Below are 278,070 nucleotides of genomic sequence, written 5' to 3'. Positions count from 1 at the left end.
AAAGAGTGCTGCCTTCAGATGTCTTCTAAAAGTCTGGTAGTTGTTCTTCTCTTTGACATCTGGTGGGAGGGAGTTCCACAGGGCCGGCGCCACCCCAAGCAGGCTGATGGGGGTGGAGATGCTCCTTCAGGTATACAGGACCGAGGCCATTTAGGGCTTTAAAGGTCAACACCAACACTTTGAATTGTGCTCAGAAACATACTGGGAGCCAATGTAGGGCTTTCAGGACCAGTGTTATATGGTCTCGGCAGCCGCTCCCAGTCTGCCGTGCTTGTTTTAAAGAGTAAAGCTCCATATCTCTGCTGCTGGAGGGTCTGTGCCTTTACAGGCCAACTACTAGGGATGCCTAGTGGGCTGAGCACTGTAGATCTTGTTTCCATTTGTTTGAAAGGGGAGAAAAATATTTTAGTGGTAAAAGGATAGCTCTCTGGATGCCTAGATCCAGGTTCAGGGCAAGTACTTTTCATGAGAGAACCCCAACAGATTTAAAATCGCAAAATATGCAGCAAAGTGAAAAGTGGGAATGTAACCTGTTAGACCTTTAAAATATCCCCTTCTATGTTGTAGCATTCCCAAAACAAGGAAAGATTGGACTCTGATTAATAGAATACGCATGAGGCTTGACCAGCAAGACTCTGGGAGGAGGTGCCCATAATAATCCTCTCCACCCCTCGGCCCAGGTCGTTTTATTCACAAAAGAACTTTTTACACAGTGTTTGTAAGAACCAATCAGATTTCCTCTGAACATTTAAAAAAAAACCCACGTAGGACAAAGTCAGATCAGAAGAAATCCTGTTAACTACAAAGACTACTCTGAGCATGCATACATAAAGGTAAAGGTAAAGGTAAAGGTAAAGGGACCCCTGACCGTTAGGTCCAGTCGTGGCCGATTCTGGGGTTGCAGCACTCATCTCGCTTTACTGGCCGAGGGAGCCGGCGTACAGCTTCCGGGTCATGTGGCCAGCATGACTAAGCCGCTTCTGGCGAACCAGAGCAGCGCACGGAAACGCCGTTTAGCTTCCCGCTGGAGTGGTACCTATTTATCTACTTGCACTTTGACGTGCTTTCAAACTGCTAGGTTGGCAGGAGCAGGGACTGAGCAACGGGAGCTCACCCCGTCATGGGGATTCGAACCGCCGATCTTCTGATCGGCAAGCCCTAGGCTCTGTGGTTTAACCCACAGCACCATCCGCGTCCTCTGAGAGTAAATAAAACAGGACTAGAGGAATGTTTTTAGGAAACCCGGAAGTCATAAACAAGCAGGAAACAGGAGAGGAAGGATGGGTGGTATTTACCATCTCTTTGTGAACTCTCTTCCTGGCCCTAAGATTAACAAAACTAACAATAGCTACATCAAAGAAGCTACCTGCTATCTTTATGTACTGAGGATGCCTGATGAAGCAACTGGCCTGTGTTTCAGAATGCTTATATGTGCCTGTCAGGTGTAGAGAAATAGGACAGAGATGCAGAAGCGTGGATTGATCAGAAATCATATCAAAATGGCTCAAACCCAGTCAACGCAATGCTTTCATTGCTGACACAAATGGCTTGCTCCATATGTTTTATAATCCCTCATTGCATCCCCACCTGATCACTACACTAAGTTGCTTCCAAAATTCCCCACTTCCCTTAGCATAGAAAGAAACCACACATTTGGTAACTTGAAAAATGATTTACTTACAAATTCTTCAAAGGTCAGATTCATGTGCTTTTTCACACAGCAGCAAGACAGACAACTTATTTTCAAAAATGGTTTCTAAATTATCTGTACAGAAACAGAGAGATGGCTTGCGAAAGCCACACAGCCTGGGATTGGAGCAACCTAGCTCAGACACCCTTATTGGAAGGGTTCACATGGTGGAAGAGAAAGAACAAAGAGTCTGGTAGCCCTTCCTCCCAATGTGAGTGGGTGTGACCTAGCTAAGCCTGGCAGGACAGCTTACTCTATGGTCTTAACCCCTTCGTGCATTAATTAGAGTTAAGTATGTTGGTTATATGAGACTGGATATATCCCACAGATCTCAGGTCCTCCTGGAGGGGTTTCCCAAATGGGACATCTGGTTTGCCACTGTGAGAACAGGGTGCCTTTCGGCTGATTCAGCAAGGATCTTTCTTTTCTTTTCTTTTCTTTTCTTTTCTTTTCTTTTCTTTTCTTTTCTTTTCTTTTCTTTTCTTTTCTTTTCTTTTCTTTCTTTCTTTCTTTCTTTCTTTCTTTCTTTCTTTCTTTCTTTCGCCAACTTATTTTCCCCAAGGCGGCATATATGATTCAGATTCCTCCGCTGGACTAGATGAGCCTCGAGGTCCCTTCTGACTTTACAGTTCTACAATTCCATGGCTGAGTGGGAATTTGAACCCCGGTCTTCAGACCCAATACTCTAACCCAGCCTTTCTCAACCTTGGGCCCCTAGATGCTGTTGGTCTGCAACTCCTATCATCCATAACCACTGGTTCTGCTAGCTAGGGGTGCTGGGATTTGTAGCCCAACAACATCTGGGGAGCCAAGGTCGAGAAAGGCTGCTCTAACCATTACAACACACTGAATCTCAAGTCTTGGGCTGCCATTTCCCATCGTCCCTGACAAGTGGCCATGCTGGTTGGAGCTGATGGAGTCCCACCAACATCACCAGGTCCACAAGATCTCCATTCTTGTGTTAAAAAACAAGAGTCTCTAAGCCAGGCTTCCTCAAACTCAGCCCTCCAGATGTTTTTGGCCTACAACTCCCATGATCCCTAGCTAGCAGGACCAGTGGTCAGGGATGATGGGAATTGTAGTCTCAAAACATATGGAGGGCCAAGTTTGAGGAAGCCTGATCTAAGCACTGACATCCAGGGTATTAAAGAGACCCATATTTATTAAAACACACAAACACACACAAGTCTACGCTGATGTCCTTGCTTGGATGGGAGTCTCCTTCTCATTGTCTCTTTTCCCATTCCTTTGTGTCCCTGCCTTCGTGTCAGCTTCATCCTTTGCCCCTCTCTCTCCTTAACTATGAAATAGTCCCATATCTATCCCAGATCTGCATTATTATTTAAGCTGGGCAAGGATTTCCCATTCAGTAACCACCAACCATCAACCCTTGTGACATTTCTGGGTCACAATCAGGGTTCCTCCATCTCAGAATAATAGATATTATAGTGTTCCATTTTTAATGAGCGATCCATTATTTAGGCAGAGGCATTAATGATGTATAACCAAGTCAGGACCCCAGAGTTAAATGTCTTTCTGTGTCATGTTGCGGAAGTGAAATGGGGGGTGTGTGTGTGGCAACTTTCTCCATCTAGATCTACATCTGTAACATAAGTAAAATGTTGGGATTATGCAGGAACCTCAGAGCTACAGACATAATCTCAAGGTTGTGGGTTTGTGTCCCATGTTGGGTGAAAGATTCCAGGCTTGCAGGGGTTAGGCTAGATGACCCTCATGGTCCTTTCTGATTCTACGATTCTATAAGCTTCCTTTCAACTACTTTTCAACACCTCGGGGGTGGGGGAGATTTGATGTATTTTCTGACCGTGCCGTAAAAGCAGGAAAGTTGGTATTGGGCACTGAACTCTGCATCAAGAATCCCAATTCTCCATTAAAAAAAGAAGGCAGGTTTCTAATAATAGTTTTCCCAGTAGTGATGTATGGAAGTGAAGGCTGATCGCCGAAGAATGGATGCTTTTGGATTCTGGTGCTGGAGGAGACTCTTGAGAGTCCCATGGACTGCAAGAAGATCAAACCGATCCATTCTGAAGGAAATCAGCCCTGAGTGCTCACTGGAAGGACAGATCCTGAAGCTGAGGCTCCAAGACTTTGGCCACCTCGTGAGAAGAGAAGACTCCCTGGAAAAGACCCTGATGTTGGGAAAGATGGAGGGCGCAAGGAGAAGGGGACGGCAGAGGACGAGATGGTTGGACAGTGTTCTCAAAGCTACCAGCATGAGTTTGACCAAACTGTGGGAGGCAGTGGAAGACAGGAGGGCCTGGTGTGCTCTGGTCCGGGGGTCACGAAGAGTCAGACACAACTAAATGACTAAACAACAACAACAACAAATAATAATTTATTATTTGTACCCCACCCATCTGGCCAGGCCTCCCCAGCCACTCTGGGCGGCTTCCAACAAAGATTAAAAATACATTAAAATGTCACACATGAAAAACTTCCCTGAACAGGGCTGCCTTCAGATGTCTTCTAAAAGTCAGATAGTTATTTATCTCTTTGACATCTGATGGGAGGGCACAGTTACCCCATTCAGGACCAGGGAGTTGCCCACCCCCGCCCACCCCCGCCCACCCCCTGTCCTCCAAGAACAGTACTTCTGTCTTGTCAGGATTCAACCTCAATCCATTAGCCACCATCCATCCTCCAACCACCTCCAGGCACTTGCACAGGACCTTCACCACCATCTAGTCCCCATGAAGATTGGATGGATATTAGCAGTGAGCAATGACTCCGTCCCAGACTGCAGCCTGTTTCCTTTGTCCAACAGAACTGAGCAGAAGTCGCTGTGAGCTAGCCCATATCTACATGATGGGGTGTGCATTTGTTTCACAAAAAATTGAAAAGCTGAACGGAAAGGAGTCCATTCATTTCTGCTTTTATTTGTTACAAAACCTTGACTGATGAATGGTTTTACTGATCTTTTTTTTACTGATACTTTTTATTGTTCGTTTGCTTTGGGACTTTTTGCAGGAAGACACTCAGGAAATAAATAAATGTATACCGTGGATGTCTGCAGGGAGAGAGTGCTTATGCATTTAATTACATGCATGGCTCCCTCTCTCCCTTCCCTACAGACATTAATGCAATATGCAGGGATTATTATTATTATTATTATTATTATTATTATTATTATTATTATGTCAGGGAATGTGCTTGTGGTGTTGCAGTGTGGCTTTCCTGCTTCCATGTTCATCAACACAGGAATCCTATGATTCTATAGGGACGCGGGTGGCGCTGTGGTCTAAACCACTGAGCTTTTTGGGCTTGCCGATCGGAGGGTCGGCGGTTTGAATCCCCGGGATGGAGTCAGCTCCTGTTGCTCTGTCCCAGCTCATGCCAACCTAGCAATTCGAAAGCACGCCAGTGCAAGTAGATCAATAGGTATCACTGTGGCGGGAAGGTAAATGGCGTTTATGCATGCTCTGGTTTCTGTCACTGTGTCCCGTTGCGCCAGAAGCGGTTTATTCCTGCTAGCCACATGACCCGGAAAGCTGTCTGTGGACAAACGCCGGCTCCCTCCACCTGAAAGTGAGATGAGCGCCACAACCCCAGAGTCGCCTTTGACTGGACTTAACCATCCAGGGGTCCTTTACCTTTACCTATGATTTTATAGTCAGCTATAATGCTTGGCCACCTCATGAGAAGAGAAGACTCCCTGAAAAAGACCCTGATGTTGGGAAAGATGGATGGCGCAAGGAGAAGGGGACGGCAGAGGACGGGATGTTTGGACAGTGTTCTCGAAGCTACCAGCATGAGTTTGACCAAACTGTGGGAGGCAGTGGAAGACAGGAGTGCCTGGCGTGCTCTGGTCCAGGGGGTCACGAAGAGTCGGACACCACTAAACGACTAAACAACAACAACATAATGCTTGCAGAGGACTTAGTTCTGTGCAGCCTTGCGGAGAGAGCGGCGTCACACCAGGCTCCTATACAAGTCTACTCAAAAGTAGGTTTCCCCTGAGTTTAATAGGGCTTACTCTCAACAGGTAAGCACAGCTAGCCAAAGTGTGGGGAAAGGGAGAATGGTAGCCTTCCGCTGATTAAATGCAAATGCTTGGATCTGTCCAAATCTGTCTCCTATTTATGCTGAGCTCTCTTTTCTCGATCACATCTGCGATCATCAATCCTTGTGATCGATTGCAGCTTCCTGGGGATCCAGAGAACTGCTGAATTCCGTGCTCTCTAGTCATCCACCATTGATTATATCTTCCAGAGAACGTTCCAAATGTTCAGTGATGTTGCATCTACTGGGAATCCTTGGCTGCTTTCACCAACACCTGAAAAAAGGTGCTGTATTTCTTCACTTTTCAGAGGCACTCGTGTGAATGATGACCCTCTCATCTGGGCAGCTGCCCAAAGCCATCTCTTGGGCATTTCGCACATCTACTCATTTTTACATATACTGGGACACACACAGCCTTATTTGCACGTGGCGTCCAGCAAGTAAGGTGGGCGGGGAAATACAAAAGATGAAGAAATTAGAATATGAACGTACTACGGGATTGACAAAATAGGAATTGCATTTTGTACATACTGGACTTGGTGGTCAACTGACAAAGGGGTAAAGGGGTAAAGTCAGTCACAAAAAAATCGCTATGGATGAAAACAGCAGCACAAAGAAAGCTCTGTCTTTCCTTCCAGAGATCATTCAACAATGGAGGGCGGGGCAGGGCAGGAGTCAGTTTTAGCAATGCTACGGAAAGGGAGCCAGAGATCGACCGCGATCTACCAAAGATTAACGGGGATCTACCCATAGATCGGGGGACGCGGGTGGTGCTGTGGGTTAAACCACAGAGCCTAGGACTTGCTGATCAGAAGGTCAGCGGTTCGAATCCCCGCGACGGGGTGAGCTCCCGTTGCCCGGTCCCTGCTCCAGCCAACCTAGCAGTTCGAAAGCACATCAAAGTGCAAGTAGATAAATAGGTACCACTCTGGTGGGAAGGTAAGCGGCATTTCTGTGCTCTGCTCTGGTTCGCCAGAAGCAGCTTAGTCATGCTGGCCACATGACCCGGAAGCTGTACGCCGGCTCCCTCTGCCTATAGAGCGAGATGAGTGCCGCAACCCCATAGTCGGCCATGACTGGACCTAATGGTCAGGGGTCCCTTTACCTTTTACCAGTAGATTGCGATCGACCTATTGGACATCCCTGCAGCAGAAGGTGAAGCTGAACTACAGTGGTAACTCGGGTTACATACACTTCAGGTTAAATACGCTTCAGGTTACAGACTCCGCTAACCCAGAAATATTACCTCGGGTTAAGAACTTTGCTTCAGGATGAGAACAGAAATCGTGCTCCAGTGGCAGCGGGAGGCCCCATTAGCTAAAGTGGTGCTTCAGGTTAAGAACAGTTTCAGGTTAACAACAGACTTCCAGAATGAATTAAGTTCTTAACCTGAGGTACCACTGTACTCAGATCACTTTCTTTGTTGGGCTAATGGCCTTAGCTGCTCTGCTAAGCACAGCCGTTTTCATGACTAAAAAAGTGGCCACGTTGCCATAGCAACAACCAAGTGATGGCTCTCTCCAGAAACGGGCTTCATCAGCTGTGTGTAGTTCATTACTATCTATAACAGCTACATGGAACTTATTCGTGATAGGTTCTCACGACTCTACATACTGGACTTGGTGGTCAACTGAATAAGCTACATTTTAATATGTTATGTCACGATGTTGATTTCAACATTTTGAGAAGCTGTATATAATTCTGAGAAGTAGTTTCTAGTATATTACAATTATTATTATACAGCCTATTATGAAAGACTAAGTTGCAAATAATAATAATAATAATAATAATAATAATAATAATAATAATAATAATTTATACTCTGCCCATCTGGCTGGGTTTTCCCAGCCACGCTAGGCAGCTTCCAACAAAATATTAAAATACAGTAGTCCACTGAAATATACTCAGAGTCGCAAAGTGATTTCATGCTCTTTATTCAGCTCATAGTGGTGAGGAGGAATGAATGAATGTCCCCTCAAAGTATCTGCTTTATATACATTATTTACACAATGGGCTGCACATGATTGGCTAATTCCAGGATTCTACTGTAGGCCAATCAGGTTGTGGATTCACTTCTATCTGGAGCATGATTGGGTGGTTCCTGCTAACCAATCATACTGCTGCATTGTTCTAGGACCAATCAGACTGCTGCATTCTGAATCCTATTGTTCTAGGACCAATCAGACTGCTGCCTTTTGGAGCCTATTGTTCTAGGACCAATCAGACTGCTGCAGTTTGGATCCTATTCAACTCAGTACATAACACCCCTCCCCTCTAAGTTCCAGTCCTGCCCGGAAGGTCGCATTCATAGTCCTCAAGGTACGCCGGTGGCCTACGTGTGCGTTGCGGCCTGGGGTGTTCCCTGGTCCGGGGTTCAGGTTCTGGCTCGTGTTCCAAGGATGGGGCTGTTTGGTCTGGCGCAACCGGCTCGCTCAGTCGTGGTTCTGGTTCCGGTGTCCTTTCGGCCTCGCGGGTCCTCTCTGTATTTACTGATTCTGCCTCTCCTGCTTGCCCCTGCTGCTCTATGGGCCTCACTGCCCCACTGTTCCCTTGGGACTCCTCTGACCTGTCCTCCTCCTCCTGGTTTTCTCCCGGGAATCGTCGCCGTATCTGGTCGCAGTGGCGGCGCCAGCATTGCCCCCCATCTGTTAGCACCTCGTACGACACGGGGCCCGTGACCCTGGTGACTGTGGCAGGTACCCATGCAGGGCCTGCCCCAAAATTCTTTGCGTACACTGGGTCCTGGGCCTCGAAGGTCCGGGGGTTCCTGCCTTCCCCCACCACTACCTCATCCTGAGCTCTATCGGGGTGAAGGCGGTCCAATCTGATTGCAAGGCGCCGACCCATTAGTAGTTCAGCGGGGCTCCGGCCAGTCGTTGAGCTGGGGGTGCTGTGCTGTGCTAGAAGGAATGTGGCAAGGCGGTACTCCCAATCCCCTTGCGTCATGCGGCGAAGGGTGTCCTTGGTGGTCCGCACCATGCGTTCTGCTTGGCCATTGGTGGCAGGGTGGAATGGCGCCGAACGGATGTGGCGGATGGCGTTCTGCACTGTGAAGGTTTGAAATTCTCCTGATGTAAATGCAGTCCCGTTGTCTGAGACGAGAGTGTCAGGGAGCCCGTGGGTTGCAAACAGCCTGCGTAGTACCCGGATGGCTGCGGACGTAGAAGTGGACGGTACCAGTGCGACTTCCAGCCATTTGGTGTAGGAGTCCACCACTATGAAGAATGTTTTCCCCTGAAAGGGGCCAGCGAAGTCCACATGCAGGCGTGACCATGGTGCTCGGGCGGACTCCCAGGACTGGACTGGGGCCCTTGGGGGATCTGGGCGGGATTCCTGGCAGGCCTGGCAGTGTTTGACCCAGGCCTCTATCTCTCCGTCGATCCCCGGCCACCACACATAACTCCTGGCAAGGGCCTTCATTCTTACTACCCCTGGGTGTGTCTCGTGTAGGGCTGTGAGGACCCTTTTGCGGAGGGGCTGGGGAACAACGACCCTGCTTCCCCATAACAGGCACCCCTTGTGGGCTGACAGTTCATGTTTGCGGGTTGTGTAGCCGGCGAATTCTGGCCCGGGGCTGCGGCTGGGCCATCCCCTCCACACCCAGTCCAGGACCCGGGAGATGACCCTATCTTTCTTGGAATGGTGTGCAACTTCTTGTGCCTGAATGGGGCGGTCAGGAAGCAGCTCCAGGCTCATAACCTCTTGTGCAGGTGCTGGGTCGGGGCCTGTTTCCGGTAGTGGTAGCCTGCTGAGGGCGTCTGCATGGCCCATCGCCTTTCCAGGGCGGTGAATCAGTGCATACTGGTAGCTGGCAAGGAAAATTGACCACCTGAGGACGCGAGGAGACAGCACTTGGGGGGTCTGCTTTTCGGGGGCAAACAAGCCAAGCAACGGCTTGTGGTCAGTCACCACGGTGAAGGGCCGCCCGTACAAGAAATCATGGAATTTTTTTACTCCCTTCACGATTGCCAGACCCTCCTTGTCGATTTGCGAGTAGTTCCGCTCGGTTTCATTGAGTGTCTGGGAAAAGTATGCTACCGGTACCTCTCTTCCATCCGGGAGTTGGTGTCCCAGGACAGCGCCGATGCCATAGGGCGAGGCGTCGCATGCTAGCACCACCGGCAGCCTCTCGTCGAAGTGTGCCAAGACCGAGTTTGAGACAAGCAAGTCCTTGACTGCCTGGAATGCGGCCTCCTGGCGCTGGCCCCACACCCAAGGGGCCCGCTTGTCCAGGAGTCTGTGTAGGGGCTCCGCTACCGCCGCCTTGTGGGGAAGGAAGGAATGGTAAAAGTTCAATAATCCCAAGAAGGCCTGAAGTTCAGTCTTGTTCTTGGGCGCTGGGGCATCACAAATGGCCCGTACCTTGTCCCCAGTCGGGTGAACCCCTTCTGCATCCACCATAAATCCCAGAAAGTCCACTTGAGGCACTCCTAGTAGACATTTTTCCCGCTTCACCTTGAGACCCGCCATCTGGAAACGGTGCAGAACAGTGCGGAGGCGGTCCTCAAACTCCTCTGGTGTGGGCCCGGCAATCAACACATCATCAAAGAAGGGGGTGACACCAGGAATCCCTTTAAGGAGAGAGTCCATTAGATTCTGGAATATGCCTGGTGCCACGCTGACCCCGAATTGCAGCCGCTTTACCCTGAACGCTCCTCTGTGCGTCACAATCGTCTGTGCCTCTGCTGTGGCCTCATCTACTGGCAGCTGTTGATATGCTTGGGCCAAGTCCAGCTTGCCAAAAATTTTCGACCCAGCCAGGGTGGCAAGGACATGGCTGACCACTGGCACTGGGTATGCATGGGCCATGAGGGCCTTGTTTATGGTACATTTGTAGTCTGCGCAGATGCGGACCGAACCATTAGGCTTGACGGGTGTGACGATTGGGGTTTCCCAGGGGGCATTAGGCACCGGCTCCAGCACTCCTTGCTCCACGAGTCGGTTCAATTCCTCGTCTATACGGGGTTTCAGGGCGAATGGGACCCGGCGGGCCTTGAGCCTGACTGGTCGTACTGCGGGGTCAAGCTGTAGAGCAATGGGGGGGCCCGTATACTGTCCCAATTTCCCATCGAAAACCCCCGGAAACTCCTTGCATATGGCGTCCACGTCCACTTGTAAGCTCATGTGGTTCACCCCGGTGATGGCTAGTCCCAGTGGTCCAAACCATGCCAACCCCAGTAAGCTAATGTAGGGGCCCTTGACCACAAGCAAGTCCAGTTGCCGCGTCCGCCCTCGGTATTGCACCCTGAAGGTCCCCACCCCCATTGTGGGGACCTTACGTTTCTGGAAGTCCCGGAGGGTGAATGGGGCCGGCCTGAGTTTGGGACCCCCAGTAGGACACAGTTTCCTTAAGGTCCTTGCCGAGATTATGGATAGAGTTGAACCCGTGTCAAGCTCCATGCGGCATGGGGCCCCCTCTATCTGTACCTCTACATAAATTTTCTCTACGTTGGGGTGGGGCAACTGGTATACCTGGAAGTCTGTGAGCTCCGTCGAGTTGCCTTGGTGCGTTGGGCCCCGGGACCTGGGGCTCTTGGATTGGTCATCTGATGCCTGGCTTCGGGTGGGCCGAGCCCGACACACCCGGGCGATGTGTCCCAATTTTCTGCACTGCCTGCACTCTGCGTTGCGGAAACGGCAGGTCCTCCTCTCGTGACTTTCTCCACAGCTTGCGCAGTTCCCTCCTTCTCGTCGAGGCAGCTGTGGTATGTGGGCTGCTTGAGTGCGCTGCTGTACTCGGTGCACCTCCTCCCTGTCGGATCCCGAGTCGTTGGTGAGGTCTTCGTGGTGGACCCTCGGTTGGGACGGCTGGCTCAGCCGTGCCTCTTGCGTCGACCTCTCAGCAGCTTCCGTTGCCAGGGCCTCCTCCAGAGCGACCTGGAACGTTAGGTTCTTCTTAGCGTAGAGGCGTCGTTGCAGCTTCTCATCCTTCAGGCCACCGACGAGGCGGTCACGAAGCATGTTCTCCAGCTCTGAGAAGTTGCAGAACCGGGCAGCTTGGCGGAGAGAGGTCACAAACCCAGTTATGGTTTCCCCAGGGGCTTGCCGCTTTGCGTAGAAGGCATTTCGACGAGCCACCACTGAGGGCTGTGGCGAAAAGTGCCCCTTCAGCTGTTCCATTATTGTTTTGTATGGAACAGTAGCGACGTCTTCAGGCGCAAGGAGAGCCCGGGCGATTTCAAATGTCTCCTCTCCGCAGACGCTGAAGAATATTGCCCTCTTCTTGGCGTCTTCTTCATCGGTGACCCCTTTGGCTTCTAGGAGGAAGGTGAAACGGGAGGCGTACGCTTCCCAGTCTCCAGATGCTGGGTTGAATGGCGAGAAGCTGCTGTCAGTTGCCATTCTGAGTTCCTTGTGTCCCGGAGCTGAAGCCTGGATACACGGTGCGAGGCAGCGGTGCGGCAGGTGGCGGTGCTGCGGTGCTGTGTGTGGCAGTCAGCTCAGCGGGATCCCACCTTCGTCGCCAGTGAAATATACTCAGAGTCGCAAAGTGATTTCATGCTCTTTATTCAGCTCATAGTGGTGAGGAGGAATGAATGAATGTCCCCTCAAAGTATCTGCTTTATATACATTATTTACACAATGGGCTGCACATGATTGGCTAATTCCAGGATTCTACTGTAGGCCAATCAGGTTGTGGATTCACTTCTATCTGGAGCATGATTGGGTGGTTCCTGCTAACCAATCATACTGCTGCATTGTTCTAGGACCAATCAGACTGCTGCATTCTGAATCCTATTGTTCTAGGACCAATCAGACTGCTGCCTTTTGGAGCCTATTGTTCTAGGACCAATCAGACTGCTGCAGTTTGGATCCTATTCAACTCAGTACATAACATCCACCAAACATTAAAAACTTCCCTAAACAGGGCTGCCTTCAGATGTCTTCTAAAAGTTAGATAGTTGCTTATTTTCTTGACATCTGATGGGAGGGTGTTCCAAAAGGCGGGCGCCACCACCGAGAAGGCCCTCTGCCTCGTTCCCTGTAGCCTTACTTCTTGCAGGGAGGGAACAGCCAGAAGGCCCTTGGAGCTGGACCTCAGTGTCCAGGATGAACGATGGGGGTGGAGATGCTCCTTCAGGTCCACTGGGCCGAGGCTGTTGAGGGCTTTAAAGGTCAGCACCAACACTTTGAAACAAAGACTTAACTGTGCCTCGTTTTTCAACAAAAGCAAACGACCAGAAAGGCTCTTTGAGAGACAGCTAAATGAGAACAGCTACAGCTCATCTCTGTTTCCACCCGTTGATTTTCTTTTTTTAAAGAAGAGTTATATAAAAACAAACGCCGGATTACTCTGAGCGACTGGCATGCGCTCATTTTTTGCAGCTTTTATGTAATCCGAGGGCAGAAGGGGTGAGATGCCCGTCGTCTAAGAGCTGGTCCTGAACAACCGCTCCAAAAACTAGTGTAGCATTTTGGCAGGGAGAGGAAGTTAAGGGCCGTAATGACTCTGGCTGCCATTTCTCATTGTCCTGTCCTGTCCTGAACTTGACTTGAGAAAGTGCATTGTTCAGTTCTGGAACTCGCCCCTGCAGAAAGCGGTGAAGGCCACCCACCTAGAGGGCTTTTAGGTAGAACTGGACAAATGAATGGAGAAGACTATCAATACCTCCTAGAAGACAGTGTTAATGGAGAAATCTGACGGCTCCCTTGGACAAAAAACAAGGACACCAGCCAGGAATACCAGAGCGAAACAGCAGCCAGTAGGCTTGGTCTTTATTGAAGACTGTCACAACAGGACTCCCACCTGCCACAAGGTGGAACAAGATGGAAGCCCCGAACAAAAAAGCACCCAAACTTTTATTAGCTGCTAATCCCCATGTTACACCCCCCAAAACTACATCACTCATACATCACAGTTACATCATGAAAGGGGAAGTCTGGTGGCAGTAATCTGAGCATCCTGGACCCTGCCCCATGGTTCCCCTTGCCCTCCACCAAACACTCATCAAGTGTAACAAAAGAGATATTTACATTTCCCTGTTTCCCAGACAAGTTAATCACACCCTTTTGTCCTCATCTGGGTTTGTTATTTCTGGAATGGCTACCTGTCTGGAACTCAGGTATCAGGATGCCAGGGATTATCACTCAGGCAGAGGGGTACCTTGGGTTAAGAACTTAATTTGTTCTGGAGGTCCGTTCTTAACCTGAGGTACCACTTTAGCTAATGGGGCCTCCCGCTGCCGCCATATGATTTCTGTCCTCATCCTGAGGTAAAGTTCTTAACCCGAGGCACTATTTCTGGGTTAGTGGTGTCTGTAACCTGAAGCGTATGTAACCTGAGGTAGCACTGCATTCACAAAAGGATTAACTGCCTGCAGGATGGTACTTGATAACTAAGGATGGATTTTTGAAAAGTGAGATGGGAGCAAGTAGAAGGAGGGGGCAATCAATAGACGAGCAGTTTGAAAGCCCCATCATTCATCTTCATCGATCATTCGGGATGGCACTTCCCTGAGAAGGCAGATTAATGAGTCTGCTAAGCTAAGAAGTCCAGGATCCTGTTCTCACAGTGGCCAACTGGAAAGCTCAAAAGCAGAACCTTCCCCGCCCCGCATAATTTTTTATTACATTTTCTGTTTTACATTTTAGAATATTCATTTAAACCACCTTAAAATATCAACGACTTGCCTTCTTCTCTTTCCATGGTTCATTTTGCCTCACATAAATCCATGCGTATTTTATATATTGAGTATTCCATTATTACATCCATCAAAACTTATTTACACTGCTGAATTTATCTTAATGCTGCCTATGTTCTCAAATATCCCCCCATATATTCAATAAATATTTTCTAATCTTCTCTAAATATATGTTCTACTTGATCTCTCATTCTATATGTTAGGTCCGCAAGCTGCGCATATTCCATCAGTTTAAGTTTGGTTCAGACCTCACTCATTTTCCATTTTGGGGCTAACAAAACACGGGCCACAGTAGTGCCATACATAAATAACATTTTTTGACACCTGGGAATTTCCGTCTGAATTATCCCCAACAAAAAGGACTCTGGTTTTTGGGGGAAAGTACTTTTAAATATTTTTTTTTTCAATTCATTATAAATTATTTCCCACTACTCTTTTACCCCTTTTACAAGTCCACCAGCTCAAAAGTGGAACCTGAGTACCACAGCGCCCGTGTTCTGGGCTTCAGTTTTAGGAGGGCAACCAAGATGATCAAGGGTCTGGAAGCCTTATGAGGAACGGCTGAGGGAGATGGGTAAGTTTAGCCTGGAAAAGAGGTGACTGCAAGGCGATGTGATACCCATCTTCAAATATCTAGCAGACATTGCAAGCTTGCATTCTTCCTCTTCAGGACCAAGGGCCTGGGCCAATGGATTCAAATGACAGGAACAGTGATGGATTTACGTATAAGCTAAACAAGCTACAGCTTAGGGCCTCACTCTCTTCTTGTTGTTTAGTCATTTAGTGGTGTCCGACTCTTCGTGACCCCCTGGACCAGAGCACGCCAGGCACTCCTGTCTTCCACTGCCTCCCGCAGTTTGGTCAGACTCATGCTGGTAGCTTGAAAACACTGTCCAGCCATCTCATCCTCTGCCGTCCCCTTCTCCTTGTGCCCTCCTGGCCGCGTCACCCCCTGGCCAGCCCCTATTTAAGGCAGGCGTAGGCCAGGGATCTCCCTCTTTGCCGCTCATCAGCTGTTCCTGTTTCCCACCCTCCCTCCCTTTAAGGTTTTCGTTCCTTGACCTTGCTATGGACCTTGGTTGGTCGCCGTTGAGGGGCCTGGTAGGAATTTTCCCACTTGGCAAATTGGCACCAGCCACTTGGTTTTCGCCTCCCTCGTAGCAAAACGTCACAACTTTCTTGGTATTGGCAGTTAGGCATTGGTATTGCTCTGTAGATGGAAGAAGGGAGGTAGCGCCATCACCTGTCCCGTATATTGAAGGGCAGTCTAATGAAGGATTCTGGTGGGCATGGCTCTGTCCGAAGCCTAGGGAGGTGAGGGCCTAAGGCACGCCCCCTAGCGGTGACCCCGGGGGAGTTCCTTGTTGATGTGCATCAGCAGGACTCCCCCTACTGGTGGTTAACCCCGCCCGGACTTCTAGCAGACGTCAGATATAGTCGGTTAGGACCAATGCCTAAGCCAATAATGCTCATAACCTGTAACCAACAAAGTTGTGGCCTTATTTAGCCCATTAACCTTAATAATTGTGTCATGTGTCTTTATTTCCACTGGAGGGGGGCAGGAACTCGCCAAGCAATTGCCAGCAGTTGGCATTCAGATGCATACGAACAGAGCCCCCATGGTCTGTAGCTATTGGGGTAGCCCTCCCCTCCTCATGAATTTGCCCAGTCCTCTTTTAAAGCCATCCTCCAAAATTCGGCTTCATTGGGCGTCCCCGAGTTCTCGTGTGATGAGAGGGAACGGAGAAAAGTTTCTCTATCCATTTTTGTCCGCGCCAGGCAAATTCACCCGCAAAGGCAAAGTCATTGTTGGCTCACACTGCCTCCGTCAGATCTGATTGGCCAACAGGTTCCCACGGCGATAATGCAAAAGGGTCATTTCCCCCACCATCCCCTCTGCTCCTGACATGTCCGCTCTGGGGTTGGGGGTGGGGGGAACATTAAGAACTGCTGCGCAAACGAGATCAAGCAGAAGAACAACCGGCAGCTGGCAAGAAAGGGGTTTGTTCCACAGCTTAATATAAGACGGGTGTCGTCCTTGAATCACAGAGGGGCAGAAGAAACCTGGACCCCCTTAGAAGCCCACGGTTTGGCTGAAATTGTAGAGTGCTAGGGGATAGGGTTTTCTTAAGCCCACCCAGTGGTGTAGCGTCCTTTGCTGGTGCCCGGGACACCCACACATGCAGCAGGTGGGACCAGGAGCTGGGCACAGAGAGGGAACAAAACCCACCATGCCAGCACAACTCTTACAGGGCTGGCGTTAGACATGGAGGGTTCACGGGGACCACCGGTGCAAGGGGGAGACTGGCCAACCGATGCAGCCCTTGGCAGGTGCACCCCCCCCCAACACTGGCCAGGCGGCCATTCAACAAGGGGGCCAGGGAGCATGGCCCCAGGCTCTGGGGCCCAGAGACCCCCAGCGGCAGGCAGGGCAGGGATCCCTGTGTGGCACCCAGCACCCAGCTTGCGCTGCTCAAAATAATGCACGTGGGGTTATGGCCCTCCTATGGGCTCCCCATGCTATGCCCCTGAGCCCATCCTATAATTTTCCTTGTATATTTCAGTCATTGAGTGGGGGGTAGGCAGAAAAAAAGCAAAACAAATAGGCACAGGTTGTTCAAACAGCAGCATCTAACAAATGGGGAACAGGTGCTGTCCAAAATGGTGTTGGACTACAAGTCCCATCAGCCCCTGCCAGCAGATGGTGGCGGTCAGAGATGATGGGTGTCGCAGCCCAGCAGGAGTGAGGAATCTGTGGCCATCCGGATTGATTGCTTTCCATTTATTTATAGTGTTTATAAGCAGATTAACAGTTCCAAAATGTATTTGGACTACAAATCCCATCACCCCTGACCACTGGCCCAAGCCTAAGGTAAAGGTACCCCTGACCATTAGGTCTAGTCGTGACCGACTCTGGGGTTGCGGCGCTCATCTCACTTTACTGGCCAAGGGAACCGGCGTACAGCTTCTGGGTCATGTGGCCAGCATGACTAAGCCACTTCTGGCGAACCAGAGCAGTGCACGGAAACGTCGTTTAAGTTCCCACCGGAGCGGTACCTATTTATCTCCCTGCACTTTGGCGTGCTTTCGAACTGCTAGTTTGGCAGGAGCAGGGACCAAGCAACGAGAGCTCACCCCATCGCGGGGATTCGAACCACTGACCTTCAGATCGGCAAGTCCTAGGCTCTGTGGTTTAACCCACAGCGCCACCCACGTCCCACGGCCCAAGCCTAGTACATGAATAAAAATAATTTCGCCCCCTATTTGTATTCACTGAAGGCTGCCACCGAACGAACAATATCTGCAAGAAGCAGCTGTCTGTAGCCAGCCGGCGACGCCACAACGAAACCTAATCCACAATCTCAGAGGAAGCGGGGGAATATTTGATCTGGTTCGCCTTGATCTGGAGAAACTAAATTTGTGCTGGAAAAGGTTTTAAAAGGAAAAGAACAAGAGGAAGGAAGGAACCCAGCTATATCAAGAAGATGAGCCAGAATTTGCAAGACACTCTCGAAAAGTTTCGGAACGTGATGGAAGAAATGGAGCGGAAAGTGACGGCCATGCGGGAAAGGACGGAGGAAGCTTACAGAAAAATCAACGAGCTGGAAGAGCAGAAATATTCACTGATTGACTCCAGCGAGCAGCTAAGCAGGGAGCTTCACAAATTGTCCTACCAAGTGGCCCTCTTTGAGACCCAGAAAAACCCTCAAGAAAAGATCTATCAGACTCCCAGGCCAAAGGGAAATTTTGCCGTTGAGAAATGAACAGGAGACAAAAGAATGGCAAAAAAAATTTTTTTTTTGCTGATGATCACAACCAACAGCATGAATTAAAAAAACACGACACAAACGTTTGGTTTCCCCGCTTTTTAAAAGAGCTCAAGGGTCCTGTCCTCAAGAAAAGAGCACGGGCCATAGGGGGCACCTCTTTCACACGCAGAGACAAAGACACACCCACCATGGATGCTTTAGTTGTTATTTCTGCATTGCAGGGGGTTGGGTTGGACTAGATGTCCCCTGGGTTCCCTTCCATTTCTGCAATTCTATGATGCTATGATTAGGTGCATAGTTCAGTGTTCTCAGTGTTTGCAAGTCCTTTGACCTTTCACATGGGCAAGTCCTATTTCCAAGTTTGCAAGTCCTATTTGACCTTTCACGTGGGCGCAAAAGCCACAACCGGAAAGCTAAAGGGTTATAATGTATTTTTAGCATTCATTTCTCATACTTGTAGAATTGTGGAGTGGGGGGAAGGGACCCTGAGGGTCATCTAGTCCAACACGCTGCAATGCAGGAATCTTTCGCCCAACGTGGGGCTCAAACCCAGGACCCTGAGATTAAGAGGCTCTCATGCACTATCGACTGTGCTAATCTATGTGACTTCATTCTAGAGGGGGGAAAAGCCTGTTAGCATGCAAAAGTGATGAAATTTGGGGGCGATATACCAGATTACAGTTCTTTCCCCCTGGGGGAAAATAAGTGGGGAACAGAATGTGCAGAAAGGGTGGTGTTGAGGAATTTCCCTTGGGGGTTCAAGGATGGATGCTCAGAATCATTCCCAGTTGGTCAGACTTTATTCAGTAATGCATTCATTACAGGATAGAATATCTGTGAGATCTTTCCATTCAAACACATCATCTTGGCTGCTCAGCTGCCCACCCTCTCCCCCAGTGCTGGATTTACATATAAACTAAACAAACTATAGCTTTGGACCCCACTCTCTTGCCCCCCCCCCAAAAAAATGTAAAGGGGGAAAAACTGGATATACATTTCCAAAATATAAGATAAAAAACAAAATAAAACCCACACACAGCAAGAGTGTTTTGTGTTGTGTAGGCTCCTGTGATGTACGTCATGGGCCCCACCTGCTAGCCTGCTCCCTAAAATATCACTGGTTTGCTCATTTCTATATATAGGATGCCTACATTCTGCATTTGCAAATGGCTTTAGATACCTATTAGGTCCATAAATTACCATATAGCATATGTTCTTTAGTGATCACTTGCAGCCAAGTAAGATTATCTTCCATAAACACGGTTTTAACAGTGAGTCCGTAAGTGATTGTGGAGGCCAATTCTCGATCCACACATCCTTCCACAGCAGGTCATTGGTTTCCAGACGGGAGTTTATCACGGTGTGGATTTGCCAAGCCTGCCTTCCTCTTCGCACATTTCTCCCTTGTGTCCTGAGTTCAAGTGTCTCCAAAGCCCATGACACCTTTCGTAAAGGCTGTTCTCCAATTGGAGCGCTCATAGGCAAGTGTTTCCCAGTTGTCAGTGTTTATACTACATTTTTTTACATTTGCCTTGAGACAGTCTTTGAACCTCTTTTGTTGACCACCAGCCTTACGCTTTCCATTTTTAAGTTCGGAATACAGCAGTTGCTTTGGAAGACGATCATCAGGCATCCACACAACATGACTAATCCAACGAAGTTGATGTTGGAGAATCTTTGCTTTGACACTGGTGATCTTTGCTTCTTCCAGTACACTGGTATTAGTTCGTCTGTTTTCCCAAGTGATGTGTAAAATTTTTTGGAGACACCATTGATGGAATCTTTTGAGGTATTGGAGATGGTGTTTATAAGTGGTCCATGTTTCACAAGCATATAGTAAGGTTGTGTCAGTCAAAAACTCATAGTTCCATAATGCAACATAATGACTGCATGTCTGATTTGCAGCAAATGAGAATCCCTGATCTGGCCCTTGTGCAGGGTGGAAATAAATGAGCTCCCTACTGCAAGAAAAGAGTTTCAAAGCTTTACTGCAAATGGTCTTAAACTAGTTACAAAATAAACGTTGGAAGAATACAAAGTGTGCTGGGCCCGGGGGTAACCTGTGAAACGCGGTCCAGGACCGGTCCAGAATCCAAAGGTTCCACTGGGAGTCAGTCCAAGAGGGTCAAGCCAGGAAACCAGGCAAGGACAGGTACAGGATCTCAGGCAGGATCTGGCACACAGCAAAGTTGCTCCTGCAACCTGGGGCGGGGTCCGACAGCCTTTTATCTTTGTCGGGGTAGCGGCCGGTCCTGATCCCCCGGCGACTCACCTCCCTGTTTCGCCCGAAGGCGAGCACTCCTCCTGCGAGTACTCAGGTCTCTCCTTCTCTCAGACCTCAGTCTCTGCAGCTCAGGAGACGTCGGTGGGATACTAGACCCAGAGGCCACCTCAGCCTCCCCTGACCCAACCGGTAGTGGAGCAGCTGTAAGTGATGGCCCAGCTGAAGGCAATGAGGTCATCCCCACATCTGGAGCCAGGGCAGGCTCAGGCCCCTGACTCGGCCCAGCTGGTGTTTGTTGCAGGGGAAGCTGTGCAGACTGGGACTCTTCAGGATCAGGCCCCAGACTTGGTTCAGATGATGCCTGAGGCAAAGGATCCGGTGCAGACTGAGTCTCCTCTGGTTCCGAGTCTGAGCCCAAGTCCCAGACCATCACACAAAGTAACACACTGTTCTTTAACAAGCCAGCAATGCAGTCCGGTCTTCTTTTTAATACTGTTCAATAAACTTTCCTCTCTCTGGTGCCAGTGAGAGATCCCATGCAAGCGTCGCTGAGCCAAGCCACTACTGCTGATGGCGCCAAGGACTGATTTAGATGCTGAGTTTTCAGGTTTAATTTCATGCTGCGAGAGATCTCTATTTGGGCTTCTGGGATGAGTCGTCAATTAACCTGAAACGGAAACAGCCACCCTTCCCCGTGGCATTTGCTCTCGCTAAAATTCCTGAATAATGCAAGCATCTCTGCATAGTATTTTAAGCAAAATGCATTCAAACAAATTTCATGCATATTAAACTGATATCTTTAACACTGCTGTGCAAAAGGAATGTTAGGAAACAGGACAGAGGCTCTAGCTTTATAACAAGGAAATCTAATGCGATATTCCTTGCGTCTGAATGCACCGAACACAAAGGGATGTTATGAAGGAATATATTGAAGCTGCTGCTCACAGATAAGGTGGTAGATCTAAAAGAAATGGGGACAACCTTATAAAAACCCGCAGGAATCAAACTTCTTATTCTGCAATGCCTGCTTAAGTGTTTCCTTCCGTCTCTCTGTTGCTGCTCCCAGCTCATTCCATCGCAAGGCCTCTGTTTTGCAGTGGCCGCTGCTTCCATGCAGTGCACGATTTACGTATAAGCTAAACAAGCTACAGTGGTACCTCGGGTTAAGAACTTAATTCGTTCCAGAGGTCCGTTCTTAACCTGAAACTGTTCTTAACCTGAAGCACCACTTTAGCTTAGTGTATTTTTGGTCTTTGTGGAAGTCTCCCAGAGTGGCTGGGGAAACCCAGCCAGATGGGCGGGGTACAAATAATAAATTCTTCTTCTTCTTCTTCTTCTTCTTCTTCTTCTTCTTCTTCTTCTTCTTCTTCTTCTTCTTCTTCTTCTAATGGGGCCTCCCGCTGCTGCCGCACGATTTCTGTTCTCATCCTGAAGCAAAGTTCTTAACCTGAGGTACTATTTCTGGGTAAGCAGAGTCAGTAAACCTGAAGCGTCTGTAACCTGAAGCGTCTGTAACCCGAGGTACCACTGTGTAGGGCCCCACTCTCTTGGGAGACCCCAAAAAATTAAAAGGAAAAAAACCTGGATGCACATTTCCAAAATATAAGATAAAAAACAAATGAAAATAAAACCTACATACAGCAACAGTGTTTAGTGTTGTGTAGGCTCCTATGATGTAAATCATGGGCCCCGCCTGCTAGCCTGCTTCCAAAAATATCACTGGTTTGCTCCTTTATATAGGGTGCCCACATTCTGCATGGACTGATTGCATGGCAACATGTGCAAATGGCTTTAGATACCTATAAGGTCCATAAATTAACATATAGCATATATTCAACACAAAAAACAGTGACCATTTGCTGTTGACAAAGGACAGCAGGACATATAAAGGGCCCCATTACCTTGAGTAGCTTAGGGCCTCATCAAACCTAAATCCGGCCCTGCTTCCATGTATTTCAGTTCTTGCACCTGTATATTTCCTTTCTATTTATTTGCAAATTTACAAGCTGCAAAAGATTCCTGCATTGCAGGGGGTTGGACTAGATAGAAAATCCCCGTGTCCCCTTCTAACTCTACAGTTCTATGATTATATATATGGTGAGAACCAGAGAAGGCAGAGAACAAGATACTGTCTCCACTGATAAATTGAGTTTTATAGAGTACTGGAGTAATATAACAACTAATGCTGCTTTGAACCTTGTGATATTAATTTATTATGTTTGATTTTGGTATGGAACTTGGTTCCTTTACGTTGCATTCTAGATATTCCCTTCTGCTTTATTTTATTTGGCATCTGTTATTATACAGTGGTACCTCGGGTTAAGTATTTAATTCATTCTGGAGGTCTGTTCTTAACCTGAAACTGTTCTTAACCTGAAGCACCACTTTAGCTAATGGGGCCTCCTGCTGCCGCCACGCCGCCGGAGCACGATTTCTGTTCTCATCCTGAAGCAAAGTTCTTAACCCGAGGTACTATTTCTGGGTTAGCGGAGTCTGTAACCTGAAGCGTATGTAACCTAAAGCGTATGTAACCTGAGGTACCACTGTACTTTGTTACATTGTACTGTAAATAAATACAGTGGTACCTCAGGTTAAGTACTTAATTTGTTCTGGAGGTCCATTCTTAACCTGAAACTGTTCTTAACCTGAGGTACCACTTTAGCTAATGGGGCCTCCCACTGCAGCTACGCCATTTCTGTTCTCATCCTGAAGCAAAATTCTTAACCCAAGGTACTATTTCTGGGTTAGCGGAGTCTGTAACATGAAGTGTATGTAACCTGAAGCATCTGTAACCTGAGGTACCACTGTATATGACTCCACATTGAGGGGGGCTTTATTTATTTTTACCCCACCTTTTCTCTGAGGAGCTCAAGGCGGCAGACATAGCTCTCTTCCTCCCCCATTTTAGCCTCACAACAACCCTGTGAGGCAGATTTGAAAGAGCGAGTGACCTCAATAAATACCAACGAGGAGCTAAACTACAACTAAACCAGAGTGTGGCAACTTTTAGAAGACATCTGAAGGCAGCCCTGTTTAGGGAAGTTTTTAATGTTTGATCTTTTTCTGTGTTTATAATACAGTGGTACCTCAGGTTACATGAGCTTCCGGTTACAAACACTTCAGGTTACAGACTCCGCTAACCCAGAAATAGTGCTTCATGTTAAGAACTTTGCTTCAGGATAAGAACAGAAATCGTGCTCCAGCAGCGCGGCGGCAGCAGGAGGCCCCATTAGCTAAAGTGGTGCTTCAGGTTAAGAACAGACCTCCAGAACAAATTAAGTACTTAACCCAAGGTACCACTGTATCCTGCTGGAAGCCGCCCAGAGTGGCTGGGGAAACCCAGCCAGATGGGCGGGCTGTAAATAATAAATTATTATTCCAACCGGATTAAAAGAAGAAAATTCACACTGCAGATGCCTCTCCATTCTAGAGAGTCTTCAAGGGATGAACGAATGGAGAGATGGTTCTGTTAGGATCGTCCTACTCGCAAGTAGGACCCTGGCAGAGACACATGCCCGACTGGCAAGTTCTCTCCCTCCTGGTCTGTCATTCGGGAGCCTCAAAAGCTTTCTTCAGCCCGAACATCGCAGTGACTGATACCAAGAAGCATCAGCACACTTAGGAACCTGCAGAGTATTGGCGGTTCGCGTAACAGACTCCATAGCTCAGCATCTTGGCTAATCTACTTTATTTAGATATAATACACTCGGAGCCTTAGCTCCTTCCTCTTTCTCATCAGACAGCAAACAGAGAAAGGACAAAGGACAATAGTCCCACTTCGTGGAACACAGTAATACCAAACATCCTGCCTCCATCACTTCCCACACTGTGGAATGAAAACATACACCATTATGTGATAGTCAACAATCTCATGACTGCAAACACGAAGGAAGAATCCTAACAGGTTCTCCCCAAACTTCAAGAGGCAGGGAATTCCACAGGGCAGGGTCTGCCACGCTAAAGGCTTGGTCCTTGATGATGGTCAGCAGAACCCCAGGAGCTGTGCTGGGAACCACCAGAAGTGACCTGTTTCCTTGACTTTACTGTGGTTTCTCCTCCTTCCTGTCCACCCTTTTCTTCTTGTTCCCTCTTCTTTGGACATGGCAGAAGGCCAACCAATGCTATAACCCCACCTGGAGAAGCTGGGGGTCAAACCTGAGGCCTTCTGCACGCTAGATGGATACCCTACCCACTAGGCTATGGGCCTAGAGGGCAAAGATACCTGCTTCTCCCATGACCACCTCCCCACTCCTCTATGAACACACGCCCAAAATGCAGTGGCAAGTTCTCAAAGTGTCATACAAAGAACCTTTCAAGAAAGTGGAATTCAAGAGCCCAATCAGAGCCAAGGTTTGTGACATCACCCTGCCTCCCCGCTGACGCTATTGGCCGAGGCGTTGCCATGACGAACGACGACACAATGGCGCCCCGAGTGATTTCTACCTTCCTGACATGGGTGCCGAATTAAAAACAGACAGATGGAAACAAACGAGGAGCTGGCAGCCAGCGATATAGGAAAGAGGGGTGTGTTTTCTACCCGTGTTTTTGGGCTTGGAGGCCAAAAAAATGCTGAATATCTGAAAGCGGAAAGCAGGGGAGGGAGGGAAGTTGCAATGGACGACACAGTAAGGGTGGAATTGGGGTGCTAAGCCAAAAATATCCTCATCACGACCATCTAGGGACGAGTCCAACCTGGGCGGCATGGCAGTGCCAAATTCTCTTGCTAGCCCTCGCACCTGCGGCTGAGTCACACAGGTATAGCATTTCTAGAACGGAGGCTGAGGGTTCGAGGTCAGGGGTGGGGAATTTGTGCGGGGATGAAATTTCACAAAATGCCCAAGCCTGGCTAAATACTAAAAATCAAAGAATTGTAGAGTTTGCAGGAACACAAGGGTCATCTAGTCGAACCCCTTGCAGTGCAGGAATCTCAGCTAGGTCATACATGAAACATGGCCATCCAACCGCTGGGGGTGACCGCAAGACTCGCCGTTTCAATTTTTGACTTTGGAATTTGACCTCAACATCTGAGACGTGCCTATTTTGATTGGCGAAACTAGATTTATGCCATATATTGAACACACATCCAAGGCATGACTCCCCCCCCCCAAAATAATAATAATTATGGGAACTGTAGTTCTTGACCAATACTTCCCAAACACAATGCATTCTCAGGAAATTGTTCGTCTAGGTGAGCACATTATGAGTCAACCACTTCCGTTTATTTCTATGGGGAAATTTCTAACCCAGGAAAACCCACCAAAACCTTGCAAAAGGCAAACAAGGAAGGAAAAAACAGGTCCGACTGTTTGGATGTCTCAATCTGCAGTGCGTTAAGTGAGGTTTGGGAACTGATTCCTTGAGTTTGGTTAAATGAATTTTCATGTAACAAGCATTTGGATAGCGGGACATTTTCAAACAACATTAAGTGTTGCGGTCAGAAGGGACAACATTATTCTGTTTACAACAGTAATGTCTCGCATCAAATGTAACTGATCTGTAGAAAAGATTCTACAACCTGGGTTGGGGTGGGAGAGAGAACACACATACTTTTGCAAACCAAGAAAATCTTTTTATTTTTATTTTTTGTGTGTGGAATCAATAGAACATTGCAGCATGGGCAAAGCACTCAGGCAGGCTTTTAAAAAAAAACCCCTTTGTTTCCATTTTCCAGGCTCCGTAAAGAAGGCTTGATCCTCCAACACTCCTCCCCATTTTTCCTGAGGAAAACAGTTTCTCTCTCCCCGCTGGTGCGAATTTCGTGGGTCCCAAGGAGACAGAGTGAGTCTTGGAAAACCTTCTGCAGTACTATACATGCACCAGCAGGGGGCGATTTTGCCTTAAACATGTGCAGGCAAAGTCATTTGTTACATATATACCAGAACAGATTTTAAAGCCTAGGTTTACTTGAATAAGCAACTCCCCATTCATTAAAATAACAGCTACGCTCAGGGGCAGGCATTGAAAAGGTGTTATGTTATTAAAGTGGGCATATGCACTCTTCCTGCAAAATCTCCCCTGTGAGCAGGAATCAAGGTCCCATTTATACAAACATAACCTTTGGGTCGCAGGTGGCACTGTGGGTTAAACCACAGAGCCTAGGACTTGCCGATCAGAAGATTGGCGGTTCGAATCCCCACAAAGGGGTGAGCTCCCGTTGCTCGGTCCCTGCTCCTGCCAACCTAGCAGTTCAAAAGCATGTCAAAGTGCAAGTAGATAAATAGGTACCACTCTGGCGGGAAGGTAAACGGCGTTTCCGTGCGCTGCTCTGTTTCACCAGAAGCGGCTTAGTCATGCTGGCCACATGACATGGAAGCTGTACACCGGCTCCCTCTGCCTGTAAAGTGAGATGAGCGCCGCAACCCCAGAGTCGGTCACAACTGGACCTAATGGTCGGTGCTCCTTTTATCTTTACCTTTAACCTTTGTCTAAACCTAATTGTGATGGGGGGCACAATTTTGGCTGAAGGAGTGGCATTAAATTTACTCAGCGTAGGCCTATTGAAATTAATGGGCCTAACCATGGTGCCATCCACAAAACACAGTGAAAGAATTATTCTGCCACTTTAACAGACAAGGGGAATCCTGGGAACTGTAGTTTTTAAGAGGGCTGAGCATGGCAGCTCTAGGAGGTCGGCACCCTTCGCAAACTACAGTTCCCAGGCTGCTCCGTGGCTGTGAAAGTGCTAGGATAGTGTTTAAATGCATGGTGTTGTAGTCATGTTTGTTAATTTCAATGGGTCTAAAGGGAAAGGGAAAGGGACCCCTGACCATTAGGTCCAGTCGTGACCGACTCTTGGGTTGCAGTGCTCATCTCGCTTTATTGGCCGAGGGAGCCGGCGTACAGCTTCCAGGTCATGTGGTCAGCATGACTAAGCCGCTTCTGGCGAACCAGAGCAGCACACGGAAACACCGTTTACCTTCCCGCCGGAGCGGTACCTATTTATCTACTTGCACTTTGTGCTTTTGAACTGCTAGGTTGGCAGGAGCTGGGACCGAGCAACGGGAGCGCACAAATGCTGGCTCCCTCGGCTTGAAAGTGAGATGAGCGCCACAACCTCATAGTCACCTTTGACTGGACTTAACCGTCCAGGAGTCCTTTACCTTTATCTTTTACCTTTATAGGGCAGTATACAAATTTAATTAACAACAACAACAACAACAGCAATAATATTTATACCCAGCCCTTCCTGGCCAGGGCCAGGCTCAGGCAGCTAATACCAAATATAAATTACAATAAAACATAATAGGGGGGGGAATGGGGGGGGAGTTAATTAAAATATGGCTTAAAATACAGCTTAAAATGCAGCCTCATTTTAGTAGTAGCCCATAAATCAAGACCATAAAGGGAGGAAACATGAGATTCACCTGAGCCAGCTATCCATGCTGGTCCTACATGGTCCAGCAAAAAAGCCAAGGGAAAATTTATATACCAAATCCCATATAGGGAGTCAGAGTGAGACCAAACCAAAGGCCAGGCGGAACAGCTCCGTCTTGCAGGCCCTGAGGAAAGATGTCAAATCTTGCAGGGCCCTGGTCTCTTGTGACAGAGCGTTCCACCAAGTCGGGGCCAGTGCTGAAAAGGCCATGGCCTTAGTTGAGACCAATCTAACCTCCTTGAGGCTCGGGACCCCCAAAGTGTTGTCATTTGTGGACCTTAAAGTCCTCCTCAGGGCAAACCAAGAGAGGCGGTCCTGTAGGTCCAAGAGTCCTAGGCCCCATAGGGCTTTAAAGGTCAAAACCCTTATTATTTTCCATAGAATTGGCTGTGGGCCCTTTAAGACTGCAGACCACCCCTCCTAAGGAGGTGAAGTCACTGGAAGAGACAACCTCACCAGCTTTCTTAGGCCTTCAGGTGGCTCTGGCTGAGACAACATCTTCCTTGGCTCAGCTATGAGAAGCCACTGGGAGCTGACCAGGGTCCTGATCTGCTTTGCTGCAGATTGCTCGCTCCAAGCTTCAGTGCATATGGGTGAAGAATTGAAGGCTCAAGGCTCCCAGCTGGGCATAAATATTTATCATGATGATCAGCTATTAGGCGCTCCCTTGGCTGGAATAAATCTCTCTCATTTCCCCCTCTGGGGCTTAGCTGTCTTCATATAAGAGGCTCAAAATTAGAATCGTTCTGTCCCTTTAATCTGTTTGAGGGGCCCTTTTGCTGTCAAGCCGTTCATCATTAACTGCTTCCTCTCTGCCTCTTAACGAATCTCTCTCTCTCTCTCTCTCTGCAATATCTTCTTTATTTATAAAAGTATTTATGCACCGCCAACTCAAGCAAAGCAACATGACGATGTGCAGCAGCATAGGCAATGAGACATAAAACACCATAAAAACAGTGCAAAACGGTTAAAACGAAACAAAAATGAGTTGCATGAGCATGACCACATTCAAATGTCTTCAGGAGGCACCTCAAAATCGAAAAGGAAGGAGCCTTAGAATGGGACCAGTGATTCTAAGTAGGATTTGAGTACGCAGAGATTCGTAGAATGCCTTTCTTTCTTTCAAACAAACAACAAAATGGGTGGGCCGCAAAATTTAAAATAAGAAGAAATGTGTAGCATTCAGCGCCCATTTAAAATGCATTTGGGAGGGGGACTAGTGAGATGTTTTGTTTTTTATTTTTATTATATGTTTTGTGTTTTTATGTTGTGAACCGCCCTGAGACTTGCAGGTATGGATAGGGCGGTATACAATTTAAATAATTAAATGTGCTGCTCTGGTTTTGCCAGAAGCGGCTTAGTCCAGGCCACATGACCTGGAAAATCTGTGGACAAACGCTGGCTCCTTCGGCCTATAAAGCGAGGTGAGCGCCGCAACCCCAGAGTCGTTCGTGACTAGACTTTACTGTCAGGGGTCCTTTACCTTTACCTTTTTGATCTTCTCATAGGGTCTCCAGCTCTGAATGAAACGTCTTCACCATGTCGCTGACGATGGAGGAACTGTCAACAACGAACGAAAAGCTCCGCTACCAAATCAATGACCTGACAGAGACGGTGGCCTACCTTGATTCTGAGAACCAGGCCCTGCTCAAGGACAACAGCACCATCAAGGGCCACAACCGGAGCCTGCAAGAGACGGCGGACAGATTCAAGGCCGCCATGGAGGAGATGCAGAAGAAGGTGGAGGACATCAGAGAGAAGATGGACCACACCAACACGAGGATCCACGAACTGGATGCCCAGAACAAGGCCTTGGCGAAAGCTAACGCAGAGCTCAGCAAGGAACTCCGCGAGGTGACCTCCCAGGTGGTCCTTTTCGAAGACTACAAAGCCGCTCAGGAGAAGGACCTTCGAGAGATGCAGAACCTGTCGGTGGAGGTCAAAAAATACCTGAAGAGCCTGGAAGATAGGTTACAGGAGACCGAGCATCACTATCAAGCGGAGAAGAACAATTCCTCTCAGCTGAGGGAAAAAGTCGGGGCGCTTCTTCAACTCCGCCAGAGCCAGAGGAACGACATCAAAGATTTGCAGGCCCAGCTGGAGACCTGTGTGCAACAGGCCACCATCTTGAGGTTGGACCAGGAAAACAGGGTGCAGATCGGCTCGCTAATGCACGAAATCGTGGAGGCCAAACTGGTGGATGTTGCCTTGCAGCAGTCTAAGGGCAGGAAAGCCATGTACTGGTTCTGGCAGGTGGGCAAAGTCCTGAGCGTCCTGGTGCTCGGCTGCGTTCTCCTGCTGACCCTGGCCTTATGCTACACCTATTTTTTCAACCACGAATTCATGGCGGAGACTCTCCTGGCGTTTCTTGGCGAGCATAATGTCAACAGAATCGTGCAAGGCTTCGCTCACTACTTGACGTGGAGGAACGACGGCCTCTTGCCTTTCTGAAACACAGCCCGCCTGGACTCCTCCGCATTCCTACAACTTGATTTTGACATTAGAAATCTATGGATTTAAAAACTTTGTAAGAATCTCAATAGATGGGTCTGGTTGTTTCTCCTTCTTTATTTCATTGTGCTTGGTTTTTACGCTGGCGTAAAAGACATTAGTCAATTCAGGGGCAGATAAAACACCAAGGCCAGTTCAGTTTATCTCTAACTAGCAGCCTCGTACTTTAGCATTGCTTGAAGAAACAAAAAATGCTGCGTTTTTAATGGTTTGGTCTGCCACCTTGATTCAAAATGGCGTCCAGCTGTATCCAAACATAGGCAAAAGCCTGCTCTTTGATTTCAGGGACCAGCAAGCAAAATTGGGTCATAGGATCTTAAGAGGAACTGTATATCTTAGGTGAGGAAGTAGCATCTTTCTAAATTACATTTTAGGAACATGGGAAGCTGCCTTAAACTGACTCAGACAATTGGTACTCAATATTCTGATGGGACGCAGGTGGCGCTGTGGGTTAAACCACAGAGCCTAGGACTTGCCGATCAGAAGGTCGGCGGTTCGAATCCCTGCGACGGGGTGAGCTCCCGTAGCTCAGTCCCAGCTCCTGCCAGCCTAGCAGTTCAAAAGCACATTGAACTGCAAGTAGATAAATAGGTACCGCTCTGGCGGGAAGGTAAACGGTGTTTTCATGCACTGCTCTGGTTCGCCAGAAGCAGCTTAGTCATGCTGGCCACATGACCCGGAATCTGTACGCTGGCTCTTTCAGCCAATAAAGCAAGATGAGCGCTGCAACCCCAGAGTAGGTCATGACTGGACCTAATGGTCAGGGGTCCCTTTACCTTTACCTTTATCCTGATGGGCAACAACTCTCAAGGATTTCAGGCAGGGAAGAGGAGAGGACCTGGAGAGGACAGTTGGGACTGAAATCTGGGATGGTCTGTAAGGTGGTATATACACAAAGTATCAAATGTGGTGACAGTAATAATACAACAAAACAACAACACCACAAACTGGCTTATAAGTATAAAACCAAATTTACTAGAATAGCAGCTAGAATAGAGATAGACATAACCATTCAAACAACAAACATACTGTACTAAGGTGCAAGACAAAGCCTGGAGATACTGTAAATATGGAGTGGATAAATGTACAACTCTATCTTAACAAGTTACGCGTGCAGTAAACATTATACAGACTGGATAAATGAACCGTTCAACAAGTAGCGTAAGTCCAAACACAGAACGGCAACCCCGTGCCACCACAACGGCAAGGGTAGCACACTGGAGAATATGAAAAAGTTTTTCAAAGCTGTTTTTCAAAGATTGAACTGGATGACATGTTCTTCAATGGGTCTTGAGTTGGAAACACAAAGGTGTATGCATGGATCAATCACAGGAAGGCACCACCCATTGAAGAACAGACGCTCTTGTTGAACGGTTCATTTATTCAGTCTGTATAACGTTTACTGCACATGTAACTTGTAAAGATTTGTTGTTGTTTAGTCGTGTCCGACTCTTCGTGACCCCCTAGACCAGAGCACACCAGGCACTCCTGTCTTCCACTGCCTCCCACAGTTTGGTCAAACTCATGCTGGTAGCTTTGAGAACACTGTCCCACCATCTCGTCCTCTGTCGTCCCCTTCTCCTTGTGCCCTCCATCTTTCCCAACATCAGGGTCTTTTCCAGGGAGTCTTCTCTTCTCATGAGGTGGCCAAAATATTGGAGCCTCAGCTTCAGGATCTGTCCTTCCAGTGAGCACTCAGGGCTGATTTCCTTCAGAATGGAGAGGTTTGATCTTCTTGCAGTCCACGGGACTCTCAAGAGTCTCCTCTAGCACAATAATTCAAAAGTATCAATTCTTCGGTGACCAGCCTTCTTTGTGGTCCAGCTCTCACTTCCATACACCACTACTGGGAAAACCAGAGCTTTAACTAGACGGACCTTTGTTGGGAAGGTGATGTCTCTGCTTTTTAAGATGCTGTCTAGGTTGTTAAGTTAGAGTTGTACATTTACCCACTCCGTGTTTACAGTATCTCCAGGCTTTGTCTGGCACTTGGCACCTTATTATATTTGCTGTTTGAATGCTTACAAGTCTATCTCTATTCTAGCTATTATTCTAGTAAATTTGGTTTTATAAGCCAGTTTGCGGTGGTGGTGTTTTGCTGTATGAAAGGTAGACTTTGCCTCTTTCCCTTGCGGTCAGCGCTGTTCAAAGAGACATCTTCCTGCATTTCCTACACTGCAGACCTGCGTAATAACAAACGACAAATGGTCATTGCCTTTCGTACTTGCCCTTCCCAGGGCATCTTATCACCAAATAAAAATACGATATTAAAATCAGTTGAAAACACTTAATACTGCCAAGCCCCGCAAGGACCTGCCTTCATTGTCTCCGTAGCGGGAGTTCCCAGATGGCGATGGCGACCTTTTATCTCCGTTAATCGTCAAACGCCTGCCTTCCCAGCTGGGGGGTCTTTCAACGTTGCTCATTTTGAGAGCTCTATCAACTCGCACCAGCTGGACACCCCCATTATATATTTCTGAAAACACCCACCCACACAACGCAGGGGCAGCTCAGGAGGGGTGGAGAAAGGGGTTTGCCTTTGTGAGATTAGGAGTTCTTTAGCAACGCGCGGATGATAAATGTGAAAATGAAGGCGATTAAAACCAGGGCGGCACATCTGTACGAATTGGCCTCGGGGGGAGCAGAGGGACGCAGCAGCAGCAGAAACAAAGGGAGAAAAACAGAGAAGAAAGGGGGCAGGATTGGGGCCAAGGATTTAACGTGAACAATTTGAATATCTCCTCCCTTCTCATCTCTCTAGGTAGCTGTAGATGAAGCCACAGACTTAAGCACCTCAGCCCTTGTCTCTGTCTGCAACATGGTGATCATTCATATGGGGCTGCCTTGAAGGGCTGTTGTTAGGTTAAAACAATTAATGAAGGAGAAGCGCTTTGGGGACTCCTGATATATACTACAAAAAAAAAAGATATTAGAGGGTCAGCAGCCCAGTTCTGCAGCTGCTAGGATTTGCCACAGACAAAATTATGGCTGGAAAAAAACCAAATACCAGCCCCAAGGTTTTATGTTATAAGGGCAGCCTTCCCCAATTTGGTGCCCTCCAGATGTTTTAGACTACAAAACCCATCAGCCCCCGTCAGTCTGGGTAATGGGTAATGGGTAATGGGAGTTGGAGTCCAAAAACTTTTGGAGGTGGGGATGTGGAGATTCCTTCGATTCACATTTCGATGCAAATCTATGTTAACTGGCACTTCTCTGAGCAGTATGCAAAATGAAATGCAGCTGTCTCTTGAACTTTTGCAATGGGAAGAACAGACACAAAAAAAAAATATTCAAGATGTACAAAAAAACAACAACCCTGCACTATATCGGAGGAAACTGCCTGGAGAAATGTATGTGAGAGGCAAAACGGCGTACAAAATGGTGCTCTTTAAGCACAAGAAAGACGTGTGTGGATTTTCTGGGGTGGGGAAATAAAATGCCAAAACTGGTGGGGAAATGAAGAGGGGCTGCACTTAAGGTTGGAAGAATGAGAAACCAAAATTGTCCATCCCTGTTGGGATGCTTTTGAATTCTGGTGCTGGAGGAGACTCTTGAGAGTCCCATGGACTGCAAGAAGGTCAAACCTATCCATTCTTAAGGAGTCGGACACGACTAAACGACTAAACAACAACAAACTGGGAGCACCATCTCTCGAGGACCAGTTTTCAAAGGAGCAGTTATACACGGGCCGTTGTTGCGTAGAGAAGGAAAAGGGGAGGGGGTCACCACTGGGGTCACCTGGTCCTGCTCCGGAGGATGGTCACGCAACCGTGGCAACTGGTGCAGCGCTGGAGTGGGGTCTCGGGTTCGACCACCCCCGTCTCTGCATCAAAAGAGAACACCTTGTCAGTGCCTTGCTCGTTTTTGTCTGTTCCCCCCAGGATGTAGATTTTGCTGGAGCACACAGTGACGCCGCAGTTCTCCTGAAGGAAGAGGGGAAAGTCAGAAAGAGGAGAGGTCCGTATCCTCTCAGAAATCCACAAAAACCGCTCTCTCAGCTCAGCTGTTATTTGTGTTGGCTCAGCTTCTCCTTCCCTCAAACACGCACCCCTTTAAACTTGCCCACATCTCAGGGCCGGCCCATGCATGAGGCAAGGTGAGGTAGCTGCCTCAGGCGGCAAAACCTACAGGGCCAGCAGATCTCAATACAGTGGTACCTCGGTTTAAGAACAGGACTGCTTATGAACGATTCGGTATACGAACTCTGCAAAACCTGAAGTAGTGTTCCAGTTAGCGAACTTTACCACAGTCTACGAGCGGAAGCCAAATGGTGGAAGGGCACCGGCGGCGGGAGGCCTCATTAGGGAAAGCAAGCCTCGGTTTAAGAGCGGCTTAAAAACGGACTTCTGGAACAGATTAAGTTCGTAAACTGAGGTACCACTGTATAGATCTTTCTTCCCTTCCTTGTTCCAAATGTAGATCTTACCTCACCTGGTGGGAAGAAAGGACACTGCTTTGGGGTCTACCCAGGTGTAATGATCTCTGGCAGGCAAGCAAGGCCCAATAAGAAGTAATGACCCTCCGGCATTTTTATGTATGTTTATTTACAAAAAGACACACCCAGAGCACAGCTTCTCGACTGCTCGCATTTACAATAGTTGATCAGTCTGAATTTTCACCCCTCCCACAGCAGGAAGGATGCCAAACCCCTGCCTTTCCCTTCCGTTGCCATCAGATCTTATCCAGATGCCTAGAACGGGGACTGAGAAGTTGGCCTGCCCCCTCCTCCCCACTGTCACTCGACACAGACTCAGATCTCGGCTTATCTGCTGATTGCCTAGCAACGCTCTGGCTGCCTCCCAACTCTTCCTCTCCTTGAGAGCTAACAGTCTTCCCCAGGAAGGGGGGTCAAATTGCCCTTTCTTGACTTTGTCAGCCAACTCTCATCTGAAGAGTCAGTCCCTCATTTACTTAGTTCTATTTCTAGTCTAGGGACGTGGGTGGCGCTGTGGGTTAAACCACAGAGCCTAGGACTTGCCGATCAGAAGGTCGGTGGTTCGAATCCCCGCGACGGGGTGAGCTCCCGTTGCTCTATCCCAGCTCCTGCCAACCTAGCAGTTCGAAAGCACACCAAAGTGCAAGTAGATAAATAGGTACTGCTCTGGCGGGAAGGTAAACGGCGTTTCTGTGCGCTGCTCTGGTTCGCCAGAAGCGGCTTAGTCATGCTGGCCACATGACCCGGAAGCTGTACACCGGCTCCCTCGGCCAATAAAGCGAGATGAGCGCCGCAAGCCCAGAGTCGGCCACAACTGGACCTAATGGTCAGGGGTCCCTTTACCTTTTTACCTATTTCTAGTCTAACTCATCCCCTGTGCTCTGGGGGGCCACGTTCCTGACATCAGGCACCAAAAGGTCTTGAGCCAGCCCCGCCACATCTCATTTGATACCAGGATTGGACACCCACCCTCCTTGTATTCTGAACAGGAGCAGCACGAGAACAGGTCCTTTTCTGTGGTGGCTCTCCGCTTGCAGAATGCTCTCCCCAGAAAGGCTCGTCTGGCCCCATCGTTACATACATTTAAACGCCAGGCAAAAACATTTATTTTCCACTAGGGGCCTTTGGCTTTTATTTTTTTATTAAACTTGTTGGTTTCTTTATCTTGCGCCCAGGGCAACTCAAAACAATTTACAATTTAGTGAATAATAATAGAAAATAAAATAATAAAATAGCTACTTCCTGTGAGCAAGCAAGACAATAGCTGGTGTAGGTGCCTTTATCTCTACTGATGGCTGGTGAGGAGCCTGTTTTCACCATTCTGGGGTCCTGTCTCTTTTTTCTGCCCTTTTAGATGTGGCACCCCATCTTGGAACTGGTCCCACAGCAAATTCTCTAAGGGCCCAATGGCATTCTCCTTACCAGAGGTCCCAGGAGGGACGCAGCTTCAGCCCAGGTGTCCGTCTGGGCGCTGTAGCTGAAGATTTTACTCAGGAGTCCTCCAACAACATAAATTGAGTGATCCAAAGCAACGGCGCTGAGGCATCGCTGGCGGAAAGGGGCCGCCGACAGAAGGATCCACTTGTTTTCCTCTGGGTCATAGCACTGAACCTGGGGGAGCAATAATAGAAGAAGAAGAGTTTGGATTTGATATCCCACTTTATCACTACCCGAAGGAGTCTCAAAGCGGCTCACAATCTCCTTTCCCTTCCTCCCCCACAACAAACACTCTGTGAGGTGAGTGGGGCTGAGAGACTTCAGAGAAGTGTGACTAGCCCAAGGTCACCCAGCAGCTGCAGGTGGAGGAGCGGAGACTCGAACCCAGTTCCCCAGATTACGAGACTACCGCTCTTAACCACTACACCACACTGGCATAATAATAATAATAATAATAATAATAATAATAATAATAATAATAAATTATTTACATCCCGTCCTCCGCAGCTTAAGCCGGGCTCAGAGAACAGTAAAATAATACAGCATTCTAAAATCATTTCATTATAAAATTAATTCCAGTCAGATTAATGGCATCCATTGGGCTAGAGTTCAGTGAGGATTGCCAAAGGAGGGGGTCAGACTGCGCCCTGACCAAAGGCCTGGTGGAACAGCTCTGTCTTGCAGGACCTGCGGAAAGATGTCAAGTCCCGCAGTGCCCTAGTCTCTTGTGACAGAGCGTTCCACTAGATCGGAGCCACGTCCGAAAAAGCCCTGGCTCTGGTTGAGGCCAGCCTAACCTCCCTGTGGCCCAGGACCTCCAAGGTGTTTTTGTTTGAAGACTGTAAGGTGAAACATACCAGGAGAGGTGGACAGCTACAGAGAGTCAGTTTGCAAAAGTCCCCACGGCCCCCCAAAGGTTGACAACCCCGGCAGTACCTTATCTGTGTTGGCCCCATCTGCCACGGCACCCCCGATCACATACAGCTTGTCGAGACACGGCACCACAGCCGCCGAGCTCACTGCCTCAGGCAACGGAGCAACATCTGCCCAGCTGTTGGAAAAGGCATCGTAGCATTCCACGCTGGCCAGGCGGCCAAAGCCGTCGTAGCCGCCCACCGCGTAGATCTGTTGGCGAGAATTAGGAGGGATGTGATTCAACAGATCTCTGATCTCACCCAGATGCAGTCGGGCTTGTAAACGGGGAGAGGGCAGAGCAAGAGGCAGCGTGGTACAGTGGTTAGAGTGTCGAAACTAGGGTTCAAATTCCCCACTCGGCTGCAAAACCACCTTGGGCCAGCCTCAGCTCAGCCCAACCTACTTTGCAGGGTTGTTGTGAAACGTAAAATGGTGTAAATTGTGTAAAAGAATTTTGGCAAAAGGTATTTAAGGAGATGACAGAAATCGCTGGGTTAAAGCCGACCATTTTTAAAAAATGGAAGTGCAGCTTGTAAATTTGCAAATAAATAAATAAATAGAAAGGACGTACACAAGTGCTAGAACTGAAATACATGGAAGCAGGGCTGGATTTAGGTTTGATGAGGCCCTAAGCTACTGAAGGTAATGGGGCCCTTTATATGTCGAGCTGTCCTTTGTCAACAACAAATTGTCACTGTTTTTTGTGTTGGATATATGCTATATGGCAATTTATGGACCTAATAGTTATCTCAAGCCATTTGCAAATAACAAAATAACCAGTCCATGCAGAATGTAGGCACACTATATATAGAAAGGAGCAAACCCGTGATATTTTCGGGAGCAGGTTAGCAGGCGGGGCCCATGACTTACATCATAGGAGCCTACACAACACAAAACACTGTTGCTGTATGTAAGTTTTATTTTATTTATTTTTTTATCTTACCGTTTGGAAATGTAAATCCAGGCATTTTTTCCTTTAAATTTTTTGGGGGCCTCCAAGAGAGCGGGGCCCTAAGCTATAGCTTGTTTAGCTTATAGGCAAATCCAGCACTGAAATATACTCTGAGTCGAGTGTTGATTTCATGCTCTTTATTCAGCTCACAGTGGTGAGGAGGAATGGAAGTTCCCCCGAAATGTCTGCTTTATATACATTATTTACAAAATGGGCCCCACATGATTGGCTAATTCTGGGATTCTCCTGTAGGCCAATCAGGTTGCAGATTCACTTCTACCCGGAGTTGGATTGGGTGGCTCCTACGGACCAATCAGACTGCTGCATTCTGAATCCTATTGTTCTAGGACCAATCAGACTGCTGCATTTTGGATACATAACATAACAAGCACTGAAGCTGCTGAGCCTGGGGCGTGGTGGTAGGGCAATGATGAGTGGTCAGAGGGAGAATCACAGAATCATAGAGTTGGAAGAGACCACAAGGGCCATCGAGTCCAACCCCCTGCCAAGCAGGAAACACCATCAGAGCACTCCTGACATATGGTTGTCAAGCCTCTGCTTAAAGACCTCCAAAGAAGGAGACTCCACCACACTCCTTGGCAGCAAATTCCACTGTCGAACAGCTCTTACTGTCAGGAAGTTCTTCCTAATGTTTAGGTGGAATTTTCTTTCTTGTAGTTTGGAACCATTGCTCTGTGTCCGCTTCTCTGGAGCAGCAGAAAACAACCTTTCTCCCTCCTCTATGTGACATCCTTTAATATATTTGAACATGGCTATCATATCACCCCTTAACCTCCTCTTCTCCAGGCTAAACATGCCCAGCTCCCTTAGCCGTTCCTCATAAGGCATCATTTCCAGGCCTTTGACCATTTTGGTTGCCCTCCTCTGGACACGTTCCAGTTTGTCAGTGTCCTTCTTGAACTGTGGTGCCCAGAACTGGACACAGTACTCCAGGTGAGGTCTGACCAGAGCAGAATACAGTGGCACTATTACTTCCCTTGATCTAGATGCTATACTCCTAGAAGAGGGAGAAGAGGGAGAAGACTGGGAGGAAGAGGCGTCGGAAGATGGAGAGGGAACAGGGCGTAGTGAGCAGGGAGAGTTGGTGGCAGAGAGGTGGCCAGAATTAGAGGCAGAAGCTGAAGCAGGAGAGGAGAGGCAGAGATGGGTCAGGTTGGGGAATAGTAACAAATGCCTCTCCCTCCTGCAGCCACGACACACCCCACCAATCACAAAGCAAAGAGAAGTCTGTACCTTTCCCTGGAGGGTGGCCATCTTGTGCCTCCACCGCCCTTTCTGCAAACAGGCGACCCTCATCCAGACATTCAGCTGGGAGCTCAGCACCCAGACATCTCTGCCGTTCAGGTGGCCTCCTGCAAAAACAGACACAGAGCAGCCGCATAACACAGGAGCCAAAGGGCTTAAGGCATGGGTAGGCAACTAAGGCCCGGGGGTCAGATTTGGCCCAATCGTCTTCTAAATCTGGCCCACGGACGGTCCGGGAATCAGCATGTTTTTACATGAGTAGAATGTGTGCTTTTATTTAAAATGCATCTCTGGGTTACAGTGGTGCCCCGCAAGACGAATGCCTCGCAAGACGGAAAACCCGCTAGACGAAAGAGTTTTCCGTTTTGGAGGCGCTTCGCAAAACGAATTTCCCTATGGGCTTGCTTCGCAAGACGAAAATGTATTGCGAGTTCCTGCGGGGGGGGGGTGTTTCCTCCCCCCCTTTTTCTAAGCCGCTAAGCCACTTAGCAGCTGATCCGCTGATAAGCCGCTTAACAGCTGATCGCTAAAAGCCGCTAAACCGCTAATAGCGCTAATCCGCTAAGCTGTCAATGGGCTTGCTTCGCAAGACGAAAAAACCACTATACGAAGAGCCTCATGTAACGGATTAATTTCGTCTTGCGAGGCACCACTGTATGTTCATTCCCCCCCCCCCAAAAAAAATAATATAGTCCGGCCCCCACAAGGTCTGAGGGACAGTGGACCGCCCCCCCCCCCCCGTTGAAAAAGTTTGCTGACCCCTGGCTTAAGGCCACAGAAAGAATGACCCAGGTTAAACATTGGGGGAAGGAAGTGGCAGTCAAATTGGGGGCAGCCAAGATGGCGGCGCATCCCGTTTCACCGCCTGAGGCAAAATGGAAAAATGTTGGGCCGGCCCTGTCTCCAGACGTTTTGGACGACAACCGCTGTGCTGTCCGGGGCTGGAGGCCAACTGGAGCCGACAAGATGTGAAGGGAGCCCCCTTAGTGACCCAGTTCAAAGGATAGAAGGAGTTTTAGTTAAAGGACAGGTTGCTTAAAAGAGTGATGGGAAGCCCTCCGTGGAGATTTAACAGGAGTGCAGACAGGAATATGGACAAGACGCAATGTTGGAAGCTTGGAGGAAGCTAATGGACCAGGAGTCCTGCTGCAGATTGGTGTGGCAGATGGACACATTGAAATATAGCTTATAGGCAGTGTGAAGGTCTGTTGAGCGAAGGTCTGTTGTAAAAGAGTCCATTTGCTGGCACTGATAGCCTGTGGCCTTGTTTTTCCTCAAGCCTGTGCCTTCGATCTTATTTTTGCTCTTCTGATCAGGCTTAGTTTCCAGATTCCACTTCGGCTTGCTATGTGACTCTCTACTCATGTGTAAGGCCAAGGCAAGGGCAACCCAGTCAGATGGGTGGGGTGCAAATAATAAAATTATTATGATGATTAAGGGAAGGCGTTTAGATAAGCCTGTGTGGTTTATAAAACTGTGAACTCTACTTTTGTGGGTTCCCGACATCCCCATTTGTCCTGACCAGGTAATAATGTCTCAAACATCACAACGGGCATGGATAATGGAAGAAAATCTACCACATTGGTTTAACAGTCTTGGCCAGGCATAGGCAAACGTGGCCCTCCAGATGTTTTGGGAATACAACTCCCATCATCCCTAGCTAACTGGACCAGTGGTCAGGGATGATGGGAATTGTAGTCTCAAAGCATCTGGAGGGCCGAGTTTGCCTATGCCTGGTCTTGGCAGACCTTCCAGGGATCTTGTTTGCTAGGGAACAAATGGCTTGTAATTACTAGGAATTATTTGGAAGATTCTTCTCATAAGAGCAGTCCTATTGGATTAGGCCAAGGGCCCATCTAGTCCTACATTGGGAAACCCAAAAGAAGGACCTGAGCATAACAGCTGTCCCCCACCTGAGATTCCCACCAACTGGTATTCAGGGCCATTTTGTGGGTTATATCCAGCCTCATATAACCAGCATAAGGTAAAGGTAAAGGACCCCTGATGGTGAAGTCCAGTCGCGAACGACTCTGGGGTTGCGGTGCTCATCTCACTTTACTGGCCGAGGGAGCCAGCGTTTGTCCACAGACAGTTTTTCTGGGTCATGTTGCCAGCACGACTAAGCTACTTCTGGCGAAACCAGAGCAGCGCACTGAAACGCCATTTATCTTCCTGCCGGAGCGGTACCTAACTCTAATTAATGCATGAAGGAGTTAAGACCATAGAGTAAGCTGTCCTGCCAGGCTTAGCTAGGTCACACCTGCTCACCACGGGAGGAAAGGCTACCAAACTCTTTGTTCCTCCATCTTCCACCACGTGAACTCTACAAGTAAATATGTCTAAGCTAGATGCTCCAAGCCCAGACCATGTGGCTTAAGCAAGTCATCTTTGTGTTTCTATACAAATAAATTAGAAGCATTTAACATTTTGTAACCCAAGTGATACTGCCTGCCTTTTCGTGCCGCTGTGTGGGAAAGCTCATGAAACTGACCTTTGAAGGATTTGTAAGTAAATCATTTGAAACTGTCCAAATGTGTGGTCTCTTTCTCTGCTGAGGGAAGCGGGGGATTTTGGAAGAAGCTTAGAAGGGGATATTGGCCCCTTGGCTCTTTCTCATGACACATATAGAAAGGCAGTGTGGTGTAGTGGTTAGAGTGTTGGGTTGGGAACTGGGAGATGGGAATTCTAGTCTCCGCTGAGCCATGGACCTCCCTGGGTGACCTTGGGCCACTTGCTACTTCTCAGCCTAACCTACCTCACAGGGTTGCTGTGATCAAATGAGGAGGGAGAGAACCACGTGTGCCATTTTGAGCTCCTTGGAGAAAAGTCCGGAATAGAAATGCAATTAATTAATTAATCCATCCATCAGTCATACAATGGTCTTCTCCATCTCCTCCCAATGAAGGGAGGAGGCTATTTCTGCAGGGGGTTGGACTAGATGACCCTTCGGGTCCCAACTCTACGATTCTATGATTTTATGCAGCCATCTCACCTGAGATGTAGACATCATTCTTCAAGGTGCAGGCAGCAAACTCTGACTTGGTATATCCAGGGACGCTGGATAGTGGCTTCCATTGCTTGCTCTCGGGGTGGAAAATATCCACAAAAGGAAGTTTCAAGGACCCTTTCTTGCCACAGCCTCCAATCACAACGATCATCTCTGCTAACTCCATGTATCTGGGATAAGAAAAGAAATTTGTTAGTCTTAGGGAACAGCAAGACCCTTTTGGCAACACAACATGACCCACATCCTTATAAAAGTGGGTTATCTCTCGCTTTGAATACTGCAATGCGCTCTATGTGGGGCTACTTTTGAAGGTGACCCAGAAACTACAACTAATCCAGAATGTGGCAGCTGGACTGGTGACTGGGAGTGGCCACCGGGACCACATAACACCGGTCTTGAAAGATCTACATTGGCTCCCAGTACATCTCCAAGCACAATTCAAAGTGTTGGTGCTGACCTTGAAAGCCCTAAACGGCCTCAAAGGCCCAGTAGACCTGAAGGAGCGTCTCCATCCCCATCGTTCTGCCCGGACACTAAGGTCCAGCTCCAAGGGCCTACTGGCGGTTCCCTCGCTGCAAGAAGCCAAGTTACAGGGAACCAGGCAGAGGGCCTTTTCAGTGGTGGCGCCCACCCTGTGGAATGTCCTCCTACCAGATGTCAAAGAGATAAACAACTACCTGACATTTAGAAGACATCTAAAGGCAGCCCTGTTTAGGGAAGCTTTTAATGTTTAACAGACCACTGTATTTTAATACTTTGTTGGAAGCTGCCCAGAGTGGCTGGGAAGACCCAGCCAGATGGGTAGGGTATAAATAAATTATTATTATTATTATTATTATTATTATTATTATTATTATTTGGATTATTATAAAAAATGCAAGAGGAAAGGACTAACAATAGGATCCACAAAGGGGAGGAGGGAAGTTATATATATTGCCAGGTCAAAAATTATGGAATCGGTATCACAATATGGAATTCAAACCGGTTTGGGACAATATATCGATAGGTTGCGCAGCCCTAGTGGCAACTTTTTCTCTCTTTTTACCTTCTGGGTCTAGACCGCCGAGAGCTGACCTCGCTGCCTTGGACGTAATACTTGCGGGCTTCTAGCAGCAAAGGGATACACTCCTTGGATTTCTGGATCAGCTCGTCTGTCTCTACCTTCTCTAGAAAATAAACAGGGTCTAGCAGGGGGAGCCTCACGTGCTGGAGCAAATCCTTCAGGGCCCCCTTCCTGGCAACCACGTCGTGGTTCACCCACCGCATCACTGCCTCGAAGACGGCTTCCTCCTTGGGGACAGCCAGGTGATCACTTGACAGACAGCTTGCAAGCTCCTTGGCATCCAGCTCCAGGAACTCCTTGTGGTGAGAGATCTCCACAAAGCCCTTCAGAAGACACTTCTTGCTCCTCTCGGTCAGAGATGAGATGGAGAAAGAGTTTGCGACCTTCAAGATGCCCAGACAGTTGTGAGGATGCAGCTCACCTTCTAAGAAGGCAATACAGGCGTCCTTGAGCCTTGGGATTTGGAGAAAGCTGGACAGCTCCAGCAAGTCTTCCACGTTGTCGTCCTGGATGAGGATGTCCCCACCGTAGATGTAGTCCAGGACGAGGCTCATGCTGGGAGCAGAGACCTCGCGGAGATGGACGGTGTCTTGGAGGCCTTCCTTCGCACCCCCAGCAAACAGAGCCCGGAAGTAGGTGCTGCTGGCGGATAAGGCAGCCCGGTGGCAAGGGAATTCTTGCCCGCCCATGGCGAGGACCACGTCGGTGAAGATGCCGTCCAGCCGGTAGGAGTTGAGAGTCTGGAGGATCTGCTTGGCGTGGCGAGACCCGCTGCAGAGTTTAGCGTGGAGGTGTCCGCTGCCTCGGCCCAGAGAGGAAGGGTGATCGCTGACGCCCGTTCCGGAATGGGACTCTTGTTTCATCCCGATTCAGGGCATGAAAAAGTTGGATTGCTTTTAATAGTGTGTTTTAATGCTGCGATCCTTCCCGGGACCTTGAAGGATGGAAGCGAAAGAAAGAAAGAAAGAAAGAAAGAAAGGGGAAGAGGAAAAGGAAAAAGAAGAAGAAGAAGAAGAAGAAGAAGAAGAAGAAGAAGAAGAAGAAGAAGAAGAAGAAGAAGAAGAAGAAGATAGAGGAGCAGGAGGAGAAGAGGGAAGAGGAGAAGGAGAATAGTGGTGACGCTTGTAGTTTAATGGTGAATTTTGGACATAATGGAGATGCATATTAATTAATCAATAATAATAATATATTACAGTGGATGCTCGGGTTGCGAACGTGATCCATGTGTGATGCACGTTTGCAACCCACAGTGTTCGTGACCCGTGTCTGCGCACACGCGGGTTGTGATTCGGCGCTTCTGAGCATGTGCAAAGCGCGATTTAGCGCTTCTGCACATGCGTGACTGCCAAAACCCAGAAGTAACCCGTTCCAGTACTTCCGGGTTTCGGCAGTCCGCAACCAGAAAAAACACAACCTGAAGCAGCTGTAACCCAAGGTATGACTGTATTTATATCCCAGCCACTCTGGGCGGCTCCCAACAGAATATTAAAAACACAATAAAACATTTGAAAACACTGCCCACCAAAAGCTTACTTTTAAAACCATGAAGACTAGGAACTTGCTTATGATCTGGAATTGTGCTTCTTCATGACAGAGCGAAGTAGCAGGGTATTCTGTAGGCTGGGAGAATGATGGCTGGCAGTCAGGGGAGCCCAAAGAGGCACAAGGGAACTTTCCCCCGCAAATCTTTAAATTCTCCTCCGCCCAATGCCAAACAGTTTATATTCAAACTCCTGCCAAAATTTCGCCGAAAGTTCAACTTGGTGTACTTTCCATCTATCTTTAACTACAATAGCCCATTGTTTACAAAGCAAGCCTTTTTCTGGCCCTAGTCTGCCCCATGGTTCTAACAGTCACATGTAAGGTAAAGGTGAAGGACCCCTGGACGGTCAAGTCCAGTCAAAGGCGACTATGGGGTTGCGGTGCTCATCTCGCTTTCAGGCCGAGGGAGCCGGTGTTTGTCCACAGACAGCTTTCTGGGTCATGTGGCAAGCGGGACTAAACCACTTCTGGTGCAACGGGACACCGTGACGGAAACCAGAGTGCACGGAAATGCTGTTTACCTTCCTGCCACAGTGGTACCTATTTATCTACTTGCACTGGTGTGCTTTCGAACTGCTAGGTTGGCAGGAGCTGGGACAGAGCAACAGGAGCTCACCCCGTCGTGGGGATTCGAACCACCGACCTTCTGATTGGCAAGCCCAAGAGCCTCAGTGGTTTAGACCCCAGAGCCACCTGCCTCCCCCCCAGTCGCATGTACCCCTGGTTGTTATCATTGTTTCATTTACTCTCCAATGAGCCTTATAGCTGGCAAGTTCCGAACAGAACTTATACCATGGACAAGGGAACATTCTTTCTTCCCTCGATCCAGGAATAGGGTTTGAATTGAATTGAATTGAATTTCATTATTATGGTCACAGACTAGTTCCGGCTCACTTACAATATCAGGAAAATCATAAAACACAACAGGAATACATTGAATTGCAATTGGGTATAACAGAGGCAATTCAGATATAAAAGGTACCCCTGCCCGTACGGGCCAGTTGTGTCCGACTCTAGGGTTGTGCGCCCATCTCACTTAAGAGGCCGGGGGCCAGCGCTGTCCAGAGACACTTCCGGATCACGTGGCCAGCGTGACAAAGCTGCTCTGGAGAGCCGGCACCAGCGCAGCACACGGAAACGCCGTTTACCTTCCTGCTATAAAGCGGTCCCTATTTATCTACTTGCACCCGGGGGTGCTTTCGAACTGCTAGGTGGGCAGGAGCTAGGACCGAAAGACGGGAGCTCACCCCGCCGCGGGGATTCGAACCGCCAACCATGCGATCGGCAAGCCCTAGGCGCTGAGGTTTTACCCACAGCGCCACCCGTGTCCCTAATTCAGATATAGCGGCAGTTAAAAATATATATTAAATCTTGATCACTAAAATATAACCTAAAATTGTCGTTTAAAACTTTAATCATTTTGGTAGTACAGCTTGTTTCCTAATTTTTATGGCAGTCGCACAGAATTTGGCCACCCTTAGCGTGATCTCCAGATTCTTGTCCTCTACCAGGAGTTTTAGACATTGAAGTCTGGACCCATTTGGAGATTTTTGTATAACAGGAGGGATAAATACCGAGCGTATATCCCCTTAGAAACGGCAGTGTAACAAGACATGAGAGACAGTTTCTACCTCCATCAAGCCGCAGGAATTCAATTCAAATCCTAGGAAAAGCGAACGGGGATTCGAACCCAAGACCTTGCAGATGACATTCAGCTACATACCCATGCTAGTGGAGCAGCTTGATCTAATATGGGAAAGTATTCTCAGTGGTAGGGTGTCTGCTTCGCGCCTCCTCCAATCCCCAGGTAGGGCTGGGAGAACCCTTTGCCTGAAACCCTGGGCAGCTGCTGCTGCCAGTCAGTGCTCAGCTTGAGGCACCAACATTCTGTAGAAGGCAGATTCCTACATCCCCCTCGCCTGATCTCTTTGCTTATAGGCATCATCCCCTTTGCTTGGAAGGTCTTTCTCACCTGTCCGATGGAGATCCCATCACCTGGAATGGAAGGATAATGGCTCAGGTGTGTGTTGATCCGAAGGCATTGGACCAAAGAGCATCACAGCTTGGTTCTGGCAACCCCTTGGCCGATGTAAACTGGCCAGCAAAAATAAAATAGGACCCTCCCTTTGCTTTTGCCCAAAACAAATAATAACCCTCTAGTCTCCAAGCCACAAAGCAAGAGACGATCGGGTTCGGCTTTGTTCCTGGTAATTATGATGCGCTCGGAGGATCTGCCTGGCATTTGCTGCAGCTGCCAAGTGACGGCTCAGGCAGGGGGGATCTCCCTGTCGCCTCTGCAGAAGGGAGGGCGTGAGGATGCAGAGGGGACTTCACCCAGGGGAGAGCTTAGAGTCAGCGGCCCATCTGGAAAAGCCGTTGTGGCCCGGAGGAAAAGCATCGTTTGAGCGAGAGCCTGGCAAATTTGCACAGAAAAGGAGACGTTTTCAGGGTGGAACGGCGCTCAGCTTTATAACCATTCTAGAACAGCTGGCACTAATATGGGAAAGGGTCTCAGCTCGGTGGTAGAAAATCAGTTTTGCATGTAGAGATGGAGATGGGAGGGACCGCAAGGGATGGCAGCTAACAGATTGAGGTTGAATCCTGACAATCTTGACAAGGCAGAAGTCCTGTTTTGGGGGGACAGGAGGCGGGCGGGTGTGGAGGACTCCCTGGTCCTGAATGGGGTAACTGTGCCCCTGAAGGACCAGGTGTGCAGCCTGGGAGTCATTTTGGACTCACAGCTGTCCATGGAGGCGCAGGTCAGTTCTGTGTCCAGGGCGGCTGTCTACCAGCTCCATCTGTTACGCAGGATAAGACCCTACCTGCCCACAGACTGTCTCGCCAGAGTGGTGCATGCTCTAGTTATCTCCCACTTGAACTACTGCAATGCGCTCTACGTGGTGACCCGGAAACTGCAATTAATCCAGAATGCGGCAGCAAGACTGGTGACTGGGAGTGGCCACCGAGACCACTAACACCGGGCCTGAGAGATCTGCATTGACTCCCAGTACGTTTCTGAGCACAATTCAAAGTATTGGTGCTGACCGTGAAAGCCCTAAACAGCCTCGGTCCTGTATACCTGAAGCAGTGTCTCCACCTCCATCGTTAGCCCGGACACTGAGGTCCAGCGCCGAGGGCCTTCTGGCGGTTCCCTCTCTGCGAGAAGCGAAGTTACAGGGAACCAGACAGAGGGCCTTCTCGGTAGTGGTGCCCACCCTGTGGAACGCGCTCCCATCAGATGTGAAGGAAATAAGCAGCTAGCCTATCTTTAAAGGACATCTGAAGGCAGCCCTGTTCAGGGAAGTTTTTAATATTTAATGCTGTACTGTTTTTAACACTTGATTGGGAGCCACCCAGAGTGGCTGGGGAAACTCAGCCAGATGGGTGGGGTACAAATAATAAATTATTATTATTATTATTATTATTATTATTATTATTATTATTTAGTCCAACCCTCTGCAATGCAGGGATGTTTTGCCCAATGTGGGGCTCGAACCCACGACATTGAGGTTCAGAGTCTCGTGCTTTTCTGAATGAGCTATCCTAGCTAAGTAGAAGGTGCCAGGTTCAACGCTGGCATCTCCTGGTAAGGCTCCTTTTCGGCAGCTGTGAAGAGATGCTGCCAGTCAGTGCAGGAAACGCTGAGCTAAGCCACTGGCCTGATCCAGGAGCCTTGCCCTGCATCCTTAGTCATGCAGATTCCTATGTTCTCTGTGTGTCTGTTGAGCGCATGTCTAGGACTGTAATCCTTACAAGAAGTGAGCACTTTGCATTTCATGTTTGCTCTTTGCAAACCCTTTTTGCAGAACCTCCTGCTTCTTCCAGCTCTACAATTCTATGGTTCTGAGGGTTCAGAGGGTTTTTCCTGGTTGTTGTTGCTGTTGTCATTTTGGGGTCAAAATTCCATAGTCAGGAACACATTTTAGAGATTTACCCATAGGGATCAATGGAAATTGTGGACTTGTTGTACAAAAGCTCACCTAATGAACCATTTTCTGAGAACGTGTTGGGTTCGGGTAGTAAGACGTGTGTGTGTAATAATAATAATAATAATAATAATAATAATAATAATAATAATAATAAATTTATACCCTGCCCATCTGGCTGGGTTTCCCCAGCCACTCTGGACGGCTTCCAACAAAATATTAAAATACAATGATTCATCAAATACAGTGGTGCCCCGCAAAACGAATGCCTCGCAAGACGGAAAACCCGCTAGACGAAAGGGTTTTCCGTTTTGGAGGCGCTTAGCAAAACGAATTTCCCTATGGGCTTGCTTCGCAAGACGAAAATGTCTTGCGAGTTCCTGCGGGGTTTTTTCCCTCCCCCCCCCTTTTTCTAAGCAGCTAAGCCGCTTATCAGCTGATCCGCTAAGCTGATAAGCCGCTAAAAGCCGCTAAAAGCCGCTAAAAGCCGCTAAAAGCCGCTAATAGCGCTAATCCGCTAAGCTGTCAATGGGCTTCCTTCGCAAGACGAAAAAAACACTATACGAAGAGACTCACGGAACGGATTAATTTCGTCTTGCAAGGCACCACTGTATTAAAAGCTTCCCTAAACAGGGCTGCCTTCAGATGTCTTCTAAAAGTCAGATACAGTGGTACCTCGGGTTAAGAACTTAATTCGTTCTGGAGGTCCGTTCTTAACCTGAAGCACCACTTTAGCTAATGGGGCCTCCCTCTGCCACCGCACCACCAGTACACGATTTCTGTTCTCAACCTGAATCAAAGTTCTTAACCCGAGGTACTATTTCTGGGTTATTGGAGTCTGTAACCTGAAGCGTCTGTAACCTGAAGTGTATGTAACCCAAGGTACCACTGTAGTCCTTTATTTCCTTGACATCTGGTGGGAGGACGTTCCACAAGGCGGATGCCACCACCAAGAAGGCCCTCTGCCTGATTCCCTGTAACCTCACTTCTCGCAGGGAGAGAACTGCCAGAAGGCCCTCGGAGCTGGACCTCAGTGTCCGGGCAGAATGATGGAGGTGGAGACGCTCCTGCAGGTCAACTGGGCCTTTGAGGCCGTTTAGGGCTTTCAAGGTCAGCACCAACACTTTGAATTGTGCCTGGAAACGTAATGGGAGCCAATGTAGGTCTTTCAGGACTGGTGTTATGCATTTTGATTTCATGCAGATTCAATAAATAATTCCCCTCCTAAGACGGGTTTCTGGATTGGCAGGAACTTGGACACAGCACTTTGCGCATTGGTTACTTCAACACTGAAATCACAGGCTCATAGCATTGCAGAATTGGAAGGGACCCCCTGAAATGCAGGAATCACAGCTCAAGAATTCCTGGCAGGCAAAAGTGTTTTCACACCATACTTAAAAATTATTGTTACTATTTTTTAAACTGTATAGCCTGCCTTTCTTTAGAAAACAACAATTCAGTGGGGCTAACAGTTGGTAACTGAAACAGACGCAAAAGCATTGCAAATAACATGAAAAAGGAACAATTAATGGGCAGTCAGAAAGCCAGGGGGAAAACTACATTAGGAAAGGAAATCAGCCATCTCTAAAAGCCCAGTCTAAAAGCACACATATTCTTAAAAAAAGAAAAAGAAATAGGCTTCTTGTTCAAAACTATTGTATTCTGCTCTGGTCAGACCTCACCTGGAGTACTGTGTCCAGTTCTGGGCACCACAGTTCAAGAAGGACACTGACAAACTGGAACGTGTCCAGAGGAGGGCAACCAAAATGGTCAAAGGCCTGGAAACGATGCCTTATGAGGAACGGCTAAGGGAGCTGGGCATGTTTAGCCTGGAGAAGAGGAGGTTAAGGGGTGATATGATAGCCATGTTCAAATATATTAAAAGATGTCACATAGAGGAGGGAGAAAGGTTGTTTTCTGCTGCTCCAGAGAAGCGGACACGGAGCAATGGTTCCAAACTACAAGAAAGAAGATTCCACCTAAACATTAGGAAGAACTTCCTGACAGTAAGAGCTGTTTGACAGTGGAATTTGCTGCCAAGGAGTGTGGTGGAGTCTCCTTCTTTGGAGGTCTTTAAGCAGAGGCTTGACAACCATATGTCAGGAGTGCTCTGATGGTGTTTCCTGCTTGGCAGGGGGTTGGACTCGATGGCCCTTGTGGTCTCTTCCAACTCTATGATTCTATTGAGAAATAGAATAAAACTAATATGGTTCGATCTGAAAGAAAGAAAGAAAGAAAGAAAGAAAGGAAGGAAGGAAGGAAGGAAAAGAAAAGGAAAAAAGAAATGGATTTGTGAAACAGGGAGGAGTCATTCAAACCCTTTCATATTGCCTATGATTGCTAGCTCTCCTCCAAATTGACTTGGAGCCATCTCCTGAATTTTTAAAGCAAAGCAGTAAGCAAAGCAATGTTGCAAAATAAATATGGATGTATATAAAGGTAAAGGTAAAGGGCCCCTGACCATTAGGTCCAGCCGTGGCTGACTCTGGGGTTGCGGATCTCGCTTTACTGGCTGAGGGAGCCGGCGTACAGCTTCCAGGTCACGTGGACAGCATGACTAAGCCGCTTCTGGAGAACCAGAGCAGTGCACAGAAACGCCGTTTACCTTCCCACCGGAATGGTACCTATTTATCTACTTGCATTTTGACGTGCTTTCAAACTGCTAGGTTGGCAGGAGCAGGGACCGAGCAACAGGAGCTCACCCCGTTGCAGGGATTTGAACAGTCGACCTTCTGATCAGCAAGCCCTAGGCTCTGTGGTTTAACCCACAACACCACCCGCATCCCTATGGATGTATATACATGCATTTAATTCGCACACACACAGAGAAAGAGAATCCTGTAGTTTGTTAAGGGTTCTAGGATTTATAGCTCTGTGAGGGGAAAACTACAGCTCCCATAGTTCTTTTATGGAGTTGGTGTTCTTTAAATGCATGGTGTGTGCAGCCCGTGTGAATAGGTGCTCCACTGTATTAGCTTTCTGGAAGAAGAAAAAATGCATAGGAAGAAGACGAATAAACTTTGTTTGGACTTTAAAAAAAAGAAAAAGAATAACGTTCAGTCGGACTCTCCTTTCTTGCAATTTGAATTCATTGGTTCGAGAATACGAACCAATGAATATATATTAAGACAATTTATATATTAAGACAATTTACAGGACAAAAATTTTAAAAAGAGGGAAAGGATTTGCTGAAGTGGATAATTGACCTAGAATACAAAAAAGGGAGGTGTGAGGAGGTCAAGGAAATAAGCTAATGAAAGATTAGTAATGAGGAGATCTGATGTAATTTTCTTTGCGTTTTTGTTTAATGGGTTTTACTTCTCTGTTTTTTGTTTTTTTATATTGTGATGTGTTGTTTTGTTTTTGTTTAATGTGGTATTTTTACTTTTTCTTTCTGTAATTTTTAAAACTTTAATTAATATTATTTAAAGAGAATACGACAATGCACTTTGTGTGCGGCTTCCTTGTGCTTGATCCGGGAGCTGCCGTTAGTGCAGAATGCTGTGGCATAATTGCTAACATCTCTGTTCAGAGACCTGCATTGCTTGAACCAAATTCAAGGTGTTAGTACAGGCATAGGCAAACTGGGCCCTCCAGACGTCATGGGACTACAACTCCCATCATCCCTTGACTATTGGTCCTGTTAGCTAGGGATGATGGGAGTTGCAGTCCCAAAACATCTGGAGGGCCGAGTTTGCCTATGACTGTGTTAGTATATAAAGCCCTGAACAGCTTGGAACCAGTTTACTTGTAGGGTCACCTTACCTGTATGCGGACATTCCATCTGCAGAACTTACACCATTAAAGGTGCCAAATAATATTTCACTGTTGTAAGAAATCAATCTTCTAGTATGGCAGAACTCGCACTTGGAACTCCCTGCCGGTTCACATCAGTACCTTCACTGTACAGTGGTACCTTGGTTCTCAAACGCCTTGGTACTCAAACAACTTGGAACCCAAACACTGCAAACCCGGAAGGAAGTGTTCCGGTTTGCGGACTTTTTTTGGAAGCCGAACATGCTCTGTTTTGAGTGTCATGCTTCCAATTTGAGTGCCGCACTTCCGTTTTGAGTGTTATGCTGAGGTCTGTCTGTTTTTGCTATTTATTTTGTGGTTTTGTGGCTCTTTTTTGTTGTTTTTGTAACTGTGTGGAACCCAGTTCAGCTACTGATTGACTGTGTGACTGCAGTACATTGATTATTGCTTTCATTTTATGGATCAATGGTCTCGTTAAGATAGTAAAATTCATGTTAAATTGCTGTTTTAGGAGTTGTTTTTAAAAGTCTGGAACAGATTAATCCATTTTGCATTATTTTCTATGGGACAGCGCGCCTTGGTTGTGGAACGCTTTGGTTTTGGAACGCACTTCCAGAACAGATTAAGTTTGAGAACCAAGGTACCACTGCACTCCTTTTGACACCCCACTGAAAACATTTTTGTTTAGGAAAACCTAACAAGACGCGTAAAATGTCGCCAGGTGTTTTTAACCGGGTGTACTGATTTTATTTCTTTGCGGACTGTTTTAAAGAGCTGTTTTTAACCAGTCATTTTGTCCCTCTTTTTTGCTTCTGTAAACCACTTTGATGTTTTACGAGAATCAAGACGTACATAAACCTGGGGGAATGAAAATAAATCTCCTGGGGTTGCAAGTCCAGCAAAACATCTGGAGAACCCCCCTGTTTTAAGAAACAATGCATCAGTCTTGCACTTTGACTCGGCCTCCCTAGAGCAGTGTTTCTCAACCTGTGGGTCCCAAGATGCTGTTTGACTACAACTCCCATCATTCCTAGCAGCATGACCAGAGATCAGGGATGATGGGAGTTGTAGTCCAACAACATCTGGGGTCCCACAGGTTGAGAACCGCTGCCCTAGAGAGAGATCCGGGAAATGAGATTTGCTCCTATATGTGGGATGTACTGCTTGCAGCCTTTATTCTTAGCACAGCCTTCAGTGAGGCGACCCAATGATCACCCCACAACTGCTTTTTGCCATGCACCATTCTCCCTCTCAGAGCCGTCTTTCCCATTGGTCTTAGTGGTTTGTTGCGCCTGGGCGCCGGCCTCTCAACGGCGCCCTAGCGAGCAGGGTAGCTGTGCGGCTTGGCACCAAAGGAGTCTCAGTCCGCACCGGATCCTTTGCCTCAGGCATCATCTGAACCAAGTCTGGGCCTGATCCTGAAGAGTCCCAGTCTGCACAGGTTCCCCTGCAACAAGCACCAGCTGGGCCGAGTCAGGGGCCTGAGCCTGCCCTGGCTCCAGATGTGGGGATGACCTCGTGGCCTTCAGCTGGGCCATCACTTACAGCTGCTCCACTACCAGTTGGGTCAGGGGAGGCTGAGGCGGCCCCTGGGTCTAGTAACCCACCGACGTCTCCTGAGCTGCAGAGACTGAGGTCCGAGAGAAGGAGAGACCTGAGTACTCGCAGGAGGAGTGCTCGCCGTCGGGCGCAACAGGGAGGTAAGTCGCCGGGGGATCAGGACCGGCTGCTACCCCAACAAAGATAAAAGGCTGTCAGACCCTGCCCCAGGTTGCGGGAGCAATGTTGATGTATGCCAGACCCTGCCTGAGATTCTGTACCGGTCCTTGCCTGGTTTCCTGCCTCGTGTCCTGCCTTGGCCCTTTCGGACTGACTCCTAGCGGAACCTACGGATTCTGGACCGGACCTGGACTGCGGTTTTTGGGTTACCCCGGGCCCAGCACAGCTAAAGACAGCCCTGATCCTGGTCGTTGTCCTCCTCCTGCTTCCTAGCAAAAGGCAGTGCGCAGCCTTCTCAGGTGCCCTGGCGCTGGAGTGCATGTCCGCCAGCACGTTTTCCTGCTTGATCACCGCCACCATGCCGGGGATCGGGGCAGTGGGGGAGGCAGAGGACATTTTCCACTGCCCTCTCCTTTGTTTTGGAGTTGCATGGCGGGGTGCCGGCGGGATCTTTGCACCACGGCTCTGGATATGCTTAAGATGGCCCTGCTCCCTCTTGCCGCCATTGAGAAAACAGGAAGATCAAAGTCGTTCCACGTTCAGGCTTGTAAAATGTTTGCAGTTAACGTCTCCCTTCTTCGTGCTTGGAGCTTTTCTCGGTCTGCACAGCACCCTACCTGCAAATCAGGATCGGGAAACCTCAAAACGCATTGAAATCGGCCCTCCAGGGCTCTCTATGTGGCTATTGGACGCAAGCCCTGCTTCTCACCCCAAGCACCCTTGCGTCCTTGGAAGGTACTGTATTTTTCACTCTATAGGACAAACCCAACCATAGGACGCACCTAGTTTTAGAGGGGGAGAACAAGGGGGGAAAATATTCTCTCCCTCTCTGCGCAGCGCCCCTTCAGCGAAGCGGCAGGAGAAATGGAGCCCCTTCCATTTCTCCTCCAGCTTCGCTGTAGGGGCGCTGCACAGAGAGGGAAAGCTGTGCAGTGCCTTTCCAGCGAAGCGAAGCCAGGAGAGCAAGAGGGATTGGTGCGCACTGATCCCTCTCGCTCTCCAGGCTTCAGCGAAAGCAATGCGAAGCCTCCAGTGCGTGGCGGGAGCGCTCCCTCTGTGCTTCGGAGGCTTCGCGTTGCTTTGGCTGAAGCCATGGAGCCTGCATTCGCTCCATAAGACGCACACACATTTCCCCTTAAATTTTGGAGGGGGAAAAGTGCGTCTTATAGAGCGAAAATCTCTCATTTTACTTTCTTGGGCTCCATGATCACTGCAGATGGTGACAGCAGTCACGAAATTAAAAGACGCCTGCTCCTTGGGAGAAAGGCGATGACAAACCTAGACAGCATCCTAAAAAGCAGAGACATCACCTTGCCAACAAAGGTCCGTATAGTTAAAGCCATGGTTTTCCCAGTAGTGATGTATGGAAGTGAGAGCTGGACCATAAAGAAGGCTGGTCGCCGAAGAATGGATGCTTTTGAATTCTGGTGCTGGATGAGATTCTTGAGAGTCCCATGGACTGCAAGAAGATCAAACCGATCCATTCTGAAGGAAATCAGCCCTGAGTGCTCATTGGAAGGACAGATCCTGAAGCTGAGGCTCCAATACTTTGGCCACCTCATGAGAAGAGAAGACTCCCTGGAAAAAGACCCTGATGTTGGGAAAGATGGAGGGCACAAGTAGAAGGGGACGACAGAGGACGAGATGGTGGGACAGTGTTCTCGAAGCTCCCAGCATGAGTCTGACCAAACTGAGGGAGGCAGTGGAAGGCAGGAGTGCCTGGCGTGCTCTGGTCCAGGGGGTCACGAAGAGTCGGACACGACTAAACGACTAAACAACAATAATAGAGCGAAAAATACGGTATTTCCTCCCCACTTCTGCTTCTGGCTCTGCCACCAGTCACACGGCTCTTGGATCGTTGTCTAGATAGGCAATGCCGCCCTCAGATTTCAGGCTGGACACCTTCCCAGCACCCAGAAGATTTCAAACCCATAAAAATATGGATAATAACCACGCTTCACCAAGGTGTCACAACATACATCTTTAAATAAGTTCAGCTAACAATCGCTGCACCAGGAGAGGAGAGAAAGACAGTGGGGTTCCTTCCATCACATGACCCTGCACGACGTTGGACTACAATTCCCATCAGCTGTAGCCATGCATGGTCCTGGATGGTGGGACTTGTAGTCCAGTAACACCTCTGAAGGCTATGTTCTAGTGGGTCCCATCGCCAGATCACTCCTCGCAAACATGCCGAATCCTGCCCCACCCGCCGCCAATCCCATGATAGGCAAGAAAAGGGGTCACAAAAAGGGGGGATATTTACAACAACGACAAAAAAATCAAAGAAACCCAGTCCAGCTTCAGTTTCCAGAGAGGCACCAGGCCACCCGCATGAAGTCCATTGCATTAAGAGTCCCAGGCAGTCCACGCAAGGACCAAGGAAGTGTTGGAAGGTTCCGGAGCCCCCCAAGCGCTCCTCCGCTGCCCCCTCAGTTGATACGAAGCTTCACTTCTCGGTGGTCCAGGGGGGTGACGACTTCGTTGGCGTAGCCGTTCTCCGAGCACAGCGAAAGCTCGTCCGTCGTCTCGATGCCGCTGTTGATCTCTGAGGAGGAAAGAGAAAGTGTGGGGTGTTAGAAGGCGAAGGGGGAAGGATCTGAATAGATGCTGCGGTTAACGCGAGGCAGTGCGGTGTAGTTGTTAGAGTGTCAGACTAGGAGCTGCGAGACCAGGGTTCAAATCTCCCCTATTGAAGCCAATAATCCACACGAAGGGTTGTTACAGTTCCACAGAATCCTTTCACAGTCTAAGGCAAGGATTTCCAGAACATTAGCCTTGTATCGCCACCCTAGGCTTCATCAGTAGAACAGGCTCATATGTAATATTACAGGATAGTGGATCTTATAGCAACCACTACTATGCTATTGGGACGCTGGTGGCGCTGTGGGTTAAACCACAGAGCCTAGGACTTGCCAATCGAATCCCCGCGACAGGGTGAGCTCCTGTTGCTTGGTCCCTGCTCCTGCCAACCTAGCAGTTCAAAAGCACGTCAAAGTGCAAGTAGATAAATAGCTACCGCTCTGGCGGGAAGGTAAACGGTGTTTCCATGCGCTGCTCTGGTTCACCAGAAGCGGCTTAGTCATGCTGGCCACATGACCCGGAAGCTGTACGCCGGCTCCCTCGGCCAATGAAGCGAGATGAGCGCCACAACCCCAGAGTCGGTCACAACAGGACCTAATGGTCAGGGGTTCCTCTACCCTTTACCTTTACTATGCTATAAGATCTACTATCCTGTAATATTGCATATTGTAAAATTACATATTACATATTGTCTTAGACTCTGTGAAAGGATTCTGTGGAACTGTAACAACCCTTCATGTGGATTATTGGACTCTTTGAACAGACAGGTGGAATAGATACTTATACATGTATGGACCTTGTGCATGAAATGACTAGAGAATGAACTGTTCCACTGGGTCTTCTGCTTTTCTCATTGAACTTTATGAGACTTCTGTTGAAATCTACAATTTGATACAATGAATAGTACACCTTATTTATTCAAAAGTACCGGTACAGGGACGCGGGTGGCGCTGTGGGTTAAACCACAGAGCCTAGGACTTGCTGATCAGAAGGTCGGCGGTTCGAATCCTGGCCACAGGGTGAGTTCCCGTTGCTCAGTCCCTGCTCCTGCCCACCTAGCAATTCGAAAGCACCTCAAAGTGCAAGTAGATAAATAGGTACCGCTCCGGCGGGAAGGTAAACGGCGTTTCCGTGCGCTGCTCTGGTTCGCCAGAAGCGGCTTAGTCATGCTGGCCACATGACCCGGAAGCTGAACGCCGGCTCCCTCGGCCAATAAAGTGAGGTGAGCGCCGCAACCCCAGAATTGTCTGCGACTGGACCTAATGGTCAGGGGTCCCTTTACCTTTACCTTTTTACCGGTACATTACCATTTAAAGCAGCGACTCTGCTTGGGCTGGGTCTGTAATGTTTAAAAAAGACTTAACCTTAGCCGCATGACAATGAATTTGTGGCGAGACTCGAATTGAAGACCCGAAGAAGAGAAAGACACCCACAGGAAGTTATTTCTCTGCCGCAGAGAATGGAATCCAGCCTCGAATTGCCTCACCTGAGAAGATGAGTTTCTCCTTCATGATGTTGACATCCCGGCTGGACCTTCGGACGGCGGCGCTGAGCATGATCTGTTCAGGGTTGTAGCTGTGGATGGTGCCCATTCGCCACCTGAAACGGACAAGGAGAACGTCGGGAACCGGACTTTTCATGCGCCCGTCCAGGTTTCCAGGCAAGGAGCTCACAATCCATGGGTTCTCAAACTCATGACGAAGCGACTCTGCCCTATTCTCCTAGCACAGCGACAGAAAACTCGTTTTCCTTCTGTTTTGAAACTCTGCAAGCCGGCCAGACTGTCTCAGGGGCGGCTCACAGAATAAAAACAAGTAAATAATTATAAAAACAGAAAGACAATAGCCTCCCCACCTTCTCACAGACACGTTTAAAAGGCTACAGAATATGAATCAGCCCAAGGCCTAGTTGAAGAGAAACATTTTCGCCTGGCGCCTAAAAAAATAAATACCGTATTTTTTGCTCCATAAGACACCCCTGACCATAAGACGCCCCTAGTTTTTAGAGGAGGAAAACAAGAAAAAAAAATATTCTGAATGAAACAGTGGATGTATGATTTTTGTGGTTCATGATGTGGCCACAGACATGATATGTGATTTGACGGTGAGTTTGGGATAGCCCAATGCAAAAATCCTGAGGATCCATGTGGATCCCTGCTTTGTAACCACGTTTTTGCGCCATTGCGGCCCCACAAAACACTGGATGCGTGATTTTTTTGGTGCAGGCTGTAGCCATGGACATGCTATGTGATCTGATGGTGAATTTGGGGTGACCCAATGCAAGAATCCTGAGGATCCATGGGCTTTTACCTCCCCCCTCCCAGACAGCCTCCTTTATCGCTAGCGTCCCTTATCTCCCTCCCGATCCCACCGATCCCTCTTGTTTGCCTTAGTGTCTTTTTCTTAGCTGGAGTAGTTGTCTGCTATTCCTTTTCTTCTAATTTCCTTTTCTTCTAATTTCTCTCCTCATTGCTTGTTTTAGTCTTCCTGTCTCCTCGCCTTGCAAGTTCACTGTCTTTACCTCCCCCCTCCCAGGCAGCCTCCTTTATCTCTAGCGTCCCTTATCTCCCTCCGATCGCTTGCCAATCAGCTGCTCAGCGGCTTCCTTTCAACACCCCCTTCCCTCTTTCTAAAAAAACCCCCAAACCACGATCTGCTTTTTGCCCCTGGGCAATTCAGCTCCAGGGACCACGCATTCGCTCCATAAGACGCACAGACATTTCCCCTTACTTTTTAGGAGGAAAAAAGTCTTATGGAGCGAAAAATACGGTATGTAATGAAGGCACCAGGCGAACTTCCCTGGGGAGAGCATTCCACAAGCAGGGAGCTGATAAATAATAATGCAATAAAAATAAGATAATAATGTGATGAAATCCAAAACACCAACCATTAACGGCACATTTATTGAAAAACCAATTAATGCTATTTAGTTTAATTGATCTAACAAAATTGATGGACTCCCCCCGCTTAAAGAGCGCAGGACTGCCATGCCTCAAGGACCGCCTCTCTGCATAGGAACTGACCCAGACCCTGAAATCATCCTTTGGGGTCCTTCTTCATGTGCCCCCTACATTAGGGGTCCGGAGGGTGGCAACATGAGAATGGGCCTTTTCTGCTGAGCCGAGCATAGATTCAGTGGCTGGGCTCCTCTCAAATTGGAGCGGGGGGGGGGAGTTAGTGGGAGGGGGCCGCAATTCTGAATTTATTGTTACTCATGTTTTATACTGTATTTAATGCTGTTTTTTGTTGCATCAATTAAGTGTTTTAAATTTGTTGTTAGCCACCCTGAGCCTGGTTTTTTGAGCCAGGAAGGGTGGGGTATAAATAAAAAAATTATTATTATTATTTATTAACATGCTTTCAATGGAAATATGAGAAAGGACTGGAGGTTAGCAAAAGGATTGCAAAAGGAGGCACCTGCTCGGTGACCAGCACCCTCCCCGCTCCAGCAAAGCAGGATTCGATCTCAGGTCTACTGGGAGGGGTGATGCTAAACAAAACAGGCACAGGCAACTTAATCCGACCAAGGGGAACAGGAGTCGGAGCGAGTCTGAATTTTCCAGTTAATCATTTCTGGCTCTTTTGAGTCTAGACACAAAGCGCGAGAGCCGTGGGCTTCTCACATTACCACTTAAAGCAGCGACTTTGCAAAAACCTTGGGCCGGATCTGCGATGTTTAAAAAAACCCAGTTCATTTATTTATTTATTTTAAATTAAGCCATCTAAAAAAGGTGCCCCTGATTGATTGATTGATTGATTGATCAGATGGTTAGTGTGTGTGCCTGCGTGCAAGCACACGCGCACACACACACACACACACACACACACACACACATTAAATCAAATTAATAAAATTAATAAAATAAAATCATATATAAAGGGGGAGCCTCACTTAAGCTTTTGTTTGTCATCTGCACTTTTTAAAAGTGCTCCCAAATACACACACACACACACACCACACACCACACACCACACCACACCACACCACACCACACACAAAAGATCAAATACATACGTAAGATTAAATACAAACACCAAAACCACAAACAAGCAGCCACACACAACCCCAATTTCATCTTCGTTGCACCTCCTAGTGGTCACTTAAATCACCAACCTAAGACCACCAATGGATGCGATTTCAACAGGCCTGTGTGCTAACATCAGGTTTGCTGCCAAATCAATACAAAAATAGAGGAGTCTGCATTTTGCTCCAGATGCACCCAGCTTCTATCCCCACCCCAAGGGGACCCTGAAACCAAAAGGCCCTCTCGCTGGGAGAATGGGCCGCAGTGCTTCTGGAATGAGAAGCTTGCAAGCAATTTTGCATTTACAACTCCTAATAATAATAATAATAATAATAATAATAATAATAATAATAATTTTATTATTTGTACCCCGCCCATCTAGCTGGGTCTTCCTACTTCAGGGGCAGGTAACCGGTGGCCCTCTAGACGTCAAGCTACAATTCCCATCAGCCCATGGCCTGGAATGATGGGAGTTGTGGTTCAGTAGTACAGTGGTACCTTGATTCTCAAACGCAGAAAACCCAGAAGTAAGTTTTCTGGTTTTCGGACATTTTTCAGAAGCCAAACATCTGATGCGGTTGTCGGCTATTGTTTCCAGGGCACCTGCACCAATCAGAAGCTGCGCCTTGGTTTTCGAACATTTCAGAAGTCAAATGGACTTCCGGAATGAATTAAGTTTGGCACTTTTGTTTTTGCTATTTCTTTTGCTTTTGAGGCTTTTTCGGTTCATTTGCTTTTGCGACTGTGTGGAACCCAGTTCATCTAATGATTGATTGATTGATTGATTGATTGAATGTGTGACTGCGCAAATGGATAAAAGCCCCCCATCCAAACAACGACTATCATCAGTGCAGGTGAGAAAAAATAATAATTTTTATTTTTATCATCTACAACACTGTCTTATTTATTTTATAGTACAGTACCATGATTAGTGATTTCATTTTATGGATCAATGGTCTCGTGAGATAGTAAAATCCATGTTCAGTTGCTGTTTTAGGGGTTGTTTTTAAAAGTCTGGAACGGATTAATCCGTTTTGCATTGCTATCTATGGGAAAGCGCGCCTTGGTTTTGGAACGCTTTGGTTTTGAGACGGATTAAGTTTGAGAACCAAGGTACCACCGTATCTGGTGACCCGCAGGTTACAGATACCCTGCTCCCAGTATTTTATTGTATTTTGTTTTGTTTTTAAAATTTGTATAGAGCCCTATACCCGCAGGTCTCCAGGAGGTTCACATCGTAACATCACAAAATAAAAAAACAGAATAAGTTTGGCCTGCCGTGGTCATGCCCAGGGAGGTACAAAAGGCTCGCCAGTCCCCAAACTTAGCAGAAACCCAATATGATGAAAACCACCCGGGGTTAGGTCCAACACATACATCCTTTCCCCGCCCAGCCGCCCGAAACCATCGCCGTGGTGCGCAGGCTTGCTTGTGCAAAGACGCCAATTGCACACACACACACCCCGCGTCAAATGCAGCCCTCGAAAAGCCAAAGGGAGTTGCTCTTCGTAAAAGGGGAGGAAAGAGAGAGGGTCAGGAAAGGAGGAGGAGGAGGAGGAGATGCTGAGCTGATAAAAGCACGGACGTGTGCGGAAGAAGCCGGGATGAGTGACGGAGGAAGATGACATCAGCCAAAACGCTTCTCCTTACTTCCTGCGATTGCTGCTGTTCCCACAGAGATAAATAACTACAGTGGTACCTCAGGTTAAGTACTTAATTCGTTCCAGAGGTCCGTTCTTAACCTGAAACTATTCTTAACCTGAAGCACCACTTTAGCTAATGGGGCCTCCTGCTGCTGCCGTGCCGCCGGAGCATGATTTCTGTTCTCATCCTAAAGCAAAGTTCTTAACCTGAAGCACTATTTCTGGGTTAGCAGAGTCTGTAACCTGAAGCGTATGCAACCTGAAGCGTATGTAACCCGAGGTACCACTGTAACTGACATTCAGAAGACATCTGAAGGCAGCCCTGTTCAGGGAAGTTTTTAACATGTGACATTTTAGCGTATTTTTGGTCTTTGTGGGAAGCCCCAGAGTGGCTGGGGAAACCCAGCCAGATGGGCGAGGTACAAATAATAAATTATTGTTATATTATTATAAGGTTTCCCAGGCCAAAGAACTGCATCCTCTTCTCCCAGCGGTTGACCAGATGTCTGGGGAAACCAGGGAGCAAGATTTGAGAACAACTCTCCCCACCCACGAGATCGCCTTACGGAACACAGGTGGCGCTGTGGTCTCAACCACTGAGCCTCTTGGGCTGGCCGATCAGAAGGTCGGCGGTTCAAATCACCCCCACCGGAGTGAGTTCCCGTTGCTCTGTCCCAGCTCCTTCCAACCTAGCAGTTGGAAAGCACACCGGTGCAAGTAGATAAATAGGTACCGCTGTGGCGGGAAGGTAAACGGCGTTTCTGTGTGCTCTGGTTTCCGTCACGGCGTCCTGTTGCACCAGAAGCGGTTTAATCCTGCTGGCCGCATGACCTGGAAAGCTGTCTGCGGACAAACGCCGGCTCCCTCGGCCTGAAAGCGAGATGAGCGCCGCAACCCCACAGTCACCTTTGACTGGACTTAACCGTCCAGGGGTCCTTTACCATTACACCATGGCAGAATTGGCACTACGGCAGGCGCCACAAAACACCTGTTCTGCATTGGTGAGAACGCATCGGTTTAGTGAACTTTGGAACTCCCTCCCTATTCATATCAGTCACCTTCTCAGCACTCTTTTCGTCGCCTGCTACAAACATTTTTGTTTGGACATGCTCACCCAGATTCTTAGGAAGCCGAGGTGATTTTAATCTGATTCAGTATTTTAACTTTAACAGTAGGGCTGTGCCTTTTTCTCGATTTTATGGCTTTATCTTCTGGAACCACTTTGAGATTTGCTTTTTTTTAAATGACCTGCGGTTTCCAGCAGCTGAGATTCAGGCACATTCCTGCCTCTGACCGCAGAGACAGAGCACTGTCTCCCATCACAGCCACCGATAATAATAATATATGATAATAATAATTTATTATTTATACCCCGCCCATCTGGCTGGGCTTCCCCAGCCACTCTGGGCGGCTTCCCAAAAAATATTAAAATACTGTAATAGCCCTCTCCTCTGTGAATTCGGCTAATCCTTTTTAAAATCATGTGGGTTGATCACTTCTTAAGCCTGCTGTGGAAGTGAGTCCCACAGTTTTAAATCTGCTCTGCAGGAAGAAGCGCTTTCTTTCATGCGTTTCCAGAATGCTCAGCTTTGCTGGAGGGCCACGAGTTCGAGTGAGGGAGGAAAGCTTTTTCTGTTTTTTTTCTGAGCCAAGCATAATTTTACAAACTACAAAAGCGCTGCACGCTCACTGTGTGACTTCAGCGCATGGAAAAGCTGTTCTTTGCAGAGAAAAGGGGGAAGAAGTGGGAAGGGGGAACCCCAGAAAGTTCATAACCCTTCTAGAGGTAATACATGCACAACACACACACACATATTTTCATGTGTGCCTCTTTCGGGAGGGATCCAGTGGAACCTGCAACCTTCCCCCTTGCTCCTCCAAGCAAGATCCCACATGGCGGATCTACACATCGCTTCCAGGCTGTCTTCCAATACAGAATGCACAGCGGAGGAAAGCCGAGGCAGCGGATTCGAATCCCGCTCACGCCTACGATCGCTTCGGTTATTCCACGGAAACACTGACAATGCACAGAAACTATATCTTTAAAAAAAGAAAAGGAATCTTTTGTTTTTTAAAAAAAAATGGGAAAGGCAGAGACAGACCGATGAGAATGGTTCTCCGTAACACAACCAAACGTTGCGGGAAGATAATGTGTGGAGGCGGAACGCTTGGGTAATTGGGGCTGGCTGCAAAAATGGGTTGGGTTGGGTGGGGGGCAGGTTTCAAATGCTCGCCAAAAGAGAAGAAAATGACCTCAGGGGACAATTGAAAAAATGAGAATGGGTTGAAGACATAGAGGCAGCCTCCATTTCAGCAGAATGTGGCCGAGAACGAAAACCTCAACTGCTCACGGTGCAGGCACATGAGGGGTTAAAGCCACCTCCCCTCCCTTTTTGGTGCCTTTCCGGATTTTGGGACTACAACTCCCATCATGCTTGATGGCCAGCAGTGTGGATGGAGGAGGCTGAATTAAAGGCCAACCTGCACAGGGAGGGCCAGATTTAGGTTTGATGAGGCCCTAAGCTACTGAAGGCAATGGGGTCCTTTATATGTCCAGCTGTCCTTTGTCAACAACAAATGATCGCTGTGTTTCGTCTTGAATATATGCTGCATGGTAATTTATGGACCTAATAGGTATCTCAAGCCATTTGCACATAACAGTCCATGCAGAATGTAGGCACCCTATATATAGAAAGGAGCAAACCAGTGATACAGTGGTGCCCCGCAAGACGAATGCCTCGCAAGACGGAAACCCCGCTAGACGAAAGGGTTTTCCGTTTTGGAGGTGCTTCGCAAAACGAATTTCCTATGGGCTTGCTTCGCAAGACGAAAATGTCTTGCGAGTTCCTGCGGGGTTTTTTCCCTTCCCCCCTTTTTCTAAGCCACTAAGCCGCTTATCCGCTTATCTGCTAAACTGCTAAATCGCTAATAGCGCTAATCCGCTAAGCTGTCAATGGGCTTGCTTCGCAAGACGAAAAAACCGCTAGACGAAGAGACTCGCGGAACGGATTCTTTTTGTCTTGCGAGGCACCACTGTATTTTAGGGTAGCACCTTAAAGACCAACTAAGTTAGTTCTAGGTATGAGCTTTCGTGTGCATGCACACTTCTTCAGATAGAAGAAGAAGAAGAAACCCTTTTTTTTATTTTGTTTTGACTATGGCAGACCAACACGGCTACCTATCTATAACTGTATTTTAGGGAGCAGGCTAGCAGGCAGGGCCCATGACTTACATCATAGGAACCTACACAAAACACTGTTACTGTATGTAGGTTTTATTTCATTTGGTTTTTTATCTTATATTTTGGATATGGACATCCAGTTTCCCCCCCTGTAAATTTCTGGGGGCCGCCAAGAGAGTGGGGCCCCAAGCTATAGCTGGTTTAGCTTATACGTAAATCCGGCACTGGGCACAGCCAGTTTTAAGCAGCTATCTTCTCTTTAAAAGACATCTGAAGGCAGCCCTGTTTAGGGAAGCTTTTAATGTTTGATGGATTACTGTATTTCAGTCTTCTGTTGGAAGCCACCCAGAGTGGCTGGGGAAACTCAGCCAGACGGGCAGGGTATAAATAAACTACTATTATTATTATTATTATTATTATTATTATTATTATTATTAAATAAACTATTATTATTATAGTTAATAAACTATTATTATTATTATTATTATTATTATTATTATTATTATTACTATTACTATTACTATTACTATTATTAAAGGTAATTTTGTGTGTACTGGACAGGCTTGGTGAGTCAGAAGCTAAGAAGAGTCTGTTGGGTCAGGCCAATGTCCCATCTAGTCCAGTGTCCTGTTCCCACTGGGGTTGAACAGGTGTCGGGGGGGGGGGACTACAAGCAGGATTCAAACACAAGAGCCCTCTCCGCTCCTTCAATGGGTTTTCACAAGCATTGCTCCTCCAACTGAGGCAGCAGAGCAGAGCCATTCTGACTGGTAGCCTTCAATAGCCTTGTCCGCCACGAATTTGTGCGATCCACAGCGGCGTAGCGTGGGTTGTCAGCACCCGGGGCAAGGCAAGTAATTTGTGCCCCCTAACCCGGGGGCAAGGCAAGTAATTTGCGCCCCTAACCCCTAACCTGCCGCCGCTGCCAGCTTCTTCTTGCTGCTGCCTGGGCTGGGGTATTTACGGTAAGGTAGCCACGGCGGCAGCGGGGGGTCCATGTCAGGTGATCTGAGGCGAGTTGCCGCTGGCGCTGCCGCCCAAACGACGCCGCTTGCCCAGAGGAGGAGGAGGGCAGAGAGGCGAGGAAAATGCAACATGGCCCAGCAGCTGCTGCTGCAGCAGCAGTGGCGGGGCTGTGAGGAGGGGCTGCCTGGCGCGCCCTCCATGGCCCTGACGTGCGGGGACCGCGGTGAGCACTGAGAGCCGCTGCCTGTTGGACGCCTTCAGCCCGGACGCGCACACAGCTCGTCGGTTCCGCGAGACATGGGGCTCTGCTACAGCCTGCGCCCGAGGCTCTTCGGCGACTCCAGAGGCGGCGAGCGCCCCCCCCCAGATGTTGTGCCCAGTGCGACCGGCCCCCCCTGCAGCCCCCACGCTACGCCACTGCCGATCCAAGTCAGTGGCCATCATTCTCTTTGGAGGCTATATGAACAGTGGGGTATAAATTTTCCCAAGCGATAAATTGAGAGCCGGCGGTGTAGTGGTTAAGAGTGCCAGACTAGAACCTGGGAGAGGCATGGGTTCGAATTATTATTATTATTATTATTATTATTATTATTATTATTAAATTTTATTTATATCCCGCCCTCCTCAGCCAAGACTGGGCTCAGGGCAGCCAACACCGGTATAAAAACAATTGATTGAAATACAACTTAAAAACAAGAGTAAAATACAGTGGTACCTCGGGTTGAGTACTTACCGTATTTTTCGTCCCATAGGACGCACCTAGTTTTTTGGGGGGGAAATAAAGGAAAAAATGTTTTCCTTTATTTCTCCCCCAAAACCAGGTCGGGGAACAGCGGGATGGCGGTGCTGCGCCTCCCCGCTGTCCCGCGAGCTTGTGGGGCTGGCCGATGTCTGCCCGGCGCGAGGGGCATTCTGCTTCAGGACGCGCCCCGCGCCGGGCGGCAGGTTGCGGATGTCCTCCCGGTGCGCGGAGCGCTCTGCTTCAGGGTGCCCTGCGCGCCGGGCGGCAGGCTGCTATCCGCAGCCTGGGGAGCCCTGCGGGGAACTCCCGCAGGGCTGCCTAGGCTGCGGATGTGTTCCTGAAGCGCCGGGCGTTCTGCGCGCCCGCCGCTCCGGGAAGCAGGCTGCTATCCGCAGCCTAGACAGCCCTGCGGGAACTCCCACAGGAGTTCACATCGTAACATCACAAAATAAAAAAACAGAATAAGTTTGGCCTGCCGTGGTCTCCTGTCTCGCTCTCCAAGCTTCAGCGAAAGCCTGCATTTGCCCCATAGGACGCACCCAGATTTCCCCTTCATTTTTGGAGGGGGGAAAATGCGTCCTATGGGGCGAAAAATACGGTAATTTGTTCCGGAGGTCCGTTCTTAACCTGAAACTGTTCTTAACCTGAAGCACCACTTTAGCTAATGGGGCCTCCTGCTGCCGCCATGTGATTTCTGTTCTCATCCTGAAGCAAAGTTCTTAACCCAAGGTACTATTTTTGGGTCAGCGGAGTCTGTAACCTGAAGCGCATGTAACTCGAGGTACCACTGTACAACATTAAAATTAAAATGCAGCCTCATTTCAGTAGGAACTCAAATCAAAAACTTTTGGGGGGATGAAAATGTCAAGTCTCCACCAAGGCCATCTATCCAGACTGGCCCTATGTGGGCCAGAGAAAAGCCAGGGAAGTCCCCAAATGGGAGTTCCATCACAGGAGGAGGAAAGAGGAAAGAGGGGAAGGGGATCAAGTTGATTCCAAGCCAAAGGCCAGGCGGAACAACTCTGTCTTACAGGCCCTGTGAAAAGAAATCAGATCCCGCAGGGCCCTGGTCTCATGAGACAAACCGTTCCACCAGGCCGGGGCCAGTGTTGAAAAGGCCCTGGCTCCGGTTGAGGCTAATCTGACTTCCTTAGGGACCTCTAGGATGTTGTTATTTATGGACCTTAAGGTCCTCTGTGGGGCAGACCGGGAATCCCCACTCGGCCAGGAGGAAGCTCCCTGGGTGCGACCTTGGGCCAGTCGCTGCCTCTCAGCCTAAGCTACCTCGCAGGGCCGTTGTTGGGATTAAATGAGGAGGCAGAAGGGAGGAACCACCTTGAGATCCTTGGAGGAAAAAAGTGGAATATACGGCCTCCCTTGGAAATGGTGGCTGTAAGAGCCATGGAATGAACTCCTTTGGAAGATAGCACACACTCCTTCCTTGGAGGTTTTTAAGCAGCGGCTGGATGGCCATCTGTCATGGATGTTTCAGCTGAGATTCCTGCATTGCAGGGGGTTGGACTAGATGACCCCCATGGGTCCCTTCCAACTCTCTATTATTTTTATACATGCATTAAATAAACAAACAAGACACATTTCAGGGGTTGCCGGCGTCAGGGACACTTGGAGTTTTGCAAACCGAGGCTGCCGAATGCACTCAAATCCCAGTTCCGCGGGCAGGAAAATCCCCGCTTAGTACGTTTCGTGAGCTGGAGGGTCGTTCTTTCTGGTTTTTTTTTTACTTTTAACTTCTAGAGGGTTTCTTCTGGAAACAGCCCTGCTTTTTAACCCAATTTTGCAGCGGTGCTTTTTTTGAGGGAGGTGGGAAGGAAGGAAGGAAGGAAGGAAGGAAGGAAGGAAGGAAGGAAGGAAGGAAAACAGACGAAAGGTGGGATGAGGAAGAAGGCATCAGAAATTACCTGATTATGTGATAGCTGTAAAGATGCCAAAATGCAGCAGCAGAGAGAGCGAGAAAGAAAGAGAGAGAGAGAGAGAGAGAGAGAGAGAGAGAGAGAGAGAGGAGGAACATGCAACAAGGTCAGAGCAGTAAGAAAAATAAACCAAGGAGGAATAGGGCACCTCCTTCGAGTCCATCATTCCTCCCCAGGGAGCAAAACTACCAATACAGAGTCAGGGCAAAGGAGATTTAACTGCTGGTGTGGAGGACTCAGAATCCGTCCCACTGGGTCACTGGGCCAATCCCCTCTCGTCCAACTAGCTGCAAAAAACTGGGAGAAGACGTTTTACCCCAACCCCAGGTGAGAGTGTGTCAGATACCTGCATCCCTTCAGATGTTGCTAGACTACAACTCCCATCATCCCTGGCCACCTTGGGGTCCAAAAAACACTCAGGGGGCTTCCCCACCGCTGACCTAGGGCACCCCGAGTGGATATTGCTTGCCCAAACTTTGCTCGAAAAGGGGTTTTGGGAGAGGATTCTAGTCAGCGAATTGTCCTCGGATCCTCTCTTGGAATTCGCAGCTGGAAAACAATTCTCTCTTCTCCTACCCCGGCTAGACGGGAGGGTGGAAAAATGGCTGCCCTCTCTTCTTTCAAAGCATCTAAGAATTTTGCCTATGTTTCCTCCTTCCCCTCACTCTGTGGATCTTTATGATGTTACTTCTACGCTGGATTTGAAGGCTAAGGATCAGCGGCTAGAAGCCCGCCGGGCCAAATCTGCCCCGCTGCTGTGGAAGTGGAGAAAGCGTAATTTGCGGCAACACAACCTGGCAGTGGGCTATTTTAAGGTGCCCGGATTGAGGTGCTGGCCTGCTGTTCTTTTGGGCCTTCCTGAAGTAAACCAGCAGCTGACCAGAGCCTTCATCTTGGCTTTGTATTTTTTCTCCTCTGAGTTCTTTCTGACTACATGCCCGGGACTCCAACACAGCATCTTTTACAGGCTTACTGTGACTTCCCAGGCCTCAAGAATTACATAGGAAAACAAGAGAGTGCCAGGCATCATGCTAACAAATCCTGTGTTATTCATGACCCCCTCGCTAAACCCTTGCTCAGCCATGAATTCACTACAACTAATTTGGGGGACCCCTTGACCTCCGTCTAAATCTCACTCCAGAACCCAGGACGGACCATCCCGAAAGATTTACTTAGAGAGGCACGGGGTTTCGCTCCTGCCGGATCACCTCAGCAATGATGGTGCAGACAGCATGTGAAATAATAACAATTTAAATCCCCACATGTAGAAAACTAGTGTGTCAGGGAGTGGGCTAAGAAGCCTGGCATGCTAGCTTTCTACATGTGGGGGAAATTCAGAAACGAGGGCCTTTCCAAACAATACAGGAGGTGCATGCCAACTCCCTCCCTCAACGTTTTTGGGTGGCGTCTTGGTTACAGATGTGGCATGGTGCCCACTTCCTTTGTGCCCTCCCCATTCAAGCCTTGCACTCTCAATCTACTTACAGGACTAGGGTGGCACAGGGTGGCAGCTCAAAGGAGCGCCAGCCTCATTTGTCCTGCGTTGTAGGAACTGGGTCAACTTCTAAAGGGTTGCTGAAAATATTCCACTGCCCTTAAAGGTGCCTTTTCAGACATGGGTTTGTTGTTGTTGTTTTGCGGGGGGCGAAGAATAACTCTGCAAAACCACTTCCTGCAGCTACTTACTTTTGGAATATAAAAACTCCTACGATTACGACGAACGAAACAAGGTCGGCGGTTATCCAGATGAGATAGTATTCGTCCGGAGACTGGAAGAAGAAAAAAGAGGAGACAAGGATGCAGTTGGCTTAAGGCAATAATTAAAATAATAGTTTCTCTCTCTCAATGTGGGGATGCAGAGTTCTGGTTTCAGATATATTTGAGACATTTATTAGCAGGCAATGAAGCCCGTTCTCTCGGTGACGGAAGAAAACAGATAAGATAATGGCAGCATGGCAGCAATGTAAACACGTACAAAGGGGATGCAATAACATAAATAGGGGCAAAAATTAAAAATGCATAAAAGACTCTCATCGGAGAGCTTCCTTCCTCCCCCTGGTGGCTTCCAAATGTTTCCACTACAATACTCATCTGGATTTGGCTAACTGGCCCCTGCAAGGGAACTTTAACAACCTGGCAGTTAAAACTAAAAGCTTTCTTTTGTGTCCAGGGCAGGCTTTTCGTTTTAACTGTCCTTTTGAAGGACCAGGTGTGCAGCCTGGGAGTCATTTTGGACTCACAGCTGTCCATGGAGGCACAGGTTAACTCTGTGTCCAGGGCAGCTGTTTATCAGCTCCATCTAGTACGCAGGATGAGACCCTCCCTGCCCATGGACTGTCTCGCCAGAGTGGTGCATGCTCTGGTTATCTCCCTCTTGGACTACTGCCATGCGCTCTACGTGGGGCTACCTTTGAAGGTGACTCGGAAACTACAACTAATCCAGAATGTAGCAGCAAGACTGGTGACTGGGAGTGGCCGCCGGGACCACATAACACTGGTTCTGAAAGACCTACAGTGGCTCCCAGTAAATTTCCGAGCACAATTCAAAGTGTTGGTGTTGACCTTGAAAGCCCTAAACGGCCTTGGCCCAGTATACCTGAAGGAGCATCTCCACCCCCATTGTTCTGCCCGGACACTGAGGTCCAGCTCCAAGGGCCTTCTGGCGGTTCCCTCCCTGCAAGAAGTGAGGTTACAGGGAACCAGGCAGAGCGCCTTCTCGGTAGTGGCACCCACCCTGTGGTATGCCCTCCCATCAGATGTCAAGGAAATAAACTACCTGATTTTTAGAAGACATCTGAAGGCAGCTCTGCTTAGGGAAGTTTTTAATGTTTGATGTTTTATTCTGTTTGTAATCTGTTGGGAGCTGTCCAGAGTGGCTGGGGAAACCCAACCAGATGGGTGGGGTATAAATAAATTATTATTATTATTATTATTATTATTATTATTATTATTATTATTATTCCTTCTCTTACAGTAACACCAGGAGCGAAGCAGCTTCAAAAACCATGTCCTTAATTCACAGTTCTAAAACAAAGGATAGGGGGGCTTACGCCATGGCATCTAGATCCCAAGAGGTCTTCTGGGGCTCCCAAGAGCCTTCAAAATTCATTTTTAAAACAGGAAACTTTTTAAAATTTAATTGAGGGCTTATATGGGCTGCCTGACGCCATGAAGCCAAAGTAAATTGCGGCCCTCAAGTCCCCCCAAAATATTTTCATATCTATATCTATTGATCGATCAATATATATGATCATTCCCCTAGGCTTCCTGCTGCATTGCCAACAGGTTTGCATGACCCCTTACCCAATATTTGCTTTTTCAAAAAAGGGCTGTGCTCACTTTTACACTTCGACCACGTCTATTTTGGCACTCAGGCGCCAGAGTATTGGCCACAGGTCAAGTCAGCCCTTGGTCAGGAGAACCACCCCTGATCCAAAGCTTTAGTTTATTCATCTACCAAACTAAGCAATAGGACTGTGGCTCAAATAAATGCCTGCGCATGAATTAAGAGTAAATGCTTTCATGACCACTAGATGCCGCCCTGGGCCACTAAACTGGTAGCTGCAGCAGCAGAAGTTGAAAGCACTGTCAATTTGCTTTCCCCCTTTATTCAACAAATGGATTTGACCCGAGCAGAGGTTTATCCCCTTTCTCTTTCAGTAATAAGAAGTATAATCGTGTGCATGTGTGTTGGAGCACGAAGATAACCCCAGGTAAGCCCTGTGTGAACCACAGCCTTGTCTATGATGTTTTGAGGCCCACACCTGGCTTGAGAGCAGTACATGTGAAAAGGATCTAGGAGTCTTGGTTGACCACAAACTTGACATGAGCCAACAGTGTGACGCGGCAGCTAAAAAAGCCAATGCAATTCTGGGCTGCATCAATAGGAGTATAGCATCTAGATCAAGGGGAGTAATAGTGCCACTGTATTCTGCTCTGGTCAGACCTCACCTGGAGTACTGTGTCCAGTTCTGGGCACCACAGTTCAAGAAGGACACTGACAAACTGGAACGTGTCCAGAGGAGGGCAACCAAAATGGTCAAAGGCCTGGAAACGATGCCTTATGAGGAACGGCTAAGGGAGCTGGGCATGTTTAGCCTGGAGAAGAGGAGGTTAAGGGGTGATATGATAGCCATGTTCAAATATATAAAAGGATGTCACATAGAGGAGGGAGAAAGGTTGTTTTCTGCTGCTCCAGAGAAGCGGACACGGAGCAATGGATCCAAACTACAAGAAAGAAGATTCCACCTAAACATTAGGAAGAACTTCCTGACAGTAAGAGCTGTTTGACAGTGGAATTTTCTGCCAAGGAGTGTGGTGGAGTCTCCTTCTTTGGAGGTCTTTGAGCAGAGGCTTGACAACCATATGTCAGGAGTGCTCTGATGGTGTTTCCTGCTTGGCAGGGGGTTGGACTCGATGGCCCTTGTGGTCTCTTCCAACTCTAGGATTCTATGATTCTATGATTCAAAGTGCTGATTTTTACCTATAAAGCCTTATGCAGCTCAGGACGCCAATACCTCAAGGACTCTTAGGGGTTCTCCCCATAAGAAGCAGCCCACACCCTGCAATCATCCTATGAGGCCCTTCTCCCCGAGCCCCTCCATGGGAGGTCCAGCGGGTGGCAACACGAAAGCAGGGCCTTTTCAACGTTGGCTCCCCATTTGTGGAATACCCTTCCCCCAGGGAAGCTCACTTGGTGCTCTCTAGCTTAAGGCACCAGGCAAAGCCTTTCCTTTTTACTTTGTTGTATATTTTACTGTTGTTAGCCACTCTGAGCCCGGCTTCGGTTGGGGAGGGCGGGAAATAAATAAATTATTATTATTATTATTATTATTATTATTATTATTATTATTATTATTGCTGAAGCTTTTGGCCCTACGTTTGAAGCAAGTGGCGGGCAGGTATCGGTTTCGTTCTTGTTTTCAATGTGTATTTTGTGTGTGAGTTTCTTAAACTTGCATTTCTGTGTTGTGAATCACCCTGAGATCTACGGACGGAGGTCCGTATACAAATTTAATAAATAATAAAAACAATAATAAGTATTTGTGGCCTCTTTGGGTGGGGGAAGGAGCTGCAAAAGCATTGCTGTGGAGGCAGCACCTAGTAGCCACTAAGAGCCCTTTTCGGATTGTCTCATCATTTTGGACTCATCATTTTGGTCCATGGAGATGCAGGTCAATTCTGTGTCCAGGGCAGCTGTCTAACAGCTCCATCTGGTACGCAGGATGAGACCCTACCTGCCCACATGCCAGAGTGGTGCATGCTTGGGTCATCTCCCGCTTGGACTATGCAATGCACTCTATGTGGGGCTACCTTTGAAGGTGACTCGGAAACTACAACTAATCCAGAATGCAGCAGCTAGACTGGGGACTGGGAGCGGCCGCCGGGACCACATAACATCAGTCTTGAAAGACCTACATTGGCTCCCAGTACGTTTCCGAACACAATTCAAAGTGTTGGTGCTGACCGTGAAAGCCCTAAACAGCCTCAGCCCAGTAGACCTGAAGGAGCGTCTCCACCCTGCATGGAGGTCCAGCACCAAGGGCCTTCTGGTGATTCCCTCATTGCGAGAAGTGAAGGGAAGCAGGCAGAGGGCCTTTTCGGTAGTGGCGCCCGCCCTGTGGAACGCCCTCCCTCCCATTAGAGGTCAAAGAGATAAACAACTACCCGACGTTTAGAAGACATCTGAAGGCAGTCCTGCTTAGGGAAGTTTTTAATGACTGATGTTTTAATGCATTTTTAATCTCTTGTTGGAAGCTGCCCAGAGTGGCTGGGAAAACCCAGCCAGATGGGCAGGGTGTACCGTAAATAATTATATTACAGTGGTACCTTGGGTTACAGACACTTCAGGTTACAGATGCTGCAGGTTACAGACTCCGCTAACCCAGAAATAGTACCTCGGGTTAAGAACTTTACCTCAGGATGAGAACAGAAATCGCACGGCAGAAGCAGGAGGCCCCATTAGCTAAAGTGTGACCTCAGGTTAAGCACAGTTTCAGGTTAAGAACGGACCTCCAGAACGAATTAAGTTCTTTACCCGAGGTACCACTGTGTATTGTATTGTATTGTATTGTATTGTATTGTATTGTATTGTATTGTATTGTATTGTATTGTATTGTATTATTATAATATAATATAATATAATACAATATAATATAATATAATATAATATAATATAATAATATATTATATTATATTATTGTATTGTATTGTATTGTATTGTATTGTATTGTATTGTATTGTATTGTATTGTATTGTATTGTATTGTATTGTATTATTATATTATATTATATTATATTATATTATATTATATTATATTATTATATTGTAATTATAATTTCCTCTGTCATGAATTTGTCCGATCCTCTTTCAAAGACACCCAAGTTCATGGCCATCCCTGCTTCCTGTGGGATTTTTTTTATCATTCCCGGCTCTTGCAGCATTCTGCTCCCTCGGTTGCCTGAAACCTGGCAGGCCTGTTCTAGCAGGCTACTTCTCTTCCTGAAGTTCATACGCCTGGAAACGAACAGACACAAAGCCCAAGCCCTGCTTACCATCATCCAGACTGGGGAACGCAGCCTGCTGAGGACACGAGAGTTGTCGGAGGTGACGGACTGGACCCCGGAGCACCACAGGACAGAGTAAAGCCAAGGCTCGTTCACGACAAACAGATTGACGCTCAAGTTCGCCACGGCGTATTCCCTGTCGAGGAAGCAGAGCGGGGAGAAGGACGGGCCTTAAAAAGCACAGAAGAACGTCAAAATGGCAATTGCTGGGACGCTGGGTTCTGTCTGGTCCCAGATTCTGCTGTCAGAGAACCACATCAGAGAACAGAGGCCGTTTTAGGGCAGCACCACTGGCTGAGGTGGTACCTTTTCAAAGTCTGGTAAGCGCTTCTCCAGCTTTGGGAAGGAGGCAGGTAAAGATAAAAGGTAAAGGACCCCTGGATGATTAAGTCCAGTCAAAGGCGACTATGGGGTTGTGGCGATCATCTCGATTTCAGGCCGAAGGAGCCGGCATTTGTCTACAGACAGCTTTCCGGGTCATGTGGGCAGCAGGACTAAACAGCTTCTGGCACAATGGAACACCATGACGGAAACCAGAGTGCACGGAAACGCCGTTTACCTTTCCGCCACAGTGGTACCTATTTATCTACTTGCACTGGTGTGCTTTCGAACTGCTAGGTTGGCAGGAGCTGGCACAGAACAACAGGACCTCACTCCGTCACGGGGATTCGAACCCCTGACCTTCTGATTGGCAAGCCCAAGAGGCTCAGTGGTTTAGACCACAGCGCCACAGGACGTATGAGGGCTTTGACAAGGCCCTGGGTCCTCCTCTTCCTTCCCAAAGCCGCGCAACTGCTTACTGGGCTTTAGGAAGGAGGGTGAAGGGCTCTGAGACCCTGAAAGAGCTTTTATGCTTCCTTCCCCAAGCCTCAAATTTTGGCTTCAGGCCATATCACCAAGGTTCAAGAAGGAGAACGCCAAAAAGGCAGCAATGAAGGCCGTTCCCCTGCCTGTCCCCAGTGTCTGGTACCTGAGGGTACTCTGCTTCTGAATATACCTGCTGCCTCAAGGGATATCTAAACTACAACTAATCCAGAATGCAGCAGCTAGACTGGTGACTGGGAGCAGCCGCCGAGATCATATAACACCAGTCCTGAAAGACCTACATTGGCTCCCAGTACGTTTCGGAGCACAATTCATACTGTTGGTGCTGACCCTGAAAGCCCTAAATGGCCTCAAAGGCCAGTAGACCTGAAGGAGCATCTCCACCTCCATTGTTCAGCCTGAACACTGAGGTCCAGTGCCGAGGTTCCCTCATTGCGAGAAGCAAAGCTACAGGGAACCAGGTAGAGGGTCTTCTTGGTAGTGGCACCCGCCCTGTGGAACGCCCTCCCACCAGATGTCAGAGACAAACAACACTTCTTCAGATAAGTGTGCATACACATGAAAGCTCATACCAATAACAAACTTAGTTGGTCTCTAAGCGCTGTGGGTTAAACAACAGAGCCTAGGACTTGCCGATCGGAAGGTCGGCTGTTCAAATCCCTGCAACAGGGTGAGCTCCAGTTGTTCAGTCCCAGCTCCTGCCCACCTAGCAGTTCGAAAGCACATCAAAGTGCAAGTAGATAAATAGGTACCACTCCGGTGGGAAGTAAACGGCATTTCCATGTGCTGCAAATGTTGGTTCAACCCCCTGAGGGAGCAAACAAGCAAACACGACAAGGCTGAGAAGCAAACGTTTCTCATCCAGCTGCAAAACAAATGCCGTCACTTGCTCCAGATCTACATCCCCAAAATATTATTCCCCAATCGGCAAACCGCAACCACGCGTTGTTCTCGGAAAGTGTCCCAGCCAACGTCCGTCCAAAGATAAGACGGACGGATCAAAGGCTATTAATGGGCTGTTTTTCTGTGCACAAAGTAATTTCTGAAATAAAAACCGGGACCTTGGACTTCTTTCACAGCTCCATGGTAACAGCAGCGGCTGCCGGAGAGATAAGGAGCGTGGCAAGTGGTTTGGAGCTTGTCTCTCAAAGGGCCCAAAGAGGATATTAGAGGCAGCCTCACAAAGCCATCCATTACGTTCCAGGCATGCAATTGTCTCTGCAGGCCCTTAGTCATCATTAGGCACCCCTGTCAAAAGGCCTTTTCCTCTGCCGCTAGCTCTGTTCAGGGCTGTAGTCGTCTCTGCTAACAAGAAGGTCAATTCTGCAATCTGCTTCACTGAGGAAAGCTTGCAGGAATCACTAAATCATAGAGCTGGAAGGTACCCAAAGTTCAACCTCCTGCAAAGCATCTTGCCTTGAGGAATTTATTCTACAATTTCATTATGTTGCAAAACCCCTCCTGATTTCCCTAGATATTTTGGTGGGAGGAACGATGAACTGTGTGTGACACTAGCACCCCACGCCTGGTCATAATCCATGTAGATTGCAGTCTTCCCTGACCTCAGAAAGCCAGCGCATCAGGGAGAAGCCAAATCGAGACATTACCTTCCCTGGCACTCTACTTTTCTAGAAGCAAGGATGTCGGTTTTCGTTTCTCTTTTTTTAAAAAATGGGAGAAACCTTCCGTCATGGAAGCTTCCCGCAGGCCGAAAGTGGTACAGTCCAGAAAGATAAGGATGCTTATGAGAACGAGACCAAAGGCATGTGGAAGGGCGAAAGCCCACAGCATACCTGATATCGTCCCTGGTGACTTTGGTGTAGCGCAGGTTCAGCTTCTGGAAGCCTCTGTCCCTCAAAGGCTGAGCCCCAGCCTTGACGCCAGAGGTCTGCTGGAAACCCGGGGCAACCTCTTGGACCAGTCGGCGGTCCGAGTCAGGCAACCACATCACCTGATGGGGCAGAAAACAAAACGAAAGGAACCCAGTAGCAGTCGCCGTTAGAAAAGAACATTTGGAAAATCTATTGAAATCAGACATTATAAGTTCATCTTATAAGGGACGCGGGTGGTGCTGTGGGTAAAACCTCAGCGCCTAGGACTTGCCGATCGCATGGTCAGCGGTTCGAATCCCCGTGGCGGGGTGCGCTCCCATCGTTCGGTCCCAGCACCTGCAACCTAGCAGTTCAAAAGCACCCCTAAGTGCAAGTAGATAAATAGGTACCGCTTTAGAGCGGGAAGGTAAACGGCGTTCCGTGTGCTACGCTGGCTCGCCAGATGCAGCTTGTCACGCTGGCCACGTGACCCGGAAGTGTCTGCGGACAGCGCTGGCTCCCGGCCTATAGAGTGAGATGAGCGCACAACCCTAGAGTCTGGCAAGACTGGCCCGTACGGGCAGGGGTACCTTTACCTTTACCTTTAAGTTCATCTTAGACTGGACAGTTCGCAAGTTTCTGCGGCTTTGCACAAGGTTTTGTATTTTTCTCAGAAGATTGATAAAGAATGTATACTTATTTTGGTAATTATTGTGTGTATATGAGTCGCCAGCGTGTTGCATGAGTCATATACTACTTATATCAGCAGCACAGGTTGAACTTTTCTAGTGTTAGAAAAGAGCAGCCATGACCAAGAGGTCAAGGCTGCAAAAGCTTTTCAACGGTTGGTATTGCTTTTCAAAAGATCGCACTCCTCACTCAAGAAGCAAAAACAGTTTCTCAAAACCACGGCTTAAAATTGGTGCAAATATTTCACTTTAAAATTCTGGAACATTTCTGCGTTATGTAAATGTACCATTGCGCATCCGGTCGCAGCAGTCTTGAGTGTGGTTTCCTGATCAGTGCAAATAGGTAAAGGTAAAGGGACCCCTGACCATTAGGTCCAGTCGTGGACGACTCTGGGGTTGCAGCGCTCATCTTGCTTTATTGGCCGAGGGAGCCGACGTACAGCTTCCGGGTCATGTGGCCAGCATGACTAAGCCGCTTCTGGCGAACCAGAGCAGCGCACGGAAATGCTGTTTACTTCCCGCTGGAGCGGTACCTATTTATCTACTTGCACTGATGTGCTTTCAAACTGCTAGGTTGGCAGGAGCAGGGACCGAGCAACGGGAGCTCGCCCCATTGCGGGGATTCGAACAGCTGACCTTCTGATCAGCAAGTCCTAGACTCTGTGGTTTAACCCACAGCGCCACCCACGTTCAATCAGTGCAAATAAAAGACCAGATGATTCTTAGCAAAGGGAAATAATTTCAGGTTGGAGAGAGAGAGAGAGAAAAGATAAAGATCAGTGCAAATACTTTATCTTCTCTCTCTCTCTCTCTCTCTCTCTCTCTCTCTCTCTCTCTCCAACCTGAAATTATTTCCTATTGCTAAGAATCATCTGGTCTTTTCAGTCCAAAGGTGCTTCTAGAGAGCCTTCGCTGTACAATTATAGCCAGATCCTGTGGTTTCGCCTCCTCTGTCCTTTGGCAGTGAAGGGATTTCGTTTTGTGGGACCCACCTCTCTGGCTGAATTTATACCCTTCCAAATTGGCAGATTGGGACGCCCGGTACCCAACACGCTCCCTCTCTGCCTAACCTACCTCACAGGGTTGTTGTAAAGATAAAATCAGGAGAGCTACATACACGACCTTGAGCTCATTGGAGGGATGCCAATCTAATGTAATGCAATAAAATGTAACAAAATAATAAGATGTCGTTGTGGATAGAACCTGAGTCCTCATTAGGCAGCATTAAACCAAGCTAGAAGCACAAACGCTGCCTCCAAAAGGTTATTTTTGGGGGTGGATGAACAGAAATGGCTGACAGAATGGAAGCAGGCAGCCTCCTTGAACGAGGACCCGGTGGAGCAAGATGCACGTTGGATTGGAAACTGGCTGCCGGTGTTCTTAGAAAGAACAGATGGAAACTAAATGTGGAGTCGTCCCCCAAGCTAATTGCTCCATATGTGGGTGTGCAAGATGCTTCAGGACTGAACGCGGTGAGCAACAACAACAAACTCTCACACCCTTAACTGGAAAGGCTGTTTGGTAAAAGGTAAAGGCAAAGGGACACGGGTGGCGCCGTGGTCTAAACCACTGAGCCTCTTGGGCTTGCCAATTAGAAGGTCAGCGGTTCAAATCCCCATGACGGAGTGAGGTCCCATTGCTCTGTGCCAGCTCCTGCCAACCTAGCAGTTCGAAAGCACACCAGTGCAAGTAGATAAATAGATACCGCTCCGGTGGGAAGGTAAACAGCGTTTCCGTGTGCTGCTCTGGTTCGCCAGAAGCGGCTTAGTCATGCTGGCCACATGACCCAGAAGCTGTACGCTGGCTCCCTCGGCCAATAAAGCGAGATGAGCGCCGCAACCCCAGAGTTGGTCACGACTGGACCTAATGGTCAGGGGTCCCTTTACCCTTTATCTTTAAAGGCAAAGGACCCCTAGACAGTTAAGTCCAGTCAAAGGCAACTATGGGGTTGTGGTACTCAGGGCTGGATTTAGGTTTGATGAGGCCCTGAGCTACTGGTGGTAATGGGGCCCTTTATATCTCCAGCTGTCCTTTGTCAACAACAAATGGTCGCTGTTTTTTGTGTGGAATATATTCTATATGGTAATTTATGGACCTAATACACAAAACACTGTTGTTGTATGTAGGTTTTATTTGATTTGATTTTTATCTTATATTTTGGAAATGTACATCCAAGGTTTTTTTCCTTTATTTTTTGGGGGGGGTCCCAAGAGAGTGGGGCCCTAAGCTATAGATTGTTTAGCTTATACGTAAATCTGGCACCGGCGGTACTCATCTTATTTTTCAGGCCAAGGGAGCTGGCGTTTGTCCGCAGACACTTTTTCGGATCATGTGGCCAGCAAGGCTAAACCGCTTCTGGCACAACGGGACACCATGATGGAAACCAAAGCGCATGGAAACGCTGTTTACCTTCCCGCCACAGTGGTGCCTATTTATCTACTTGCACTGGTGTGCTTTCGAACTGCTAGGTTGGCAGGAGCTGGCACAGAGCAATGGGACCTCACTCCATCACGGGGATTTGAACCGCTGACCTTCTAATTGGCAAGCCTAAGGGGCTCAGTGGTTTAGACCACAGCGCCAGGATCTTAAGGGCACATGGAAATCTCACCGCCCAACCCACTGCTCTAGGCAGATGCCTTCCAGCTGCCCGGATATCCCAGGTTGAAGAGATCAGGAAGAGATGTCCGACATTGAATGGACCTTCACGAAATGGTTTGTGTCTTGAACTGTATTCATATAAGGTAAAGAGGAGGGACACAATAATCAGTGGAGGGCTGTCACTCAGAAGACGGCTGCTCCAGGATGAGGGAAGATCTCAGCAGGAGACACATCTCTGGAATGATTTGACAATGGCACCAACAACAAACTGTGGACCGCCCTCCCACCAGATGTCAAGGAAATAAACAACTATAGTGGTATACCTCGGGTTAAGAACTTAATTCATTCCAGAAGTCCATTCTTAACCTGAAACTGTTCTTAAACTGAAGCACCACTTTAGCTAATGGGGCCTCCTGTTGCTGCCGTGCCGCCAGAGCACAATTTCTGTTCTCATCCTGAAGCAAAGTTCTTAACCCAAGGTACTATTTCTGGGTTAGCGGAGTCTGTAACCTGAAGCGTCTGTAACCTGAGGTACCACTGTACCTGACTTTTAGAAGACATCTGAAGGCAGCCCTGTTCAGGGAGCTTTTAATGTTTGATCTTTTATCGTGTTTTTAATATCCCGCTGGAAGCCACCCAGAATGGCTGGGGAGGCCCGGCCAGTTGGGCAGGGTATAAATAAATTTATTATTATTATTATTATTATTATTATTATTATTATTATTATTATTATTATGAAACCCCAGCAACCAGGCCATTCCCAGGGAGGGCAAGGAAAATCTTCATTCAACCTCAATGAAGTTGCCATTTGATCACCATGACTACGTGCTCCCGATTGGCTAGGACCATGCAGCCGATGAGAAGGCAAGGCACATCAAAAAGGAAGTTCATGGAATCAAGAGGGATCCCTGAGAAACATCTAGTCCACCCCCCCCACCCCCCCCGCAAAACTCAGGACGGAAGCAAGCGGCGATGAGCAAGGTGCCTTTTGTGGGGGGCAGAGGGCAGGTTTCGGGGAATGTTTCTCGCTCATCCTCCGGAAAGCTACAGCGACCCCCCCCAAAAAAGCTTCTTTTGCCCATGAGCCTCTCCCAAGCCCGCCTCTAGTTTCTGCTTCTCCGACTGAAGCAGAAGCCCCCACAAACATTATTCAGCATCTACCTACAAACGTGACGTTGAACTCACAGCCTGCTGAGGGATGCCCGAGTCGAGGACCGTTTCCAGGGTGATGTTGATGAAAGCGCTGTAGTAAGGGTGGTCCCGGGGCAAGCTCTGGAAGTTTAAGAGGACAGTGGCATTGCCCTTGACCACCTCCAGCATCTCGGCCAGCTTGCAGACGGACTGGTTGGCGGCTCTGACAAAGTCGGAACTGGAGAGCGACTGGGCGGTCCAGAAGGGATCATTCTGAGGGAAGGGGGAGCAAACAGAGAGACCAGTGTTCAACGTTATCGCTTTCGAAGCCAACATTTTTATTTTTTGAGGAAGCCATCTTTTAGGCTACAACCACGCGGCAGCTTATTCCCTGGCCGTCGATTTCCAGATTTCATTTGAGCTTTCGCACAACGTAAAAGCCCGTTCCGGAAAACCAATGAGACACGTTAACTCGTTTCTGCAAACTTTACTTTTCCCTCAGGCCCCCTGACAAAACATCTTGTAAAGAATCTCAGGAGGCAGCAAAAAAAAAATGCTTTGCACATCAGGAGCTTTCTTGAAAGCGAGGAGGAGAAAGAGGAGAAGGGATGAAGGGGAAACCTTCCTCCAAGACGCAAGGGCGTTTTCAAGATCACTCTCTGTCTTTCAAGCTGATTAATGGGGTACTTCGTTCTGTTCTCAAAAGCATCCATCGTGTAGAAGGAGACAACCAGGCTGGTTTGGAAAGGCCAATTTGGGAAGCAGAGCCTTGCCCTCTAATGCTTCAACCACCATTGATTGATTGATTGATTGATTGATTGATTGATTGATTGATTGATTGAATAAAGCAAGCAAGGGCAGGGGAGACCCACCCCACCCTCCAGACTCGTCCACATACCTTGAGGAACCATTCGCCGGCGTTCAGCATCTCTAGGTCTGTCCAGTTGAACATGGAAGAATGTGTGTAGGCCCTCTCTGGGAAGACGGCCTCCACATCCGTTGTCCTCCGTAGCGTCTTGTCATGCATGAGGAAAGGCACCCCGTCGTAGCTGTGCAACGTAAAGAGAAAAAGAGTCCCTTTACATTTGCAAGGCAGCGCTCGACCGACGCAGAATGCCTGCACTGTTCCATGTGGTGTAGTGCCAGTGTGGTGTAGTGGTTAAGAGCGGTAGTCTCGTAATCTGGGGAACCAGGTTCGCGTCTCCGCTCCTCCACATGCAGCTGCTGGGTGACCTTGGGCCAGTCACACTTCTTTGAAGTCTCTCAGCCTCACTCACCTCACAGAGTGTTTGTTGTGGGGGAGGAAGGGAAAGGAGAATGTGAGCCGCTTTGAGACTCCTTAAAGGGAGTGAAAGGTGGGATATCAAATCCAAACTCTTCCATGTAGACTCACGGAGCTGTAAGGGACACGCGAGGGTTATCCAGTAAAATAATTTATTATTTATACCCCGCCCATCTGGCTGGGCTTCCCCAGCCACTCTGGGCGGCTTCCAACAAAATATTAAAATACAGTAATGCATCAGACATTAAAAGCTTCCCTAAACGGGGCTGCCTTGAGATGTCTTCCAAAAGTCTGGTAGTTGTTTTTCTCTTTGACATCTGGTGGGAGGGCATTCCACAGGGCAGGTGCCACTACTGAGAAGGCCCTCTGTCTGGTTCCCTGTAACTTGGCTTCTCGCAGTGAGGGAACCACCAGAAGGCCCTCAGAGCTGGACCTCAGTGTCCAGGCTGAACGACGGGTGTGGAGACGCTCCTTTAGGTATACTGGGCTGAGGCCGTTTAGGGCTTTCAAGATGAGCACCAACACTTTGAATTGTGCTCGGAAAAAGGTACCAGTTCCCCGATTCCACAACTCCGTGCTTAAAAGCATCCTCACTTTCCCACTTGGCCTGGACAAATATGGCAAACTGCACACCTCCCTTATTTGAATAAGGGCAGGAAACTTGCAAAAGAAACTAGCGTGGCAAGGGATTCCTTAGCTGAGATTCCTGCTTTGCAAGGGGTCAGACTAGATGACCCCTGGTTGTCAGCATCACCCTTGAGCCAGTGCACCAACTGGACTCATGCACCTCAACCCCGACTGGGCTAGGCGAGCTGGGTAGCAGTCCCAGAGACCACCTTTCTCACAGGAACAGGTCACAGTGCTGTGGACTCACAGCTTAGAGCTGAGAGCCCGGATTCACTTGCACAATAATACAGTCGTTGCGCAGCAGAGTTTTGCAGAGTCTTGCAGAGTATAAACCACTTGGAGAGCAGCTCTGTAGAATATCTTCCTTTTATTCTATAACTACAACTATGATACAAAACTATATACAGAGCTGAATATTCTGAGCATAAATCAATGCTACACTGAGAGTCTGCAGCTGCTCTTAGCAGCAACCTTATCTCTAGACACGATCTCTAAAACTCTCTCTCTCTCCGATACACTGACTGACTAATTGACTCACTCACTGACAGATTTATGTGGTGCTGGAGCTGAATAAGTAGAAAGCAGAACATTGCTCCTCCTCTCTGTAGAATCAGCAGGCTCCTCAGGAGATTCCTGCTTTGGTCTCCCTTCCAACTCTACAATTCAACTCTGCACCTGAGAGCAGAGATAGGCACTTGCCTTATGACCACATCTGCCTGCACTCCATAGAGTTTCTGCTCCACCGCTTTCTGGAAGGACATCAGAGTGTTTTCAGGTGCCATCTGGGAAGGAGAAAAAGATGAACAAACAATATCATTTATTCATCTAAGCAAGCTGACAGCGTACAAGAGATAGAGCAGTCAGTTAAAATGCCAACATTGACTATCCAAACGTGTTTAAAATAGCATCGGACACAGAAAGGGATCGGGCTGCCAAATGAGAATCTCTAGAATACGGAGGAGATTAATTTGAGGAGATCAAAAGATGGGGCAGAGTCTGTTGGATGTTTTGCTGCTGGAAACAGATGGAGGCCACCAGAAGAAGAAAAAATATTAATGGAACCCTCAAGAACATGGCACAAATATTTCTATAAAAGGGTGCTTTGCGGGAATGCTGTGGGTGCCCCCCAGGTGGACACTCTTTTACGGAAGGAAACAGAGGTCTGCAAAATTTAAGTGGATTTAAGGGCTCTGACGACTCATACAATAAACCTGTGTTTTTTTCTATTTTAAAAAACGAACTTTTTGCTGTTAGGAAAGTGATGCAGGAATTACAGTGAAGTAGGGGGATGAACAAATGATTAACAGGAAGACGCATCATTGAAGACTGACTTGAAGAAGAAGAAGAAGAGGAGGAGGAGGAGGAGAAGAAGAAGAAGAGTAGTTTGGATTTGATATCCTGCTTTATCACTACCCTAAGGAGTCTCAAAGCGGCTCACATTCTCCTTTCCCTTCTTCCTCCCCCACAACAAACACTCTGTGAGGTGAGTGGGGCTAAGAGACTTCAGAGAAGTGTGACTGGCCCAAGGTCACCCGGCAGCTGCATGTGGAGGAGCGGGGAATCGAACCCGGTTCCCCAGATTACGAGTCCACTGCTCTTAACCACTACACCATGCTGGCTCCCAGCTCACTTTAACTAATTTTTCCACGTTGCATTTGTTGTCCGCTGCCTACAGACGACCGTGGTTGAGCGGTAGATAAATTGTTTAGATAAAAATATTTTTTTTAAAAAAATGATATTTATTAAAGTTTCCTATAAAAGACATATAAACACAGACAGCAATAAAAACATACATAAACAAAAACAAAAAACATGTATAAATTCAAACCTTATTTTCTAAACCTAATTTCCCCGACCTCCTCACACCTCCCCCTTCTGTATTCTAATCTCATTTATCTTATCAGCAAATCCATTCCCATATTTCCCATAATTTTTGATAATTCTGTTCTTTTTCCTTAATCAACGCCCCTGCAAACCACTAATTTTTAAACCCATATCTTTCTAGCCTTCATTAATTTTATAATGTTTATTAAGATAGTCTTTAAACTTCTTCCAATCTTCTTCCACTGTCTCTTTGTCCTGGTCTCGGATTCTGCCAGTCATTTCTGCCATGTTTAGATAAAAATAAGTAATTATTAGGTAGTATTATTACCATTATCTTTATTGTTATCAGCTAATAAAATGGCAATTAGTTGGTTGAAAAATGGCAGCCGCTGAAGAATTCTGCAGCCTGTTTGTGGTCTAGAAGCAGGAGGTCCGATCAGGTAAAATCTTATCCCGTCTCAGCTAGAGGTTAATTTCCAGGCTCAGTTTGAAGTGCTGGTCTAAATATATGAAGCGTGATGAGACTTGGGACGTCAATACCTTTGGAACTGCCTCTCTCTGCAGGAACCTACCCAGACCCTGCACCCATCATCAGAGACCCATCTCTGTGTGTCCGCATTCATGGGGGGGGGTGGAGAGTGACAACACAGGACAGGGTCTTCTGGGTGGTGGCTCCACGACTGTGGACTGCTCTCCACAGATAGATGAGCCTTGGCACCAACATTTAGGTGCCAAGGAAAGGCATTTCTGTTTTCCCTGGCATTTGGCAGCATAGGGTTACCAGACGTCTCGGTTTCCCAGGGACAGTCCCCGGATTTGCGAATTAGTCCCTGGACAAATTAATGTCCCCGGATTTCATCTAATGTCCCCGGGAAACGCAGCAGCGGCAGTCTCAGCAGCCCGGAGCAGTTGGCTCTGGCTGGCTTCAGGAGCTGCTCAGAAGTCCCCCATGTGATGGTGGTGCAGGGGCTCTCAGATGCAGCTTCTGGGCTGCCTCCACCTTCCCTGAGCCCAGCAACTCAGCTGTGAAGGGAGGCTTTGTGCTGCCTATCGGAGCAGCCTCCCAACTCCTACTTGCGTGCAAGCGGAGTGGGGATCTCTCAGCTGTGAAGGGAGGCTTCACGCTGCCTATCAGAGCTTGCGTGCAAGCAGGAGGGGGCAGGGATCTCTCAGTTAGGCAAGGGGAAGCCTCCCTTCCCAGCTACTTGCACACAAGTAGGAATGGGATTGGGGCTGCTCCAATGGGAAGGGGGGCATCACGCTGCCCAAGCCTCGCCGCCACCGCTCTCAGCCCTCCTTGGAGAAGGGGAAACGTGGCGGTTGAGGTCAAGGTAGCGGCTGCCCCTCTGCCACCGCCATCGCTGCAGCATCAATGTCCCGAACATAGTATGTATGTATGTATGTATGTATTTAAAGTGTCCAGGGATTCATTGAAAAAAAATCTGGTAACCTTATCTTATCTGATAATACAGTGGTACCTTGGGTTAAGTACTTAATTCGTTCCGGAGGTCTGTTCGTAACCTGAAACTGTTCTTAACCTGAAGCACCACTTTAGCTAATGGGGCCTCCTGCTGCTGCTGCGCCACCGGAGCACGATTTCCGTTCTCATCTTGAAGCAAAGTTCTTAACCCGAGGTACTATTTCTGAGTCAGCAGAGTCTGTAACCTGAAGCGTATGTAGCCCGAGGTACCATTGTACATCGCTGGACTGGTCATGTTGTGTGGATGTCTGATTATCGTCTTCCAAATTAAAAATGGAAAGCATCATGCTGGTGGTCAACAAAAGAGGTTTCAAGACTCTCTCAAAAAAGACAGTATAAACACCAACAATTGGGAAACACTGGCCTGCAAGCGCTCCAGTTGGAGAACAGCCTTTACCAAAGGTGTCATGGGCTTTGAAGACACTCGAACTCAGGACGCAAGGGAGAAGCGTGCTAGGAGGAAGGCACGCTTGGCAAACCCTCACCGTGATCAACTCCCGTCTGGAAACCTATGTCCCCACTGTGGAAGGACGTGTGGATCCAGAATTGGCCTCCACAGTCACTTACGGACTCCCTGTTAGAACCATGTTTATAGAAGACAGTCTTACTCAGCTACGAGTGATCGCCAAAGAAGAAGAAGAAATACCCTCAGATTGTTTTGGCATTCACCTTTCAGGAGGGCATAATAGCATTTGTCGGTTTGAGGCATTGTATTTAGTAGGTGTTGAAATAATAATAATAATAATAATAATAATAATAATAATAATAATAATCGTGAGCCTGCTAGTTATGACCCACAGGAAAAATACACCTCTGGAACAATGATGTTTCCAACTTGCTTCCCCTCACGTTAAAAGATTCAAGAGTGACATTTAATATTGGACTTTTTTTATTTTGAAAAAATACAAAATCCGATCTAAAGGTCAAATTGGGGAAGAAGCTAAAATAGGAGTGACTTGCCTAAGCAGGAAATGAGCCTTTTAATCCACTGCAGAGGAAGGGGCTTCTACAAAAAAGATAAAACAAAGGATGAGAAAGGCTTTGAAACCTGGGGATTGTCCTTTCTTGGTTTAAAGGAGCTCTTAAAAACCTTGATTCCGGAAGGAAGAGATTTGCAATGTTTAAAAGGAAGACCAAACCGTCTGTTAAATTATGGATCAGAGGGGCGGCAGAGACTTTCCTTCCAACCTGCTGAGAAGAAGCGTGACTACGCTGAAGAAGAACTTACGAATTAACACCCATTTCAGTCCCAGAAACCGTAATTCCTCTAGAGAAAAAGGCGAGGAAGAGGAGATGGGATGGGAATTATGTGCGGAGGTAGAGAAAAGGATTTTTCCTTTTGCTCTCGTAACAGACAGCACAGTTGGTAGAGAACAGGGGGCTCTTAATCTCAGGGCTGTGGGTTCAAGTGCCACGTTGGGCAAAAGATTCCTGCATTGCAGAGGGTTGGACTAGATGACCCGGGGCCCTTCCAATTATTATTATTATTATTATTATTATTATTATTATTATTATTATTATTATTGGAAGATTCAGGACAGGCCAAAGAAAGTATTATTTCCCTGCAAATGCACCTGATCCACTTTTAATTGCACATCCTAAATTTGCTGTGATGTATGGAAGTGAGAGCTGGACCATATAGAAGGCTGATTGCCAAAGAATGGATGCTTTTGAATTATGGTGCTGGAGGAGACTCTTGAGAGTCCCATGGACTGCAAGAAGATCAAACCGATCCATTCTGAAGGAAATCAGCCCTGAGTGCTCACTGGAAGGACAGATCCTGAAGCTGAGGCTCCAATACTGTGGCCACCTCATAAGAAGAGAAGACTCCCTGGAAAAGATCCTGATGTTGGGAAAGATGGAGGGCACAAGGAGAAGGGGACGACAGAGGACGAGATGGTTGGACAGTGTTCTCAAAGCTACCAGCATGAGTTTGACCAAACTGTGGGAGGCAGTGGAAGACAGGAGTGCCTGGCGTGCTCTGGTCCAGGGGGTCACGAAGAGTTGGACACGACTAAACAACAACAAATTTGCTGTTACCTGTTTGATTCATATTAGTATTATTATTAGAATTTATCAAAGCTGCAATCACTGCCTAGAAGCTGCCTCTCTTATCCTGGCTCTCAGCTTTTATTTTGCCTTCTCTCTGCAAAAGACATCTTGACCTAACGAATGAAGATTTTTGGATCCTAAAGGGGGTGATCCTATTACGCCAGATTCATGTGCCCTCATTTACTTTTGAGCCTTTTTCATCTTTACCTTCAAGGTGGAAGAAAAATATCTCTCTCCAGCACACACACCCTCTATTCTGGGGAATGAGACATCTTTAGATTTGTAATTAGGCCGTCGACTCCTTCCTGGCACAGCAACAGCTGCCAAAACAAATTCCTCTTTGCGTAACATATGTTCATTCTGAGCCAAAGATCAACAAGTATTAGTGTGCGAATTAGCTGCTCTTAACAGAAAGCCTTGGGCAGAGGGCATTAAAACGACAACGAGGTTCAAAAGTAAACACTCTTGGCTAGGAGGAAGGATTCCAGAAGCAAGACCAGACATTTATTTTTAAAAAAGGTTTATTTTTTTGTAAGACTAGGAGGTGATATGTGTTTGAGAGAGGCTGTTCTATCACTATGTTCCAGCTGTCTAAGAGAGCCCAGGGAGACACATTTTGCCTTCCTTTACTGAACTGCTTGACTGATTCTGCTCTGGTCAGACCTCACCTGGAGTACTGTGTCCAGTTCTGGGCACCACAGTTCAAGAAGGACACTGAAAAACTGGAACGTGTCCAGAGGAGGGCAACCAAAATGGTCAAAGGCCTGGAAACGATGCCTTATGAGGAATGGCTAAGGAAGCTGGGCATGTTTAGCCTGGAGAAGAGGAGGTTAAGGGGTGATATGATAGCCATGTTCAAATATATAAAAGGATGTCACATAGAGGAGGGAGAAAGGTTGTTTTCTGCTGCTCCAGAGAAGCGGACACGGAGCAATGGATCCAAACTACAAGAAAGAAGATTCCACCTAAACATTAGGAAGAACTTCCTGACAGTAAGAGCTGTTCGACAGTGGGATTTGCTGCCAAGGAGTGTGGTGGAGTCTCCTTCTTTGGAGGTCTTTAAGCAGAGGCTTGACAACCATATGTCAGGAGTGCTCTGATGGTGTTTCCTGCTTGGCAGGGGGTTGGACTCGATGGCCCTTGTGGTCTCTTCCAACTCTATGATTCTATGATTCTATGATGCTGGCAGGAGAGGCACCGACGTATGTGAGCAACTCTCCCCTCCTGCAACTGGCATTCAGAAGCATCTCCTACGAAGGAGCATCTCTGTTATGTACTGAAGTTCTCACCCTGGGCCAGCAGGAGGATATTGTAGATAGTTATGTAAATGAAGGATCGAAAGTGACGTTCAGTGATTGGATAGTTTTAGAAAGTTGTTACAGTAACATGGTACTGGAGCTCTATATAAGCAGGCTGACGGAGCCCTTCAGTTCAGTTGTGTCCTGGCCTGTGAATAAACAAGAGCTGTTTGAAGAATTGCTGCATCGTCTGATATGTTCACCCACAACTTAACAGTCTCCACTCACAGGTCCAACTCCAGAAGGCCCTCGGCACTGGACCTTAGTGTCCGGGTAGAATGATGGGGGTGGAGACTACCGGTAATTTATATTTTTTAAAAAATAGATGACGGGGGGGGGAGAGTCATAAGAAGGGGATCCTACCATTGGCGCTCCCCGGTGTCCAATAATGGCAGGCTTGGGGCCGAGGTCCTTCTTCTCCATGATGCAAGGGGAATAGACTGTGAGGGGGATGAGGTACAGGGCCAGGACCACCGCAAAGTAGGCTCCAAACGTCAGCAACTGGGAGGCTGCAGGAAGAGGCAAACAGATGAGAGAGAGAGAGAGAGAGAGAGAGAGAATGAGAGATGGTGAACAGGGATCCAGGAAAAGGAGGGAGGAAAGGCTGTTCCCAAGACATTCAGGAAGTTCACAGCACAGCCTTCCCCATTCTGGTGCCCTCCAGCTATTTCGGAATACTACAGTGGTACCTTGGTTCTCAAACTTAATCCGTTCCGGAAGTCAGTTCTGAAACCAGGGGGTGCTTTTCCCATAGAAAGTAATGCAAAACGGATTAATCCGTTCCAGACTTTTAAGAACAACCCCTAAAACAGCAATTTAACATGGATTTTACTATCTAACAAGACCGTTAATCCATAAAATGAAAGCAATAAAGAATGTACTGCAGTCACACAATCAATCGATCAATCAGGAGCTGGAACTGGGTTCCACACAGCCACAAAAACAAAACAGAAAGAGCCGCAAAAAGAAAAATGCAAAATAAATAGCAAAAACAGAAAGAAAAACACTTTCCCAGTTCCACAAGAACCAGAAACTCTTCGCCGACTCTTCTACCCACTTGGCTTATTTTTCTTAGTTGCTATTTTGCTAATGCTGTTAATATTGTTTTATAGATTGTAAGTGCCGTATCGATTTGTTCATCGTATAACATGAATTTTGCTGCAGCTGCGATGTTTAACGTATTTTCGTTAATAACATTCTACAAATTGTAGTGGTTTTATTGATGGCTTGTTAATTATTTTATGTGACTTATGCTGCATGGCATAGAATCACAGAATTGTAGAGCTGGAAGGGACCATGAGGGTAATTTAATCTAACTTCCAGGAATTTTTAGCCCACCGTGGGACTCGAACGCATGACCCTGAGGTCAAGAGTCTTGTTCTTGTTGTTGTTGTTGTCATTTAGTCATGTCTGACTCTTCGTGACCCCCTGGACCAGAGCACGCCAGGCACTTCTGTCTTCCACTGCCTCCCGCAGTTTGGTCAAACTCATGCTGGTAGCTTCGAGAACACTGTCCAACCATCTCGTCCTCTGTCGTCCCCTTCTCCTTGTGCCCTCCATCTTTCCCAACATCAGGGTCTTTTCCAAGGAGTCTTCTCTTCTCATGAGGTGGCCAAAGTCTTGGAGCCTCAGCTTCACGGTCTGTCCTTCCAGTGAGCACTCAGGACTGATTTCCTTCAGAATGGAGAGGTTTGGTCTTCTTGCAGTCCATGGGACTCTCAAGAGTCTCCTCCAGCACCATAGTTCAAAAGCATCAATTCTTCGGCGATCAGCCTTCTTTATGCTCCAGCTCTCACTTCCATACATCACTACTGGGAAAACCATAGCTAACTATACGGACCTTTGTCAGGAAGGTGATGTCTCTGCTTTTTAAGATGCTGTCTAGTTTGCCATCGCCTTTCTCCCAAAGAGCAGGCGTCTTTTAATTTCGTGGCTGCTGCCACCATCTGCAGTGATCATGGAGCCCAAGAAAGTAAAATCTCTCACTGCCTCCATTTCTTCCCCTTCTATTTGCCAGGAGGTGATGGTACCAGTGGCCATGATCTTCGTTTTTTTTATGTTGAGCTATGCTCTACTAACTGAGCTATCTGTTCTGGGATTTCTGATGTTCTGTTCTGTTAGTGTTATTTATTGTTCGTAAGCTGCTTTGAGATGCATTTGAATGAAAAGTAGCATAAAAACAGAATCAATCAAATCACTCTCTCTCTCTCATTCTCTCAGAATAGTATCACCCACACAGACCATTTAGGGAACTGACTTGTCGAAAATCATTAATGCTTTCTCCAAGGTTCAGCCTTCCTCCTCGCAAGGACCTTTAGAAGTCAGATATCCGAGTGCAGCGCTTTTTTCTGGGGGGTGGGACGCAGGGGTACGCATACCCCTAAACATTTTGTGAATCTTTGTACTTTTGTCCATTTACTGCATTTAGGTAAAGGGACCCCTGACCATTAAGTCCAGTCACGGACAACTCTGGGTTTGCAGCACCGAGGGAGCCAGCGTTCAGCTTCCGTGTCCTGTGGCCAGCATGACTAAGCCGCTTGACCAGAGCAGTGCACGGAAACGCCGTTTACCTTCCCACCGGAGCGGTACCTATTTATCTACTTGTACTTTGACGTGCTTTTGAACTGCTAGGTTGGCAGGAACAGGGACCGAGCAACGGGAGCTCACCCCGTTGCGGGGATTCGAACCACCGACCTTCTGATCAGCAAGTCCTAGGCTCTGTGGTTTAACCCACAGCGCCACCCGCGTCCCTCCACTGTATTTATTTTCCCCAATTTGAACTATAAAATGGTGATTTTCTTTAGTCAGAATGAGAGTACCCCTAAACATTTTGTGGGGGTGGGGGTGGGGGTGGGGAAGCACTGTCTGAGTGGAAGGCAGACAATTCTCATCCCTAAACACACAGGTAAATACAGGTGTACAGGTGTTCTAGGGAGCCATGCAAAGACTCCACCTGCTGAGCAGTATTTTGAAGGACCATTCTGGTCTGTGTTTGTCTTACAAAAGCACTGAATTTAGCTTCACAACAATGGAGGGAAAGCTATGATAAAATAAAGAAGAAGGTCATGTTTGCACTAAGCCATAAAACTTGCCAATGCACATAGTCTGGGTACTCCCAATTTGCTCTAATCCAGTGTTTCCCAACCTTGTGCCTCCAGCTGTTTTTGGACTACAATTCCCATCATCCCTTGCCACTGGTCTTGCTAGTCAGGGATGATGGGAGTTGTAGCTCAAAAACAGCTGGAGGCACAAGGTTGGGAAACACTGTGTGAGCAGGTCATGTCATGTCCTGACCCGGGATTGCGCTTGCTTTCTCCTATCAAACCACAATTGCTAGCCAGCTGGGAGCAAGCTGCAGGCTCCCAGACTTTCCTTCCCTCCACAAATGCAAATTCTCCCATTCTGTCTCCGTGCTAACCACGGTGTAGCCACTTCTGCAAAAAGGAGCACTAGGAACGATGGTTAGCTTTAACCAGGATCTGCCAACCAGGATTCAAGCCCCAAGTTAAGCCCCACCCCATCCCGTCTTAATGCTAACCATGGTGAAGTTCATGCCTGCAGGAAGGAGAACAGTAAACCGTGGTTAGCTTTAACCAGGATTCACCAACCAGAGTTCAAACTTCAAGTTAAGCCCCACCCCATCCCATTTTAATGCTAACCATGGTGAAGTCAACACCTGAGAAGAAGAACAGTAAACCATGGTTAGCTTTAACCAGGATCTGCCAACCAGGGTTCAACCCCCAAGTTAAGCCCCACCTCATCCCTCAATGCTAACCATGGGGAAGTTCATGTCTGCAGGAATGAGAACAGTAAACCATGGTTAGCTTTAACCAGGATTCACCAACCAGGGTTCAAACCTCAAGTTAAGCCCCACCCCATCCCGTCTTAATGCTAACCATGGTGAAGTCAATGCCTGAGAAGAACAGTAAACCATGGTTAGCTTTAACCAGGATCCACCAACCAGCATTCAAGCACCAAGTTAAGCACCTCCCCAGCTTAATCCTAACCATGGTGAGGTTCATACCTGCAGGAAGGAGAACAGTAAGCCATGGTTAGCTTTAACCAGGATTCGCCAACCGGGGTTCAAACCCTGGGCTCAGCCCCCTCCACCCAACACACAGCACTGACACACAAATCTTGCCCTCAGTGACGAGAAAGAAACAAGCAACTACTCACTGGCTCTTTCGGCTCTTGCAAACTGCCCAGACACCAACCAAGACAGGGCCGTGACAGCCGCAAGGGCTCCTATGTGCAGAAAAGGCGCTGTTGCCTAGGAAAAAGAGAGCAGGGAAGAGTGAAGTACGCAAATACGTTTGCTTATATAGTAGGGGTGGCCAACTCTCAAGAGACTGCGATTTACTTTCAGAATTAAAAACTGGCAGTGATCTAGTGATGTTACTCACTACCAAAACTTTGCGGGGTTCTACCAGTAGATTGTGATCAACCTGTTGGACATCCCTGCTATATAGCCAATGAAAGCAGTAAGAAAAGTCATGCAGGAATCACAATGTGATTTAGCTGCGGTTGCTGCACTGAAAGGGGTTGGACTAGATGACCCCAGGGGTCCCTTCCAGCTACATACAATGCAGCTGTATGTAAAGGGTACCTGTTGCTCAACCGCAGGAGTGTCACAAAAAGCCATCTAATCAGTTGAGGCTCCTCTAACCAGCTGTTTTGGACTGTGACTCCCATTGGGAGGAGCTGATGATGGGAGTTGTAGTCCTAAACAGTTGGAGAGCCTAAACACTTGGGGAAGCCTAAAATAGATCATTCATGGGTGGCGGTTAACAGATTGAGGTTGAATCCTGACAAGCCAGAAGTACTGTTTTGGGGGGACAGGGGGTGGGCAAGTGTGGGGGACTCCCTGGTCCTAAATGGGGTAACTGTGCCCCTGAAGGACCAGGTGCACAGGCTGGGAATCATTTTGGACTCACAGCTGTCCATGGAGGCGCAGGCTAATTCTGTGTCCAGGGCAGCTGTCTAGCAGCTCCATCTGGTGTGCAGGATGAGACCCTCCCTGCCCACAGACTGTCTGGCCAGAGTGGCGCATGCTCTAGTTATCTCCCGCTTGGACTACTGCAATGAACTCTCTGTGGGGCTACCTTTGAAGGTGACTCAGTAGCTACAACTAATCCAGAATGCGGCAGCTAGACTGGTGACTGGGAGCGGCCACTGAGATCATATAACACCAGTCCTGAGAGACCTACATTGGCTCCCAATACGTTTTTAATATTTAGTTGGAAGCCGCCCAGAGTGGCTGGGGAAACCCAGCCAGATGGGTGGGGTATAAATAATAATATATTATTATTATTATTATTATTATTATTATTATTATTATTATTATTAACGCCTGGGAACTGGGAGGCCTTCCTTCAAGAATCTGAAGCAGAAGGCGCAGCAGAACCGGCTTCAAACAAATAGCCAGCACGTGTAGACACAAAGTCAGAAAAGCTAAAGCACAGAATGAACTCAGGCTTGCTAGAGAGGTCTTATTCAACATCTTTATCAACAACTTGGATGATGGACTCAAGGGCATCCTGATCAAATTTGCAGATGACACCAAACTGGGAGGGGTGGCTAACACCCCAGAGGACAGGATCACACTTCAAAACGACCTTGGCAGATTAGAGAACTGGGCCAAAACAAACAAGATGAATTTTAACAGGGAGAAATGTAAAGTATTGCACTTGGGCAAAAAAAATGAGAGGCAGAAATACAAGATGGGTGACACCTGGCTTGAGAGCAGTACATGTGAAAAGGATCTAGGAGTCTTGGTTGACCACAAACTTGACATGAGCCAACAGTGTGACGCGGCAGCTAAAAAAGCCAATGTAATTCTGGGCTGCATCAATAGGAGTATAGCATCTAGATCAAGGGAAGTAATAGTGCCACTGTATTCTGCTCTGGTCAGACCTCACCTGGAGTACTGTGTCCAGTTCTGGGCACCACAGTTCAAGAAGGACACTGACAAACTGGAACGTGTCCAGAGGAGGGCAACCAAAATGGTCAAAGGCCTGGAAACGATGCCTTATGAGGAACGGCTAAGGGAGCTGGGCATGTTTAGCCTGGAGAAGAGGAGGTTAAGGGGTGATACGATAGCCATGTTTAAATATATAAAAGGATGTCACATAGAGGAGGGAGAAAGGTTGTTTCCTGTTGCTCCAGACAAGCGGACACGGAGCAATGGATCCAAACTACAAGAAAGAAGATTCCACCTAAACATTAGGAAGAACTTCCTGACAGTAAGAGCTGTTCGACAGTGGGATTTGCTGCCAAGGAGTGTGGTGGAGTCTCCTTCTTTGGAGGTCTTTAAGCAGAGGCTTGACAACCATATGTCAGGAGTGCTCTGATGGTGTTTCCTGCTTGGCAGGGGGTTGGACTCGATGGCCCTTGTGGTCTCTTCCAACTCTATGATTCTATGATTCTATGATTCCACAAAATGAAAAGTGTTGAAAAATGACAAGGAAGCAGATTTCAATAGAAACTAGGGACCTGCCTGCCACAGGAGGCGGTTGGCTGTCAGTGGGAGAATTTCAGCAGATGCTTGGAGGCTATTTGCCTGGGCTGCTGCAACTGAAACCTTCAATGATCAGGGAGCTGGCCTCCAAAGTCCCTTCTAACTTTGATTCGACGTCTCTGCAGGATCTGTTGCTCTGAGTCTGCCTTCGTCCAATCAGGCTGGGGTTGGTCTAGATGACCCAATGGGTTCCCTACCAACTCTACAATTCCATGATTCCATTTCACAGCTCAAGGACACGTCTCTGGCCAGGCCAACGCACTGGAGTACAGAGCGGCACCAACGAAGGCCATGGCACAGGAAAATCCGGAGCAGTGCCGGATTTACATACAGTGGATGCTTGGGTTGCAAACATGATCCGTGTGGGATGCACATTCGCAACCCACAGCGTTCGCAAACTGCAGAGGCGCATCTGCGCATGCGCGGGTAGCGATTTGGTGCTTCTGCGCATGTACAAAGCGCGGTTTAGTCTTCTGCGCATGCGCGACCTCCGAAACCCAGAAGTAACCCATTCTGGTGCTTCCAGGTTTCGGCAGTCCGCAACCCAAAAAGGGTCTGTAACCCAAGGTATGACTGCATAAGCTAAACAAGCCATAGCTTAGGGCCCCACTCTCTTGGGGGCCCCCCCAAAAAATAAAGGGAAAAACAAACTGGATGTACATTTCCAAAATATAAGATAAAAAACAAATAAAATAAAACCTACATGCAGCAACAGTGTTTTGTGTTGTGTAGGCTCCTAGGATGTAAGTCATGGGCCCCACCTGCTATCCTGCTCCACAAAATATCACCGGTTTGCTCGTTTCTATATACAGGGTGCCTACATTCTGCTATTTATAATTATTAGTAGTTTGCATCATATATTTACACCTATTATTATTTCATGTTATAGCAAGTTTCTAGAGACTAGATTATGAGTCTTTGTAAATTGTGTTTCTAAAGGAACTTTTGTTACTACCAAATGCCAATGTCTTTGCATTATTAAGTTTTTTATAAATAAAAAGTCATTTTAAGGCAGAGCTTAATAATTATTTCACTATTAATATACTTCCTCTTAATTGTATTTCACTATTAATATACTTCTTAATTGTATTTCAGTTCAACAATTACTTTGATAAAATATGTATTTTGTTATGTGCAAATGACTTGAGATACCTATTAGGTCCACAAATTACCATATAGCATATATTCAACACAAAAAACAGGGACCATTGTTGTTAACAAAGGGCAGCTGGACATTGAAAGGGCCCCATTACCTTCAGTAGCTGAGGGCCTTAGCAAACCTAAATCTGGCCCTGATCCGGAGGGCTATTTAGGGAGGGCGGAAGAGCCGTGCTTGGCACCTGCCTTCTGCCATGACACTTACCTGCAAGGATATGGCGACCATGTTCCACTCATCATCCCATAGCTGGGCTATAGAGCACATGGTGACAACGATCGTTATCAAGGTGGTTATCAACCCAATCTGCAACGCAAGAAAAGGCCAGAGATTTTATTGTATTTCTTCCCTCTGGTGCTGCGAGAAAGCTCTAATCAAAGCTCAGGCACTCTTTGTATCCGAGAAAGGAGTCGAGCCAGCGTGGAAGGCCAGCTCGCCCTCAACTTCACAAACACCTGCTTTTGACAATTAAACCATAGCTTTAAACTGAGGGGTAGGGCTGGATGACCCTCAGGTCCCTTCCAGCTCTGCAAATATTACGCTGTTAACTAAGCGAGCAGAGACACAATCCGGTTTCAAGAGCCAGGGCTAAGTCTGAAGCAGAAAGCTCTCCATTTTGCTGGGTTTTTCTTCGTCGCGGGCAGAGGAGGAGATACAGGCTGATGGGATTGTCTCTCCCTTTCCCTTTTCTTTTCTTAAAAAAGGGATTTAGATTAATCCCCAGAACTGACCCATGTAGAGGGTCTCAAAAGGAGCTTGAATGGCAAAGCACTAATAACACATTTCACTGTGACGGGCGTAACGTAATGAGATTCACTTTGCCGTAGATTGCAATCGCTGGAAGGGCGCAGCGCAGCAAACGTACTGGAGAATCTCTCTCCTGCTGCTTCCCCCCCCCCCCCCAATCACTCATAAGACTAAAAGGAAGCAATAGCCAAGCTATTCCTTTATCTCATCTACCGCTGCAACCTGGGTTCCTGTTGCGAAGCCAACGCGGTTTCATTCGGAGAGGCATGAATCGGAAGCAAGAAAGAAGGAGCCAGTTTGGGCCAGGGCGGTGGGGAAACAAAGTAAAACCGATCGCAGCACAAGACTTTGTAGGTTTCAAATTTCTCCTGTCAAACTAGCAGGATCTGTGCAAAAAAGTGACTGTGGGTTTGCCAAGTTCTGCCCACCCAACCTTCTTCAACGTAAGAGTCGCGGAGCACTTTTAAGCCACGCCACATGCTCCAACACAGCAACCCTCACAGCTGTTTTAAGAAAAACTGTTCCCTTTCCCAATGGGGTATTCCGGAGCCCGTATAGAGTCCTTAAGTGGGTTCCCTATCGGTAGGAGAAAACAACAGAGGCCAACCAGAGTACCGTATTTTCTGCTCCATAGGGCGCACCTGACCATAAAACGCAGCTAGTTTTTAGAGGAGGAAAACAAGGGGGAAAAAATATTCTGAACGAAACAGTGGATATATGATTTTTGTGGTTCATGCTGTGGCCACAGACATGATATGTGATTTGACGGTGAGTTTGGGGTAGCCCAATGCAAAAATCCTGAGGATCCATGTGGATCCCTGCTTTGTAACCATGTTTTTGCGTAATTGCGGCCCCATGAAACAGTGGATGTGTGATTTTTTGGGGTGCAGGCTGTAGCCATGGACATGCTATATGATCTGATGGTGAATTTGGGGTGACCCAATGCAAAAATCCTGAGGATCCATGTGCTTTTACTCCCTCCTCCCAAACAGCCTCCTTTATCGCTAGCCTCCCTTATCTCCCTCCCGATCGCTTGCAGATCAGCTGCTTCCATTCAACACTCCCTTCCCTCTTGTTTGTCTTAGTTTCTTTTCCTTAGCTGGAGCAGTTTTTTTGCTCCTCCTTTTCTTCTAACTTCTCTCCTCATTACTTGTTTTAGTATTCCTGTCTCCTCTCCTTGCAAGTTCGCTGTCTTTACCTCCCCCCTCCCAGGCAGCCTCCTTTATCGCTAGAGTCCCTTATCCCCCTCTCCATCGCTTGCCAATCAGCTGCGGTCCGCTTGTGGCCCATGGGCCTTAGGTTGCCGGCCCCTGATGTACATCAAAAGGGCTCCCTTTACTAGTGGTTGACCCTTATAATACTACCTGCATGACGGGCAGGAGTCAGATATAGTTGGTTCAGTTCCAGTGCCTAAGCCAGTACTGCTCACATCTGTAGCCAATAAAGTTGTGGCCTTATTTATCCCATCAGCCCAAAATATTGGTGTCTGTGTGTTTCATTATCTAGAGATGGGGTGGGCTTGGGGTCTTGCCATGCAACTGAAGATCTGCCTTTCTTTCCTTATACAGTGGTGCCCCGCAAGACGAATGCCTCGCAAGACGGAAAACTCGCTAGATGAAAGAGTTTTCCGTTTTGGAGGTGCTTCGCAAAACAAATTTCCTATGGGCTTGCTTCGCAAGACGAAAATGTCTTGCGAGTTCCTGCGGGTTCCCCCCCCCTTTTTTCTAAGCCGCTAAGCCGCTAAGCCGCTAAAAGCTGCTAAACCGCTAATAGCGCTAATCCGCTAAGCCGTCAATGGGCTTGCTTCGCAAGACGAAAAAACCGCTAGACAAAGAGACTCGCGGAACGGATTCTTTTCGTCTTGCGAGGCACCGCTGTACTGATTCCTGCTTCCACTCATTTTTCTCCGACCGATTAACGGACTTAGGGGACACCGGAGAATTGGCCAACCCAATTTTTTTCCTCACAGCACTGCATATCGAAACGTGCCTTACCTTGTGGATCCAGTGTAGGTTCATTTGCTGTCCTACTGCTATGTGACATAGTGCTAAAATCTGAAAGGGAAACAAGTTGGAAAGGAGAGAGAGAGAGAGAGAACTGATTAGGAATCCAGTAAACTAACTTCCTTCCACCAAGTCAAGGCAATTGGTCAGTCTTGCCCAGAGGTTTTCAAACTTTTACAAAAAGTTGTTTACAAAAAGTTTATCTTGATTTCTTATTGAATATTTACAGATAAATTGTAAACAAAAAACACTGGCAGGATTATTGTAACAACCTGCTGTTTCACAAGAGCATATATTTAAAGAAGATAAATAAATGAGCAAATTAAGTTAATTGTCATATGAAGAAGATATTAAAAAATAAATTGAAGCAACCGCAGAAAGAGGGGGAAGAAAATCAAGCTTTATAAATGTCAAAATGACTGTAAGATCGGTGAAATGTACAAATTTGAAAAGTATTTTTTTAAAAATTTAAAAAGTAAACTTACCAATAATGCTGTGATGTACGTGAAACCAGCTGCCGTTGAAACAAGGATTGGAACGGACCAATCGCTCCAATATCCCATTCTGTTATATAAAAACCTAAAGGATCAAAAGAGAAAACAAGAGAAGTAGAATCAGAGGCAGGCACAATGGGTATCACTGATGCTCTGTAAAGTATCACACTGTTGTGGCAGGAAGAGGGTGCCAAGCATAGCGGAAAGACTTGAAGGCAATCAATACAGGTGGCGACTATTTTGTGAGCGTCCAATTGATGCACAACCACCAACCTGCAGGTCCTTTTGGACATGATCTGGTTCTGTGGTTTATTTATTTAGTACATTTATAAGCCACCTTTACCTCCCAAGGGAAATGGGTTCTCCTGCTCCCCATTTCATTCTCACAACAACCCTGTGAGGTAGGTCCAGGGCCGGATTTAGGTTTGACGAGGCCCTAAGCTACTGAAGGTAACAGGACCTTTTGCATGTCCAGCTGTCCTTTGTCAACAACAAATTGTCCCTGTTTTTTGTGCTGAATATATGCTACTGTATTTTTCGCTCCATAAGACGCACTTTTCCCCTCCTAAAAAGTATGAGGAAATGTGTGTGCATCTTATGGAGCGAATGCAGGGGGGAGGCAGGCAGGAAAAGCCCCCAAGAACCGCACACAAGCTCCGTGCGCTCTTGCGGGCTTTTCCTCAGGAAGGAGAAGGGACTGACGCGGCTAGTCAATCCCTTCTCCCTCCTCGTAGAAAAGCCCGCAGGAGCTGCACGCTCCTTAAAGGGTGTGCGGCTCCTGTGGGCTTTTGCGGGAGGTGGGGGTATTGCCATAGCCGCGCACACCCTCTCCCGGCTGGCAGAAGCATCCCGCTCGCTGTCTTGGCTTCTTTGCTCTTTGGGGCTGGGAGGTGGGTAACCCAGGCTTCCCCGGCAGCCCCGCGAACCTCGCGGAGCAGCGGGAAGGCTGGGCGCCTTTCCGCTGCTCCCCGACCTGCGGTGGGCTTCTCCCTGCTAGCCCCAAAGAGCAGGTTGAAAGGAACCTGAAGCCTCCGGAGCGCAGCGGGAACTCCAGCTTCGGGTTGCCTTCACTGAAGCCTGGAGAGCGAGAGGGATCGGCTTCCAAGGTAGCTGCCTGAAGGCGACTGAACGCATCTTGAACGGCGCCTTGTTTAGAGGGGGAAGAACAAGGGGGGGAATCTCCCCCTCTCTGCGCAGCGCCTCCTGCCGCTTCGTTGAAGGGGCACTGGGCAGAGAGGGGCATAATTTCCCCCCCCCTTGTTCTCCCCCTCTAAAACAAGGTGCGTCCTATAGAGCGAAAAATACAGTATAAGGCAGGGATAGGCAAACTAAGGCCCCTGGGCTGGATGCGGCCCACTTGCCTTCTAACTCTGGCCCGCGGACAGTCCGGGAATCAGTGTGTTTTTACATGAGTAGAATGCGTCCTTTTATAAATGCATCTCTGGATTATTTGTGGGGCATAGGAATTCGTTCATCCCCCCCCAAAAAAATATAGTCCGGCACCCACAAGGTCTGAGGGACGGTGGACCGCCCCAAGGCTGAAAAAGTTTGCTGACCACTGCTATATGTAATTTATGGACCTAATAGGTATCTAAAGCCATTTGCACATGCAGATTGTGGACACCCTATACAGTGGTGCCTCGCAAGACGAAATCAATCTGTTCCGTGAGGCTCTTAGTATAGCGGTTTTTTCGTCTTGCGAAGCAAGCCCATTGACAGTTTAGCAGATTAGCGCTATTAGCGGTTCAGCGGCTTTTAGCGGATCAGCTGATAAGCGGCTTAGCGGCTTAGAAAAAGGGGGGGAGGGAAAAACCCCCGCTGGAACTCGCAAGACATTTTCGTCTTGCGAAGCAAGCCCATAGGGAAATTGTTTTGCGAAGCGCCTCCAAAACGGAAAACCCTTTCGTCTAGCGGGTTTTCCATCTTGCGAGGCGTTCGTCTTGCGGGGCACCACTGTATATAGAAATGAGCGAACCAGTGATATTTTAGGGAGCAGCCTAGCAGGCGGGGCCCATGACTTACATCACAGGAGCCTACACAAAACAAAACACTGTTGCTGTATGTAGGTTTTATTTCATTTGTTTTTTATCTTATGTTTCAGAAATGTATATCCAGGTTTCCCCCCCCCTTTTGGGGGGGGGCAAGAGATTGGGGCTCTAAGCTATAGCTTGTTTAGCTTATACAGTGGTACCTCGGGTTAAGTACTTAATTCGTTCTGGAGGTCTGTTCTTAACCTGAAGCACCACTTTAGCTAATGGGGCTTCCTGCTGCCGCTGCACTGCCGGAGCACAATTTTTGTTCTCATGCTGAAGCAACGTTCTTAACCCAAGGTAATATTTCTGGGTTAGCAGAGTCTGTAACCTGAAGCATCTGTAACCTGAGGTACCACTGTATGTAAATCTGGCTCTGGGTAGATGAGGATGCTAAGAGATGCCCACTGGCCCAAGGTTTGCTCTCCCAGGTCCTAGTCAGACACTCTAAACCATTACGCCACACTGGCTCTCGCATCATAAAGTTGCTGTGTTCTGTGCTGTAAATGAAGCACTGCTCAGAGACCTTGCTGTTTTCCAACATATTTCTTATCAATAAGAAATTCAGTGTGTGGCACAGGGCAATTTTTAATTCTGAAAGTGTGGCCCTGTTAAAAAAATGTTTGAGAACCACACTGATCTGGCAGCGACACCCCTAAGAGCTGTCCCCATAAATCTCTGCCACAAGTGCTGACTCCATCCCATCCCAGACAAAAATGTCAAAATTTGCATTTAAATAGAGGCACACTTCCTAATAAAGCTCGCTAAACCCAAAGTTAATTAAAGAGAGAGAGGAGAAGACAGTGAGCTTCTGTGCAAGGATCAAAATGAACCCCTGAAGAGCAAGTTGGGTAAAGTTAATTCAGGAGGGGAAGAAATGGAGGCAGTGAGAGATTGTACTTTCTTGGGTTCCATGATCACTGCTTCTTGGGAGAAAAGCAATGACAAACCTAGACAGCATCTTACAAAGCAGAGGCATCATCTTGCCAACAAAGGTCCGTATAGTTAAAGCTATGTTTTTCCCAGTAGTGATCCATGGAAGTGAGAGCTGGACCATAAAGAAGGCTGATCGCCGAAGAATTGATGCTTTCGAATTCTGGTGCTGGAGGAGACTCTTGAGAGTCCCATGGACTGCAAGAAGATCCAACCTCTCCATTCTGAAGGAAATCAGCCCTGAGTGCTCACTGGAAGGACAGATCCTGAAGCTGAGGCTCCAAGACTCCAAAGTTGTTGCAATTAAAGGATTTCCATAGTTAACAATGGTACATATGTTCCAGTTTTCACAGAATCCTAGCATTGGAAAGGACCCAAGGGTCATCTAGTCCAACCCGCTGCAATGCTGGAATCTTGGGCTGAAGAATCCAACCCCAAGTCATAGAGTACTTTCTACAGATCAGTTACAATCTTCTTTTAAATCCATCTAGGTTGGTGGCCATCAGTGGACCCTGTGACAGGGAGTTCCATAGTTTAACTATGGTGCAGTGTGTGTGTGTGTGTGTGTGTGTGTGTGTGTGTGGAAACATATGAGTATATTACATATTTTTAGATAGATAGATAGATAGATAGATGATAGATAGATAGATAGATAGATAGATGATTAGATGGATGGATAGATAGATAGATAGATAGATAGATAGATGATAGATAGATAGATAGATAGATAGATACTTTATTACGGTCAGAGACCAGCTTATAAAACACACTTGGGGGTACAATCCCAGAAGGGCAACAAACATTTCAAACAATGTACAACAATAAATTTAAAATTTATAAATGCAATAAGCGTATAGACACTTAAACTTTAAGATAAGCTACTGCAGAGAGATGACGCAGAGTCACCCATGGAAGCAAGTTTGGGGATTTTCTTAACAAACTAGTTTGGTTCGGGGGATGGTCTGCACCTAAAGATCTGTACACAGAACCTGGCGACCATCCAGGTCGTCTTATGATCTTTGCCTAACAGGAAAAGGTCGAATTTTTGCTTTTCCGGGAGGCCAGCGAGCCTCACCAGCAGGGGATCAATGGTCTCACTAAGCGCCTCTTCATAAAAGGGACATCTAAAGAACAAGTGCTCTGGGCTTCCTATCTCCCCCAATGAACAGGCGCAAAGTCTTTCAGCATATGGGACTTTTTTAAAGGCTCCTTCCAGGACCGGCGAGGGCAGAGCCGAGATTCTGGCGAGTGTAAAAGCCCTTCTTGCATTTTTGGATTCGAGAAAGAAGAGATATGCTGCTGGTGCGGCTATATCTCTCTCGATTTCTCCATTTTTTTCATATTTTTATTGATTGATTTGAATAATACAATCATAGACTCCAAGAGTTGGAAGGGACCCCAGGGGTCATCTAAGTCCAACCCCCTGCAATGCAGGAATCTCAGCTCAAGCTTCCATGACAGAAGTGCCATCTGCTTAAAAGTGCCATTAGTACATGTTTTCATTATTTGTATGTATATCCCTTCTTTCCTTCTAAAGCAGCCCAGGTCGAAAAGCACCTCAGTGATAAAACGGTGCAATGAAAAATAATAATAAAAACATGTTTTGAACATTTGAAAATGATTAAAACCGTCTGAGAACGCATGTTTTGAACGTACTGCACGGTGGTCCGTTCTGCACTTGCCGCACCCATTAATGGAACGCAACCCTTCCCCCTTCGCATCCCAGGGCTGGCCAAGACACAGTGAGGGTCTCAGCTGGGGAAGAAAAAGGGTCTCCCACAGTAAACCAAAGTCATATTGGCAGAAGCCCCAGAACAGAGAGATTCCCTGAAGCGGGATTACAGCAGTCAGTTCTGGATCCTGGCAAGAGCTCAGGAAAGGAAATTCCACAATCGAGAGCCAGCCACTAAGAATACGTCCTTAAAGAATTTGGCAGAAGCAGGCATGCAAGCTATTAAAAAAACACAGGATGTCAGATCCTATGCAAGATGCCCAGGGCCGGATTTAGGTTTGATGAGGCCCTCAGCTACTGAAGGTAATGGGGCCCTTTATATGTCCAGCTGTCCTTTGTCAACAACAAATGGTCGCTGTTTTTGTGTGTTGAATATATGCCATATGGTAATTTATGGACCTCATCGGTATCTCAAGCCTTTTGCACATAACAAAATACGTATTTTATCAAAGTAATTGTTGAACTGAAATACAAAAAAGAAGGATATTAATAATGAAATACAATTAAGAAGAATTACCGTATTTTTCGCTCCAGAAGACACACTTTTTCCCTCCTAAAAAGTAAGGGGACATATGTGTGCGTCTTATGGAGCGAATGCAAGGGGGAGGCAGGCGGAAAAGCCCCATAGCTACTGAAGGTAATGGGGCCCTTTATAAGTCCAGTTGAGGACGCGGGTGGCGCTGTGGGTTAAACCACAGAGCCTAGGGCTTGCCGATCAGAAGGTCGGCGGTTCGAATCCCCACAGCGGGGTGAGCTCCCGTTGCTCGGTCCCTGCTCCTGCCAACCTAGCAGTTCAAAAGCACGTCAAAGTGCAATTAGATAAATAGGTACCGCTCCAGCGGGAAGGTAAACGGTGTTTCCGTGCGCTGCTCTGGTTCGCCAGAAGTGGCTTAGTCATGTGGCCACATGACCCGGAAGCTGTACGCCAGCTCCCTCGGCCAATAAAGTGAAATGAGCGCCACAACCCCAGAGTAACGACTGGACCTAATGGTCAGGGGTCCCTTTACCTTTACCTTTTATATGTCCAGCTGTCCTTTGTCAACAACAAATTGGCACTGCTTTTTGTGTTGAATATATGCTATATGGTAATTTATGGACCTCATAGGTATCTCAAGTCATTTGCACACAACAAAAAATAAAATTATGAAAAATGTACTCTGTTTTCCAGATTTGTTGGGGCTGCAGCTCACTCGAAATGCCCATGGGAACCGTTTGGTGCAAATGCCAGATAAGCAGACCAAATACATGCTTTCCGCTTGTGAGGCATATCCCTCATACACCAACGTATCCCCTGGGAGAAGTGGCAACAGCCTGATGTGCTCCTGACCAAAGTCCATGTGATCCATCTCACATCAGTGGCTCCTGACAGAATATCATTCGCATCATTATACTATTGGGAGCGCTGGCTTCCAAACCGCTGTGTTTACAGCTGGCTCAAACAGAAGCCAACAACCTGATGGAAACGAAGGCGGGTCCATCAGGGTGAACGCAGCACTGTTTCCCCAACTCCTGACCTAAATCTGCCCTCATCCTGCCCCAACTTGTCTTCTCACTTAGAACCAGCAAAATGATTCACAGATGGTATTTAACTCCAAGTAGGCTTCCTAAGGAAAGGAGTACGACAAGGCTAGATACTGTCTTCCTGCTTATTTAACTTATATGCAGAATTCATCATGCGAAAGGCTGGACTGGATGAATCCCAAGCCGGAATTAAGATCGCCGGAAGAAATATCAACAACCTCAGATATGCAGATGACACAACCTTGATGGCAGAAAGTGAGGAGGAATTAAAGAACCTTTTACTGAGGGTGAAAGAGGAGAGCGCAAAAGTGAGAGATTTGACTTTCTTGGGCTCCATGATCACTGCAGATGGTGTCAGCAGTCGCGAAATTAAAAGACGCCTGCTTCTTGGGAGAAAAGCAATGACAAACCTAGACAGCATCTTAAAAAGCAGAGACATCACCTTGCCATCAAAGGTCTGTATAGTAAAAGCCAAGGTTTTCCCAGTAGTGATGTATGGAAGTGAGAGCTGGACCATAAAGAAGACAGATCGCCAAAGAATTGATGCTTTTGAATTCTGGTGCTGGAGGAGACTTTTCAGAGTTCCATGGACTGCAAGAAGATCAAACCTCTCCATTCTGAAGGAAATCAGCCCTGAGTGCTCACTGGAAGGGCAGATCCTGAAGCCGAGGCTCCAGTACTTTGGCCACCTCATGAGAAGAGAAGACTCCCTGGAAAAGACCCTGATGTTGGGAAAGATGGAGGGCACAAGGAGAAGGGGACGACAGAGGACGAGATAGTTGGACAGTGTTCTTGAAGCGACCAGCATGAGTTTGATCAAACTGCGGGAGGCAGTGGAAGACAGGAGTGCCTGGCGCGCTCTGGTCCAGGGGGTCACGAAGAGTCGGACACAACTAAACGACTAAACAACAACAACAAAGGCTTGCTAAGATGTACAGTCATACTTCAGGTTGCATCTGCTTCAGGTTGCGTGTTTTCTTCCTGCGTCCCACAGCAACCCGGAAGTACTGGAATGGGTTACTTCCGGGTTTCGCCACATGCGCAGAAGCGCCAAATCATGCAACGCGCCTGCACAGACGCAGCGCTTCGAGTTGCGGGCTTTTTCACATTACAGACGGGCCTCCAGAACGGATCCCGTCCGTAACATGAGGTACCACCGTATAAGACTGAATCAGATAGGTGCTGGAGATGCAAAGAGATGGAAGGAACGTTCTTTCATATATGGCGGACTTGTACAAGGGTAAAAAGGTACTGGGAAATGACCCATAATGAATTGAAAGAAATGTTTTAAGGTACTCCCCCCCCCAAAAAAAAACCCCACCAAAGTCCTTTCTGTTGAGGATGATTCCCAGGTGTCAAAAAAGGTTCTTTATGTGTGCTACTACTGCAGGCCATGTTTTGTTAGCCCCAAAATGAAAAACTAGCGAGGTCCCAACTAGAGAAGAATGGCAACTTAAGTTGACAGAATATGCGCACCTCGCAGGCTTAACGTATAGAATAAGAGAACAAGAGCATATTGTACCAGGTAGCCTGACATCTGGCTGGTTGATAAGGGGATCAAATACTTATTTCACTCATTATAACGCACATCAACCTCTGATTTTTGTCTTCTGGGTTTCTGGGGGTTTTCCTGTCGTTATTCTGTCTCTCAAAGCTACGATAAACCTACCATTAAAATTATGGACCGGACATTTCTTCGTCAGAGGGCAAATGGGCAAATCTAGCAGGGTATCAAATACTTCCCCCCCCCCACTGTACGTTTAGAGAAGATGGGAAAACATATGCAGATGACACCCAGCTCTACCTCTTCTTTAAATCAGAACCAGTGAAGGCGGTGAAGGTCCAGTGCGAGTGCCTGAAGGCGGTTAGAGGATGGATGGCGGCCAACAGATTGAGGTTGAATCCTGACAAGACAGAAGTACTGTTTTTGGGGGACAGGGAGCGGGTGGGTGTGGGGGACTCCCTGGTCCTGAATGGGGTAACTGTGCCCCTGAAGGACCAGGTGCGCAGCCTGGGAGTCATTTTGGACTCACAGCTGTCCAGGAGGCGCAGGTCAGTTCTGTGTCCAGGGCGGCTGTCTAACAGCTCCATCTGGTACGCAGGCTAAGACCCTACCTCCCCGCGGACTGTCTCGCCAGAGTTGTGCATGCTCTAGTTATCTCCCGCTTGGACTACTGCAATGCACTCTACGTGGGGCTACCTTTGAAGGTGACTCAGAAACTGCAATTAATCCAGAATGCGGCAGCTAGACTGGTGACTGGGAGTGGCCGCCGGGACCACATAACACTGGTTCTGAGAGATCTGCATTGGCTCCCAGTACGTTTCCGAGCACAATTCAAAGTGTTGGTGCTGACCTTGAAAGCCCTAAACGGCCTCGGTCCTGTGTACCTGAAGGACCGTCTCCACCCCCATTGTTCAGCCCGGACATTGAGATCCAGCTCCGAGAGCCTTCTGGTGATTCCCTCATTGCGAGAAGTGAGGCTACAGGGAACCAGACAGAGGGCCTTCTCGGTAGTGGTGCCCGCCCTGTGGAACGCCCTCCCATCAGATGTCAAAGAGATAAACAACTACCTGACATTCAGAAGACATCTTAAGGCAGCCCTGTTCAGGGAAGTCTTTAATATTTAATGCTGTACTGTTTTTAACACTTGATCGGGAGCCGCCCAGAGTGGCTGGGGAAACTCAGCCAGATGGGCGGGGTATAAAAAATAAATTTATTATTATTATTATTATTATTATTATTATTATTATTATTATTATTAAATATATGGGAAATAAGTGTGTGCAGCTGGAAATGCTGGCAGCATTAAGATAAATTCAACGGTGTAAAAAAAGTTTTGATGGATGTGATAATGGAATACTGAATAGTATAGTTTCAGGAAAATATGTGGGGATTTATGATATGGAGAATGAACCATGGAAAGAGAAGATATCTTCTCTTCACTGATATCTTAAGAATGTAAAATGAGGATTTTAAATGGTACAACAGAAAAATTAATAAATATATTATACAACCAGCAGGTCATCAGGTGAGGTCTTTTGGTGGTGGTGGTTCAGTTGACGCTGATCCCGTAACAGGGCCTTTTTAGTGGTGGTTCCCCAGTTAGGGAATGCCCTCCCTAGGGAGGTGAACTGGTTTCCTGTAGGTCGGTCGGTAGAACATGAGGCTCTTAATCTCAGGGCCACAGGTTTGCGTCCCACATTGGGCAAAAGATTCCTGGATTACAGGGGGCTGGACTAAATGACCTTCGTGGTTCCTTTCGACTTCACAGTTCTATGATTCTATGGTTATTAACCTCCAGGAGAAACTGGGGGAAGTTTCTGTGGACCCAGACATTCAGTGGCTGAGGAATCCTGTTCGAGGAAACCCTAAGATGATTGGATGGAGGAACTTTTTTTAACCGTTAGGGTGTTTTGACTGTAATTTGTGTTAGATGTTTTTAATTGATATTGGTGTGTGTTTTTTTAACAAAATTAAAATAATGTTTCCTTTGTACATGCTTTAAATGGTACATCTGTTTGCTGCCCTGGAGAGGAAGGGTGGGATATAAATTCCACAAATGAATGAAAATGTAACACAGCCAGTTTGGCTAAAATTCTTTGGTTCTGTGAAAGAGAAATCAGTTATCACCTGGAGACGAACCTGGGGCTTTCTGCACGCAGGGCACCTTCTTCCCGCACTGAGCCCAGGTCCCGCTCCCAACCTCCCCCCGTAAAGGTAAGAGGTAAAACATGCTCCCTTTCTCTACTCACCAGTTGATCTCATTGTAGTCGTTGTGCGCTTCCCACCAGAAGTAAAACCAGATCAGGGTCAGGAAGAAAGAGAAGGTGAGGATTAAGAACCAGAGGCGCTCCCACTGCGGAGGCAAAAAGAAGAGAAGAAATGCTGGAGGCTGGCTGGGCTAGTAAAGGGTGTTTAGGTGCCATCCAAAAAAGAAAAAAGACAAAAGAGAGCAGGTATTTGCATAAAATCTGCATGGGCTGATTTATACTGTTATCAGCCAGTCAGTCCGTTTTATTGCACATAGCCAAAGGCTGCCGCAATGTACACAGAATCATTCAACAATTAAAAGAAAACACAGTGGTACCTCAGGTTAAGTACTTAATTCGTTCCGGAGGTCCGTACTTAACCTGAAACTGTTCTTAACCTGAAGCACCACTTTAGCTAATGGGGCCTTCCTCTGCTGCCGCGCCAGCGGAGCACGATTTCTGTTCTCATCCTGAAGCAAAGTTCTTAACCTGAAGCACTATTTCTGGGTTAGTGGAGTCTGTAACCTGAAGCATATGTAACCTGAAGCGTATGTAACCTGAGGTACCACTGTATACCGGATCGATAAAAAAACTTAAAACATTTATATTGTCAAGACATTACCTACTCTAAACAGAGCTATAAAAGTACCTTAATATACAAGTTAAAACATTAAACAATAAAATTTATAAGCTACAATTATCACATGGCCACTAATATATTAAGAAATAATGTTAATTAATACAATGTGCAATTATATTTGGAGTTTGGTGATAAAGATAAAATATAGCTTGATGTAGATAGGGTCAAATAAATTCATCTCCTTGGGCTGATTTATACTGATATATGCAAATCCAGAAATAATGGCATTCTCTCTCTCTCTGCACAAACAAACATGTTAACCTCTCACCATCTTGAGGAAGGTTGAGCTCAGTCTGTGTCCAGGGAACGACAACACCCCCTATCCTCCATTCTCGCTTCTCTGGAATTTATTTATTTTTCTGGCAAACCCTTCTGCCCATCTGTGCCTCCAAAAAAAGCCACAGTGCTGCCACCACCTTGCCAAACAATGGGAGGATGACATAGGCTATGAAATTAACCCCACTCAAAATGGGGTCTAAACCCCCCTTTAAATCCATATCAACCAAAAGAAAAGAACTCTCTCTAAAACTCACCTACAGGTGGTACCTAACCCCAGAAAACTAGCGCTAATACGCCCAGGAACCTCAACAAAATGCTGGAGAGGGTGCACCTCCACAGGCACATACCTCCACATGTGGTGGGAGTGCCCCAAAATCCAACTACAGTGGTACCTCGGGTTACATACGCTTCAGGTTACATAAGCTTCAGGTAACAGACTCCGCCAACCCAGAAATAGTACGTCGGGTTAAGAACTTTGCTTCAGGGTGAGAACAGAAATCGCACGGCGGCAGCGGGAGGCCCCATTAGTTAAAGTGGTACCTCAGGTTAAGAACAGTTTCAGGTTAAGAACGGACCTCCAGAACGAATTAAGTTCTTAACCCGAGGTACCACTGTAGTTGCTTCGGAAGACAGAGCAAACAAGATTCTGGGCCACAGAGTGTCCTGAGGCCGCTAGGTTTAGATATCTGGATTGCTGCTGTTGCCAATTGCCAGTGTTTGGTTTTTATAAAACTTCCTGTTTTGTCGTTTCTGACAATACTTGAATAAGCCCCCAAGAAGCATTCCATGCCTATCCAATGTAAATTCTACAGGCAAATATTAGGCAGGTTTGTGTATTAGGTTTCTGTTCAGGATAAGAATAGAAATCGTGCTCCGGCGGTGAAGTGGCAGTGGGAAGCCCCATTAGCTAAAGTGGTGCTTCAGGTTAAGAACAGTTTCAGGTTAAGAACAGACCTCCAGAACGAATTAAGTATGTAACCAGAGGTACCACTGTATTCTGGACAAGAACCATACAATAAATAAATAAAATAACCAAGCAAGTATTAGAAATCACCCCATAATTGACCTTACTAAACATCTTCCTAGACAATAATGCCCACTTACACCACAAAGAACTCATAACCCACCTACCGTATTTTTTGCTCTATAAGACTCACTTTTCCCCTCCTAAAAAGTAAGGGGAAATGTGTGTGCGTCTTTTGGAGCGAATGCAGGCTGCACAGCTATCCCAGAAGCCAGAACAGCAAGAGGGATTTCTGCTTTCACTGCGCAGCGATCCCTCTTGCTGTTCTGGCTTCTGAGATTCAGAATATTTTTTTCTTGTTTTCCTCCTCCCAAAACTAGGTGCGTCTTGTGATCTGGTGTGTCTTATAGAGCAAAAAAATACGGTACTTTCAGCAGCCAGAAACACCATAACCAGACACTGGAGAGACCTGTCAGGAGTAAGCATGGACCAATGGTACCAAATAGTATGGGAAACAGCCCTGCTAGAAAAATTAACCTAGAAAAAAGAAGATAAGACGATATTTCTTTATGCCACCACAGCAGCAAGAATTATGTTGGCACAATACTGGAAAGTGGAAACCATTCCCAGCATGAATGATTGGCAGATTAAAATGGTAAATTACGCTGAGCTTGATAGACTAACAGGTAGAATAAGAGATCCAGATGAACAGAAATTTCTGAAAAATTGGAGTAAATATTGGAACTATATTGGAACAAATGTTTAAAGTGAACTGGCGGGGTTAGAACAATTCTATCAGCGAGTGAATCTAAGACCTCAGATTAAAAATCAAATACGTAACGGAAGAAGATATTTGATACTTACCAAAAGGGTGGAAGGGAGTTCAGGGCTTGTTTTCTTTCTTTCTTTTTTTTTTATGTAGCCAATTTATCTCTCTCTGTATAGCTGGGGGAAGGGAAATGTTGGCTTGTGTATTTGTACTGTTGTGACCCTTTTTGTATTTTTTTTTTTTGTATTTTTTCCTTTTTGTGTATGTTTGTTTTGTGTATAACTTCAATAAAAATGCAGTGATTAAAAAAAGAAAAGAAAAACTAACCAATAAACTGAAACTGACATGGGGACAAATAGAAGAAGACACCTTCACCCCGGTATGGCTCTCCTTTATCACATACACAGCCCAACAAGACAATGACAATAATCCACCAACAGCATACAAATCAATATGGCTAACCTGATCCAAAACACTCACCCACCCCACTCACACATGAAAACAAAGACCACCGCCTTGCCCAACACCACGGCTTGACCCCTTGCCAGCCTGGGCAAGATACGTGGAAATCCTGGGCTGCCTAGACAACAAGACAAGATCTCAGCCTTGCTGATGTGGTCCAAGGAAAACCAGAGCAAGAAGGAGGTGTGTACAAGGCGCCATCCAACCGCCTTAGGGACCCCGCTCTGGATTTTGGTAGTGTTATGTAGTGAAGTTTCACCCTGGGCCAGCAGGGGGATACTGTATATAGTTTTCACTCAGGTCCGCGTCAGTTATTTTAGGCGGGAACTCTGGGCTGTTGTTGTTACAATGTTGACAGCCGGCTGCCTATAAAAGCAGGCCGGCTGAGCTGTTTGCAGTCAGTTCTATTCCAGCTTACGAAATAAAGAGCTAGTTGGAGAAATCGCTGTGTCGTCGGCTATGTCAACCCACAACTTAACACTGGCGACGAAGGTGGGATTGATGGACATCAGAGCACAGCCAGATGCGGCCAGCCTCTGAACTGAGCTGAATCACTGAGCTGAATCACAGAGCGAAATCACTGAGCGAAATCACTGGACAGAACCAATTCAGAGCTGACTGTTCTGGCTAGAGCACTGTGTTCCATCCATCGCCCTTCACGCCGGCATCGGAATCATGGCTTCACTTGTGCCTCTACCGCCGTTTGCGCCAGCCTCTGAATCATGGGATTCCTACCTCGCTCGGTTCGACTGCTACCTCTAAGCCAACGAGCTGACAGCAGTATCAAAGGATCGGAAGCGGGGCCTATTCCTCAGCCTCTGTGGGCCTGAGGTGTTTGAGACGGCCCGAGCATTGGTTGCGCCCGAAGCAGTCCAGGCAACACCATGGGACACGATCCAAGAGAAGCTCCGCAACCACTACGCACCAAAGCCGTCCAAGATTGCTGCCCGCCATGCGTTCTACCACCGGAACCAGGCAGAGGGGGAGTCAATCAACAACTACACCACCGCCCTGCGACAGGCTGCAATGCACTGTGAGTTCCGAGACTTAGACGATGCCCTGATGGATCGAATCGTCTGCGGGGTCCGGGACATCCATCTGCAACGGCGTCTCCTCGCCAAGCCAGACCTCACGCTGCAGAAAGCCATTGAGGAGGCTGTGGCCTCAGAAGCTGCTGAACGCTCCGCCCAGGAGATCCGCAAGTGCAGCAGCCCGTGTCTTGCTAGGGAGCCAGTTCCGGTGCATCATGAAGAGGCCAGCAGTGATGAGGCATCCCCAGTGAAGGCGATGATGTGCACCAGACAAAGCGGGAGCACAGGAAGTTCCAACAGAAGTCCAAGGGCCAACCGGAATGTGCCGGCTGCGGAGGCAACCATTCCCGTGCCAAGTGTCGATTCAGAGACGCCATCTGTAGGAAGTGTTCCAGAAGGGGCCACATCGCTAAGGTCTGCCGATCGGCTCCGTCTGACACCCCCCCTTCATCGACTCGCAAGTCCAAGCCTTCCCTCCAGTCTGCCAAGGAAAGTTGTTTCGCTCTCACCAACTGCCTGGGAGACGCCAAAGACACCCTGGTCGAGGGTGCACATTGATCTGGCTGGCCCCTTTCACGGCCGGACCTTTATGGTAGTGGTGGATGCCTATTCCAAATGGCTGGAGGTCGCCCTGATGCCCTCCACCACTACCGAAGCTGTCATCCGGGTGCTGCGAGGCCTGTTTGCAACGCATGGGTGTCCTGATGTCCTTGTCTCTGACAACGGACCACAGTTCACGTCAGGCACGTTTGAGCGGTATCTTTTGGGACTGGGCATCCGCCATGCCCTAACGGCACCCTTTCATCCATCCAGCAACGGGCAAGCAGAAAGAATGGTGCGCTCGACAAAAGAGGCACTGGCGCGCCTGGACCGGGGAGACTGGCATGAGCGGGTCGCCGAATACTTGTTCGTGCAACACATCACCCCTCATGCGGCCACTGGGAGGAGTCCTGCTGAACTGCTTATGGGCCGCCGCCTCAGGTCACCGCTCGACCGGCTACACCCGGACTTTGCCGTGGCTGAACCCCCAGGCTGTGCCAACGCGCCACGGTCATTTGTCCCAGGAAACCAGGTCTTTGCCCGGAACTATGTGGGAGACATTCCTTGGGTGCCAGCCACAGTAGTGGGAGTCACTGGACCTCGCTCGTACCAGGTGGCACTCGAAGACGGACGCTTGTGGCGACGGCACATAGACCAGCTTAGGCGCAGGGTTGGGGACTTGGACACTACCGAGGTGCCCCCAACTGCGCTTGCGGCTCCAGAAGAGACACGTACAGACGGCGAGGCCCCACCTACACCTCCCTCGCAAACTGCCAGCGTGGAGCCGAACCAAGCCGCTTCAGAGGGTCTGCCAGACTTACCACAGACTCAGACCACTCCACTTGCGGAGGCTCCACCTACAGCAGCGGATCCAGGGGATTTGGTTCCAACGCCACCTAGGGTCGCACCACAGCCTCAGCAAGAACTGTGTGGCCCTCCGGACTTGGCTACCAGTCCCCGGCGGTCTGGCAGAGTTCCCAAGCACCCAACTTATTTAAAGGACTATGTTGTTGGACATGTATCACTGTTGGTCTAAGTATGGGAAATGTAACCAATATGCTTTTGTGCCTAATTGAACCATTACGCGTAGTGCTGTATATAAGGAAACCATTACGATTGTAACTAACGCCTTATCTCGGTGGGGAGGGGTGTTATGTAGTGAAGTTTCACCCTGGGCCAGCAGGGGGATACTGTATATAGTTTTCACTCAGGTCCGCGTCAGTTATTTTAGGCGGGAACTCTGGGCTGTTGTTGTTACAATGTTGACAGCCGGCTGCCTATAAAAGCAGGCCGGCTGAGCTGTTTGCAGTCAGTTCTATTCCAGCTTACGAAATAAAGAGCTAGTTGGAGAAATCGCTGTGTCGTCGGCTATGTCAACCCACAACTTAACAGGTAGGGTTGACTCCTTAGCCTTTTCTCCTCACAGAGATATCCCACAAGGCAGCGGAGGTTTAGGATCAGAGTTTTCCTTCTTGTGGATAAGATACCTACGCTGACAAGCCCCACCTGCCCCTGGAGACTTTTATCACATGTGGTGGACTTGTGATAAAGTTAAGAACTTTTGGGAGTTCATTTACGATGAACTCAAGAAAATATTTAAATACACCTTTCCCCCCAAAACCAGAAGCCTTTTTGTTGGGTTTGATGGGGAAGGAAATTAAGAAAGCGGACCAAAGACTCTGTATGTACGCCACAGCAGCGGCAAGAAACATCCTTGCCCCAAACTGGAAATTGCAAGAAATTCCTACTATTGTGGGGTGGCAGACGAAAACGATGAGTTACGCGGAGTTAGCCAAACTGACGGGAAGAATTGGACCCACTCTTTTGGTCTCAAGCCTATCTTTGCATCTTCCCGCTCTTGGTCTCGAGTCTGGCTAAACTAAGTGAGTTAAGATAGACTCGAGACCAAGAGCGGGAAGATGCAAAGATAGGCTTGAGACCAAAAGAGTGGGTCCAATGGTCAAGAAGGTGATTTCTGCACGTGCTGTAGAGGGAAGTGAGGGGCAGGTGGGGCTTGTCCTTTAAAAAAAATAAAATAACTTTTTATTATTTTCCTTATACATACTTTTACAATATAATACATTAAATCACATAAATACTTTTAGCTCTTCCGAGCTTGCGACTTCCCTCCATCCCTTCAGCGGGTATCCCTTATTTTCTTACGTCGCACGTTCTACTTTTTAACCTTATATCTGTCGTACATTGTAGGAGCCATTTCAATTCTGCCAGTCTTTTTAGAATTTTACAATTATCCTTTATATGCACCATAAATTTACTCCAACTTTCTCGAAACCTCCGATTGTCCTGATCCCGAATTCTTCCCGTCAGTTTGGCTAACTCCGCGTAACTCATCGTTTTCGTCTGCCACTCCACAATAGTAGGAATTTCTTGCAATTTCCAGTTCGGGTCAAAGCCAGGGGTCAGCAAACTTACCGGTGTCTCCAGCGCTGATTGCGCGGCGGGCCAGAGGGCGGGGGAGAGCGTGCCCATAGGCGTGCGCACACGGTATTTATGGTGCACTTCCGGGTCAGAGGAGCACCGGAAATAGCTTGTGCGCATGAGCAAGTGTTATTTGCGCATGCGCAAGCATTATTTCTGGTGCACATCTGGGTCGGAAGAGCACCGGAAATAGCTTGCACGGATGTGCACCAGCCTCCTCCGACCCAGATGTGCGCCGCAAATAACGATTGCACACGCGAAGTTACACTTGCGCATGCGCAAATAACGCTTGCGCATATGCACAAGCTATTTCCAGTGCTCCTCCAACCCAGAAGTGGGCAGCCGTGCAGCACAGTGCCAGTAAGAGCGGGCAACGGCGGGGGTCGCTGTGGGCCGGATAAACGAGTCCCTCAGGCCTCATCCGGCCCACAGACCTTAGTTTGGGGACACCTGGTCAAAGCCATTTCCTGGGGTGTGGCCGCTGTCGCTTGGTGACAGCTTCTAGGAACCACATGTGAGAGCTGAGTGCAGGTAAAGGGACCCCTGACCATTAGGTCCAGTTATGGCCGACTCTGGGGTTGTGGCGCTCATCTTCCTTTACTGGCCGAGGGAGCCGGCGTACAGCTTCCGGGTCATGTGTCCAGCATGACTAAGCCGCTTCTGCCGAACCAGAGCAGCGCACGCAAACGCCGTTTACCTTCCTGCTGGAGCAGTAGCTATTTATCTACTTGCACTTTGACATGCTTTCAAACTGCTAGGTTGGCAGGAGCAGGGACCGAGCAACGGGAGCTCACCCCGTTGCAGGGATTCGAACCGCCGCCCTTCTGATTGGCAAGTCCTAGGCTCTGTGGTTTAACCCACAGCGCCACCCATGTCCCAGTAGCACCCTGAGTGTAGGGTGGGGACCAAAGGTGAATAAAAGACCCCAGAAGGACGTGTGTGTCCCCACCAGCGGTACCACCCTGCCCCTAACACAACATACACCCTCTCCTGATACAGTATATAAAATCAGAGATAACCTTGAGCTTCATTCAAAACAAGGGTGACAGCAATTTTGATAAATAAACCAAGTAAGTTTTTTGTGTGTGTGTTTTTTTAAAGGAGCTCATTAGCGTTTTTTTGCATTTAACAAGCTAGCATCTCATTTGGCTTTCCTGACCTCTGGGGGCTACTATGTCATCCGTCTCCCACTTCAGCTGCTGTGATGGAAATGAGTTGGGTTGCTCTGCCAATCTGTGCCTTCCCCCGCGACATTTTATGTATCTCCCATGTCATGCAACGTCCCAGTGAGACGTAGCTTCATAAAAGGCGGACAAGATTAACGAGAGAAATGATATGTGTGTGTCAGGGGCATAGCTATGGCAGAGGCCCACGGCTAAAATTTATTCTGCACAAGTTTAAATTAGAGAGCCGTATCTCTGAAGCCAATGTAATAGCAACAGTTTTACGGCCAGAATAAATGTTCCAACTCAATACAGTTCCGGTTACCACAGCTCAAAAAAAATGATACAGCGTTAGTCCAGCTTTTACTTCATTAAAATGTCTTACCAAACTGTCCACAGGGCTTAGCAGAATAGATTAACAGTGAATTTACAAACCCAGTGCATCCTAAAGCCAGCAGCAAATGGAAAACATTTGACCTCAACACAGAGCCCAAAACTATAAATTAGGAGAGGTGCTTTGTTGCTTGAATAGCAGCCCTGAAAGTTAATATTGACTTATCTTCACAACGGCCCTGTGTGGAAGACTAAGAAGGTTCCAATTTGCCCAAGCAGAAATTTCAGCCCAAAATCGCATATCCAGTATCCTTTTCATCATGGCACACTGGAATTCTGAACTTGCTTTCTACACACATATTACTGTAAAGGTCCAGCGCAGATTTCCTAAGCACGATCAATACGCAGATATTGATACAACTTCCGTTTAATGCTATTCTTCTATTGATTACCTAATCTCGTTGACATTTCAATGAAATCAATCAGCCTGCCAGATTCTGGCTTTTAAAAGGGGAGAGGGACACACACACAAACCCAGTGAAGGAAGGGGTGTGTGGTGAGCCCTTAAGACTATTACGGAAAGTTACCTCAGGAGCTGGATTTGTTAAAGGGGTGGGTACCTGAAGGAAAGTGCCACCTCAGAAAGGAACCAAACTAAAAAGCCGAAACCTCTGTGAAACGAATTAAATTAAACTAGCGTATCAATTCTGAAGTAACCTGAGCTTTCTCCACTTGTATTGTACTACAATGAACGCTTGGGTTGCGAACGTGCAGGATGCACGTTCGCAACCCGCAACATTCGCAACCTGCAGCGGCGAATCCGTGCACACGCGGGTTGCGATTCAGGGCTTCGGCGCATGCGCAAAGTGCGATTTATCGCTTCTGCGCATGCATGACTGCCGAAACCCGGAAGTAACCCATTCCAGTACTTCCGGGTTTTGGTGGTCTGTAACCCGAGAAAACGCAACATGAAGCGTCTGTAACCCAAGGTATGAATGTACCTTGTTTTAAAAATTAATCGTTACTGTTTATTTGAAGAACGCCAGCTTGAGACTCCAACTTATCGGTTATCCCCCCAACAAAGATCCCCCACGAGATTCTCTGGGGTAGTTAGCATTTGTTTTAAGGGCTGTTCAGTGAGATGGGGGCAATATACAGTGGTGCCCCGCAAGACGAACGCCTCGCAAGACGGAAAACCCGCTAGACGAAAGGGTTTTCCGTTTTGGAGGCGCTTCGCAAAACGAATTTCCCTATGGGCTTGCTTCGCAAGACGAAAATGTCTTGCGAGTTCCTGTGGGGTTTTTTTCCTCCCCCCCCCTTTTTCTAAGCCGCTAAGCCGCTTATCAGCTAAGCCGCTAAAAGCCGCTAAAAGCCGCCAAACCGCTAATAGCGCTAATCTGCTAAGCTGCTAATGGGCTTGCTTCGCAAGACGAAAAAACCGCTAGACGAAGAGACGCGCGGGACGGATTCTTTTCGTCTTGCGAGGCACCACCGTATGTAAGAGAGAGCAGGCAAGTCGGCATGAGCGGTAACTGAGGCGTCGGGCCCAGGGGTGCAGTTCTTGGTGGCCTCCTTTACCACTGACTTAGGTGCTGACAGACACGGCTGAATGCTAATAACAACAACAACAACAACAACAACAACAACAACAACAACAACAACAATAATAAATTTATTATTTGTACCCCGCCCATCTGTCTGGGTTTCCCCAGCCACTCTTGGCAGCTTCCAACAAAGACCAAAAATACACTAAAATGTCACACATTACAAACTTCCCTGAACACGGTGGCCTTCAGATGTCTTCTAAAAGTCTGGTAGTTGTTTTTCTCTTTGATATCCGGTGGGAGGGTGTTCCACAGGGCAGGCGCCACCACCGAGAAGGCCCTCTGCCTGGTTCCCTGTAACTTGGCTTCTTGCAGGGAGGGAACCGCCAGAAGGCCCTCGGAGCTGGACCTCAGTGTCCAGGCAGAACGATGGGGGTGGAGACACTCTTTCAGGTATACTGGACCGAGGCCATTTAGGGCTTTCAAGTTCAGCACCAACACTTTGAATTGTGCTCGGAAGCATACTGGGAGCCAATGTAGGTCTTTCAAGACCAGTGTTATATGGTCTCGGCGGCCGCTCCCAGTCACCAGTCTAGTTGCCGCATTCTGGATTAGTTGTATTTTCCGGGTCGCCTTCACAGAGCGCATTGCAGTAGTCCAAGCAGGAGATAACCAGAGCATGCACCACTCCTAAACATTCTGTAACACGTAAGAACATAAAGAAGAGCTTAGTGGATCAGGCCAATGGCTCATCAAGTCCAGCATCCTCTTTTCACAATGGCTGATCAGCTGCCTGTGGGAAACCCACAAACAGAATCCGGGCACAACAACAACAACACCCTCCCCGCGTGTGGTTTCCAACAACCGGAATTCAACACCATGCCACCTCTGACTCCGGAAGCAGTGCAATGCCAACAACAGCAACATTACAAAGCCATCTAGGTTGGTGGCGGCCATCGCTGCCTCATGTGACAGTGAGTTCCACAGTTTAACTCTCTGCTGCGTGAAGAAGTGCTTTCTTTTATTTTCCCTCGGCAACCTGGGGGCCGGGGGCAGCTGGCAGGAACAGGGGGCAACACAAGCCAGTGTTAGCCAGCTGCTCAACTCCGTGTGTGTGTGTGTGTGTGTGTGTGTGTGTGTGTACGAGAAGGAATGAGAATCTCACTCCTGTGTGGGATAATGAAATGCTAAGTGCATGAGTAATGTGCGTTTAAGAGTCCTAAGTGGAAAGTGTGAGTTGTTAGAATACACACACCTGCCAGGGTGTTTCGAGAGAGTGCAAAGAAGAACAGATACAAAGGTGGCATTATACTCAAAACACATCGCTATCGCCACTTTGAAGGCAATGCCATTAACTCCCAAGCGGTGATTTCGTGAACTTTAAGCTCGCGTTTACAAAGGAACGGATTTTTACTACTTTCGGGCTTTATCACCTCTGCATCTTTCCTTTCGTTCCAGAGAAACTGACATGACAGCTTAATCTAGATCCCATTAGTCATCATATCCTGGCATGCCCTCCCACTCAGCCAACAAAGTCTGTTTGATGTAAAAGAATTCTAGCACATTTAGAAAATCGACACTGGCAGAGCAATGCTTTGCGATGAGCTCCCACATTCCTCTCCTGGGGAGGAAAGAATTTGTCCGTTTCGGTTTCTCATTTCTCCCCCATCTTAAATTCCGTCTGCCACATTCCTGCACCAGTTTGCAAGCCCTCCATTTATATATATATATATATATATATTCCTCACAAAAGATTCACTTCTCGTAATATGCACACACACATTGTTGCATTTCTGCAAAGGTACCAATTATCGTACCCTGCCTTATCTAATACGCCCATTTCTGCAGAGCAATCTTCTGTAGCGTAACGCCTTCTTACATGCTCCTTTTACAAACATATGCATTCCTAGGGAAACTTTCACCCTGCACGTTTACTGGGTTGGAAAACTGTGCCGCAAAATTCAGAGAAGTGTAAGTTTCAAAGGATGGCTGCATTTTGGGTCACAGAATCAGAACTGGAAGGGACAACAATGATCATGTAGTCCAATACCCCCCCACCCCCGGAAATGCAGAAATATGCAACTGTCTCACACGAGGATCGAACCCATGACCTTGGCATTATCGGCACCACACTCTAACCCACTGAGCTATCTCTGTTGTTTCAGGAAATGAGACTTAAAGGTAAAGGGACCCCTGACCATTAGGTCCAGTCACGGACGACTCTGGGGTTGTGGCGCTCATCTCGCTTTACTGGCTGAGGGAGCCGGCGTACAGCTTCCGGGTCATGTGGCCAGCATGACTAAGCCGCTTCTGGCGAACCAGAGCAGCGCATGGAAACGCCGCTTACCTTCCTGCCGGAGCAGTACCTATTTATCTACTTGCACTTTGACGTGCTTTCGAACTGCTAGGTTGGCAGGAGCAGGGACCAAGCAATGGGAGCTCATTCCGTCATGGGGATTCGAACTGCTGACCTTCTGATCGGCAAGTCCTGGGCTCTGTGGTTTAACCCACAGCGCCACCCACGTCCCCTAAATGAGACTTAGATAAGTTCAAATTATGACACAATACAAGCCAATTTTCTGCCCGTTCGTATTCTTTGCTTTCCAGAATGAGTAAAGAACAAGGCAGGCAGCAATCTTCTTTGACATTCCCTCGTAGCCGGGTAAAATTGACTTCCATGAACACGGTGTTAACAGTAAGTCTGTAAGTGACTGTGGAGGCCAAATCTGGATCCACACGTCCTTCCACAGTGGGGACATTGGTTTCTCAGTAGGAGTTGATCACAGTGAGGGTTTGCCAAGCGTGTCTTCCTCTTAGCACGTTTCTCCCTTGCGTCCTGAGTTCGAGTGTCTTCAAAGCCCGTGACACCTTTGGTATAAAGGCTGTTCTCCAACTGGAGCACTCACAGGCCAGTGTTTCCCAGTTGTTGGTGTTTATACTATTTTTTTTTTAGATTTGCCTTGCGAGAGTCTTTAAGCCTCCTTTGTTGACCACCAGCATTATGCTTTCCATTTTTAAGTTTGGAATAGAGTACAGTGGTACCTCGGTTTAAGAACAGTCTGGTTTAAGAACGATTTGGTTTACAAACTCCGCCAAACCGGAAACAGTGTCTTGGTTTGAGAACTTTACCTCGGTCTAAGAATGGAATCCAAACGGTGGAAGGGCGGCGGCGGTGGGAGGCCTCATTAGTAAAAGCGCACCTCGGTTTAAGAACGGTTTCAGTTTAAGAACAGACTTCCGGAATGGATTAAGTTCATAAACCAAGGTACCGCTGTAGTTGCTTTGGAAGACGACAATCAGGCATCCGAACAACATGACCAGTCCAATGAAAAGGATGTTGAAAAATCATTGCTTCGACACTGGTGATCTTTGCTTCTTCCAGTACACTGGCATTAGTTGGCCTGTCTTCCCAAGTGATGTGTAAATTTTTTCGGAGACACCGTTGATTGAATCTTTCGAGGAGTTGGAGATGGCGTTTGTAAGTGGTCCATTTTTCACAAGCAAGGTTGGCAACACAATAGCTTCGTAAACAAGGAGGCTCTGGTGATCTCACTAAAACATCCTCAAGGCGGAACAGAAATAAAATGTGCTAACTTGGCGAAGCTAATATTGGCCGCAAATATTGTTTTGTTGATTGAACTGGGATGCCTCTGACCCAAGGTCCGCTGATTAAAACCAATGAGGGAAACAGAGAAGGGCGTTTTCAGTTGTGGTTTCACAGTTACAGAATTCTCTGAGCCTGAGCTCAGCCCTTCCCTGCTTTTTTGGGTGAAGGTGAAGTCACACAACGCAGGGGTGTTAGCAAAATCTTAACAAAATAAATGGATTTTTTTATGGAAGATTTTTTTCCCCATGGTTTTGTTTCAAATATATGCACATGGTTTTGAGAGGATAAACTACTTTCAATCCTCTATCCAGGCTGGGAAGCCCAAATACGACAGACAAATAAAATTTTAGTCACTGGCAAGAAGTGGAGGAGGCTAACGGGGAAAAAATAACATTTTTCGCTTCTTAAAGAGCATTTTAGCATCGCAAGCAAAAGACTCCAATGTTTGCAGAATTCAACCACTCAGCATAGTATATAGGATGTTTTGAGGCAATTTGCTAAACATTATGTTATAGTTAAGACCTCAGGCCTGGGGTTGCAATTAATTCCCAGGTAATTGACTTTCCATATATATTATAATAACAGCAATTCACAAGCGTGTTACCATCTTTGTAAGCATAATGCCAATCTTTTGAAACCTGGTTCGTTTTCTTCATTTCCCAACAACTGGGGGATATATATACTTTTAACCAAGATGACTGAAACTCTGGGGTGCTGCTGCCAGCCAGTGCAGGCGATATGGAGCCACACAGACCAGCGGTTTGACTCTGCATAAGTGTGATGGCCTGGGAATCTAATTCAGAGACTGAACCTGAGGAATCCCAGCCTGCACAGGAGTCCCCGCCTCCAGGGCCAGCTGAGCCGGGGCTGGGGCCTGAGTCTGAAGGGTCCTCACCTGTGCTGGATCCTCAGGTGCAGGCACCCGCTGAGTCTGCTCTGGCTCCTGAGGTGATGGAGGACCCATTGCCTGCAGGTGCTCCACTCTCAGCCCCGTCAGAGGAAGCTGAGGTTGCTTCTGGGTCCGGTCACCCTCCAGCCTCTCCTGAGCTGCAGAGGCTCAGGGCAGAGAGGCGGAGGGAACTAAGTTCCTGCAGGAGGAGTGCTTGCCTCCAGGCCAGGAGAGGCGAGTCACCTGAGGATCAGGGCCGCCCTATGCCTCGGAGGAGATAAAGGCCAGCTCGCCCAGTCCCAGGTTGCGGGAGCAACATCGCTGGTTGCCAGTTCCTGCCTGAACCCTGACCTGCTCTCCTGAGTTCCTGACCATGCCCGACTCCTCGCTTTGGACCTCGCTTCGCCCCTGACGGACAGCCTCCTTACCCTCTACCTAGGACCGGACTTAGACCATGCCGCACGGTAACCCCCCCCCCCGGACCAGCACAATACGGCAGTCTCCTATGCAAGCTGGGCCGTTTAAAAGGTAAGTGTACAATAATCCTCAGTTTCTCTCTCACCGCAAAAACATAAGCAGGCAAATCTCCCTTCCGGAACACCTGTCGGCATCAGATTAACGCTAAGGAATGTAAAAGGTCTTCTCATGGGATTTAACTAAATTGAACAAGATAATCCTGTAAAACAGTGCTGATATCTGAACACAGCATACCAGGATATAATTTTGTTTCAGCCTAATGAGGCCACTGTCTCATTGAGCGCTAGGCATGTCCTCGCTTTCAGAAAATGTTGCACGGATAAAAGAAAATACCATATTTTTTGCTCTATAAGACTATTTCCCTCCTAAAAGGTAAGGGGAAATGTGTGTGCGTCTTATGGAGCAAATGCAGGCTGCGCAGCTATACCAGAAGCCAGAACAGCAAGAGGGATTGCTGCTTTCATTGTGCAGCGATCCCTCTTGCTGTTCTGGCTTCTGAGATTCAGAATATTTTTTTCCTTGTTTTCCTCCTCCAAAAACTAGGTGCGTCTTGTGGGCTGGTGCGTCTTATAGAGCGAAAAATACAGTACGTCTTCACACAGCACATAGTTAAACTATGGAACTCCCTGCCACATGAGGCAGCGATGCCTGCCAACCTGGATGCTTTGAAAGAGGGACAGACAAATTCATCGACAGATTCGCTGATGGCTATGCTCTGCTTCTTCTCAGTCTACCTCTTTTTCCAGGCTAAATGTGTATGATGTAGCTGAGATTCCTGCATTGCAGGGGGTTGGACTAGATGACCCTCGGACCCCTTCCAACTCTACGATTCGAACTATAGAAGAAGAAGAAGCAGCGTTTGGATTTGATACCCCGCCTTTCACTCCCCTTCAGGAGTCTCAAAGCGGCTAACATTCTTCTTTCCCTTCCTCCCCCACAACAAACACTATGTGGGGTGAGTGGGGTTGAGAGACTTCAAAGAAGTGTGACTGGCCCAAGGTCACCCAGCAGCTGCAGGTGGAGGAGCGGAGACGCGAACCCGGTTCCCAAGATTACGAGTCCACCGCTCTTAACCACTACACCACGCTGGCTCTCTATACACAGCATTCCAAATTTAAGTGCACCATATACAAACCTGCCTAATATTTTCCTGTAGAATTTACATTGCATAGGCATGGAATGCTTCTTGAGGGCTTATTAAAGTATTTTCACAAATAATAAAACAGGAAGTTTTATAAAAACCAAACGCTAGCAATTGGCAACAGCACCACTCCAGATAACTAAACCTAGCGGCCTCAGGACACTCTGGCCCAGAATCTTGTTTGCTTGTTGCTTGTCCTGTTTTGTCTTCCAAACAGTGGCGTAGGGTGGGTTGTCAGCACCCGGGGCAAGGCAAGTAATTTGCGCCCCCTAACCCATGGATTTGCGCCCCCTAACCCTATCCCTAACCCTAACCCCCAGATGTTGCGCCCGGTGCGGCCGCCCCCCCTGCACCCCCCACGCTACGCCACTGCTTCCAAAGCAATTACAATGGTACCTCGGGTTAAGTACTTAATTTGTTCTGGAGGTCCACTCTTAACCTGAAACTGTTCTTAACCTGAGGTACCATTTTAGCTAATGGGGCCTCCCTTTGCCACCGTGCGATTTCTGTTCTCACCCTAAAGCAAAGTTCTTAACCTGAGGTACGATTTCTGGGTTAGCGGAGTCTGTAACCTGAAGCGTATGTAACTTGAAGTGCCTGTAACCTGAGGTACCACTGTACTCTATTCCAAACTAAAAGAAATGGAAAGCGTAATGCTGGTGGTCAACAAAAGAGGTTTAAAGACTCTCTCAAGGCAAATCTAAAAAAAAATAGTATAAACACAGACAACTGGGAAACACTGGCCTGCGAGTGCTCCAGTTGGAGAACAGCCTTTACCCAAGGTGTCATGGGGTTTGAAGACACTCGAACTCAGGACGCAAGGGAGAAACGTGCTAAGAGGAAGGCATGCTTGGCAAACCCTCACCGTGATCAACACCAGCCCAGAAACCTCTGTCCCCACTGTGGAAGGACGTGTGGATCCAGAATTGGCCTCCACAGTCACTTACGGACTCACTGTTAAAACCGTGTTTATGGAAGACAATCTTACTCGGCTACGAAAAGAAGATCATGAAAGAAGAAGAAGCTGTTCTGTGCACATGCTGTTCCCAACGAAGGAATCATCCGCCTCACCCCTCTGACACTGTTCCTTGCTCCAAAAGGCTCTGAGATGCTTGAAGCCAGACTTTTTCTGCAGCTAAGACTTGCTTCTTTAAAAGACACACACAGGGAGAGAGGCTTTGCTTGGCGAGATGGATTTCTGAAGGACAGGGAAAACGAGCGGGCAAGGGCAAAGGAGGACAGGCCGAACTTTGACGGAAGAGTTCGGGCTTATTAGAGAGACGGCTTGTTTGTTCTGTTTGACGCTTGGAGGCCAACGCATCGCTGAAGCAGAACCAGGAGGGGAGCGGGGCTCATGTCAACCGAGGAGCAGGAGACACAGCGCAAGATGAATGCCCTCCTGCACGTGAGAGGATGGAGACGGCACCGGAATTCAAATCACAGGTGCAGGAGGGAGGATCTGCAAGAATACCAAAAGGAAAGCTGAACTAGCTTGGCTTTCCCCCTTGATTCCTGCTTTAAGGAGGTCTTATTTATTTCAATGGGACGCGGGTGGCGCGGTGGGTTAAACCACTGAGCCTAGGACTTGCCGATCAGAAGGTCGGCGGTTCGAATCCCCGTGACGGGGTGAGCTCTCGTTGCTCGGTCCCAGATCCTGCCCACCTAGCAGTTTGAAAGCACGTCAAATTGCAAGGAGATAAATAGGTATCGCTCTGGCGGGAAGGTAAACGGTGTTTCCGTGCGCTGCTCTGGTTCGCCAGAAGCGGCTTAGTCATGCTGGCCACATGACCCGGAAGCTGTACGCCGGCTCCCTTGGCCAATAAAGCGAGATGAGCGCTGCAACCCCAGGGTCGGCCACGACTGGACCTAATGGTCAGGGTTCCCTTTACCTTTAAGGTGCAACTGGAAGGAATTTTTTTATTTTGTTCCGACTACGGCAGACCAACACTGCTACATACCTGTAACTAATACAGTGGTACCTCGGGTTACATATGCTTCAGGTTATATACGCTTCAGGTTACAGACTCCGCTAACCCAAAAATAGTACCCGAGGATAAGAACTTTGCTTCAGGATGAGAACAGAAATCGTGCTCTGGCGGCGCAGCGGCAGCAGGAGGCCCCATTAGCTAAAGTGGTGCTTCAGGTTAAGAACAGTTTCAGGTTAAGAACGGACCTCCAGAACGAATTAAGTACTTAACCCGAGGTACCACTGTAATAATAATAAACCTCTGCTCCCTCCCCATACCCTGCCATCCTCCCTGCTCTCTTTGATTTCTCCCTGAACGAGCAAAAATTAAGGTTTCGACTTTGGCAGGAAGGCTGCCCGAGATGCTTAGAGCTAGCAAAACTGACACCAGCATTCAGGTCTTCCCATGATGGGGGGGTGGGGAAAAACCACAGCCCTTCTGTGCACAAATGAGCACCCTAGCTCACCGCAGAGCAGATCTGAAGTGACGGCTGCCCTGCGCAGGACCCCAAGCGGGTGACTCTGTGTTATTTAAATGCCCGGCCGCCGGGAGAGCCAGAGGGCGGCTTTTTGCCTTCCGCCACCCAAAATAAGCAGCGTGTGTTCTATGTATAGCCAAACCCAGGGCTGCAATTAATATCAGTGGCCAGGCCTGACTACGGGGAAATGTCACAATGCAGAGGCACTCAATTGCCACCCTGGGAGAGTGAGGGATCGCAGAGAAATTAAAAGGGTTCCTGCTTTAATTTTACGGCCGAATTACCCAGTTGTTCCCAGTCAGAAAACGGAAGGTTCTGCTGCAAAGAGGAGAGACATTCATGGAGGAGACGGCTAGCAATGGCTGTTACAACAGCTATTCTCTGTCTCCACGGTCAGAGGCAGGAATGGTCCTGAATCTCAGTTCCTGGAAACTGCAGCAGGCGAGAGGGCTCTTGCGTTCGAATCCTGCTTGCGAGTTCCCCACAGACACCTGGTTGCCCACGGCAACAACAGGATGCTGGACTAGATTATCTGATCCAGCATGTTCTTCTTACCGTATTTCTCGCTCTATAGGACGCACTTTTTCCCCTCCAAAAATGAAGGGGAAATGTGTGTGCGTCCTATGGAGCGAATGAAGGCTTTCGCTGAAGCCTGGAGAGCGAGAGGGGTCGGTGCACGTGAGGGGTCGGCGGGAACTCTCGCCGCGCTCCGAAGGCTTGCGGAGAGCAGCCTGCAGCCTGAAGCCTGGGGAGCGCAACGCCAACTCCCGCTGCACTCTGCAGGCTTCAGGCAGCTATCTGCAAGCCTTCTGAGTGTGGCAGGAGTTCCGACTGCGCTCGGAAGGCTTGCAGATAGCTGCCTGTTCTGGGGGCTGGGATTGGGGGAAGCTCGGGTGTAATGGTTCTAGGGGTTTCTCGTGCGTAAACCGTCGCCACACCTGGCTGGGTTGCCTGAGTGAACCTTTTCTGTCCGGACAGCCACTCACCCGTGGCTGTCTCAATCGCTGGCAGAATCCGTCAGTGGGCGTTTCTTGAACTTCTTCCAGCAAAGAAGCTCTTTGACGCCTAGTCTCCGCCTACTCTCCCTGTGCGGAAGCCTTCTGCGCAAGGAGGGTGTGGGCAGCGGAGGACCCGTGCTCTCCCCGTTGGTCCCCGGCGAGGAGTCATGGGACCGCCTCGCCGATTCCCCCATCTGCCCCCCTTCTCCACTGGTGCTACGCTGATTCCCTTCCCCAGAAGATGGGCTGCCTCTCCCCATCCCGGGATGCTCTCTAGGACCCCTCCGGAGCCTGCTCTCTCCATCTGGCCCTGATGGTAGTTCCCTGACATCGGGCTTACCCCGTCCCCAGCCCCGCGGCTAAAACGAAGCCAAGACGGCAAGCAGGATCCATCCCACTCGCTGTCTTGGCTTCTTTGCTCTTGGGGGGGGGGTAAAAAAAAATTAATTCCCCCCTAAAAACTAGGTGTGCCCTATGGTCCGGTGCGCCCTATGGAGAGAAAAATACGGTATGTTTTTAAAAAGCAGGCAGACTCAAGGACACAAAGTCCTCGTTCTGCACCTGTCAGGAACTAATCTTTGGAACTCCCTGCCTCTTGATAGCAGGCACCTTCAGTTTTTGGTGCCAGCTAAAAGCATTCTTGTTTAGCTAAGCCTCTCCAGACACATGTCTCAATTCGCTTTTTTAAAGCTTACTGTTGCTTTCCATTATTTGGGGAAAGTTTTAAATTCTGGCTCTTAACCGGTAGCTTTATCGGATTATTCTTTGCAATAAAGCCACAGTGAGGTTTATAAAAACCTAATCAATAACAGCAGTATGCTGCAGGCCCCAATAAAGTTTCATAGAATCACAAAATCATTAAGCTTAGAACCCCCCCCATGAAAACAAGTCCACAACCACACAAAGGAGGCTGTGTCCCTTTTTGAAGACTGAGAAAAAAACACATCTTGGGGCTACAAATGGTTCAGTGTGCCTGCATCCTAAAAGCGGCAGAAGATTTCCATTTTCCCTGCTTTGCCAAAGCATGTTCATGCTCTCGCGTGTTCCTTATCTCCTTTATTGCCTTTCACATGCATGCGCTGAAGTTCTGGCGGCAAGAGAGCACGTGAAAGCCCCCTGTGGCACTATCCCGTTTTATAGCGCTAGAAGCCAAATTGAATCTTGCTCCCCTGAATGAGGTCTCCGCACATTAACACAGCCCATTTGCTACTCAACTGAGCAGGGCAGTGGGGAAGCAGAGGGCATCTCTCTCGAGCCATTATGGGAGTTTCACTCTGCGATGATTGCTGTGAGTAAGTTCCCTAAATTGCAAGATGGCTGGGAAAGCCCCACGTCGTTTCCCTGTACAAAAAGCTACTGGTATCTGACTGTTGAGCCCATCTGCGACCACCAAGTCGGGGCGGGGGGGGGGGGCTGGAGAGAAAGGTGGAGCAAAGGCTTTAATTTATAAAGTGGAAAGAGGGAGTGTGTGTGTGTGTGTGAGAGAGAGAGAGAGAGAGAGAGAGAGAGAGAGAGAGAGAGAGAGGGAAAACTAGGTGCCATCTGCACTGTACACTTAAAGCAGGGACGCGAGTGGCGCTGGGGTCTAAACCACTGAGTCTCTTGGGCTTGCCGATCTGAAGGTCGGCGCTTCGAATCCCCGCAACAGGGTGAGCTCCCGTTGCTCTGTCCCAGCTCCTGCCAACCTAGCAGTTCAAAAGCACGTCAAAGTACAAGTAGATAAATAGGTACCACTCCGGCGGGAAGGTAAACAGTGTTTCTATGTGCTCTGGCTTCCGTCACGGTGTCCCGTTGTGCCAGAAGTGGTTTAGTCCTGCAGGCCACATGAGCCGGAAAGCTGTCTGTGGACAAACGCCGGCTCCCTCAGCCTGAAAGAGAGATGAGCGCCACAACCCCAGAGTCACCTTTGACTGGACTTAACAGTCCAGGGGTCCTTAACCTTTTACACTTAAAGCAATATCATGCCTCTTTAAACAGTCATGGCGCCCCCCCCCCAAAAAAAAATCTTAGGGATATTATAATTACAGTGGTACATCGGCTTAAGAACGTAATTCGTTCCAGAGGTCCGTTCTTAACCTGAAACAGTTCTTAACCTGAGGCGCACTATCGCGAATGGGGCCTCCTGCTGCCACTGGCACACAATTTCCATTCTTATCCTGGGGCAAAGTTCTTAACCTGGAGCAATCACTTCCTGGTTAGCGGAGTTTGTAACCCGAAGCATCTGAACCTGAAGCATCTGTAACCCGAGGTACCACTTTATCATCATCATTATTATTATTATTATTATTATTATCCTCCACCCATCTGGCTGCATTGCCCCAGCCACTCACTCTGTGTGGCTTCCAGCATATTTAAAAACATAATAAAGCCTCAAACGTTAAAAGTTAAGAGTGATGAGAGAGTACTGAGGAGAGCCCTTGCAGAGCTGCAATTTCCAGAGTGGTTGAACAGTCCTAGAACTGTAGGACTGGGACCCCCAACGGTCATCTAGCCCAACCCCCGTGCAGCACAGCCAGCCCCTCTTCCCAGGGAACTCTGGGAATTGCAGTTCTGCAGCACCTGTCTTGCACCCAGCAGGTCCCAGTTTTGATCCCCTGTATCTCCACGCAGGGAGTGGAGAGGCTCCCGTCTGTTATCCTGGAGAGCCGCTGCCAACCAGTGTAGGCAGCACTAAGCTAGGTGGACCAATTGTGTGACTCAGGCTCCTATGTTCCACCTGGGGTCCATACCCAGAGAAGGCGACCACAGCTTGCAGCCTGCTCAGAGATCAGGAGTGTGATAGGAATTTTGAGGTCTTAGATATATGGTAATGTTCATAAGTGTACCAACCAAGCACATACATAGATCAGCACAGGAAGACCGACCTGAAGCCATTTTGATTCCTAAACTGAGCAAATGTTTTCTCTGCAAGGTCAAAGTGGGAAACCTCCCCATTGTCTCTTTCCTCACAATTCCTGTCTTAAGGGAACATTTTAGATATGAACAGGGTGTGAGCCTGTGACCTGGCCCAGGAACTAATCATTACAAAAGACTGGCCAGGCTCCCCAGGAAATCCAGTCAAGTAACCTGCCAGACAGGAGATAAACAAAGAAAAACAACATTCAAATTTTCTGTTTTAGACGGCCTTTTTTGTGATGTAGGTATGGTGTATCTGAGGGGTGGTCTTAGGTTACACCCCTTCTGTGATGTATGTATGATGTTTCTGGGGGTGGTCTTGATCTACAGGGTGGCAATTTCAAAAGTCTTAAGGCCTTGCACACCATTTTTCTGGGTCCCTCCTCCTTTCTTGCGTGTGAGGGGAGCACCCTGTTGCAACAGATCAATAAAGATCAGGCTTACAAGCTGCTTTGCTTCTCAATATTCTCTGGTTGGCCTCTGTTATCTTCTCCTACCAATAGGGAAACTATGTAAGGAATCTATATGGGCTCTTGGATGCCCCATAAGGAAAAAGGGCAATTTTTGTTTACAACAAGAGGACAGCACCCCGTGCCGTCCTTGGTTGTACATTGCAGGCAGCTGAGAAGCATGGCAATAATTCTGCCTTGGAAGAGTCCTGCAGCCAACCTGTTCCTTCATCCCCGATCCGTTTTGAACAGAAGAGGAGGGCGCCCAGCTTGCACAGACACACTCGCTTAACTCCAATTAGCACCAGCGGGAGATGGATCAGCCTAGCAAAGGGTCGATGCCTCGCTAGCCGCTCGCTGCTGCCAGCCGGGAGCCTAAATTTAGCCCCGGCGTGCTTCCTTTTATTACTGTTATTCCAAGGATTCCTGGAGGGGCAACAGAAATAATGACAGCCAGGTGCAAGCGGGAAGCCCATTAGTGCAACTGAGGTCACAAGCCGGGGGGGGGCAGGAGTGTTAACAGGTTCCCTTGACATTCCTAGCAGCCATAAACACAAGGCAAGGCTCAGGGTCGTGCTATAATTGCAATCCTGCAAGATGCACCGCCCAGTGCCAAGACCCTATAGGACTCTTAAATACAACCCGTGCATTTAGAAGCAGACCCAGAGCTTGTTCGAGGGTTTGGGGGGGGCAGGTGGGCTCAGAAATGTGCCTTTTGCAGGGTCTTGTTCCTTACAAACACAAGCCGCTGCATTTTAATAGGCCGGTCTATTTGTTAATGCATCCCAGTATTACCGTATTTTTCGCTCTATAAGACGCACTTTCCCCCCTCCAAAAATGAAGGGGAAATGTGTGTGTGTCCTATGGAGCGAATGCAGGCTCCTTGGCTTCAGCCATAGCAACACGAAGCCTCCGAAGCGCGGAGGGAGCGCTCCCTCCGCGCTCCGGAGGCTTTGCGTTGCTTTCGCTGAAGCCTGAAGAGCAAGAGGGGTCAGTGCCCACCGACCCCTCTCGCTCTCCAGGTTTCAGGGATAGCTGCCTGAAGCCTTCGGAGCACAGCCCAAGTTCCCGCTGCGCTCCGAAGGCTTCAGGTTCCTTTTGCTGAAGCCGGAAGAGCAAGACTCTCCTGGCTTCAGCAGAGAGGGAGAGCTGCACATCGCCCCTTCTGCCAAGCGGGAGGAGAAATGGAAGGGGCTCTGTTTCTCCTGCCACTTCACTGAAGGGGCGCTGAGCAGAGAGGGGGAGAATTTTTTTTTCTTGTTCTCCCCCTCTAAAATAAGGTGTGTCATATGGTCCAGTGCGTCCTATAGAGCGAAAAATGTGGTAATTATGATGAGCAGAGGTGTATTGGTCCAGGGTCACAGTCCAGGGTCATGTTAACGGAGAAATCTGAGGGCTCCCTTGGACAAAAAACAAGGACACCAGCCAGGAATACCAGAGCAAAACAGCAGCCAGTAGGCTTGGTCTTTATTGAAGACTGTCACGACAGGACTCCCACCTGCCAGAAGGTGGAACAAGATGGAAACCCCGAGCAAAAGAGCACCCAAACTTTTATTAGCTGCTAATCCCCATGTTACACCCCCCCAAACTACATCACTAATACATCATGCTTACATCATGGAAGGGGAGGTCTGGTGGCAGTAATCTGAGCATCCTGGACCCTTCTCCATGGTTCCCCTTGCCCTCCACCAAACACCCATCAAGTGTAACAAAAGAGATCTTTACATTTCCCTGTTTCCCAGCCAAGTTAATCACACCCTTTTGTCTTCATCTGGGTTTGTTATTTCTGGAATGGCTACCTGTGTGGCACTCAGGTATCAGGATGCCAGGGATTATCACTCAGGCAGAGGGGCTGCTGAGGACCTGAGCTCACATGTCTATATGAATTTCTGAAGTTTTCTCAGTGAGCCAGTACATAGATACATTTATCACTGAGTTCTTACATTTGATATTGTGCAGCAAATAGATAGATGGGAATAGAATAGGAATAGGAAGGATAGATAGGAAGCAACTGTGATGAAGTGTTTTGTGGGGACAAATCACAAAAGTCCCAAAAGTGATTGTGCTGATTTTCGTAGTGGGCTGCATGTGCATGATATCTGCTGGAGGGGCAACCCCCCAAAAAAACTATACATAAATTCCTGCAACAGTCAAGGCAGCCAAATCCTGTCACTATTTGTGCAGCAAGGATCCTGCCTCCAGCACCCTAGAGTTGCCCAATCAATGTGAAAGGGGGCCTTTTTTTTTTAGAAGATCGCCCTCTATGCTGGTTTGGATCCTTCGGAGATTTCCAAAAGTACAGCCAAAAAGACGTCCTGCACATTCATAAGGACTATAAACTTGCTTTTTAAAAAGTGTGTGTGTGTGTGTGTGTGTGTGAGAGAGAGAGAGAGAGAGAGAGAGAGAGAGAGAGAGAGAGACTGACTGATCCCCAGGAAGTTGAAATCAGTGCCCAATTCTTTCAAGTGTCTCCACAGAAACTCACCCCTGCCTCATAAGAGCCTGGCATCTGAATTGCAGAGACGGAAGAATGGCAGATGAAGATGATATACTTTATGGAGCTGGCTGATCTCACCGGGAGAATCCACGACCAGAAAGAAGAGGAATATCAAGAAGATTGGATGAAATTTAAAGACTATTTGAATAAATATTGTAATATTAAAGATTTGTAACCACTTAAAAGAACTAATTAGACCTAGGAATAAATAAATAAGAAAAAGTACGATAAGAAAAGTTAGGAAATTTGATTAGGACCGGAATATTGTTATATGGAATAATGATATTGGAAACTGCTACATTTATTTACAAGGAAATTCAGTTGGAAGAGATTAGAGGAAGTCAAGTAATATGTTTAAGAAGTTGGATTTTAATTAATTAACTAAGACTTATTGTATGTGGTGGTATATGTGAGGTTTGAAATACTTTATTTCTTTTATTTTCTTTTTTCTTTTTCTTTTCTTTTTCTTTTTTTCTTTTTCTGTTATGTTAAAGTTATGTTTTTGTATGAAATTTAATAAACATTATTGGGGGGAGAAATGAATTGCAGAGACGGAAGGGGACTCGGGGGTCATCTAGTCTAACCCCCAAATCTATCCCAGCATACTGTTCTCACAGTGGCCAACCAGACGACCCAGTTCCCTCCATTTATGATTCCCCAAACTGGAATACGGAGACATTCTGCCTCCAACAGCGAAGGTAAAACACAAGCATCAGGGCTTGACATCACCGCTGCCTACCACTGAAATGGGGAACGCCCCTGAACTAAAATTACACCTATTAACTCAAGTAATAGCAGCTCATTCTTCTGAAATCTAGAAAATGAGGAGGGGGTGGGGACTAGCTGAGAAACCAGGCAGATTAACCCTTGTGCTAGAACCAACACAGTATTAGTTCAGCCGCCGCAATAAAGGAGTGATTAATATGAAATCCTTCACAAGAAAAATGACTGCTGCCCATTTTAAACTGCTCATTTCCAGCGAGGGAGTTGAGAGACAGATTCCTTTGGCTCCCGGATTCATTTTTCAAAGGAGGAACATAAACATCCCCACGGTGGAAACGTTTAGCGGCTCCTTCCAGCTTTCCACTACAGAGAGCGGCAAGATGCGCCTCAGAAGCATAGCTGTCAACTGTCCCTTATTTGGCGGGAAAGTCCCTTATTCCAGACCATGTCCCGCTGCTGTCCCTTATTGATGATGCCCCTTAAATTTCCCGGGTTTCAAAGGAAGCAGCTCCTCTCCCTCCCTCCCTCTCTGCCGGCCAAGGAGGAGGGAGGCTCCAATGTGTTGCTTGGCTGCATTGCTCACCTGATAAGGAGTCTGAGAACGACTGGGGGGTGGAGTTTGCATGCCTTGTGCCGATCAAATCAGCCGCGTTGCTGGGGACTCGCCTTTGCTCAGCGCTTCCCAGCGGAGAGGTGACGGTGGTTTTCCTTGCTGCATCCCCTTTGCCGGGCTGCTGCGCTGTGGGAACCACCGCTTGAGGCTTCGTTTGGCTGCTGGCTGGGCTTTCTGCCTTTGGCTCGGAGGGGCTCAGAAGTTGAACATACCTGTGTTTGGAAAATCCCTTATTTTGACTGCTGATCCCTTATTTTCAAGGCTGCTGGTCCCTTATTTTCAAATCTGTAAGTTGACAGCTATGCTCAGAAGCGTGTCAAAGCATTTAAACTCCGGTGCAACATACACACTCGGTTTTTTAAAACGAGCATCTTTCAAATGAATGGAATCGGTCTCGCTCAACAGGGTATGCCATCTATAGCACTCGTTCGGCTTAACCTTGGAGCAGTTTGAGAAATTCCCCAGGCGCCAGGTGCACTTTGCAACTCACACAGGTCCAATTGCAACCACGTGGAGATCTCTGGGTGCCAAGTGGGTGGCTGACATCTTCACCTGACTGGTCCCTCCAGCTTTCTTAAGCAGGTAGGCGGAAGAGTTTATTTATTGCAGTTATATCCCTCCTCTCCAGGGTTTTTCCCCCAAGCAATCGGAGACTGTGCCTGAATGCAGCCAACCTCTCCTCTGCCCTTTTCACGCCTCTTCTGGTTCTGGGAGACAGCAGGGAAGCGAGCTTCTCACAGCAGGAAGGGAAGACACCCTTCAGTGTTCACCTCCCTTGTCAAGGAGTGTGAATTTAATGATGCAGAACTTTTTTAAAACATGCATGGAGCCGTTTTTTTCTGGTTATCGTCTGCGGGACTCGAGGTCAATGCACAGAGAAGGGAACTATATCTTCTGCCACTGAGCAGCTCTGCATCTTTCTGCACACACAGTCTATCCTGTCTATTCTTCACTTCTACAACTGGATGTGCTCTCATGAGCTGAAGTTTTGAGCCTTACTGGGGATCCAGTAAGAACTTGGACGTTGTAATCATTTCTACACTTTTGTTGTTGTTGTTGTTGTTTAGTCGTTTAGTCGTGTCCGACTCTTCGTGACCCCATGGACCAGAGCACACCAGGCACTCCTGTCTTCCACTGCCTACCGCAGTTTGGTCAAACTCATGCTGGTAGCTTCGAGAACACTGTCCAACCATCTCGTCCTCTGTCGTCCCCTTCTCCTTGTGCCCTCCATCTTTCCCAACATCAGGGTCTTTTCCAGGGAGTCTTCTCTTCTCATGAGGTGGCCAAAGTATTGGAGCCTCAGCTTCAGGATCTGTCCTTCCAGTGAGCACTCAGGGCTGATTTCCTTCAGAATGGAGAGGTTTGATCTTCTTGCAGTCCATGGGACTCTCAAGAGTCTCCTCCAGCACCATAATTCAAAAGCATCAATTCTTCGGCGATCAGCCTTCTTTATGGTCCAGCCCTCACTTCCATACATCACTACTGGGAAAACTATAGCTTCAACTATACAGATCTTTGTTGGCAAGGTGATGTCTCTGCTTTTTAAGATTCTGTCTAGGTTTGTCATTGCTTTTCTCCCAAGAAGCAGGCGTCTTTTAATTTTGTGACTGCTGTCACCATCTGCAGTGATCATGGAGCCCAAGAAAGTAAAATCTCTCACTGCCTCCATTTCTTCCCCTTCTATTTGCCAGGAGGTGATGGGCCCAGTGGCCATGATCTTCCTTTTTTTGATGTTGAGCTTCAGACCATATTTTGCGCTCTCTTCTTTCACCCTCATTAAAAGGTTCTTTAATTCCTCCTCACTTTCTGCCATCAAGGTTGTGTCATCTGCATATCTGAGGTTGTTGATATTTCTTCTGGCAATCTTAATTCTGGCTAGGGATTCATTCAGCCCAGCCTTTCGCGTGATGAATTCTGCATATAAGTTAAATAAGCAGGTAGACAATATACAGCCTTGTCGTACTCCTTTCCCAATTCTGAACCAATCAGTTGTTCCATATCCAGTTCTTAAACCTCCGTAAACCAGTGTTTCCCAACCCTGGGCCTCCAGATGTTTTTGGACTACAACTCCCATCATCCCTAGCTAGCAAGACCAGTGGTCAGGGATGATGGGAATTGTAGTTCAAAAACAGCTGGAGGCCCAAGGTTGGGAAACACTGCCGTAAACTATCGCTCATGAATTCTGCTGCCTGTGTGTGTGTTTCTTGGGACTCGGCACAGGAGTTGCACTTCATGCAACCGCAACTCGGCTACTTTCTGCCCATGCCCTGGAGTTGCCGCACTCTGGCATGGAGACAGGGCGGTGACTAAATTGTCAGCATCGCCCTGAGCCAGTGTCACCAACTGGACTCATGCACTTCAACCCCGACTGGGCTAGGCGAGCTGGGTAACACTTCCAGAGACCACCTTTTACACAGGAACAGGTCAAAGTGCTGTGGACTCACAGCTTAGAGTTGTGAGCACCGGATTCGCTTCCACAATACAGTCGTCGCACAGCAGAGTATAGCAGAGTCTGGCAGTGTATACACGACTCAGAGAGCAGCTCTGTAGAATATCTTCTTTTATTCTATAACTACAACTATAATACAAAACTATATACAGAGCTAAATAGGTCTAAACATAAATGAATGCTGCACTGAGTGTCTGCAGCTGCTCTTAGCAGCAACCTTATCTCTACACACGATCTCTAACACTCAGTCTCTCTCTCTCTCCGACACACTGACTGACTGACTGACTTGGTGCTGGAGCTGAATAAGTAGAAAGCAGTTACAGATAGGTAGCCGTGTTGGTCTGCCATGGTCAAAACAAAATAAAAAAATTCCTTCCAGTAGCACCTTAAAGACCAACTGAGTTAGTTCTAGGTATGAGCTTTCGTGTGCATGCACACTTCTTCAGATACACTGAAACAGAAGTCACCGGATCTTTCTATATAGTGAGAAGGTGGGGAGGGGTATTACTCAGAAGGGTGGTGGGAATGGGTGATTGGCAGATAGCTGCGATGAGCCTGTTGACGACTCTTAACGACTGCAATAGGTCTAACAGGAAAAAGCAAGGGGTGAGAAGGTGAAAAATGGCTTTGTCATGTATAATGAGATAAGAATCCAATGTCTTTGTACAAACCAGGTCTCTCCATAGTTTTAAGTTTGGTGATAAGTTGCAATTCAGCAGCTTCTCTTTCCAGTCTATTTCTGAAATTCCTTTGTAATAGAACAGCTACTTTGAGATCTTGTATAGAATGTCCTGGGAGATTGAAGTGTTCTCCTACTGGTTTTTCTGGGAGAAAAACCAGTTTTTCTGGGAGATTGAAGTGTTCTCCTACTGGTTTTTCTGTCTTGTGGTTCCTGATGTCGGATTTATGTCCGTTTATGTCGGATTTACTGCTCCTCCTCTCTGGAGAATCAGCAGACTCATCAGGAGATTCTTGGATATGGGAGGGGTGAAATCTCCTCATCAATTCGTACCTGACTCTTCTTTGCCTCTTGGCCTCCTTCCTCCCACCCTCCTGCTTCAGCTTCTGCCTCCAGTTCTGGGCTTCCTCTGTCACAGACTCTCCCCGCTCACAAAACCCTGTTACCTCTTCAGCTTCCAACACCTCCTCCTCCCCGTCCTCTCCTTCGGACCACCCATTGTGGTCCCACAACCACTCCCTGGGCTCTGCGCCTTCTTCCCTCGGGGGTCCCCTAGCTGGTTCCTCCCACCATTCCTCTGCGTCCAACAAGTCCATAACATTCAGATACACAGTAAAGGTGGCGCTGTGGTCTAAACCACTGAGCTTCTTGGGCTTGCTGATCAGAAGGTCAGCGGTTCGAATCCGCGCAACAGGGTGAGCTCCCATTGCTCTGTCCCAGCTCCTGCCAACCTAGCAGTTCAAAAGCACACCAGTGCAAGTAGATAAATAGGTATAGCTGCGGCGGGAAGGTAAACAGCGTTTCTGTGCACTCTGGCTTAACATCGCAGTGTTCCATTGCACCAGAAGCAGCTTAGTCCTGCTGGCCACATGACCCGGAAAGCTGTCTGTGGACAAATGCTGGCTCCCTCAGCCTGAAAGCGAGATGAGCACCGCGACCCCATAGTCGCCTTTGACTGGACTTAACCATCCAGGGGTCCTTTACCTTTTACACCACGGCAGAATTGGCACTATTGCAGGTGCCACAAAACACCTCTTCTGCATTGGAGAGAACTCAACGGTTTAGTGTGGCAGCACCTGAACTTTGGAACTCCCTGCCTATTGATATCAAGTAGGCCGCAGCTCTCTTGGCCTGAAAGCGAGATGAGCGCCGCACCCCAGAGTCACCTTTGACTGGACTTAACCGTCCAGGGGGCCCTTTACCTTTTACTGATGGAAATGTCAGCAAGTGCGTCCATTTTCTTCCCCAGAAATAGACTTTGCAAAGAGCGAATTTGCTTAAGCTCTGCTGCTGGCTCTCCCTGTCAGTCCCAGGGGCAGAATTTGGTGTTTCAAATTTAATAATAATAATAATAATAATTTATTTATACCCCACCCTTCCCGGTTCAGGAAACCGGGCTCAGGGCGGCTAACAACAAATTTAAAACACTTAATTGATGCTACAAAAAACAGCATAAAATATGGTATAAAGCGTAAATAACAATAAAATCAAAAATCAATTTGGGGGGGGAATCCATCCAATAAACATTCGATGATCACCAGGCTAAATCACTGGCTAAATTGGTCCCACTTGGGCCAGCGAGGAGACCTTGTGCAACCCCGGCCTCTCGCGCTACCTTTCAGGGCACTGCTGTGGCGCCCCCTGCAGGGTGGCGCCCAGTATGGCCGATCCAATCGCGCTTCCCTAAAACCGCCTCTGCCCACCCCCCAATTGGGGCTGATCCCCTTTAAATGAGTCCCTCTCCTGCTGCCAGGAAGTTGGCACAGTGTGTGTTTTTTCTGTCTTTCCTGAGCAGTTGGTATGAGGCTGGAAGCCCTCAGACAGGAAACAGCTGTCTGGTCACAAAAATCTCCTTAGATTAGCTACTCTCTCTCACTGGGCCCATCTGCGAAGCTACCAGGAAGAGGGATGGGGAAGCAGCCGCCTCCTGGCACCGTTCTGAATCAGCTCCCTGCCCTTCAAAACACCAGCTTCCAGATCTTTATGGCATCAACTGGATGCAGGAAGGTCGTGCAAAAGCCCAAGAAGCAGTACAGCTGGGATAAGGAACCCGGAGTCCTGGCTCTCTGAGAGGCAGTGGTGGTGTAGTGGTTAGAGCAGGCGTCCTCAACCTCAGCCCTCCAGAAGCTTTTGGCCTACAACTCCCATGATCCCTAGCTAGAAGGACCAGTGGTCAGGGATGATGGGAATTGTAGTCCCAAAACATCCGGAGGGCCCAGTTTGCCTATGCCTGGTTTAGAGTGTCAGAGTGGGGCCTCGGAGTCCAGGGTTCGGATCCCCGCTCAGCCATGAAGCTCACTAGGGCTTTTTTGGAATTAAATTGGTTAAATTGCTTTCTGTTTTGGGAATTAAATTGCCTCCATTTTACCCGTTCATTTCATTCTCAAGTGCCTCCGACAACAAGAGAAACACACATCACAGGGAGATTTCGTACAATAGGAGGCTAATTACTAGCTTGGGAAGAGCAGAGTAAATAATAGCAAGAACTAGGCCTTTGTCTTCTCTGCGCTGCCTTTCCAAGCATTCACGTAAAAAAGGCAGAAGAAGTGGCAATCAGGAACCCAACCCACTGGGATTGTATTTTATCTTTTAAAGCAATGAGCCGAAACTGTAGGAGGAAGGCAGTTTTAGGGAGGCAGGGGTCTAAACCAGTAGTGGTCCTTTTCCAAAGGACGCAGGTGGGCTTGCCGATCAGAAGGTCATCGGTTCAAATCCCCGTGACGGGGTGAGCTCCCGTTGCTCAGTCCCAGTTCCTGCCAACCTAGCAGTTCGAAAGCACACCAGTGCAAGTAGATAAATAGGTACCACTGCGGCAGGAAGGTAAACAGCATTTTTGTGCACTCTGGTTTCCGTCACGGTGTCCCGTTGTGGAAGGTGGGGGACTCGTTGGAGGTTTTTTTTTTTTTAATAATTTTTATTGGGTTTTTACATTTTATAACAACAAACACACACACAAAGACAAAAACACACAAATACAATTACATACCCTAATTTTCTTTACCCACTTTCATTGACTTCCCCCCACCCCCTCCTCTTACATCCCAGTTCCAATAATTAATTCAGCAAGTTCTTACCTAACCTCTTAAACATATTCATATTGCTTTTAAAAATTAAATTCTTTTTGTTCTCGTTGGAGGTTTTTAAGCAGCTTGGATGGTCATCCTACCTTCCAGAGCAGGAGAAAACAATTTGTTCATTCTTCCATGTGACAGTTTGGGGGTGATTGGTTTAGGGTGCACCAAACAACACAGTGGTTTTGCACATGTGCCTTTCACAATTTCGGAACTGCAGTTCAACCAAAGTGCACAAATTGGTACTCAGTGTGAAATGCAGCCTCCTCAGTTCAAAATCAAACAACACACAGCTAAGTTTCTAGGCCTCAAGGAGAGCAGGAACATTGCAGCCATCAAACTCAGAACCAAAAGACCAGGAAAAGAAACAAATGTTCTCGAAGCAGCACAAAATATTGTTTGGGGAAAAAATCAATGGAACAGGCATCTCCACTGCTTTGATTCTGCCTCCCTTGGGCCCGCTGAAAATTTTTCAAGAAGAATCTCTGCCCTTGTTTGCATTTTGAATTTTCATTCCCCAAGATAAAAGGGGGAAATCTTCCGTGCAGGGGAAATGTAACAGATGTACTTTTTTGTTCAACGCTAGCAACACTCAACAAATCCCTTTGCTGCATAGGATCTAAAGCTCTAACCCCAGGGGTTTCGGTATCAGGAAGCAGGCTGAATCCCTGAAGCTTCCAAGGCAACAAGCGTATTGCAAGCTGTCTCCAAAAATAAAAATAAAAGGATGTAGATTTCCTCGGAGAAAAGCCCGCACCAGGAATAGAGGCTCTCCAAGTCTTTGAGAGGCCAAGCGTTCAAAGAGTTAAGCCCGAGGCAGGGAGGATAGAAGGGGAAAACGGCAGCGCTGGATTCTACAAGGAAGAAATACACAAAAGGCACTCTGTGCATGCTTTAGGGGCACTTTGCTACACATTTCCCAAATAAGAAACCCGATTATCCATATGATAATAATAATAATAATAATTTATTATTTCTACACCACCCATCCAGCTGGGTTTCCCCAGCCACTCTAGGCAGCTTCCAACAAAAGATTAAAAATACATTAAAACATCAGTCATTAAAAACTTCCCTAAACACGGCTGCCTTCAGATGTCTTCTAAAAGTTAGATAGTTGTTTATTTCCTTGACATCTGGCGGGAGGGTGTTCCACAGGGCGGGCGCCACCACCAAGAAGGCCCTCTGCCTGGTTCCCTGTAATCTCAGTTCTCGCAGGGAGGGAACTGCCAGAAGGCCCTCGGAGCTGGACCTCAGTGTCTGGGCTGAATTATAGTATACTGTAAATTTCAGGGTTTAGATGAGATGACCCTTTGGGTAAGGTTACCAGACGTCCCCATTTCCCGGGAACAGTCCTCGGATTTACAAATCAGTCCCTATACAAAATCCATTGAAGCTGAAAAGTGTCCCTGGATTCATTGGGGAAAAAATCTAGTAACCTTACATTTGGGTCATCTACATTTTATGATTCAAGCTGGGGGTTTTTAAAAGCCACCTAAGGTGGGAAAGGGATGTGGGTGGCGCTGTGGGTTAAACCACAGAGCCTAGGACTTGCCGATCAGAAGGTCGGCGGTTCGAATCCCCACGACGGGGTGAGCTCCCGTTGCTCAGTCCCTGCTCCTGCCAACCTAGCAGTTCGAATGCACCTCAGAGTCGAAGTAGATAAATAGGTACTGCTCCGGCGGGAAGGTAAACGGCGTTTCCGTGCACTGCTCTGGTTCACCAGAAGCGGCTTAGCCATGCTGACCACATGACCCAGAAGCTGTACGCCGGCTCCCTCGGCCAATAAAGCGAGATGAGCGGCGCAACCCCAGAGTCAGCCACTACCGGACCTAATGGTCAGGGGTCCTTTTACCTTTAAGATGAGAAAGGGAAGGAGCTGGCGGGTGGGGTGTCAAAAGGAAGGAAGTTCAAGGAGCAGGAAGAAGCAAAAGTACCAGAAAAAAACCTGAATTTGCAGTTCAGAATGCTGACTCTCAAGCGCTTCCTTCCTTCATCTCCTGCTCTGCAGAGAAAGTGTCATGAGAACAGCTTCCTTCAGCTTCGTTTTCCACCGACAACTCAACAACTTCCGTTTGCTTTCTACGCATTTGCACAGGAGGCAAAGCCCAGCAGCAGGAAGCCGCAGGCAACAAACAACACTTGCAGCTCGCCTCTAGCGAGTCGCTTTTAGCGCTAGGCGAATAGCTGCCTCCAATCGCCCACCGCAACCTTTTGCCAGCTGGAGAAAGCACTCAAACAGTGTTCTTAGCTGGCTGTTTCCAACCCTAGGGTTGATGCAAAAACCGTAGTATTAAAAACTGAATATTCCCACACACTCGAAAAATGCTCGTGTGCCACCCTTCAGAAAAACTGTACAATGAAATCCATATATATATATATATATATATATATATATATATATATATGCTTTCGTAGATTTTCACGGGTACAGGAATGCAGGTTTTGGTGTCCTCGGGTGTCTTCCCGTGTAAAAGTTGGGGTGTCTAGGCGACGTTTCGACGAGGTCTCACTCGTCATCTTCAGGCTGGTGCTTTCGGCACCAGTAACAAGAAGCCGAAAGCACCAGCCTGAAGATGACGAGTGAGACCTCGTCGAAACGTCGCCTAGACACCCCAACTTTTACACGGGAAGACACCCGAGGACACCAAAACCTGCATATATATATATATATATATATATGTTAAAATCAGAAATCAGCTAACTATTGTAGTGAAGTGTGTTCTCAGTTGCCTGCACAAGGTTTTCAGCCTCCTGAATCTTTATTTGCAGAGCATTTGAAGTCAGCTAAGGGGGGGGGGGGACCCCTGCAAAAAATAAAAATAAAGAATTGACTTTTTTATTTTTTAGGCTACTCAAAATCCTAAACGAAGTGTTAACAAAATGGCAAGATTCGATTGTGAAATCTGCTTAGGGAGGAAAGAGAGAGAGAGAGAGAGAGAGAGATTTATAATATTAATATCACGAGGACTTCTGAACAGCAAAAGCAAATCCTGGGGCACATTTATCCTGGCCAGGTCCCTGGGAGGTGAAGGACAGAGCCAAGAACTGGATGCAGCGAAGGTGCGCTGGCAAAACGCCTGGAATGCAAGTCACTCTCCTGAACATCTTTATTGCCAAAGGAAAGAGGTGATTGCCATGCAAGGCACATCCGACAGCGGCTTGCATCTGACCCTCCCTTCCGCCACTCATCTAAAATAAGGTAGGACAGCTGCCAAAATATTTTCATAAGCCAAGTGATGTGCTCAGCTTAAAATTATGCTAATGATATTCCTCATCAGCATCCGAGTGGCATTTTTAGAACAGGCGGCATTGCCTCTGTTGTCGGGCGCAGGGAGAGAGGAGATATACAAGGCAAGGCAAAGGCAGGGCCGATCTTCGATTAAGCTTGCAGGACTCCGCGCCGTGAACCTTGCGTCTATGGGAAGAGGAAAATTGTCCTTTCGAAGGAGCAGGTGCGCAGCCTGGGAGTCATTTTGGACTCACAGCTGTCCATGGAGGTGCAGGTCAATTCTGTGTCCAGGACAGCTGTCTACCAGCTCCATCTGGTATGCAGGATGAGACCCTGCCCACAGACTGTCTTGCCAGAGTGGTGCATGCTCTGGTTATCTCTCGCTTGGACTACTGCAATGCGCTCTATGTGGGGCTACCTTTGAAGGTGACCTGGAAACTACAACTAATCCAGAATGCAGCAGCTAGACTGGTGACTGGGAGCGGCCGCCGAGACCACATAACACCGGTCCTGAAAGACGTACATTAGCTCCCAGTATGTTTCCGAGCACAATTCAAGGTGTTGGTGCTGACCTTTAAAGCCCTAAATGGCCTCATCCCAGTAGACCTGAAGGAGTGTCTCCACCCCCATCGTTCTGCCCGGACACTGAAGTCCAGCAATGAGGGCCTTCTGGCGATTCCCCTCCCTGCAAGAAGTGAGGTTACAGGGAACCAGGCAGAGGGCCTTCTCAGTGGTGACGAGGGCCCTAACCCTAACCCTAACCCTGTGGATGCCCTCCCATCAGATGTCAAGGAAATAAACAACTATCTGGCTTTTAGAAGATGTCTGAAGGCAGCCCTGTTTAGGGAAGTTTTTAATGACTGATGTTTTAATGTATTTTTAATCTTTTGTTGGAAGCTGCCTAGAGTGGCTGGGGAAACCCAGCCAGATGGGTGGGGTATAAATAATATATTATTATTATTATCATTATTATTATTATTATTATTATTATTATTATTATTATTTCATTCTCCTAGGATGGCAGCATGCCACAATGGCTCACAGGTTCCTTCAGGAAGGTGTGATGATCAACATCCATGGGAGAGAATCTTTTGCAAGTTTATGTGCGTCATCCCAACCTGAGCTGGGGGCTGTACATTTGTAGATTTGCTGGGCTATTATCCTTGGCCATTGGCCTTTCTGGATCAGCCTGCAGAAAATGACCATTAGTTTTATACATGCATAGAAATAAAAATGTTGGTGCTTTAAACCTTTAAAGCCCTAAATGGCCTCGGCCCAGTAGACCTGAAGGAACGTCTCCACCCACATTGTTCAGCCCGGATACAGAGATCCATCTCCGAGGGCCTTCTGAGGGTTCCTTCACTGCAAGAAGCGAGGTTACCGGGCCTTCTTGGTAGTGGTGCCCTCCTTGTGAATCACCCTGCTATCAGGAGATAAAGAACTACACAACTTTTAGAAGACATCTGAAGGGAGCCCTGTATCAGGATTTTTAATGTTTTTATATGTGGCTGAGGAAACCCAGTCAGATGGGCATGGTGTAAATAATAAAATTATTATTATTATTATTATTATTATTATTATTATTATTATTATTATTACGATTATCATCATCAATCAAGTCACATTCTCAGAGGAATAGCTGGTATGGGAACAGCAGAAACAAACAGGAGATGAAGCAATTTTATTTGTTCAGGGGGTGATTGCCCCATGTGCTAGATTTCCGAAAAAGAAATAAATGGGTTCTTTCATCACTCCCGTCCTAAAAATGTATTTTATCTGTTCTGGTCCGACTTCTCTAATCACTATAACACGCTGGCTCTAAAGCCACATTATATTCCCCAGACTTTTGCCTTGTGGCCAGGAAACGACTGAAAGGAGCAGAGTAAGAGAGAACGAAAAACAGTGCTATTTCTCCTATTTTGAAAGTGTATATATCATCACTACAGGAAAACACACTTCTTGTTTTCACTATTTTCCCCGAGTGCCCAAGGCTAGTTCAGAGTCAAGCGCCAGGGGAAACTGCAGAGTTTTCACACATTCGGGTTTTGTGAAGCAGGCTCACTCAGGGACATACCAGCAAGCGGTTTTCACACATCATGGCTGGATCAGGGAACTTTCCCTGGAGGGAGAACAGGAGGAGAAGGGGGGGGGGCAGACCTGATATTCTGAAACTCTGGAGAGACATAGCATATGGTCCCAGAACACCGGCAGAAAGCCAGCCTTCTATTTTCAGTCTTCTATTTTCAATCTTCCACAACAATTTCCTCAAAAGGCAGAATGACTTACAGCAGAGATGGATCAGCCAAGGCCCTCGAGCCGCTGGCAAAGTATATAAAGGCATCAGACCAAACCGGGGTTAAAGGAGCTGAGATATCTATTCCTTGTACGACACGGTCTGAATTGAGAAAGCCATGGTATGCAATCACCCAAAGCAGAACATAAAAACATGGTACAAAGTGGTGGTGGTGTTGCTGCTGTTGTGGGTATGGGGGGCTCCCTGGTCCTGAATGGGATAACTGGGGTTTTTCCAGTTGTTATTCTGTCTCTCACAGCTACGATAAACCTTCCATTAAAATTGTGGAGTGGTATTTCTTCCTCAGAGGGCAAACGGGCAAATTTAGCAGAGGATCAAATACAGTGGAACACGGGTGGCGCTGTGGGTTAAACCACAGAGCCTAGGACTTGCCGATCAGAAGGTCGGAGGTTCGAATCCCCGCGACGGGGTGAGCTCCCGTTGCTCAGTCCCTGCTCCTGCCAATCTAGCAGTTCGAAAGCACCTCAGAGTGGAAGTAGATAAATAGGTACCGCTCCAGCGGGAACGTAAACGGTGTTTCCGTGCGCTGCTCTGGTTCACCAGAAGCGGCTTAGTCATGCTGGCCACATGACCCGGAAGCTGTACGCCGGCTCCCTTGGCCAATAAAGTGAGATGAGCGCCGCAATCCCAGAGTCGGTCACGACTGGACCTAATGGTCAGGGGTCCCTTTACCAAATACAGTGGTACCTCTGGTTGCGAACAGGATCCGTTCCGGAGCCCCGTTCACAACATGAAAGGAACGCAACCCGCAGTGGAACATCTGCGCATGCATGGTTTGCGATTCAACGCTTCTGCGCATGCGCGTGACATCATTTTGTGTGTCTGCCCATGCATGAGCGGCAAAACCCAGAAGTAACCCTTTCCGGTACTTCCGGGTTGCCGTGGGATGTAACCTGAAAGAACGTAACATGAAGCAAACGTAACAAGAGGTATGACTGTACTTTTCCCCCTCACTGTATATAAAAACATAATAAAACATTAAACATTAAAAAAAACTTCCCTAGACAGGGCTGCCTTCTGATGTCTTCTGAAGGTTGTATAGTTACTTATCTTCTTGGTTTGGGGGTCACATAACTCCATATGCTCCAACATTGATCCACTGAAAATAGGGATGGCCTAAGGAGAAGTGAGGGACGCAGGTGGCGCTGTGGGTTAAACCACAGAGCCTAGGACTGGCCGATCAGAAGGTCAGCGGTTCGAATCCCCGCGATGGGGTGAGCTCCCGTTGCTCGGTCCCTGCTCCTGCCAATCTAGCAGTTCAAAAGCATGTCAAAGTAGATAAATAGGTACCACTCCGGCGGGAACGTAAACGGCGTTTCCGTGCGCTGCTCTGGTTCGCCAGAAGCGGCTTAGTCATGTGGCCACATGACCCAGAAGCTGTACGCCAGCTCCCTCGGCCAGTAAAGCGAGATGAGCGCCACAACCCCCAAGTCGGCCACGACTGGACCTAATGGTCAGGGGTCCCTTTACCTTTAAGGAGAAGTGGGACATTCTGGGATCAAATAAGAGACTGGGACGGCTTCTGTAAATCCAGGGCTGTTGCTGGAAAATAGGGACACTTGCAAGGGTATGTGTTGGCTCTTTAAAGAGCACTCGCTCTGCTTATGCGGAACTGTCTCCCTCGGGAAGTTGTGGATTCTCCTTCCTTGGAGGTTTTGAAGCCATCTGTTATGTACTGAGTTGAATAGGATACAAAATGCAGCAGTCTGATTGGTCCTAGAACAATAGGATTCAGAATGCGGCAGTCTGATTTGTCCTAGAACAATAGGATCCAGAATGCGGCAGTCTGATTGGTCCTAGAACAATAGGATTCAGAATGCGGCAGTCTGATTGGTCCTAGAACAATAGGATCCAGAATGCAGCAGTCTGATTGGTCCTAGAACAATAGGATTCAGAATGCAGCAGTCTGATTGGTCCTAGAACAATAGGGTCCAGAATGCAGCAGTCTGATTGGTCCACAAGAGCCACCCAATCCAACTCCAGGTGGAAGGGAATCCGCAACCTGATTGGCCTACAGGAGAATCCCAGAATGAGCCAATCACGTGGGGCCCATTGTGTAAATAATGTATATAAGGCAGACATTCTGGGGAAACATCCATTCCTCCTCACCACTATGAGCTGAATAAAGAGCATGAAATCCACTCTCAACTCGTGAGTATATTTCACCATCTGTCATGGATGCTTTAGCTCAGATTCCTGCATTGTGTGGGGCTGGACTAGATGACCCTCAGGTCCCTTCAAATCTACGGTTCTATGATTCCATGTGCATTTTCCCCATTGTTTGTTGTTGTTTAGTCATTTAGTCGTGCCCGGCTCTTCGTGACCCCCTGGACCAGAGCACACCAGGCACTCCTGTCTTCCGCTGCCTCCCGCAGTTTGGTCAGACTCATGCTGGTAGCTTCGAGAACACTGTCCCACCATCTCGTCCTCTGTCGTCCCCTTCTCCTTGTGCCCTCCATCTTTCCCAGCATCAGGGTCTTTTCCAGGGAGTCTTCTCTTCTCATGAGATAGCTTTCCTTATTGCGAGAAGTTTGATTTCTCGGGGGGGAAGCGGGCTTGATGAGCAAGACCTCCCAATCAACTATAATTATGCATCTTGAACGTACCGGCCGGCGTGCGATTGAATCCCACCTAAAAACAGCAGCAATCTGAAAGTGCCCAAAATCTTTGAACGTTGCCGCTTTCCAACTGAGCATCCCTGACGGCGCAGTTGCAAAACGTTCCTGAAAAGGGAAGGAAACGCCTGCTCTCCTCCACGCCAAGGCCATTCATTATAAAACCACATTTTGTTTAAGAATTTGCTTCTTCGCTGAGCTTCTGCAGGTAGGGGCAAATATTTGAAGCGTTTCTGTATAGCCGCTAATGGGGGGGAAGCCTCTTCAAAGCAAAAGTGATTCACCGTTGTCAGAAACACGGTTTACAACTCAATTAAAGCGGCTTAAAAGGCCAGTTCGTTATTATTATATTTTCCGTCTCTTTGCCGCCTGCTCCCGTCGGAAATCACATACGCTGGGATTATATAGCAGTGGCGATAAACCCACACACTGATTCAAGAGGGACCTGAGAAGGTTTTGCTGCTGCGATAAAGCCTAATTTACTGCCTACGGAGCCTGCAGAAACCGCTTTGCCTGCAGAAAGGGGATTAGTAAAGGTAAAGGGACCCCTGACCATTAGGTCCAGTCACAGATGGCTCTGGGGTTGTAGCGCTCATCTCGCTTTATTGGCCGGCATACAGCTTCTGGGTCATGTGGCCAGCATGACTAAGCCGCTTCTGGCGAACCAGAGCAGCGCACAGAAACGCCGTTTACCTTCCCGCCGGAGCGGTACCTATTTATCTACTTGCACTTTGATGTGCTTTCGAACTGCCAGGTTGTCAGGAGCTGGAACCGAGCAACAGGAGCTCACCCCATCACAGGGATTCGAACCGCTGACCTTCTGATCGGCAAGTCCTAGGCTCTGTGGTTTAACCCATAGCGCCACCCGCATCAAAGGGGATAGGAGGCAGTGAAAACTAGGTACAGGGGGCGGGGGGAAATCTGTTTGCATTGCAATTTACTGTGACCCAGCCTCATTTAAGGCCCTGGATAGCTCAGCTGGTCAGAGCGCTTTGCTGATAACACCAAGGTCGCAGGTTCGATCTCCATATGGAATAGCTGCGTATTCCGGGGGGTTGGTCTAGATGCCCCTCAGGGTCCCTTCCAGCTCTAGGATATTACACAGCTTTCCCGTGAGGACCCACAGCAGGCTACAACAATATCGCCGCACAATTTACGGTAACAACCAAGTGTAGGTTCAAAAGATAAAATGGCTTAAAAGTCACAAGGGCAGGCAGGGACGAAAACGCACCTCATCTGCCAAAAAGTTTGCCTGAATTCTTCAAGAGGCTCTCTCTGCCTTTCAGCCAGAGAGGAGTCCAAGCTCTTAGGGAAAGCTAAGGAACTACCTACACGACCACCTGAAGTTGTGGGGAGAGGAAGAGACCCTCTCCGGTTAGGTGTAATTCAAAGGTCGGGCGAGACGACAGCAGCCTCTGCTACCAGCCCAAAGGAAACATGAGGAGGACAAGAGAAATGAGAGAAATGAGATAAAGTGTACAGTGGTGCCTCGCAAGACGAAAAGAATCCGTTCCGCGAGTCTCTTCATCTTGCGGTTTTTTCGTCTTGCAAAGCAAGCCCATTAGCGGCTTAGCGCTATTAGCGGCTTAGTGGCTTAGCGGATCAGCTGATAAGCGGCTTATCGGCTTAGCGGATCAGCTGATAAGCGGCTTATTGGCTTAGCGGATCAGCTGATAAGCGGCTTAGCGGCTTAGAAAAGGGGGGGGAATGGGAAAAAACCCCGCAGGAACTCGCAAGACATTTTCGTCTTGCGAAGCAAGCCCATAGGAAATTCATTTTGCGAAGCACCTCCAAAACGGAAAACCCTTTCGTCTAGCGGGTTTTCCGTCTTGCGAGGCGTTCGTCTTGCGGGGCACCACTGTATTATTGGCTGGGGCTTCTGGGAGTTTTAAGCGTCTGAGGAGGAGTACCAGGGTTAGAAACTTAGATATACAGTGGACGCTTGGGTTGTGAACATGATCCATGCGGGAGGCACATGCGTGAGCGCCGAAGCCCGGAAGTAACCCATTCCGGTACTTCCAGGTTCAGCGCAATGCGCAACCCAAAAACTAAAGCATCTGTAACCTGAAGTGTCTGTAACCTGTGGTATGACTGTATAAGCTGGGCGCCAAATGGCTCCTTAAACCAGGGTCACAGTCGCCAAAAAGGAATGCCTAGTTGCCATTTCTGGGCCAGATTTCTCAAAAATGGTATTTTCCAACACAGTGGTACCTTGGTTCTCAAACTTAATCCGTTCCGGAAGTCCATTCCAAAATCAAAGCATTCCAAAACCAAGGCACGCTTTCCCATAGAAAGTAATGCAAAATGGATTAATCCGTGCCAGACTTTTAGAAACAATCCCTAAAAGAGCATTTTAACATGAACTGTGCTATCTAGCGAGACCATTGATCCATAAAATGAAAGCAATAAAGGATGTACTGCAGTCGCCAAATCAATCAATCAGGAGCTGAACTGGGTTCCACACAGTCACAAAAAAGAGCCGCAAAAACAAAAACGGAAAATAAACAGCAAAAACAGACAGACCTCAGCGTAACACTCAAAATGGAAGTGTGGCACTCAAATCGGAAGCGTAACACTCAAAATGGAGCACATTCGGCTTCCAAGAAAAGTTCGTAAACCGGAACACGTACTTCCGAGTTTGCAGTGTTTGGGTTCCAGGTTGTTTGAGTACCAAGGTGTTTGAGAACCAAGGTACCACTGTACAGCCTTTTGGTTCCTGAAACTCTTTCTGATAAAATATAACAGACAGAATTCTGCGGGATGTGTTTTGCTTTGTTGTTGTTGTTTAGTCGTTTAGTCGTGTCTGACTCTTCATGACCCCCTGGACCAGAGCATGCCAGGCACTCCTGTCTTCCACTGCCTTCCGCAGTTTGGTCAAACTCAGGCTGGTAGCTTCGAGAACACTGTCCAACCATCTCGTCCTCTGTCGTCCCCTTTTCCTTGTGCCCTCCATCTTTCCCAACATCAGGGTCTTTTCCAGGTAGTCTTCTCTTCTCATGAGGTGGCCAAAGTCTTGGAGCCTCAGCTTCAGGATCTGTCCTTCCAGTGAGCACTCAGGGCTGATTTCCTTCAGAATGGAGAGGTTTGATCTTCTTGCAGTCCATGGGACTCTCAAGAGTCTCCTCCAGCACCAGAATTCAAAAGCATCCATTCTTCGGCATTTAGCCTTCTTTATGGCCCAGCTCTCACTTCCATACATGTGTTTTGCTAGTATGTGAAAACAGCTCACGTCCAAGGATCCCCAGGCTCGCACCTCCAGATGGCGGAGACGTCAGGCAGCAACCTGGCGCCCGTGCATCTTCGCTTGGTCACAAGCGGCCAATATAGCCAGACAAACAGAACTAAAAATTATGCAGCAGGGAAGAGAGTCGTCAAGTAGATGCCAAGCCATTAGCATTTTCACACAGCAACAGATTTTTTAAAAAAGAAAGTTTCCTTCCTCTGCCAGCACAAGCACACTGTTGCTGCACACAAGAGACCCACACTGCATTAGCACACAACGGCTGCTTGCAGACTGGCAAAAGGTGTTTGAGCGCTGTGCCCAGACAGCTTCTCCAAGGAGCGGGACCAATCAGGGCTAATCCTCAGCCTGCTCAGCTCAGGTGTCGTGACCTGGGGTCTCAGAGACCTGTCACTATTTCTGCAGCAGGGTTTCAGAACAAAATGGGAGCTTTTCAGTGACTGCGATACAATACGATAATCTTTATTGGCATTGTCCCATACAGAACAACGAAGTTGAAAAAATCAACATCAGACATTCAAAAACCAACACGCCCAGCTATCCCAACCTGGTTAACCCCCTAAAACTCTGATAAAGGTAAAGGGACCCCTGACCATTAGGTCCAGTCGCGAACGACTCTGGGGTTGTGGCGCTCATCTCGCTTTACTGGCCAAGGGAGCCAATGTACAGCTTCCGGGTCATGTGGCCAGCATGACTAAGCCGCTTCTGGCAAACCAGAGCAGCACATGGAAACGCCGTTTACCTTCCTGCCAGAGCGGTACCTATTTATCTACTTACACTTTGACGTGCTTTCGAACTGCTAGGTGGGCAGGAGCAGGGACCGAGCAACGGGAGCTCACCCCGTCGGCGGGATTCGAACTGATTGGCAAGTCCTAGGCTCTGTGGTTTAACCCACAGCGCCACCTGTGTCCCAAAACTCTGATACCCCATAATTAAATACAATATACTCCCATAGAGACTACTTTACACTGCATTTAAAACCAAAATCGAAGCATTCAGGAGTGCTGGAAACTTATAACGCCTCTCTTATAAAAGCATTGGCTATTCTACGGTTTTCCCCTCGGCGATACTGTTGTGAACAGGGATTTTCAACTCTGATCAATATGAACGATCAGAAAAGAGAAAGGCTTCTTTGGGTTAATGAAGATATGAGAATGTGTCTCAAATTAAGACCTAATATAAATGAGATCACCCAGCAAAAGCAAACTCACACCTCTCATTGAGTTGTATTTAAGGTTTTATAGTATTTGCATTTATCATTATATTTCGGAAATGACTCCTGTTCTTACATAGCTGCCTTGTTTTATACTTTCTGGACATCCCAGGACCCTATTACAGTCATACCTCAGGTTACAGACGCTCCAGGTTGCGTTTTTTTGGGTTACGGACCACCGAAAACCGGAAGTACCAGAACGGGTTACTTCTGGGTTTCAGCGGTTGTGCATGCGCCGAAGCGCTAAATCGCAACCCGAGCGTGCGCAGACGCACAGCTGCAGGTTGTGAACATGCACCCCGCACAGATCACGTTCACAATCTGAGCATCCACTGTATAAAGTAGTTGTGTTCTATGTTATAAATCCAGCACTGCTAGGAGTTGTTCAATGTATTTCTAAAAAAAACTCAGTGTAAATTCTTATTCCAAAAGCGTGGCCCAGAGAAAAAAGTTTGAGAACCAGTGAGTTAACCACTCCACAACACCGGTGCAATAGGGGCTGTAGCTGGAGATGAGTAGTGAAGGCAACCCGAAGCCTCAGTGAAGGCAACCCAAGCCTCCGGAGCGTGGTGGGAGTTCCCGCTGCACTCCGGAGGCTTCAGGTTCCTTTCGACATGCTCTAGAGGCTGGCGCGAAGCCTTTCCACTGCTCCACGAGCTTCTTGGGGCTGCCAGGGAAGCCCGGGTCCCCCCCCCCCAGCCCCAAACAGCAAAGAAGCCAAGAATTCTTGGCTTCTGCCATAGACGCACGCAACCTCTCCAGCCGGGAGAGGCTGAACGGGGCTATGGCTTCTTTAGCCCCACGCAACCTCTCCGGCAGGGAGAGGCTGCGTGCGTATAGGCAATACCCCCACCTCCCGCAAAAGCCCACAGAAGCCGCGCACCCTTTAAGGAGTGCGCGGCTCCTGCGGGCTTTTCTACGAGGAGGGAGAAGGGACTGACTGGCCGCGTCAGTCCCTTATCCCTCCTGAGGAAAAGCCCGCAAGAGCCGCGTGGAGCTTGTGTGTGGCTTTTGGGGGCTTTTCCTGCCTGCCTCCCCCCTGCATTCGCTCCATAAGATGCACACATATTTCCCCTTACTTTTTAGGTGGGGAAAAGGTCATCTTATGGAGCGAAAAATACGGTATTTGCCCGCTGTAGCAAATACAACAAAGGGTCTTCAAACAGTTATAAATGTTATTACGGCATAGGTTTTCATAGAACAGAGCCTACTGATGACAGAGGATTTTGAGAAGTCCAAAAAGAGCAGCAAAGCTTGAGAGGATTCAGAATTTAGGACTATTCCGGTTTTAAAGAAAGACTTGAGGATTCTGAGCGTCAGCCCTTCAAACTGACAGCATCTATTACCAGCCTCCGCTCTCATGTAACCATTCCCAGGTTCGCAGAGGAGGATTCTTGCTGAAGGAAAAGGGTTTGAAAGGCTTTGTGGATCCCGTAACCAATAATTTGACATACAGGGTGCTATTATGCAGATCTCTCTCTCTCTCTCTCGCTCACTCAGTTAGGCGTGCCATCAATCAACAGTCTTGCGCTGCAAACAAAAAACAAAAAAACTGCTGGCTGGGCCTTTTCCTTGCTGATACCTTGAAATATTAATTGGACACAGAAGACAAGATCACTTGTAAACGGCTATCGGGAGAAACAGGAGACCGTAATCCTCTCGCCTGACAGGCAAGATGACAAGGGCTCTGTGGCTATCACGGCCCTTAAAAGCACAACAAAATCTATTCGCCTCAGAAGTTACAAGGGATATCCTTCTGTCATCCACTGCTACAGGATCCTTCCTTCTTGCAGACCAAGATTACCAGGGGACAGCAAACACGGCAAAAAAATTAGCTGGGGCAATCAGAATAAGATCTACCACCTGACTGACATGTTGAATGCCTAGTAAAAAAAGCCAATTCATTCTTATGTTTTATTTGTAGCTAAAGACAATTATAACGCTTTCATTTATTTGTTTAGTTGTAAATTCTTTTTCTTTCTTTCTTTTTTTGCATAGCCAAGCACCCAGCTATAGTTGTATTTGATTGTATTTGATCAGCTTGTGGCTGATGCAAATAAAGATTTTTATCTATGAGAGGTTTTACTATTCTTGGGCTCCATGATCTTTCTTGGGCAGAAAAAGGTCAAAAAAACCTAAAACCAAAACCCTGCTCTTATGTCTACAGCAGGCATAGGCAAACTCTGGCCCTCCAGATGTTTGGGACTACAATTCCCATCATCCCTAGCTAACAGGACCAGTGGTCAGGGATGATGGGAATTGTAGTCCCAAACATCTGGAGGGCCGGAGTTTACCTATGCCTGGTCTACAGCTGGTTCATGCTCCTGCTCCAAATAATTTTGGTGCCATCTGAAACACACACTCAAACACATAGGAGCTTCTTCTCTATGCGATCCTAACCAATCAAGGATCACATCGGCTACATAACAGTGCTGAGTTATCAAGCAGCCATAACACGATGCTGTCGTGAAGCCAAATCAGAGAAAGGGCACTTCCGCCCTTGCTCTGAATGAGCAAACATGCACACACACACACACACACACACACACACCATTTCATGGCCGGTTCGCTCGTTCAGTCACCAACATCACTTGTCTTTTTATGCTGTGAACTGCCTTGAGCTCTACGGATGAAGCGGTGGCATGCAAATTTAATAAATAATAGTAATAATAAATAACACAGATTGAGGAGAGTGCATTTCAAAAGGGGGAAAGGTTTTCCATGAAAACGTACCTACACGTTTTAGGTCTGCCCTAGAATACCTCAGTGTTTTTACCAATTGCTCCTCTCCTGCCTTTCCTTCTCTCTCTCTCTCTGAACTATACTGATAAGGAGAATACAAAAACAGCCAGATTCCTTTTGTAGGTTCACCAGCAGGGCACAGAGGTGATGGCAATGTACTGTTTGTACTTTGCACCCGGGTCTCGCAGATAGGCTGCCTCAGAACAAGGAGGTTCCATGTGGCTAAGAGCTCATAGATCTGCCCTCCATGCATTGGTCTATTTTTAAAATAAAAAACAGTTACAACTTCTTTCCAACTTGGAATAGCGATTCTTCTGTTTAAAGCAACCTAGAAGCATGTAAGATTTGTCTGCACACAGTATTCACAAAAACCACATAACGATATAAACCATATAAACCATATAAACCATATAAACCATATAAACCATATCACAGCCAAGTTCCATCGCAGGGGTCAGCAAACTTTTTCAGCAGGAGGCCGGTCCACTGTCCCTCAGACCTTGTGGGGGGCCGGACTATATTTTTGGGGGGGGAAATGAACGAATTCCGATGCCCCACAAATAACCCAGAGATGCATTTTAAATAAAAGGACACATTCTACTCATGTCAAAACACCAGGCAAGCCCCACAAATAACCTAGAGGTGCATTTTAAATAAAAGGGCACATTCTACTCATGTAAAAACACGCTGATTCCCGGACCGTCCGCAGGCCGGATTGAGAAGGCGATTGGGCCGAATCCGGCCCCCGGGCCTTAGTCTGCCTACCCATGGGTTACAGGGAAAGGGGGAGAAATGAGATTGCAGGATCTCTTCATCCTCTCTGCTGGAAAACCAGCAAGTTTTGGCTCCCCGTCTCCTGGAAATCTCTCCGATCCAACCGCCATTACAAGAACTCCGTAAGTACAGAACAGCACCTGTGTTTTCTTTTTTCCTCCTCCCTCCCGCCCCCACTTCCTTTTGTGCCACGGCTTTTAGAGTCCACAAGCCCAAGAACTGTGCTGCCACTTCCATTAGTAAGCAGCTCTGGGAAACATATTCCTTTCTGCTGAAGAACTGGGTAAAAATGCTATAATCAGTTAAATCTGCCTGTAGTTCCACAAGCAAAAATGACAAGGAGCGAAGAGCCTGCAGAATTCGCACACAGTTCAGAAGCGACAGAGTGGTCGAACCTTAAGGGCCTACGTTTCTTAATCTTCACGGATGAATCACATTCTCAGATTCTCACATCCGAGGCAGCTTACAAGCTCACACAGTCACCCCCCTGCCAACCTAGCGAGATTTCAAAAACGGGGGCAGCCTGCCAAGAAATACAGAATAAATTCCAGCGACTCACCTTGGTGGTGTCATCATGTGACCGCTGGTATCGTTTCCAACGGCAACCGTAAATCCCCGTCAGACATGACAAACACAACTGTGGCTCGTAGTACTGTAGCGGTTGGTGTTTAACCATGCTCTTCTTCCCGGATCGTCACCAGCGGGCTACCAGAAATCCATCAGGGCCTTGGGAAATGCCCTGCAAGAAGAGAGTGGGCAGTCAAAAGAAGAAGAAGCAACACGGAGAATCACAGAGTGGGGAGGGGGGTCCCCCAGCGGTCATCTAGACCAACCCCCCTTGCAACGCAGGAATCTCTCATATCTATATTCAGTGGTGCCTCGCAAGACGAAAAGAATCCGTTCCGCGAGTCTCTTCGTCTTGCAGTTTTTTCGTCTTGCGAAGCAAGCCCATTAGCGGCTTAGCAGATTAGCGCTATTAGCGGCTTAGCGGCTTAGCGGCTTAGCGGATCAGCTGATAAGCGGCTTAGCGGATCAGCTGATAAGCGGCTTAGCGGATCAGCTGATAAGCGGCTTAGCGGATCAGCTGATAAGCGGCTTAGCGGATCAGCTGTTAAGCGGCTTAGCGGCTTAGCGGATCAGCTGGTAAGCAGCTTAGCGGATCAGCTGATAAGCGGCTTAGCGGCTTAGCGGATCAGCTGATAAGCGGCTTAGCGGCTTAGCGGATCAGCTGATAAGCGGCTTAGCGGATCAGCTGATAAGCGGCTTAGCGGATCAGCTGATAAGCGGCTTAGCGGCTTAGAAAAAGGGGGGAAAGGGGGGGAAATCGCAGGAACTCGCAGGACATTTTCGTCTTGCGAAGCAAGCCCATAGGAAATTCGTTTTGCGAAGCACCTCCAAAACGGAAAACCCTTTCGTCTAGTGGGTTTTCCGTCTTGCGAGGCATTCGTCTTGTGGGGCACCACTGTATATATATATATATAGATGTGTGTGTGTGTGTGTGTGTGTGTGTTAACATATCATTTTCAACAGTAATGAAACATACTTTTACATCTCATTCAGTTTTTTTGACTTCCATCAATCCTGTCTGAAAATTTTCCAATCTAGTCTCTTAGTATGTACCTGGAGCCAGTGCAGCTGGAAAAGCACCGGAGGAATGTAATCCCGCAGAAAGGACCCCGTAAGGAGCCTTGCCGCGGCATTCTGCACCCGCTGGAGTTTCTGGGTCTATTCTGGGCTGTCGTGTTCCCTCTCAGTCTCCTCTTTCCCAGGCTAAACATAACCAGCTCCTTCGACCGTTCCTCATCAGGCTTGGTTTCCAGACCCTTGGTCATCTCGGTTGCCCTCCTCTGCACACCTTCCAGCTTGTCAACATCCTCACTAAGCTGGGGTGGCCAGGTAAAGAGAAGAAAGAGGGAACCCAGATCGACTCGGAAATAAAAGCCTGATTTGAGGAACCGCACAGGAGCCAAAACACGTTCCAAATGCAGAAGGAGCAAAACAGCATTTGAGACCTCAAACCCGCCTTTCCAACAGAGAATCACAGAATCATAGAGTTGTAAGGGACCCCCAAAGGTCATCGAGTCTGACCCTCTGCAATGCAGGAATCTCAACCAAAGCATCCAGGACAGATGCCCACCCAACCTCTGCTTAAAAACCTCCAAGGAAGGAGAGTTCGTCACCTATCAAGGGAGTCTGTTCCACTGTCAAACAGCTCTTTACTCTCAGAAAGTTCTTCCTGATGTTTAGGTACCCCTGCCCATACGGGCCAGTCGTGTCCGACTCTAGGGTTGCACGCCCATCTCACTTAAGAGGCCGGGGGCCACTGCTGTCTGAAGACACTTCCGGGTCACGTGGCCAGCGTGACGAAGCTGCTCTGGCGAGCCAGCACCAGCGCAGCACACGGAAACGCCGTTTACCTTCCCGCTATAAAGCGGTATCTATTTATCTACTTGCACTTATGGGTGTTTTCGAACTGCTAGGTGGGCAGGAGCTGGGACCGAACGATGGGAGCTCACCCCGCCGCGGGGATCCGAACCGCTGACCATATGATCGGCAAGTCCTAGGCACTGAGGTTTTACCCACAGCGCCACCCGCGTCCCTGATGTTTAGTCGTAATCTTATTCATTCATTCATTCATGGGTTTTATATCCTTCCCCTCCTCCTCGTGTAGCACAGGGTAGCAAATGTCATCACAGTGTCATCACAATACAGTGGTACCTTGGTTCTCAAACGTAATCCATTCCGGAAGTCCGTTCCAGAACCAAAGCGTTCCAAAACAAAGGCACGCTTTCCCACAGAAAGTAATGCAAAACAGAATAATCCGTTCCAGACTTTTAAAAACAATGCCTAAAAGAGCAATTTAACATGAATTTTACTATATAACGAGACAACTGATCCATAAAAAGAAAGTAATAAACAATGTATTGCAGCCACGCAATCCATCAAACAGTAGCTGAACTGGGTTCCACATGGTCACACAAAAAAGAAAGCCGCAAAAACGCAAATTATATAGCAAAACCAGACAGACCTCAGCGTGACACTCAAAACGGAAGCGTGGCACTCAAAACGGAACACGTTCGACCTCCAATAACAGTTCGCAAACCGGAACACTTACTTCCGGGTTTGCAGTGTTTGGGTTTGAGTACCAAGGCGTTTGAGAACCAAGGTACCACTGTAATGAAAGTAAGAATTAAAAGATTGGTCAAGTCACCATCAAGCCGTCTTAAGCATTAAACTTGTGTATAATGCAGCAGCAGCTGAGTCAGGGAGGATTCTCAAGCATTCTTCAAAGTTCTGGATGAATAGAAAAATATTCAAAGTGCATCTGAACATTGCTGGGATGTTTCGTCCGGAAAGGAGTTCCACCACAGAACATCTCATCTCACATCGCCGACTATGAGACTCTCCCTACCCCAACCACAAAACCCAAGCCAGACAGTTTTAAGGAAGGCACTTCTTCATTTTTGAAGTAAACAGGCAATGGAAAATTTGGGATGTAATCATTATAAATAAAGCAAGATACAAGCAATTATGGGAGAGAAGGGGCCATTAGAGGAGACTTTTAGAGCGGGGAGCTGTAACCACTGGAATCAGTACAAACGAAATGAAGAAGTAACGATGGATGTGAAGTCAGTATGATTTAATTAACCGGATGTATAATATATGATTATTGTGTATTACGGAACTGGGGAAAATCAAATAAAAGGGCGGATTGGGTGGGGTGGGGAATGAGATAAACAAAGAATGAAGGCGGCGGGTCACAGATCAGGGCTTTTCTTGCAGCTCACTGCTGTTAAGCAAGATGGGCAAGGGAAAGGGGGTGGGTTGGCGAGCCCATCAATGACATTGACCCACATTGACCGTATTTTTTGCTTTATAGGACGCACTTTTCCCCCTCCAAAAATTAAGGGGAAATGCGTGTGCGTCCTATGAAGCGAATGCAGGCTCCTTGGCTTCCGCGATAGCAACGCAAAGCCTCCGAAGCGCAGAGGGAGAGCTCCCCCCGTGCTCCGGAGGCTTCGCGTTGCTTTCGCTGAAGCCAGGAGAGCAAGACACTCCTGGCTTCAGCAGACAGGGAAGAAGAAGATGATGATGATGATGATGGACTACATGGAATTGGCGGAAATGACTGGCAGAATCCAAGACCAGGGAGAAGAGTCGGTGGAAGAAGATTGGAAAAAATTTAAAGATTATTTACAGAAATATTGTAAAATTAATGAGCTTTAGAAAAATGGTGGAATGAAGTTACATGGCTTTAGCAGAAATGTGATAAGGAACTAGGTACAGATAGATTGTTAATGTTTTAAAGGGGGGAAAAACAGGGTTAGAATATGTTAAGATAAATTACAGGATAGAAAACAGAGGAAGATGGAAAGGAATTGCTGAAACAGTTAATTGAAGTGGAATACAAAAAGGGAGGTGTGAGGAGGTCGCCGGCACAAGTGAATGAAAGATAAGATATTGCAATTATTGGATTTTAAGTGTTTTTAATTGTTTTTGTTTTGTCTAGTTAATTTAATGTTTTAGGGTGTGTGGTGTTTGTGTTTTTGTTTTTTGTATTGTATTGTAGTGTATTGTTTTATTTAATTCTTTTTTTCTTTATTCTTTTGTAATCTTTAAACTGTCAATAAATATCATTTAAAGAAGAAGAAGAAGAGGAGGAGTTTGGATTTGATATCCTGCTTTATCACTACCCGAAGGAGTCTCAAAGCGGCTAACAATCTCCTTTCCCTTCCTCCCCCACAACAAACACTCTGTGAGGTGAGTGGGGCTGAGAGACTTCAGAGAAGTGGGACTGGCCCAAGGTCACCCAGCAGCTGCATGTGGAGGAGCGGAGACGCGAACCCGGTTCACCAGATTACGAGTCTATCGCTCTTAACCACTACACCACGCTGGCACAGCGCCCCTTCCGCCAATTGGGAGGAGAAATGGAAGGGGCTCCTTTTCTCCTGCCACTTCGCTGAAGGGGTGCTGAGCAGAGAGGGGGAGAATTTTTTCCCCCTTCTTCTCCCCCTCTAAAACAAGGTGCGTCCTATAGAGCGAAAAATACAGTACCAGCCGGAATGCTCGCAGAGTCACAGAATTGTAGACTCGGTTTGGGCCCCCAAGGGCTATCTAGTCCAACCCTCTGCAATGCTGTCCCTGCCAGCCAGTGTAGGAGACAATACTGAGCTGGACAAACCAACGGCTGGACTCAGTATAAAGAGTTTCCCATCTGGGCAGGACAGTTTGATCTTATAACACAGCAGTTCTGAACCTGTGGGTCCCCAAATATTGTTGGACTACAACTCCCATCATCCCTGAGCTCTGGGCTTGCTTGCTAGGGGTGATGGGAGTTGTAGTTCAACAACATCTGGGGACCCACAGGTTGAGAAAGGCTGCTATAACGCCAATCCTGGCCCGACTGCACTGGCTGCCAATTAATTTCCGGGTCCGATTCAAAGTGCTGCTATGACCTATAAAGCCTTAAATGGCTCAGGACCGCAATACCTCAAGGACCGCCTCTTTCCATAAGAACCTACCCGGACGCTGAGATCATCTTCTGAGGCCCTTCTTTATGTGTCTACTCCACAAGAGGTCCGGAAGGCGGCAACACGAGAACAGGGCCTTTTCTGGGGTGGCTCCCCATTTCTTAGGGTTGTGGGTTTAAGCCTAATGTTGGGCAAAAGTTTCCTGCATTGCACTAGATTACCCTCGTGGTGCCTTCCAACTCTACGATTCCAGTAATAGATAGTAATAATAATAATCTTATTATTATTAATAATAATAATAATGCAGCTCCCTTTGCTCCTATTTAAGAGAGAGAGAGACGATTGTTTAGGTATGCGACGACAGCAGCACGGATACTACTAGCCCAGAGATGGTAAGAAGATAAAGTCCCAACCAGAGATGAATGGTTTGATGAAGAGGATGGACTATGCCGAAATTGACCAGGAAAATCAAAAACCAGGAAGAGAAGAACTTTAAGAAGGAATGGGAAAATTTACACTGTACTTAAGACAACGTTGTAAACAACTAAAAACCGGCAGCAATCGAGCAATGTTTGTAATGTACTAAAAATTAAGTTAAACTGGATTGTGTAAGAAAAATAGAGAAAATAAGTGAAACAGTGGAGAAAGATTGAAAATGGTAACCATGGAAGGGTTGGAGGGGAAGTCAAAGGATTCAAGGAATCCTAAATGATGATAATGGTGTTTATTGTTTGAATTTAAATTTGTACAGTCATACCTCATGTTACGTTTGCTTCATGTTACGTTATTTCAGGTTACGTCCTGCGGCGACCCAGAAGTACCGGAAAGGGTTACTTCTGGGATTCGCCGCTCACACATGTGCAGAAGCGCTAAATTGCACTTCGCGCATGCCCACAAGCACCAAATAGTGCCGCGCACCTGCGAAGATACGGCGCTTCAGGTTGCGCTCTTCATGTTGCAAACAGGCCTCCGGAACGGATCCTGTTCGCAACCAAAGGTACCACTGTAATGTAAAACCCAAATCCCAATAAGAGAGAGAGAGAGAGAGAGAGAGAGAGAGAGAGAGAGAGAGAGAGAGATATTAACCTCTTTGTCTGCCCGGTCCCCCTTTCAAACTCCATCACCCACCTGCCTCGACAGGTAACAGACTCCCACGATGCAAAGCGGCAGAATCGTGGCACTTCCACCATCCAGCCAACATCCTAAGCAAACAGGAACTGGGCCGAGAATAACATTTCCACTCTCTGGGCTTCCCCCACGGGAACTGTGGGGTTTTGTTGTTTCTTCGTCCCCCGAGTGCCTGTCCCAGCGGATTTCCTCGTCCTCTCTTTGACAAAATCAGCCCCCAGGGCTCTGGCCTGCGAGGGACCGATTCCCCTCTGGCCCCCGCAGTTCTGCCACAGGGGAGTCACAGCCTATGAATGATTCAAGCCTCTGCCGGCTAGTGTTACGCGTACAGAAATAAAACAGGAAGCAGGACAAGGGGGAATCAATTATTCACGTTTTCGCAAGGTGCACCAGTCAAAAGAAAGAAAGAAAAGAAAATGAGAAATTGGGGAGGTGGGGGAGACAGAAGAAGACCCTGCGCCACCCACAAGCGACTGCTTTCCGACGACATGCAGAATCACCTCGCGGGAAAGATCATGAAATCGGTTTGCTGAGTGCCAATACGAACGCTTGCTCAGAATAATTGCGAATTCTTTTCTTCTCAAGGAGAACATGAGGACGCAAGAAAGGCCTGCAGGATCAGGCCAGCAGCCCATCTAGTCCAGCATCCTGTTTCTGTAGCAGCTGACCAAGATGCCGGCAGGAAACCCACAATCAGGATTTGAGCACAAGGCAGCCCCGTTTAGGGAAGCTTTTTAATGTTTAATAGGTTATTGTATTTTAATATTCTGTTGGAAGCCGCCCAGAGTGGCTGGAGAAACCCAGCCAGATGGGAGGAGTATAAATAAATTATTATTATTATTATTATTATTATTATTATTATTATTATTATTATCGTCGTCGTCATCATCATTATTATTATTATTATTACTATTATCATCTCCCTTCCTGCAGTTTCCAGAAACTGGGATTCAGAACTTGAGGCTCTTCATCTCAGGATCAAGGGTTCAAAGCCTTGGGCAAAAGATTCCTGCATTGCTGGGGGTTGGACTAGATGACCCCCAGGTCCCCATCCAACTTGACAATTCTATGATTCTCCATCTTTGGAGGAGGCAGAACATAGCCACCAGGATTAGTAGTTACCCGTAACCCTCTCTTCCCCCATTAATTTGTCTAATCCTCTTTTAAAAGCCGTCCAAATCGCTGCCTCCTGTGGCAGGGAGTTCCATAGTCTAACTGCACTGCGCAAAGAACTTCCTTTCATGCATCCTGAGTTTTGCAGCAGGCTGGGTTCTGCGCCATTCATGTTGTTATTTCGGACCGAAACCAGTGGCGATGTCAAAGGGAGGAGCATCGCAGGAGCTCCTCTCTGCAGCTGCACCCCAGTTGCAGAACGCCCTTTCCATTGGGGGGGGGGGGATTGGCCTGTAGCCTCTTCACTTTCCATTAATATGCAGCTTTCATGCCAGAACGACTTCTGTACCATTTACAAGGAGAGGCAACTCCCAATTTACGGACGTTCAATATGTATGCAGCCAGGGTCACACCACAGTGTGACCAAGCTACAGAAGGATGCTGGAACTCAGGGGCAATTCCTAACATTTCCCACCGGAGGAATCTCTGACCTCCATGTATGTCACATATGATAAGGAGAATTCTGGGGTGAGAGGCTACTCAACAGACCAGCTCGTCGGGGCAGAGCCCGCGGGTCTATACAGTCAGAAAGGATGGAAGTTCCAGCCAAATACAGTGGTTAAGTACTTAATTCATTCCGGAGGTCCGTTCTTAACCTGAAACTGTTCTTAACCTGAAGCACCACTTTAGCTAATGGGGCCACTTTAGCTAATAGCTAATAACCACTTTAGCTAATAGGAGCAAAACAGTGGTCAGTAGATCAAGATCTTTATTGCTGTGCAACAGTCCCCCAAAGGAGTAAGGAACCCCGAGGGGTATACAGTGGTACCTCGGGTTAAGAACTTAATTCGTTCTGGAGGTCCATTCTTAATCTGAAACTGTTCTTAACCTGAAGCACCACTTTAGCTAATGGGGCCTCCTGCTGCCGCCACGCCGCCGGAGCATGATTTCTGTTCTCATCCTGAAGCAAAGTTCTTAACCCAAGGTACTATTTCTGGGTTAGCGGAGTCTGTAACCTGAAGCGTCTGTAACCTGAAGCATCTGTAACCTGAGGTACCACTGTACAAGGGTTACACAAGTTCAACATTAGGTCACTTCACACAGCTTTCCCAACACCTCTTAAGTAAAGGTAAAAGGTAAAGGACCCCTGGACGGTTAAGTCCAGTCAAAGGTGACTCTGGGGTTGTGGCGCTCATCTTGCTTTCAGGCCGAGGGAGCCGGCGTTTGTCCACAGACAGCTTTCCGGGTCATGTGGCCAGCAGGACTAAACCACTTCTAGCGCAACAGGACACCGTGACGGAAACCAGAGCGCATGGAAACACCGTTTACCTTCCTGCCACAGTGGTACCTATTTATCTACTTGCACCGGTGTGCTTTCCAACTGTTAGGTTGGCAGGAGCTGGGACAGAGCAACAGCAGCTCACCCCATCAGGAGGATTCAAACCGCTGACCTTCCGATCGGCAAACCCAAGAGGCTCAGTGATTTAGACCACAGCGCCACCCGCGTCCAAACTTCTTAAGTACCCATCACCGAAAGAACAATAAAACTCTTGACATATCCTTGCCCTTGTCTGGAGGTGGGCTTTCAGAACACCTGACTTACTCAACTGCCTCTGTGGATATCGATTGTTGCCCCCCTGGGTGGGGGGCTGTGTCTGTGCTCTCATGCTTGGAGAATGATGTCAGGATGCCCTGTTCCTGCAGCCCCACATGAGTTCCTGCTTCTTGGTTCATGAAGGGAGATGGAGCCCAAATTCACTTTTCTTTAAGGGTTAAAATGGCATTGGAATGAGGAGAGTCGGTTAAAGTATGCATTTCCTACGAATTTTTTAAAGCTAGGTATCTTCCCTGAGCTGTCAAGTCGAAAGGATACATCCAGGCATGATATTTGCAACATTGTAACAACTTAAACAGCATCTTAAAAAATAGAGACATCACCTTGCCAACAAAGGTCCGTATAGTTAAAGCTATGGTTTTCCCAGTAGTGATGTATGGAAGTGAGACCTGGACCATAAAGAAGGCTGATCGCCGAAGAATGGATGCTTTTGAATTATGGTGCTGGAGGAGACTCTTGAGAGTCCCATGGACTGCAAGAAGATCAAACCGATCCATTCTGAAAGAAATCAGCCCTGAGTGCTCACTGGAAGGACGGATCCTGAAGCTGAGGCTCCAAGACTTTGGCCACCTCATGAGAAGAGAAGGCTCCCTGGAAAAGACCCTGATGTTGGGAAAGATGGAGGGCACAAGGAGAAGGGGACGACAGAGGATGAGATGGTTGGATAGTGTTTTCGAGGTTACCAGCATGGGTCTGACCAAACTGCGGGAGGTAGTGGAAGACAAAAGTGCCTGGCGTGCTCTGGTCCATGGGGTCACGAAGAGTCGGACACGACTAAACGACTAAACAACAACAACAACAACAACAACAACAACAACAACAACAACAACAACAACTTAAAAATGCCCCCCCCATGTCATTTCCGTAACACAACTAACACTAAACAGGCAAGGTCATGGGTAGTCAATCTAAGGCCCAGGGGCCAAATGCGGCCCAATTGCCTTCTAAATCCGGCCTGCGGACTGTCTGGGAAACAGTGTGTTTTTACATGAGTAGAATGTGTCCTTTTTTAAAAAATGCATCTCTGGGTTATTTGTGGGGCATAGGAATTTGTTCATTTCCCCCCCCCCTTCAAAATATAGTCTCCCCCCCCCCACAAGGTCTGAAGGACAGTGGACCGGCCCCCTGCTGAAAAAGTTTGCTGACCCCTGGGCAAGGTGCTCATATCACCAAACATGGGAACGCCAGGCAGGACACCAGTTTCAAAAACCCCATTATTTGGCTTTTCAGTGGTTCCTTTACTAGCTGGCCACAAATATGCACCTGGCTATTACGGAGCGAGGAAATGCTTTTATATCCACTACCCTAGCAGGCGGACCAAGTTGCTGATGAGCATCGTGGTCGAGAGCCAAGTTTCTACCATTACAATCTCCGGCGAAGCGCCGTTTGGATGAAAATAAATCAACACAGCCAGAGAGAAGCGGAGCAGCTTTTCCACGGTGCAAATGAATAGATGAACACAGTTGCCACCTGCTGCCACCCCATTTCCCCATCAGCTTCCCTCCACCAACCCACAACAAAAAAATTCACCTCCGGATTATGTGCAGGAAGTGCGAAAGTCTCACTCTTTTGATACAAGGCTCCACCTTGGTTGACAATTCGTCCACTGGTAATGAAGGATAATGATAATAAAAGTTGTCATCAAGATACAGTGGTACCTCTGCTTACGTACTTAATTCGTTCCAGAGGTCTGTTCTTAACCTGAAACTGTTCTTAACCTGAGGTACTGCTTTAGCTAATGGGGCCACCTGCTGCCACTGCACCGCCAGAGCACAATTTCTGTTCTCATCCTGAAGTAAAGGTATAGTATCCTGAGGTACTATTTCTGGGTTAGCGGAGCCTGTAAGCTGAACCGTATGTAACCTGAAGCGTATGTAACCCGAGGTACCACTGTAATGGGGTCGTTCCTCTTAAATGTCTCTTACTCCAGCAAGGAAGGTGCAGGGCAGGGTGTGCTCTGACCCTCCTAAGGCCTAATGCTGGAAACACCAATCATAATAATCATCATAATCATCATAATAGAAAGTGTAATGCTGGTGGTCAACAAAAGAGGTTTAAAGACTGTCTTAAGGCAAATCTAAAAAAAATAGTATAACCACAGACAACTGGGAAACACTGGCCTGTGAGTGTTCCAATTGGAGAACAGCCTTTACCAAAGGTGTCACGGGCTCGAAGACGCTCGAACTCAGGACGCAAGGGAGAAACGTGCTAAGAGGAAGGCACGCTTGGCAAATCCACACCGTGATCAACTCCCATCGGGAAATCAATGTCCCCACTGTGGAAGGACGTGTGGATCCAGAATTGGCCTCCGCAGTCACTTATAGACTCATTGTTAAGACCGTGTTCATGGAAGACAATCTTACTCAGCTACGAGTGATCGCCGAAGAAGGGGGGGGGGTGATGATGATAATGATGATGTTAATCTGGGCAGCGTCCAACATATATAAAAACATAATAAAACATTAAACCTTAAAAGGTTTATACAGTGGTGCCCCGCAAGACGAATGCCTCGCAAGATGGAAAACCCGCTAGACGAAAGGGTTTTCCGTTTTGGAGGTGCTTTGCAAGACGAATTTCCCTATGGGCTTGCTTCGCAAGACGAAAATGTCTTGCGAGTTTTTCCGACTTTCCCCCCCTTTCCCCCCCTTTTTCTAAGCCGCTAAGCCGCTTATCTGCTAAGCCGCTAAGCCGCTAAAAGCCGCTAAGCCGCTAATAGCGCTAATCCGCTAAGCCGCTAATGGGCTTGCTTCGCAAGACGAAAAAACCGCTAGACGAAGAGACTCGCGGAACGGATTCTTTTCGTCTTGCGAGGCACCACTGTACAAGGCTGCCTTCAGATGTCTTCTAAATGTTATAGTGTTACTCATCTCCTTGACATATGACAGGAGGGCAATCCACAGGGCGGGTGCCATCACCGAGAAGGCCCTCTGCCTGGTACCCTGTAACTTGGCTTCTTGCAGCGAGGGAACCATCAGAAGACCCTCGGAGCTGGACCTCCATGTACGGGCTGAACGATGGGGGTGAAGACACTCCTTCAGGTCTACTGGGATGAGGCCATTTAGGGCTTTCAAGGTCAGCACCAGCCCTTTGAATTGTGCTCGGAAACATACTGCGAGCTAATGTAGGTCTTTCAGGACTGGTGTTATGTGGTCTCGGCGGCCGCTCCCAGTCACCAGTCTAGCTGCTGCATTCTGGATTAGTTGTAGTTTCCAGGTCACCTTCAAAGGTAGCCCCACATAGAGCGCATTGCAGTAGTCCAAGCGAGAGACAACCAGAGCATGCACCACTCTGGCGAGACAGTCTGCGGGCAGGGAGGGTCTCATCCTGCAAACCAGATGAAGCTGGTAGACAGCTGCCCTGGACACAGAACTGACCTGTGTCTCCATGAACAGCTGTGAGTCCAAAATGACTGCCAGGCGGCATGCCTGATCCTTTAGGGCAGTGGTTTTCAACCAGTGTGCTGTGGCATCCCGAGTTGACTTGAATGATGGTCCTTCTCTCCCTCCTGATTGTGCTGGGCCCGGGAGTAACCTGTGAAACGCAGTCCAGGACCGGTCCAGAATCCGAAGGTTCTGCTAGGAGTCAGTCCGACAGGGCCAAGGCAGGACACGAGGCAGGAAACCAGGCAAGGACAGGTACAGGATCTCAGGCAGGATCCAGCATACAGCAATGTTGCTCCCACAACCTGGGGTGGGGTCCGTTAGCCTTTTATCTCTGTCGGGGTAGCGGCTGGTCCTGATCCCCCGGCGACTCACCTCCCTCTTTCGCCCGAAGGCGAGCACTCCTCCTGCGAGTACTCAGGTCTCTCCTTCTCTCAGACCTCAGTCTCTGCAGCTCGGGAGACGGCAGTGGGTTACTAGACCCAGAGGCCGCCTCAGCCTCCCCTGACCCAACCGGTAGTGGAGCAGCTGTAAGTGATGGTCCAGCTGGAGGCAACGAGGTCATCCCCGCATCTGGAGCCAGGGCAGGCTCAGGCCCCTGACTCGGCCCAGCTGGTGCCTGTTGCAGGGGAACCTGTGCAGACTGGGACTCTTCAGGATCAGGCCCCAGACTTGGTACAGATGATGCCTGAGGCAAAGGATCCGGTGCAGACTGAGACTCCTCTGGTTCTGAGTCCGAGCCCAAGTCCCAGGCCATCACACTGATGCCTTCTCGCACCTATGCCTCCCAAAGGCTTGCACAGCTGTTTGTTGCAGCAGCCCTGGCTACAAGCCCCATAGGCGAATGGCGGCTCTGGCGCTGGCCAGGGGGTGCTGGTTGCCAGGAGCTGAGGCGGCCTTGGAGTAAGCAAGCAAGTGGCCGAAGGAAGCCCAGCCAGACAGTCCGTGCTTTTGGGAATGATACCCAGAGCAGATACCCAGAGGACTCCCAAGGAGAGGGGAGAGGAGAGGAAGCTGAGGGAACCCTCCGCAAGGGAGGGTGTTCGAAAAGGGGTGAGGGGCTGCCAGCTCTGTAGGCAAGGGGTGGCATTACTGGGCTCCTGGGTCCCACAGGGGTGCCAGAGAAAGAACACAGCTGGTCAAGGGAGCCGCGGACTCAAAAAGGTTGAAAACTGTATTGTTTTTAATATTCGGTTGGAAGCCGCCCAGAGTGGCTGGGGAAACCCAGCCAGATGGGCGGGGTATAAATAATAAATTATTATTATTGTTTTTGTTAAGTTGTGGGTGAACATATCAGACGACACAGCGATTCTTCAAATAGCTCTTGTTTATTCACAGACCAGAACTGAACTGAAGGGTTCAGCCAGCCTGCTTATATAGAGCTCCACTACAATGCAACAGCAACCACTTTCTGTAACTATCCAATCACTGAACGTCACTTCCAATCCCTTATTTGCATATGTGGACCTGAGTGAAAACTATCTACTGTATCCCCCTGCTTTAGGGACACAGTCACTCCGTTCATGACCAGGAGGCCCCACACACCTTCCCACCCCCTGTCCATCAGAAACAACACAATCTTTCCCCCAAGATTCAGGAACGGATAAATCAGCTCAGTGGTAGAGAACTTAAAAACATTCGGGGAAGCCAATGGCCCATTAAAACAGAATTTAGAGCATCAAGCTTGACGATGCCTTATGAGGAACGGCTAAGGGAGCTGGGCATGTTTAGCCTGGAGAAGAGGAGGTTAAGGGGTGATATGATAGCCATGTTCAAATATATAAAAGGATGTCACATAGAGGAGGGAGAAAGGTTGTTTTCTGCTGATCCAGAGAAGCGGACATGGAGCAATGGTTCCAAACTACAAAAAAGAAGATTCCACCTAAACATTAGGAAGAACTTCCTGACAGTAAGAGCTGTTCGACAGTGGAATTTGCTGCCAAGGAGTGTGGTGGAGTCTCCTTCTTTGGAGGTCTTTAAGCAGAGGCTTGACAACCATATGTCAGGAGTGCTCTGATGGTGTTTCCTGCTTGGCAGGGGGTTGGACTCGATGGCCCTTGTGGTCTCTTCCAACTCTATGATTCTATGATTCTACCCAGGTGAGGTTATGTCCCCGCCACATGTTTCAAACTAACTGTGTTTTCAAAACGCAACTCCAGTCAATTAATATTTGAGAGGAGAGGCATCCGCAGCTCGGGCCCAATTAGCCAGATGTGTTTCGCATGGGTATCCGTGACATTTTTAGCAGGGTGGGGTGAACCACGGTAACAAAGCGATAAGCGACTGCGAAGCCTATTAAAGATCTGGGTAATTGTGTGCCAAACACATTTGCAATCTCTCCAGGCTCGTTAGAAGATTAGTTCCCGTCTCGCGCACTGGGGGGAATACCAAAAATAAACTTTTCTTTATTTTTTTCCGCCTGCTGAAGTGTTTGCAAGCTCTCAAGGAGTGCCTCCGCCACTTGAGCTGACAGAAGCACCCAATTAAGTCCTCCTGAATAAGCTGAGGGCCAGCTCAGAATCTGTGGGAGGCCAGACAATTTTTTATTTTTTTAAAAAAAACCAAATAACCTGATTGAAACTAGATGGGATCCAATTGGATCACCACTTTGTTTGTCCTAAAAGAAGAGTAAAGAGGGAAACCCAGTCAGATGGGCGACACATAAATTTTATTATTATTATTATTATTATTATTATTATTATTATTACCACCATTACCACAAACACCACATTCCCTTCCAAAGACCACATGCCAAGGTGAAAGACTTCTGGGAAAAGATTTATAATGAATTGAAAAAAAAATGTTGAAATATACATTTATAAAGAAACCAGAGGCCTTTCTTCTTGGAATAACAGGTTTGGATTTGCCCAAGAAAGATGTTTAATTATTTTTGTATGCCACAACTGCTGCTCGTATTTTGTTAGCTAAAAAGTGGAAAACCCAAGAACTGCCAACAATAGAAGAATGGCAGATGAAGATGATGGATTTTTCGGAGGTGGACGGCCTAACCGGAAGAGTCCGCGAGCGGAAGGAGGAGGAGTATCAGGAAGAGTGGAATAAATTTAATGATTATTTAGTTAAATTTGCTAAGTTAAACTAACTGAAAACAGCTTGCAGATACTTAATGGGCTTAGGATTTTATTTATGTTAAGTGATGAATTAATATGTTTAATTCCATAAGGTGAAGATCTAAGGATGTTAATGTTTAAGTTAAATTTCATAAAAATTGGGATTTGGAAAACCGTTGAAAGGACATGCAATGAAATTCAACCAAGAGGAAGCGAGGAAGTCACTTAACAAAGTTAATAACTGTAATTTTCAATAAGGCTATGATTTTTGAGTTTGTTTGTTTATAATATTGTGAAAACTAATAAAATTTTTGAGAAAAAAAACAAAAAACAAAGACCACATGCCAGAGCAATGGATATGACGATATGGATTTGGGGAGGGACCCCCTAAACCATGGGTCGGCAAACTAAGGCCCGTGGGCCGGATCAGGCCCAATTGAATTTATTTTATATTTTATTTTATTTTGTAAACTTATGGGCTCAAGGAAGCCCTTAAGGATGGTGAGAATCGATCACAATTCACTCCGAGAACATCTGACGGGCAGGTCATATTAGGGGGTTATGAAGGCGAAGGAAGAAGCTATTTGCAAATCCATTTCATCAGCCGCCCCTTCATCAGCCTTTCACAAAGAGAAACCACGAGGGAATCATTGACTCTCTTAGTGGATGACTCCAATATCTATTTAGTCAAAGTGCTTTCAAGCTGGGGGGGGGGCGGGCAGAGAATTCGTTTTTTATTACCCTGAACTCTTAATGCAGTCCAGCGCTTGCTATCTCCTTCCATCTGATATATTTTTCTCATTTTCCCGCTTCTGCGCCAAAGCCGCAAAACTCGCAGCAAGTAGCATGTCTAAATTGCGTAAACCAATACAATAATATTCAGCCCAGCTGTACCCAACATATATCAGGAAGGATCGCTGCTGCTTTCTGGTACTGACTCTCAACCCCCAAGAAATCAGTGCCTTTTGGGAAGGGTTTTTTTTAATTTAAAAAATTGTGCTCCTGTGTCTAACTGCCTAACCAAACAGTAAAATCTGAATCTGGCTTGCAGCTATTTCACAATAAAGTGCAGAAACATCCATTATGGCGTTAAACATCTTTGCAAATTAATACACCTTTCAACACACGCGCACAATCGAAATCATTGTGGTCAGTTTATTAACATGCCTGATGCACTCGTCTTGCGGATATTTAATCAGTACTTCCCTGGGCTCTTTGTCGTTTAATCTTCTTCTGTTTTATAATTTTGTATGCATTTTGCATTTGGACATTACTGCAAGACCCCTGGAAGCTAAGTAGTTCAGTCTATTTACATGAGACTCTTAATCTCAGGGTCGTGGGCAGCGCCGGATTTACGTACAGTGGTACCTCGGGTTACATACACTTCAGGTTACATACGCTTCAGGTTACAGACTCAGCTAACCCAGAAATAGTGCTTCAGGTTAAGAACTTTGCTTCAGAGTGAGAACAGAAATTGTGTTTTAGCGGTGCGGCGGCAGCAGGAAGCCCCATTAGCTAAAGTGGTGCTTCAGGTTAAGAACAGTTTCAGGTTAAGTACGGACCTCCGGAACAAATTAAGTACTTAACATGAGGCACCACTTTATAAGCTAAACAAGGTATAGCTTAGGACCCCACTCTCTTGGGGGCCCCCAAAAATGTAAAGGGAAAAAAATACCTGGATGTACATTTCCAAAATGTAAGATAAAAAACAAATAAAGTAAAACCTACATACATCAAGTGTTTTGTGTTGTGTAGGCTCCTCTGATGTAAGTCATCGGTATGCAAACTAAGGCCCGGGGGCCGGATACGGCCCAATCGTCTTCTGCGGACGGTCTGGGAATCAACGTGTTTTTACATGAGTAGAATGTGTCCTTTTATTTAAAATGCATCTCTGGGTTATTTGTGGGGCATAAGAATTCATTCATTTTATTTTATTTTCAAAATATAGTCTGGCCCCCCCACAAGGTCTGAGGGACAGTGGACTGGCCCCCTGCTGAAAAAGTTTGCTGACCCCTGATGTAAATAATGTGCCCCACCTGCTAGCCTGCTCCCTAAAATATCACTGGTTTGCATTATTAAGTTTAAAAAATCATTTTAAGTTAGAGCTTAATAATTATTTCACTATTAATATACTTCTTAATTGTATTTCACTATTAATATACTTCTTCTTAATTGTATTTCAGTTTAACAATTATGTTGATAAAAAACATATTTTGTTATGTGCAAATGACTTTAGATACCTATTAGGACCATAAATTACCATAGAGCAAATATTCAACACAAAAAAAACCACTTGTTGTTGACAAAGGACAGCTGGACATACAGTATAAAGGGCCCCATTACCTTCAGTAGCTTAGGGCTTCATCAAACCTAAATCCGGCCCTGGTCGGATTTATTATTTATACCCCCCCCCCCAATCTGGCTGGGTTTCCCCAGCCACTCTGGGCGGCTCCCAACAGAATATTAAAAATAGAATAAAACATTAAAAACTTCTAAAAGTTGTGTAGCTCTTTATCTCCTTGACATCTGGTGGGAACGTGTTCCAAAGGGCAGGCGCCACCACCGAGAAGGCCCTCTGCCTGGTTCCCTATAACCTCACTTCTCACAGGGAGGGAACCGCCAGAAGGCCCTTGGAGCTGGATCTCAGTGTCCGGGCTGAAGGATGGGGGTGGAGATGCTCCTTCAGGTATACTGGACCGAGGCCGCTTAGGGCTTTCAAGGTCAGCACCAAAACTTTGAATTGTACTCGGAAACGTACTGGGAGCCAATGTAGGTCCGGTGTTGTATGGTCTCAGCGGCCACTCCCAGTCACCAGTCTCATTCTCATATCTCCTCTCAACCTCCTCTTTTATAGGCTAAATGAACCCAGCTCCTTCAACCGTTCCTCATAAGGCTGTGTTTCCAGACCTTGGATCATATTGCTCTCCCTCCTCTGCACACCTTCAAGCTTGTCAACATCCTTCTTAAGCTGAGGTGCCCAGAACTGGACGCCGTCTTCCAGGTGTGGTCTGATCAAGGCAGAATAGAGTGGGACTACACTTGGGACGCAGGTGGCACTGTGGGTTAAACCACAGAGCTTAGGACTTGCCGATCAGAAGGTCGGTACTTCGAATCCCCGTGATGGGGTGAGCTCCCGTTGCTCCTGCCAACCTAGCAGTTCAAAAGCATGTCAAAGTAGATAAATAGGTACCACTCCGGCGGGAAGGTAAACGGCGTTTCCGTGCGCTGCTCTGGTTCGCCAGAAGCGGCTTAGTCATGCTGGCCACATGACCCGGAAGCTGTACGCTGGCTCCCTTGGCCAGTACTTTTCCCCCTCACTGTATATAAAAACATAAAGGTAAAGGTAAAGGTACCCCTGCCCGTACGGGCCAGTCTTGACAGACTCTGGGGTTGGTGCGCCCATCTCACTCAAGAGGCCGGGGGCCAGCGCTGTCCGGAGACACTTCCGGGTCACGTGGCCAGCGTGACAAAGCTGCATCTGGCAAGCCAGCGCAGCACACGGAAACGCCGTTTACCTTCCCGCCAGTAAGCGGTCCCTATTTATCTACTTGCACCCAGGGGTGCTTTCGAACTGCTAGGTTGGCAGGCGCTGGGACCGAGCAGCGGGAGCGCACCCCGCCGCGGGGATTCGAACCGCCGACCTTTCGATCGGCAAGCCCTAAGCGCTGACGCTTTTACCCACAGCGCCACCCGCATCCCTCATAAAAAAAAAAAACATAATAAAACATTAAACATTAAAAAACACTTCCCTAGACAGGGCTGCCTTCTGATGTCTTCTGAAGATTGTATAGTTACTTATCTTCTTGGTTTGGGGGTCACATAACTCCATACCCTCCAACATTTCTCCACTGAAAATAGGGATGGCCTAAGGAGAAGTGAGGGACGCAGTTGGCACTCACAGAGCCTAGGACTTGCCGATCAGAAGGTCAGCGGTTCGAATCCCCGCGATGGGGTGAGCTCCCGTTGCTCGGTCCCTGCTCCTGCCAACCTAGCAGTTCGAAAGCACGTCAAAGTGCAAGTAGATAAATAGGTATCACTCTGGCGGGAAGGTAAACAGCGTTTCCATGCGATGCTCTGGTTCGCCAGAAGCGGCTTAGTCATGCTGGCCACATGACCCGGAAGCTGTATGCCGGCTCCCTCGGCCAATAAAGCGAGATGAGCGCTGCAACCCCAGAATCGGTCACGACTGGACCTAATGGTCAGGGGTCCCTTTCCCTTTATGACTTCCCTTGAGCTGGACACTAGACTTTTGTTGATGCAGCCTAGGACTGCATTAGCTGTTTCTGCAGCCAAAGAACCGCTGAAAGCTATTCACGGATAGCAACATCATGCGCCTTTGCTTAGGGCTGTACACAATTTACAGGCGTTTCTGCACACATCTCGCGCCACAGACTTTCAGTTGCTTGAGCAGAGCATTGCAATTTAGGCCTCTTCATTTAGCCCCTTCATGCTTAGCTAGATAATTCTCAATGCTCAGTCGCCTGGGATGCTTGCAGGAGTGAGAAAGGGGAAGCAAATGACGTCCGTTTCCACACATCTCAGCTGCAGGGATCAGATTTGGTTAAGAATAAGGTTGGAAATATTGGATAGGGGGTTGTGATGCAATTTTATTATCTTCTGACGGCTGCGAAGCCATTGAGGGTAATAAGGAATGACTGACAGATACCTAGCTTGCATGTTCAGACTAGAGCACCCCCTGGAAGCCGATAGAACTGCTCCTTAAATACACACACACACACACACACACACACACACACACACACACACAGTGGTACCTCAGGTTAAGTACTTAATTCGTTCTGGAGGTCCATACTTAACCTGAAACTGTTCTTAACCTGAAGCACCACTTTAGCTAATGGGGCCTCCCGCTGTTGGCGCGCAATTTCTGTTCTCATCCTTAAGCAAAGTTCTTAATCCGAGGTACTATTTCTGGGTTAGCGGAGTCTGTAACCTGTCTGTAATCTGAGGTTGTTGTTGTTTAGTTGTTTAGTCGTGTCCGACTCTTCGTGACTCCCTGGACCAGAGCACGCCAGGCATTCCTGTCTTCCACTGCGTCCCGCAGTTTGGTCAAACTCATGCTGGTAGCTTCGAGAACACTGTCCCACCATCTCGTCCTCTGTCGTCCCCTTCTCCTTGTACCCTCAATCTTTCCCAACATCAGGGTCTTTTCCATGGAGTCTTCTTTTCTCATGAGATGGCCAAAGTATTGGAGCCTCAGCTTCAGGATCTGTCCTTCCAGTGAGCACTCAGGGCTGATTTCCTTCAGAATGGATCGGTTTGATCTTCTTGCAGTCCATGGGACTCTCAAGAGTCTCCTCCAGCACCAGAATTCAAAAGCATCCATTCTTCGGCCATTAGCCTTCTTTATGGTCCAGCTCTCACTTCCATACATCACTACTGGGAAAACCATAGCTTTAATTATATGGACCTTTGTCGGCAAGGTGATGTCTCTGCTTTTTAAGATGCTGTCTAGGTTTGTCATTGCTTTTCTCCCAAGAAGCAGGCATCTTTTAATTTTGTGGCTGCTGTCACCATTGGTGCCAGAGAATCACCCAATATTAAACAGTTTCAAAGTTTTTGTGGAACTGAAGAGTTGGAAGGCCCCTAAAGGTCATCCAGTCCAACCCAGTGCAATGCAGGAATCTCAACTAAACCATCACTGAAAGACGGCCTCTGCCTTCTAGGCTCTACTTAAATGCCTCCAATGAAAGAGAGTCCTATGTTTACTTGATATAAGGCACTCAAACAGGGAAAACTTTGCCGCTCTCTAGAAGCCACCTTTTTTACTAAGTCAGGTCACTGGTGCACCTTGCACCTGGCTGCAAGGTCTGGGACAGGGGACATCCCCAACCATACCTGGGAGGTGCCAGAGAGCGTACCTGGGACCATCTGCATGCCAAGGAGAGATGGATCGCCTCAAAGGGAGAGCTTCTCTTCTCCTGCAGACAGAATGGAGATACAGGCGATATGCCTCTTCACATACCAGCAAAAAAACCAAAACCTAAATAAAGAGCAGGCTAGCAAGTTTCTTAGGGACGCGGGTGGCACTGTGGTCTAAACCACAGAGCCTAGGGCTTGCCTATTGGAAGGTCGGCGGTTCGAATCCCTGCAACTGAGTGAGCTCCCGTTGCTCGGTCCCAGCACCTGCCCACCGAGCAGTTCAAAAGCACGAAGTTCAAGTAGATAAATAGGTACTGCTCTGGCGGGAAGCTAAAAGGCGTTTCCGTGCGCTGCTCTGGTTCGCCAGAAGCGGCTTAGTCATGCTGGCCACATGACCCGGAAGCTGTACGCCGGCTCCCTCGGCCAATAAAGCGAGATGAGCGCCGCAACCCCAGAGTCGGTCACGACTGGAGCTAATGGTCAGGGGTCCCTTTACCTTTACCTAGTGAGTTTCTTATTTCCAAACGTGGGTGTCAGGGACGCAGCGGGAGCGCAGGGAGGGGAGGAGATGGAGAGCGAGGGGGAGCAATCCGAGGGCAGCGTAGGAGAAGAAGACAGTAGCCCGAGAGATTCCATGAGCCTCTCCAGCGAATCGGAAGATTCACAGAAGGGGGCGCCGGTGGCCAGGGCAAGGGGGGCCACAAGGGGGACACCCCAGAAGCAAGGGGCCAGCGGGAACTCCCAGAGCAGCAGTTGGAAATCAGGACCAGCTTCCCCACCAGAGCGCAGTGGGGGGGAGGAGTCCCAGGTATCGGGACCAGCGTATTTATTCACCACCAGCGAGAGGAGATGAGTCAGGATTGACCACGCCTCCATCGGAGAGCGGGGGAACGGTCAAGAGGAAGGTTGCCGGCTGGGCGCGCGCGCCAAGTTCAAATGTACAGGCGAGCGGCACAGCAGGTAGCCCGGATAGGGAACCAGGTCCTAAAGCCCGCCGGAAGGAGGGGGAAGAATCAGGGGGGTCAGCATCAGAAGAGTCCAGAAAGGATGAAACCCCAGCGGGCAGGAGGGCCCAGAGGAGGAAGGAACTTAGGAAGAGGTGGAGCACGGCTAGAGTCTTAAACTGGTGTGGAAGGGGAGGAGACTCAGATGGAGCTTCGCCGGTCTAGGGGTTAAAACGTAGAGTTGCACGCTGCGGCTTTGAAATGGAAACCAAACTTCAATAAAGACTTTTGTACATAACGACAGCCTGGCGTTGGTCCTCTGTGAGCTGGGACCTAGGGGCAGCTCTGACAGTGGGTCAAGTGGGCCGAGGGGGGATTAGACCCACAGTGTCCTCTCTGCCATTGAGACTACAATGGTACCGTGGTTCTCAAACTTAATCCGTTCCGGAAGTCCGCTCCAGAACCAAAGCGTTCCAAAACCAAGGCGCACTTTCCCATAGAAAGTAATGCAAAACGGATTAAAGCATTCCAGACTTTTAAAAGCAACCCCTAAAACAGCAATTTGACATGAATTTTGCTATCTAATGGAGCCACTGATCCATAAAATGAAATCAATAAACAATGCACTGCAGTCACACAGTCAACTAATCAGGTGCTGAACTGGGTTCCACACAGTCACAAAAACAAAATGAAAAAGAGCCGCAAAAACAAAAACGCAAAATAAATAGCAAAAACAGACAGACCTCAGCGTAACACTCAAAATGGAAGTGTGGCACTCAAATCGGAAGCGTTACACTCAAAACGGAGCATGTTCAGCTTCCGAAAAAAGTCCACAAACCGGAACACTTCCTTCAGTGTTTGCAGTGTTTGGGTTCCAAGTTGTTTGAGTACCAAGGCGTTTGAGAACCAAGGTACCACTGCACTGCAATTCCAAAAGGAAGTGCTGATATTAAAACCTGGTTTGGGAAAAGCATGGAAGAGTTATTACTTTGGTGTTCAAATCCTGATTTGGCGGGGGCCACAATTCATCCTCCATGTGTGTAGGAGGGGAGACATTTCCCCCGACGCTGCACTTCTTCACTGCCTCTACAAAAGATGCTTTTTTTGACCTTTCATTCAGGCTAAGACTTAAGCTGAGGTTAAGTGAGCGTTTGTTAATTAAAGGATCTTATTATATGCACACGCATATAATAATTTGCCCACGCATTAGCTTTTGGCCTGACAGCTTAGCAAGGGGAGGAAAAAAACCAAAACCAGAGATGAGATGAGAAAGTAATTATGAAAGGAATTTCTCATTAAAGGAGCTTGTGGAGAAGACCTATGAACCAACCGCCTGGTTTAAGCCAACCTGGAAGTGGCAGAAAAATGGCTTGGTTCCTTTTGAAGGGTGGCAAAGAACAAGAGTTATCTCAAGGAACTTATATTATGTTTTTATATAAGCGTGAAGCAGCCCAGAGTGGCTAGGAAAACTCAAGTCAGATGTGTGGGGTACAAATTAAAACTGTGGTCAGTAGATCATCATCTTTATTGTTGCACAACAGGTCCCCACAGAAGTAAGAACTCTTTTAAAACTTCCCTCTTCCCCCCAGAATACACTTCAAGCTGAGCATCTGGGCACCACAGTTCAAGAAGGACACTGACAAACTGGAACGTGTCCAGAAGAGGGCAACCAAAATGGTCAAAGGCCTGGAAACGATGCCTTATGAGGAACGGCTAAGGGAGCTGGGCATGTTTAGCCTGGAGAAGAGGAGGTTAAGGGGTGATATGATAGCCATGTTCAAATATATAAAAGGACGTCACATAGAGGAGGGAGAAAGGTTGTTTTCTGCTGCTCCAGAGAAGCGGACACGGAGCAATGGTTCCAAACTACAAGAATAAGATTCCACCTAAACATTAGGAAGAACTTCCTGACAGTAAGAGCTGTTTGACAGTGGAATTTGCTGCCAAGGAGTGTGGTGGAGTCTCCTTCTTTGGAGGTCTTTAAGCAGAGGCTTGACAACCATATGTCAGGAGTGCTCTGAGGGTGTTTCCTGCTTGGCAGGGGGTTGGACTCGATGGCCCTTGTGGTCTCTTCCAACTCTAGGATTCATTGATACAGCATCACTACATCACTAGCATATCACAAAGGGGGAGGGGAATACAAGGGTTACACAAGTTCAACATTAGGCCACTTGATCAGACACCTTTCCCAACACCTCTTAAGTAAAGGTAAAGGGACCTCTGACCCCTGTTAAGTCCAGTCTCTGGGGTTGCGGCGCTCATCTTGCATTATTGGCCGAGGGAGCTGACGTACAGCTTCCAGGTCATGTGGCCAGCATGACTAAGCTGCTTCTGGCGAACCAGAGCAGCACACAGAAACGCCGTTTACCTTCCCGCAGGAGTGGTACCTATTTATCTACTTGCACTTTGACGTGCTTTTGAACTGCTAGGTTGGCAGGAGCAGGGACCAAGCAACAGGAGCTCACCCCATTGCGGGGATTTGAACCGCCAACCTTCTGATCAGCAAGCCCTAGCTAGGCTCTGTGGTTTGGACCACACCACCACCCGCGTCAGCCTCTTAAGTACCCATCACGAATGAACAATAAAACTCTTTGCATACCCTTGCTCTCAAAACGACGGAAGTGAAGACACTCCTTCAGGTAAACTGGACTGAGGCCGTTTAGGGCTTTCAAGCTCAGCACCAACACTTTGAATTGTTCTTGGAAACGTATTGGGTATTAGCTTACACAGTGGTACCTCGAGTTAAGAACTTAATTCGTTCCAGAGGTCTGTTCTTAACCTGAAACTGTTCTTAACCTGAAGCACCACGTTAGCTAATGGGGCCTCCCGCTGCCGCCACGCCACTGGAGCACAATTTCTGTTCTCATCCTGAAGCAAAGTTCTTAACCCGGGGTACTATTTCTGGGTTAGCGGAGTCTGTAACCTGAAGCCTATGTAACCCAAGGTACCACTGTATATCTGAGTCCCTAACACTGCCTCTGTGCCCACCAGGCTTCTTACAAAAACCTTCCACCCACAAAATAAATAAAATTAGACAAGCCACACTGCATAATACAATTAAAATGCAAAAGGGCGACAGCACCAGCCACAGTCACTGGATGTGCTCAGATCTTGCTTGCAGCCTTCCCTTTTGGCCATCTTGGGAACAGGATGCTGGTGTCTATGGGCCTGATCCCAGCAGCTGGGCTCTTCTTATGCTTTGAGGGCTTTTTAAGACAATGTTTTGGGGCAGCAAAGGAGAGAGGGCCTGAAAGCTGGAATGCAAAGAGAAGCTCAGCACCTAGCAAGCTAAAAGGACTTTCGAGCCGCGGCAAGAGTATCGCTAGCCCAGAAATGGAAGCAAGAAGAAATTCCAACGAAAGAAGAATGGCAGACAAAAATAATGGACTATGCAGAATTGGACAAAATGACAGGAAGGATTCGAAACCTGCGGGACCAGAGATTTACAGAAGATTGGAATAAGTTTATGAATTATTTGAAGAGCAATTGTAATCAACAAATTACGCTAGTCAGACTACAAGAAGTTTTGTAAGGAGGGATATACGAAGTGCTGCAAAGTAGATAAAGAATAGAGATATTGGTTATGAGTTTTAAATGTAATAGGGAAAATAAGAAATGCATACTAAGAGATTAGATTGGAAAATTTTCAGACAGGACTGATGGAAGTCAAAAAATTTGAATTAGATGTAAAAATATGTTTAATTACTATTGAAAATGGCATTTTTTTAAAAAAAAATTAATAAAAATTTATATATATATAAAAGGACTTTCGAGCCGGCCTCTCCTCCATGCAAGAGATATAACAGCAGCGCAGTTATTAGTTTTAGTTGCTTTCCAATCTGCTTTGTTCTCACAACAATAATACAGAAATGTCCAGATAAGGATAAAACACTTGAAGGCCGGAACAATAGTCCATACTCCGGGAACATTTGTTCCCAAACAATTACGGCAAGAGCAGAGATGATTCACTGAAAAGCAGTTGCTGCCTCGCACATCAGCCTCAGAGACAGCTTGCGACGCTCAGAGCATATCTAGGATGTTAAATCTGCACTAAGCAAGTGACTCAAAGCAAGGGAGTACATGTGCGGGAGGTGGGGAGACAGAATGACTTAAAAAAAGGTAGTTTGCCCACCTGCAGAATGAGAAACGTGCCATAGGCTCAGATGATGTGACTGGGAGCAGCCGCCGAGAACACATAACACGGGTCTCGAAAGACCTACATTGGCTCCCAGTACGTTTCCAAGCACAATTCAAGGTGCTGACCTTGGAAGCCCTAAACGGCCTTGGACCAGTAGACCTGAAGGAGTGTCTCCACCTCCATCGTTCTGCTCAGACACTGAGGTCCAGCTCCGAGGGTCTTATGGCAGTTCCCTCACTGCGAGTAGCCAGGTTACAGGGAACCAGGCAGAGGGCCTTCTCGGTGGTGGCGCCCGCCCTGTGGAACGCCCTCCCACCAGACGTCAAAGAGATAAACAACTACCTGACATTTAGAAGACATCTGAAGGCAGCCCCGATCAGGGAAGTTTTTGATGTTTAATAGACTACTGTATTTTAGTACTTTGTTGGAAGCTGCCCAGAGTGGCTGGGGAAACTGCCAGGTGGGCGGGGTATAAATAAATTATTATTATTATTATTATTATTATTATTATTATTATTATTATTACCCCACTTCCTTCATGAGCTCGTTCCCTCCCAAACTTACTGGTTCACGATTTGGCTATTTATGCTTATTTATACAGTGGTACCTCGGAATGCGAACGGGATCCGTTCCAGAGTCCCGTTTGCATCCTGAATGGAACGTAATACCTGAAACCATTCTTAACCTGAAGTACCACTTTAGCTAATGGGGCCTCCCGCTGCTGCTGCTGTGCCGCCAAAGCACGATTTCTATTCTCATCCTGAGGTAATGCTCTTAACCTGAGGTACTAATTCCAGGTTATCGGAGTCTGTAACCCAAAGTGTTTGTAACCCAAGGTACCACTGTAGATAAATAGGTACCACTCAGGCGGGAAGGTAAACGGCGTTTCCGTGCGCTGCTCTGATTCGCCAGAAGCAGCTTAGTGCTGCTGGCCACATGACCCGGAAGCTGTACGCCGGCTCCCTCGGCCAATAAAGTGAAATGAGCGCCACAACCCCAGAGTAACGACTGGACCTAATGGTCAGGGGTCCCTTTACCTTTACCTTTTATATTTAAGATGCTTTCAACTAATTTATGAGTAATTTAAGTGATTTACTAGTCAACTTGCATCTGCTTCTCCGCTCAGAGGTCTAAGTGGAATCTGTGCATGCATAATCCCCACTGAATTCAACTAAACTTAATTCTACTTTCCTGGGAGTAAGCCCCATTGAATTCAGTAGGGCTTGCTTGTGAGTAGACACACATTTGCTTTCAGTGCTTATTGAAAAACACTCTCCTCACCGTCACACCGCACCCAACCTCCTATTTCAGCATAAGGCAGCCAGCTAAATCTTCTCCCCTCCATTCCCGCCCCGCAAAAGCTCCCCCCAAAAGCCCTCATCCCACAAACCTCTCCCTTTTTATCAAAGGGAGGCAGGGAGGCCATGCAAGCAAAAAGATAGTCTCCTTTAAAAAAAACCCCTCTGTTTTAATATGGAGAAAAACTATTTAGGGGGAACCAACAACATAAACACCACCAGAAAATGAAAATAAAAATTCTTCTCCCTCTTTTTTTCATGGGTGAGGGAAGAAAGAATTGCTTTCCAGTTCTTTGTTTAGTTTGCCTCTTTGATTGTTAGCAGGCTCTGCATAATTTGCTGAGTTCTAAGTAGAAATAAACCTGAAAGTTTGCTGCTTTGTGCGATGTGCCTGCAATTTATCTGCAAAATATCGGTTCAGCTGAGCTACCCCCTGGGAAACTGTGAAGTCTCCACCAGTATAATGCCTCCTTGAAACACTTGGTGTTATTTCAATACTGGTGTGATTTATTGCACAGCCTTGGATGAATCCCTAGCCGGAATTAGGATTGCAGGAAGAAATATCAACAACCTCAGATATGCAGATGACACAACGCTGATGGCAGAAAGTGAGGAGGAATTAAAGAACCTCTTAATGAGGGTGAAAGAGGAGAGCGCAAAATATGGTTTGAAGCTCAACATCAAAAAAACGAAGATCATGGCCACTGGTCCCATCACCTCCTGGCAAATAGTAGGGGAAGAAATGGAGGCAGTGAGAGATTTTACTTTCTTGGGCTCCATGATCGCTGCAGATGGTGACAGCAGTCACAAAATTAAAAGACGCCTGACAAACCTGGACAGCATCTTAAAAAACAGAAACATTACCTTGCCAACAAAGGCCAGTATAGTAAAAACTATGGTTTTCCTAGTAGTGATGTATGGAAGTGAGAGCTGGACCATAAAGAAGGCTGATTGCCAAAGAATTGATGCTTTTGAATTATGCCGCTGGAGGAAACTCTTGAGAGTCCCATGGACTGCAAGAAGATCAAACCGATCCATTCTGAAGGAAATCAGCCCTGAGTTCTCACTGGAAGGACAGATCCTGAAGCTGAGGCTCCAATACTTTGTCCACCTCATGAGAAGAGAAGACTCCCTGGAAAAGACCCCGGTGTTGGGAAAGATGGAGGGCACAAGGAGAAGGGGACGACAGAGGACGAGGTGGTTGGACAGTGTTCTCGAAGCTACCAGTATGAGCTTGACCAAACTGCGGGAGGCAGTGGAAGACAGGAGTGCCTGGCGTGCTCTGGTCCATTGGGTCACGAAGAGTTGGACACGACTAAACGACTAAACAACAACAACAACAAAGTAGGGAACTAGAGCAAACTGCCATTTACTTTGGTGGCCAAACAGGGCAAACTATGTTTTGCACAAACTGGAGTGTGGACTTTGGATGTACCAGGAAACCATGGTTTGTTTCAATTGGGAAGCCAGGAAGGATATCTGAGGACACGAGGGAGGTGAGAATCTTGCAAGCCCAAGGATCAGGCATAAATGGCCAAATGGCGGTGTCTTAGGCACCAAGAGAGCCCACAGTCCACCTTGGATAATTGAAAAGAAAATGCAGCTTACAGGCAGTAAAAAAAAAGTCATTTGACAGTGCCTGAAAAGAAGCCAGAGAATAGCCTTCATTAGATTCTATTTGGCAGGTAGAACACTAGAGTCCTTCTCTGGCTAATCTAAACAAACAACTTGATAGCAGAGAAAGTTTCGAAAGTGACAGCTCTGGAGAACGGACCTTCTACAACAGCATGAAATATACAGAGAGTTTAAAACACAAGCCAGGTTACAAATTGTTTGCAAATATCCTATCTAACAGATTTTTTAAAAATAATTAAATGAATATATACATCAAAATCAAGCCGGGTTCCTACCAGGAAGACAAATGAAGGAGAATATAAGGAATATTTCGAATATAATAGAATATTTGGAGGCTAAAAATGAAAAGAAAGTGGCAATGATGTTTATAGACGCTGAAAAAGCCTTCGATAATGTTTCTTGGAAGTTCATGATAAAGCTGTTAGAACAAATCAGAAGTGGTCCCAAGTTTTAAAAAGCAATAGCAGCAATCTATTCAGAACAAAAAGCTAAACTAATTATAAATCAGGTTGTCAGGGTTTTAGGGAGAGAGGAGACAGAGAGCGAGGGCGAGGAGGAAGAGGACGACAACAAGCCGAGGTTGTCCCAAAGTCCGTCTAGCGAATCAGAGGATTCCCAGAAGGGAGCCCCCCTGGTCAGGCCAAGGGGCAATAGAGAGGGAAGCAGTCAGAAAGAGGGGAACGAAGAGGGAATCCCCAGTGGGAGTGGCAAAGCGGGACCAGCTCCCCCGTCGGAAAGGAGTGGAGGGGGGGGAGTTGCCAGTGTGTCAGAAAGAGCAGGACAGGAAGGAGGAAGGGGGAGGAGTTCGGAGCAAGACGTCCTGCCTGAAAGGGAGGAGTGTAGTACCGAGAGCAGCGTAACTGTAGAAAGGAAGGTCAGAGGCAACGTACGCGCGCCAAGTTCAAATATAGAGGCGCGCGGAAATGAGGAGAGCTCTGAGGAGGAGCCTGGTGCCAAAGCACGAAGGAGGGGGGAGCAGGCGGGAGAAGACTCAGCCTCTGGGGAGTCCCGGAAAGAGGGAAGACAGGGGGGCAGGAAGACCCTGCGGAAAAGGAAAGAGAGGAAAAGGTGGAGAAGTACAAGCCTCTTAAATTGGTGCAGGGGAGGGACGGACTCAGAGGGGACTACTAACATCTAAGGGTAACAGATGCGGAGCCACGGAGTTGGGATGTAATGGCTACAATGATCTTCAATAAATCCTTTTGTACATAACTTGGACTGGACTTTGGTCTCTTGTGAGCTGGGACCTCGGGTGGCTCTGACAGAAAGTCCCCTCCACAGAACGCAAAATTTTTTTTTTTGCAAAGCTCACAAACGGTAACGGCCATGAGTGCGGAGGATCAGCTGACAGCGCTGTGGAATACAGTGTCCGAACTCACAGCTGCAGTCCTTGCGTCTCAGAAGAAGCATGACGAAATGGAGAAGCGCTGCCAAGACCTGCAAACAAGGTGGGAGCGTGCAAGCAGGGAAGGGTTCCCAGGGTCCAGATCAGAGGGAATTGGACTTGGAAGGAGGGGGGGCAGCCTAGTCACCCACTTCGATGGGAACCTGAAGCATTATCCCAGTTTCAAAGCAGACGTTTTGTATGCATTGCACTTGCTTCGTCATGACTTTAAAGATGAGGAGGAGAAAGTGAGGGATTTGTTCTGGGAGGGTCTCAGCGGTCCCATTAAGGATGAACTTGCCAGGGGAGACAGACCTCAGACCCTGGAGGAACTTGTGCAGAGGGCTTTATCGATTGGGATAAGGCACGAGGGGCGTCTTTGGCACAATGAGGAAGAACGGCAGGTGCGTCCACCAGCGAGGACGTCTTCTTTCATCCCCAGGGAGTTCAGTCAGTCACATCCCTCGCCGCTGGGCAGGCAGGGGGAGGAGCCGATGGAACTTGGTGGTGCTAAGGCTCAAGCAACAGCCAGAGCCCCGGCTTCCGGTGCAGTAAAGGCGAAGCCTCCTAGAGGGACCAGGAAGTGTTACATCTGCGACAGTGCACTGCACATGGCGAAAGAGTGTCCCCAGAGGCTCCAGAAGCACACTGCAGCTTTAGCAACGGTAGCAGCAGAAGTGACCCAAGAAGAGGAGCCTCAGGGAAACGGCAATGCCTGGCTGGAAGCACAAATGCTGGGGCTCAGCCAGGCGGATCTGTAGAACAGTCCTCAGCATTTTTGCAACCTACAGACCCTTTACCACCCAAGCCAGCAGTGCAGCTCACCGCAACACTGCAGTTGCCAGATGGGACCCCCATAGAAGTGCCCCTCACGATCGATTCCGGGAGCAACGCCGATTTCGTGGGGATGCAATTTGTCAAGCAGCATCGCATAGCGCTTCTGCCAGCCACAACACCTCTGAACGTAGTCACGGTGGATGGCAGGAAATTGCTTGGAGGGCAAGTGGTGCATCAGACGCCTCCCATGGTGATGTGGATTGGAGATCACCGGGAAGTCATTAGCTTCAATGTCACCCACCTGTCTGACACGCCTATAGTATTGGGCATGAGTTGGCTGGAGAGACACAGTCCTGCTGTAGCGTGGTACCAACGCCAGATCACCTTTTGCTCATCGTACTGTGCTCAAAACTGCATCCAGTCGTGCCAGGAGGAGGGGGCTGAGCAGCAGCTGCGACTGGGCATGGTGCAGGCAGTACCTAGCAAGTACGAAGGGTTCCTGGAGGTTTTCTGCGAGAAGGAAGCTGACCAGTTGCCGCCCCACAGACCCTATGATTGTGCCATCGACCTGGTGCCAGGGGCGCAGTTGCCGACTGCAAAGCTGTATTCCATGTCTGAGGACGAGATGCAAGAGCTCAGGGAGTTCATAGAGCACAATTTGCAGCGCGGATTCATCCGGGAATCGAAAGCGGTGGGGGGCAGTCCTGTTTTCTTTGTAAAGAAAAAGGACACGCCCCAAAAAAGACTTATTGTGGACTATAGGTCCATAAACAGTATGACCAAGCCCAAGGCCTTCCCCATGCCCAAGATAGATGATCTCCTGGCAACCGTAAGGAAGGGGAAGATCTTCACCAAGTTGGATCTGCGTGGAGCGTATAACCTCATACGCATCCGGGAGGGCGATGAGTGGAAGACGGCCATGTTCACGCCTCTGGGCACGTATGAATACAGAGTTATGCCATTTGGTCTCCAAAATGGATCTCACGTCTTCCAAGCCTTTATGCATCACGTGCTAGCGGGACTTCTCTACAAGAAATGCGTGTGTTTCCTCGACGACATCCTGATCTTTTCGGAAACGGAGGAGGCCCATGAGAAGGACGTAAAGGAAGTCCTGCAAAGACTACGGGAGAACAGGCTCTACGCCAAGTTAGAGAAGTGCCAGTTTGATGTGACGGAGGTGGATTTCCTAGGCTACAAGCTGTCTGACAAGGGGCTGGCCATGGACAGCGCCAAGGTCCGCGCGGTGTTGGACTGGAAGAGCCCCCGCAATCGGAAGGAAGTCCAGAGATTCATCGGCTTCGCCAACTTCTACCGCAAATTCATCAGAGGTTTTGCAAAGGAGACGGCAGCGATCACGGACACTCTGAGTTCCAAGAAGAAGAGGTTCGTGTGGACGGAACAGGCAGAGCGCTCTTTTCGGAAGCTTAAAAGCCTTTTCGCCTCCGAGGAGCAGCTGCTGCACGTGAATCCAGGCAAGCCCATGCGAGTAGAGACCGACGCGTCAGACAGAGCAGTTGGAGCCGTACTCCTGCAAGAAGATCCACATGGCAACTGGAGACCCGGTGCCTTTTACTCCAGAAAGCTCAGCAAAGCGGAGCAAAACTACACCATATGGGACAGGGAGCTGTTAGCCATTCACGCAGCTTTCAAAGCGTGGCGACACTTCCTCATAGGAGCCAAGCACACAGTACAGGTCCGCACGGATCACAAGAACCTAGAGTATTGGCGCACGGCGAAGCTCCAAAGCCAGAGGCACATGCGCTGGGCGGAATTCTTCGCGGATTTCGACTTTCGGATAGAGTACGTCCCAGGAGATTCCAACGTTATAGCCGATGCGCTATCCAGGAAACCACAATATCTCGATGAAGCGGCGCCTGTAGCAGCCAAGCACATTTTCGCACCGCAGGCGTGGTCGTGCGCTGCCGCCACAGTAGATCTGGACGCGGTGCGACGCGCGTTGCAAGTGGATCAGTTCGCACAGTCCAAGATGGAGGAATTGCGCAGAGGTGTGCAGAGTGGCGAAGAGTTCCAACTACGCGACGGGCTGCTAACTCGCAAAGGTGCCCTCTACGTGCCAAGCGACGAGCTTCGCGCAAAGGTTCTGCAGCAGTTGCACGACGCCCCCAGTGCGGGCCACTTCGGTAAGGAGAAGACAATAGAACTGGTGGCAAGAGACTTTTGGTGGCCCCGGATGCGTGGAGAGGTAGCGGATTACGTCGCCAGGTGTGACACTTGTCAGAGGTTCAAGCCAGTACACCAGAAGCCAGCGGGGCTGTTGGAACCGCTGGAAACGCCACAGCAACCGTGGGAGAGGGTAGCTCTGGACTTCGTTACTGACCTGCCCAGCTCCAGGGGGAAGACGGCGGTACTGGTGGTTGTGGACCTGTTCACCAAGATGGCGCACTTCATTCCATGCGCAAAGGTGGCGACGGCGGAACAGACTGCCAAACTCTTCATCGATCACGTGTTCAAGGTGCATGGGCTTCCGCAGTCCATCCTGTCCGACAGGGGGCGCCAGTTTGTTTCCAATTTTTGGCAGAAGCTTTTAGGTATCCTGAACGTCAAGATCAACCTCACGTCGGCGAGACACCCACAAACCAACGGCCAAGCTGAGAGGGTCAACGCGATCATGCAGCAGTACCTGAGATGTTACGCCAACCAGCGACCAGCAGTTTGGGTGGACTACCTGCTGATGGCAGAGTTTGCCTATAACAACACGAAGCACGCGTCCACGGGGGTGACGCCGTTTTTCGCGAACAATGGTCGTCATCCCAGAACCTTCCCGGGGTTCGTGGCACCGGGAGAGGGGGTGCCGCAAGGAGCCGACCAGTTTGCAGCGGAGCTGCAGGAGGTGCACGAAGAGTTGCGGAGACATTTAGAGCTGGCCAAGCAAGCATATAAGGTGCAGGCTGCCAAAAACAGGAGAGAGGGAGAGGAGATCCAGGTGGGGGACTGGGTGTGGTTAGCGGCCCAAGCGATGCCAGCCAAGTCGTTGGCCAAGAAGAAGCTGGGGCACAGGCAGTTAGGGCCGTACCAGGTGGAGGCTAAAATCAACCCTGTAGCCTTTCGACTAGCCCTCCCCGAAGGTTCCAGAGTGCACCCGGTCTTTCATAGATCGGTGCTCACTCCCTACAAGGCACCGCACAGGTTTCAGGAGTCTGACACAGTCACGCAACAACACACTAAGTCACAGGAGAGGGAGAGGGCGCCTAGGGCCGAACCACTCAACGAGGTCACAGAGATCCTGGACTCGAGATGGGGGCAAGAAGGAGTAGAATATTTTCTAGTCAGAGAGGGTGCCCCAGTCAGTGCCAATGGTTGGGTGCCGGGCTACGCCTTAGACGAACCTCTTTTAAAAGACGAGTTCCATGCCCTTTTCCCTCATAGACCCATGCCAGCCGAGTACTTTGATGACTGGCTCTTTACGCCCACATGTTCAGGCAGCACTTTCCACGGCTTTTCTTCAGCCGAAGAAAGGTCGCCGGACTCCAACTCGCCCAGGGGATCGTGTTCGGGGGTGGACACAGAACCCTCTTATTGGTGGGACGAGCAACCAGAGGAGGACTGGCGCAGGAAATGGCTGACGGGACCTTGGCAGGCAGCACCGGACCAGGTACCAATGGAGGAGGGAGAAGAGAACACCTTGGGTCAAGAACCCGAATTCGAACACTCGTACAACGAACTGCAAACAGAGGAGATGGAGGTGCAGAATCTGTATCCTGCGTCCGCCTCCGAAGAGCGGCAGCTTCCACAACCTGCACCCGATGAGCGGAAGGGGGGAAGGGGGGGCTTCGAGGGGGGGATGGATGTCAGGGTTTTAGGGAGAGAGGAGACAGAGAGCGAGGGCGAGGAGGAAGAGGACGACAACGAGCCGAGGTTGTCCCAAAGTCCGTCTAGCGAATCAGAGGATTCCCAGAAGGGAGCCCCCCTGGTCAGGCCAAGGGGCAATAGAGAGGGAAGCAGTCAGAAAGAGGGGAACGAAGAGGGAATCCCCAGTGGGAGTGGCAAAGCGGGACCAGCTCCCCCGTCGGAAAGGAGTGGAGGGGGGGGAGTTGCCAGTGTGTCAGAAAGAGCAGGACAGGAAGGAGGAAGGGGGAGGAGTTCGGAGCAAGACGTCCTGCCTGAAAGGGAGGAGTGTAGTACCGAGAGCAGCGTAACTGTAGAAAGGAAGGTCAGAGGCAACGTACGCGCGCCAAGTTCAAATATAGAGGCGCGCGGAAATGAGGAGAGCTCTGAGGAGGAGCCTGGTGCCAAAGCACGAAGGAGGGGGGAGCAGGCGGGAGAAGACTCAGCCTCTGGGGAGTCCCGGAAAGAGGGAAGACAGGGGGGCAGGAAGACCCTGCGGAAAAGGAAAGAGAGGAAAAGGTGGAGCAGTACAAGCCTCTTAAATTGGTGCAGGGGAGGGACGGACTCAGAGGGGACTACTAACATCTAAGGGTAACAGATGCGGAGCCACGGAGTTGGGATGTAATGGCTACAATGATCTTCAATAAATCCTTTTGTACATAACTTGGACTGGACTTTGGTCTCTTGTGAGCTGGGACCTCGGGTGGCTCTGACACAGGTGATAATGGATGACTGTAAGATCCAAAAAGGAACAAGACAAGGATGCCGATTATCACCATTATTGTTTATTCTGGTCTTGGAAGTACTTGCCAAAAACATAAGAGCAAATAAAGAGATTACAGGTGTAAAAACTGGGAAAAGTGAATTCAAGTTAAAAGCGTATGCAGATGACCTAGTGATAACAGTGGAAGAACCTAAAATTTCACTCCCTAAAGTAATAGAAAAAAATTCAGAATTTTGGGGAAGTGGCAGGATTTAAGCTAAATAGGAATAAAACTAATTATTAGTTAAAAACATGAAGGAAGAAGAAAGAACCGAATTAGAACAAACCATTGAGATTGAAGTCCATAAAAAGGTTAAATATTTAGGGATATGGTTAACATCAAGAAATATAAAACACAAGCCAGAGATCAAGCAAAGACCAATAATGCAAAGAGGCTCTCCCTCTTCTCCTGAGCATGTGCAGAGTACATTCTCCATCACCATGAGATAACCACAACTTGCCACCACAAGCCCAGAAGTCTGGCCATTCCTTTGAGATGGCGATTTCCCAATTCCTGAGACAATGGGAAGGTTCCCTCACCCCCTCCCTCCTTGCAGAGAAAACATGTGGTCAGTTTGGGAGTCAAAATGGTTTCAGGATGGTCTTCCTGTGCTGCTACAGACATGTGGTCCACACATCTATGTATGTGCTTGGTTGGTACATTTATGGATGCGGGTGGCGCTGTGGGTTAAACCACAGAGCCTAGGACTTGCCGATCAGAAGGTCGGCGGTTCGAATCCCCACAACGGGGTGAGCTCCCATTGCTCGGTCCCTGCTCCTGCCAACCTAGCAGTTCGAAAGCACATCAAAGTGCAAGTAGATAAATAGGTACCGCTCCGGCAGGAAGGTAAACGGCGTTTCCATGTGCTGCTCTGGTTCTCCAGAAGCGGCTTACTCATGCTGGCCACATGACCCGGAAGCTGTACGCCGGCTCCCTCGGCCAATAAAGCGAGATGAGCACCACAACCCCAGAGTCCGCCACGACTGGACCTAATGGTCAGGGGTCCCTTTACCTTTACCTTACTATATATATGAGAACTTAATTTTATTTATTTATTTCATTCCCAAGCACACTATCACGTCGCAGTCCAGAGTCTGGGAACAACCGATGCAAGATAATGTCTCTTAAGCTCAATTTGCCAAACCGTTTTTAATGAATTATTGCAGCGGCTGGAACATGCAAAGAAAGCTCATTTGTCATATAGCGAGCAACTACTGCAAATTACTCTCCCAATGTACAAAGAGTACTGATGTACTGAATATTTGTTTCCCTAGCTTTTTCGACCCCTCAGATTTCCCTATGTGAGGCCTTAAATGCTGAAACAGAAGCTTCCCCTTTGACCCAGCAGGGTAGCATTAGGGATATTGGATAAGGTGAGTCTGTCCCTCTTAAGGCCGCTTAAAGCTTCCTATTATTAGAAAAACCAACAGAAACTCTCTCCAGCCGCACAGAATTAGCCTGGGATCAGCCAGATATTTGCAGTGGGGCAAAAGTTTGTGCCTGCCAAGCTAACACCCTGTGGCTTGTTACTTTTGCAGATCTGCGTCAACAGAAAAGTAGGCAGAGAACAAACCAAAGTAATATGGCCTTGTGTACTGTAATAAAGGAAAATCTGCCCTTATTCCCTTATGGGGGGACACAAGAGCCCTTATAAAGTCCTTTGTAGGTTCTCCATGGGTCGGAAAAAATAACAGAGGCCAACCAGAGAATATTGAGAAGCAAAGCAGCTCGTAAGCATGATCTTTATTGAACCGTTGCAACAGGGTGTCCCCTTCACATGCAGGAGGAGGAGGAGGACCCAGAACCAAGGTGTGTCCACCCTTATAGAGATATTTTAAATTTCCCACCCTGGAGTCCATGACCACCCCCTGACACATCATACCTACATCACAGAAAGGGCGGTCTACAACAGAAATCTGAGTGCATTCTTTACCTCCTGTCTAGCAGGTTACCTGTTAATGCTTACTTGACTGGATACCCTGGGGAGCCTGGCCAGTCTTTTGTAATAATAAATACTTAAGTTCCTGAGCCAGGTCACAGGCTCACCCTATTCATACTCAGACATACCCTTAAGACGGATTTGTAAAGGAAAAGACAATGGAGAGGCTTTTCCATTTTCCTTTGACTTTGCAGAGAAAACATTTGGTCAGTTTGGGAGCCAAAATAGCTTCATAGCTGTCTTCCTGTGCTGCTTCAGACATGTGGTTTATATATTTATGTACGTGCTTGCTTGGTACATTTATGAACATTTATTCTATATATATATAAGACCTTAATTTTTTTATTTCAGTACACATGATACATTTGAAGCACACAATTTCACCCAAGGAATCTGGGAAATGTAGTTTGCTCAGCACACTGGGGATTGCAGCTCTATGAGGGGGTAAACTACAGCTCCCAGGATTTTTTTGGGGGGGGGGACGAACAATGGACTTTTAATGGTGTAAACAGGAGATTCGAGAGGCACTGCGATCACAAACTCATGGAGGAGAAAGTGATCTGCGGCTACCAACCACAGTGACTACGCTCTGTCACCACAGTGTTGCTCGGCCACTGTGCTATGCAAGTTGTTTAGTCGTTTAGTCGTGTCCGACTCTTCGTGACCCCCTGGACCAGAGCACGCCAGGCACTCCTGTCTTCCACTGCCTCCCGCAGTTTAGTCAAACTCATGCTGGTAGCTTCGAGAACACTGTCCAACCATCTTGTCCTCTGTCGTCCCCTTCTCCTTGTGCCCTCCATCTTTCCCAGCATCAGGGTCTTTTCCAGGGAGTCTTCTCTTCTCATGAGGTGGCCAAAGTATTGGAGCCTCAGCTTCAGGATCTATCCTTCCAGTGAACACTCAGGGCTGCTTTCCTTCAGAATGGAGAGGTTTGATCTTCTTGCAGCCCATGGGACTCTCAAGAGTCTCCTCCAGCACCATAATTCAAAAGCATCTATTCTTCGATGATCAGCCTTCTTTATGGTCCAGCTCTCACTTCCATACATCACTACTGGGAAAACCATACCTTTAACTATATGGACCTTTGTCCGCAAGGTGATGTCTCTGCTTTTCAAGCTGCTTTCTAGGTTTGTCATTACTTTTCTCCCAAGAAGCAGGCGTCTTTTAATTTCATGGCTGCTGTCACCATCTGCAGTGATCATGGAGCCCAAGAAAGTAAAATCTCTCACTGCCTCCATTTCTTCCCCTTCTATTTGCCAGGAGGTGATGGGACCAGTGGCCATGATCTTCGTTTTTTTGATGTTGAGCTTCAAACCATATTTTGCGCTCTCTTCTTTCACCCTCATTAAAAGGTTTTTTAATTCCTCCTCACTTTCTGCCATACTAACCTAGAAAGCAGCCTTATGCCAAGTCAGAGCCTTGGGTTCATCTAACTCAGTAATGCCAGCACGGACTGGCAGCTCGTGTCCAGGGTTTCGAACCCGGAACTTGCCGGAAAAGGAACTCAGCCGAACACACGCACAAAGCAAAATACTGCAACACTTCTGGAACTCGCAGAAGTTAGCTTGCGAAACGCTGGCATGTCCGACAGCTTTTCCTCAGATAAATTTATTGTTTAGGTAAGTGGGGAAATAATTGGTTGGGGTCCGAGCGGATTCCTCCTGGACTGCAGGAACTTCGCCGTCTGTTTAAAACGACTCCCAAAAAACAGATGCAGATTTCCATGCAGAGGCGAGGGACAAAAGCAAACAACTCCGAGAGTCCCCAGAGAGCAGAGAGCCATAAACAGCTGCTATTTCTGGCCTCATTATTTGCTTTCCTCCCCCCCCACCCCCAACACACAGGATGCAATTTAAACTCCGCTGAAAACATGGAGGGAAACTATTTTCCAATCAATAAATGCCTTTAAGTGGGGGGGAAACCCCACCAGCTGGAGCTTAGTGGCCGCTTGGAAGGTTTCCCTCTGAAATGGATGGATAATTTTCGGAGAGGCGAGTTTCCCCTCTTTGTTATAAGAGAAGGAAGAGATCCCCTGCGTTCTTGAGGAAGCTGTGTTTTTTCAGGCTCCCTGTCTCGAAAGACTTTGTTGCATTTCTAGGTTGTGTTATCGAAAAAAATCTAGGTGCGAAGCTGCTCAGTCACCCAGCTGGTCGGGCAGAGCCCGCAGGTCCCTGCGGAATAAAGGAAGGATTCCAGCCAACCGGAGCAAATAGCTGTAGACCAAAGTTTATTGACCAAAGTTTATTATCAACGACTTGGATGATGGACTCAAGGGCATCCTGATCAAATTTGCAGATGACACCAAACTGGGAGGGGTGGCTAACACCCCAGAGGACAGGATCACACTTCAAAACGACCTTGACAGATTAGAGAACTGGGCCAAAACAAACAAGATGAATTTTAATAGGGAGAAATGTAAAGTACTGCACTTGGGCAAAAAAAATGAGAGGCACAAATACAAGATGGGTGACACCTGGCTTGAGAGCAGTACATGTGAAAAGGATCTAGGAGTCTTGGCTGACCACAAACTTGACATGAGCCAACAGTGTGACGCGGCAGCTAAAAAAGCCAATGCAATTCTGGGCTGCATCAATAGGAGTATAGCATCTAGATCAAGGGAAGTAATAGTGCCACTGTATTCTGCTCTGGTCAGACCTCACCTGGAGTACTGTGTCCAGTTCTGGGCACCACAGTTCAAGAAGGACACTGACAAACTGGAACGTGTCCAGAGGAGGGCAACCAAAATGGTCAAAGGCCTGGAAACGATGCCTTATGAGGAACGGCTAAGGGAGCTGGGCATGTTTAGCCTGGAGAAGAGGAGGCTAAGGGGTGATATGATAGCCATGTTCAAATATATAAAAGGATGTCATATAGAGGAGGGAGAAAGGTTGTTTTCTGCTGCTCCAGAGAAGCGGACATGGAGCAATGGATCCAAACTACAAGAAAGAAGATTCCACCTAAACATTAGGAAGAACTTCCTGACAGTAAGAGCTGTTTGACAGTGGAATTTGCTGCCAAGGAGTGTGGTGGAGTCTCCTTTGGAGGTCTTTAAGCAGAGGCTTGACAACCATATGTCAGGAGTGCTCTGATGGTGTTTCCTGCTTGGCAGGGGGTTGGACTCGATGGCCCTTGTGGTCTCTTCCAACTCTATGATTCTATGATTGCGCAATAGGTTCCAAGAGCAAATTTGAACCCCAAGGATGGGGTGACAAAGACTTTTAAAACTTTCCCACCATATCCCAGAATACAGTTCGTACAGCATCATTGCTACATCACTGACGTGTCACAAAAGGGGAGGGGTTAACCTTGGCAAACATGCCCAGACAAGTCCTTGGTACAAGATTAGCATAAGCAGACATGGCAGGGCAAGACTCAGGTATAAGATAAGCATAGACAAATATGTCTTAAGTACCCACCACCGAAAAATACAATAGAAGTTCCTTTGCATGTCTGGAGCCTGAGGCGAGTCAGGTGATGAGATTTGGCTTCTTTTGGCTAACAATGAGCCCAGCAATTGTCACCTCTGGGAACTTCCTGGAGTCCCTTTTTCAAAGGGAAAATAGCTTTGGAATGGAGGAAACTGGGAAAGGAGATGATTTTATGTTATTTTTTAAGCTAGGTGACTTCCCTGAGCTGGCAAGTTGAAAGGATATATTCAGGCATAATATTTGTAATATTTAACTTTAAAGATGTCCCCCCCGGTAATTTCCGTAACAGTTGGGGCTTCTTGCGGTGCCCAGAAATTGCTCCTCTGTTGAAAGCTAAAGGCAGAATCACAACTGCCTTCCTACACATCACTGAGAATATTCTCCCTCTTTTGATGAATATAGATCACGCCATGTTTCATAACTCTGCCGATGTAACAATGCCCCCGGGCGTGATTTGCAGTGGATGAGCAAGCATTTGTCTCCCAGTTGTTTCAACAATGGAGACAAAGCCACTGTTCCCACCTAAATCAAGCTGCAGAAACCGAGAAGGGCTATAGTTCAGTGGAACAACACCCGCCTTGCAAGGAGGAGGTCCTGCGTTCAATTCCCGCGATCTCCAGATAGTCGGTTGGACTACAACTCCCATCATCCCTGAGCTCTGGCCTTGCTAGCTACGGGTGATGGGAGTTGCAATCCAACAACATCTGGGGACCCACAGGTTGAGAAAGGCTGATAGAGCAAGGAGGCTACTTCCTGAAATCCGGGAGAGCCGCTGCCAGTCAGTGCAGGAAATATTGAGATGGACCAGTGATCGGAGCCAGTGTTCGAAAGCAGCCAGGCGCATTTTGCAGCAGCCTATCATCCCCTTCATGACCACTGGTCTCATCACCTCCTGGCGAATAGAAGGGGAAGAAATGGAGGCAGTGAGAGATTTTACTTTCTTGGGCTCCATGATCACTGCAGATAGTGACAGCAGTCACGAAATGAAAAGACGGCTGCTTCTTGGGAGAAAAGCAATGACAAACCTAGACAGCATCTTAAAAAGCAGAGACATCACCTTGCCAACAAAGGTCCGTCTAGTTAAAGCCATGGTTTTCCCAATAGTGATGTATGGAATTGAGAGCTGGACCATAAAGAAGGCTCATCACCGAAGAATGGATGCTTTTGAATTCTGGTGCTGGAGGAGACTCTTGAGAGTCCCATGGACTGCAAGAAGATCAAACCTCTCCATTCTGAAGGAAATCAGCCCTGAGTGCTCACTGGAAGGACAGATCCTGAAGCTGAGGCTCCAAGACTTTGGCCACCTCATGAGAAGAGAAGACTCCCTGGAAAAAACCCTGATGTTGGGAAAGATGGAGGGCACAAGGAGAAGGGGACGACAGAGGACGAGGTGGTTGGACAGTGTTCTCGAAGCTACCAGCATGAGTTTGACCAAACTGCGGGAGGCAGTGGAAGACAGGAGTGCCTGGCGTGCTCTGGTCCATGGGGTCACGAAGAGTCGGACACGACTAAACGACAACATCGGCCACTTGTGACCAAGTGAAGATGCCAGGATGGTGCTGGATGTCTCCACCCTCTGGAGGTGCACGTCTGGGCATCACTGGAACTCGACTGTTTGCACACCCTAACACCACATTCTGCAGAGCCTCCATCAGTTATATTTTATCTGCACAATCGGAGTGAATTTCTGGAACCAAAATAAATACAGTGGACGCTCGGGTTTTGAACGTGATCCGTGCGGGATGCACATCCGCAACCGCAGCGTTTGCAACTCACAGCGGCGTGTCTGCGCATGCATGGGTTGTGATTTGTTGCTTCTGTGCATGCACAACTGCCGAAACCCGGAAGTAACGCATTCCGGTACTTCCGGGTTTCGGCTGTCCGTAACCCAAAAAAAACACAACCTGAAGCGTCTGTAACCCGAGGTATGACTGTAATTATTATTATGATTGATTGATTGATTGATTGATACCCTGCCCATCTGGCCAGGTTTCCCCAGCCACTCTTGGCGGCTCCCAACAGAACATGAAAAACACACTAAAACATCAAACATTAAAAAACTTCCCTATTGCTTTTTCTGTGCAGCCTGAGAAGGAGCAATGAACAACGTTTTACAGTGGTACCTTGGTTCTCAAACTTAAAACCGTTCCGGAAGTCCGTTTGATTCCCGAAACAGTTTGACAACTGAGGGACAGCTTCCAATTGGCTGCAGGAGCTTCTTGCAGTCAATCGGAAGCTGCGTCGGATGTTCAGCTTCTGAAAAATGTTTGCAAACCAGAACGATTACTTCCGGGTTTGCGGCATTCGGGAACCGATTTGTTCAGGAGCCAAGCTGTTCGAGTACCAAAGTCCCCACTGTGGAAGGACGTGTGGATCCAGAATTGGCCTCCACAATCACTTACGGACTCATTGTTAAAACCGTGTTTATGGAAGACAATCGTACTCAGCCACGAATTTTTGCCAAAGAAAGAAGAAGAAGAAAATAAAGAAGTAAAATCAACATCCCCTTCAGGACTCTGCATAGGAAAGGAAGATGGAGAGCAGGCTTGGCACTCTTCCTCCCAGGGATAGAATCCTGCCGTTTGCTGGGTCCTCCGTGGTACCCAAAGGATGCTCCAAGCAGAGTTTGAGAGCCACTGGGCAGAGAGAACTCAGTTTACAGCAACTTATGCAAACAGGGAAATTTCCAATGCAAATAAATACTTTGAAGTTCTTTTGTGGATTATTCACGCAGATCCCCTAAGGATGGAGCTGTGTGCGTTACAGGCCACGTGAAGGAGCTCTTCAAAGCCCTGGACCCACAAAAACACATGTCCGTCCATCCCCCACGCTTTCCCAGGAACAATCAGCTCCGTACATTTGCGAAAGCTCTCATCCCTGGGAATCGCCGTGTGCGAGGAATCTCGCAAGAGCCATGACACCGTTCGCACCGCATATTGTTGCAGAGGTGCGGGTCTGCCGCTTTCAATAGCCGCCAGCCATCAACTGCAACATCCAGCCCCAGCATATTAAAAAAACAACAACACGTTTTCTTTATTCTGCAACTTTGCTGCCAGCTTTCCGCTGGGTAGACCTGGAGTCTAAGCCCTGCCAACTTTGGCTAAATACCTCACCATATTAAACTGGGAGATACAGGGAGATTTTCCATTGCTATCACTTACAGTTTTAGTTATTGAATTATTGTATTTTAATATTTTGTTGGAACCGCCCAGAGTGGCTGGGGAAACCCAGCCAGATGGGCAGGCTATAAATAATAAATTATTATTATTATTATTATTATTATTATTATTATTATTATTATTATTATTATTATTGCTGTTTCTTTGAGCAGCTAAGTAGCCTCTGCCTCCCAAGTTACTAAACCAGTGGTTCCCATAACCTTTTTGGGGCTACTGCCCACTTCGGTCCATAAACTACTCTCCAATCCCCCCTATTCTATAAAAAACGTTATTCACAACAACGGTTTGCACAACCCACTAAGGAAGATAACGACACAACAAAACTCACACAACAAAAAACATACAGGACTCTCCTGTATGTGAGTGTCTGAGGGCCCTGCTCCTTCCTGCCACTTACCACCTGGCCCAGGGCAGGGCCTGACAGGCCTCACTAGGACAGCTGCTGTTACTGCTGGAGGGGTGCAGAGTGCTTTTAAAATGTTTTAAAATTTTTATTTTGAATTTTTTGTATGTGGGGGTGGGGTGGGGTGGGGTAGATGTTTATTGGGCCTGAGAATTTGTTTGATTTTATGTTTTTGTAATTTTTGTAATTTTTATTGTTTTTTGTTTGTACTGTTTTATTTGTGTTGTTTTGTTTGTTTGTTTGTTTGTTTGTTTGTTTTTAAAGGGGTTATTTTGTTCTTAAGGGGAGGGGTCAGGGCTGCCGGGGAATGGGCCCCAGCCCACAAAATGGCTGGGATATGTTTCACAGGCGGGAATGCACTGGGACAACCGATCTCAGTGATCACGGGTAGGAGGAGGAGTTACGCTAAGACCAGACCATGTCATTACAGAGGAGGCAGGTTTAGTCGTTGTCTGAGGACTATCCCTGCCTCTGGGTCTGGTCCTGACCGGATGAATACTAGAATCAGCAAGCGATACCCACATGACCTGAAAGTGTTGCTGTGCAATGCCAGGTCAATGATTCATAAGACCACTGCCATCCATGACTTGATCATGGATGGAGGACTTGACCTGGCATGTGTAACAGAGACTTGGTTGGATGAAGCAGGTGGGCCTGTCCTTGCCGCTGCTTGTCCACCAGGTTTCTCTTACGCACAGCAACCCAGGTCATGTGGACGGGGAGGGGGAGTTGCAGTGATTTTTAGGAAGACATTAGTTTGCACCAGGCGTCCTATTGGGAAGACCCAGTTTTCCGAGTGCATGTTCTGGAAGTTGGGCAATAGGGGCAGTACAGGATTCCTTTTGGTGTACCGACCTCCCCGCTACACCAAGGATTCCCTGCCCGAGCTGCTTCAGGTCGTGGCGGATGTTCTCCTGGAGACACCTAGCTTGGTTGTCCTAGGGGATTTTAACATCCATGCCAACACGACCTTACAAGGGGCCGCTTGGGACTTTGTGGAAAGCATGGCCTCCATGGGGCTGTCCCTGAATAAGTCTGGCCCAACCCATAGCCGCGGACATGCCTTGGACCTGGTGTTTACCTCTACGGATGTTGGTGATCTGACACTAAGTAAAAGTGAAACGAAAGAAGTGCCATGGTCAGACCACTTCCTGGTGCAACTGGACTTCTCTGCGACCCATCCCCTCTGCAGGGAGGTGGGACCGATTCGGATGGTCCGCCCCCGCCACTTAATGGATCCAAATGGTTTCCAGAGAGTGGTAGGGGATGCTTTATCCCATGTTGATGGCCTTTCAGCCGATTCCCTGGTGGCCCGCTGGAATGTGGAGTTAACCAGGGCTATTGACTGTTTGGCTCCGAAGTGCCCTCTCCGATTGCATGGAGCCCGGAGAGCCCCGTGGTTTTCCACGGATCTGAGGGCAATGAAACAATCGTTGAGACGGCTAGAGCGCCGGTGGCGGATAACTCATTCTGAATCTGACCGGACACAGGTTAGAGCTCAACGTCGAGCCTACCAAGTGGCGATAGCGACAGCGAAGAAGACTTTCTTCACCGCCTCTATTGCATCTGCAGAAAACAGCAGCAGGAGACTCTTTCAGGTGGTTCACAATTTAGCGGAACCACCTGTAACATCGGGGCCCAGTACGGGCCACATGTTCTCCTGCAATGATTTTGCAAATTTTTTTGCAGATAAAATCGCTCAGATTCGGGAAGAAGTAGACTCCACCGTGGGAGCAGGGCCGGGGCGGGAGAGTGCTAGAGTCCTGTCTGGTCAAGTTGTGTGGGATCAATTCCAATCTGTTACCTCCGAGGATGTGGACAGGCTGCTTGGACGAGTGAAGCCAACCACCTGTCTCCTGGATCCTTGCCCATCCTGGCTTATAAAAGCTAGCCGGGAAGGACTGGGCGATGGGCTTCGTGGGGTGGTGAATGCTTCCCTCCGTGAGGGAGCCTTCCCAGACCCGCTGAAAGAGGCGGTTATTAAACCGCTTCTTAAAAAACCATCTTTAGATGCGGCCACGATGGCCAATTATCGCCCAGTCTCAAACCTTCCATTCTTGGGCAAGGTGATTGAGCGAGTGGTTGCTGAACAACTCCAGGCACGCCTGGAAGAAGCGGACCATTTGGATCCCTTCCAGTCGGGATTCAGGCCTCATCATGGGACTGAAACTGCCGTGGTCGCACTGGTTGATGATCTCCGGCGGGCTAGGGACAAAGGTGAGAGCTGTTTCCTAGTTCTGCTGGATCTCTCAGCGGCGTTTGATACCATCGACCATGACATCCTTCTGGACCGTCTTGAGGGGCTGGGAGCTGGGGGCACTGTCATACAGTGGTTCCGCTCCTTCCTCCTGGGCCGTGTTCAGAAAGTGGTGGTGGGGGATGAGTGTTCAGACCCCTGGCCGCTCACTTGTGGGGTGCCTCAGGGTTGTGTCCTCTCCCCCATGCTTTTCAACATCTACATGCAGCCGCTGGGAGGGATCATCAGGAGGTTTGGGCTGGGTGTTCATCAGTATGCAGATGATACCCAGCTCTACCTCTCTTTTAAATCAGAACCAGTGAAGGCGGTGAAGGTCCTGTGTGAGTGTCTGGAAGCGGTTGGAGGATGGATGGCGGCTAACAGATTGAGGTTGAATCCTGACAAGACAGAAGTACTGTTTTGGGGGGACAGGAGGCGGGCAGGTGTGGAGGATTCCCTGGTCCTGAATGGGGTAACTGTGCCCCTGAAGGACCAGGTGCGCAGCCTGGGAGTCATTTTGGACTCACAGCTGTCCATGGAGGCACAGGTCAAATCTGTATCCAGGGCAGCTGTTTACCAGCTCCATCTGGTACGTAGGCTGAGACCCTATCTGCCTGCAGACTGTCTCACCAGAGTGGTACATGCTCTGGTTATCTCCCGCTTGGACTACTGCAATGCGCTCTACGTGGGGCTACCTTTGAAGGTGACCCGGAAACTACAACTAATCCAGAATGCGGCAGCTAGACTGGTGACTGGGAGCGGCCGCCGAGACCATATAACACCGGTCTTGAAAGACCTACATTGGCTCCCAGTACGTTTCCGAGCACAATTCAAAGTGTTGGTGCTGACCTTTAAAGCCCTAAATGGCCTCGGTCCAGTATATCTGAAGGAGCGTCTCCTCCCCCATCATTCTGCCCGGACACTGAGGTCCAGCTCCGAGGGCCTTCTGGCGGTTCCCTCACTGCGAGAGGCCAAGTTACAGGGAACCAGGCAGAGGGCCTTCTCGGTAGTGGCGCCCGCCCTGTGGAATGCCCTCCCATCAGATGTCAAAGCGATAAACAACTACCTGACATTCAGAAGACATCTGAAGGCAGCCCTGTTCAGGGAAGTTTTTAATATGTGACATTTTAGTGTATTTTTCATCTCTGTTGGAAGCCGCCCAGAGTGGCTGGGGAAACCCAGCCAGATGGGCGGGGTACAAATAATAAATTATTATTATTATTATTATTACTCAGTGATTATTACTGCATGGAAAGTTCTTGCATTCTTGCTAATGAAAATGTCAGGGTGAAGGAAATTTATAGCATAAAGTACTTATATTCCACTTCTTACCAAACATGCACCAACATTCACCCACGTAAAAGGTAAAGGTAAAAAGTATGTGGGCACCATCCACGTTCAGTAGGGATGGGCGATACCTGGTAGCACAGTTGGCTCTAGCTGGCTTCAAGAGCTGCTCGCTGCCCACTGCCATGGCGGCCGCCATTTTTCCTGCAGCAAGCAGCTCCTGAAGCAAGCCAGAGCCAACTGTGCTACCAGGCTGGCCCCTCCTGGGCAACGGCCGGCCGGCCGTGACTCCCAAGCCTTCCCTGAGATCTGGGAGGGCTCAGGACTCATGGGTGGGCAGCGCGCCATTGCCCAGTTTTAAAAAAAACTCTGTGCATTTATGTTTCACAGGGTGCAAAAGAAAGGCTTTGCACCTTTATACAATATGCATGTGTGCTTGGGCCCAGGGTCTTTTGCCTCACCATCCCCACTACTGACTCCCTGTTGCTAGGTAAAGGTAAAGGGACCCTTGACCATTAGGTCCAGTGGTGACCGACTCTGGGGTTGCAGCGCTCATCTCGCTTTATTGGCCAATGGAGCCAGCGTACAGCTTCCAGGTCATGTGGCCAGCAAGACTAAGCCGCTTCTGGCGAACCAGAGCAGCGCACGGAAACGCCGTTTACCTTCCCGCCAGAGCAGTGCCTATTTATCTACTTGCACTTTGACGTGCTTTAGAACTGCCAAGTGGGCAGGAGCAGGGACCGAGCTCACCCTGTCGCGGAGATTCGAACCGCCAACCTTCTGATCGGCAAGCCCTAGGCTCTGTGGTTTAACCCACGGTGCCACCCGCGTCCCTATCCTGTTGCTACTCAGCTTCAAAATAAGAATAAAAATAAAGTGTCCACGGATTCATTGGAAAAAATCTGGTAACCATACCCTAGATAACCGCTCCTGGGAGAGAGTTCCACCCAGTTTGGGAGCACTGTACTAAACCCCTGACCGCCTTCAGCTGCCCCAGCTGGCCACGCTCCGCATCTCAGCAGAAGCCACTCTTTCCTTCGGTCCACCTGCAGGAGGTGGTGGTTTTAGCCATTAGCAGTGAAGAAGCATCTCGGACAATTCATGAATAATTGCTGGCTGCTGTCTCCATTATGAGTCGGAGATCTTCCCCGTGGATTCCAAATACCTTAGCGCTGGCCGCCTGCTACAAACCGCTTCCATTAGATGCTATTACTAAGGAAGGCTGTTGATTGCCCTCCCGAGATGAAGGGCAACAATTCAGCCCAGAGCCCAGGACCGATCAATGCTAGCTGCCCCTCCACAAAGGACGATGAGAGCAGAGAGGTTGGGTTGCAAGTCGTTCTTGGGTTGCCCCCGGGGCAAGATAGAGCAGCTAACAAATTAATAAATAGAAGGTAAAATGTGGAACACCTTGATGGCAGAAAGTGAGGAGGAATTAAAGAACCTTTTAATGAGGGTGAAAGAGGAGAGCGCAAAATATGGTCTGAAGCTCAACATCAAAAAAATGAAGATCATGGCCACTGGTCCCATCACCTCCTGGCAAACAGAAGGGGAAGAAATGGATATTTTACTTTCTTGGGCTCCATGATCACTGCAGATGGTGACAGCAGCCACAAAATTAAAAGACGCCTGCTTCTTGGGAGAAAAGTAATGACAAACCTAGACAGCATCTTAAAAAGCAGAGACATCACCTTGCCAACAAAGGTCCATATGGTTAAAGCTATGGTTTTCCCAGTAGTGATGTATGGAAGTGAGAGCTGGACCATAAAGAAGGCTGATCGCCGAAGAATGGATGCTTTTGAATTATGGTGCTGGAGGAGACTCTTGAGAGTCCCATGGACTGCAAGAAGATCAAACCTCTCCATTCTGAAGGAAATCAGCCCTGAGTGCTCACTGGAAGGACAGATCCTGAAGCTGAGGCTCCAGTACTTTGGCCACCTCATGAGAAGAGAAGACTCCCTGGAAAAGACCCTGATGCTGGGAAAGATGGAGGACACAAGGAGAAGAGGACTACAGAGGACGAGATGGTTGGACAGTGTTCTCGAAGCTATGAAGTATGAGTTTGACCAAACTGTGGGAGGCAGTGGAAGACAGGAGTGCCTGGCGTGCTCTGGTCCATGGGGTCATAAAGAGTCGGACACGACTAAATGACTAAACAACAACAACAACAAATGTAGAACCTCAGAGATGGGAACTGAATGAAGCATCTCTTTCTGGGCCTCTGGGCTCTTTGAAGGTCACACATCCTTCTAAGGCACACATCTCACTAACTCAGAACGAAGGTAAAATTCCTATCTGTTGCTCAGCCCATGTTTGCCTCGTAACACTGGCCACTGCTGATATGGGCCCCTCAGAAAACAGCACAAAAAGGAATGGAGGCCATATAACACCTTCCTGAAAGAACTTCATTGGCTCCCAGTACATTTTCAAGCACAATTCAAAGTGTTGGTTCTCACCTTGAAAGCCCTAAACGGTCTTGGCCCAGTATACCTAAATGAGTGTCTCCACTCTCACTGTTCTGCCCGAACACTGAGATCCAGCGCAGAAGGCCTTTTGGCGGTTCCCTCGCTGCGAGAAGTGAGGTTACAGGGAACCAGGCAGAGGGCCTTTTCGGTGGTGGCGCCCTCCCTGTGGAACGCTCTCCCTGCAGATGTCAAAGCAATAAACAACTGTTTTACTTTTAAAAGACAGCTGAAAGCAGGCCTGATTAGGGAAGTTTTTAATCTCTGACACTGTATTGTTTTTGATATTTGGTTGGAAGCCACCCAGAGTGGCTGGGGCGACCCAGTCAGATGGGCGGGGTATAAATAAATTGTTGTTGTTGTTGTTGTTATCTTTTATTTCCCACAAAGGGAGGTCCAGACAGGAGCTATTTGGGTTTCTTTTAAATGCACTTTTTTAATCCACTTCTCTGAGGTCCAAGACAGAGGACGCTGGGAGGAGGGGGCTGTCAAACTGGTGCGAAGCAGCACAGATGTTCTCGAGCGCAGAAGGAATATCCGTGGAAAAACATCCTCTGCGAGATATGCAGGGAGAGGGAAATGAAATCCTCCTTGCCGTACAGGAAGTCCTAGACAATGCATCGATCGGGACACGCATTAGGAAGCCAATTCTGCAGGGGACCTCGAGCGTTGCTCCAAACAGGACCTTCCCCCACCCCATTCATAATTCACAGCATCCCTATAAATAAATAAAAAGAAGCGTTTCTATACATCCCCCCAGTACATAAGGCCACTGCAGTTGATGCATTAGAACTCTAGAGACCTTTGAACGCAGGTCCAGCCACAATGTGATCCTGCAAATAACCTCCTCCAAGCTCATTTAAATTGAGTGTTTTTTGGGAAAGAGGCTTCTTTTCTCCATTTTTGGCATTCACCTCCTTTGTTTACAGGGTCCTTGGCAGCCGGTCCACCTCTGGCTCTCGTCTACTCCAGCAATGTGGTTTAAACATCATGTTTCTAACAGATATTGGTTGTTTTACTACAGACGAAGCCTAGAATTCGGAACAGACAAAGCTTCCCGTTTTAATTTCTCTCCGTTTCTCCTTTTCCCCCAATCTCAAATTCATTCTCCACACCTCTGCATCTATTTGCAAAGATTTTTTTAAAAAATTAGTGTGAATTTCTCATAATAAACCGACTTTTTGCCTGTAGTTTTCACTGATATACACATTTGTGAAAGCCATTCCCCCCCCCCATTAATATTATTATTATTTCTTAACCCACCCTTCTCCATGGGGCCACAAGACAGGTAACTTCACCAATTCAAAAACAGAACATGAAAAACAGTTAAAACAGATTACCATCAAGATTCACTTTTTCCTTGGCAGATCGATTTTCGTGCACATTGCATCACAAAATTCAGGGAATTGCAAATTTCAAAAAATGGCTCTGCTTCAGTTTGCTTATTGGTTCAAGGAGTGTGGACTGGGTATTTTCTCTTTAAAATGAAAACAAAATCAGATTTCTCCACCATTTTCCTACCTGTAACCCTCAAACATTCCCACATGAAGAAGAGGAAGACTTTGAAAATGATGCAACAGTGGTATTTGACTCCTAGTAAGCTAGTGGAAATGTGAAAGACAAGTAAAAATACCTGCTGGAAAAAAGGGACGCAGGTGGCGCTGTGGGTTAAACCACAGAGCCTTGGGCTTGCCGATCAGAAGGTCGGCGGTTCGAATCCCCACGATGGGGTGAGCTCCCGTTGCTCGGTCCCTGCTCCTGCCAACCTAGCAGTTCGAAAGCACGTCAAAGTGCAAGTAGATAAATAGGTACCACTCCGGCGGGAAGGTAAACGGCGTTTCCGTGCTCTGCTCTGGTTCGCCAGAAGCGGCTTAGTCATGCTGGCCACATGACCCAGAAGCTGTACGTCAGCTCCCTCGGCCAGTAAAGCAAGATGAGCGCCACAACCCCAGAGTCGATCACGACTGGACCTAATGGTCAGGGGTCCCTTTACCTTTACCTTTACCTTTACCTTAGCTAGTGAAAATGTATAAGACAAGTACAAATACCTGCTGGAAATGCAAAGAAAAAGAACATATGTGGCAGCTGTGTAAAGTAATAAAAGCATTCTGGAAAATGATATATAATGAATTGGGGGGGGGATGTTTAAAATAACCTTTATTTTTTAAAAACAACCCAGAAGCTTTTTTATTAGGAATTGTAGGTACCAACATTCCAAAGGAGCAGGAAAAGACTTTTTATGTATGCGGCAACAGCCGCACAGATGCTACTAGCCCAGAGATGGAAAGAAGAAGTCCCTACCAGAGAGGAATGGCAAACCAAGCTGTTGGAGTACACCAAAAATGCAAAATTAACCGGAAAGCTAAGGAACCAAGAAGACAAAAACTTCAATAAAGAATGGGGGGGGGGAATTATAATTTATTTCGGAGACCACTGTAAGCAGATGAAAATATTAGCAGGATTCTAATAACACTTGTAATGTAACAAATATTGTGGACAATATGGAGAGGAATAGGGACGCGGGTGGCGCTGTGGGTTAAACCACAGAGCCTAGGACTTGCCAATCAGAAGGTCGGCGGTTCGAATCCCTGTGACGGGGTGAGCTCCTGTTACTCAGTCCCTGCTCCTGCCAACCTAGCAGTTTGAAAGCATGTCAAAGTGCAAGTAGATAAATAGGTACCACTCTGGCAGGAAGGTAAATGCCACATGCGCTGCTGTAGTCCTTTAATAACACTTGTAATGTAGCAAATATCGTGGACAATACGGATAAATATAAAATATGGATTACAAAACAATAGACAATAGTCGAAAAAGTTGACAACAGAGGGGAGGGGCGGAAGTCTGGAGCTTCAGAGAAATATCTCAATATGGATATGTATTTTGAGTTGTTAGACTTGTAAAACAAAAATAAAAGTATTTGAAGAAGAAGAAGAAGACGACGACAACTTAAAGAGTGTAGCAGGATTCTCCATCTATTCCCTTCCTCTCCTCGCTTCAGCCTCTGACAGCCACAACCAGGACCCAAGCACAAAGAAGCCATTGTCCACAGGCCTCCCACCCATTTTATGATTAACTGCTTCCTTTTCCTGTGTGCCCCCCAGGTCACATCAAACCCAAAGTCGCCCTTGACCAGCTTGCACCCGCTGCAACGCTTTCAGCCGCAACGCTTTCCACCGCCCGTAAATTCACACAGCGGGTGGCAAAGGGGGTCCATGCGCCCCTCGTCTTTCAGGAGACACACACAGGAAAATAAAATAAACCATTGTATGCATCACTTACAATATTTGCCAGGTATCCCTAACCAGAAATGTGCAAGATGCTCAAATAAAGCATAATTAGAACACGCTGCACTTAAGCGAACGGTACAAGCTGGGGCTTTATTAACGATCTATTAAACCAATCTTTGTTGCATCCTTTCAATTAATTTTTGTGTTACTGGCTGGAAAACGCTATAATACTTACGGATAATAGGCTGCATTATATTAAATAATCCAAACGCAACTTTATAAACCGCCATGGTGTTTTTTTCTGAATGCGTTGGCAGTGTGGAAAGAAATTTCACAAACGTAGTTTGAAACCAGCAAATAGAGAGAATAAAATGCGAGACAGCACAACTGGACCCCTAAACAACTAAAGAGCAAACTTCAACAAAGAAAAGTCATTCGGAATTTAAAATCCCAGGGCAAATAGGAAGGTCTCTGCTTTCTTCAAACCATCCTACTGTCTCATACAAGCATGGATGTTATGAACTCCAACTCCCATCAAGCCCAGCCAAAGCTCAGAGATCATGGGATATGTAGTCCAGAACACCTGAAAAGGTCCATATTAGCTACCCCTGTTTTAGAGGCACTTCTGACACCATTTCTACACCACCAGAAATTAACTCTTCCTTTCCTTTTCAACTACCGCATTTTTCACTCTATAGGACGCACTTTTTCCCCTCCAAAAATTAAGGGGAAATGGGTGTGCTTCCTATAGAGCGAATGCAGGCTGCGCGGCTAAGCCCAAAGCCAGAACAGGGAGACGGAGCGCTGTGGAGAACTCTCTCTTGCTGTTCTAGCTTGGGGATGTCTGTGCAAACCCTCCGCAGGGCAGCGGGGTGCCTTCACCCCGCTGCCCTGCGGAGGCTACAATGGCTGTCCCCGAAGCCTCAAGCTTTGCGCTGCGCTCCAAAGGCTTCAGGGATCTTTGAGGCTGGCGGTGGGGGAAAGCAGCGCTTCCCCCCACCGCCAGCCCCACAAGCTCGGGGGGCAGCAGCAAGGCTGCGTGCAGCCTTTGTGCTGTTCCCCGACCTGCTCTTTGAGGCTGGCGGTGGGCTTCCCCCTGCCAGCCCCAAAGAGCAGGTCGAAAGGAACCTGAAGCCTCCGGAGCCCAGCGGGAACTCCCACTGCGCTCCGGAGGCTTTGGGTGAATGCACATTGAACGCATCTTGTTTTAGAGGGGGAGAACAAGAAAAAAAAAATCCTGTTCTCCCCCTCTTATGGTCCGGTGCATCCTATGGAGCAAAAAATACGGTACATGCAGCCCTTGGGAAGGGGGGGGGACAGCAAGAAGAGGAATACCTCAAGGATAGCTTCTATAACGAAGGATCATAGAATCATAGAATCATAGAGTTGGAAGAGACCACAAGGGCCATCGAGTCCAACCCCCTGCCAAGCAGGAAACGCCATCAGAGCACTCCTGACATATGGTCGTCAAGCCTCTGCTTAAAGACCTCCAAAGAAGGAGACTCCACCACACTCCTTGGCAGCAAATTCCACTGTCAAACAGCTCTTACTGTCAGGAAGTTCTTCCTAATGTTTAGGTGGAATCTTCTTTCTTGTAGTTTGGATCCATTGCTCCGTGTCCGCTTCTCTGGAGCAGCAGAAAACAACCTTTCTCCCTCCTCTATGTGACATCCTTTTATATATTTGAACATGCCTATCATATCACCCCTTAGCCTCCTCTTCTCCAGGCTAAACATGCCCAGCTCCCTTAGCCGTTCCTCATAAGGCATCGTTCCCAGGCCTTTGACCATTTTGGTTGCCCTCCTCTGGACACGTTCCAGTTTGTCAGTGTCCTTCTTGAGCTGTGGTGGACACTGACAAACTCTGTACGTGCTTTCCAAAGAGCAAGCCCCCTTGAACTCACTGGTGCAGACACGCATAGGTACAGCCCCACCACTGTTCTTCAGGGCAAGGGAAATGCTGTTACGTGGAGGATATCTCAGAGAGGATGGAGCAAGCTTGTTTCCTCATTTTCTGGAGGGCGAGACTCAAACCCATGGCTTCAAGACACAAGAAAGGGGATTCCGACTAAACATCAGGGAGCACTATCCGAGGGCAAGAGCTGTTTGACAGTGGAACAGACCTCCACAAGAGATGGGCTCTCCTTCCTTGGATGAGAAATGAGCACACACAGTAGCCACATAATGTTGACAGTCCATTTAGGAAGACAAGAAAATGCCGAATTTCCTGTGTATAAGGTGATGCTTTTTGCTTAAAAAAAAAAAGGCAAAAATTGGGTGTCGTCTTATGCATGGATAGGCCTACTGGTGATTGGCTGCGGCAACTGGGCAGGCGATTGGCGGCTGTGGCAAGTAGGCGGGAGGGCTATTGGCGGCGGCAAATGGGCAGACAATTTGGCGGCTGCAGCGAGGTAAGTGATTGGCAGAAGTGACCTCCAACACACCCCCACCCAAAAAAAAGCTAAACAACTTAATTTCTTAATTTTGGATTAAAATAAATAAATAGGGGTCCTCTTATACATGTAGGTGTCTTATACACGGAAAAATATGGTAAGTGGAGGGGGTAATGGAATGGAGTTCTGGAGGAGGGCACGTCTGGCCAGCTGGCAAGCACCCTCCTCACTTACTTGAACTAATTTATATTCCACCCTTCCTAAACGTTCAAGGTGACAGTCTTAAAATGCAGGAACACCTATTAGGAGGCGAGAATCCATATCTGCATTTTGTTGCGGATCCCACTTAAATATTTCCATAAATACATCCTGTACATCTTTAGGAGACTTCTTGCACTCAATTCCCCTTCCTAAGCCGGTGGCAAGTGGATGTCTGGAGAGCTAGAGGCTGACATGGAAATGATGTAATCCCTTCTTTAGCAATTTTGCAGCATCAACATCCGGACGTTATGTTCCCTTGGTTGGAGATTTCAATACTTAAAAGGGATTGCATTACTAAATATGACTCCTTTAAATGCCCAAAAATTTACTTGGGTGGGATTGATTTTTGGACATCTTGCAGGGCCCAATGAAAGCGCGTGCATCTCTTTTGCATCTTTATTTAAATGCCTCTATGAATGTGTGGGACGCAGGTGGCACTGTGGGTTAAACCACTGAGCCTAGGACTTGCCGATCAGAAGGTCGGCGGTTCGAATCCCCGCCACAGGGTGAGCTCCCGTTGCTCGGTCCCTGCTCCTGCCAACCTAGCAGTTCGAAAGCACGTCAAGTGCAAGTAGATAAATAGGTACCGCTCCAGCGGGAAGGTAAACGGCGTTTCCGTGCGCTGCTCTGGTTCACCAGAAGCGGCTTAGTCATGCTGGCCACATGACCCGGAAGCTGCACGCCGGCTCCCTCAGCCAATAAAGCGAGATGGGCACCGCAACCCCAGAGTCGGCCACAATTGGACCTAATGGTCAGGGGTCCCTTTACCTTTACTATGAATGTGTGGAAATCACATTGCTGGCAGCATGTTTTAAGAGCACCCTGCTGGAAACAGAAGCCTGGTCTGTCGCCTGGACAAGAGGAAGAGGGGAAGAGGCTAAGACCCATCAGTTCTGCATGCAAGAGGTCCTAGCTTCAGCCTCCAGCATCTCTTCTTCTTCTTTGGCGATCCCTCGTAGCCGAGTAAGATTGTTTCCCATAAACACGGTTTTAACAGTGAGTCTGTAAGTGACTGTGGAGGCCAATTCTGGATCCACACGTCCTTCCACAGTGGGGACTACAGGTTTCCGGGCAGGAGTTGATCACGGTGAGGGTTTGCCAAGTGTGCCTTCCTCTTAGCACATTTCTCCCTTGTGTCCTGAGTTCGAGTGTCTTCAAAGTCCATGACACCTTTAGGAAAGGCTGTTCTCCAACTGGAGCACTCGCAGGCCAGTGTTTCCCAAGAGTTGGTGTTTATACTAAATTTTTTTCGATTTGCCTTGAGAGAGTCTTGAAACTTCTTTTGTTGACCACCAACATTACACTTTCTGCTTTTAAATTCCAAATAGAGTACAGTGATACCTCGGTTTAAGAACTTGATCGTTCTGGAGGTCCATTCTTAACCTGAAACTGTTCTTAACCTGAAGCACCACTTTAGCTAATGGGGCCTCCTGCTGCTGCCGGGCCGCCAGAGCATGATTTCTGTTCTCATCCTGAAACAAAGTTCTTAACCCAAGGTACTATTTCTGGGTTAGCAGAGTCTGTAACCTGAAGTGTCTGTAACCTGAAGCATCTGTAACCTGAAGCATCTGTAACCTGAGGTACCACTGTAGTTTCTTTGGAAGACGATAATCAGGCATCCACACAACATGACCAGTCCAACAAAGTTGATGTTGAAGAACAATTGCTTTTACACTGGTGATCATTAATGAGCGACTCCAGCATCTCTGACTAGGGCTGGGCAAAAGACCCCTACCTGAAACTCTGGTCAGCTGCTGCCAGTCAGTGTAGTAGACTATACTGAACTACGTTGTCCACTGGTCTGACTCTGCATAAGACAGTTTTCTGCATTCTTTGCAGCCAGCACCCTCTGGCTCCATTTAGAAAACCTATTAGTGACCACCTGCCCATTCTGTTTCCAGTGCTGTTGTGCTCATGTTCTGTGCTTGCCAGTTTCCCACCGGATGCTGAATGAGATCGGACAGATCCTGAAGGCTCTTCTTATTTTCCTAGCATTGGAATGGGGCCTCTTTTGACAGGTTCATCATAGTACCTATTAATTCTGAGCAATTGTTGTGCCCAGGGCCTCTGATAATAATAATAATAATAATAATAATAATAATAATAATAATAATAATAATAATAATTTATTTATATCCTGCCCTCCCGTGCCAAAGCCGGGCTCAGAGCGGCTAACAACAATAAAAGTAACACAGTTTACATAAAATCACAATCAATTAATTGAAATGCATTCTAAAATCAATTCAAAATCAAATTAATGGCAACCACTGGGCTAGAGTTCTGTGAGGATTACCGAAGGAGGGGGTTAGACTGCGCCTTGGCCAAAGGCCTGGTGGAACAGCTCCGTCTTGCAGGCCCTGCGGAAAGATGTCAAGTCCCGCAGGGCCCTAGTCTCTTGTGACAGAGTGTTCCACCAGATTGGGGCCACAGCCAAAAAAGCCCTGGCTCTGGTTGAGGCCAGCCTAACCTCCCTGTGGCCCGGGACCTCCAAGATGTTTTTATTTGAAGACCGTAAGGTCCTCCGTGGGACATACCAGGAGAGGCGGTCCCGTAGGTACGAGGGTCCTAGGCCGTATAGGGCTTTAAAGGTTAAAACCAGCACCTTGAACTTGATCCTGTACTCCACCGGGAGCCAGTGCAGCTGGTATAGTACCGGATGAATGTGCCCAGGCCATGTTCATGTCTCCTGGGCATGGTCGGCCAATTGGTGCCAAAGAAGGATAGGACTTTCTTTATGTATGCTACAGCAGCAGCAAGAATTCTCATTGCAAAGCATTGGAAGGCACAAGATATAACCACCTTGGAAGAATGGCAGATGCAAGTAATGGACTACATGGAAATGGCAGAAATGACCAGCAGAATACGAGATCAAGGAGAAGAACGGGTGGAAGAAGATTGGAAGAAGTTTAAAATCTACTTACAAAAACACTGTAAAATTTTGGAATGTTGAGGACATTGAAATGAAATAAAAGGGTTCGAGTGAATAAGGTAATTAAGAGTATGAAAAAAGGGATAGATACTGGATGAAGATCTGAATAGTACAATATGTGAAGGTATTTTTAAAGGATAAAATTAATAAGAATGAACTTGCTAAGTTAATTTTAAAGTGGAATACAAGAAAGGAAGGTGGGTGGAAGTCAGGAAAATAAGTTTATGAAGGATAAGAATTTGAAAAGAGGGTTTTTTTTCTTTTTTCTTTTTTAGGTTAAATTCTTAAACTTTTTTATGTTTTTTATATCTTTTTCTTTTCTTTTTGCTGTGTTTTAATTGTTTCTAATTGTTGTTTAAATGTTTGTATTTGTTGATCTCTTTTTGTAAAACCTAATAAAATATCATTTAAAAAAAAAATAGTACCGGATGAATGTGATCTCGCAGCGAAGACCCCATAAGGAGTCTCGCCGCGGCATTCTGCACCCGCTGGAGTTTCTGGATCAGTCTCAAGGGCAGCCCCACGTAGAGTGAGCTACAATAATCAAGTCTGGAGGTGACCATCGCGTGGATCACAGTGGCTAGGTCGGGGCAAGAGAGGTAAGGGGCCAACTCCTTCCCCCCCCCCCCCCCGCTCGGGCAAAAATGTGCCTGGATTTTGTTTTATTTTGTGTTTAAATGCCTCGAAGGAGCTTTGACACTCATTTAGAACAACAGGACTTGCTCCTCTTCCCGCCAAGGACACATGCTAGCATGGAACGAAGGTCTGCAAAATGTGTGGAGTTTTCCCATTGTGTCTCTCTTCCAGATGCTGCTTTAATTATGGGGCAGCTGGGCTGCTCTCCATTGTGCCGAGTTTAGGAGCTGACATAATTACAGCTCGAGCTGTTTCTCTCTCCCGACAAGCCGCCTTTGCATGTGGCAGAGGGATTTGCAACAAAAGCTTTCCGGGAAGTTCCAGAGCTGGAATCTGCGGCACATACGTGTGTGTGTGTGTGTGTGTGTGTGTGTGTGTGTGTGGTCTCTCTAGACAAATACTTCCGTTTACTCAGTCTCACCCAGGAGATGGCTCAATTTGCTCTGGCGTGTGTGAGGACCTCTCGGGGTTTATTAGGCTTTGGGGAGATTAACTGAACTAATTCTGAAGAGGACAATTGCCGCAAGGTGTGGCTGATCCTTTTGTACCAACCACTGTATGGGATAAAATGGCCCTGAGACCTTTGTCTGGAAAAAATATTGCTTGCAGGTGCCACTGTAAAAATTTCAGGATGTGGCAAGGAATGCTTTGCTCAGGTTACTTTCATGTGACCTGCGCAAATATTTGTGTGAAAATGGACACTGTTGTTTTTTAATCTCTCTCTGTGTGGGTGTGTCTAAAATGTTTTTTTATGCATGCATTTTTTAAACTATTAATATCATAAATGACCATCCAGCCTCTGCTTAAAAACCTCCAAGGAAAAAGAGGTCTATAATACAGGAGTACCTTGGTTCTCAAACTTAATCTGTTCTGGAAGTCCGTTCCAAAACTAAAGCATTCCAAAACCAAAGCGCGCTTTCCCATAGAAAGTAATGCAAAACAGATTAATCCGTTCCAGACTTTTAAAAACAAACCCTAAAACAGCAATTGAACATGATTTTAATTATATAACGAGACCATTGACCCATAAAATGAAAGCAATAAACAATGTAATGCAGTCACACAATCAATAGCTGAACTGGGTTCAACACAGTCACAAAAACGAAAGAGCCGCAAAAACAAAAACGCAAAATGCATAGCAAAAACAGACAGACCTCAGCGTAACACGCAAATCGGAAGTACAGTGGTACCTCAGGTTAAGTACTTAATTCATTCCAGAGGCCCGTTCTTAACCTGAAACTGTTCTTAACCTGAAGCACCACTTTAGCTAATGGAGCCTCCTGCTGCTGCTGTGCCGCCGGAGCACGATTTCTATTCTTATCCTGAAGCAAAGTTCTTAACGTGAGGTATTTTTTTCTGGGTTAGCAGAGTCTGTAACCTGAAGCGTCTGTAACCCGAGGTACCACTGTACAATCTCCATTTTCTCTAGCTTACTGTGCTTCTCCAGGGGAGCGGACCCCAGCATACCTCGCCCTACAATATTTGCAGTAACTCGCTGGGTAAAAATAATCATCTCCAATCCAGTTGCCAAGGATTTTAAAAAAGCAAACAAGACAAGCGGCTGACGAATTACTGGAAAGCATCTACATCTCCTGTGGCTTCCAGGCATTGCCAGGCACTGTTCCCGTTCCAGTTGGCTTGAGAGATTGCAGACATCATTTGGCTGGTCCTGCCGATACGGTTGATGCCAAGGTGGAGAGGAAGAGCTCATACGCAGACCGGCAAAAACTGCATTTCTTGCTTATACGAACATAGTAAAGGTAAAGGGACCCCTGACCATTAGGTCCAGTCGTGACCGACTCTGGGGTTGCAGCGCTCATCTCGCTTTATTGGCTGAGGGAGCCAGCGTACAGCTTCCGGGTCATGTGGCCAGCATGACTAAACCGCTTCTGGCGAACCAGAGCAGCGCACGGAAATGCCGTTTACCTTCCCGCCAGAGTGGTACCTATTTATCTACTTGCACTTTGACATGCTTTCAAACTGCTAGGCTGGCAGGAGCAGGGACCGAGCAATGGGTGCTCACCCCATTGCGGGGATTCAAACTGCTGACCTTCTAATCGGCAAGTCCTAGGCTCTGTGGTTTAACCCACAGCGCCACCCATGTCCCAATAAAAAGACTTAAAGGTAAAGGTAAAGGGACCCCTGATCATTAGGTCCAGTCGTGACCGACTCTGGGGTTGCAGCGCTCATCTTGCTTTATTGGCCGAGGGAGCCGGCGTACAGCTTCCGGGTCATGTGGCCAGCATGACTAAGCCGCTTCTGGCGAACCAGAGCAGCGAATGGAAATGCCGTTTACCTTCCCGCTGGAGTGGTACCTATTTATCTACTTGCACTTGAGGTGCTTTCGAACTGCTAGGTTGGCAGGAGCAGGGACCGAGCAACGGGAGCTCACCCCGTCGCAGGGATTCGAACCACCAACCTTCTGATCGGCAATCCCTAGGCTCTGTGATTTAACCCACAGCGCCACCCGCGTCCCTATAGGAACATAGGGAGTTGCCTTATACTGAGCCAGGCCACCTAGCTCAGTATTGTCTAAACTGATTGGCAGCAGCCCTCCAGGGTTTGGGACAGGGTTCCCTCACAGGCCGGGACTGGGACCTTTTGCACGCAGGGCAAATGTCCTGCCACTGATCTATGGAGCTTCCCTGAATGGCCCTGGAGGCCATTTACACAGAAGCTGCACACCTAGGCTCACAATCCTGCGGTTGGAAAGCAATTCTATTGGTGCACAAGCACTATGCATACCAGTTTAGGCAACCCTAAACAGTTTTGTTGTTGTTGTTTAGTCGTTTAGTCGTGTTCGATTCTTCGTGACTCCCTGGACCAGAGCACGCCAGGCACTCTTGTCTTCCACTGCCTCCCGCAGTTGGGTCAAACTCATGCTGGTAGCTTCAAGAACACTGTCCCACCATCTCGACCTCTGTCGTCCCCTTCTCCTTCTGCCCTCCATCTTTCCCAACATCAGGGTCTTTTCCAGGGAGTCTTCTCTTCTCATGAGGTGGACAAAGGATTGGAGCCTCAGCTTCAGGATCTGTCCTTCCAGTGAGCACTCAGGGCTGATTCCTTCAGAATGGAGAGGTTTGTTCTTCTTGCAGTCCATGGGACTCTCAAGAGTCTCCTCCAGCACCATAAAAATGGGAAAATGAGGGAAAATGACGGGCGACCATGGCAGCGAGCAGCTTCTGAAGCCAGCCAGAGCCAACTACGCTACCAGGCTGGCTCCGGGCTGCTGAGGCTGCCGCTGCCACGTTTCCCAGGGACAGATTTGCAAATCCGGGGACTGTCCCCGGGAACCGGGGATGCCTGGTAACCCGATGTTGGAAGGCTCAGGACAGACGAAATACTGTAACTTTCAAAATTCCCGTCTATAAATACTGCCCACTTAAGCCGTCTTTGTTTTGGGAGCAAGAGAGGCCTACACGTGCAGCTGAACACCACTTACGATGATCACAGCTTGCTCCCAGCCTCTTCTGTCATCTTTATCTCCAGCTCTGAGCAGGCACCATAATTGGACCGGTAATGGTGTGATAATGGCATGCTGCACTCGCTGGCTGTTTACAGTTGAGATTCTGAAATATTCCACGTGGCGCTGGCAATTCCCTGCTCCTCACAGCCTCAAGAAATCTGACTTCCGCCGCTGGAATCAGCACCAGCGCCACACCCTGCCATTCTCCTTTAAGACCAAACTCTCTACAGTGGTACCTCAGGTTACATACGCTTCAGGTTACATACGCTTCAGGTTACAGACTCCGCTATCCCAGAAATATTACCTCAGGTTTAGAACTTTGCTTCAGGATGAGAACAGAAATTGTGCTCTGGCAATGTGGCAGCAGTGGGAGGCCCCATTAGCTAAAGTGGTGCTTCAGGTTAAGAACAGTTTCAGGTTAAAAATGGACCTCCGGAATGAATTAAGTACTTAACCCAAGGTACCACTGTATTTAAATATATAGTCATACCTCGGGTTAAAGTCGTTTCAGGTTCAGCGTTTTCAGGTTACGCTCCGCAGCGACTCGGAAGTAACAGAATGCGTTACTTCCAGGTTTCACCACTCACGCATGCGCAGACACTCAAAATGACGTCACACGCATGCGCAGAAGCAGCGAATCGCGACCCACAGATGCGGGTTGCGTTTTGCTCTGGATGCAAACAGGGCTCCGGAACGGATCCCGTTCGCATCCAGAGGTACCACTGTATATCTTTATTGTTTTAAAATAGATACATTTATGCCAGGAAAGCAAACAAACCAACCAACAAACATACAATCAAATAAACAAACTATAAACTGACAGACAATAGCAATATACGAAACAACACAATTCTTATAACTAACATCCTTTGCACTCCCAACGAGACTAATTGGAAGTCATTTAAAATTTCTTTTTTTTACAAGTTTTACCATCGTTCACATCAAGACCAAATTCTCCTAAGTTTCCAGGCAGGTGCCCGGTTGGAACCAGGGCAGATTCACGTTCTTCTATCTGCCTTTGACCTTCCAGGTTAGAACCATTCCACAAGCTGAAACTCAAACAGAATATTTGATCTTTGACAAGGAGGCACATCTGCACCTTCTTTCACTATGTATTCTTGTTTTTCAGGTGGGGAGGTGTGGGTAGCTGATCCCAAAATATAACCGCAAGCTTAACGTCCGTCAACAGCGCAGCAGCAGCAAAAAAACCCAAAACCTAATGTTATTCTAAACAGCATCCACAGAAGTCTAGTGTCCAAATCAAGTCAAAGTCCCACTCTATTCTGTCTTGGTCAGACCACACCTGGAGTCTTGTGTTCAAATTCTGGGCACCACAATTTAAGAAGGATGTTAACAAGCTGGAAGGTGTGCAGAACAGTTGAGGGAGTTGGGTATGTTTAGACTGTAGAAGAGAAGACCAGGAGGTGACAGGATAAAGTAAAGGGACCCCTGACCATTAGGTCCAGTCGCAGATGACTCTGGGGTTGCGGCACTCATCTCGATTTATTGGCCGAGGGAGCCGGCGTACAGCTTCCGGGTCATGTGGCCAGCATGACTAAGCCACTTCTGGCAAACCAGAGGAGCGCACGGAAACACTGTTTACCTACCCACCGGAGTGGTACCTATTTATCTATTTGCATTCTGACGTGCTTTTGAACTGCTAGGTTGGCAGGAGCAGGGACCGAACAATGGGAGCTCACCCCGTCGCGGGGATTTGAACCGCCACCTTCTGATCAGCAAGTCCCAGGTTCTGTGGTTTAACCCACAGTGCCACCCGTGTCCCTCGAGGTGACAGGATAGCCATCTTCAAATATCTTAAGAGCTGTACACGAAATAATAATAATAATAATAATAATAATAATAATAATAATAATAATTTATTATTTATACCCCGCCCATCTGGCTGGGTTTCCCCAGCCACTCTGGGCGGCTTACATAAAAACCAAAAATACATTAAAATATCACAGATTAAAAACTTCCCTGAACAGGGCTGCCTTAAGATGTCTTCTGAATGTCAGGTAGAAAGATGGAGCAAGCTTACAATTCTACAATAACCAATTCCCAGCATCCAACTCATTCAAACAAGTTGTTTGCTTAGTTCTGCCCTGTGCGAAGACCATCAGGCAAGGCTGGACTTGCAATCGGCTTTCCTAAACCGAAAGCAAAAACAAGTGACGCCAGATTTCTCTAGAAAACCGTCTGGAAAGAGTTAGCAGTGCTTCTGGAAGGCCAAGGCAAGAGAAATGCAAGTCTGTAGGACAGCCTTCTTCCGTCTGGTGACCTCCCACTGGTCTGGCTTGCCATTCTCATCAGCCAATGCCAGCAAGGAGTCCGGGTCCAAAAAATCTGGCAGGGGCCAGGGCAGAGAAGGCTGCTGAGAGCCAGGGTGGTATAGAGTGTGAAACTAGGACCTGGGAGACTAGGGTTCAAATCCCCACTTGCCATAGCTGTCAACTTACAGATTTGAAAATAAGGGACCAGCAGCCTAGAAAATAACACAGGTATGTTCAACTTCTGAGCCCCTCCGAGCCAAAGGCAGAAAGCCCACCCAGCAGCCAAACGAAGCCTCAAGCAGTGGTTCCCACAGCGCAGCAACCCAGCAAAGGGGATGCAGCAAGGGAAACCACCGTCACCTCTCCGCTGGGAAGCGCTGAGCAAAGGTGAGTCCCCAGGCAACGCGGCTGATTTGATTGGCACAAGGCATGCAAGCTCCACCCCCCAGTCGTTCTTAGACTCCTTATTGGGTGAGCAACGCAGCCAAGCAACACAGCTGGAGCCTCCCTCCTCCCTGGCAGGCAGGGAGGGAGGGAGGGAGAGGAGCTGCTTCCTTTGAAACCCGGGAAGTTTAAGGGACATCATCAATAAGGGACAGCAGCGGGACAAGGGACAAGGATAAGGGACTTTCCCGCCAAATAAGGGACGGTTGACAGCTATGCCACTTGCTCATGAAGCTCATGAGGTAATCTTGGGCAGCCACCATCTCTCACCCTGACCTACTTCACAGGGTTGTTGTGAGGATAAAATGGAGGGGGAGTGTGCGTGCCCCTTTGAGCTCCTTGGAGGAAAGATGGGATATAAATGGAATACAGTCGTACCTTGGAAGTCGAACGGAATCCGTTCTGGAAGTCCATTCGACTTCCAAAACATTAAGAAATCAAAGTGTGGCTTCTGATTGGCTGCAGGAAGCTCCTGCAGCCAATCAGAAGCCCTGTCGGACATTCGGCTTCCAAAAATGGTTCACAAACCAGAACACTCACTTCCGGGTTTGCGGCGTACGGGAGCCAAAATGTTTGAGAACTAAGCTGTTCAAAAACCAAGGTACGGCTGTATTTTGTTTTAATGTGGGAGTTTTCACATGTTCCTTTTGGATTGTAAACACCTCGGGACAGAGACCCATTCTCTTGCACTCTTGTACTCTGGCATTATGCAGGGTTGCCATATTTCAAAAAGCGAAAATCTGAACACAAAAGCAGTTGAGGGTTTTTGGTTTGGTTTGTTTTTGCCCAAAGTTGTTGAACTTTTTTGGCAAAATCACAAAATAATGTGGTATGTATTGAAGTTCTCACCCTGGGCCAGCAGGGGGATACTGTAGATAGTTTTCACTCAGGTCCACATATGCAAATAAGGGATTGAAAGTGACGTTCAGGGATTGGATAGTTACAGAAAATGGTTACTGTTGCGTTGTAATGGAGCTCTATATAAGCAGGTTGGCTGAACCCTTCAAAGTTCAGTTCTGTTCTGGCCTGTGAATAAACAAGAGCTGTTTGAAGAATCGCTGTGCCCCCTGTTATGTTCACCCACAACTTAACATAATGTTTTCAAGCTATTTTTATGGGAAATCACCCAAAACGACACGGCCAACATGAATTGCCACAGGGCCGGACAAAGTGGAGGTGCGCTCATACTTCCAACTCTGACAAGGCAGGTCCAAGAGGTCAGGGAAGGAGAAATACCGTACTTTCAACTCATGGCCTAACCCTGCTCTCAAATCACATTGCAACAGGCTCATCATCGGAAAGCCATCACACGTCCTACATCCTTGTAAATTACCTTATTTTTCGCTCTATAAGATGCACCAGACCACAAGACGCACCTAGTTTTTGGAGGAGGAAAACAAGAAAAAAAATATTCTGAATCTGAGAAGCCAGAACAGCAAGAGGGATCGCTGCGCAGTGAAAGCAGAAATCCCTCTTGCTGTTCTGGCTTCTGGGATAGCTGCGCAGCCTGCATTCGCTCCATAAGACGCACACACATTTCCCCTTACTTTTTAGAAGGGAAAAAGTGAGTCTTATAAAGCAAAAAATACAGTAATTGGGCAGGGAGAGGACCAGCAGAACAGCTCGCTACACTCTGCTCTTAACATTTTCTTTTCGAAAAAGGAACAGAAAGCAGACACCTTTTAATTACGAAACAATTCTGAACATTTTCTAGGCAGAGGGAAAACAGAAGCCACTGCAAAATTTTCCACAGATGTGAGGCAGTTGCCAACATTTCCCCCCCCCCTCCAAAAAAACAACAAGCACACAGCTGGAGAGGGGAGTTTTCTTAAAAGGAGGGGAGCTTTCAACATCCCTGACCCCTCAGTACACAGAAATGATTTTACTAAAAAGCTGGGTGGTGTTTATCCTTCCTCTGCTTCCTATTAGATATCGCGGCCTGGCAAGCATTTTGTTATTACAACTTCTAAAAGGCTTTTTCCAATGCAGGCATGTGTTTATTTGTCGTTTGGGTTATTTGCCCGTTAAGCTGGGATCCATGCAACAACGTTTCGAGGGTACTGGGTCACGATTCAGTCTCCCCCCACTCCCTGCATACCTGCTTTCGTTGTTGTTATTTACCCATTAAACTAAAATCCATGCCATTGTTTTGCAGTACAGTGGTACCTTGGTACCGGAAGTCCATTCCAAAACCAAAGCGTTCCAAAACCAAGGCCTGCTTTCCCATAGAAAGCAATGCAAAACAGATTAATCCATTCCAGACTTTAGAAAACAACCCCTAAAACAGCAACTGAACATGAATTTTACTATCAAACGAGACCATTGATTCATAAAATGAAAGCAATAATCAATGTACTGTACTATACAATAAATAAGATAGTAATATAGATGATAAAAAATAAAATTATTTTTTTCTTAGCTGCAACTGATGTTAGTCATTGTTTGGATGGGAGGCTTTTATCCATTTCCGCAGTCACACAATCAATCAATCAGTAGCTGAACTGGGTTCCACGCAGTCACAAAAACAAATGAACCTAAAAAGCCTCAAAAACAAAAATGCGAAATACATAGCAAATACAAAAGCGCCAAACTTAATCCGTTCCGGAAGTCCGTTTGACTTCCGAAATGTTCGAAAACCAAGACGCAGCTTCTGATTGGTGCAGGCGCCCTAGAAACAATAGCCGACAGCCGCATCGGAAGTTCAGCTTCCGAAAAATGTTCAAAAAGCGGAACACTTACTTCCAGGTTTTCAGCGTTTGAGAACCAAGGCGTTTGAGTACCAAAGTACCACTGTATTGGGGTGGGGTGGGGTGTCATGATTTGTGTGACCATCTATGCAAAACGATGCTGGTTTAGTGCATGAATCATAGGGGGTGCTCAAAGAGCCCCCTTTAGCTACTGTCTTTCGGGAAAGAACCCAGGGACCATCTAGTCCAACCCCTTGCGATTGAGGAATCACAGCAAAAAATCCCTTAAAACCCTGGGCCTGAGCATCAAGCAAAAGCAGAGCGGAAGGGTTGACCTTCAAAGGAGGCAAAATTGTTCATATTAAATCATGATGATTAGAAATCCAGAAAAACAATTAAAGAAGAAAGTTAAGTATAATTGGGGGGGAAAGAGTGATAGTCAATGTCTAAGAACTAAATTAACAGGCAATAGGAAGAAACTGTGTGAAAACAAGGGAGAAGAAGAAATGTTTCATCACTTTTGCTTCAGACAGAGATGGAATTACATTTGCCTTTTTTCTCTTTCGGGGGAAAATCTCGGCTGCTAAAACGATAATTTTACCCTAGCCGAACTTTCTGTCTCGGTCATTGCCTATTACGATATCAAAGCAAAAAATGAATAAATGGCAATAATTGGTATTAGAATTCATCTTGGGGGACACAGCAAGAATTAAGACGAGACGAGTACATGATGGAAAGACAGAAGTGATTATCCCTCCCAAATATAAAAGTTGTTTGGCCAAGTGTGTCAACTGGATTTCAGAATGTGGAAACTCTGATTTCCCTAAATTTGGGGAGAATCTGACGGAGGTCCAATTACATAAAACGCCGTGAGGAGAGAGCAAATTCAGAACGAATTATATAAAACAAAATTCCTTGATTTTGATCCGGATGAGAATTTGGGATACATACAAAAGGCTGTTGTTGTGCCCAACTAACGCACCAACGTCTTGCCTGCCATTTCAAGTTAGGATCTGGCAGGAAGGGAAGGGGGAAAGCTCAGGTCTTGGAAAGCGGTTGCCAGCCAGAGTTGGCAATATAGGCTTTGAAGGACAAGCAAGCACTCTGACCTGAGCAACGCAGCTTCCTATGTTCCCAAAGACTCTTCTTAAGCCTAGCAGCTTTCTCCAACATGGTGCCCTCCAGAAGTTTAGAACCACAGTGGTCCAGTATACTTGAAGGAGCGTCTCCACCCCCATCGTTCTGCCCAGACGCTGAGGTCCAGCGCCAAGGGCCTTCTGGCAGTTCCCTCATTGCAAGAAGCAAAGCTACAGGGAACCAGGCAGAGGGCCTTCTTGGTGGTGTCACCCACCCTGTGGAATGCCCCCCCCCATCAGATGTCAAAGAGATAAATAACTACCTGACATTCAGAAGACACCTAAAGACAGCCCTGTTTAGGGAAGTTTTTAATGTGTGACATTTTAGTGTATTTTTGGTCTTGGTTGGAAGCCGCCCAGAGTGGCGGGGGAAACCGGGCCAGATGGGCGGGGTACAAATAATAAATTATTATTATTATTACCTCGGGTTAAGAACTTCATTCGTTCCGGAGGTCCGTTCTTAACCTGAAACTGTTCTTAACCCAAGGTACCACTTTAGCTAATGGGGCTTCCTGCTGCCGCCGTGCCACAATTTCTGTTCTCGTCCTGAAGCAAAGTTCTTAACCTGAGGTACTATTTCTGGGTTAGTGGGGTCTGTAACCTGAAGGATCTGTAACCCGAGGTACCACTGTACAAGTCCCAGAATGGCCATTCAGGTTGGGGATCACTGCTCTGGCAGGAAGCCTCAATACGAAGGCCAGGCGGTTCCTGAAGATCAGCCTGGGTGACTAACAAATTGAGACGACTGAGTAATGCATTTGCAAAAAAAAAAAAGTCCACTAAGCCTCTCCCTACGAAGCACATCATTTTCTCTCTGGTTTGACAAGGTCCTCAGGTTCTCCAGCTGGCAAGGCCTCTGGGTGGCCTGATGTTTTGCCCGCAAGCACTTGGCATGCCCGTGGCGACGCAGTCACCCGTAACGGCCTCCTTGACCGAAATGCAGCTTTGGATATGCTCGCTGGGGCATTATACAGCTGCTGCTGCTGCTGTTCACCTCTGCCAGACGGGCTGCCTGATCTCTTCTCCCCAGAGATTTGTGGGGGGAGGGAGACCGGATCCAGGGCTTTCCTCACATGCAAAATGTAGGCCCAGCTACCGAGATGCAGCACAGATCAGGCGGCAATAAAAAGGCAGAGGATTAATGCCTTTAAAAGCCACCTACGTTCTGTCTCCTGTTCTTGACCTCTGCATTCCCAGGCCAGGAAAACAACTTCAAAACTAGGAATTGGAAGCCACCCTCGAAATTCAATCACCAGATATAATATACTCTGAGTCGAGAGTGGATTTCATGCTCCTTATTCAGCTCATAGTGTTGAGGAGGAATGGAAGTTCCCCCGAAATGTCTGCTTTATATACATTATTTACACAATGGGCCCCACGTGATTGGCTAATTCCGGGTTTTTCCTGTAGGCCAATCAGGTTGCAGATTCACTTCCACCTGGAGCTGGATTGGGTGGCTCCTGTGGACCAATCAAACTGCTGCATTCTGGATCCTATTGTTCTAGGACCAATCAGACTGCTGCATTCTGAATCCTATTGTTCTAGGACCAATCAGACTGCTGCCTTTTGGATGCTATTCAACTCAGTACATAACACCAGGCATGTTTCGCTTCCAGAGCGGGTCCAGTTGTGACCATGTGGAGATTTCTGGGTGCTGGGTCAGCCAAATACAATTTAAAAACCTCTGCCTTAGTCCATGCTTAAGACCATTTCCATTTCCACTGCGTGCAATTCTCCTTCTTGCATATTGGAACGAGTGAATTGTTGCAAGAGCTAGCTAGAGTTGAGATCACAGAATCGTAGATCTGTAGCCTATTTAAATAGGGTGTGTCCGGGTGGAAATTGCCGATAGCTCTATTAAAAAAAAATCTCAACAACTTTTGTGTCCAGATTTTCGCCTTTTGAAATATGGCAAGCGTAAAATGTTTCGGGGAGAGGAGGATTACTGAGTTGTTCTTGCTTTTGTTTTTATGACGGATTTTGTTTTTTCATATTGTGATTTTATGCTGCGAACAGCCCTGAGACCTGTGGGTATCCGGCGGTATGCAAAATTAATCATCATCATAATTAATAATAATAACAAAAACAAGCCTACACCCATAGCTTCACCCATTTTCCCCCCTGGCTCCACTCAACACTGCCCTGTGGCCCCCGGGAGTTAATGAATGCGGCCCTCGGAATGAAAAAGGTTCCTCATCACTCTTTGCCCAAAGAAAACTCTGATCAAGGCTGGGCTGTGTTTGCAGACAAAAAGACATTTTTGAAAACCAGAGGCATTCTTGCTAGGTGTGGTTGGAGATGATATAACAAAGAGTGACCAGAAACTGTTCCTTTATGATACTACCACTGCGAGAATACTACTCTCACAGAAATAGAAGCAACATGAAAAACCCACAGTCGAAGAACAGCAGCGGAAACTCACGGAGTACGCAGAAATAGCAAAATTGACTGGAAAAATCAGAGAACAGGGCGACGAAGCATTCCAAAGAGATTGGATGAAATCTACAACATACATAGAAAAGAACTACAGTCATACCTCGGGTTACAGACACTTCGGGTTACGTGTTTTCAGATTATGGACATGCCAAAACCCGGAAGTACCAGAACGGATTACGTCCAGGTTTCGGCGGTCGCGCATGCGCAGAATCACTAATTCGTGCTTTGCGCATGTGCAGAAGCGCCGAATCGCGACCCACGCATGCGCAGACTGCAGGTTGCGAATGTGCCTCTCGCAAATAGACCTCACAATGTTTATCATAAATCCTTCGTTTTGGATTTAAGAATATTGAACAAACATATTACAACAATTGAAGGATGTACACGAATGAAATTTTGAATAGTATTCTTCCATAGTACACATAGAATGTAAACATGACAAATGAGTAAATATAAAGAAAATATGGAGAAACCAGAAGGAGGAGGGAGGGAAGTACAAATTCGTTTAGAGTTAAAGTATTAAGGTTAAAAGAAATAAGGTATTTATTATGTATTTAAGGTAAAGGGACCCCTGACCATTAGGTCCAGTCACGGACGACTATGATGGCAAAATTTGGAAAATCTGTAAAACCAATAAAGAACATTTTTTTTTTAAAAAAAAAAAGACATTTTTGTGAATAAGATTCTCCTATTCTGCTTGGATGTTGAACCCATGGCAAGTGTTGGCCTTCACAAGGCCACCAACCAAAGGGAAAGGAGACCAGCCAGTGACATATTGAAATGGAAGGATCCTACTTGCGGCTTTCCCTGAAAGCAACTCCCATGAAGTTCAGTGGGGCTTACTCTGAAGCAAGCGCACGCAGCCACGCAGCCGTCGATTTACCCCCTCCCCCCAAAGCACAGATAGTCACGGCACAAGGGAGGTTAACGCAGACGTTCTCGGCTCCATAAATAACCTTGCAATCTGACAGACACGCGAAAGGATAACACGTGCCCCGGCTTAAGAATCAAGGCAAATTTGCTCATAAATCACAGCCTGCCTCTTTGCCCAAGGAGGCAGCAGATCGCTCTTCGGCACTCAGCCACAAAGGCAGCAGCTCCTTCCCAGATCCAATACGTCCAAATGGAAAAATCAGCCGAACGAGCGGCAAAATTCACCGGACAAAGCAGAGTGGGGGGCGGGGGTGTCTCAGAATGGCAAAGCTTGAACGAAAGAGACAGCTTCACTCACAGGCACACACAAAAAGATCTGTTGCTTAAACAGGGCTGGATTAGAACCATGTCGTTGCTGTTGTTTAGTCGTTTAGTTGTGTCTGAATTCAAAAGCATCATAAAGAAGGCTGATCGCCGAAGAATTAATGCTTTTGAATTCTGGTGCTGGAGGAGACTCTTGAGAGTCCCATGGACTGCAAGAAGATCAAACCCATTCATTCTGAAGGAAATCAGCCGTGAGTGCTCACTGGAAGGACAGATCCTGAAGCTGAGACAGTGTTCTCGAAGCTATGAACATGAGTTTGACCAAACTGCAGGAGGCAGTGGAAGACAGGAGTGCCTGGCGTGCTCTGGTCCATGGGTCACAAAGAGTCGGACACAACTAAACGACTAAACAACAACAACAATAATGTGGATGTTTATTTAAATCCTGCCATCAAGTCTATTGCCTTTCTTTGTTTCTGCAAATATAATATGAATGGTTCCCAGTCTTTTTCAAAGTCTCTGTTGCCTTTTTCTCTTAGTCTTTCTGTCATTTTTGCCAGTTCTGAATAGTTCATCAACTTCTCTTGCCATTGTTCTTTAGTTGGTATTTCTCCAGTCTTCCAATTTTGTGCCTTCAACATTCTTGCTGCTGTAGTGACATACATAAATAAAGTCCTCATTTCTTTTGGTATGTCTTGACCTAGAATACCTAATAAAAAGGCTTCTTTTTTTTTTACAAAGCTAAACCTTGCTGACCCCTGCTCTACAATATCCTTTTTGAGATGAGGAAACCACCTGGCGAGAGAAATTTCCCCCAGCATATACAAAAAGCTTGCTTTCCAACGGACACATTCTCAAACCGGATGTGAAAGTTCCTGGGAATCTGAAGCCAATCTATACATTCCGTGACTTCCCTTTCCCTTCCTTCTACAAAAACTCAGCGCACACACAAACAGGTTCGTCTGACCGCAACTCACTTGGAGCTTAATCTGAAAGGACAGGATTTTCATTAAGAGGTTTTTATTTTAATTCACAAACCGCCACTTATTTTTTTTAAAATGATTGCTTTTAATATTCCAAAAGCATCCTCCCTTCTGCATGGCGTAAAGGAATAGGCTCTTACAGAAAAACAAGGCAGCCTGCTTAAGACGGCAGATGCAACGTGCAGAAACAGAACATCTCTGACTCTTGCTTGCTGCAAAAGACAAAAGCCCTCCTTCTTTGCCATGCTAACTCCGGTTCCTTTCCCTCCTGTCCAAAAGCAGGCAAACAAGATAGGATTTGTGGAAGCCGCTGCAGATAGATTAAGCCCTGCTGCCTCTAAAAATAGGAAGTGCTTCAAATCTGGAGAGGGCAAAGATTTCAGGCGTGGAAAGATCCCAGTTTGCCATCTGGTCAGAGACCAGAATTCCTACTGTAGCAAAGAAGAGACAAGATAAATGGAGTTTGGTACAGCTGGGAAACATAGAAATTTGAAGAGCTGACTTTCGTTTATCTGTTGCATTCAGATCTCACCTCTTCTCCAAGCAGTGTCCGAAATTAGCTAGGCACATATTGCACTTGGCTATCGGCCACCTGCGACCAAGTGATTGATGCCCAAGGGCCAGGATTGCTTCTGATCTCTCCATCCAGGGATCAATGGATCCAGACTGTTTTCACACACTAACACCCACATCCTGTACCATTCTATCGGTCGTATTTTATCTGCACAATCAGAATGAATTTCTGGAACCAAATTGCTTTTTCTGCGCAGCCTGATTAGGAGCAGTCGCCATTTGGGAAAAGAGGTCGGGATAGGCCAATCGAAAAACGAACTGTTTGGATCAAGTGATTTTTCTTCTTTAGGTTCTCAAAGCTCTTAACCTAGCTCCAGGTTGCCAGGTGTTCAACTGAGAATCAGTCACAGTCAGTCCGTCATTTGAAAAACAAAAACTTAGTAAAAAATTGAACAAACAATAATTGTTGGAAATGTGGGGTGAAAGAAAGCAGTTTCTTTCACATGTGGTGGTCATGTAACAAGGTGAAAACTTATTGGGAAAACATATACAATGAACTAAAGAAGATCTTTAGGTACACGTTTTTTGGGGGAAACAGAGTCATTCTTGTTGGGAATGGTGGGAGAGGATATTAATAAGAATAACCAGAAACTGTTCCTATATGCAACAAAAGCGGTGTGGTTATTGCTGGCCCAGATGTGGAAACAGCAACAATTGCCAACAGTAGAAGAGTGGCAGTACAAGGTTATGGAGTATGCAGAAATAGCCAAATTAACAGGGGAAATTTGACAACAGGGTGACGAAACATTTCAAAAAGAATGGGAAAAATTTATGTCATATATAGGAAAGATAAGGTGAAACAGTGAAACTAATAGAATCAAAATAAACCTCATAATGGGAAAATACAAAGAAATTTACTGGACAATAATAACAATAAGAAGTAAAAATGTATAATGTGACCAATGTAACTAATAGTATTTGTAAATGAATATAGACGGACAACAAGAATTGTATATATAGAAAGATTTATTTGTTTACAGACATTTTATGGACAAAAGTGGAAGAAGAAGAACTATATACAAAATGGATAAAGACAATGTGAAAAGTTAGAGACGACATAAAAAAGCCGGAAGGAGGAAGGAGGGAAGTCAGCTCTTAGGACCAAGTACAAATGTAAAATGTAATGTAATATGTGTATGTATAGTATGCAACTAAATAACTAATAAAGATTATCTTTCAAAAGAAAGAGGCTAGACATTCCATTTTGGCGACTGTAACCTTGGTTTAAGAAGCTATTTGGGGCCTAGGTTAAATATCTGAGTTTCTAACACAGCCTCCAAGGTGCTCAAGGTGGCCGTACATTTGTTCTCGTCCCCACAACAACCTTGTGAGGCAGGTTAGGACGAGAGAGACTGCCTAGGCCCAGGGCACCCAGTGAGCTTCATGGCCGAGTGGCGATTCGAACCCGTGTCTCACAGATCCCAATATTCTTCTAACCACTACACCACACTGGTTACGTAGAATCATAGAATCATAGAATCATAGAGTTGGAAGAGACCACAAGGGCCATCGAGTCCAACCCCCTGCCAAGCAGGAAACACCATCAGAGCACTCCTGACATATGGTTGTCAAGCCTCTGCTTAAAGACCTCCAAAGAAGGAGACTCCACCACACTCCTTGGCAGCAAATTCCACTGTCAAACAGCTCTTACTGTCAGGAAGTTCTTCCTAATGTTGAGGTGGAATCTTTTTTCTTGTAGTTTGGAACCATTGCTCTGTGTCCGCTTCTCTGGAGCAGCAGAAAACAACCCTTCTCCCTCCTCTATGTGACATCCTTTTATATATTTGAACATGGCTATCATATCACCCCTTAACCTCCTCTTCTCCAGGCTAAACATGCCCAGCTCCCTTAGCCGTTCCTCATAAGGCATCGTTTCCAGGCCTTTGACCATTTTGGTTGCCCTCCTCTGGACACGTTCCAGTTTGTCAGTGTCCTTCTTGAACTGTGGTGCCCAGAACTGGACACAATACTCCAGGTGAGGTCTGACCAACGTGAAGTTGCTCTGTGGCAGGTTGCACCAGACTGCATTAAAAAGTCCCAAACACCGTGAAGCATTTCTGCTTAACAACGCATTTTAAAAATATGCTGCTAGATACATTGCATTAGACTGTTAACAGTTTCATGCAAAACACCTGGTATGGGTGTATAAATATGCTAAAAAGCCTATTTAAGTAGAGAGGGGGAATTAATAGCTGTTCAGATGCTCAGTTGTGGGTTGGTGGGGTAAGAATACGCCTTCTCCTCTTGCATCGTATATTTGGTCCCTGTCCCTGAACCCATTTCCCTCTAGATTTGCCTGCTAAGTCCCATCAATCAGGGTTTATTGGGATGCAAGAGACATATTCTGCTTATGCTCATACACAAACAGCTGTGGGCTTAGGAAATTTACACCCAGGGAAATGGAGCATCTGTTCCATTGTGTTAAAAAAAAAAGGAAAAGTCAGATTTTCCCCCCCCAAAAAGGGGGGGTGCAAAAGCTAAATGGGGAAAACACGGAGGAATGTTGCTTTGAGCAGAATGCTAAAGCGGGTCCTCCCTTAAAGAGGGCACATATTGCGGTGAGACCTGGACAACCGACACCCTGTGTTGTGGGTGGGTATGATTGCTCAGCCACAATACCCAATTGGTAGGTCCCTCGAAGCTGGGTGCAATCTGGCCAATGGAACGCAGTCCAAATGGTTTGAGGGACCTATTTATGCCCATGCACGGGACCCAGAGCTTCCTCTTTTGGCGCATGCATTCGGAACACGCGCCCACCTCTCCCTACTTTTAGGGCTGTGAGCTTGACCTTGCTATGCTGTCGTGTGTCGTCTGTCATTGGGACAGGGGCACGACAGGAATTTCCCCCCACTTGGCTGATTGGCTGTTGCCTTTTGGGTTTCGCTTGCTGCATAGCAAATCGTCACAACTTGTAAGGTTGCGGATAGGCTCTGGTTCAGGTGATAGGGATGGGAGAAGGCTCTCGCCATCCCTATGTGAAGGGTATTCCGTTAAAGGAATCCAGGGACTCGATGGTTTGGTCAACCCCTGAGAGGGGGTTGTGCCCGTGCCGGAGTCCAGGGGGACATTTGGGTGGCAGAGTGAGCCCGTTCCCGGCTTTCCGCTTATCCAGGTGTTCACCCTTGGCTGACCTATGCTGGTGCCACGGGTCAGCGCTACCTGCATGGCTGGGAGCTAGTCGAACCAGAGTCTATGCAACCAGTCAATTGCTGTAATCAATAAAGTAGTGGCCTAAATTCTGCCAAAAACCAAACCAAAAATTTGAGTCAAGTGTGAATTTATTTAGGGGGGAGGTTTCTGGGTCTGAACACGCAAAAGGAGGATACTGTAGGGTTGGGGAAAGTTCAGAGAAAGGCAACTGAAATAATTGAGGGGGTGAAGTGACTGCCCTGTTTGTTACAGCAACTGGGAATTTTTAGTTGAGAGAAATGCAGAGTTAAGAGGAGACCGGGAAAAGGTGTACAGTATAAAAATTATGTATGGTGTGTTGTAAAGAAAACTTTTTTATGCCCCTTGGGGACATGCAACAAAGCTGAACACTGGGAAGTTCAGGACCCGCACATCGAAGTATGTCTGCACACAGCGCGTCTTTAACCTGCGGAACTCACCGCCACAAGGTGTACTGATGACCAACTCGGATGGCTTTAGAAGCGGATTGGAGAAATTCGTGGAGGATAAGGGTACGTGCTACATCCAAGTGCCAGAGTGCTAGGCCTCAAATGCCAGCCAATGAGTATTGCAGGTTGGGAAAGCGCCGCTGCACCTCAGGTCCCTGCCTGGGCGTTTCCCACAAGGCATCTTGTGGCTCCTGTGAGAGAACAGGACGCTGGACGAGACAGGCCTTTGGACTGATCCGGCAGGCTTTTCTTATGTTCAAACACAGAGCTGCTCCAGAGTGAACGCTCTGCGTCAAAGCTGCCAAAATCTCCGCTTGGTCATGAGCTGAGCCTTCGCCAGCAGCCAAAGATGACAGCATTTGCAGCCCAGGATCATCATATAGGCAGTTGCCACAATGGAATGTCTAGGCATTTTTTTGCAGTGAAGTTGTTTTGTATATTATTATTATTATTATTACTTCTACAGTGGATCCTCGGGTTGTGAACGTGATCTGTGCGGGACTCACATTCGCAACCTGCAGTGTTCGCAAAGCGCAGTGGCGCGTCTGCGCACAAGCAGGTTGCGATTTGGCGTTTCTGCGCATGCGCGACCGCCGAAACCCGGAAGTAACCCGTTCCGGTATTTCCAGGTTTCGGCAGTCCGTCACCCGAAAAAACACAACCCAAAGCGTCTGTAACCCGAGATATAACTGTATTATTATTTCTATACTGCTTTCTATTTCTATAATGCTTTCTAAGAAAGCAAGAAAATTTCAAAGTGGTTTACAACCCATTAAAACATCAAATAAAGCAAATTCAAGCTTCAAGGAATCTGGGGAACCGGGTTCGCGTCTCCGCTCCTCCACATGCAGCTGCTGTGTGACCTTGGGCCAGTCACACTTCCTTGAAGTCTCTCAGCCCCACTCACCCCACAGAGTGTTTGTTGTGGGGGAGGAAGGGAAAGGAGAATGTGAGCCGCTTTGAGACTCCTTAAAGGGAGTGAAAGGCGGGATATCAAATCCAAACTCTTCTTCTTCTTCTTCACCAACCCAAAGATCACGACGTGGTCGCAATTGGACCCATGCCAGTAGCAAAACACGCCTGACACCTGGCTAAATTCTAACACTGATCTCGGGTTCCCCAACAGTGTTAGAAACTAGCCAGGAGCTAGGCGCATTTTGCGACTGACGTGGGTCCAATTGTGACCACGTCGAGATTTCTGGGTTGGCAGGTTGGCAACTGAGAGCTCCACCTGGCTGGTCCCACCAGCTTCCTTAAGCAGGTCAAAAGAAGAGATTATTTATTGCATTTATATCAAACCTTTTTCTCCAAGGGGTACATCCCCCCTCCTCAGTTAATCCCTACGACGATCCTGTGAGGTAGGTGCAGTGGCTGATTCCAAGGTCGCCCAGTGAACTTCAGGGCAGTGTGGGGACTTGAACCCGGAACTCCCAGGTCCTAGTCCAACACTCTAACCACTACACCACACGGGCTTCCCAGAGTCCTTCTGCTATGGCGCAGCCCTATAAATTAAGTAGGTAAACATGGGGGAAGCAAAAGGTCACTCAGAGAAGGATCTGAAATATTTTCAAGGAAGCTTGAATTGGTTTTATTTAGGATTGCTTGATTTGATGTGTTTTTATGTGTCACAAATTGTTTTTGGTTTTCTTTAAAATGTAAAGCGGTATAGAAATGAAATTAATAATAATAATAATAAATTTCATTGTAGGAAACAACAAATCAGTCTAACTAGCATAATTTATATTCCCGATACAGTGGTACCTCGGGTTAAGTACTTAATTTGTTCCGGAGGTCCGTTCTTAACCCAGAAACTGTTCTCAACCTGAAGCACCACTTTAGCTAATGGGGCCTCCTGCTGCCGCCGCGCTGCCACAGCACGATTTCTGTTCTCATCCTGAAGCAAAGTTCTTAACCTGAAGCACTATTTCTGGGTTAGCGGAGTCTGTAACCTGAAGCGTATGTAACCTGAGGTACCACTGTATTGAAATCATTTATAAAACTTATAAAGAAAGAAATTAAAATTATGTTGTGGTTGTTTGTTTGACTTCTCCATTATTTGCTTGTTTGCTTGTATGTTTGTTTTCCCATAAATGTATTTACTTTAAATCAATAAAGATATACTTTAAAAAAGGGGAAGCCCATTTGTAGGCAGCTCAAAGCCATTTCTCAAGTCCTCCACCACCTTTTAAATGCCTGTATCAGGTAGTCCAGTTTCACACCCATCTGAAGGGGGGGGGGGGTCCAAAAGGCTGAAAGAGAGCAGTTACCGAAGGCCACCCAGCGGGCGGAAATCTCTGCTTAGCCGAAGTGAGGATTTAAAAGCTCACAGTTCAATGTTCTTCCTCGCTGCGCGACGCCACCGACACCACCTTGCAGTTATTTAAGGACAGCCTTAGAGCAGATGAGAAAAGGAATCCTGAGAAGGAGGCAAGGCATTGCCACAAATTTTTTTCTGCAGCTCCATGCACACACAGGCCCTTCCTAATTTCCCACCTCTGCTCATTAATCCGATTTCTTTTATTTCCTTTGGACAGCTCGGGAACGCTTCATTCCCAACCTTTCATATCCACCGTGTCAATAGGATTCTTCCAATCCATTACAGGGCAAGTGGAGCACTTCGCTTCGCCTCGCTCGCTCCATGGCTCCCAGGCGAGCTCGGAAACCCCCAGTAGAAATACGCACAGGGTCGAGGGCATGGGAGCGACAGGCGCCCGCAATTGGAGCCTGGCTGCCCAATTTCTCTGCAAAGGGGTCCTGTTGCGGAAGAGGCCAGCTGATTCTTTAAAGCAAGCAAAAGACGACCTCTTTGCCAGTATGACAGCGGGGGGGGGGGCGGGAGCTCAAAACATAGATAAAATTGACAGTTCAAAAGAAGAAACTAGTGTACACAATACAACAGCATGCCTCATCAGGCTTGCCCAAATGATAAGGTTTTTGGCAGGCATTGAAACCAGGGCAATAAAAGCACAGGCATAATATCAAGTGGCAGGGAGTTCCAGAGGGACAGGGGCTGCCACATTAAAAGAGAGATTCCTTGCAACATTATTTGGCCTGGAGCCTGGAGTAGCTGCCTTCCTCTGCTCCGGAGAGGGCTTTGGCATAAATCACATCCCTTCACCGTCCGCAGAACCAGCACACAGGTCCCACCTTTGCCAACATCTCCCTCCCTCCTGCCCCGAGAGAGAAGTGCTCAGATCTGAAGGCGCTTTCAGCTGTAACATCTCCATGGTGCCATCAGCTTGTCCTAGCCATCAGGCTTATTAAGACATTAAGGAAGGCTCTTAATTGCTCACGTTGACCCAGCCCACTCCTCCTGGGTAAGCTGATGAGGTACCATTAATCTTGCTCAGGTGGTCTAGGATATCCGTACAGATAACACCCCCAAAATCTGTCTCCTGAGAAATCTCTATGTGAGACAAAAAGCTACAGTTAGAACTGGATATGGAACAGCTGATTGGTTCTAAATTGGGAAAGGAGTACGGCAAGGCTGTATATTGTCTCCCTGCTTATTTAACTTATATGCAGAATTCATCATGCGAAAGACTGGGCTGGATGAATCCCAAGCCGGAATTAAGATTGCCAGAAGAAATATCAACAACCTCAGATATGCAGATGACACAACCTTGATGGCAGAAAGTGAGGAGGAATTAAAGAACCTTTTATTGAGGGTGAAAGAGGAAAGCGCAAAATATGGTCTGAAGCTCAACATCAAAAAACGAAGACCATGGCCACTGGTCCCATCAGCAGCCACAAAATTAAAAGACGCCTGCTTCTTGGGAGAAAAGCAATGAAAAACCTACACAGCATCTTAAAAAGCAGAGACATCACCTTGCCAACAAAGGTCCGTATAGTAAAAGCTATGGTTTTCCCAGTAGTGATGTATGGAAGTGAGAGCTGGACCATCAAGAAGGCTGATTGCCGAAGAATTGATGCTTTTGAATTCTGGTGCTGGAGGAGACTCTTGAGAGTCCCATGGACTGCAAGAAGATCAAACCGATCCGTTCTGAAGGAAATCAGCCCTGAGTGCTCACTGGAAGGACAGATCCTGAAGCTGAGGCTCCAAGACTTTGGCCACCTCATGAGAAGAGAAGACTCCCTGGAAAAGAGCCTGATGAGTCGGACATGACTAAACGACTAAACAACAAAACACCCCCAAAGAAATCTGAGGAAGACTGCTTTAAGTTCTATTTAGGTGTCAAGCACAAATTTAAAAAGAAACACAAACCAAATGTTTTGACCTTTACAAAACATTGTGGCTGGGGTGGAGAAGCAGAGCAGTGTTCGAAATTCACCAGGCGTGTTTTCACAACCGACTTATCAGCCACTGGCTCCCGGGTCGAAAGCCAGGTGCAAAACGCGCCTGGTGCCTGGCTAATTTCGAGCAGTGCTGGCAGCAGACAGCCATGCCGGTTCAGGGTGAAGGTGGGAGTCGTAGTTCAAAACAAGAACAGCGCCAGTGTAGGGCAGTGTCAGACTCAGACCTGGGAGTAAGGTAAAGGTAAAGGGACCCCTGACCATTAGGTCCAGTCGTGGCCAACTCTGGGGTTGCAGTGCTCATCTCGCTTTATTGGCCGAGGGAGCCGGCGTACAGGTCATGTCGCCAGCATGACTAAGCCGCTTCTGGCAAACCAGAGCAGCGCACGGAAACACCGTTTACCTTCCCACCAGAGCAGTACCTATTTATCTACTTGCACTTTGACTGCTTTCGAACTGCTAGGTTGGCAGGAGCAGGGACCTAGCAACGGGAGCTCACCCCGTCGCGGGGATTCGAACCGCCAACCTTCTGATCGGCAAGGCCTACGCTCTGTGGTTTAAGCCACAGGGAGACCAGGGTTCAAATCCTCACTCAGCCATAGAAAACTTGTTGAGCGTGTCCTTGGGCCAGACACTGCCTCTAAGCCTAACCTACGTCGCAGGATTGTCATGAGGGGGTAAAATGGGCAGGAGGGAGAACCATGTGCTTGAGGTCCTTGGGGGAAAGTTGGGATATTGACGTGATCAATAATAGAACATCTGGAGGGCACCAAGTTGGGGAAGGCAGACAGGGTAGCTAACAGGAAAATAAATTGCACTAACAAATGTCAAGGGAGATCTCTTTTGAGTTTGGGATATTCCCGCTGGCATGGAAACATCAGCTCCCCGCAAGGATGATCGTACATTTGCCTCAAGACTTCTGTGCAAATTCCCACGAGGGATTTGCACAGGTCACTGTGGAAACGCTATAGGAAGATGTGGCCTTTTGGGTAGAGGGTGAGACCATCGCAGCCACCTCTCCTGTCCAGATTCGGCCAGGGAAGAAGAGAGACAAATAGTTCCGTCCTAAACTAAGTGAAGCAGAGATTTATGGCACGAGCGGAACGAAGTCAGCCGAGCGAGCCAAGAGACGCTCGTCCAAGACGTCGGGGAAACATTAACTTCAAAAATACACATTCTGCTACAACCCTGGACACGCTGAGCATCAGTTTTAATGGCAAGCCAGTTCCAAAACGCTTTGGCAGAAAGGAGCAGGAAGATGAGGGAGGCGTATGAACAACCATATTTTTCGCTCTATAGGGCGCACCGGACCATAGGGCACACCTAGTTTTGGGGGGGGGGAAATAAAGGGGGAAAAGCCTGAGCTTCCCCTGACCCCAGCCCCCAGAACAGGTCCGGGAGTGGTGGCAAGCGCTGCGGATAGCTGCCTGAAGCCTGGGGTGCGCAGCGCTGCACTCCCCGGGCTTCGGGCTGCAGGCTACTATCTGCAAGCCTTCGGAACCCAGCGGGAACTCCCGCCGTGCTCCAAAGGCTTGCGAATAGCTTTCTGAAGCCTGGAGAGTGAGAGGGGTCGGTGCGCACCGATCCCTCTCGCTCTCCAGGCTTTCGCCAAAGCTTGCATTCGCTCCATAAGACGCACACACATTTCCCCTTCATTTTTGGAGGGGGGAAAGTGAGTCTTATAGAGCGAAAAATACGGTAATCACAGAACGGACTTCCCAGTATAATACAGGGGTGGGAAACCTTTCACAGCCCAGGGACCGCCTTCCTTCCTAGGCAAGCTTTCAGGGGCCACATGCAGGTGGGCAAGGCTAGAAGCAAAAGTGGGAGGAGCAACAAATTTTCTCATGCATCCATCTCTATTCTCCATCCAGGCAAACAAGGAATATCATCCTCAGAGTGCAAGGACAAGAGAAAACACTCAAGAAATTCTGTGGAGAGAAGAGGCAGGGCTGAGGACGGAGCATGGCCTTCAGAGAGGTTTGAGGGCCACAAGGCCTCAGCCTCCCTATCCCTGACACATGGTCCTTTACCCAAAACATGAGTGGATCTCACACTTTGTCAGATCCACTTCGCAATTTTTGCTAGAACCCCCACATTTCTATTTTTCCAGTTGTTGATTATTATTTCGTAATAATCATTTATTTCGTAATAATAATAATCATTTGTTGATTATTATTATTCTGGTGCTGGAGGAGACTCTTGAGAGTCCCATGGACTGCAAGAAGATCAAACCTCTCCATTCTGAAGGAAATCAGCCCTGAGTGCTCACTGGAAGGACAGATCCTGAAGCTGAGGCTCCAATACTTTGGCCACCTCATGAGAAGAGAAGACTCCCTGGAAAAGACCCTGATGTTGGGAAAGATGGAGGGCACAAGGAGAAGGGGACGACAGAGGACAAGATGGTTGGACAGTGTTCTCGAAGCTACAAACATGAGTCTGACCAAACTGCGGGAGGCAGTGGAAGACAGGAGTGCCTGGCATGCTCTGGTCCAGGGGGTCACGAAGAGTCGGACATGACTAAACAACAACAATGTCGTGATTGCGTTTCAGTTTATGTAACCCACCTGGGCAGGTGACTGTGGGATGAAGCACAAAACGGAGGCCAGAAATAGAAAAATAAATCAACAAACAGCACCCAAGCACAAGCAGGTGAAAAAGATGTTAGGGGCTTCCAGACTGTTGTTATTTTCAAGGCAGGGGAAGGCGGGCAAGGAACAGAATGGGACAGTCAGGTTGAGCAGTAATATCCGATTGGGAGGCCTCGCACACAAACCCGCTTCCCTCCACAAAAAGATTGTACTTTTTTCTTTTTTTGCTATTACGGAAGTGATGGGGAGATGCAGCAAAAAAGGTGGAACAACACTTGTTTCACGCAACTTCGTCTAACCTCCCTGCGAACGTATCAGGATAAACACACAATGCACAGATCACCTGGAAGCAGCCATACAGTTAGAAGGAAAGAACAGGGTGTGGCCAGAGCACCTCCTGAACCCTAGGAATTTGCTTTCAGAGCAGAGATGAGCTCACAGGCCTTTCACACACATGCAAAATCCACTTCTAGTCACATCGCTTCGTTTCAGCCACCAAATTGGGTGGGAGAACCTAGTTCTGTTGCTGTCAACCAACAGAGTCCAGTCTCCGTTCATCCCTGCTTCACAGTAGCATAAGCAGAGGTCACAGCCGCTCCATAATATTTAGAGCCCTCTTGTACCACAGCCAGGACTTCCCCCAAAGCATTCTGGGAAGTGTAGTTTCTCAAGAGTGGTAAGCATTGGTGGGAGACCCCCTATTTCCCTCACAGAGCTACAACTCCCAGAGTTCCCTGGGAGAAGGGACTGCCGGTTAAACCTCTCTGCAAATTATATAGCTCTGTGAGGGGAATAGGGGGTCTCTTTACACCTCTCCGTAGCCTCAGCAAACTACATCTCCCAGGATTCTTTGGGGGATGCCATGACTGCTTAAAGCAGTAGCGTAGTGCTTTAAAGGTACAGAGCAGATGTGGTCAGAGACAACAAGTCCTAGCCCCAAAGCACTTACATTGTAGATTTGGGCAATGAGGAGCCAGAGATCTTTGAGCCATGGTTCATTCAATGTCCAGTTCATTCATTTAAATGGTGCAGCCCGCTACCCCCACCCCGTGCCAAAGAGGATGGGTTGCCACCTTTTCTCTCCCAACAGGGCTGCTGTGCAGAAGTTCAACTACTCCCCATCAGGGTATTGGGATGCTGAGGGGGTAAGGAAGGGGGTGAGCTGCACCTGATGAACATCTACCTACCGTGCAACCAACACAGCACAAGAGACTTAGAGGAATGAAAAGAAGTCATAGAATCATAGAGTTGGAAGAGACCACAAGGGCCATCGAGTCCAACCCCCTGCCAAGCAGGAAACACCATCAGAGCACTCCTGACATATGGTTGTCAAGCCTCTGCTTAAAGACCTCCAAAGAAGGAGACTCCACCACACTCCTTGGCAGCAAATTCCACTGTTGAACAGCTCTTACTGTCAGGAAGTTCCTCCTAATGTTTAGGTGGAATCTTCTTTCTTGTAGTTTGGATCCATTGCTCCGTGTCCGCTTCTCTGGAGCAGCAGAAAACAACCTTTCTCCCTCCTCTATGTGACATCCTTTTATATATTTGAACATGGCTATCATATCACCCCTTAACCTCCTCTTCTCCAGGCTAAACATGCCCAGCTCCCTTAGCCGTTCCTCATAAGGCATCGTTTCCAGGCCTTTGACCATTTTGGTTGCCCTCCTCTGGACACGTTCCAGTTTGTCAGTGTCCTTCTTGAACTGTGGTGCCCAGAACTGGACACAGTACTCCAGGTGAGGTCTGACCAGAGCAGAATACAGTGGCACTATTACTTCCCTTGATCTAGTAAAGTCGATCGCTTTACTCAAGGGAGGTGGCACCATCTTCAGTACAGCCCCTCTCAGAGAGGATAATTCACATATAAACACAAACAATGCATATAGCCCACCACAACCCAAAGACCAGCGGCAAGGAATAACAAGATACAGGAATCTAAGTTGGGTGATCTCTCTCCTGTTTTGTTTAACAAAAAATGCACCTGAGAATGCATTCCTATGCATGCCCTACTTACTTCGGAGTAAGCCCCACCGAAGGCAGCTGTACCTGCCTACCAGCAAACTTGCATAGATGGAACGGAGTTGAAATGGGATCCGCAGCCACTCCTAGGGTTGCCAACTTTTAACCTTGCCTCCGTGGCTACGCCGGCACAATTCCGCCTTTCTGCGCTTAGCAGGCTACCCCGGCCGAGCTCCTCTCAAAGCCACAGGAGCAGAACCACCCGGGCAAGTTGGCAACCCGAAGAACCTCACACTTGCGCGTATCCAAGCCGCGCGTTAAGGAGCGCTTCTTCTGCGCTCTAGGGAAAGCCACTAACACCGGGGTTGAAAACAAGGCTCGATTCCACAGACCCCATAGAGCACCCCCACTCCAACCTAGCCCACGTCCCCGAGCGCGCAAAAAGCCTGAGCGCGAGGAGTCCCCGGCGCGCTGGGTTTTTGGGGAAGGGGCGCGCAAACCGCGCCTGGGCGTCCCGGCGAGGCGCCGCGCTTACCTTGGCTCGCCTCGGTCGCGAAACGCTCCGGCTCCGGCGGGCACTTGTGGGGCTGCCTCGGCGCCTTCCTGTAACCTCGGCGCGCTTGTGTAACCTCGGCGGCGGCAGCGGCGGCGGCGGCACCTCGGTGCCTTTGGAGAGGCGAGGCGAGGCGCGGCGCGCCGGGCGCAAGCGACCCTTGGCCGGACTCTGCCGTGTTCCTCTCGCGCGCAGCGGCGGCCCTGCGGGACCCAGAGCCGGGGAAGGGCGGGGAGCGGCCGGGCCCGTCTCTTGCTTCTCTCTCTTTCCCCCCCGAGGCTCTGCGCTCCGGGCAGGCGGCGGCGGCGGAGTTGCCGCAGCGCCAAGGAGCGGAACAAAAGCGAGCTCTCCAAGGCGCCCCAGCCGTGCGCCCTCCTCCTCCTTCTCCCTCTTTCCCCCTTCTCCCGCTTCTCCTAATCCCGGCCGGCTTGGCGGCGCTTCGGCTACCCCGCTCGAGTAGCCCCGGGCTGGGTCATCGCGGCTCCGAGCCACCGGGCTTCCAGGACGGCCGAGAGAACCGCGTCTGCTCCAACCCGGGCGCCCGAAGACGAGCGAGGAGAGGGAGGAAGCAGAGGCGGAGCTCTCCGCGCCCGGACCCGCCCAGCCACGCAGCCAGCCAGGAAAGCGGAGACTATAACGCAGTTCAGCCCCGGGACCTTTCTTTCTCCCCGGCGGGAAGGTGATTTTGGCCCGTTTTCAGCCAGGAAAGGGTCACGGCAGGCAGAGAGTCCGGGGAGACCCAGCCTTCAGCCCCGGCACCTTTCGGTTTGGGAACCGTTCGCTTTCCGGTCTCAGCCAGGTAGGGAAGCGTTTGGTTTCCAGCAACATTCAGCCCCGGGACCTTATATTATTAAACCGGGGGGGGGGGGCGGGGCGCAACTTGAATAAAATATTGGGGGGCAGGTAAGCCTAAGCCCCGTCCCACATAATCGATCACAAGACACGGCGCGCGCACACTATTTGAATGGCAATGTTTATTAACTGGGGGGGAGCTGCCCCCCTACAAATATTTTATTGGGGCAGCCGAAGGGACCTCGACCCCTAGGAGTTGGCTTCTATGTATTAAACCTATTATGTACTGAAGTTCTCACCCTGGGCCAGCAGGGGGAAATACTGTAGATAGTTTTCACTCAGGTCCACATATGCAAATAAGGGATTGAAAGTGACATTCAGTGATTGGATAGTTACAGAAAGTTGTTACTGTTGCTTTGTAAAAAGGTAAAGGGACCCCTGACCATTAGGTCCAGTCATGACCGACTCTGGGGTTGCGGTGCTCATCTCGCTTTATTGGCCGAGGGAGCCGGTGTACGGGTCAGCATGACTAAGCCGCTTCTGGAGAACCAGAGCAGCGCACGGAAACGCCGTTTACCTTCCCGCTGGAGTGGTACCTATTTATCTACTTGCACTTTGATGTGCTTTCGAACTGCTAGGTTGGCAGGAGCAGGGACCGAGCAACGGGAGCTCACCCCGTCGCGGGGATTTGAACCACCGACCTTCTGATCGGCACGTCCTAGGCTCTGTGGTTTAACCCACAGCGCCACCAACGTCCCACCGTTGCTTTGTAGTGGAGCTCTATATAAGCAGGCTGGCTGAACCCTTCAGTTCAGTTCAGTTCTGGCCTGTGAATAAACAAGAGCTGTTTGAAGAATTGCTGCCTCGGCCTGCATGCATCCAGAGAGGAAAGGGTTGCTACAGTAAGCAAACTTTTGCTGCTTCCGAGGAAATCAGCCCCAGCACCTATTTTTCAAACATCTCCCAGCATTCATCCCTGTAGCACAGAAAGATTTTGAGTTCAGCTGGGGAACGCAGGAAGCTTTGTGTAGCCGTTTAGCTCAGTATTCCCAGCACTGGCTGGCAGCAGCAGCAGCAGCTCCAGGATTCCCAGCCGTGCCAGGAGATTGAACCTGACACCTTCTGCATGCAAAGCAGATGCTCTAACCACCGACTTACAGCCCTTCCCGGAAGATACAGGAAGCTGCCCCCTAACAGAGTCAGACTACCATATGGACCTCAGTATTGCGCGCTCTGACTGGCAGCATCTCTCCAAGGGGACATTCTCATCTTTACCTAGGGATGCAGAGGATTGAACCTGGAAACTTCTACATGCAAGGCAGGTGCTCTGTTCCTGACCTCCTTCAGCCCTTCCCCAGGAGCCATAGGAGCCAACTCTTTGTCTTTGTCCCCCAATAAAATAATTTGAGGGGAAATCAGAAGAAGTACCAACATTGAAAAGACTGGCAAAATATTTTTTTTGAAATGATTGAATTAACAAAAATGACGTCAACAATTAGAATGCAATCTAATCAAAATCTCAAACAGGAATGGAAATGTGTAGAAGAATACACGACCAAAAGATGCTCCAACAAGAATTTGTTGATATGTATAGACAGATTTCACAAAGCTAAGCTAAGCTAAGCAGATATATAAGATTGAATGATTAATTAAGATACAAAATTACAATCTCAATAATAAAGTTACAAAATAATAACGAGGAAGTCACGCACGGGTGGAGGGAAGACACAGGGCAAGAAATAAGAAATGGATACATAACGAAATGTGAAAATGTGATTTTACGAATATAATGTATATGTATCAATATGTAAAGATTGCATATATGTATTCCAACATTAATAATAAATAAATTGATGGGCATTGCCATTCAAATGGAGGGTGCGCACTGCATCATGCAGCGGCGTAGCGTGGGTTGTCATCACCCGGGGCAAGGCAAGTAATTTGCGCCCCCTAACCCGGGGCAAGGCAAGTAATTTGCACCCCTAACCTGCTGCCGCTGCCAGCTTCTTCTTGCTGCTGCCTGGGCTGGGGTATTTATGGTAAGGTAGCCACGGCGGCGGCGGCGGGTCCATGTCAGGTGATCTGAGGCGAGTTGCCGCTGGCGCTGCCGCCCAAACGACGCCGCTTGCCCAGAGGAGGAGGAGGGCAGAGAGGCGAGGAAAGTGCAACATGGCCCAGCAGCTGCAGCAGCGGCGGCGGGGCTGTGAGGAGGGGCTGCCTGGCGCGCCCTCCACGGCCCTGACGCGTGGGGACCGCGGCCGGCGAGCGCTGAGAGCCGCTGCCTGCCAGACGCCTTCAGCCCGGCCGCACGCACAGCTCGTCGGTTCCGCGAGACATGGGGCTCTGCTACAGCCTGCGCCCGAGGCTCTTCGGTGACTCCGGAGGCGGCGAGCGTGCCCTCCCAGATGTTGCGCCCGGTGCGGCCGGCCCCCCCTGCACCCCCCACGCTATGCCACTGGCACCATGTGATCAGTTATGAAGCGCAGGGCTTACTGGCTCCCTCTGCCCATATTTTAGTCAAGTCGGGGAAGTCCAGGGCAGCACTTTGGATCTCATTGAAGTCCAGAGAGGGCTTCCCCTACAGACCCTCCAACATTTCTCTGATAAAAATAGGGACGTCCTATTCCATAATTATAATTTTACTATTTCAACCTACATTTGCTCCCAGTACTTTTTTGAGCACAATTAAAAGTCTTGGTGCTGACCTTGAAAGCCCTAAACGGCCTCAGCCCAGTAGACCTGAAGGAGCGTCTCCACCTCCATCGTTTGGCCTGGACTCTGAGGTCCAGCGCCGAGGGCCTTCTGGTGGTTCCCTCGCTGCGAGAAGCCAAGTTACAGGGAACCAGGCAGAGGGCCTTCTCGGTGGTGGCACCCGCAGCTCAATATACAGACTGATAACCTTAATTCTGTCTTCCTCCTTCATATTTTTTTTGCATGGTTTTCTTTACAGGTTTCAAGGCAAAGAGATAACTTAAAAGGTTCAGAATCTGCAGCTTATCAGGAACAGGGACCGGATCCTGTCCTTTACAGCAGTGTTAGCAGCGACTGGCGCAAGGTCACCCAAGGTCAGCCTAGGTACTAGGCTGACACTCTAACCACTACACCACACCACCGACCTAGGATAAGCCTAATTGCTTTAGGAATCCAGGGATTTACCAAGTCAGATCATCACTGGTCCACCTTGCCCTATATAACCTGCACTGATTGGCAGAGGCTCTCCAGGGTTTTCAGATATTCACATTCCGTACCTGGAGATGCCAGGAGCTGAACCTGAAATCCGTGGCATGTGAGACAGATGCTCAACCGTTGGACTGCAACCCTTCCCCCTATAGGCCTTGTATTTCCAGCGACGCGGAATAAGCTCTGTCAGATGTCGCATCAAGTCTGCCAGCTGGGCTGGGTTGCCAAAACAGACTTTTGAAGAAGGAAATAATATTTCTGAAGCACCTGGTAGCAGCCAAGGAAATCCAACATATGGGGCTGACCTTGAAAGCCCTAAACGGCCTCGGCCCAGTAGACCTGAAGGAGCGTCTCCACCCCCATCGTTCTGCCCGGACCCTGAGGTCCAGCTTTGAGGGCCTTCTGGCGGTTCCCTCCCTGCGAGAAGCAAAGCTACAGGGAACCAGGCAGAGGGCCTTCTTGGTAGTGGCGCCCGCCCTGTGGAACGCCCTCCCATGAGACGTCAAGGAAATACAGTGGTACCTCGGGTTACAGGCGCTTCAGGTTACAGATGCTTCAGGTTACAGACTCCGGTAACCCAGAAATAGTTCCTCAGGTTAAGAACTTTGCTTCAGGATGAGAACAGAAATCGCGCGGCGGCAGCAGGAGGCCCCATTAGCTAAAGTGGTCCTTCAGGTTAAGAACAGTTTCAGGTTAAGAACGGACCTCCGGAACGAATTAAGTTCTTAACCCGAGGTACCACTGTAAACAACTATCTGACTTTTAGAAGACATCTGAAGGCAACCCTGTTTAGGGAAGTTTTTAATGTTTGATGTTTTATTGTGCTTTTAATTCTGTTGGGAGCCGCCCAGAGTGGCTGGGGAAACCCAGACAGATGGGCGTGGTTTAAATAAATTGTTGTTGTTGTTGTTGTTGTTGTTGTTGTTGTTGTTGTTACTACTACTACTACAGTGGTACCTTGGGTTACATACGCTTCAGGTTACATATGCTTCAGGTTACAGACTCCGCTAACCCAGAAATACTACCTCAGGTTAAGAACTTTGCTTCAGTATGAGAACAGAAATCGTGCTCCAGCGGCGCGGTGGCAGCGGGAGGCCTCATTAGCTAAAGTGGTGCTTCAGGTTAAGAACAGTTTCAGGTTAAGAACGGACCTCCAGAACGAATTAAGTACTTAACCCGAGGTACCACTGTACTACTACTAATACTACAAACTCACTCACATGTGCACTGTACGTACGATTTAAAGTACATACGTACCACTTTTAACAGCCAAGGCGTCCCCTAAAGAATCTTGGGAACTGTAGTTCACCTCTCACGGAGCTACCCTTAACAAACTACAGTTCCCAGGATCCTTTGGGGGAAGCTTTAAATGGATGGTGCCACCATCTTGCCACGATGCACCGGCAGCTGGGAGGGCTAAAAGCACCTTGGTCCAGACCTGAGCAGCCTGCTTGCATGCACAGCACCACACCTCAGCCCATGAGCAAACAGCGCTCAGCTGGCGCCCTGGCATTTTCAGCCGGTTCCTCTTGCCCTGCGGCTTGGGCACCCTGTGGCTGTTCAGACCACCTCCTCCCTTTGAAGCTGCACCGACTGGAGGCAAAGCAATTACCGCAAACACAATGGGAGAATTTCCGTCGCTCTCTCCAGCAACAGCAGGCGGATAATAGGATCAGCGCTTCGGCCGCCTTCCCTCGCTCAGCAGCCGTCATCGCAGCCTCCGGAGCACACCATGTGCAGCGGCAGATCACCTTGCGCGAGGTGTCAGGGGAGCCCAGGAGGCGCTCTGTGAAACGCACACACTCTGCCCTGCAAAATCTCCAGGCCAGCATGCATGCTGTCGATATCTATGGGTGTTTTCTTCCATTTTATTATTCATCGCATTGTAGTGTTGGAAGGGACACCGGGGGTCATTAGTACAAAGCCCCTGCAAGGCAGGAATCTCTTGCGCAACATGTGCCTCGAACCCACAGCCCAGAGGTTAAGAGTTTCATGAAGAGGGCCTTCTCGGTAGTGGCGCCTCCCTGTGGAATTTCCCTCCCTTCAGATGCCAAGGAGATAAAGAACTTATCAGAGGAGCTTATCAGAGCTTGCAGGGCAGCGTGCAGTTTGATCCATCTTTTAGATTTAGGGGAGCTAGTCTCAAACATTTGTTGGGGGAGACCTAGGTTTTTTGTGGGGGGGAGTTATTTGTCCTGTCTTCACGCTTCTTATGATGGAGGACCACTGTAGCCAGCCCCAACGACACGTTCTCAAGATGGAGAGTGAGGGAACAGCTGCAGTCGCCTGCGGTTCCTGCGCAATGTTTGCCATCTTGCCAAAGGTTGCAGGCAGCTTTACCTGCTGCAATTGCATGTTGATTGCCCTCTTAGAAGACAAAGTCCAGCAACTGGAGGAACGTGTAGCTACGCTCAGGGGCGCCGACTTATAAAAAATATTGGGGGGGCGGGGGCCCATACCGACTTATAAAAAATATTGGGGGGGCCCAAGACCTCCAAACCGCTGCTGCTGGGGGAACGAAAGGGGCGAGCCCCGGGCTGCCCCGACCTTAAGTGAACCTGTGAGGGCCCGCCCTTTGCGGCAGCCGATTGGCTGCCGCCGTGGGCGGTGAATATTAATGAGCTAGGGGGAATCCCCGCTTCTCGCAGGGCTGACGCCAGCCCCGCGAGATTGTTGATGGGTCGAGAGCCCGCAACCCCACCCCCTCTCTAGATCGGGAGTGGCTTTGTTTTAACTCATTACTGAATGTATTTTAAAAGGTAACTATCGTCAAACAAGGAAAATAAAAAATACCAACATAATTTTGTGGTTTTACAAAGCATAATATAACTAATAATTTTCTTAAATTATTGGGGGGGCAGAGCCCCCCCAAACGAATTTTTGAGGGGGCTCGGGCCCCCTCAGGCCCCATGGAGTCGGCGCCTATGGCTACGCTCCAAAGAATTAGAGAGCTGGAGCTCTTCTTGGAAGCAACAGAGCACACCGTCTCCACCAAGGAGGAGACAGGGGACTCCCCTGAGAATGAGGCTAGTTCACCAACACAGGAGCTAGATACATGGAGAAACGTGACTCAAAGAAGTAGGAGGCCCAGGGTTCGCTCTGATTGTTTAGAAATACACAATCGCTTTGAGGTCCTCTCCCCTAGCATGGAAGACGAAGAGCAAACTCCATTTGAGGATCTCTCCCTCATTACAGTCGATCAGGTATATGAAGACGAGCAGCAAAGTTTAGCCTGGAGAAGAGGAGGTTAAGGGGTGATATGATAGCCATGTTCAAATACAGTGGTGCCCCGCAAGACAAATGCCTTGCAAGACGGAAAACCCGCTAGATGAAAGGGTTTTCCGTTTTGGAGGCGCTTCACTAAACAATTTTTTCTGTGGGGTTGCTTCGCAAGACGAAAAAATCTTGCGAGTTCCCACGTTTTTTTTCCGCTTTCCCCCCCCTTTCCTAAGCCGCTAAGCCGCTTATCAGCTGTTCCGCTGATAAGCCGCCTCTCAGCTGATCGCTAAAAGCCGCTAGACCGCTAATAGCGCTAATCCGCTAAGCCGTCAATGGGCTTGCTTCGCAAGACGAAAAAACCGCTAGACGAAGAGAATCGCGGAACGGATTAATTTCGTCTTGCGAGGCACCACTGTATATAAAAGGATGTCACATACAGGAGAGAGAAAGGTTGTTTTCTGCTGCTCCAGAGAAGCGGACACGGAGCAATGGATCCAAACTACAAGAAAGAAGATTCCACCTAAACATTAGGAAGAACTTCCTGACAGTAAGAGCTGTTCGACAGTGGAATTTGCTGCCAAGGAGTGTGGTGGAGTCTCCTTCTTTGGAGGTCTTTAAGCAGAGGCTTGACAACCATATGTCAGGAGTGCTCTGATGGTGTTTTCTGCTTGGCAGGGGGTTGGACTCGATGGCCCTTGTGGTCTCTTCCAACTCTATGATTCTATGATTCTATTCTAACTACAATGGCACCTCGGATTAAGAACTTAATTCGTTCTGGAGGTCCGTTCTTAACCTGAAACCGTTCTTCACCTGAGGTACCACTGTAGTTCAATTTCTGTTCTCATCCTGAAGCAAAGTTCTTAACCCGAGGTAATATTTCTGGGTTAGCGGAGTCTGTAACCTGAAGCGTATGTAACCTGAAGCATATGTAACCTGAGATACCACTGTACACAACTTTTAGAAGTCATCCAAAGACAGCCGTGTATCGGGAGGTTTTTAATGTTTGATTATTTTACTATGTTTTATATCTGCTGTAAGCCGCCCAGAGTGGCTGGGGGAACCCAGCCAGATGGGCAGGGTATAATTATTATTATTATTGTTGTTGTTGTTGTTGTTGTTGTTGTTGTTGTTGTTGTTGTTGTACCTCAGGTTACATACGCTTCAGGTTACAGACTCCGCTAACCCAGAAATAGTGCTTCAGGTTAAGAACTTTGCTTCAGGATGAGAAAAGAAATCGTGCTACGGCGGCACGGCGGCAGCGGGAGGTCCCATTAGCTAAAGTGGTGCTTCAGGTTAAGAACAGTTTCAGGTTAAGTACGGACCTCCGGAACGAATTAAGTACTTAACCCGAGGTACCACTGTATTATTACATTCTACTGACTGAGGTATCCCGGCTATATTTATGACTGATGTTGTGGGTTAGGTGGCAGGGTCAGTCTGGATGATGCCCTGAATCCCTTCCAATTATTTGAGGCTTTTTTTGAAAAGTTTTTTAAAATTAATATTTCATTTTGCAATGGTATATAAAACAGAAAGAAGTGTTATAACACCAGACGGAAATTAAAAAGATGAAAAACTAAACTATTAAATAGGCACATAGAGTGAGTACAATTGCATGTGGGTTAAAATAACAAAGTCCAAGTAAAGACTATCAGTGTTATCTACAGAACAGTAATTATAATTTTATTATTTATACCCCGTCCATCTCTGAGTTGCCCCCAATTATCAGATTATCAAGTCTAGTCCCAGATTTGCGAGGTTTGTGACGAGAAATGATGGTTCCGCTGCACGTGTCCCAAAAGAATGCCAAATCTTACGAAAAGTCTCTGGGGACTCTGATCCTTGTCGAAATCTCAAATTATGGATGATTTTATCCATTATATTCCAGAGTGAGGGGTACCAAGTGCCCGGTGTAAGATTTGGGGCTGTTTTCCCTATCTCTTCCAGTTCTTCTGGCCCAATGAGGGTTCGAATCTGAGATAGAAGACTGCCGAACTAGTCAGACAAATTTCTTTATATGACAGTGGCCTTGTCACTTAAGTATACTCATCAACATCCCAAAAGAATGAGCAAGGTTAGAAGAGATACAATGTAGGAGCGGCACCCTCTACCGACTATTAGGGCTAGGCAATATATCATCCAAAACTGGTTTGAAGTCCATATCGTGATTATCGGTTTCACAATTTTTGACCTGGCAGTATATCGCAAATCAAGATGTGTGTGTGTGCTGTGCAAAAATCACAAAAAAACCGTGAAGCCAGCCAATGCCTCTACATAGCTCCATCTTTATTTCAGGCATTGTGATATAGGTAAAGAACCCCTGGACAGTTAAGTCCAGTCAAAGGCGACTATGGGGTTGCAGCGCTCATCTCGCTTTCAGGCCGAGGGAGCCGGTGTTTGTCCACAGACAGCTTTCCGGCTCATGTGGCCAGCAGGACTAAACGCTTCTGGGTGTGATGGCCTGGGATTCCGATTCAGAGGCTGAACCGGAGGAATCCCAGCCTGCACAGGAGTCCCCGCCTCCAGGGCCGGCTGAACTGGGGCAGGGCCTTGATTCTGAAGCGCCTGCACCTGTGCCGGATCCTCAGGAGCAGGCACCAGGTGATCCCACTCTGGCTTCAGAGGTGGTTGAGGACTCAGTGCCTACAGGTGAGTCTCGCCCTGGGCCCAGTAACCCTTCAGCCTCTCCTGAACTGCAGAGGCTCAGGGCAGAGAGGCGAAGGGAACTGGTTTCTCCCAGGAGGAGTGCTCGCCTTAAGGCCAGGAGAGGTGGGGCTCCCGGGGGCCGGGACCACCCCTGGCCTCAGAACAGATAAAGGCCAGTCGGCCCGGTCCCAGGTTGTAGGAGCAACGTCGTTGATGAGTACCTGTTTCTGCCCGGACCCAGACCTGACTCTCCAGTGCTCCTGTGATGGCCTGGGATTCCGATTCAGAGGATGAACCAGAGGAATCCCAGCCTGCACAGGAGTCCCCGCCTCCAGGGCCGGCTGAACTGGGGCAAGGCCTAGATGCTGAAGAGCCTGCACCTGTGGCAGAGCACCAGGAGCTGGCCCCAGGTGAAACCCTTCAGGCCCCAGAGGGGCTTGAGGACTCAGTGGCTACAGGTGAGCCTCCTCCAGGGCCCAGTAACCCTTCGGCCTCTCCTGATCTGCAGAGGCTTAGGGCAGAGAGGCGAAGGGAACTGGTTGCTCCCAGGAGGAGTGCTCGCCTTAAGGCCAGAGGAGGCGGGGCTCCTGGGGGCCGGGACCGCCCCTGGCCTTAGAAGAGGATAAAAGCCCAGTCAGCCCGGTCCCAGGTTGCGGGAGCAACGTCGTTGTTGGCTTTGGACCTTCCTGTGTTCTTGATCCCTGCTTGGCCTCCTGTTCCTGACCATCCGGTGCTCCTGTTCCCTGCTCGGCCTCCTGTTCCTGACCATCCGGTGTTCCTGTACCCTGCTCGGCCTCCTGTTCCAGCGTTCCTGTTCCCCGCCCGGCTCTCCGCCTCGGACCTCGCCCCTCTTCGTGTGGACTCAGACTACGCTCAAGGTACCTTTCCCCCGGGTCCAGCACAGTTTGCTCCCGCCACACCCGCACTCCCCCTTCGTTGGGGTGCGTTCGGGAAGAGCCAGAGGCCATGGCTGACCAGGTGGCTGCGCTGGTGGCTTTGGCCCAGAAGAACCAGGCCTTGACTCACACCGTGCAGCAGCTCAGCGACGCGGTTACGGCACTTCAGCAGCGCTTGGAAGCCCTACCGGCTCCTGGGGCCGACGCCCCGGCTCCTGGCAAGTACCCAGTGGCTTTGCCCGAGAAATTTGATGGAGCCCCGGCCAGCTTTCCCATGTTCCTCGCCCAAGCCAAGCTGTATATTCAGGGGCGAGCCCGGAACTTCCCTGACGACCGCACCAAGGTGCACTTTTTGATTAGTTTGTTAAAGGACCAGGCGGCCAAGTGGGCGTTGCCGCTACTCAGGCAAGACTCCCCCTTGCTGGCAGACTATACGGGGTTTTGCAATCTTTTGGAGGCCGCGTTCGGCAACCCCCAGAAAGGGAGTCAAGCCAACCGGGCGATTCGGCAGTTGAAACAGGGCGAGTCCACGGTGGCCGCATATACCACGGAGTTTCGGCTGTTGGCACAGGACTTGACCTGGAACGACTCGGCATTGCGGGACCAGTATCTCGAAGGGCTTTCGGACGAGATACTGGACCAGCTGGCCACAATGGAACGCCCCACCACGCTAGACACTCTCATTCAACGGAGTCTACAGATAGACGACCGGCTGGAGGATCGTCGCCAGGCCCGGGGCCGACGACACCTCCAGTTCTCGGCACCAGTTTCTTCCGGCAGCCCCACGGTCACAACTGAGTTATCGGAGGAGCCTATGCAGCTCGGGGCAGTGCGGCCACGCCTTTCCCCCGCAGAGAAGGTGCGGCGTCGGGAGGGGAATCTATGTCTCTACTGTGGCGGAAGTGGACACTACGCTCGGTCCTGCCCTGAGAAACGCCAGCCGCAGGGAAACCGCCAACCCCCAGTAGCTGATGGCCCTAGCTACCGGGGGTCCCAAACAGCGCAGAATGGGCCCGCACCAATGGACTTGCAACATCTTATGGTTCCGGTACGTTTATACCCTCCAGGTGGGCCCTGGATTCTTACCCATGCTTTGGTGGATTCAGGAGCAACCCGTTCTTATATGGACGCTGCTTTTGCTGCCCATCATCAGGTGCCACTTCGGAACAAGCCAGAACCGGTCCAGGTGGAAGCAATTGACGGACGGCTTCTACGTTCAGGAGCCGTTACTCAGGAGACCCAGCCCCTGGTCCTGTGTCTCCAGCAGCACCGGGAGTTGCGAACTTTGGACATTGCCTCTATGCCCCGGTTCCCCCTCGTGCTCGGGATGGACTGGCTGGAAGCTCACAACGTTCAGATTGACTGGGTCAAACGGACTGTGCACTTCCCAGACCCATGTTCCCATGCTCAATCCGAGACGCTGGCGGCCGCGCCCACGGAGGAGGCAGCACCCACGCTCCCAGCCGTGTACCAGGACTACCAGGACGTGTTCGAGGAACGGGGGGCAGACCAGCTGCCGCCGCATCGGCCTTTTGACTGCGGCATAGACCTCCAGCCCGGAGCGCCCTTACCAGTGAGTCGCTTATATTCTCTAACAGAGCCAGAGCGCGAGGCTTTGCAGGACTTCTTGCGCAAGAACCTGGAGCGTGGGTTCATTAGGCCTTCCACCTCGCCTACCGCGGCACCAGTGCTCTTTGTTAAGAAGAAATGTGGGGAACTTCGCCCTTGCCATGATTACCGAGCCCTGAACAAAATTACCATCCCAGACCGGTACCCCTTGCCCCTTATCTCGGAGTTGCTGGAGCGGGTGCAAGGGGCACAGGTTTTCACCAAGCTGGACCTCCGGGGGGCCTACAACTTGATTCGGATCCGAGCCGGGGATGAGTGGAAGACAGCATTTGGGACCCGGTACGGGCAGTTCGAATACTTGGTTATGCCTTTCGGTTTGTGCAACGCGCCTGCTGTGTTCCAACGCTACATCAACCACGTGTTCCAGGACTTGTTAGACAAGTACGTGGTGGTGTACTTGGATGACACACTGGTTTACTCCCGTGACCCGGCTCGCCATGAGGGACATGTCCGGACCGTGCTGCAGCGCTTGCGTGAGCACCGTTTGTACGCAAAGCTCAGCAAGTGCGAGTTCCATCAGCGGACTGTGGACTTCCTTGGACACCGGCTCTCTCCAGATGGGGTGCAGATGGACCCTGGGAAGGTGGCAGCGGTTCGAGAATGGGCGGCACCCCGGAACCGCAAGGACCTACAGCGTTTCCTGGGGTTCGCCAACTACTACCGGACCTTCATCGCAGATTATGCTCATCGCACCACCCCGTTGACCCGGCTACTGCGCCCAAAGACGCCGTTTTCCTGGGACAAGGAGGCAGAGGAGGCGTTTCAGGGGTTGAAGGCCTGTTTCCAGAGGGCGCCAATCTTACAACATCCTGACCCCTCTCGACCCTTTGTGGTGGAGACCGACGCCTCCAGTACGGCTCTCGGTGCCGTCTTGTCTCAACAGAATGGACCTGAAGCGCCACTCTTACCCTGTGCCTTCTATTCCCGCCAGCTCCTACCAGCGGAGCGTAACTATACTGTGTGGGAGCGGGAACTACTGGCCATCAAGGTGGCCTTTGAGGTCTGGCGCCACCATCTTGAGGGGGCACGACATCCGGTGGAGGTGAGAACCGACCACCGGAACCTGGAGTACCTCCAGACCACCCGCAAGCTGAACCAAAGACAGATCCGGTGGGCGTTGTTCTTTTCCCGGTTCCAGTTCCGGATCCGCTACATCCCTAGCTCTCAGAACCAGAAGGCGGATGCCCTGTCCCGGAAACCTGAAGACAACTCAGACACGGTACAGCAAGCAAAACCCACCACGATCCTACCTCCAGCTGCATTCCTGGCCACCCAGGAGGCGGAGCCACTGCAGGCTCGGGTGCGGAAACAGCAGCGGGTCGACGCTTGGGCCCAGGAACGACTCCAGGAGCTGGCTGAAGGGTCCAGCCCACAGTATCCGGGGCTGGTCCTGCATCAGGGCCTTCTGCTGCACCACGGTCGTCTGTACATCCCGCCAGGGCCACTGCGGCTGGAGGTTCTCCGGATGGCCCATGATGCCCCAGCAGCGGGGCACTTTGGACGGTATCGGACCACCCATCTGGTCAGTCGTGAGTTTTGGTGGCCCCGCCTGAAGGCTGACGTGGCTCGATACGTTGCTGGTTGTGATGTCTGCCGGCGCGCCAAGGGCCCTACCGGGCGACCCCCCGGCCTACTTCAGCCATTGCCAGTTCCACCGCGCCCTTGGCACACGGTTTCGTTGGACTTTGTAGTGGACTTACCCCCGTCTCGTGGTTGTACCTGCCTCCTAGTTTTCTCCGACCATTTCACCAAGATGGTGCACTGCGCCCCCTGCCCATCTGTACCCACAGCCAAGGAAACCGCTCAGCTGTACCTTCAGCATGTCTTCCGCCTGCATGGCCTACCTGAGCGCGTGGTGTCCGACCGGGGCGTTCAGTTCACATCCCGGTTCTGGCGAGCATTACACCAGACCCTCGGGACAGAGGTCTGCCTCTCGTCAGCCTACCACCCACAGACCGATGGCCAGACGGAATGGGCGAACGCGGTGCTGGAGCAGTACCTCCGGTGTTACTGCAGTTACCAGCAGGATGACTGGGTCGACCACCTGGCATTGGCAGAGTTCGCCTACAACAACGCGGTGAATGCGTCCACCCAGCAGACCCCGTTCCAGGCCAGTTACGGTTATCATCCACGGCTGTTTCCAGATGTGCTGCCGGCATCCGCGGTCCCGGCGGTGACGGAGTGGCTTCAAGAGCTCCAGTCCCAGCAACAGCTTTTGGTGGAGCAACTGCACCAGGCCAAGGAAGCGTACAAAGCCCAGGCCGACCGCCACCGCCAGGTGGGGCCGGAACTTCGCGTCGGTGACCTGGTTTGGCTCTCCACTCGCCACCTCCACCCTTCTCGACCTTCGCGGAAGTTGGACGCCCGATTCACCGGCCCGTTCCCTATCGTGGACCAAGTCTCTCCTGTGGCATTCCGTCTCCGGTTACCCGCAACCCTGAAGGTTCACCCGGTCTTCCACAGGTCCCTTCTGAGTCCAGTGGCCCCACCCGACGAGTTCCACCCGAACCGTCCCCGACCGCAGCCAGTGTTGGTTCAGGGAGAGCCTGAGTACGAGGTGGAACGCATCCTGGACTCCCGATACCGCAGGGGAAAGCTGCAGTATCTCATTGACTGGAAGGGGTACGGACCGGAGGACCGTTCCTGGGAACCAGCGGCCAACGTCCACGCACCTGCCTGCCTCCGAGAGTTCCATGTGACGTACCCCGGCAAGCCGGGTCCGGACCCTCGGTTGAGGGGGGGCCCTGGGAGGGGGGATGGTGTGATGGCCTGGGATTCCGATTCAGAGGATGAACCAGAGGAATCCCAGCCTGCACAGGAGTCCCCGCCTCCAGGGCCGGCTGAACTGGGGCAAGGCCTAGATGCTGAAGAGCCTGCACCTGTGGCAGAGCACCAGGAGCTGGCCCCAGGTGAAACCCTTCAGGCCCCAGAGGGGCTTGAGGACTCAGTGGCTACAGGTGAGCCTCCTCCAGGGCCCAGTAACCCTTCGGCCTCTCCTGATCTGCAGAGGCTTAGGGCAGAGAGGCGAAGGGAACTGGTTGCTCCCAGGAGGAGTGCTCGCCTTAAGGCCAGAGGAGGCGGGGCTCCTGGGGGCCGGGACCGCCCCTGGCCTTAGAAGAGGATAAAAGCCCAGTCAGCCCGGTCCCAGGTTGCGGGAGCAACGTCGTTGTTGGCTTTGGACCTTCCTGTGTTCTTGATCCCTGCTTGGCCTCCTGTTCCTGACCATCCGGTGCTCCTGTTCCCTGCTCGGCCTCCTGTTCCTGACCATCCGGTGTTCCTGTACCCTGCTCGGCCTCCTGTTCCAGCGTTCCTGTTCCCCGCCCGGCTCTCCGCCTCGGACCTCGCCCCTCTTCGTGTGGACTCAGACTACGCTCAAGGTACCTTTCCCCCGGGTCCAGCACAGCTCCTGTCCCCGCCCGGCTTCCTGCTTCGGACCTCGCCCTGCTCCTTGTGGACTGATTCCAGGCTAGTGACCCAGGACCGGACTTTGACTACGACAACAGTAACCTTCCCCCCAGGATCAGCACACTCGTGCAGTGAGACACCGTGATGGAAACCAGAGCGCATGGAATCACCGTTTACCTTCCTGCCGCAGTGGTACCTGTTTATCTACTTGCACTGGTGTGCTTTCAAACTGCTAGGTTGGCAGGAGCTGGGACTGAATAATGGGAGCTCACTCTGTCGCGGGGATTAGAACCGCCGACCTTCCAATCGGAAGCCCAAGAGGCTCAGTGGTTTAGACCACAGCACCACCCTCTCCCTTCCATTGCGATATATCAGTACATCAGAATATTGTGATGTTTAGCTGGTGATATATCACAAAGTTGAAAACCAGATATCACCTGCCGTATAGGAGAACAATAGCTAGAGCTTTGTGTGAGAGCTGAGCCGGAAGCAGGCGGGAAGCGGGAGACACAGAGACCTGCGTGTTCTGTGCTGGATCCAAAGTTGCGACTAATGGAGAATTAAGATCTGTTGAATTGTTAATGCTCTGAGCTCCTGCATCTCATGCTCAGGTTGTAAAAGGTAAAGGGACCCCTGACCATTAGGTCCAGTCGTGGCTGACTCTGGGGTTGCGGCGCTCATCTCACTCTATAGGCCGAGGGAGCCGACGTTTGTCCGCAGACAGCTTCCGGGTCATGTGGCCAGCATGACTAAGCCGCTTCTGGCAAACCAGAGCAGCACACGGAAACTCCGTTTACCTTCCCGCAGGAGCGGTACCTATTTATCTACTTGCACTCGACGTGCTTTCGAACTGCTAGGTTGTATACATGTGTAATAAAAGCATTTATCCTAAAGACACGATTGACCCTGCTTGGCGAGTGCTTGGAACCCCTCTCACTGCTCAGAGACACAGGTGACGTGAACTTTATATTCTTATAAGCAGCATCAAGGGACGCGGGTGGCGCTGTGGGTAAAAGCCTCAGCGCCTAGGGCTTGCCGATCGAAAGGTCGGCGGTTCGAATCCCCGCAGCGGGGTGCGCTCCTGCTGCTCGGTCCCAGCGCCTGCCAACCTAGCAGTTCGAAAGCACCCCTGGGTGCAAGTAGATAAATAGGGACCGCTTACTGGCGGGAAGGTAAACGGCGTTTCCGTGTGCTGCACTGGCTCGCCAGATGCAGCTTGTCACGCTGGCCACGTGACCCGGAAGTGTCTCCGGACAGCGCTGGCCCCCGGCCTCTTGAGTGAGATGGGCGCACCAACCCCAGAGTCTGTCAAGACTGGCCCACACGGGCAGGGGTACCTTTACCTTTACCTTTAAGCAGCATCTAGGTTTCAGCTTTTCAGCTTTCAATGAAGACAATCTGATTTTGCAGAACTTTTCATGGATAATTTATCGCACTCCCGCTGTTTTCTTTATTGCTGCTTTTTATTATTATTGTTGCTGCTGCTCTTGCTGCTCCCTGTGGTTTGTCTGAATCTTTAAAAAAAACAAATTACAAGATGCATATAATAAATAAATCAAAATAGCGATCCAGCTTGCTGAACAGTAGGATAGAGATTTTAAAATGTGCAGATGACAGCAACCCGAATTGCACCAGTCAAGAAATTTTATCCACCGGACTTCCAACAGGCCTGAGTTTGTACGGCGGACCAACCTGAAGCATCGTGGCATCGCCGGCGAGCACAGCTCCAGAACTTTTGGCCGAGGAGAGCATGGCACCGAGATAAGCAGGAATGTGATCCGGCGGTGGAATAAGAGGCCTTTTGTTCAGCAAACAAGGCCCGAGTCAGTAGCGTGTTGTTGGGAGAGTCACTCCATCCGAACGGCCTGCGAATAAGATATGGGAATAAAGAATGCATAGGCTCCGTGACTCCCTTGGGAACAAAAAAACATATTAACCCAAGAGATCACTTATCAAGAATGTGACTGTAAAGAGAGGCCTATGAAAGGGATTGATTGATGTCCGGGAGCATGGCGTTCAGGTTTTAATGAATAACAAGCTCTTAGCCATTATTGATTAATACTGGGAAAGTATCTACCGTGTCTGTTGGTTGTGGCAATCTCTGGCTGCTTCCAGGGTCGGGAAAACATCCTGCAATCTGGTATTCCGTCACATCGAATACGCCGAGGTTTTAGTCCTCATGGCTAAGGAGAGCAGCTAAGCCTATTGCTTTCTTTAAAGCAGAGGAGCTGTTCTCCTTTTCCATGATTTTTTTTGTCTTGTCTTTTTTGCCCAAGTTAAATATTTACAGGAGTTACAGAGCAGCTGTAAACAGAGAGATGTTTCAAAGCCATTAGAGAACCAGAGTGGAATCAGCAATGACTGGGAACTGAACCCAAATGCAGTTAATGGGACAAGCTACATAGATATCTCCCATTTTATCAAGCACATCCCAGTGGGACTATTGGCTTATGAGTTCCAGCCTTGCTCATCAAAAAACACTCCTTCCTTCTTACACCTTCCAAATGGGATATGTCTGACTGCCAACGGTTTTTCCTGGGTCTTTTATCCAGCTGTGTGATGTAGAAATTAAGCTATTGGCAGTTTTCTCAGCAGGGAGAGAAGTAAAAGCTTCACTCACAAGAGTCATAGGAACGTGCAAGACCACCCACCACGACACGGTGATTGCCTGTGAGCGCTCCAGTTGGAGAACCCACACCGTGATCAACTCCCGCCCGGAAACCTATGTCCCTACTGTGGAAGGATGTGTGGATCCAGAATTGGCCTCCACAGTCACTTACGGACTCACTGTTAAAACCGTGTTTATGAAGACAATCTTACTTGGCTACGACGAAGGAAGGAAGGAAGGAAGGAAGGAAGGAAGGAAGGAAGGAAGGAAGGGCAAAGGTTTGCTTGCTTAACTTCTACGCTGCTGTCGAAGGCACAGGAGCAGAGTCAATAAAGAAAGTTGACAACTCTAAGCTGGAGGTACGATTGGCCTTCATTTCTGTACATCTTTCTGGGGAGAAGCCCATAAAAGCAACTCAATAATAAGCTGCAGAAACAGTTTTGCAGACTGAAAACCAGCAGAGGTGATGGGAGTTTCCAGGGTATTGCGCTAAATATCACATGTACCACATTCTGCCTGTCTGGAGAGAAGTCACATGCTCTCCAAACATTCCTCAGATGAAAATAAGGACATTTCTCATTCCCCACCAACTGGCCCTTCTTAACGCACACACCCATTTTTGTCCCATCCCCCCTGCCACCATTTCAGCACCATTTCAGCAACAGGACACAGGGCCCATAGCCTTCAAAAATGTACAGTGGTACTTCGGGTTAAGAACGCCATTCGTTCTGGAGATCCATTCTTAACCTGAAACGGTTCTTAACCTGAAGCACCACTTAGCTAATGGAGCCTCTCGCTGCTGCCGCGCCGCCGGAGCACGATTTCTGTTCTCATCCTGAAGCAAAGTTCTAAACCCGAGGTACTATTTCTGGGTTAGCGGAGTCTGTAACCTGAAGCGTCTGTAACCCGATGTACCACTGTACTGAGAAACCCCCTTTATCCTGGTTTTATTTTATTTCATCCTTTGGTAGATTTACAAAAAGGAAAAACAAACACACACAACAATAAATAAATTTTAGAAAGGGGCAAAAATAGACACAGATGAACAAAGCTGTTGTTGGTGGAGGGGGGTCTGTGGTCTAAACCACTGAGCCTCTTGGGCTTGCCGATCAGAAGGTTGGCGGTTCGAATCCCCGCGACGGGGTGAGCTCCCGTTGCTTGGTCCCTTCTCCTGCCAACCTAGCAGTTCGAAAGCACAACAGTGCAAGTAGATAAATAGGTATCGCTCTGGCAGGAAGGTAAACGGTGTTTCTATGTGCTGCTCTGGTTCACCAGAAGCGGCTTAGTCCTGCTGGCCACATGACCCAGAAGCTGTACACCGGCTCCGTCGGCCAATAAAGCGAGATGAGCGACTGGACCTAATGGTCAGGGGTCCCTTTACCTTTACCTAGGATGAAATCAGGAGCCAGGATGGTTTTTGTAATTCCGGGACTGTCCTTGGAAAAAGGTAAAGGACCCCTGGATGGTTAACTCCAGTCAAAGGCGACTATCGGGTTGTGGCTCTCATCCTCACCTGAGAGACCGGTAGTGTTTTAGAAATTCCTTCTCCACACACAGAGAGAGTTGCAAAAATTCAGGATGACCAGCCCTAGCTCAGCAATTTCCAATTACGGATTTCCTCGGTCACAGAAACAACGAGGCTTCCTGTAAACATTTCTCACTTGGAAAAATATATAATTTCGCTTTGGAACTAAAGAGGGGCTTAAGCTGTTTCCTAGGGATTAAACATCCACTTTTACTCGGCCCTGCCAATTAAATCCTTCAAGCCCTCTGCAATTTCAAAGGAAATTCAGAGCAATTAAATATAAACAGCACAGGCTCTGTCTTCTAACTGATCTCAACCCTGAACGGGAGAAGAAGGCTGGTTGGCAAGGCAGGGCAAAACTGCACCATCTCCTTTCTAAATGTTTAATGGCATTTGCTTTGCCATTGAGTCGGGTTTCATCCCAACCACCTCAATCGGCAATTCCGGATCTTTGCAAACAAAGCAAGGTTGTTCTCTTGGTTGGGACATAAACAGGGAAACCTGAGCATGCATGCAAGGAGCGAACGAGAGCGGGTTTGCGGGGACACTGTCCTGTCCTTGTGCCTTCAGCAAGACCTTCATCTTCAGAAATCAGCAGAAGATAGGGTTGCCAGGCATCCGGAATACTGCAGCCGCAAGCAAAATGTCCGGGGAAATCCGTACTGTTATGTACTGAGTTGAATAGGATCCAAAAGGCAGCAGTCTGGTTGGTCCTAGAACAATAGGATTCAAAATGCAGCAGCCTGATTGGTCCTAGAACAATAGGGTCCAGAATGCAGCAGCCTGATTGGTCCTAGAACAATAGGGTCCAGAATGCAGCAGCCTGATTGGTCCTAGAACAATAGGATTCAGAATGCAGCAGCCTGATTGGTCCTAGAACAATAGGATTCAGAATGCAGCAGTCTGATTGGTCCTAGAACAATAGGGTCCAGAATGCAGCAGCCTGATTGGTCCTAGAACAATAGGATTCAGAATGCAGCAGCCTGATTGGTCCTAGAACAATAGGGTCCAGAATGCAGCAGTCTGATTGGTCCACAGGAGCCGCCCAATCCAGCTCCAAGTGGAAGTGAATCCGCAACCTGATTGGCCTACAGGAGAATCCCGGAATTAGCCAATCACGTGGGGCCCATTGTGTAAATAATGTATATAAAGCAGACATTCTGGGGGAACTTCCATTCCTCCTCACCACTATGAGCTGAATAAAGAGCATGAAATCCACTCTCAGCTCTGAGTATATTTCACGTACGTATGGCAACCCGTTTTGTTTATGCTGATTTCCCTCAGAAATAGCTCAACAACTTTGGCCAAAACTAAAAAAAAAAAACTCAACAATTTTTCTATCCGGTAATATGCCTGGTAATAGGTATTGTCACCGGCAGGCATCTGCCTGGCAAACCAATGTTTACCAAAGGCACAAGCACCGTGGCTACAAAAAACAACAACAGCCACAACCTTTCGTACACCGCTTTGAGGCTTTTTGCAAACAAGCAGTGTATAAATTTTATGAAATAAATCATGATAAATAAATAAAAGACAGCAGCTCTTTCTTCCACTACATGTGCACAGACAATATCTTGGGCCAGGATTAGGACCCACCCAAACATCCATGTGTGGTTATGATTTGCACTCTTTTTTCAAAAAATAGATTTTATTGGAATTTAGAAATAGGTATGCAGAAATTATTATGAAAAATCTTTTTTATCAAAAGTAAGATGTTAATCTAGATAGAAGCACAACCTAGCAAAAGAGAGAGAGCTAGAAAGACGAGAGAAAGATTGACAGGAAAGAGAAGAAAGAAAGCGAAGAAATAGAAAAAATAAAAGAAGGAAAATAAAAACCTAATTCATTGTCTATCAGCTATTTATAAATGTTATTCAACTCATCCACTCCAATATTACACCTCTCAAAACCACTTTCTATAAACCAACATCATCTTCAAGCCCAAATGTCCTTAATTCATTTTCTTTTTCATGCAAAAAGTCAATAAGAGGTTTCCAGTCTTTAGCAAGTGTTAACCATGATTTTTCTCTGCTTATACATGTCCATTTCTCCATCTCGGCTAAGTCCAATCATTTTAACAGTCATTCCTCCATTGTTGGTAAAGATGAGTCTTTTACATCTTTGTGCATATAAAAGTATTTTTTATTATGCAGTTATGATTTGCACTGTTGAGGGCATTGGAGCAGTTATACACGATCCCACTTCAAATACTCTTTGCGCCTGCAAAGACGCACAACTTCATTCTTAATCCATGCATTCCTGGTAGCTTCCTGCTGAAATCCTGCTACTTATTCTATGACAAATATTCTGTGCTTGTTTCCTTGCTGCTGTTATTGTCGTGCTGGAAGCACCGCAGAACAACTAACAAAGCAGAATGCTCCAATATACCGTATTTTTCGCTCTATAAGAAGCACCAGATCACAAGACGCACCTAGTTTTTGGAGGAGGGAAACAAGAAAAAAATATATTCTGAATCTCAGAAGCCAGAACAGCAAGAGGGATCGCTGCGCAGTGAAAGCAGCAATCCCTCTTGCTGTTCTGGCTTCTGGGATAGCTGCGCAGCCTGCATTCGCTCCATAAGACGCACACACATTTCCCCTTACTTTTGAGGAGGGAAAAAGTGAGTCTTACAGAGCAAAAAATACGGTACATCTAGCACTAATGCACTATGACCAGGACATTCACAGGGAAACCAAAATGCTTGTTTACAAAGCTATGGTACTACCAATCTTGTATGCTTGTGAAACGTCGACCACTTATAAACGCCATCTCCTCAAAAGACTCCATCAACGGCGTCTCAAAAAAAAATTACACATCACTTGGGAAGACAGGCCAACTAATGCCAGTGTACTGGAAGAAGCAAAGATCACCAGTGTTGAAGCAATGATTCTTCAACATCAATTTCATTGGACTGGTCATGTTGTGCGGATGCCTGATGATCGTCTTCCAAAGCAACTACTCTGTTCCGAACTTAAAAACGGAAAGCGTAATGCTGGTGGTCAACAAAAGAGGTTCAAAGACTCTCTCTAGGCAAATCTTTAAAAATGTAGTATAAACACCAACAATTGGGAAACACTGACCTGCGAGCGCTCCAGTTGGAGAACAGCCTTTACCAAAGGTGTCATGGGCTTTGAAGACGCTCAAACTCAAGACACAAGGGAGAAACGTGCTAAGAGGAAGGCACGCTTGGCAAATCCACACCGTGACCAACTCCCGCCCGGAAACCAATGTCCCCACTATGGAAGGACATGTGGTTCAGAATTGGCCACCACAGTCACTTATGGACTCACTGTTAAAACCGTGTTTATGGAAGACAATCTTATTCGGCTACGAGGGATCGCCAAAGGAGAAGACGACTTTGACTGCATCAGTGCCATGTTGCAGAAGATACCCACAAAACACCTATGTGGAGCGACCCTACATTCCATCTCATTTGGAAAACAGAATGCAATATCCTGATGTAAGAAATAGATTCCTCCTGGGATCACTGGCTGCCATTATGTATCTAGAAGGCTTCCTGTCCTTTTAAGAAATGTATGACAGGCTGAAGTTCAACCGACGAAGCTTTCTCCGGCGCTGAGATTTGGTGCAGCTGGAGTCACACCTGTCGAAATTCTGCCTCCTACCACCATTGAAATGGACGCAGATGGCATTGTGGGTTAAACCACTGAACCTCTAAGGCTTGCTGATCAGAAGGTCGGCGGTTTGAATCCCCGCGATGGGGCGAGTTCCCGTTGCTTGGTCCCTGCTCCTGCCAACCTAGCAGTTTGAAAGCACATCAAAGTGCAAGTAGATAAATAGGTACCGCTCCAGCGGGAAGGTAAACGGCGTTTCCGTGCGCTGCTCTGGTTTGCCAGAAGCGGCTTAGTCATGTTGGCCACATGACCCGGAAGCTGTACGCTGGCTCCCTCAGCCAGTAAAGCGAGATGAGCGCCGCAACCCCAGAGTCGGTCATGACTGGACCTAATGGTCGGGGGTCCCTTTACCTTTACCACCATCGAAAGCCACATAACAAATGCAAAGGGGAGGAAAAGTTTCACTTACTGAAAATCTACTTGCGCTAAAGACCCGGGAGAACCATCAGTGAGGAGGAGTTGACTGTTCTTAGTATTTTTTAGTCAAAGAGTGTTTCACATGCAATACCCTCACAACGGCCCTGTAAGCTTGGTCCTCAATTGCTATTTTCTCCAAATTGCATGTTGAGCTGGGAGCAGCTTATGTAAAGTCATCCATTCAGTGGATTCTGGTGCCTCGTGGCAGAGACAAGATGTGAAGGAAGGACTTTCTGATTCATCTGCTAGTTTCTTGGCTGCTCTGCTCCTCTCTTGCCCGTGCATTCTAATCTAAGCACTCCTTCCATGCTTCCTCTATTTATTTCCTTGTTGTTGTCATGCTTTTGCCCAGTGCAGTTAGCCAGCAGTTACTGGCTTTTGCACAAACAGCAACTCCTTGGTTTCTGCTAGACATTAGCTCATGTTCAAAAATGTCCCTTTTGCAATCCGTACCTTTTGACCAAATACCGTACCAGGGAACACCCTGACATTGGTGACATAAATCTGGCCTCAACGGGTGCCATGAACTTTCCTGGACCTGCTGGTTTTTAAGGGCTGCAAACCGTTCCCGCAAAGAATCCACCAGCTCATTAATTGCAGGTTTTTTAAAAAGGCACATTAATCCATCAGTTGGGTATTTTGCCCTCTCCAAGAAAATAAAATAGGATAATAATTACAGGAGCAAAACTAAATGGTGCACGGATAAAAGAAGTGTTGCAAGTCCACCCTTCCAGCATGTCAAATATTAAAATAGTTCTCACTTGCAGTGTGCTTGCGATGTCTCAGGAAAGCCCACCGCTCAGTTGCAGAACAGTTGCTTGGAATGCAGAAGGCTCCACATTTGAATCCTGGCATCTCCAGGGATGCAGGAAGCTGCCTTATAATATAATAATAACAATAATTTATTATTTGTACCCTGCCCATCTGGCTGGGTTTCCCCAGCCACTCCGGGCGGCTTCCACAGAAATAAAAAATACACTAAAATATCACACATTAAAAACTTGCCTGAACAGGGCTGCCTTAAGATGTCTTCTGAATGTCAGGTAGTTGTTTATCGCTTTGACATCTGGTGGGAGAGCGTTCCACAGGGCGGGCGCCACTACTGAGAAGGCCCTCTGCCTGGTTCCCTGTAGCTTTGCTTCTCGCAATGAGAGAACTGCCAGAAGGCCCTCGGCGCTGGACCTCAGCGTCCGGGCAGAACGATGGGGGTGGAGACGCTCCTTCAGGTATACTGGATCGAGGCCGTTTAGGGCTTTAGATCAAGTCAGACCACTGGTCCATCTAATTCAGTACTGCCTACACCAGAGATGTGGTACCCATGGCTCTCCAGATGTTGGACTACAACTCCCATCATCCCTTAGCATGGACCTTGCTGACTGGGGATGATGGGAGTTGTAGTCCAACGACATCAGCATGGGGAAGGCTGTATTACACCAAGACGGGCCATCTTCCTGAAAACTTTAATTGGCCTGTAAGGTGGCAGATAAGGTGGAAGGAAACCTAAATGGCGTGTTTTGTCTTGCTTGCTTCACAGACACGTTCTGTTTTTTGCAAAATGCCTCTGATGGACAAAAGATGTTATTTGCAAGCAGGCTTTGAGACGTATCATGTGATATGTGTTCTGAGTGCTCTGTTGCATGAATGAGATTTCCCTGTGCTTTTTTTCTAGCCGGGAACCTTTAATAATAGGGTGGCAGGGAATTCTCCCATTGTTACCTCCATATGCCGGGAACGAGTAGACTCTTTGAAGTTGTCTTGATTGCACAGGTATTAAAAAGGAGCATGAGAAAGAAAAGAAAAGAAAAGAAAAGAAAAGAAAAGAAAAGAAAAGAAAAGACAATAGTACTAGTAATATAAATAAAATAGCACTTGTGAAGAACAAAGCATCACACACAATCTTTGAAAAAGACATTTGCATTTGTATGTCGTCAAAATTTTTGTACATTTTAGTATTAATAATAATGGATATATTTTAATAATAATAATAATAATTTTGTTTTATTATTATTATTATTATTATTATTATTATTATTATTATTATTATTATTATTATTTCTGCCTGTTTATTAATGGAATTGAACCCAGAAACTCATCCATGCAAATCTTGATTGAGCTGCAGTCTCTTCACTTCCGGGCTTCAAGCTGTTTGATCTTGAACGGACCTGAAGAGTGTTAAGCCACAAGTTCTCTCACACATTTGCCAATTGCATTTTCATAATTTGTTGTGCCAGTTTAATTATGAAACATCAAAAATTAAGCCGAGAGGTCACAAGCCTCCGGGAGCCAAAGTGAGGAATTTGCTGGTGTCGCGTGTGACTCACCCATCACCCCCGAGTCCCCACGGCTAAAGGAAGCCGTCTTCAACAGAGCACACTCCAGATATTTTTGGACTACAATTCCCATCAGCCCCAGTAAGCAGAGCTGGGAGTTGTGAAGAAAGGTTGCAAAGCAGTATTGGGGATTTCTTAGTCTAGACTACAGAAAAAGCAAGGAAGAGGTGACATGATAAACGGAATGGGCATGTTGTTGTTGTTTAGTCGTTTAGTCGTGTCCAACTCTTCGTGACCCCCTGGACCAGAGCACACCAGGCACTCCTGTCTTCCACTGCCTCCCGCAGTTTGCTCAAACTCATGCTGGTAGCTTCGAGAACACTCTTCAACCATCTCATCCTCTGTCATCCCTTTGTCAATGTTGTGACACGCATCACTTGGGAAGACAGGCGAACTAATATCAATGTACTGGATGAAGCAAAGATCACCAGTGTTGAAGCGACGATTCTTCAACATCAACTTCGTTGGACTGGTCATGTTGTGCGGATGCCTGATGATCGTCTTCCAAAGCAACTACTCTATTCCAAACTTAAAAATGGAAAGCGTAATGCTGGTGGTCAACAAAAGAGGTTCAAAGACTCTTTCGAGGCAAATCTTTAAAAATGTAGCATAAACACTGACAATTGGGAAACACTGGCCTGCGAGCGCTCCAGTTGGAGAACAGCCTTTACCAAAGGTGTCACGGGCTTTGAAGACACTCGAACTCAGGACGCAAGGGAGAAACGTGCTAAGAGGAAGGCACGCTTGGCAAATCCACACCATGACCAACTCCCGTCTGGAAACCAATGTCCTCACGGTGGAAGGACGTGTGGATCCAGAATTGACCTCCACAGTCACTTACGGACTCATTGTTAAAATTGTGTTTATGGAAGACAAACTTACTCGGCTATGAGCGATCGCCAAGGAAGAAGAAAACTGAACTACCTTCACCCTACGTAAAATCGTGGTTGCCTTGGCCATCTGTCCTGGATGCTTTAGTTGAGATTCATCTGTATTGCAGGGGGTTGGACTAGATGACCCTGGGACCCTCCTTCCAACTCTACAATTCTAGAATTCTGTAGTAGTAGTAGTAGTAGTAATAATAATAATAATAATAATTTATTATTTATACCCCGCCCATCTGGCTGGGCTTCCCCAGCCACTCTGGGCAGCTTCCAACAAAATATTAAAATATGTGAAAGATTTCCA

General features: G+C 48.1%; 3 protein-coding genes and 1 long non-coding RNA gene across 6 annotated transcripts; 2 read left to right on the top strand and 2 right to left on the bottom strand.

The window, feature by feature from the left end:
* Positions 1–16,322: 16,322 nt before the first annotated feature.
* LOC309341298 lies at positions 16,323–17,946 on the top strand. The gene is made up of 2 exons (XR_014156176.1): positions 16,323–16,458; positions 17,632–17,946. It is a non-coding gene; the product is annotated as an uncharacterized lncRNA (long non-coding RNA).
* A 6,774-nt stretch (positions 17,947–24,720) lies between these two features.
* Positions 24,721–30,261, top strand: LOC309341194 (uncharacterized protein). 2 transcript variants are annotated; one of them, XM_081860720.1, is made up of 3 exons: positions 24,721–24,870; positions 26,018–26,124; positions 29,230–30,261. In XM_081860720.1, exon 3 carries the CDS (start codon positions 29,261–29,263, stop codon positions 30,170–30,172), a length of 912 nt encoding a protein of 303 aa, XP_081716846.1. In that variant the 5' UTR covers positions 24,721–24,870; positions 26,018–26,124; positions 29,230–29,260; the 3' UTR covers positions 30,173–30,261. The 2 variants fall into 2 exon arrangements, with proteins under 2 accessions (XP_081716846.1, XP_081716845.1); XM_081860719.1 differs by having other exon boundaries at positions 24,744–25,101.
* A 3,603-nt stretch (positions 30,262–33,864) lies between these two features.
* On the bottom strand, positions 33,865–44,170 carry KLHL35 (kelch like family member 35; the record flags this gene model as incomplete). Its single annotated transcript, XM_081859503.1, has 6 exons — positions 33,865–34,155; positions 36,090–36,278; positions 37,041–37,229; positions 39,226–39,344; positions 42,230–42,414; positions 43,290–44,170. The coding sequence occupies 6 exons, from the start codon at positions 44,168–44,170 to the stop codon at positions 33,967–33,969; spliced, it is 1,752 nt and encodes a 583-aa protein (XP_081715629.1). The 3' UTR covers positions 33,865–33,966.
* A 12,048-nt stretch (positions 44,171–56,218) lies between these two features.
* Positions 56,219–250,718, bottom strand: GDPD5 (glycerophosphodiester phosphodiesterase domain containing 5). Of its 2 annotated transcripts, XM_081860460.1 has the most exons (17): positions 250,583–250,718; positions 162,171–162,350; positions 112,390–112,493; positions 102,412–102,505; positions 101,918–101,977; positions 99,384–99,482; positions 95,680–95,773; positions 91,867–92,012; positions 85,549–85,631; positions 83,839–83,989; positions 82,995–83,213; positions 78,505–78,662; positions 75,875–76,022; positions 71,007–71,089; positions 69,309–69,323; positions 58,320–58,432; positions 56,219–56,798 (listed from the first exon to the last, which is right to left on the bottom strand). In XM_081860460.1, exons 2-17 carry the CDS (start codon positions 162,285–162,287, stop codon positions 56,683–56,685), a joined length of 1,800 nt encoding a protein of 599 aa, XP_081716586.1. In that variant the 5' UTR covers positions 162,288–162,350; positions 250,583–250,718; the 3' UTR covers positions 56,219–56,682. The 2 variants fall into 2 exon arrangements, with proteins under 2 accessions (XP_081716586.1, XP_081716587.1); XM_081860461.1 differs by lacking the exon at positions 69,309–69,323 and having other exon boundaries at positions 250,583–250,717.
* Positions 250,719–278,070: the final 27,352 nt, after the last annotated feature.

Source organism: Podarcis erhardii, assembly GCF_964252035.2.
Source record: "Podarcis erhardii genome assembly, chromosome: 4".
Taxonomy (NCBI): domain Eukaryota; kingdom Metazoa; phylum Chordata; class Lepidosauria; order Squamata; family Lacertidae; genus Podarcis; species Podarcis erhardii.
The sequence above is the reverse complement of the archived record's forward strand: the minus strand, read 5'-3'. Positions and strand labels throughout refer to the sequence as shown.

Coding starts and splice junctions, on each gene's coding strand:
- LOC309341194 (XM_081860720.1), top strand. CDS start 29,261: ATGTCGCTGACGATGGAGGAACTGTCAACAACGAACGAAAAGCTCCGC.
- GDPD5 (XM_081860460.1), bottom strand. CDS start 162,287: ATGGTTAAACACCAACCGCTACAGTACTACGAGCCACAGTTGTGTTTG. Junction 85,632..91,866: donor GACACCGGGGAGCGCCAATG/GTAGGATCCCCT, acceptor TCTCCTTCCCAG/ATGGCACCTGAAAACACTCT. Junction 83,214..83,838: donor CCGGCGAATGGTTCCTCAAG/GTATGTGGACGA, acceptor CCCTTCCCTCAG/AATGATCCCTTCTGGACCGC.